General features: G+C 41.8%; 10 protein-coding genes and 1 long non-coding RNA gene across 18 annotated transcripts in view; 3 read left to right on the top strand and 8 right to left on the bottom strand.

The window, feature by feature from the left end:
- Positions 1-2,438: 2,438 nt before the first annotated feature.
- On the bottom strand, positions 2,439-8,691 carry LOC306702674 (rho GTPase-activating protein 19-like; the record flags this gene model as incomplete). Its single annotated transcript, XM_079168327.1, has 11 exons — positions 2,439-3,532; positions 3,977-4,089; positions 4,321-4,416; positions 4,501-4,710; positions 5,005-5,070; positions 5,522-5,608; positions 5,928-6,154; positions 6,277-6,486; positions 7,063-7,143; positions 8,081-8,334; positions 8,645-8,691. The coding sequence occupies 11 exons, from the start codon at positions 8,689-8,691 to the stop codon at positions 3,523-3,525; spliced, it is 1,401 nt and encodes a 466-aa protein (XP_079024453.1). The 3' UTR covers positions 2,439-3,522.
- Positions 8,692-11,211: 2,520 nt separating this feature from the next.
- On the bottom strand, positions 11,212-16,071 carry LOC306702643 (pyrokinin-1 receptor-like; the record flags this gene model as incomplete). Its single annotated transcript, XM_079168284.1, has 7 exons — positions 11,212-11,279; positions 13,024-13,266; positions 13,816-13,993; positions 14,071-14,292; positions 14,637-14,842; positions 15,666-15,762; positions 15,922-16,071. 7 exons carry the CDS (start codon positions 16,069-16,071, stop codon positions 11,212-11,214), a joined length of 1,164 nt encoding a protein of 387 aa, XP_079024410.1.
- Positions 16,072-17,920: 1,849 nt separating this feature from the next.
- On the bottom strand, positions 17,921-39,523 carry abcc2 (ATP binding cassette subfamily C member 2). Its single transcript, XM_079169343.1, has 32 exons — positions 39,433-39,523; positions 37,382-37,558; positions 36,873-37,013; positions 36,645-36,785; positions 36,382-36,504; positions 36,169-36,224; positions 35,828-36,083; positions 35,472-35,677; positions 34,753-34,930; positions 34,166-34,420; positions 33,442-33,507; positions 32,990-33,127; positions 32,740-32,886; positions 32,574-32,658; positions 32,368-32,434; positions 32,115-32,241; positions 30,891-31,067; positions 30,235-30,402; positions 29,816-29,999; positions 29,499-29,634; positions 29,148-29,250; positions 28,836-29,055; positions 26,800-26,954; positions 25,676-25,831; positions 25,356-25,555; positions 24,845-24,971; positions 24,605-24,706; positions 24,285-24,428; positions 22,139-22,297; positions 21,890-22,056; positions 21,258-21,452; positions 17,921-18,206 (listed from the first exon to the last, which is right to left on the bottom strand). The coding sequence occupies exons 1-32, from the start codon at positions 39,475-39,477 to the stop codon at positions 18,077-18,079; spliced, it is 4,731 nt and encodes a 1,576-aa protein (XP_079025469.1). The 5' UTR covers positions 39,478-39,523; the 3' UTR covers positions 17,921-18,076.
- Positions 39,524-43,283: 3,760 nt separating this feature from the next.
- Positions 43,284-46,613, bottom strand: cutc (cutC copper transporter homolog (E. coli)). The gene is made up of 9 exons (XM_079168957.1): positions 46,477-46,613; positions 46,274-46,352; positions 45,983-46,042; positions 45,678-45,887; positions 44,646-44,681; positions 44,342-44,475; positions 44,175-44,202; positions 43,990-44,095; positions 43,284-43,878 (listed from the first exon to the last, which is right to left on the bottom strand). Exons 2-9 carry the CDS (start codon positions 46,341-46,343, stop codon positions 43,767-43,769), a joined length of 756 nt encoding a protein of 251 aa, XP_079025083.1. The 5' UTR covers positions 46,344-46,352; positions 46,477-46,613; the 3' UTR covers positions 43,284-43,766.
- Positions 46,614-48,228: 1,615 nt separating this feature from the next.
- Positions 48,229-51,984, top strand: cox15 (cytochrome c oxidase assembly homolog 15 (yeast)). The gene is made up of 9 exons (XM_079169209.1): positions 48,229-48,427; positions 49,256-49,443; positions 49,542-49,664; positions 49,977-50,163; positions 50,268-50,435; positions 50,583-50,664; positions 50,895-51,049; positions 51,181-51,294; positions 51,385-51,984. Exons 1-9 carry the CDS (start codon positions 48,353-48,355, stop codon positions 51,514-51,516), a joined length of 1,224 nt encoding a protein of 407 aa, XP_079025335.1. The 5' UTR covers positions 48,229-48,352; the 3' UTR covers positions 51,517-51,984.
- Positions 51,985-54,169: 2,185 nt separating this feature from the next.
- On the bottom strand, positions 54,170-134,823 carry LOC306702735 (A-type potassium channel modulatory protein KCNIP2-like; the record flags this gene model as incomplete). Of its 5 annotated transcripts, none has more annotated exons than XM_079168401.1 (9): positions 54,170-54,217; positions 54,671-54,733; positions 54,842-54,946; positions 55,469-55,576; positions 55,787-55,857; positions 56,218-56,287; positions 56,439-56,559; positions 57,240-57,342; positions 134,751-134,823. In XM_079168401.1, the coding sequence occupies 9 exons, from the start codon at positions 134,821-134,823 to the stop codon at positions 54,170-54,172; spliced, it is 762 nt and encodes a 253-aa protein (XP_079024527.1). The 5 variants fall into 5 exon arrangements, with proteins under 5 accessions (XP_079024527.1, XP_079024526.1, XP_079024530.1 ...); XM_079168400.1 differs by lacking the exon at positions 134,751-134,823 and adding an exon at positions 73,851-73,956; XM_079168404.1 differs by lacking the exons at positions 57,240-57,342; positions 134,751-134,823 and adding an exon at positions 94,829-94,916 and having other exon boundaries at positions 56,439-56,563.
- Positions 134,824-145,150: 10,327 nt separating this feature from the next.
- Positions 145,151-146,344, bottom strand: LOC306702711. Its single transcript, XR_013767270.1, has 3 exons — positions 146,215-146,344; positions 145,597-145,753; positions 145,151-145,283 (listed from the first exon to the last, which is right to left on the bottom strand). It is a non-coding gene; the product is annotated as an uncharacterized lncRNA (long non-coding RNA).
- A 51,063-nt stretch (positions 146,345-197,407) lies between these two features.
- hps6 (HPS6 biogenesis of lysosomal organelles complex 2 subunit 3) lies at positions 197,408-202,045 on the top strand. The gene has a single exon (XM_079169137.1). The coding sequence runs from the start codon at positions 197,433-197,435 to the stop codon at positions 200,271-200,273; it is 2,841 nt and encodes a 946-aa protein (XP_079025263.1). The 5' UTR covers positions 197,408-197,432; the 3' UTR covers positions 200,274-202,045.
- A 3,096-nt stretch (positions 202,046-205,141) lies between these two features.
- On the bottom strand, positions 205,142-215,681 carry prom2 (prominin 2). 2 transcript variants are annotated; one of them, XM_079169374.1, is made up of 24 exons: positions 215,564-215,681; positions 214,274-214,612; positions 213,010-213,071; positions 212,482-212,687; positions 212,108-212,228; positions 211,661-211,724; positions 211,472-211,561; positions 210,755-210,951; positions 209,926-210,000; positions 209,591-209,654; positions 209,288-209,444; positions 209,042-209,194; positions 208,801-208,924; positions 208,604-208,692; positions 208,321-208,405; positions 208,089-208,232; positions 207,939-208,007; positions 207,710-207,802; positions 207,547-207,600; positions 207,362-207,442; positions 206,480-206,548; positions 206,255-206,386; positions 206,062-206,174; positions 205,142-205,964 (listed from the first exon to the last, which is right to left on the bottom strand). In XM_079169374.1, the coding sequence occupies exons 2-24, from the start codon at positions 214,536-214,538 to the stop codon at positions 205,913-205,915; spliced, it is 2,559 nt and encodes an 852-aa protein (XP_079025500.1). In that variant the 5' UTR covers positions 214,539-214,612; positions 215,564-215,681; the 3' UTR covers positions 205,142-205,912. The 2 variants fall into 2 exon arrangements, with proteins under 2 accessions (XP_079025500.1, XP_079025501.1); XM_079169375.1 differs by having other exon boundaries at positions 206,297-206,386.
- A 5,059-nt stretch (positions 215,682-220,740) lies between these two features.
- On the bottom strand, positions 220,741-237,779 carry ldb1a (LIM domain binding 1a). 3 transcript variants are annotated; one of them, XM_079169024.1, is made up of 11 exons: positions 237,580-237,779; positions 228,455-228,557; positions 227,559-227,603; positions 227,268-227,343; positions 226,251-226,353; positions 225,690-225,862; positions 225,485-225,607; positions 225,316-225,393; positions 225,073-225,196; positions 224,744-224,892; positions 220,741-222,989 (listed from the first exon to the last, which is right to left on the bottom strand). In XM_079169024.1, the coding sequence occupies exons 1-11, from the start codon at positions 237,605-237,607 to the stop codon at positions 222,936-222,938; spliced, it is 1,056 nt and encodes a 351-aa protein (XP_079025150.1). In that variant the 5' UTR covers positions 237,608-237,779; the 3' UTR covers positions 220,741-222,935. The 3 variants fall into 3 exon arrangements, with proteins under 3 accessions (XP_079025150.1, XP_079025151.1, XP_079025152.1); XM_079169025.1 differs by having other exon boundaries at positions 224,750-224,892; XM_079169026.1 differs by lacking the exon at positions 220,741-222,989 and adding an exon at positions 222,999-223,860.
- Positions 237,780-244,138: 6,359 nt separating this feature from the next.
- Positions 244,139-244,297, top strand: part of pprc1 (PPARG related coactivator 1) — a 9,367-nt gene continuing 9,208 nt past the window's right edge. The window contains exon 1 of the mRNA XM_079168424.1: positions 244,139-244,236. Within this exon, the coding sequence (XP_079024550.1) occupies positions 244,156-244,236 (81 nt within the window). The 5' untranslated portion in view covers positions 244,139-244,155. The remainder of the gene's footprint in view (positions 244,237-244,297) is intronic.

Below are 244,297 nucleotides of genomic sequence, written 5' to 3'. Positions count from 1 at the left end.
TCTGCATGCTGATCACCATCATGAGGCACTCTTGATTAACGCTGGATCAGCTGCTAAAAGGCAGAATACCAATAAGTAATACTTAGATCGCTATCCTATTATACATAAATATATATTAGGAACTAGTTTAACGCCCCCTCGTGTACGGCAGTGCACTGGCAACCGAGGAGGTAATGATACGTAATTGGTTTAGTGCCATTTAGCACCTGATTTAGCATTAATCAAGAATGATTCATGAGGTGCTCATCTGGAGATTCACAGATATCTAGGAACTAATTATTCGACACTGGCTCATATATTGATTTGCATAGCATCTGTCAGTTTTTATTGTTGTTGTCTAACTAATTATATTATTCTTGATTCAGAGTCAGTAATGAACTACTACTATTCATTTATTAGCAGTTTGGTTGCTTTGAAACTACACCGTTGTCAAAAACATATTAAAGTAACTAGAAGTTTGGTAGTTTAATAGAACTAAACAAAAAGTGCATTTGTCTGCTTTGTAGCCTGACCAACTGGAAAAGCATACATATGCTGAGGTGTACACACACACACACACACACACACACACACACACACACACACACACACACACACACACACACACACACACACACACACACACACACACACACACACACACACACACACACACACACACACCATAGAAAAAAGCTCCATCTGTGCTGGTAAAAGTGTCAGTGCAGTGTTGATCTTCCTTCTATGAATGGCTAATTAAAGAGGAGACAGTGGTGTTTAGTGCTAAGGGGGGTGGATGTTAACGTCCCTCCGCTCTCACAGAGTCGTGATAGGAATGCACACAAATAGGAGTTATTCTGCTGCTCTCAAAGCCGTTGGAGGACATGGCTGCAATTTACGATTAAGTCTGGGAGAGGAGAGTTTGCAAAACAGAAGCGCTCACCAACAGTTGACTCTGATGAGGGAATAGGTGCAATTAATGTAGAATAGCACCCAACCTCGAGTGCCGGAGCCTGTGGAGTTCAATACATATTTTCCTACCGCTTGTAACCAGACGTTTATGAAGACGACGCCGGCAGCTTCTCGTGTGTCTGAATAGAGGAATGAATTCACAAAACTTCGAAGTGCTTGATAGAGGGAAAAGAAAAATAAAAAAACAGAAAGAAACCAAATTTAGCATCTAGAAAATTCCACCGCATGCTTCAAACCCAAAAAAGGTTTTGTGTATTTCACCCTCAGAAGAGCTGGTTCTCACAGAAAAGGCAAGAAAGATTATTCCACCGTCTATTGTTGAGAAGCAACTATGCTGGAGTCTACAAACATATTTCAACCTTGAATTGTTTATTCCCCTTCAGTCTGGTACTTCTCTATCTGTACTTCGAGACGGAATTAGCTCCCTCTGAAAGCCAAATCACACACACTCATCATATATGCTTGTGGTTCTTTTGTGCACACCAGTTAATGTAAAGTTGATTGCAGTATGTCTGACTCATTTTACAGTCGTCATGCTCATTTTGGAGCAGGAATGCTAAATAAAAACCCCTCCGGAGCTCTGGCTGTAAAACAATACTATTCCTATTATGGAAGCTGTCTGATGTATATTTACAGAACACGAGAAAAAGCAGACCCATTTTCACAGATGTTTACAACATATACTTACAATACCAAACATGCATTGACATGGACACCATAATGACACACACAGACATTCCTCCTATTGGAGAGCTGCCTTCACTCTTACTAACAACCCACTCACCCTCCAACTCCGTAAAACAACGTGTTCTTTGGTGACCTTGTGGGTATATATTGGTCATATTTAGCCTAAAACTAGTTCACATTTAAATTATATTTTGACATCTGCGTTTATCTGAGCGCATATATTGTCACGTGTTTTGTTTGAATATGTGTTTCCTTCCCGTTTTTGTATTTGCTGCAATGGCCGTCATAAGCCTAAAAGATTTCAATCAACTTGTTGACTGTTTTCTGGCTGTTGGACATTGATTCACATACGAGAGAAGCATAAAGTAACATTGAAGTAACATATATTCAAATAGGTTTCATGATGTATGATTGGCAACTTGGCCAATATATTTCAGTTATTTATTAAAACATCGAGTGTTCAAATAAACATATTTTGGGTATTTAACATGACAGGAGTAGCTAATAAGAAGATATTGCCTTGTCTTGACCAGATCAGAGAAGATGTTGCACACCAGGCGCTCCGGCTGACTAATTATTTGCAACTAAACAGCATCACCTTGTGGCTCTAAGTCAAACAGCATCACGAGCTCCAGAGAGCAACATGAGTTACATTCCAGGAAGGAAAAGTGGCCAAAAGGCTCACAACAAAGTCTCCACCCGACTTAAGCCCACATGCTAACATTTCAAATGAAAAGACACCCACAGAACTCAGCTTGATGTCTTTTAATTGCAGTGAGGTGCATAGCTTCACAGTAGCATCAATGCCATCAGGTGACATGTTGAAAAAGCATCACATTATAGTTGAATTGTAACAGCGTGGCGACGTGAGTGACTGATCTGGAAACGGCTTGAAGAGTAAGACAACAAGCAGGTTTAAGTGGCTTGAACTCTCCCAGAAAGCACCTGGGTTAACAATCACAATAGAAGGCAAACGACACATTTCTCTTCAGTAACCTTTGAAAGTAAAAGATGAAAATAGATATAAAAAAATAAAAATCATAACATTTCTTGTACTAAATACAAGTGCATATTAAGCAATACAACTGTAAAATGTACGATAATATCCAAGATGAAGTTTAAAGTAGCAGTAGTTTTTAAATATCACAGTATTCTTTAGAATCACAGAAGGTTTGCGCTCGTGGAAACAATTCATATAATCTACACAAGATGGTCCTTTGGCTTTTAACTCGGTATCTCCCAACCTCCACTAGTCTTCACTGCCCTAGTTTACCAACATTTGAATATGTTCTTTAGAGAAATTTCAGCACACACTTAAAGCTATCTGGAATTTAAAGAGAAAATGTTAAATACAAATTACAATATGAAGTAATTTAAGATATATTCACTTTAAGGCACATCTCAGAATTTACCACCTTTCTAATAAAAGTCCTGAACGCTCTGCATCGACTGCGTGAGTCTAACTAAACCTACTAGAATTTACAAACAAATTTAACATTTAAATAGAAAAGCCTGCACATCACACTTGATCCAATACATCTGATGCACTCGATTCCAGGACTCGAAACACACAGATGACCAATACGAAATAAATACACGTTTCAGTCAACGGTAAAGCTAAATAGCCACAAATTCACTGGTGTTAATACATGTCACTGGACATTGTGAAAGAATAGACTGGGTAAGAAAACGGGTCAATAACATGGACTTACAATAGTGCATGGAACTGTGGTCCATTAACCCCCTACCCTCTAGCTTCAGTAAAACATTTGGGTGGTTTTCTTGCTTTCTTCCCAACCTTTAAGACAAACTTCACTGCCTTGCTTTACACCCCTCACATAACGGTCAGCCTGATGTTTCCTTAGTTGTGAAGAGCGCATTCTTTTAGAGAATCCTGGGCGAGATGAAAAAGAGAGACGGAGAAGAAAAAGATTAGGTCATTTCTAATCCTTTCAGCAGAGAACATCAGGCATCATTAACAACGTAAGCGCCGTTGAGTTACAGTGAGGCCAGGCTGGCCTGTGGTGAACCACAGACAGAAGTACCAGAAAACTCCTTCAACACAGCCATGAGGAAAACTACTCGTCACTGGTGGATGACACTTTTAGGAGTGAAAAATGTAAATGTGACATTTTGATTGGTTTTGGTTTGAAAAAAAGATAATTAGTACTTGAGCACGTCTCCATACATGTCCATCATTGGGGAATATGATTAGACACAGGACCACAACAGGAGGCGATAGTCTCTTCTCGGTAGATTCTCCCATGTTACACTAGGCACACACACTCATTCTAAGACTTGTTTCATTTGTGTGGTGTTGTATCAATGCAATACTCACTCCTCCACAGCTCGTGTTTTATCTCGTCTGGGCATCGATCGGCCGCTGGGTAGAGGACTCTGCAGACTGTCGTTTTCTTTCTCTGTTAAAACTTGGCTTCCCAACACCTTCCTCTGTTTCATAAACAAAAAATCATTACTGGAAGATGTGTAGAGGGTAGGGCTGTGTTTATCATACCATGAAGATTCTTCATTGTAAACAAAAATGCTTTTATAATTAAATGCTTTTCATCTAAAGCCACTATAATGTATATAGGACCATAAAGATCTCATTATTTTAACAAATAAGGAAAAAATCCTCAAAATGGAATGAAGGCTGAAAGGTGAAGGCTGCTGTGAACAAACCTTGATCATTCCACCCAAAGAGCGTGAACGCCAGTGTTTCCTGCTGAAGGGTGTCCGTGTGTCAGCCGAAGGCGTCCGCAAAGGCTGCTTATCAAACTACACACAAAAACACAACACATTCAGCTGCTGGGTTGCAAATTGTTTTCTGTGTGTCGTTTCTTCTCCCAGTGGGTGCTGTACCTGTCTGATGAGCTTCTTCTTTTTGGCAGACTCCGGCATGTTGTTGACCTGCTGGTACAGCTCTCTGAGGGCAGATTCAGTGTAACTCTGGGTCTCAAAGGACCTGGTGGTGGAGGTGCTGCTGACCTCACCTCTTGTTCTCATGGAGGGAGAAGGGGAGGCAGCTGTTATGGGTACATCTTGAGTCCCAGAACAGAGTGTCAAGTCATCCTAGAAAAGTCAGACGTAACATGTGACCAGATATTTCACTTGTTTCACTGCAACCCAAAACTCAACATCCTTTGAAAATCATCCTATTTAGAGCCGAGTAGCAGATAAGAGTCTCTCAAAAGTTCTGTATTTAGACACAAAGTATCTGAAATTAAAAAGACACTGAGGTTACTGGATTCAAAAGTTGGCACAGAAATACTATGATTCATTTATTGCAGCGTTAACACTCTCTCTTTTTATTGAGATGAACTTAGTTAGTAAAAGAAGAAAAGACAAAAGGACCAAAACACTCACCTTTGATTGGAGAGTTTTAGATCCTGTGAAGTACACGCGGGTATATTCTTTGATGTATATAGGTGCCTTCAACGGAAGTAAACATGTAAATGAAATCCTCTGATGAAGTCATTGTGAAGAACGAAACAACGGTGTATTTAAGCTGCTACTTGGAAGAATATATTATGTGTACAATATAGAAACTAACAAACGGAATAAAGAAATGAATGAAGAAATATAAGCTAATTGTTGAGATCTGAAAGGCTTACGATTACAGGCACTGGACATGTAAACTCCATATTCTGTATAATTACCCTGCTTGCATTCATTGTAACCCTGCCAACAACTATGAGATCACAGGGGAACCATCACTACGACATAGTTGTGATGTACTACATTTATCTTTTCACATTTTTCTTCCATTAGAAATACCTCCCCGTGTTTGTTTCTTTTATGTGAACATTAAGTTCAGCACAGAATACAGACCACCTCAACACCTCATGCTGTTGTTCTTATCAGACAAAGAAGATCTGCTTACCTTGAACAGTTTCTGTGAGTGCCTGATGAGGAACGCGATGCCATTATTCAGTTGCTCGATGTTTGCCTGCAGATCACTTGCCATCACCTGCAACATAAAAACACCCCAAAAAAATACAAACAAATTCATGAAAACAGTCAAGGTTTACTAGACTGAAAGCATAGTTATTAAAATGTATTTATACAGTGCATTTCTAGTCTATCAACCATTCAAAGCACTTTACAACGTATGCCAACATTCATCTATTCAAATTCTCAAGGTGCCAACTTAGGGGTTCAGTGTGTTCCTTCAAGGACACTTGGATGCTCTCCGGAGGAACCTTCGGATTACTAGACGACCGCTCCAACTCCTGGGGATAGTTGGCACAGACTCGGCAGGTAGAACAAAACAAACCTACGGTCCTCACATTTTTGGGCCAGATGATGTGTGGAGCAAACATTGTCGCTAGATTGATAGCAGACATCTTGTTGATGTGCTGATTCCGAGCCGTGTGGTACAGCAGGTCCAGCAGCAGTTTCAACAGGCTGCGGTTGGCTGCTGGGAGCAGCATGAAAAGCAGCTGAAACGCTTCAATCCGGTGCTCCTTGTCAGGCACAGTCGTCTTTTCCCCTCCATCATCAAAACGAGTCAGCTCTGGACACGGCACATAAGAGAATTGTTACAAAATAGCAAAGGGGTGCACTATTATTTTCATTTTCTTAACATTGATCTGGATATTGAGCCGTGACAAGGATCTGTGTATCGTCAACCCACACCTCCGATCTTCAGGTGGGCATGATAGTGTCTGTGCGTGAGCAGAGGCTCAGGCAGCTCTCCCAGGTAAGCTTTGAGCAGTGTGGCCGCATCATTGGGGTGGAAGTCGCCCGTCTCTAGATCTATCTCTGCCCCAGCATTCAGCATCTCTCTCAGGGCCGCCTGCCTGAGGCTGTGGCCCGGCACACGGAACAAGCCCTCCACGTCAAGGTCTGAGGGGTGAGAGAGAAAAGATGGTGAGAGACGACCAAAAGAGATGTGGTGTGTAGGCGGATAGACACAGAGTGAAGGAGACATCGGGAGACAAAGACTCAAAGGGGAAGGACAGAGTGAAGGAGCCATAGGGAGACAAAGACTCAAAGGGGAAGGACAGAGTGAAGGAGCCATAGGGAGACAAAGACTCAGAGGGGAGGAGAGGGACAGAGGGAAGGAGCAAAGAGCTTTCAGATGAATTATTGACCCAAGCATTTGCTCCCTGTCTATTTTCCCTGAATTACATCATCGCGTTATAGAAATAAACCATGACCTTCTGATAATTCACTGCTTTCCAACTGAGACAAAGTAGTAAGAGTTAGGATAAAGTCTCGATGCCTAACAAGTCCAATAGTTAATGATACAGGTTGATCAAGCAATTCCACTAGGTATATTAGGACGTTATTAAATCAAGTGTTTGACACAAATACCATCATGGTCACAGATCTGTCTCCTCGTGCATTAGAAATGTGTGTAGTCATGATATCGGAGGAAAGTGTGGCTGAAGTCATGCATGTCTATGAAGTGGTACTCACTTTTACTCAGGTATTCAATGAGCTGATAGATCTGTGCAATTCCTTCTTCGGTTAATGGTGCACCGAAAACCACTCCTTTGTCTGAAAGTCATCAAATAGAACAGTAATGATGTTATACTTTACGTGTACAACTGTATTCATTGTCATTAGATTCATTAGCGTTTGTCATTTCCATCCATCACATGGACCGGCTGCACCCCGTTACATAACCTACAGCACGTTGTGAATAAACAGACAAAAACTAACAATTACTTAAATTATGAATTAACAAACTGTATATTAAAACTGAAACAATTAGTTGATTCATTGATTTGTCGATCGAAATTAATCACTTCATTCACCTTTCACGCAAAAATCCCAAACATTCCCTTGTTCCTGCTTCTAAATTGTAACACTTTGCAGCTTCTCTTTGTCTTATGTGACAATACATGTAAATACCTTTCGGGTTGGGCAGAACAATCAGTTTGGTGATGTTGAGTTTGGCTTCAGAAAATTGTGATTGAAATGTTTCAGTATTTTATAGAACAAACGATAATTGTAAAAATAATCTGCAAATTCATCTGCAATGAAAACAATTAACTGAAGCCCTTCTATTGATTATTTATGTATTAATTAAATAATCTAAAAAGAGTGAAGGTTACATCTCCACATTACATTTTTTGTCTGACCAACGACACAAAACCCAAGATATGCATTTGCTATTATATGTATAAAAGGTACTCTTACTATACAACACCCTGGGGACAAATCATAAATATCTATTCCAAAATACCTATATATGCCCCGAAATGCTTAGGATGGGTTAAATGCAGTGGTCAGATTTCATGCGTTTACTTGTGTGTATCATCTATGTGATGATTTAATTTATTTTTAAATTATCATTTCATCCCAGGTGGAGATACATGCATTGCAAGTCTTAGTTTTTAAACTTCCTAATTCAACAGAAAATAACTTCACTCCAAACACGTTAGTCTAAATTGTCGTTTCAAAGGCTCTGAGCACACTATGTTGGTCTCACCTTTACGTTTCAGGAAGTTGAAGGAGCGGAGGAAGCCAGCGGCAGTGGGCACCTTCGCCTCGGACTCGCCGGTGAGCTGGGCAAACTGGTCCCCGGGAAGGTCTATGAGACGAGTGATGTTGCTTAGTACCAAATCCGCGAAGGCCTGTGGATGCTCGTGTCTTAGTCTCTCCACGAAGAAGTCCGGGTTAAAGATCACAGGCTGGCTCGCGTTGGGCTTCTCCTGGCTGATAAACACACTGCATGTTGTCCCACTGTTCATGAGAAACACAGAGTCGGGGGTCATTTCGAGACTCGACGGAATAGTAATGCTTCGGGCTGGTACCTGAAGTGTAGAAGTTAAAACAGGTATTAGCCGATTAACGTTAGCTATTACTAGCATACGTTGTTGTTGCTAGGTTAACTAAAATGGCTAACGCTAGTAGTTAACGTTAGTTACTCTACTGAATAGTGTTAGTTCACAACAAATATATTGTATTAGCTCTAACGTTAATGATAAAAAACACGTCATATAATAGTTTATTGTCTGTTAATTTGAGGATGTATAAAAGTTAAAGTGTCGACCTTCTGCTCAGTTTGTGATTGTTGTGGGGATCATCTGCAGCCGCCATCTTCGTTTTGAATCTTCCGCTGTTTTATCTTTAGTCCCGCCCACGGCGTTGTGATTGGCTGAAATATACGCACGTCAGGACTGCTCAACTGATAAATAATGAACATGGGCTACCCCTTTCATAAAACATGTGAATGCTAATTTATTATCATTCTAAGGGTTGCACAACGAAATGCATGGTGTTGTCCCTTTGAGCTCCACAATAATTAACAAAAGAACATTGTGGTGGAGTGCAGAAAATGAGCTGAGGAGTTTTACAGCTTTAGGAAATAAGCTGCCCTGTAGTCTGGTGGCAGAGGGTACTTCCGTGTCAGTAGATAGGGGGATGTTCTGGGCGGGTTTAACCTACTGCGGAGTCCTCCTGTCCTGGGCTGTGCACAAACAAGCCAATTTGTAATGGTTCCTGTCAGGATGCTTCTTCTCTGTAAAAGTTGACATGGAATGGTAAGTTTGTCTTTACAACAATTTTGATTGAAGCAACAAAATCTTAACCCATTGTTTGTCCTTCTTATCTGTCTTCAACTGTGAGCTTTTCAGAATTTGTGTGTGTAAGTTATTTTCTTACAATGCACCCAGTCAGTCAACACATCGTATGCATTTTTCATATGTGCTGTGTGACGACCCCTCCCTTCCACTAGGGGTCTGTGTCCTGTTTTCTCCTCAGTTGTCTTCCAGGATGTTAATCGGCCACTGATGGGCGACACCTGAGCTTTGGGTCCCAGCTATAAAGGCTGCCCCTCTTCTTTGGCTGTGGCTCCTCGCCACCTCTTGTTTGGAGGGCCTGGATGCTGCTTTGTTTTGATTGTTTATTTAGTTAGTGGTACTTTCAATAAATGTCTATTTATTACTTTTATACTCGTCTTGTCTCCCTCATGTTGCGGCCTTTTGAGCAGGGTTGTGACACCTGGCATTGGATTATTCATTCCACACATCTAGTTTACACTCTTCGGGAAATTTATTTTTACTTCAATGAACTCCATTCAAAAGTTAGGAGGAAGTTTTGAAGTCAGTTAACCTACAGAACCTTAGTAAGCTATGACATCATTTTCATTACACTTTGACCATAGGTAGGCGAGTGGACACCATCAATTTGTTTATGTGTCTGTGGGTAACTCAGAATTAATGAAGATTAACCTGTCACACCTTTAGACACGGCCCTGCTAGGTAGTAATTTGTTGCAATGAAAGATGAAAAACCACACCATACACTGCTTTTTTTGTTACGAGTTCTTTTTCTGACAATGGCACTGACAATATTAACATTACTGTCAACTTCTAATATTAATACAAAGAACAGAAATGTACAAAGTTTGGTTTAACTGACCATTTTGTCCTTTCCCTTATCTGTAGATTGAAAAATCAATTGGTACGTAACCTGTACAGTTATAATGTGATAAATACACCTGAATAATGCTCTTGAGTCTTGAACAACATATGTAATAATTCAAACTTAGCATAGAAATACACACTACCATACCCTGTAATTTCGGTTACATTTCTGAGTCGTTGTATCACACTTGATATAAAAATATGCTACATTGAATGTCTTCACATTAGTCACAATAATGTAAGCTTCTAAGCACAAAAGATATTTTTCTGGCTCCAATAAGGAACAGCAATAATACTTGACATCAATAAAATCTCACACATTCTCCAGACATAGTAATCACTTTGACAGAAAAAATACTTCCGGCTTTCAATAGCACACTGAGATAATTTGACAGTAATATAGAAGGATCAGAAATAAGGCAGAGTTATAGTGGGAAAAAAAAATGTATTCCAAGGTGCCACATTTTTTTCAGAACCCAGTTATATTTTCCAAACACCAAAAAATATCGCAATGGCGGATTTCTTCTCTAAATGTATTTATAAATCATTGGCAATCAACTACAACCAAAACACTTTACAAGTATATGTATTATTTTTCTCTGTTCATTACAATGGAATTTGCGTTTCTAATCTGAACGTAAAAATAACACCTAATTAAACATGATAAGTCAGTCTTAAGAGACATTTTTTTCAAGGAACAACATTTATCTTTTCTTCATTAATAAAAGAAAACAGTATGTTCAAAGCCTCCTGAGTTGAATACTCTGTGTTTATAATACATAGGATGCATGATAAGCTGATCTTATCATTAGAAAGTTTAAAACGGAACAATATTTTCCTATTGAATTCCTTATTTTTCTTGTGGTGACATTCAGAGCCCCCAACCATTCCAATGGACGGATTCATTACATAAAAAAAGAAATTCTTAGTAAATGCTATAAATCTTTGTATAAGTAATGTAACATCCCATGTTTACTTTAAATGCCCTGTATTTAACATCTTGAACAGCAGCAAACAACTGCATGAAGGGCTAAAAATGTCTGAGAGAGAGATTTCAAACACTGTTTGACAGAGGGACAGCCCTAAGCCCCATCAAGGCAGCGTGATACATGGCGGCAAAGTTTTGTCACATTCGTATTTATACCATTTACAGCACTTGCAGTCTCTAATACTCAACAATTTACCAGGTGACGTCAGTTAAGTCCCTGAGGGTTCAGGGCTGAAGGCCTTAGGGGGGGACAATGGTATTGGACCTTGCAGTCTATGTGTACAACACATGCACAGTAAAATCTGTTCTGCACTTCCCCAAAGGCTCACGAACTGCCGTAAAATCATAGAACATAGGGATGATCGATTCCTTTCACTGAGGCGTCTGCAGGGAGGCCGTCAATAGCAGCCTACTCTATGGGTGAGAATTCTTTAATTATTGAACGGATCGTTAATAAAAAAACAAAAACAAATGTTATTTAAAACGTTGATCAACATTAATTCGAGCGTACCCCAAAGAATCCGTCAGGTAGACCGCACCCAAATAGCACCTGAGAGGACACCATCTCTTTAATTCTAGCACTGTCCGCTGCAATCTTGTAACTCTATACACTGCACATGTGGCCTTTATTTGATAGCCTTGCTTGCCTCCCGATCATCCGTGGTTGTCAACAAAGTTTGTGAGACTCTGCTGTCCACTCTAAATTATGTGGAACACTGTGATTAGCTTGGAGACATCCAATGAAATAAGGGTGTGCCTTTTGGTGGAGTCAGATGACAGTAGTCATAGATCTAGACATCCCAGAAAAGTTATGTCTCTTAATTTGGCCAGGGGTTCTGAACGGCTTAACCCTCCTGTTATGTTGCGGGTCAAATTGACCCGTTTCAAAGTTTGAAAATCTAGAAAAAATATTTACAATTTTTTTTTCTGTATGAAACTTCTTCTGCTTGCCTTAATTAGGGTAATCTACGTGAAAAAAAATAAATAAAAAATATCATGTATTTGCAACCCCCCCCTGCAGGTTTATATAACAGAGATGATGTTCGGGGTCAATTTGACCCGGCAGTGAAGTGGAGGCTATAAGGGATCAGAGGGGTCAAGTTTAGACCATTTCTTTCTTTGAAAATGTGAGACAAAGTATCTCTTACTCCTCCCAACATGTTTCACCCGATTTCACACACACACACACACACACACACACACACACACACACACACACACACACACACACACACACACACACACACACACCTCGTTCATTGTGTTGATATCTTGTTCATTTTTGTAAATGTGTGTTTCTTAACACTATAAATAAACATAAATACAGTTTACTTTCAATACAAATCCTTATGACTCATTTAGCTTGATTTTGAGTGAGCGGGTCAATATGACCCTGAACAGCAGAGGTGTCTCTTCTCCATTTATCTACATCACCCCATGAAAAAAAGAAAGTTTCAAAATGTAAAAAAAATTTAGAAGAAAATACATGTTATGGTAGACTAATGCAATTTACATCTAGGTTTTTCCAATGTACCTAAAAAATTGTTTTAACATGTATTTTTCATTAAAACGAGTGAGTTACCCTCATTGAACTATGATCTATGGAGGGGGGAATAACTCCATTCCACTAAAAACTGATTGAATTGTTAGTAAGGGTGTTGGTGATGAGGTACAAACTATATTTATTAGGATTTTTTGGTTTCTGACAACTTTTGGATGATTAAACCTGCACCGGGTCATATTGACCCGCGAACATCATGGCTGTACCTAAAAAACGAACATAACAGGAGGGTTAATAGCATAAAAGAGATTATAATTCAGATTGCTTGTTGTTGCTGATCATGTTACAAGGCGCTTTCATGGATATTTCCATTCCTCTGATCGGTTTTGTTAATGATTGTATTTCTCTTTTTCTTATTCTCTCTATAGCATTTACCATTAATCCTCTTACTGACTGTTACTGTGCTTGCTTCTTTAGTAGAACTTCTCTGCAGCCAATACATGCTCCCACATTTACAGTAGCAGTGAGACCTGAGCTTAACCAGAGTTCTCCTGCACGCCCTGCGAAATGTGTGGGAGGAAATACAGAACAGCAGCGGGTCCAGAGCACCGTTGATATACCACAGTGGAAGCGACAAGTAGGATTTCAGGATTGTGTAGACAGAAAGGACAGTGTCGGACCACACAACCACGTAGACCTGCATCAGCGACGAGGCAATGTCCGGAAAGTTGCAAACAAAAAAGGCCACCAAGACTGCACCTGGAAGACACAACATAGAAGATGTTTATCACTCTCGCTCATGTTAAGGGATTTTGAAATTAATTGCAGTAAATAAGCAATTGCTAGCATAATTGACCTAAATGAAGGGCATCAAAAGTGTAGACAGATCCTGACACTATATCGTGAGGTAACTGTGTGCAATCGACAATGCTAGTCCATGCTACTATCTGATTGGACATGACAAGTTGACAAAAGACAATTGTTTACAGCATCACAGTCAATGACAAACAATGTGTTTTTTGCCTGCAAATATGTATTAACCTAAATGAACTGAAACTATTGTCGAGCTCAGTGTAATTTATTTATTGCCTGGTTAGCAACCAAGAGGGCAGGAAGTCACAAAGGGTCCAGCATCTCCTATTTTGCAAGGTCATGTGAAATTCGGTGTCCCACTTTCTGGAGTGACTGGACATTTAGACCTTAATAAGGTCATTATTCTGATAATAATAAGATACATCAGAGCACTTGAGAGCACGTTACTATGCCACAACCTCAAGAACACGGTTTTATACATTTCCCATTACTCACCCATTAGTTTCAGAGCTCTCTTTTCATTTGAAAGCAGCTTTCCATTCTGATGGCACTGAATGTCTCGTCTTCCTTGTGGATCCGACCGCATTAGACCCATGTTTCTCCTTTGACGTCCGTTCCGCCTCAGGTAGAGCAGGATGAGCAGATAGAGAGTACAGATTGAGATGAGAGGGACCTGTTGAAGAGGCATGTTTAGTGTCTGCGTGTGAAGCAGGTTATCAAATATAGCCTCTCAAGAAGTACTGATCTTACCAGAAAGAAGAACCCTGCTCTGATGAGTAAAGCACCTTTGTAGATGTGTGCAGGATCAGGCTCTGTCATCTCACACATGGTGGACACATGGAAGGCGTCTTCTCGTGTAGTGGCAGTGTAGTCAAGGATGCAGGCAAGAGCCTGGTCATAGACCAGAGCAAAGGGTACAGCCGAGACCAGAGAAATGATCCAGACTGAAAGAAGGCACGGCAGCCGAGACTTCTGTTGGAAAGGAAAATACAAACATAGAACAGTTAAAGCATCCCACTGTGTTCTTTGTGTCAAAATCATGTTTTCTCAAAAATGTCTGCAGTATGAACATGTTTTGAACATGAGAATGCCCTGTAGTTGGATAGATGCTTTAATTTTTAATTACACTATTTCCTGCAGTATATCGTGATACAATAATTTGAGAATGAACAATGAACCTGTTTTATATGAATTTTGGGGAAGAAACCAAACATGGACATCACGCCAAATGATGACAGTTGCAGACAAATGTAGTAAACAGTATTAGAATACATCCCAAAGCTTTTTGCATTTAATGTTTTTTGCAAGAACTCAACCTTCAGGCTGGAGACAGACCACATGGTGTGGCAAATGGCTGCATAACGCTCAGTGGTGAAGGTCAGGATAACCCAGCTTGTGGTGGCACAGTACACTTGGCGCACCATAAAGTAGACTTTGCATACTGTTCGGCCCAGACGCCATGGGTAGCTCTCCCAATAGTAGCGATACAAAGTTATCGGGATGGTCAACAGCTGCAAAATGTCTAAAGTTGAAAGAGAAAAAAACAACATACATTTAGGAAATTTGCACTGAAGATGGTTCCTCGAAGTAGGCAATACACCACAGTCCAGGACAAGGATAATACATTTAAATAATTAGTCTAAATTAAATATGTGCGCATTACATACATTCATTTTACATGAAATGTATTTCATAATTTTCATTTTCAGGTTTGAAATACATCTCTGCATGCCCAAAATAAATGCAGAATGAATGCTTTTTAGTGTACTAACCTAGCCATAATGAAATGGAATGTAAAACATCAAACGCATTTGTCATGATTGGGGGCTGTTGATACAATTTCAGTGAATGTTTTCTATTCTATCCACTGATGTTAATAGACAATAAACAAGCCTAATAATGAAATGTCTATTCCACACTTAATTCCATCAGAAATAAATAATTGTTTTACTTTTATTGAATTCTGTAATTTTAAACATTCTTAGTCCTGATTTTCCATAAAGTGCATGGTAAGTAAGTATGTGAGTACATTTATTTTTCAAAGAGTCATGTGCCAAAATGTGTTAATATCACACATAGCAAATAAAAACACAATCCTTCTCCCACATTACAGTTATTAAACATAACTTATAAGCACATCAGAGGCACAAGCTGTTCCTTCAACATATGAAGCGCACTTCTATAGACTGCTGTGTGACATTTAACGCAAATTGAGCTCGGTGAAACACTTTGTCTGCAAACAGGTACTGAAGTCTACATTCATCAGAGATGGAATCAAGACTTTACAAGACCATAAAGATGACACTTTCTATTGTCGTTTTGAACTGAGTGGAAGCATGGTGTACCTGATATGACCAGGCTGATGAGGTAGAAACGAATGGCACTGACTCTCATATGAGCATCCATGAAGAGGGTCAGTATGCTCACACCATTGAGTAAGACCTGGAGAGCATGAAGGGACAGCATTTAGTGAGAATGAAAAAGTGTGTGCTGTTTGCTGTGGCTACTACTGTATTTTGTCATCACACAATACCACTTAGTGTTGTAATTCAGAAGGTAACATTGATAGTGTGTTGAGTCTCGTAAAATGACTGTTCATACTCCAAAAAAGAAGATGATGCTGTAGAAGATGGTCATGGGGACGGCTATAATCAGGGGCTCCCTTTTAAAGACACTTATGTCGAGCTGCGGCTTCTCACTGGAGCTGACATTACAGCTGAAGTACAATGACAGCTGCTCCGAGAGGTTCATGGTGCGGCAGCTGGTTGACAACTAGGAGAATGTTAAAGAGAAATAGTATATCAAATCCATGACTGTGTTGGGTTATAGATAATAATGATAATGATGGAATTCCTAGATGAAATAAATTCATTGACAATGACACTGGCACTAGCAACCATTCTTCAGGTCAGATGTTATCGTTTTAAATTAGGCTGCTTTTAAATGAGTGCTGCACTATTTTATGGTGTCGCATGGACTTGCACAATTCAGCAGAGCAACCAGCCAGAAGAAGATAACAGAAGGGTCGCCTGCTAAATTATTCTCATACCAAACTGAGATATTTATGAGAGAGTGACCTCTCGATTATTGTCTTTGAGAGAAGAAAATAAGAAGGGATAGATCTCACAATCAACTATTCCATGTACATTTTTTTTTTTTGGAGTACTGCATTTTTTAAATGTGCACAATTTCCATCTTGCTCTTTTAGCTAATATTTTATATTACATTTAAGATTGATAGCAAATACAGTGATTTTCAGCTGCAGTTGTCAAGAAAAATGCTGATTAACCTAAACTTACGGTAATTAAATTCATAAACATTTAGGATTAGGTCACTGACACAAACTAAAACATTCAGCAAATAACAGACAAATACATATTTGACAAAGCTTAACCATAGAGAGGTTATCATTGTGAATCAGCCATCCTGAACACATTCACTCAGAAACCTGTTGAATTTTCCGCTCTAATCCTGCACATAATTTAGAGTGCATGCAATTAAATTCATCTGTCAAACATTTCATTTTTGTTGAATAGAAATCTTATTGAAATGAAAATCAGAGCGCACACTGCACAACCTATTATGCTGCCAATCTAGCCAGTTGAAAAAAGAAAAGAAGATTTCAGAACCACTATCGGTCAGTTAATGTGAGAAGGTATATTGGATCAATAATGTGTAGACTTACCTTCTAGAGGAACAAGATGCAGGGTGAAGCCCAGCAGCTCTCTTATCAAAAATACACAGCTAGCTCTCTCTCTCTCTCAAAAGTGGCTGATATAACTTGTAAACAAGTCAATGCAGCTGCTTTGACATGCAAGACAGTCGAACATGTGAATGAGCAATGCAATTACTTTCAATATCTGCTGTCCACAGCTGCTTTATAGTGTGTGAAAAGCTTAAGTTTATGAAATCCCTGCAGCATCTGAAGATTTTCGGAGACCTGTTGATAAATCCGCCGGCTCCGTGACGTGCCGCGAAAGAGTGAAGAGCCCTTGCGCACAGCTGTGTGTGTCTCATGTCGCCTGAAAAGGACACCATGGCTGATACTTTATAACGATAGACATCTAAACACATCAGACTGGTCGGTTTAACTAGATACTTGTATATATTGTTTTAAATGGAGGAGACGCCCGGTTACCAGGGCGCATCACAGCATAATGTGACTGAGAGAGCATCTAATGATCACCACACATGCTGATCGATAGTGATCTTCGCCCCGCCATTCTGCACGACGCACTTTCTGGCAGAGGGTTACATGTGACTATAAATATCACTCTAACACCTGTCTGCTAAACATGAGGAAAAAGACTGGAAACAGGGGAAAACTGAGTGCCTGTCAGAAAGTAACAAAATCCACCCGCCAGCACCACTAAAACTCACTAATTAACACATTACATGTGTTTAATCTGTACAAAATGGTTTTCATTTGTCAATTTCTTGTAGATAGACATGTGAGCGGTATCCATCTTCTCATCTAACTCTCTGCCATTATAAGTGTATTTTCCAAAATGTACAATTCATTTAAAGACCCAGTTAGTGTTCAATAAGACAGAGAGTTGAAACAACTGATGCAGTATATAAAAAACAAGCAGTATTTGAGAAAGGTTTTTTATTGTTGCATCATAATAATAATTTACATACAAAATATGATTTATTTCTATTGTTCCCTATAAATACAGATGTTATAATATGTGTTTGTATTAAAAAATCTAAATGTACTTCCGAGTTAATTGTGCAAAAAGTAAGAGGTGCAAAATCAGAGAACTGTGGTCTCGTCTTGCGTAATTCCAGCATCCTTTGCCATCGCATAGAAATGGCCATGTTTTTGAAGGAGGTTGCTTGGAGAATCAAATTCCACTATTTTACCAGCATCAAGCACCATCACCCTGTGGAGGAAGAACAAGGCAGGAAGTGGAACATATTGATGCTTTGATGAAAAACATGGATGGATAAGCCCTACTCTGGTGGCCTCCGGTGAAAGTAAAGGGGTAATGCATAGGGTTGCAAAGGGTCGGTAAATTTACGGAAAATTTCCAAAACACTGGAGTTTTCTTAAGGATGAAAAAATTAACCACCATTAAGTTTAACAGCGGAGAAAACACCCTAAATGAATACATTTTTTTAACCTGGAAATTTGATGACTTTTCCTAAAATGACCCTATAAGAAAAATGTAAACATTGGCTTTGTTTGTATTTCCATGGAAGCATTGTTTACCAATGGGGAATGCGGTCAGAGGGCAGCATCTGCTATAAAAGTGCTGCAGATGGCAGTGCCTTCAGTTCTCTGTTTGATGAAGTCATGAGTTCACGTTTTAGTGGCCAACACGTTGTGGACCTGATTTTGTCAGATGTCTGTAAAGGACTGTAAAACAAATACTGTGTGCTGCACAAGACCATGCACACAGACATAGACTACTGTACAGTATTATAAACATAATGTGTTATAATCTGCTTATAGTGCTGCAATACTTTACACCAATAATCATAACACATTATAAAGCACTTTATAATGTAGTGACTAGCAATTATGAAATATGATACTTGACTGTATAAGTCATTATAAAAAGCTTTGTAATGTGTTGTTTGAATACTTAACTATAACTATACAGAGCTATAAACAGATTAAAACATATTCTAAGTGTTTATAATGCATTATAGTAATGGGCTTTACAGAAAGTGCTACGATTTAGGTTCTTCACATTTCATATGTTTTGTATTTATTATCTTATTTATTTTAATCTATTGTTGTGAATTATACACCTTTGTGGGTGGGGGCACCATGTAGTTTAAATCGTACTGTGTAAAAATATATGTTGCCAAAAAAAGTGTAAGACCGTTATGATTCCCTTCCGTTTATTTATTGAATATGGAAGTATATGGTAAAAGCAATAAATACTCTTTTAGTAAAAGCTGGTGAGTTGCCATTTGATCTTAGTAGGGACAACAAGGATGTGGAAAGACCCCCACTGATGTTTAAAGTGAATGCTGGGAGTATACTGAGGTTAATGACAGAGGTTTTAGGTGGAATATAGGGACGACTGTAGAAAAGATGGGTATCTCCATCTGTTGTTTGAAGAGATGTTCCTCCGTGGATTCTCCCAGATCCATATGTTCATTTATGTGGGCGACTGTGGCTAAGTGGATAGCAGGGCCGTCTTTCAAACAGGGGCGCGGCGGTTCAATCTCCGGCTCCGCTAGTCGCATGCCGATGTGTCCTTGAGCAAGACACTTAACCCCAAAATTGCTCCCGTCGTTGTGCCTACGGTGTAGAATTGTGATAGACTCTGAATTGTAAGTTGCTTTGGATAAAAGCGTCTGCTAAATGACTGTAATGTAATGTAGTAAGTATATTTTCAAAGATATTTCCATGGATTTTTGCAGACTGATCAATAAATTGTCAATCTACTCAGCAGAAATCATTGCAACTGCGATCATGTTTGGCCGTAAGTGGATAGAACAAGTACAGCCATTAAAGTTTAATTTAAAAGTAATTTGCTCAGATTGAGCAGCGACTCTCAGAGGTTTGTCATCGAGACAAACAATGAGAGGAGATCTCATGATAGAAATTCACATCAAGATGGGTTTATAATTGCAGTTTTGTTGAGGCTCTGCTCATATGGTTGATAAAGGTAAAGAAACAAGCAGATCAATTGGCAAAGACGGCTCTTAAAGTATACAAAATGATTAATGCAGCGTATGGTATGGGGGAGAGAAATCCCTTAATTAGAAGAGCCATATTTAACTCTTGGCAGAAGGAATAGAATACAGACAATAGAGGGAAACCAACACTCTGCTTCAGGGACAAGCGCACATGTATCGGGTAGTGTGGAAATATTTGAAGAGCAGCTAACTTGTTGTCAGCACTGGTCTGTATTTTGAAGTTGGACTGCCTGTCATTTTAGAAGATAATAATTGTCAATAAAATTGATATATACTGTATATCCTTTTGGAATCACATTTCTTCAAGTGTTTTTGAACATGTGTGACCTTTGAGTCTCAAAACGTCCTAATGCTTTCCTGGGGGGAAATTGTAGGTGGTGTCGTTGACACTACTCACACCAAACTAAGTCGATTTCAAACGGATGCCTTATTTTCAAATATGGAATCCTTATTTTTCAAAATCTCCCCGAGTCTATGGTACGGTCGGCATATCCAGGCAAAGCCAATGGAGACTTTGAAGTCTCGCATAACTTTCATGTTTATGTTTTTTATAGATGTGCATATAGGAGCTGACTTGGATCTCACAGCTGTGGCTGTTAGGCTTCTGTCACAACAGTGGTTGCACCCTAACTGCTGGAACACCTGCCACATGAAATACTGAGTCAGACGAGCCCATTGTTTGGGACTGAATAAGAAAAAAATTAAACAAACACAAATAATCGAAATAATTGCAATATTTGGACAACAATAAGCTAGTCCTCAGAATAATGGTAAGTTTGAACACGTACATTTACGCGTGATATGGTCAAAAGCTCCGAAACAAACAAGCAAGTGGATAACTGGTTTGCCAACTGCTGTTTTCAAGCTCAACAAGTAACTGTTAGGCTAAACTTTCAAGCCATCATGGACAAAAAGTCTTGAATGCTTAAATAAATCGAGCAACAGGCCTGGAGTGTGAGAAAGAGGACCTAGAGTTTGGATTATCTTTTCTTTATAAATGTATGTGTTTCTTATTGCACATTTTGAGTTTTATTAAACATAACTTTGCCATTTAGTACCGTCATAAAAGACAGGTAGATGCAACAGCAGAGGAACAATAATATGGCATTTTCAGTTTGTTTGCTTCATAACGTTTGTTATTTTGTGTCCTTTGGCAACAAACACATCTTAATTGGGTGGAATTACCCCATGAGAAAATGATGCATGAATAACGTTAAAAAACGAGAAATGAATGCAGAGACACTTCATCAAGACACATTAGGTGACACTAAACTCACCTGGAGCTGTCCATGATGCTGTGCAGACGGTGGGCAATAGTGAGGACAGTGCAGTGTGAGAACTCTTTGCGGATGGTATTCTGAATCAGGTCGTCGGTCTCCAGGTCAACGGCTGCTGTGGCCTCATCCAGGATTAAGATACGAGACTTCCTCAGCAGTGCTCGTGCCAGACACAGCAGCTGCCTCTGCCCAACACTGAGAACAGAGTGACAAAAAGTGTTTTTCTAACCCACAGAGAGTAAAAATACACCACAAACCATCTGAGCAGCTGCAACACAAAATTGGGCCAGGGTTATAAAGTGGCTTATGACCCCTTCTCTACTACCTACCACCCTACTTCTGGGGCCTTTGCTTGAATCACACCCACCTTTGAACTCTGCCTTGATTTTGATCTCAACTCTACAAACCTGTGCAGTTTCATGACTGCCTCTTGCCCGGTTGTGACACTATCGCGTTATATCTTACCTTATCTTACAAATCTTTACAAATCTTCAACTTTATTCTGTGCCATTTACCTGAGTGTTAACTGTGTGTGTGTTTAAATATTTTTAGAACCCAACTGAAAGTGAACTGCTTTGCACTCAAAGCAAAAAATAGTTTTCAGAAGAGTAACATGTATTTTCATGGCCCACCTGAGGTTCTCTCCCCCCTCTGAGACTTCATGTTGGAGTGTTTCCTGCAGCCCCGCCACATAGTCCTTCAGATGGGAGAGCTCCAACACTCTCCATATCGCCTCATCGCTGAATTTGTCAAATGGGTCCAGGTTCATCCTCAGGGTCCCAGAGAACAACACTGGATCCTGAGCCCACGGGGTTGGATAGGTCAGTGTACCATTTTAAACTGAATGCTGCGTGTAGGTTTGTGTTGTTTGTTGTGTATACCTGTGGTATGATTGTGAGCCTGTTTCTGAGGTCATGCAGGCCAATTGTGGAAACATCTACATCATCAATGAGGATTCGACCTTCAGCAGCTTCAATGATTCTGAACAGGCAGTTGGTCAGGCTGGATTTCCCGGCCCCTGTGCGGCCTACTATACCAATCTGTATGCAGGGAGAGAGAGCAAATATCAATTATTGACTTACAAAATACAAACAGAGAAATAAAAGATTCCCAATTATATTAAATTAATTAACCAAATGTGTCTTGACATTTCAAACCCACGCCAAACCAAAATACAAATCTAAACCAACACTTTACTACTGCATCCCTCAAACAACATCATTCCTTGATATTGTAGCTTTCAAATAGGTTTTATAGCCTGTTTCTGGAGGAAGAAGAGGGTTTTTGTATTATATAACAACAGAAATTCAAAGCAATACTGTTGGAGGCTTCGTCACATGGATAACAAGGTGCCTTTAGAATCCCGCTCCAGAGTTTTTGAAAGCTTTTAAGAAACAGCGGCAGCGTTTCTTTGGAGTGGGTCTGATTGTAACTGTAGCTCTCTTATAAAGCACATCCATCAGTGACATGCTTCATCTCTGACTTGTTGCAGGCACTTCCATAACATCAGAGGCTATATGTTGTGCATTTTTATGTCGTTAGCTGTGCATGCCCAGTGCAGCAGGTTTGCACACAGCAGATACAATAACAGCCAGACTGATGAAAGATTCAAGAAATGAGACCAAGGAAAATTAAATAAATAAAAAATGCTGCAAAGAAAAGCAACTGAGAGCAGGCAAGAGGAAACACATGATCAATATTGCCTTTTTAAAGATGAAAGGCACAGGATGAGATGGTACTACAAACAAAAGTAGATGTTGTTCTCATCATCTAAAGGAGGCTGCAATATAGCTGCTATTTGTAGTATCTAGTCAGTGCTAAAAACTGACAGAAATTTGACACTAAAAAAAAATCCCTTTCTGTCTTATTCTAATGTCAAACCTGTTACATTTGATTTTACAGGTTTTGTTGATCTAAAGTTAGACAATTGATTGCAAATGATAAACAGCATCTACATACTGTAACTAAACAGAATTGGTTGTTTTATATTATATTATATTGCTCGAAACACATATTTGATATATTTTGAGGCATACTGGCGGATTGATCTAGGGCAGGGTCATTCAATTAAAATTCCAAAAAGGTCCAGATTGAGAAAATCTCCTCGGGCAAAGGTCCGGAACATTACAATAATATCTAAACAATTATTGTTCTTAGTTTTCAAATTGAGCTGGATGGATTATAAATAATATATAGAAATACATAAATAAAAGTTCTTCTCATTTCAAGTAAAATAAGGGCTGGATTAAAGAATAACAGATACAACAGAAAGCTTTTGAAAAATGTGCATCTTAAAATAAAGTAATTCATTTTAGAAACAAATTATTTCACTGAATTGCCCTGCAGCTTTAAATTCAGTTCATTCAGGTGTGAAGTGATGTCAATCGAAAAAAACAGGATATTATATTTTTCTCATCTTCTAACAAGATAACTGTGAGTGCAGCGACTTTATCTGTGGTTATTAAACCACTTGTTTCAGCTCTATTCTCTCTGTTAACATCATTGGACAGTGAATTAATGTGTTAGGATTCTGATCACCGATAAGAGTCTGTTCATTCTTGGTTTAAGACTCTGGTCTCTCTGACCACTTTTCTCTCTTTGGAGAACGTCATGTGAAATGACTTCCCTGACTCACGTAATTATTCTTCTGCTCTTTACATCTACATCTACATCTCACTCGAATAAGAAAACTTGTCAGAATACCCATATTTGATTGACTGAGCTGCATCACGTGATGTGATTTGCACCGCTGAACAAGCGCCATAAAGGCTTAAAAAGCTGCGCCGGTTAAAATGGAAGCTCTCCATCAAAATGTAATAATTCTCAATTATCTATCGGTTTTAGGTCCTGGGTCCGGATACAACGGCATCTGGATCCGAATCCGGACCGAGGTCCGCCTATTAGTGACCCCTGATCTAGGGATTTATCTACTCAGCAGTCCAATTAAGATGTACACTTTGATAAAGCCTACAGGCTTGTTACACAGACATGCCCACATGATGGGGATACAGACAAATACACACAGACCTTCTCAGTGCTGTCGATGTCACAGGTGATTCCATGAAGCACCAGGTCTAATCCAGGTCTGTAACGGACCTTGTAGTTGTCAAACTGTAGCCTTCCTGCCTGGGGCCACTTCTCTGGAGGCCGAGTGTCAGTAACCCACTTGGCCTGGAGAAACAAAGACACACAGCGTAGATGAGAAATGGTGGAGCAGTTCTGTACTCTGTCTAATCCTGACCTAAGCGATGGAAACTGGTGAGAAGAGAATATGGACATATTAAAAGTCAAGGAAAAAGCTACTTAATGACACCACCTGAAGAAAAAAAGCTCTCAATACAACATACCTCGTTCTCCAGCTCGGAGTATTCACTCACTCGCTCTACGGCAACGATATTTGTCTCAAGCTCTGACGTCATTCTCACCAGCCAGTTGAGGGTCTGGGTCACCTGCAAAGCCGCAATAGGACCCCGTTGCGCTGTTAGCATTAATATACCACCATTATCGTCATCAAGCAAATATTATTGCCATTAACATTCACGTCATCATTATCTGCAGTGTGTGTCATGAGTGTGTGAGTCACTGACATTAAGGGCGTAGGATATAGACAGGCCAACCAGGCCGCTGTCCAGAGAATCCCTAGAAATGACGGCAAGCAGAGCAGCAAAAAACACCACCAGGTTTCCAAGGAACTCCAGACGAATGGCCAGCCATCTGCAGAGTGAAGAAACACATGCACAAACATAAGGATATCAACAATTATGAATGTATTTCATATAGCACACTTTAAAATACAAGCCACTACTCAAGGTTCATCACATACAGGGTAAAAACAATTACAGAACATTAAAACTAAATTCACACGAAAGAACCATGTGATAATAAGGATTAAAATAGGATGAATTACATTTTAGACACAATAATTTAGTTCAAGACTCAGGTTTAAAAGTAAATCAGATTATTGACAAATTTTAGAGACCAAAGTTTAAAAGGAAACATATATGAGCGGGGACCCTAGGGGAAGGTAGAGAAGAACGGGTGAGTCTTAAGAATAGATTTGAAAACAGCGAGTGAGTTTGTTGGAGTTCAAAGTCTGACCTGTTTGACACTATCCACGGGTAGAGGCTCTTGAGGTTTTCATCAGTAGTGGTTTCATTGTGTTTAAGAAACCGTTCTTGATGGCCGTAGGCTCTTATCACCGACAGACCCGACACTGTCTCACTAAAGTGTGAGTATATTGGAGAGCGAGACACTGAGTCCAGCCGACGCAACTGCCTTGAAGTCGCCACATAGAAGCGCTGGGTGTAGAGAGAGGGCAAGAGAAAACAACAGTGGAAGGTTGAATTTCAAATTCAATGTTTTGCGTTCCTTACTTTTCATTTTCAGGTTTTTTTCTTGCGCTAACTTGGTCAGCTTACCTGTACAAAAAAGTAGACCAGGGCCAGAGGAAGAATGATGATGGTGAAGAAAGGAGTGGCCAGACAGATTACAAACAGTGTCCCCAACACGCCCAGCAGACACAGGAGCCAGGAGCGGAAGGACTGTGGAATGGCTTCGTCCACTGTGAAAATGTCCTTTAGAACAAGCGATGGAAGAGTTAGTCTATATTAAAATGATCGGTAACACTTTCAATGACGGCCATACCCATAATGCATTACAAACATACTAATAATTACATTATTTTGTTGTTACAAGTATCATAGCGTATTATAATTCCTATAGTTGCAATGCATTATGATCATTGTTATAATACAAATGTGATTATAATCAATTCAAAGTGGTCATTGGGTGCTTTAAGTGAAATAATAAAATGCCTGGGGCATAGGCAGATATAATAAATTACAAGCTGATTATAAGTCACAATAAGTGATCATTGGGTGCTTCAAGTAAAGAGAAAAGTTGTTCTGGCATAGATTTAATGAGATGTTTTTAACATTACTTAAAGCAAACAATAACCACTTATAGTGACGTATGACCAGCTTGTAGCGTATTAAATCTGCCTATACCTCAGTAATTTCATCAACAACTTAAAGCACCCAATGACCACTTATTGTAACTTATAATCACATTATAATGCATTATAATGCGATATGGGCTTGGGCGTCACAGAAACTTATTACAGTACTTTCAAGATGACCCAGAACAGAGGAAAAACAATCCAATCCCAATGGGTCCCTCTATTTTTCATGAGCATCTGTGGACTGCCATGAGGTGAGCACACATGGAGTGAACATGAAAGAAGAGGGTTATCACATTGAGGAGCTCAGATGGCTTCAAAATTGTATTCTATATTCAGTGTCTTCAATGTTCTACTTGTTCATTAGGAGCCATGGAGTCTCCATGGCAATAATGAATGCCAATTTGACATTGCTTTGATGGAGCGAAAGGCAATCAACTGAGATGACTTTATGCAGACCTAAGGAAATCACGTGGTTAAGAATAAATAGGCAGCAAAACCTCAGCCAGATCAAAAGAAAGAAAAAAAAGTAAAGAAAAAAGTAAATTATGACACAAATATCAAAAGGTAAATGATAAACCCCACCTTTGCAAAGCGGTTGACCACTCTTCCAATAGGTGTGGTGTCAAAGAATACCATCGGAACGCGAAGTATGTTGTTAAGCAGCCTTGAATGCAGGGTACGAGACGCATCGACCGAAGCATTGGCCAGCAGAAGTGTACCGATGAACACAAAGAGGCCTGCCAGAAAAGATATACAAAATGCATCATTACATCTTCACACAGAGAAATCCATCTGTCCACAGTTGATACAAATAGAGCACTAAATTAGTTCAGGAAGAATTCTGGAGTAATGTACACATCGTATGTGCAGTTGATTAGCATAAGTGTGTCCATCATCAACATCCAAATGATGTACTTAACACGAAAGTGCGAGCAATCTTCTGAATAAACTCGAGCAGCTGTCAGTGTGGGGAGACAAGATACTGTATATTATCAGATATTTCCTGTTTCAGGAGTGCGTGATGACTCCAATTACTCTCTGTCAGAAAGCAGCAGTAAAAATAAACCCAACACATCCTTTGAGCAAACCTTGTTTGGTGTACTTCTAATGTGTAAAGATCTGTTCTAATCATTGCAACGTTAAGAGGCTGACCTTCAGTCACTCACAAGCCTCTTTAAGTATCACAATGAGTGTTCTGTCGTTTTTAATTCAGATGTAATTTAAGTGAGAGTCAGCACATGCAGTTATGGCTTTTTGACCGTCAGTCATTCATATTTGTATTCCCTCATGTGACAAAAGGAAGAATTAAACCAAACAACTACTATTCAGGAACGAAACCTGTAGGACATTAAGTACTGCTGCTGGTAATTTGTCCGGCCCTTTGCAATATTGTTGTGTCTTAGAATGTAAACCACCATTTCAAAACGTATTAGTACTAGTCGTAGCAAAGATACTATATTTCTTCTTGAACCAAATATGTACTAGTTGTTACAAGTTATTAAATGTTTGTTCTTCTGTAATACGTTTCTTTTGTTCTTTTGATCTTCAATCTAATAACAGATTGCTCTCCAAAAACAAAAACAAGGTATCATTCCTCTGTGCCATCCAAAACCCCTCCTTGTACTTAGTTTCCTACATTAGCCAGTTTAGTGAAAAGTAACAATAAGATGCTGTTTCAAAAATGAAAATAAACGACGTTTGAAAATCACAATTTAGCGGTAACAATTACCTTAATCTGCCCATTAGTTTAACATCATTAGATGATGGCCCAAAGAAAATGCTTTTTTCTTTCAAGGCAACTAGATTAAAGGAATAGTTTAATTTGGAATACGCTTATTCACTTTCCTGCTCAGAGTTAAATGAGGAAATGAACACCACTCTCAAACTCTGTGTTGAGTATGGAGCTGCAGCCAGGGGGGCGGCTAACTTAGTTAAGCATACAAACTAGAATCAGGGGAAAAGTTAGCCTGGCTCTGTCCAAAGTTCAAGGACAAGCTAATCAGCACCTCTATAGCTCACCAATAAACCTGTTATATCTTCGTCTGTATAATTTGTACACAAACAGAAATGTGAAAATGGCAATCTGTGATTTTAGTTATAGGATTAATGTTTAGTTTAATAGTTATGTGATGTAACTATTTGTTAGAAAGCTCTAATATATTCAATGTGGTGCTTAACAGTACAGAATAGCCTGAAACCAAACACATGGACGTCTCATGTCTGTTGCTTAAAGTAATAAAACTAATTTAATGGATATAGTCTTATATTAGTACAACTGTTTTGAGTTGTCAGATGATGTGAATGCACATAGGCCATGAAAATGTGTCCATCTCTACCATCCAGACATGAAAACAGCTAAGCTAATATTCTCCTGGCTCTAGCTTAAAAAAAAGTGAATAAACGTATTTCCCAAAATGTCAAACTATTCCTTGAATACAATATGTTGCATATAGAAACTCAATGTGCAGGTTGCATATCAAATATTGTAAAACTACATAATCTGGAGAGTTTACAGTCCCCAAGAGAAATACCATTCATTTTAGCTTTGAAGCTACATTTTAGGAATCTGGAAATATTTGTGAACAAAACAACTGTAATGAGTTTATATGTTCAGTTACCCTGAGCCACTCCCAGAACTCCAAACACTCCCACCCTGGTGTCCCTCTTCCAGTTAGGGTATGTCTTGTTGTAGTAATCCACAGCATCATTGGTCCAGTCACTCAGCCACAGGTTCTGACCGATGAAAGCAACGTTCTGGATGAAGTAAACCAGGAAGACCATGACAGTATATCCCCAGCCCATGGCACGCAGGTACTGGACGTACACGGAGAACTTCACCTGGATTTAAGAGAGAAAACAGGCTCAGAAACAGGTTCTAACTTTGTATCATTTGTGCTGTCGGAAAAAGTATCGCATCAAACTTGGATTACCTTTCCTGTTTCCATAGTTTCCTTCTCTATCAGCCTCTGGCCTTTCTTTAGATCACCGACATTGTCTGATTTTCTTAAGGAGCTATTTTTTCTTCGTCTGACACTAGAAAAAAACAACAGAAAAGGCCGAATAAGAAAACATAATAAAGACATACTTAGTAGGACATTGAAATACTGTTCTTCCATGCTGTGCATGAAAACAAGAATTAGTGTGTGAGACACTTGAGATCTTGTAATCGCAGTGACTTGCTCATGTGCTCTACAAGAAGTCCACTGCGTCCACATTAATCCTCACTCACATAAGCTGTGCCTCTATTTTTTTCGCCCACCACTTCATTTCATTGCTCTAACCTGCCATTTCGCTGGCTGCGGCGGATACTGTTTTCTCTCTTAAGTGTAACAGAAACTGTGTCCTCCAAAGGAGAGTCGGGTAGAGTGTCCTCTCTTTCAGGTATGAGCTCCACGTCTGCCACGTCCTGGTAATGATCTGAATGAATGTGGACACACAGCATACATGGTGTCTTACAAATTTGCAGCTGTATATAAATCTCATGATCACATAGTAACTCATCGACATATTCCAACCTCAGTTATTGGTTGTGCCACAAAAGTGCAGTATTCTGTGCAGCTTACATCCAAAATGCAGTGAGAAAATGTTGTGTAATTACCTGGCTCTGAGTAGGTCTGATTGCTTTGCTCTTTGGCATATGTGTCCAGAAATTCAGAAAAGGCACCCCTGCTGGCACGAAGGCTGTTGTAGGATCCAACCTCAGAAACCACTCCATCCACCAAGACCATTATTTCATCTACGTATGGCAGGAAGCCCACTCCATGAGTGACCAGGATACGAGTCTGTACAGACAAAGACCTCGGCTGTGAAATCATAATTCACTTCGGACAGTAAAAAAGAAAATATGTAAGATCTGTGAAATGACTGTAAATCCACTTTTTACATTTTTATTATACCTACTTTTGGTTTAAAATTATTCATATCCTGAACTGCCTGCTACCAATACTAACATACATTTAACATGTTACTGTGAAATGTATATTACTGATCAATGCATAATGTAAGCTCAGCACAAACCTTGTCTTTGAGTAGTCCATTGGGTCCAATTACTTTCTCAAAGAGATGCTTTCCTACATGAGCGTCCACAGCAGACAATGGGTCATCTAATAAATAAATGTCAGCTTGACTGTAAGCTGCCCGGGCCAAGCTCACACGTTGCTTCTGACCCCCTGAGAGGTTGATGCCCTATAAGGACAGAGGAGAAGAGAGAAACAACACAAGACAATATTAAGTTCAACGGATCATCCGGAGCTTCTCTTAAATACAAGGAGCTATCAGGGTACTGTTGCCTGGCAGCTGGCAGATAAGCCTCAGCTGTTGAATCTTCAGTATTGGAACTACATTTCAATGAGGACAAATACAACCACTTTGTAATGGATTTGTTAGCAGATGTTAAGTCTCTGCTAGTTGGTTTCATATTTGGAAAGAAGAAATCATGACAGCAGGAAAAAACAGAGTAAATGGGCTAAAGGATGCTAAAGCAGTGGTACTGAAGGGTGTTTTGACCGATAATTAATATCCCAATCAAATAAAAAGTACATCGACAATAATTATATTCGTATTGTCTTTGAAAATAAGGGGCATCACTTGCCATTGGTTGTGTGTGCTTTGCAATCAACTGAGACAAACGTTCAGTTATGATTGTGTTGTTGTTCTCTATCCTTGAATCTTACTTTCTCTCCAATCTCAGTGAGGTCACCGCCAGGTAGCAGCTCCAGGTCAGGTGCCAAGGCGCAGGCCTGTATCACCCCCTGGAACCTGCTTTCCTCATGGGACGAGCCAAACAGGATGTTATCCCTCAGAGTGGCATTTTGAATCCAGGCTTGCTGTGGAACAAAGGCAAGGGAACCCTGGACAGAAAGACATTAAGAGTCAGGCACAGAGCTCCTTCTAACCACACTGGAGTCCAGCCCCCTGCCATGGTTTTCATTCAAATCAAACACTTCACCTGCTGAGGCCAAACATAAATCATTGCATAAATTAAAATATATAAAAAGAAAAGGTTTAAAAGCCTTATTTGACTGCTGCAATGTTCAACTGTTTGAAGAACTCACATTGCTACAGCAGCTTTTAGTATTAGAATTTCTCAGGAAGTAAAATATGGTTCAAGCTATTCAATATGGACAAAACTGCTCTTTGAGCCAAAGAGCAGCAGTATTATGGATTACTATATTGGACTCAAAACATTTCTAACACTGGGGTAAAACCTTGATGAAGTAAGAGTTCTCAAAATTGGATTTAGAATAAAAAGGCTTGCACTGCTAGGAAAAGTAAGATCAAGAGAAATGGAATTATTGTTCATTGACATTGATATTTAACATGAGGTAATCATTTATATATAAATAATAATCTTTATGCTGCTGCTGTACAAAAAGAATCCTCCTTCAGTCCTAATATTGATCACATCAAAGCACAACTTCAAAATGGACTTGAAAAGATGGTTTCTCAGTAACTTGAAGCCTGAATTACATTATGAAGAGAACTTGGAACATGTAGGCTGCGCCGCTCTGCAATCGTATGCATTTCCTTCTCAAACGGTGTTTCGTTCGATGTTGTTGCTGTGTTGTATGTTGGAGGACCCCAGTGGCAATACGCCTTTCAGGCTTGATTGTATTTGAATCCTTGATGATTGTAATTACTGCTCGCTGAGTTATTCTGTATCTTTAATCATCAAAGAAATTCAATCATGTATTGTAAGCTTAACAGACAAACAGCAATGAACTCCTGCAAAATCTGATGGTCTGATGTTGATCAGATGGTGGTCAGGTCTAAAGTGAATGTTCAATTATTACGGCAGTTGAAAAAAACATCTTCACGCTGTGAATATTATATGCCCCTTGCCAAACACGCTATAGTATTATTGTTGGACAGATAGGAAGAGAGAAATAGGGTGTTACCTGAATGTTGATAAATCCTTTGGTGCTGTACATCTCTCCCAGGAGGGCTGACATGAGAGAGGATTTTCCTGAGCCCACAGCTCCCACTACTGCTATCAACCGACCTGGCTTAATGTCCATGGACACGCTGGCAAACAAGCACCAGATAAATATGTTCAACATTGTGAAACACAGTATGGACAAATATAATGTTTTGCAGCCATATAGTGTAATATCCAAATGTGTAATATTGTGTTTGATACAACAAACATACTTTTTCAGCAGAGGCTCTGCTTCTCTTTCCCAAGCAAAGGAACCATCGGATATGCTAATAGCAGAGTCTAGCAGATAAACACAGAAGCACAGACAAATGAAAGCAGATGCACAGAGAGGACATTATGTACCGTACATGTATACAGTATATAAATATGCTTCACTGCTCAGCGGAAGAACAGCTGTAAATAATGACGGGGAACATACTGAAACTGGGGTCATGCCGCACAATGTCACTTTCAAGGTCTTCACCTCCCAGAAACTTCTCCAGGCGCTTTCTAGACACTGTCGTCTGAAGTGCAAAAGAACAGGTTAGTGGTCTTTTAGGTCTGGTTTGTGTGTGTGTGTGCACCGTTTGTTGTTGTTCCCTTACTTGCACAATGGCAGCGATGAGCATCGGCAGCATGGCCAGGGGAAATCGAAGGATGTTGAAAAGAGAGATGGAAGTGAAAGCTTTCTCAGCAGTCAACACGTTGTTTGGGCTCACCCCTACAAACACTGCAAATGTGGCCAGAGAAACCTTAAAAGAAAGATAAGACAGCGTAAGAAAAAAGGGTTTTGCAATAGACCATCCTTGATCAGCCGATTCTCGTCTTTTTGCGAAGCTCCTTAACGGGACTCACCAGAGCCGGAGCACAGCTGAAGATAAAGGTGGAAACAGACGTCAAGTAGGCAAACTTCCTCATGACTTTAAGTTCTTCCCCCCTAATGCCTTCAACCTGTGCCTGGAAGGATGGCTCCCATGCATACAGCTTCAGAATCTGGTGGGAGATGAGAGGCAAAGAGGGGGACGAGGGAGTAGAGGACACGGAAAAGGAAGGGTGAGGGAACAGAGGAATAGCATTCATACCTAATGTAGTCAATGTCAATAAACCACAGGTGGTGGATGCAGTATAATGGAAGTCACTAAGGAATAACATTTCAGCTTCTTCCTGAGGCATAACTTCCTTTCATCTGAGGAAGGCCTCACTCAGAGTCCCCCACCTTCACCAGTCTGCCTCAAATAGTTTTACTCAGAAAAGGGAACAGAGGTGCTGTTCTTACACCAACCGCCATTGACGGGCCATTAACTCACCTTGATTCCATTTAGTATTTCATTCATTATCTTCAGTCGCTTGTCTTTGAACTTCATGTTTTCTATCTGAAAAGAAGATGACATGTAATTTAGTCCCTGTTGACCTGATGTAAGAATAACTTATAATAATGCACCCGGGAAGAGAGGTGCATTAAAAGCCATAGCTTTTGTAAAAGACAGAATATTTGTTCTTGATTAATGAATATGTGGTTGTTGGAGATGAGAGTTGCTGACCACGAAATTGGTCATTTTGAACACAGGAAATAAAGACGGCTATATTTAGCTTTTGTGTCTGTGGTTTCAGTAATTGTCTGTGTTATCTAAATAATCAGTATAATAAAGAGTCAAGAGCTGAAAAGGTTCCACTCTCTCTGTTGTTTCATAAGTAATAAATATAGCAGAGCATTTCAGCACAAAGCACTCAGAAGGACCTTTGGCCCATATCACATTCGTAAAAATGTATGTAAATACTTTTCCATTGTTTGTAGTGTAAATGTAAGGTAAGTAAATCCTGGTGTATTGTATTCCTTCTTAGTGCACCATATTTCAAATTACATGGGTTAGCATTCAATATTACTTGTTTCTTATATTTTGAAGACAAAAAGTATTTTAGGCTATAATTCAAATTCAAAAGCAGAATTGTATCTATTATTTGCGATATATACAGTGCACTTTATTCCACAGGTGTAACAACAATCCTGTATGAGTTTGCATTTCTGCTGACCTGGATTTTTCTGGCCTTGGTAGCTAGAAGTCCATTGATCGGCCCCATCAGCACCATGACGGCCAGTCCTGCCAACACAGAAGGTCCTAACTCAAACCACAGGAAAATAATGGCCAGCACAATCTGCAGAGGGCAGGACCACAGCAGGTGGATGAAGTTGGTCACATCGTTGAAGCGCTGGGCGTCCGCCGACATCAGGTTCACCGTTTCCCCAACCGTAGACTCTTTACGAGTGTCATTAGACACCACCAATGCCTGAGAAAAGGGATGAAGAAGAGATTGTGAGACGGAGGAGGAATTAAGAGGAGGACAATTTTGGTGGAGGTTACAATTATCTCGACAGATTGAATACAGCGCAGTGGGCTCTTGGAGGCACAGCTATCACAAAAGTTTGAAAACATCAAAGATACGATAATAATTACTGTATCTAACTAGTGCAAGAAAACAAAGGCATGAGCCCACTCACACAGCTGTCTCTTAGGTCGGGTGTTATAAACGACATGTGGTCGTTTCTTATGATTTGAACTGGAATGGTAATATATTTGCTTTTGGTAACGATGTGTCAGGTAAAGTTAGTAGAATGTTACCTTTTTGTACACAGCAGCCGTGATGGCAGTGCGAACCTTCATGCCGAGCACAAAGCAACGCTGGAAGTACTGCTGCAGGAATAGAGACTGGAAAATTGCCACCACTAGCAGCAGCACTGCATACAGATAGCCTTCCCAGGTATACCTGGTTTTGTCCTGAGTGAATTGGACCATCAATCTAGGAGGAGTAAAAAACTTAGTTAATGGAGCAGCTGAACTATGATACTATGATTGTTTAAGCATCTAGAGGCTGTTTATAATGATTTCCTTCATTATGAATCCTATTTCTATTCATTCCTTATCATTCCCTCTCCCCTGCTAGACCCTAGTGATTCAAGCTAACCAATGAGTAGTGTATAGTTAAGCTGAACGGGTTAGAACTCTCACACATGAAAACATTACAGGAGTGTAATGACGAAGTAATGATGAAGTCAAACATGATGCTCAGTGTTCCTGTAGCCTTCTAAGCTATGCAAACAGCTCAATATCCTTTTGAGAGTTTATTGACGCTGAGTTAATGATTACTGACCAGTGAACAGCAGTAAACAGTAACAGTATTACTTTTTTGGGGACTAAGCAGATTAAGGCTTCTGTGAGCAATGAAATAATTTTAAATCGCTATCAATAAATATCTGCTTATATTCTGACAACAAAACTCCAGGAAATCAGGGAACATATCTTGGAGCCTGAAAGACGGTGTTAATGAAAACGTGACTCACTTTAGGAGTTGAGGACTGACGAAAGCCAGCAGGTCCGTCAGAAGTTTGAAGAAGGCCGATTCAATAAGAACCCATTTAAAGGTCTTGTAAATGGTGGAAATCAGCCATGAATTGGGATGGTCCTTTTCCTCCTTCTTTTTGTCCTTTTCCTCCTGCTTTTTGTCATTTTTCTTCTTCTTTTCCTCTCCTTCCTTTTCCTTTTCCTCCTAAAGAAAAACAAGGTTCGAACACTGATAGGCTCTACTCAATAACAATCAATCTGGACCACCTAACAGAGAATCAATGGCACTACTAAAGAGTGCAAGAGAATGTCCTGTACATGTGTGTCAAAGGCTTTTTTCTCTGCACACTCTTACCATCATCAGCACATCCTGACTGACGCCTTTCCCCAGACTGTTGGAGAGGCCATTCTGAAAGGACTCGTCCTGGGCTTTGCCTCTGCTCTTATCCCGTTTTATTTTCAACTTGTTTTGGAACCGGACCCGAGCAGCACCCAACTCCGACTGCATGACACACTGAAAGCGCTGGTTGATGACACCAGTGCTTTCTGCGTCGTTCAGCTCCCACATGTCCTCCTGAACCAGGGGCCGCTTGTAACCCTTCACCACCATACTGGAGAAATAAGGAGAAGTTGGACGTTGAGGCGTACATGTGTGAGTGTTTGCTTGGACTCTTACCGTAGCAACTTCTAACTTACCTGGTAATCCAGTTGAAAGTGATTCTGCTCAAAAAGGCAGCACCTGCCTCTGGATTCTGTGGATAAAAACAATAAAAGCACTCAGTTGGATTACGTTCAACGCAGGCCGTCTTATGATGAAGGTTTAGTCTATTATATTTGTTGTTATATTATTATGAATCTCGCAGTATCAAATAAAAACCCCAAAATGCCTCCATTTGGGTGCTAAGATACCTTTTTGACAAGCTCCTCGGCTTCCGGAGGAATATCAGCCACAGCAGAGAGGATGAGGGCAATCAATTCCAAGCCAAAGGAAATGTAGAAAAGAGAGAAACGAGGGGAATCACTGATTTCTCCCTGTTGGTTACAAATGAGTGTATCAGAGAGTTAGAATACATCAAATCAAGTGATTGCATTCTGCCTGATTAAGGATACCAGTTTTCTTCCAGCTGGCTTAATGCCTTGCTCATGACTTGAACTACCGTCTCTGCTCTTACCAGCCTGAGCGCCTCTCGTAGGAGGGTCTGGAAAGGGAAGATGTCGCACAGAACCAGGAGAAGCCAGAAGACGAAGAGAGTGGCCGAGTCTACTGATCCTTCCCTCCGCCTCGCTCCTTCCTGGCACAACAGCAGAAGGATCTAACAGAGAAATCATGAAAAGAATCATTACCTTTTAAAAAAAATCTTGAGCACCAAATAAATCAGTACAAAACCTGTTATATTTACCCATGTGACTGCGTACAGGACAGGGTTTGCGTAGTATACGCCAGGATTTTTCACTGTTGAAACTTTGCTTGGGCCAAAATCCTCTCCTAATGTGACTGCCAGGGCTGCTATGGCCGTCAGAAACAACAGACACACCACAAGCTGAGGGGAGGAAAAGACAGTCAAGATTGACAGTTAAATCACATTAATCAGAATCAGAATCAGAATCGTTTATTGCCATGGTATGTTGAACATACAAGGAATTTGACATGACGGGGGGAGCATAACATTTAACAAAGTCCATATAAAGATTTTTGAACTGTAGTTGAACTTCTTTGTTGATAAAATACCATATAACATAACATAACAGCCACAGATTACCATTTCAAGCTTCTAAAAAACGTCTGGAGGAGATAGTATCGTTGCCCACTTGGGACCAAGATTATATAATTATGGGGTACGTGTTGTTCTCTCTCCTCTCAGCATCAATTATGACTAGAACAGCGTACCTTTCAGTGTGCATTAATTACCTGTTTGCAGATGTAGCGCTTGGACAAGTGTTTTGTGTCCACTTGTGTTCTCCTGCAGAGAGACAGTAAGTGTCGTGGGGCACAGAGCCACAGGAACCCCAGGGGGATCCAGACCAGCACCGTCTGCTCTACACATACTGGGAGGTCGGGGTCTTCTCTATTCAGATATGAAGCATTCTGAGGTGTACACACAAACACACACATGCTTACATCACACAAGGAGAACTTTTCACTGAATGACAGAGCCCTCCTAGTATCAGAGGAAGGCAAACACAAAGGCACTCTCATCCGTGTATCCCCAGAGACCCACAACACCTCCCCGATCAGAAATGGAATTAACGGTGACTCGTATTTAATTAAACCCTAAATCCCTGCTCATGGTTGTACGCACAGCTGCATGAATAATTTGCACTTTAGAAGAAGAGACAAGGAGATGGACTGGAAATGGACTAACGGGAATGTGGAGTGAATGGAGCGAAACACTGATGAGTTCAACGTGTGATCAAATGATTTAAAAGTATTTCAAGCACTTATCACCTGCTCAACCTGTACTACTACTACTACTACTAGCAAAAAATCATAACAAATATATCATTTTTTTCACGAGACAGAACTTTTCAAAATCCATGTTACAAAGTGCTTCACAAAGGCAGCTCAACAAAACAGACATGTCATACATCATCATCTTCAAAAGAAACAAGTAAAAAACATGCTGGGAGTCAGTGAAGACAGAATAAAACAGAAGTGATGCGATCGCATCTCTCGGTTGTGGTTTAAAGCCTGGCAGCTGTGTTCTGTACAGTCTGGAGTCGATCAATAGATTTTTGGTTCACGCCAGTGTAAAGGCTGTGATCAGATGAAGGCGTGTAAAAGGGTCTCTGTGTCTTTACAAGTTAAGATAGATCGTATATTTGAGATATTTCTAAGATTATAAAAACATGATTTCTGTCAAAATCACTGTCCAACCAGACGCCAAGATTTCCTGCTACAGTCTTGGTACGATCCAGCAGATGGCATAACGTGTTTTGACCCAGCACATATCAAGGACAAGGACCTCTCCTGAGTCGGATGAAGAAACATTTTTGTCATCCAGTCTTTGACTTCACAAAGGTAAGCATTAAACTAAGCAGTGGATCCAACAGCATACAAGTGAAAATACGGATGAGCCATTACACAGGCTACAATCTTGATACTAATAATAGTGAATGTTTTTATGTTTTCTGGATGGCATCATGTGTTTATTAGCGTTAAGGTATTTTTCTCAGGCAATTGTGTAGATGCTTTTATCAGCTAAATGAAAAATTGTCAGCTACAAATAACGCTTGTTTTCACTAGAGGTTCATATATTTTATATTAATTGATTAACAGTTTAGTCTATGAAACAAAGAAGTGAAAACATGCCTATCACAAAGGGGATATCTACAAATATGTTTTGTCCGACAAAAACTACAAGAACCAAAGATATTCAGTCAAATGACAAAGAAATGCAGCAAGAAGCTGACACCACAGTGTGTAGCATTTCCCCAATTTCTTTCTTTAACAAAAATAAAGACACAGCGTATAGCTCATAAACAGAAAAGCTGACTCATATCTTACAGAAGAGTCATTACCGGTCAGTCACATGTTCACTGAGCTCACTGTGTACAGGGGTGGCAACACATAACAGCTTTCAGATAATAGTTCTTCATGTTGAACTGTTATCTGTGACATTCATAGCATGTCTTCACATGTCTCACGCATGCTGAAGGGAATAGACACAAGAACATGAGCACCTGTACCAACACCACAGAGAGATGTGGGAATCTTGCAATTGTACAACCTTTATTAAGAAGCGCACAGAGCTCATTTGTTTTGAATGTGTCAACAAGCTTTATATTTGTCATTTTGCAATAACATGTTGAACACAAAATAAACAGAACAAAACTGAAAAGAAAGTTTGTCGGAGATTTTTTGTTTTAAATGTTTTTCTTCTTTTGAGTCAACTGTGTCAACTGAGATGACCTGGAGGCCACAGTGAAGCCATTGCCCCCCCCCAACCCCCATTAACTCACCCAAAAGACGGACCCACAGTATTCCTCCAGAGCTGCAGCACACATGGTCCACACTGATCACTTCAGTCGCCTTCAGATGATCAGACAATCAGACGCCTCTCACCCTCTGCTCCACTGCTGCCGAGCTCGGCTCAAACGCTCCCTCTCTCTCCCCTGTCCACCGACACTCCAGAGACAATTGCAGGACGTGACTCTGTGGGACTTTGAGCCATGAGGCTTTTAAGCATTAACCGAACCTTGCAGCCTCCTTGTGAAGTGGAAAGCAGCACTGGATTAATGAAAAAAAAGCAGATGGGTTAACGCCTAACTTGCGTCTTGATTTTATTATATTTTTTTGAGGCAGAAGATCTTAAGGGTTGTCCTCTGCCAGTACTCGTTTGATGTCGTCTGGAAGAGACACACATCCAGCCGTCCGGATGGGAGAATGAATAACTCAAATACTGTACTCAGAGTCATTGAAAAACTCCTGCCTTGACCAGCCCACAGACACTCCTCAACGCTCTGATTTGTCTAAAGTTCAACATTTCAGGCAGATGGCTGCATGTAAGAGAAAAAGAGAGGGAGACAGGGGAGCTTGCACAAGTATTACTGTGCTGTTTTTCCTCGTGTTAGGGGGAGGGCCCACCCAAAAAGGGAATGTGTTTAGGGAAGGGGAGGGAGAGGGCTCTTTAGACCCCTTTTCCTGTTGTGTTTCCACTTATACTCTGGTTGCCTTCACTTTCTCTGGACGGAGACTTATGTTCAAGTCACATGAGATTAGTTTTAGGCAATCATGCATTCGAATCAGCGACAGTACATGTACAGTACATGACCAAAAAACGATGTTTTGTGCTACTGTGTAAAATCACCGGGTCTTCTTCGTGTGCCATGTTAATGTCGAGTTTTTTTTTAAAAGACCTTTCCAGAGGTAAATTGCTACCAGACGCCAGTTCAACACAAACCACTGAAACAAAAAAAGTCTGTCTGCGTTTAAAGAGGGAGATGAACTCATGACACAACAATGTATCAACAGTACCGCTCTGTTGTAGTTGCGATGCGTGTGTGTGCGTGCCATCCAGCCTCATACGATGTAAACAGAGAGGATGCAACCACTTCAGCATGTTCCCAGCTTTATACGGCCAATTTCTAACTAAATAATTTAACAACAACAGAGCTGATGAACACCTTGGTAAACATGATTATATTACTATAATTAGTAGTATCAACAAGCAAACATTGTGATACAACTTGCCTGAATTGCAATGGAGTAAAATGATTACTCAGCATGTCCAAGGCAAATTTGTTGTATAGTAATTCATTTACAGTGCTGCAAATACAACTTCTTTTAGCACCAAAGCGTGTGCGTCAGGTCTGTCAAGGACCGTGGCAATCTCTACAACAGAATACTTGGACTGTGTGGCGGTTAATAATTACATGTTTGATAACATCCACATGGGGGTAGTAATATGGCTGACTCATTGCGTGGACAGCACCAATGATAGCCACGTGACACGTGCTGGAACTGAATCTGATAAGTCGGATGGGAGCCAGAGCCTTCAGTTATCAAGCTCCTCTTCAGTGGAACCAGCTTCCAGTTTCAGTCCGGGGGCGCAGACACTCTCACCATATTTGAGAGTAGGCTTAAGACTTCCCTTACGCTTATAGTAAGGGCTGGCTCAGCCCCTAGATATGCTGCTATAGACTTCCTAGGATATACAGTGAGCTCCTCTCTCCTCTTCTCTCTCTCTCCTTCTGTATGAATTCATGTCCCATTAATGCACATTACCGACTTTGCTTGTTCCCCGGAGTCTTTGTGCTTTCTCTCCTCGCAGGTTTCCATGGATAGTGGTTATATCTGAACCCACTGCTACAAACATTATTATTATTAGTCGCATTGCTTGCTATTGCCAATTACCATTACTGCTTTTGTTGTCATTCTTCTATATCAACTTCTTTTAGTTGTAACTTTTCCATCATTTTTCTGCTTGCCACTCTCATTATATTAATCATTTCTGTCATATGCATTGTTGTAACTCTGTTATGTTGTTCATTCTGGACACATCTATTGCGCTTCTGTCCATCCTTTGAAAGGTTTCTTCCTTTTTTTCCCTCCCCGTTAAAGGGATTTGTTCTTCCTGTACCGATGTGAGGATGCTGCATGTGTACAGATTGTAAAGCACTCTGGGGCAAATTTGCAATTTGTAATTCGGGGCTACACAAAATGAATTGAGTTGAATAACAAATATGGTGCTAATCATGACCTTCTATACCAATTAGCCCCGAGCATCTATCTGCTAAGTCTGAATGCTTGTTGCCCAATAGTGAAGTGGAGTTACTATACTAACAAGGACTTCCACTAAAGCTGTGAGAAGCTATGTAGAGGGGGAAGGCAAATGCCTGAACACAGCTTCAAGAGGAGGTAGGGCGGTTAGAGTAGAAACATTATGCAATTTGAATTTTACAAAATGGCAAAAATAATAATTATACAACTGTTAGCATTTTGAAACCAGAGATGTTTGTAAATACTTGATTGAAAACAGTTTCTTATCCAGCTTGAGAAGCTTAGTTTGGGACATTTTAGCACAGGATCCTGTATAGAAGAGGCAAAGGTCCCCTTAAAGGAAATACAGAATAGGCTAAGACTAGAGAGGAACCGGTTAGTCGATAAGCAGAAAATTAATCGACAACAAGTTTGATAAACAATTTGTTTATGTAACTTTATAAGCAAAATGTCAAAACATTCCTGGTTTCAGTTTCTAAATTGTGAATATTTGCTTGTTTTCTCAGTCTTCTATGAATTGAATATTTGTAGACTGTTGGCCTCGGGCTCGGAGCTCGGCAAGAGGCTCAAGAAGACCATGGATGCCGGACTAATTAGGATACGCAACCTTGGGCTCTGTGTTTAAAAAAAAACCTGAAACACAATTTATAGGATGAGTTTTATTCTAATAAACTTAAACTATCATTTCTAATCTATTAATATTCATTCTAATGTAGATCTAGTAGGTGTCTGTTACATGCATTTAGAAGAGAGTAGACAAATGAATGAAACTGGTTTTCAACTAAATTAATTAGAGACCGTTCATCATTAACAGAACTACAAAGCTGTCATACACTGGTATCCCTATTTGACTCAAAAGATAGCTAGTATAGCTCAGCACATTTTTTTCCTAAGACATAAGTTTGGTGAAGTAACTGGATACCTTTGCTCCAATAAACCCTGTTTATCAGTCCAAGTTCCTATTTTTCTTAGTCATTCAGATGACTCATCAAACCTGGTTGTTGAAACAACCCCTGGGTGTTTACCTGAATGGGATCAAAGGCTCTTCAGACGGTGTCTTATCTTTCACTGTATAGTAACACGTTACTGGGCTGCATAGATTACAACACATCGTTGTAATGCCACATGAGTCTGTAGCGTTGAAAATCATGTTTCTTTTTTTACAAAGATTAACAAGGCAAATTGACATTTGTGACGTAAAATAATTGTAAAAAATAATGATTGCATCCAAATAAGATTCAAATGATGATATGAAACGGATTATGATGACATGGCGTCATATTATGCCTCCGCCATGTCAGTGCCCCATTGATTGTCTAATTGATCCGCCCCGTTGTTGAATGAATCACAGGTTCACTAACTCAAATGTCTCACGTCGATACAGTCTGGTTAGATATTAGTGAACATGAAGATAGAAACATGACTCTCCAACCTCTTAAAACTCATGAACAATAATTAAAACTAGTCTAAATGAAGCATGAGTCTGCATTAGTGTGGCATATTTCCATAGATGATTTAATAAAGAGACTGGTTTCAAATGCAGGAGACATTTGACAACACTGGCAATAAACACAAGTGAACAGACTTGTTCAAATATTTGGGTCTTTAATTGAATTCTGAGCAAACTCCCAATGTTGTCGTCCTTGTAAAAACCAAAGTACAGGAGGTCACAACTTTGCATTATTGTTAACTGAACAGGGAGTGCATTTAAATAATAATATAGTTCATCTCCATGTCACTCCACTTGAAAACACACTGTTCTGAAAACAGCAGCACTGATTTTACAATCTATTGTGTATATTAGACTTCTTTTGAGGCAACATGCAGGTGTGCAATAATAGATGTCAATTATTAATCACTCTACATTGTGCGATACTCCCAGAAGGCTGCGAAGTTTTCCCTGAGCTCTAATTTGGACTGATTAATCAGGGATTTAAACAAAAAAAAAAGGAGAAAAAGTTCAGAAATGTCTATTTATTCTGGGCTTTAATGAAAGTAAACGTTGACATATCAGTACAATTACTAATGATCACTTTTGAGGTATTGTTTTCTGTCATGATTGTGAAGGACCCATTCACATGGTGTTTCTGGCTATTGCATTAAGAGTGCGGACCTTGCTCACATCTGCCACCTTCAGACCGTACTCTGGTGCAGAGAAAGCAGCTCCCATCGTCACACAGGTGTTCCTGCACACGGAAACATTACACAGACAGCAACAGCACAAAGATTTATCTTTACGTTTTATTCCTCATAGTTGCACGAAATCTTGTAATAAGGATTGGAAAAATCATTCATACCTGAACTTCATGGCTGAATCCCTACTGGAGCGAGCTGAGCAGTGAAACTCTTCAGCCCCCGTGCCCTCCAAAATCCTCTGCAGGTTCCTCTCAGTGATACCTCCTCCTGTTTAAAAAAAATAAATAAACTATTATTGAAAAGAAACCACATATACATTTTACCGGAAAAAAGCAGAAGTACTAACCAGGCATGATGGCAATTCTCCCTTTAGCCTGTTGAGTGGAAGGAAAAGGTGGAGAGTGGGACATAAGAGAGAGACACAAGCTTCTCACCTACAACGACTTAGCAGCACAGAGCCCTGCCATTTTCATATGCTTGCACGCATGTGTACATATACACACTTATACATACCTGATCAATGAGCTGTTTAATGAGAGGGAGCCCCTCCAAAGCAGAGTTGTCACAGCCACTTGTCAAAAGACGCTGGAACCCTAATGACACCAGCGTCTCCAGGGCATTCGTTGGATCACGAACCATGTCAAAAGCTGCAGTCAGATGAAAATATCAATTTAAAAACATGAGCTAAAGAGGCGGTGGAGGCACTGATGAATCACTCTCATGGGCTTTGCGATAGCTTTTTTACTGTGGACGACGGCAGCTGCAAGGACTCTTTTCAAAAGCTCTAAATCTACATTTGATTTGAAAGGAGTGTTACCTCGGTGGAAGGTGACAGGCAAAGGCTGAGCAGCAGCTGGAAAGCAGAAAACGACAGTCAGAAAAATACATGGGATGATACAAAATCTTGTCAGTTGCAGTATAAAAACAGTGTAAATATTTGACCTCTTTAGTGTTGCCAGTTGTTTATTCAGTGCCACAAACTCTATAAGACTCAAAACATTTACTTCATACTGCGTTTCGTGAGCCACTGCCAACACAACTATCTTTGTTATGGATTATTGCTCCAACATTTTCTCTTTCTGATTTGCATTGTATTGTCTGGTAAAAGTCGTACTGTAACATAGAAAAAGTCAAGCAAACATATCGACTAATTATTGGAGGATGACATCTGGAATAAATACAACATAGACCGCTGCCACATAAAACATACTGCATATTACGCAACATTTAGAAAAAAAAGACAAGTGTTTGAGTAACTTTCCCTTGAGGTGGGCAGAACTAATAACATGAATGCCTAGATTCAATTTAAAGGGCCCAGTGTGCCAACTTTCCTAAATGTACTGTAGACGCCTACAACTTGAACAGCTAAATGGAAAACAGCCATTGTTAATATTATTAATCACACCTCTGCCTTTCCTACTATGACATGTCAACAGGCTATGTTGAGGACAAATGTTATTTTTTATATCCAATACTTTTGCATATAGTGCCGCATGTATAATGCCCCTAAACATGTAAATAAACATGAGGACTGGTCCTTTGTTTTGCTTGTGTGAAGGTCATATTTTGAAATGGCATTTTAGTGAGGGGGTTTTGATTTGACAAGATTTTTAAAAAGAACATGGCGAGGACATTTCTGTTATGTAAACTGGATATTTAGTGGAATTGAAGAGGTCAAAACCCCAGCAACACTAGGCGTATAAAGAACAACTTTTGATCACCTTGAAAGTAGGTGAAGTTAAGCCATAAAAACACCCACTTTGCTTCTTTTGTGGAACTGTGCATCATGCATTGTTAACTGAGAATCTTGGCTGTTTTAGATGAGATCAGGTGCACGGGCAGACAATACCCAGAAACTCCATACAGAGCTCCGCGTCCACCCGCCCGTCCTCTGTCAGCGCTCCCAGCACCAGTCCGTCGGCCCCGTGGCTCTTCATCATCACTATGTCCTTCTTCATCACCTCCACTTCCTGGTCAGAGTACAGGAAGTCCCCCCCACGAGGCCGTATCATCACGTAGACTGGAATTTTGACATACTGCTTCACGACCTGCAGCAGACCTGTGGCCAAGCAATTAATGAAGGCATGCGTGTGTTTGTCTGGTCTCTCTTTAGGGTTGTGTATGATTGTCTGTACAGAAATGAACTGAGCGGACCTTGACTGGGAGTGAGTCCTCCCTCCAGAAGACTAGAACACAGTTCAAGTCGACCTGCACCTGTGGAGAGAAACAAACCCTCAGACTGCACCCATGTACCTTTATGGTCTGTGACCTTTGAGAAATGAACTAACATCGCACGCCCATTTATAGCTCATCAGAGTACAGACAAGACAAGTTGTATGATTGACTCCAACCTCTCCCCCCTACGAATACATGCATCACCTCTTCAGCAAGTAAAGTGAGTTTAATAGACAATGTGCACCATAGCGTTCACTACGCATTACCAACCTCCTCGTTCAGCATTGACAGCAGACTCCACGGAGTCCACACACGCCTCCAGTAGAAAACTCTCTGCCATCCCGACAGCCTGCGAGACAGACAGTCAGGAACAGAAAGAGATTAGCTAGCAATCGTCAATGTGTTTGCTAAAAATAGGCTAAAACGTACACAATCCTTTCGCTAACAGAAGGAGAAACGTCCACAACAAGTACCTGTGCAATCCACTTCCTATCGATTCATGGGACCTTATCAGTCAATTGGAAGCGACATGAAGTCAGTGCATGTTGTTTCGGTTCAGCTCCAACTTCTCCCGTTAAAACCCAGCAAACCTCCTTCTTTTTCTTCTTCTTTTTAGTTTATTGTCGGACTACAAACCAACGTTTAAGGTGCATAACGCCACCTACTGTACCGGAGTGTACATTATGAACTTTATGACAATTGTCATGTAAACACAATAATATTGTTATTATTATAACATAAATTAAAAAAGACTTTCTACATTTCTAAAAGATTATTTTTGTTGAATGCACTTTTCTTAATCTCTCCAGCGGTTTAGCGTTTTCGGGGTTAGTTGAATTTCAAACACATGGTCTGGCGAGTGGGCGGTGCTATACCGGTGACACAACGCTACTGGACTCGAAGGAGGAGGCTGACCGCCCATACGGGATACGCTAAGGCACAAAACATGCGTCAACCACTTGAAAGTCCCTTCTCTAAAAAAACAAACATTTAGCCAATACTGAGTAGTGCATATTTCTGTTACTTCTGTTAGGTATTGTGTTGTCCATCTAACAAATAAATAAAAAAAATCTTGATTTGTTCGTCAGCTTGTTGTGACGTCAGGAGGTCAACGTTGAACTGTTGGTTAGGGTTTGTTTAGTTTTGGGTTAAAGATTGTGGCTGACAGGGAGACAGAGGCTACAGTTTTATCATTATGCAGGTATCAGATAAAGGTCGACGAGACTGTTTCATTACTGGTCGGTCTGACCTGATCAAGTATGTACTTGTTGCAACAAACTTGTTACACCACAACAACTTCCAGCCATGCCCAAATTATTTTACAGCACACACTTAGATACCCCTCCTCACTGAAGCTCTCTCCTGTGTGCTCGGTGTGAACATTTTCAGTGCTGCTTGTTTTCAGTGTGTGTTAACATTTCAGTGTGTGCGTGCTCCTCTTCAGTGCACGTGTTCCTGTTTTCAGTGCGCACGTCTACATTTTCAGTGAATACCTCCCATTTGTTCAGTGGTTGTGTGTGAAAAAAAGACTTGAAGCTGGATTGAGATATTTGGATCTGACCCCTTTGAAGTTAGACCCACAGGACCACAGAATTGGAGATACAAAACAATCTGTCCAGTCAGTGTTTTCTCCTCAGAATTAAATATGGCATCTCAGACATCACCAGTGGTTTACGTACTGCAAAATGCGACCAGACGCAGTACATCCTGGTATTTGTGGCAAACTGTATTTGATATACTATGTATTAGGACATACTAGATCTTTTTCTGGCATATTAATAATACATACATAAACCTTCACTAAACCACTGAACTGATCAGTGTTTAGGGAAAAAAATGCAACACAAATGAGCTTTTATGTTGGTGGTTTGGGACCAACACATCCATTAAAAGAGGAGATGATGGTTTCCACAACTCTGCACTATGTGAGATCAAATAAACCCAAGTGTGCAACAAAGTAAAGCACATGATGACGCTCAAAATGCTGTGTGATTAATTATAGCGAACATAGCATCATTATAATCTACAATAGTAGCCAGTTTGGCTGTTCTGTTATGAGACACATTGCCCATCAACACATGTAACCGTTTGAAAACGTGACAACAATTGTACGTCTATTGGCTGATCCACACTCCGGAGCAGAAGGTGGCGGTAATGCACCGATAAGATGGATGTCAACCGCTGTAAAACCAGAAGAAGAAGAAGAACTTCTGGTTTGGAAACATGTTTGTGTAACGACCAGTAACATCCAGCTAACGTTACAGCTTTGAACGAAGCCTCATCTTTTACTGCAGCACTGCAGGACCAGCCCAGCGCTAACGGACATTAGCTAACCGCTAGACCTTTACAATGTTACTTTCTTCAGTACGGACAGCCATCTTTTGCAGTTGCAAAAGTGCTGGAAAGGGATTTCAACACAGCAGTGTAAGTATAAAGCTACCTGCTAACATTAGCTTACTAACGTTAGCTATTAGATGATCCTGAAAAAGGTCATACACTGCACTGCAAGCAATATTATGACACGATATGTCAGACATATTAAAAAAGCTAACCCATCTCAACCCACATCATTTTTGTTTCACGTTGGTGTTGTTTTCAACGTTTTTGTACCGCTAGCTACGTTTTATGGCAGTTATGAAAGTTACCTAGCTAACGTTACTTTGCGGCTGTCACGTCCGAAACGATAGCTTACGTCACGTTATCAGTCTCTAACGTAACAGGCAAATTAACGTTAACTGCACTTCACCAAATTCCGACGTGACGTTTACGTGAACTGTCACATCGATATTATGAATTTCGCTACAACTTCAATGTAATATTACTATTGCAATTTCCACCTTCTAAATCCCACCAACAACCAGAGATATTAAACCAACGAGTCTGTAATAATTTAGTCCAGAAGTCCTGTAACCGGTCATCAGAAGTGAGCTAACAGGCGAGAGGAAGTGGGCATCAATATGCTGCTTTGGAAGCAGACTTTTGCTATTGAATGCTTTATAAATGAGTATTTATGTGTCATGTGATGTGTCGAAGTGTCCCTGAGCAAGACACTGAACCCCTAACTGCTCCCCAGGCGCTTCTCAGCAGCCCACTGCTCCCATAAGCTAGGGATGGGTTAAATGCAGAGGTCAAGATTTGTGTATATGTACATGACAATAAAAATACATTATTATTATTATTATCTTGTGTAGTTAACATACATTTTGGTTGCCAATGTAAATGTGACAGTTTCTTCTGTTTTTATACCACCAGCGGAGTCCACAGCTTCGACACTGGCTTGTGAAGAGAGGTCAGAGCACCATCACCGCAGAGGCGGGGGCCTCCTCTGCTCTGGCTGCTGCTACCGTCCCAAACGTGGCCACAAACCGCATATTGGGTCGCTGGTTACTTGGCTGCAGCGGGCTGGTGGTTGGGGCGGTTGTCTTGGGTGGTGTCACAAGGTAAAGTAACTTAAAAGTGAAGTGTCTGTTAATTGAATTGTCTTCCTTGTATTGAAGTGGTGTCGATGTGTGCTTGTATGTGCATTTGTTTCAATCAGGCTTACAGAATCTGGGCTTTCTATGGTGGACTGGCATCTGGTGAGAGAGATGAGGCCGCCTCAGTCGCAAGTAGAGTGGGAGGCGGAGTTTTCCAAGTACCAACAGTTTCCTGAATTCAAAGTGTGAGGCCCCATCTTCTCTGTTTGCCTCCAAGACAGTTTTAAAGGCACACTATCACTAATTATTAAAAAAATAGCTTGACATGTCTTAATTCGCTGATGCTAATGCTTGAACACAACTAAATTTAAGTCTGCAATGTTGTCAGCTTCTTTCACACCAGCACTGGTTACCAACAGGCCTATATTTTCATTTAATAAGAGCACAGCTTTCACAATTATGTAATTGAATATACCTCAGTGGCATGTTGTAAACAAAAGTATTGATTGGGTCCTCAGTTTAAAGACACATGTTCTGTTGTCATTATGTTTTCCCAGAATGAACCATGACATGACTCTGCCAGAGTTCAAGTTTATCTTCTACATGGAGTGGGGTCATCGTATGTGGGGAAGGCTGGTTGGACTTGCGTACATCCTCCCCACCGCTTACTTCTGGAAGAAAGGGTACTTCTCTCGCTCCATGAAGGGAAAAGTGCTTGGGCTTTGCGGATTTGTCTTCTTCCAGGTAAGACTCGATACAGCTGCGATAAAAGGAAGTTCATCCAAGTCAAGTTGTATGGAGGTCAAAAACACATGAATGACTATCATTGTGTGTGTGTGTCATCTCAGGGCCTTCTGGGGTGGTACATGGTAAAAAGCGGCCTGGAGGAGAAGCCTGAGTCTTATGACGTCCCGCGGGTCAGCCAGTATCGCCTGAGTGCTCACCTTGGTTCTGCCTTGTTGCTTTACTGCGCCAGTCTCTGGACAGGACTCACTCTGCTACGGCCTGTACACAAGGTACAGAGGCGCAGTCTCTTGCATACGGGCCACCTATGATACAATCGGTCCACATCTAAACTCATACATACTTAACCTCGATCTGTGTGAGCAATTTGTCAAGTTTTATCTTTTTTTTTTTTATTCCTGACGGCATCTCTTTTGCAGCTGGTAGAAACCAAACGTCTCATGCAGCTTCGGAGGTTTGCCAAGGGTACGGGTGGACTCGTCTTCCTTACTGCTCTTTCAGGTACTGTTTGTTCTGGTGTGAATGCAACGTCATCAAATAACATCATCAAACACAAATATCTGAATGCATTTCTCTTAAGATGGATATAAAAGCAATCTATATAGTGATAGAAGTGCTTTCAGTTTGTCATCTAATGTTGCAGACTGTTAAGATAATGGAAATGAATGTAGTCCATATATATATATATATGCAGTTTTATTTGTAAACATTTTGCGAATGCTTTTCCACAGGTGCCTTTGTTGCCGGTTTGGATGCTGGGCTGGTGTATAACTCCTTCCCTAAAATGGGAGATCGGTGGATCCCAGATGATCTGCTGGCTTTCTCTCCAACCCTCAAGAACTTCTTTGAAAATCCCACGACGGTGCAGTTCGACCACAGAATTTTGGTGTGTTGTTATTTCTAAAGATAAATAGTCTTCTGGGCAACATTTCAACATACATTAAACATTATTTGTACCCTTCTTCTATCCCATTCAGTAGGTTGTTGATGGTCTGCTGTATTTATTTATTTTTCCAGGCGATCTCTTCTTTGACCGTAATTACCGGCCTGTATCTGTTCTCCCGGAGGATGATGCTGCCCAGGAGGGCTAAGATTGCTATCAGCCTCCTCACGGCAATGGCCTATGGACAGGTAGGCTGCCAGTCAGCCCAGGGACATGTACTGTAACCTCAGTCCATTGCTCCTCAGTGTAACTGAACTCCATGTGTTTGTGCTCCTCAGGTTGCCCTCGGTATCAGCACCCTGTTACTGTACGTCCCCACTCCACTGGCAGCCGTTCACCAGTCTGGATCAGTAGCTCTTCTCTCACTGGCCATCTGGGTTCTGGCAGAGCTCCGCAAGATGCCCAAGTGAAAGCCCACTGCTTTATGGACGGAAGTAATCCCCACTAGCCACAACTCGAGCCTCTACGAGCCAGCAGTGTCCTTATGAACAAGGCCTTCAGAGAGAAAACTGAAAAAAAACAAAACAATAGCGTTGAAAATGTTTTATTTAACGCTGGACTATTATGCATAACTAGGCTGAAGCATCTCTCCTGTGGTGCTGCAATGTTGTCCTCATGTGGTGACATTGAATTATTTCGGTTGTGGTTGCTCACCTATTGCCTTGTCTGGTCATACACTGCCTGTTAGTTGAATCAGATGTGGCTGTTGGGATTATGTGTAAAATAATGTATATTTAAGTTATGAACCATTTCTTGCTGACGTGATGATGAATAATAAGGTAAAAATTTGTAAATTTTGATTGTAGCTTTGTACTCTATTTGGAAGTGTAAGGCAAAAAAGCACTGTATTATTTTAATAAAGACAATTATGTACCATCTTTGAAATTCAAATTTCAGTCCATTTTGCATAGTAACTGTGAATTTTATTGTCTCTGTACAAAATATACACATTTTGAATACGTAATGCAACCAGTTGAGGCTAGCTAACTAGACAGTCAGTACAACAGGTTAGTAGGTTTTCAAGACACAGTACATGCGGGTATAGACAGGTTTTACGTGTGGTCAGGAATGGAAGTTAAAAACTATTGGCAAGGAACAATCAGAGCCAAACCACTTTTCCCCCAGAGAAAAAAAAGTTTACCAAAATAATAAAATAAAGCAGAACAGAAACACATGTCAGGGTTGGAAGTGCATATTTTCATCAGGGCTTGACTGCACCCGATGCTGTGCTCTGAGAGGTTGGATGAGAGGAGAGTTGCTGATGCGCGGTAAATAACATTATTGCTATATCATGTCAGCCTGTCTGCATTTAAAAGATACTATAGACTATTAAATCGCGGCTTGAGTGTCTCCGTTACTTTCACCATTCTAGTTTGAAAATAAGCTGTTTTATATCTTATTAAATAGGGACAGTGGAAATATACTGTCAAGAGTTAGCAAGAGAGCTGAATTCCATCAGCAGTCCCATCAGTGTTTGCAAATTCTTTAAATGTCTTTCTAATAACGTGTGGGTTTGCAACGTAAAACTAAACTTGTGCGACAATGTGCAGATAAACCACATCACCACTTACCAAAATGATATCCTTTTATCTCTGATTGCCCCTTGCCCTACATACTACACAGCATCTCCCTCTCTCTCACCCACGGGTGGGTATATATGAACTCAGAGTGGCTGTAAATACCTCTTTAATTTATATCTTCTCTTTGGTGTTACAGAAAGAGGGAGAATACCGCACGAGGGGGGCATAAAAAAGGTATTAAACCATGTCTCTCTCACTAACAGTACACACACACATACTACGCCTCTTGAAATTGAATGAGCCTAATTTAATAATTCTTTTTTTTTTTTTGAAGTGGTAGAACCTGCTACAGCCACATGACATTTCCGATTACAAGAAGTTCACAAATACAATCTGAAATCTAATAAATTCCCCTTGAATCTACATTGATAGACTAGTACGACTGTGTTATGCTTGTCCTGTGTGGAGAGAAACTTGGACGGTCAAAACAGCTCCTCAACTATTAGTGCAGTCCCCTCATTGTGCTGCCTAATATCACACCATTGGGAATGCTAGAAAATGTACAACAGTCAATAGACACCTACAGCTAGGACTGTAATAGTTTGGAAGGCTCGGAATTATTCTACCAGAATCCCATGAATGGAGGTGGGTGTTGTACCATTAGACTCTTACATAGGTAAGATGGAGGACATCTCCTTTTGTCACACATGCACACACACACACGTACACAAAGGGTGAGGCACCTGTGAATGACTAGGAACAGCAGACACACAAGCAGACTTTGGAGTATCTCTGTAAATACATAATTGGATATTAGTGACATCATCATGCGATATTGTAATCTGTTACTCATGGAAAACAACATGATTGAACCTCCATCTGTAAAAATCCCTTCGATCTTCAATTTGTCAGTTGTTTCCGCAGGAAGTGTCCTTCTCCGTCCCGTCCACAAGAGGGTGGTAGATTCATTTATATTTCCATGGCCGGTGCACGAGCAGTCTTGCGGCTCCTGGGAGGCGTTACCCACATGCTCATAGACAGGATCAGATCCACAAATCCAAATCTCTGCCATCACAGGGAACAGTGAGCTCAGATGAAGGTTTGGAGGCAACGTCCTCCCTTTGAGTTCAGCCATTACAGGCTGTGATAGTTCCTCCATCGGTAATAGTAATAAATAAAAGTTAGAATAAAACAGGTGTCTTGCATGTGACAGTTCATGTGAGCCCGCTGCTGGCCTTCTTTCTCTGTGCCATTTTGGGTAAAACTAAGGTTCGGCATGATGAGGGAATGGGTCGGGGGAACTCCATTGTTGCTTGGAGAAATGTCACTGGGGGTCCAGGAAGCGGGAGACGGCCTCTCGGTGCCCTGAAGGCTCACAGCTCTCAACAGACATACAAGCACAAGCTTGCAAGTCAGAAGACACACACACACACACACACACACACACACACACACACTCACACAGTCTTTCTCTTTTCAATCCAGATTCCTTTTACACACAAGCTGCCCTCCCTGGTGCCAGCGTACTTTCAGGTCCCGACTCTTAGATGACGTTGTCAAACAGCTGCATGGACTGCATGATGTTCTCATCCTAGACAGAGATAAGGGGGTTAGATAAGGTGACATTTCTTCTTATGTGTGTTACCCCAATGATTCAAAGGGGGGAAAGTAAGAATTAAAAGTTTAGTGAACCAGTTATAATAGCTAGCCTTGCTCTGTCCAAAGGTAAAAAATAAAATCCACCTACCAGCACCTCTAAAGCTCACTTAATGAACATGTTATTTCTCTTTTGGTTTTATCTATACACAAACAATATGCAATACGACAAATTATGATTGTACAAGAGTTATGTGGAGTAAATATTTATTTGCCAGACGCAGTGGAGTGGAGTCACTGAAAATGCTTTCAGTCTTTATGCTGAGCTATACGTTTATCTGCTCCTGGCTCCAACTGCATACTTAACGCAAAGACCAGGAAGTGGTGTCAATCTTCTCATCTAACTCTCTGCAAGAATACAAATAAGCATGTTTCCTTTTCACCCCACCTTTTTGCATGACTCAATGAACTCTTCTATAGTGACCACCCCGTCTTTATTCCGGTCCATTTTCTGAAAGAAAAATGTCGCAGCCAAATTTGTAATTACTTCTGTCAGTAATCTTTCTATAGTTTAAACAATCGTAAATGAAGGGGTTAATACAAAGTAAAGACTGTTGACCTGGAAGAAGCTCTCCACGTGTTCTCTTGGAATGTCGTCCTGCATTGTGGGGTAAGTGTACTTCCCCATCATGTCATATATGGACCTCATGATGTCCAACATCTCCTGGAGAGTGAAAGACAAAAGGGAGAAATATTATAAAGGGAGCAGAAATTGTTGGACAATGTAAAAAAAAAACAATTTGAGGCTGGGCTATGGCCAGTATTTTATGTAAGAGTCGTAGAGCTTGTTTATATATTTTGCCTTAGTTGATTGGAAAATTACCAAAAAGTATTTTGTATATTATACACCATTAGTATTATTTCATTTTGTTGGTGAAATTCAACATCAGTGACCATTTCCTTCTAGTCAAAAGAACTTGGTTATGTAATGGCCATATACACCCAGCGTACGTTTGACATACTGGAGCACAGTTCTAACTTTCAAAATAAAAGTTGATGTATTCAACAGGTCAGTATACTGGCAGACATTTCCACACCTGTTTTCCACCAAACTCAAAATGTACAAATACTAATAAGGAGCCTTCACATCCCCCAAAATACTGAGGACATGACCGACAGCACTGCTGAGAAACCATTACAGCAAGTCATTCAGAGAAAGCAAAGAACCGTGTAACATCTGTGTTACCTCTTTGGTGATGCAGCCATCTTTGTTCAGGTCATAGAGGTTAAACGCCCAGTTTAACCGGTCATTAATGGTCCCTCTCAAGATGATAGACAAGCCAAATACAAAGTCCTGAGATAGAAGGGGAACAATTACCTGTATTGTTTCGGCATTAAGTCTTAACACAGTAAATGCAGTCATCATCTTCATCACAGCACTAATCTCTGTGGGCACGTTTTTAGCGCGAGTACATGTGTGGATACAGTCATGGTGGCAGATTTAACCGGAGCACACATTTGCTTTCATCTCGAAAAATGCAGCTGATATAAGAATAGAGCTCACCTCAAAACTAATTGAGCCGTTCTTGTTAGTGTCGAAGGCTTCAAACAGGAAATGTGCATACATACTTGAATCTGCAAAGGTAGAGACTTACAGTAACCCGTGTGCCCTCGAAACATGAAGCAAAGTCTTTGAACAGCTTGGATTAGCAGCCAGCTAAATATAGCCAAGATATAAGAATAATTTCAGATACAACTGGAGGCAAGTGGTTAACATTTCATCAACCTAAATATCATGAAATGAAAAATTGCCTCCCCTCTTTGCAGTGTAATGTTCAGCAGAGCAGATATATAATGAGTTCATTATGTTAATTGAATGGTGATGAAAAAAAACCTCCATGTGTACGTTTACAAAATATATGCTGTTATCTGAAAACATATACATTTCTGAAGGTTTGGGCTCTTCCGGGTTAGCAGTAGGAGTTGACAACTCACCTCCCTGTGGAAAGAACTGGGAGTAAATGGTCTTAAAGTTCTCCTCATTCACCACACCACAGGGACACTCCTGGGACACAAATGTGAATTGAGAAACCTCATTAGTTACCACCTACCACAAAATGCAAATCTCAACTCCCATCATAATGTAACTAGCACCAGACTTCTTTCTTTTTTAATTTGCAGTCTGCCTTGTCACTCTCTTCTCCAGCCAGACCTACATTTTTGAAGCCCCTGTAGAGGACTTGCAGCTCCTTCTTGGTGAACTTAGTCTGCTCCTGCAGCTTGTCCATGCTTTCTGGGCGATGACACACGGTAGATAACTCAAAGTCATCTTCCACGCTGTCTGTGTGAGGGAGAGACACACTGTTAGCTCGCATTTATCATCACTGCACCCACACCGACCTCCAGGGCAGCCATGACCGGGCCGACACATTTGTTTACGAAGCAATCAAACTGATATTGAGCTCATCATACGGTGTAACAAAATAACATTCTTTATTCACAACAATGTTCATCTTTTTAATCATTATTATTTCACTCAATCAATGCATGAGTGAATCCTGTTTTCTATATACATAGTTTTGAGTCATTTTCCACACATCGTTGTCCAAACAAAGCAAAACTTGGTCAGTTAAAGCGTCTATAAAAGGACTTCTTGACTTTCAAGTTTAAGAACACTGGAGAGAGGAATACCGAGAAAGTGAGAAGAGGCTCAACATGAATGAAAATGGTAAAGAAGAGGCATCTTAAAAGCTGTGGAGACACCTCATTCCACCTGTTTCTCCAAAAAAATACTTGTCAATAACTGTACACACACACGCACACACACACACACGTTCCATTGCCCAATGTAACAAAACACGTTGAGTGTGTTCCTGTGTGACTGTATGTTGTGTTCACTGAATGTTTCGCCGGCTAAGTGTACACGACTGCATCCACACAAGCATCTGTATGACTCTTCTGAATTCACTAAAGAGTTGTTGGGAGGAAGTAGAAATGTATAGAGAGTGTAGGAGCACTTGCTTTCACTGATTGAGGGGGCAGGCTCGGGCTTGCAGCATGGCAGCAGCTTGAGGAATCGCTGCTTTATGGTTTGTTTGCTTTGGCTGGTGGAAGGATTACCTGTAATCACCAACCATAGCACAAAGGTTAAACACACACACACACGCAAGTCTGCAGATTAAATTCTGTTTTCACACACACACACACACACACATGCCTGTAGAAACCAATAACACACTCCATGCAACGGACAGATGCAACAACAGACGGATTCATGCCGTTTAGTCAAATTGATAGTTGCCTGCTGACCTGGCTCAGCGATGGGAGACCATGAATACCACTTCAAACGGTAGATATTACACAGCAGCAGCACAGTGTGACCCCTAGAAACACACAGTTTCACTAATCAGGCCGACTCTCTTGTCACGATTCAGCAAGCTGTATGAAAAACCAGCGGAGACCATCAACCCAAAACACAAGTCAAGCGGCAATTGTGAATCGTAGAATACAATTCGCCAGACAGATGCATTTCAAAACCAACCGGAGTCCATCACGTCTCCCGCCAGACCAGTTCATCTCCAATCAAACTCCGTGATGCCTTATCTCGGCAAGTTTCACGGAGTGATAATGAAAATCAGATCGAGGAAGTAAAACACATTCGCACACGTGAACCCATGTACTTACTCTTGCTTAGTTTCCATGGTAACAGTCCCCTCACCCCTTTTAGCAGGACCCAAGCGGTCTGAGGGATGGAGGCCACGATGGGGTGAAACACAATAGAACCACAGCACCTCTACCGACTATGATGTGACGTGTCTCTCTGCTTCATGGAGCCTCCTGACCTGTGGCTCGGCATCATTTGGAGCCAGAACAGGCCGAGCACATTGCTCGATGGACACCAGAGTAATACATCCAGCCACCTAGTACAGGCCCAGCCCTCAGCTGTCTGAGTCAGTTAGTATATATTCTTCTTTTATATGGACCCAACAGCTGCCCATGATACAGAAATTAATATCAAATACTTTGACCATCTGTCAAAAAGTACAAAAATGAATCAGAGTAAATCTTAATTAATCTATAAAGTAAACTTAACCTTTAATTATGTCTGATGGCAGAGTAACCACAATGTATTTCTGAGCAGTGGTGGATGTAGCATTTTAACGTTGTAACTGCTTGAGGTGAAGCTAATTGCTAATCTGGCTCCAGAACAGCTTCTAAACGGACCATTGGGTGAGATTCTTTTATACTATTGTTGCTTTATTTGTTAGTTGCTGCTGCATAAGAAAGTATCATATCTGCATCATAATGCATCATATTTAAATATTCATCATATGTTTTGTTTTGTATTTATGTAAATATACAATGTAATATACAATTTGCATTAATACAATTTGCAAGATACAGTGAAGGAAAGTAAGAAGTAGCAAACAAAAACATCAGTAAAGTCAAACCTCAGAACTGTACCTACACACAATACTTTAATAAACTACTGTATATCTAACAGTATCTAAAGTTTGGAAGGTATCTAGCTTTAACATTCACACATGCGTTACAGATGCAGTTTGTCTCTCGGTGTAGCAGACTAAATTAAATTTCGGCCTGGACAGAGAAAGGTAAGAAAAAAAAATAAATTCATGAATTCTCCTTCCTTTGCTCTGCGTGGAACACTGATCTTGGAATACTTGTAAGGACTATGAAAGCTGAATCTACAGGAAACTGTCAAAGCTTAGATATGCTGAGACACCTTTTCCTCTCTCCCTTTTTCACAGCTCTTTCTCCCTTTCCTGTTTCTTTCTCTGTAGTTGTGTCCTTTGCTGCTGGAATCTTGCTTGTTGAGATGTCTTTGAGTAAATGTGCTCTGGCTGTCTTTGTCAAGTTTGTCTTAGAATAGAGATGTTTGATCTCAGAGGGATAAGCCTGCGCACGGACATTATCTCTTTAAAGTCCCCTATATATCATAAAGCATGCCCCAAAAACATCTTACTTCACATTATCTAATGAACTGAACTTATGTTGTTTTCTTCTATTTCACTGTTGTTTTAAAGCGTGCTATCAACTTAGAGTTTAAAAAGATGCAGTGCTTAATGTGGAAGTGGTTCATACGAGCAGAATGCTGGTTGGAAACTGTCCTTTGTTGAAAACATGTAGGTTACTGCGCTCATTACACCATTGAAGTAACGTGATCAATTTGTTTCCCAGCCTTTGAAGTTAAAATAGCTTTTTGAGTGGCACTGCCAATGACACCAGAAATTCTTTCATTTTGGCCTGAGTAGGCAAGAAAAAAATAAAATAAAAACCTATAGTGTATTCCTCATCAGGGAGGGAAATAAAATAAAAAAACGTTCTGTGTTCATCAGCATTAAGACATTCTTACCCAGCGTGACCTGTAGTGATTGTGCAATTAGAGTTCAATAGTTTCCCCCAGGGTGCACTGAATAAACATCACAACTCTTCAGGAAATAAGAAAAACTGCTCTATTTTTAACTTGATGGCAACATATTTTTGGCAATATCCAGTAACTTTTGAAGAAGCTCCGTGTCTCATGAACTCAAGAGATCTGAGGATTTTCTCAAGGCACAGAGAAACTGTCAACTAAAGTGAAAGCGGCAAACATATTACAGTGAAACAGTATACTGCAGATCCAACATTGAACCTTTCAGCTATCTCTAGGCCCCTCTGATGATGAGAGACGTGGAACTGCAATTTTAAAAACTGTGCAGTTTTCACAAATATTGGGATAAAATTAGAACTGATGGACAATCTGCTGGTTCGGTTGATTCTTTGTGTGTCTGAGGTTTCGAAGAACCTTTACCTAATGTCATTCATTTCCTCCCAGGCTCACAGGAGGCAAACAAATAAGCAGGGGCAGAGAAAAATATGGCTTATATGGTCCAGCATATGGCTCAAGCTCCAAAAACATTGGATCCTACAATTTCCATAACGCATTCTTTTGTTAGCATCTCACTGGAAAGATCTTCCAATATTCCATGCCTAGTTTGATCCTGATGATATTTTCAGACTTAAAAAGTTCCCTCCAGAGACACAGAAGTCATACTGTAGAACTCTTCATGATGGATAAAATATGATAATCAGTTTTACCATTCTGCACGTATATGTGAGTTAGAGAGGTGTATACCATATGCACTTTAATATTTCAGTCTCAGACAAAGCCCACACGCACACACACACAAACACTGGGGGGCATAAATAGGTATGACAATGACAGCTATTTAGTGAAGAAATTAGGACACACGACACAGTTATGTTTAACCCTAACAAACTCACACGTAGCCACTTCCCTTTACAGATGAGTGTTTTTCCTCCTAATGGCCCCTCAACAAATTCATCATTTTGATTTCTCTCTCGGCGCCTCTCTCTCGCTCGCTTACCGTTTCCCTTACCTGGTGTGGAAATGTCGATAAGCCCCAGAAAGTGCATCAGTTTGAGGGAGCTGCAGACCACCAGGAGGATGCCCACAGTCTGCAGCCCCTCCACCTCCCACTTTTCTTTGAGGAACAGATACATCCTTTCCCCCTTCCTCTCTCTCCGTGACTGTCAACCAAAATCTTCCTCTTGCCCCGGGGCAACCACTCCCCCCCCCTCGGCTTCAACGAGGAATGCACTGTCTTTGTCCCTTCAGTATCTCCTCTCAGTCTCCCTCTATATGCCGGTATTCCTCCATCCTAACGCTGCGTGGCTCCCCGCCCGCTTTCTTCTCTCAGGGTAGATTGTTATTCTCTTCGCACCTTCATCGAGAACGGTAAGTGCGTGACAGCAGGGCTGTCGACTTGCTGCTCCACCCCTGCCACCTCCAAGGCTGTCAAAGGTTGTTAAAGTTCCAGGTGAAGTTCGGACAATTCACTGTGTCTGTGTCCTTGCAGTCTGGCGGCAATTGTTTTGCGACTCTCTCTCTCTCTCTCTCTCTCTCTCTCTGCTTTTCCAGCAAATGACTCTCAAACTCTCTCTACTCTCTGCCTGTCCTCCCTCTCCCTCTCGTACCTCCGTCACTCTCCTCCTGCCGTGTCCCTCCCCATGTTTAATTGGGTCAGTGTGATGGGACTGAGTGAAGGGGAGGGCAGAGGAGGGAGAGGAGAAAAGGAGGGAGGGAAAAGGATGGAGGAGTACTACTTGTAGGTTAAGAGGGGAAACAGAGAGGGGGTGCATACCAGAAACAGATGGGAAGAATTAATCGTAAAGAGATACGAAGAGAGACGGGGAAATGAGGGGCAAGGTGGAACAGAGGAAACAACAGCAACCAGGGGTATAGCAAGGACTGAATCCAAAATCAAAAGAATCACAGAGAGCTACCAAGGGGAAAATGCAGGACAAAATTAGGGGAAGAAGCAGAGAAAGACTAACAGGAGGGAGGAGTGAGACTACGATGACAGAGAGGCGAAGCATCTGACCCAGCGGCTACTGCGGACAAACTCACAGATGTGGCAATCTCCCCTGAGTGAAGTCAACACACATGCACTCGCATACACACTGTCTGGAGTTGAAATCTGGCTATAACATGTATTGAATATACAACCCAGTACAGTGGGGAATATTTCAGTCGGGATGGGATATATTGATGTCACATCTGGCACACTGACATTATACCACTGGCAGACAGAATCTCTGAAGAACTGGGGCAGAAAAAAGGATTTAAAAGAATGGAATCATGATGATGCATTCCTCCCAAATGGATTTAACATACCTGACGGGGTCATGTGTGATTGATAAAAGGTGAAAAGGCCTGAATCAGTCATGAATGAATCAGGAAACAATGTTGTACAGTAAATAAGGCATGATATAGCCCACTAAAAACCCACTGAAACATCATGCTGAGGTGCGATTTGATGAAGGAAATGCTGAATAGGAGTTTGGATGCACTGATGTGAAACGTCGGTTGGACCTGAATCCCTATCTTATTACTGTGATCGAGTATTGGTCTGATGTGACCGCTCCCCATTAAATACAGTGTCTTTGTCAATTTCATTATAAAAAAAATCTGTGTTTCCATTGTCAGTCATCAGGTGTCAGTGGGCTGCAGACTGCATTTTAGTTCAACAGCAACCTCTGACCCAATCGTACATAATCAATCTTACATAAAAATGGTTCTACCGAGTTTCTTGCAGTGAGGTACACAGATTCTTAAATTTGATATAAAAATAATGCTGGTATCAAATCAGCTACTCAGTATAGATTGTTTGTAACTTCCCTCCTGAACAACAGGTGGAGGTGTTTTCTTATTCGACAGCCCTAACAGTAGGTCAGCATCATTTGTCTGTGCCCTCCACAACAAGTATAACAGTTTTCTGATCTGACACCACAATAGTTGAGATTTGGCTAGGTTTAACCACAAACATGACTTAGTGTATAAGGGAAAGAGCATGGTATGTGTTCAAAGACAGTAACTGTTTGGTTATGGTGGTCATGCTTAAAAGAAACCAATGTTGACTGAGGAAATGGAAAGAAAACCATGGTCTCGTGAGTTGCTGTCTGCCGTTTTGATCTCCTCTGCGGACCTCTACGGACCTTGTGGCTATATAAAACATCATAAAACTTCCTCCTTTTCTCCCAACGAACAGGTGTGAAAATTACCACAGGTGCTAAGGGACTTCAGTCAAACATAAATATAGGTTGTTTGGGGGCATTTGCTAAAATGACTGATGGTTTTGTCCTTTTTGTCAGAACAGTCTCTGGAAGTGGTGTTGGGAGAAGAAAAGTTCAATTATGCCAAGAGAAGAAATGGCTAGACTTCAACAAAATGGGAAAGTGATACCCTTTGGATTCAAAGTGCTCAATCACTTTCATCCTCCACTTCATGTTCAATAACACCCCATTATCAAAACTGGAAGTGAATGTTCCACAGGAAACTGAGGGGAGAAGAGGGAATATTTAGTCCCTATATATGTATGCATGCATGTGTCGGTCTGCGCCTGTGTGTAGGTTGGCTCAACGCCAAAGAAACCAGGAGATGGAGGTTTACGGAGAGCTTGATCTATCTGCCGTCACGTGTGATAAATGATTCGGAGTCAAAATGAGACCCGGAGCAACGGCATTGCTGCCAAGCCTCGAGGGGCCTTGTGAGACTGAAGAACACTACACTTAATCAGAGGCAGGCTCTGCTCTTTGGTAAACAAAATGACAAACAAGCAATGGTTTTGAGTTCACGTTCAAAGTCGGAACTCATGAACCCTCCAAGAGTGCAACCATCAATCACTGCCATTTAATGAGAGAGAGAGAGAGAGAGTCAAAGACCTTAAGGCGTCAAATGGCAATGAAGGATCACACATTATTACAAGAGGCTCTTTATGATCACATGAATTCAGATGACTAAAGAGAACATAATTGAGAAAAGCGGTCATTAAATGGGATTTACTGGTCATATAGAGTTATAATCTACATAAAGCATTATACTACAACACATTTGCATGCCTTTACGGGCACAGTGAATTAAATAGGCTAAATGAATTCCTAAATACAGTGACGTATTCAGGCCAGTAAATTCTCAAACAAAGTCTGCAGTCGGAGAGTCAAATAAAGGATGAAAGTGTGAGAGATTAAGGCTGGTCGCGCCTATCTGCCATTATCGCTTACATAAAGCATTAGGAGATCTGTCATATACCGAGACAGAAATGTAAGATCAATATATTGCAAGTAAACATAAAAAGATCTCCCCTTTAGCTTTAACTCAGACATGACGGCTCTGTGATTCCAGGAATATTGTAAGGCACTGACCTTTGAACTTGTTACTGTTGTTTCTATTAATGGTAACATTAATTCTAGCTGACTTCACTGCTGCACTATTGTAACCCTGCATGCATTGATTTGGTGATGTGCAGGTCAAAAGATGTCTAGACGTCTAGGTTACTATAAAATCGCAGTGGGATAAATCTGGATCACATAGAACCGTTGTTTCAACAGCCTGTATGTCATGCATTGTATCATGTCATATGTGTATTTAAAAGCTGCTCCAAACAGAAATATAGCCATGCTTTTGAAAAAACAGTTATGTAATTGACATACTGAACAAGAGTCTACAGCCACACTAGCTGCTCCGTGAGCCGAAAGCTAATATCTGCATGCCAATGTGCTCACATTGACAATGCTAATATGGTTATTTGTTGACCATTTCCACCCGATAGCGAGTTACCATGCTAACGTTGGCCAATTACCGGTACCCTTAACACAAAGTGCAGGTGAGGCTGATGGGAATGGCATCAGTCACACATTTTGACCTTATGATAGCACTACATGAAAAGTTAAAGTGCCACCAAAGTGTTCACAATTCATCCTGAGGGGAACACGAAATTTCATCCTCAGACCTTTCACTCAAAATCACACATGTCGACTTCATGGTGGCGTTAGAGTAGAAGTCAGCGGTTTATCAGTCATCAGGATACGTTCTCTGAGGATCATGAATATCTACGACATTTCATGGCAATCCGTCCAGCAGCTGACGACTTGCAGACAAACTGGCAGATTGTCATTGCCAACCATAGGGCATGACAAAGAAATCGAGCAAATTCAGCGTCTCCACACCTTTGAATTACTACTCACTTCAACGCTAATCAGATATGAGCTCTGTGGAGTAGCTGTGTCCAACTGAGCCAAAGTGTTGCCCCAGATGTTTTGAAAGTGAGTGTTGTGTGTGTGATATAATTAGAGGCCAGTGGTGAGCGTACTAAACAGCTTTCAGAAAAGTTCCTCAGGCATTTCTTTGTTCCGCTTGACCTCATCACATCTAAATATCTGATTAGGTCAGTGAGGTTCCTCCAGGGTGGACAATCATACAGGAGCTTAACCACAGGAGCTTATCTTTGACATAACTGCTTACAGCCGATGTACGTATATGAGGAAGTGACACCTGTAACCCATCCCAAGAGACATTTGATCTTTATATGTTGATGGAGGTGCACTTGCCTGAATGCTAATCTATGGTAGGTGGTGACAACCTCACACACACTGAGATTGTGATAAAAAGGTGGGTTAATTAGTAAGTTGATTAGTCGCTGTGTGGCATATTTTGCCTGAAGCCAGACACACAGAGTAATTGAAATACCTCCATATTTAGATGTCTACCTTGGCAATTATTACTCTCAAAACTGATTAAAATGTCTGAGAGTAAGAGGGCGGGTGTGTGTGTGTGTGTGTGTGTGTGTGTGTGTGTGTGTGAATGCGTGCAGGAGGAGACAGAGGAGGTCATTGACAAATGGTGCTCAAAATTGAGAGTGTTTCCAATTAGATAAGTGAAAGAAGAGACCCATTTGCATAGATCATTAGCTTTTTAGGATATTTTTAATACCGCAATGTGGGACAAAAACAGATTCATTCTTCTCTTTCAGCGCAAACTACAGAAAGCTGCTAATGAACAGTTTTCTTTTGAAACAGTCACATTCAGGTGAGACGGATGGATTTCTCATTTGAGGACACAAGACGTAACGTTACATGAACAACATCAATTAGATAAATAGTAACATTTAGACATTTGGTTTTCAGGAATATACTATAGTTGTTCTATGTGTCTTGTTTGGATACAAGTGTACTGATGGAGAGAAAATAAATGTGTGAAGCATTGCTATTTAATCAAGGATTTAAAATGTGACTACAGTTAAGCGTTTTTGTAGATTTTTGTTATAGCAAAAAAGCCAAGCTTAACGATCCTAATGACATTCTAGTAAGAAAATAAAAAAATGTAAAATAATTTCAGTTATGAATTATTAAACATGATCTTATTATTTTTATCTCAGCAACGGGATTAGATGCATTTATAAAAGTGCAAGTGGTTTTCAATATTTAGCGTTACACGCTTTTTTGGCAAATAAACACTGAGGCTGAAACACAAGGCCGAAAACCTCTGACCTTCCCACACACACACATCGCAGCAATTGACTTTTACACCTGTAGAGGGCAGTGCAAGGTAAGACACTCTGTTAGCGACCCTATATTCAACCTGCTGTTCCCCTCGAGCAACTCTCTCGCTCTCTCTTTGTTATTGTCCTTCATCGAAATTCTGCTCCAGAGACCAGACAAACAGTAGGAGGGTAATGACTGATCACAAGCCATTAACAATTTCCAACACACTCACAAACACATCCACACAATACTGAAAGGCATCGTGACACTCATGTTTGCTATTATGACCACGTGTCGGATCAAAACTAGAGCAGACCGACCAGCATTACAGCTGTTATACTTTGAAGCTTCTTTTCTGGCACTCAGCTGCATTCATTTTTAAAATGCATGCAGTGTTTTTGAGTGATGTAAAGCAGTCAATCTAAATTGGGTTTGCATCGCTCACAACAATGCTCTAAACTTATTTCCATCAAATCATAAGCACTCTGCTCTGCTCTTTCCTGCCAGGAGCCGAATCAGGTAAACATCCTGAACGGGTCGATACAACAGAAAAACAACAACTTTGGAGCAGCTAAAAGGGTTGAATCTTGGCTCTCTGAAGGTTTATTTTCAGCTGTTGAAAGATTTTTGTTTCCGAAAAGACCATTAAAAACAAAGGGAAATTACTGTCACAGCAACAGAGCAAACTAACCCCGTTTCCAGCCAAACAAGACATTGTTATGTTGGAACAAAAAACAGTGGACTAAGAGTGACTACGGGCTGCTGGCAGCAGCCAACAGGAAAGTTATCCAACACGTTTATTGGGATCCAGTCATGAATGAAGATGAAATTGGCAGTTAAATCAATTGCAGACTGACAGCAGTCTGTGCCCTTCCCAGGTTGTTGTAAAACAGGGTGAACAATAGCCACTGTCTGCCCAACATAAATGTTTTATCCTGGTGAATCCTGCTGCAAGGCGTATGCACCCTTGTTAGCACACAGTATGTGTGTGAGATAGTTAGCCAGTCCAGGAATCAGACTCTCTCCAGTTCCCAGTGACTGTCAAGAGTGAGTGAGTGGGAGCTTTAGTATGAGAGGAAGTGGGGAAGTTAAGTTATTATTTCAAATTAATGGCAAGATTCATTTAAAAAACCTTCCTAACTTACAAACACTTAATACAAGTGCAATGGTTTGTTTGTGAACTGAAGATTAAAAACTTTAGAGCATCTTTATTATAGTGCCTTTGTATGAACAGTAGAGTTCAATGTAGGAATGAACAGTGGATAAACAGTACAGCAACCAGGATCTCCCTGAGCAAATGCAAAACAAGGATACACTCAACACCCAACCTCGCAAGTGCAAACAAACACTGCATTTAAAGCGAAAGGGGGAAAAAGACATGATGCATAAGACCAGCTGTTACATATGAAGAAAACAAGTTGTTGTTCTTGGCAGCAATATTCAGGTAAATTATTGTCAAAGTTCTATTAAAAGTGCCTCTCTTACAGGATACGTTCCTGAAGGCTGGTATGTAAATGTACATGCAAAGAACTTTTTACATTTTTCTTGACTGAATCAATAGTTCTCAAACGCGACGAGCTTTGACTTAACGGAGATTTTCTCTTAAAAGCACTACTTATATTACGTCTATAGCATATCATTCCAATAGTGTCTGAATATGTTTTCCTTGTGCTTTACATTATGTGCGTGTTAGTTTGATTGTTTGTTTTTTCTTTATGTCCACTTGTATTCTATTATTACCTGTTGAACAGCCTCTGGTTTACATTTTCGTGTGTGTGTAAAATGTAAAGAGCAATATGCCCATGCTCGCCTACTGCTTTATTTTTGTATTACTTGTAAATGGGTTTAAAACCATCACATAATACTATTTTAACCCTGTGTGGAATGGGTTATAATATGGGAATATTGCTGCTTTGATCCCACTAAAGCTGTGGTGGAATATTTCACAAAATATAACTTTTGCCTGCAAATTGCTGGAGCATCTCACACAGAAAATCAAGTGTGATATTACAAACTGCCGTAACAGTTACATGCTATGCTGAATACGGGAAAAGGTTTAAGCTGCGTTAAAGCAAGTCTTCCAAGGGATATTTTCAAGGACAGGTCTGTGTGTGTGTGTTTGCGCGTATGTGTGTGAATTCATTAGTTTATTCTCAATGTTATCATCTTTCTGCAGTGTTTTAAGAAGAATAGCAGCAGAACATCAACAACTTCTGTTCTTTTATCCACAGAGCACCTGCCATACAAATACAGTCTCTCATTCACTCACATACACGACTGCGAGAGACAGAGAGACAAGGAGAGAGAGAGAGAGAGAGAGAGAGAGAGAGAGAGACAAAGAGAGAGAGAGAGAGACAAAGAGAGAGAGAGAGCGAGAGAGAGAGAGAGAAAGAGAGAGAGAGAGAGAGAGAGACAAAGAGAGAGAGAGAGACAAAGAGAGAGAGAGAGAGACAAAGAGAGAGAGAGAGCGAGAGAGAGAGAGAGAAAGAGAGAGAGAGAGACAAAGAGAGAGAGAGAGAGACAAAGAGAGAGAGAGAGGCGGAGAGAGAGAGAGAGAGAAAGAGAGAGAGAGAGAGAGAGAGAGAGAGAAAGAAAGAAAGAAAGAAAGAGAGAGAGAGAGAGAGACATGCAGACAGACAGACAGACAGACAGAGGGGTAGGGGGATGGCAGATGGAGGGTAGAGAGAGTTGTGTATTAAATATCCCGTCTTATCCTCTTGCATCCCAGGCTCTCATCTTCTTGCTGGCTAGAAGAAGATGAGCCTCAGACAAGGACAACAAGGACAGTCTCCTCCACACTCACTACAGTTGTATCACTGTTTAAAGGCACGTATGCTGTAGCTTCTGTCAGTGGGTTAGACAACAAGTTTGTGGCAAACTTTATAAAGTAAAGAGTAGAATAATGATTCCCTGGCCGTTTACTGAAAACAATATTTGTTTTGGACAAATCATAAACTTCAGATTCAATTTTTTTGTTTGTTTTGAGGGTAAGGCACTATTATAGGTGACTGACACAGAATATCATGAGCATTTTTTGGGGGCATTTTCACCTTTCTTTTTAGAGAACAGTGTAGAAGTGTGTGTGTGTGTGTGTGTGTGGGGGGGGGGGGGGGGGGGGGATAACATGCAACAAAGGAGCAAATGCTGGAATTGACCAACGATGTTGAGGTTTTATAGCATATGCTGTAATCACTCAGATCTTCTGAGTGATCATCTGATATAATGTCCTCAGACCCTACAGACTGAATTAGCTGCAAAACAGACACACACACACGCGCACACACACACACACCATTCTCCATCAGCGTACCTGTCTATTGAAGGGCAATTACAATGAGGGTAGATGGACCTCTGTGAATGTGTGCGTGCTTGGACACAAATGGGTCCTCAGCTGACCGCTAAGCAATTTACCTCACTTATCCCTCTCTCTCACACACACACACACACACACACACACACACACACACACACACACACACACACACACACACACACACACACAGTGCTGATCATAGCCAAATAACCTCTTAAGAAGGAAAAAGGATTTACTGAGCCTTTTGTAGACAGCAAAAGGATGCAGGATGTTGTTCATCAAAGGCACACACACACAGACACACAGACACACAGATCAGACCATTCACATATGCGACAGACACCAGACACCCATCATTGTCTGTTGCTAATCCATCATCAGAACGAGTTTTTTTTTTTTACACATTATCATGGGTAATGCTAAACAGCATAGCATTCAAACTAATTTTGAGCTGTTGAGCAAAAGTCTGATCAGAATGCTAATACACTGCTGATGTTTAGCAGGCATAATGTTTAGCATGTTCACCCTCTCAGTTTACTGTGTGAGCTTGCTAATATTTGCTTCCCAAATTTTTTCGCAAACCAGCCAATTGCATAGCTTGCGTTTTAATAATAAACTAAAATGTCAACCTCATGGTGGCGCATCGGGAAAAGTCAGGAGATCATCACACACAGGATTCATTCTCTGAAGAACGTGGATGTCTATACAATGTTTTGTGCCGATTCATTCCTCCTCCACGGACTTTGAATACTTGTAGCAAATTTCATGGCAATCCATCCAATAGTTGGAAACTCACATTGCCGTCCAGAGAGCCATGCCACCAGCATATTATAGTTCATAGCAAACAGTAGGTTTAGTCTGTGCTCTACAACAGTCATTCACAAAGACTGGGTCGAGACCCACAGATGAGTCGTAAATGTTGTCAGGGTCGCCAAATATACTAGCAGGATTTCTTCTATAGTCTTCCAGATTCATATCTGCTGTACACCTTTGAGCCACATGGAGGAGTTTGAGTGTATTGTTCTGATATCTGTCACCTATTATAACATTGAATCTAATATGAAAGGCTACATTCTGTTTGTTTAACCGATGAGAGGAAATGAAAAGAATGAGATAGCCTGTTAACTCCGCCTAAATACATTTATTTGGTCTCATTTATAAAGTATTTAACATGTGTAAATGTTTTTAATAAGACATGCATGAAACAAAGTTGTGATTTATCGTATGTTCAACGCATATCTCTTCAAAATTGATGGTTTACCTTTTCAAGATAATATAAGAGGATGCGAAAAGTGCAGTGACATTTACGCACAAAATTTGCCCTTCACGCGATTTATAGATACGGCCTATTGTGATTTGGGTCGTGATGGTTTTTCATCATTAAAAAGTGGGTCCTTAGAAAAAACATAGCTTACATGTGGAGTAATGACTGCAATGTCGGATCAAACAGCTGCACAGAGGAGGTGAGTCCAGGTACATTTCTATTATATTTTGTATGTATTTATCTAATCTGTACAATAAAGAAGATGAGTTGCGAATTTAAAGTGACACATGAAAAGTTAAAATAGCATATATACAGAATCTGTATATTTAATATTGTGTATAAATCAATGGCCTCTTGTCACATCATGGAGTTCAGATCCTTGGATTTCTCCTTCGGTCCTCCACAGGAATCAAACCCAAATAATCTAACGTCAATCAAACAGTAGGTAAGACGTTGCTCTAAATAGTTAAGGCTCAGATTCTGCAGGCTGGTTTGGCACATGGCTCATATCCCGCTGCTATGGTATGAGTTGATACGAAGACAAGGAGAGACATTAAGATATCAAAGGCCTTTGAGAACTGATGCAGCAGCATGGAACAGGTCCCTGACATTCAGGACCGCGTCAAGCACAGTGCCAGCAGTTTATTCTAAAAATCAAAGGCTGAGAGAGAACGTGGTGCATATGGCCGGATGCCATGCCTTTCATGCCAGAGAGTGACCACAGCTGACTGCAGCACACACAGTTAAGCAGGTCGTTAGAGACACATATATCCACTGAGAGACAGCGTGATCTGAAACCGGTGGGAGAAAACGAAATGCTCAGGCAGAGATATATTTTGCATCTTGAGTAAGTTGAAGGCAACAAATTCTTTCCAGTGAATGTTTTTAGGATGAGAAAAATGTGAAGGAAGTCGCTGTGTTGTTAGAAAAGGCACGCTGCCATCCAATTTAGCCCAGAACATCCATTGTACAACTCTCCAATTCCCACCTCATAAACCTCTATGGAAAACACTCCAGCCATTAGCCATTGGCTTTAAATCTATCAGAGCCCTGTACACTCCCAGACCAGAGTGCACCTCACACATACTGTATACATCATCTTCACACACATCCAGCTCTTTCTCTTTTCCTCTTTCACTTTCTCTAAAGAACAAAAAAGTATAAGCATGCTGTGTGTGTGTGTATGTTTAATCAGCGTAAGGTCAGCTACACAGCTCATTAAAGTAATGGGAGTCTCACAGTCTCTGTATTTTATTTGTCTCGCTCTGTCTCACCAGAAAATGACTTAGGAGTCTGGCAAGAGGGAGAAAAGGGGGCATTTCAACCACGATTAATATTTTATTCTATTTTTCTTTTTTTTTTCTTCCAAAACTGACTGAGACACTTATTTCAACATTGCAAACTTTTCAATGTTTGTGTTATTCTTGTCATGCCAAAGTAAATGGGGAAATACAACCAGTGTAACTACAACTTGCTGTCAAGTCAACTCACATCAGCAGATCAATATCCTGAGAGAGAAGTAAATTAAAAAACACCGCCACACAAGCAGCCAACACAAGACTCCACTATTAAATTAAAGATGAGTTAATTAATTAAAGAGGAGTGAAGCTGGCCTGGCAGAGGATTATTATGAAAGGGGACAGATTACACGAGTATGAAAGAATGCGTTTTACAGTTCCACACAGGAACACGTGGCCAAGATAGATCGGTTGATTAATCATATGATGGCATCACCAGTATTTTGAAGCAAATAGCAAACAGAAGCATGTGTGTCAAGTGTCACATATCACATGCCCTTATATGGATTGTGCTTTGGTTACAAGCCTTCTAGTGGGCACATGATTCTGCAGATGGCAGAGACGCTGTATTACTCAGACTAAGTTCCTCCATTAAAGAAAAAATTCATTAGCTTAAGTACTCACAGAGGAGTTGGCACACACACACACCTATTACTTCTGCCATATTCCATAAAGAATAGTCAAAATATAAGGAAGACTGATGCTCAGAATGTGTATAAATGGAGCCTCCTGTGTGTGTAGGTGTGTTTGTGTGTGTGTGTGTTTATGCATGTGTATGTATGCGCTGTAGACTACATGCTTTCCCTTTACATGGCGACTCAAAATGAGTGTAGAAGAGCAAATTATTTTCATGAGAAGAAAACCAAAGACCCTGTCAGAGTGTGTAGGGCACTCTGGGCAATGAGCAGAGTAAAACAAAAACACAATGGAGATAAGAATCCCATCTTCCCTGTTGTCACTAAAAGAGAATAGATAAGCGAGTGTGAACAAGGTAAAGTAGATTGGATTTAGGGGGGGGACAAAGCACAGGTCATCCAGATAAGACAAACAAGGCCTTGGTACGTGGTGACAGATCCTGGGGGTGAGCCAGAGCGGGACAAGGACCTTTTCAGTCAACCCTTCATTTACAGGCAGGGCGCCATTTGAAGTGTTGTAAAAGTATCATTCAGTAAATGTTTCATTTTGTAAAACTAGAATTAAACATCTGTGAACTGACCTTCTAATTGAGTATATGGTCGACCACTGATGAACCACAAATCAATAAGCGCTTCTGTCTTTTAAAAAAAAATTGTATTAGTGTAAAACCAAAACATCCCTTAATGAAACACTGGGATTGAATTGTGTTTGTCAAATCTCATCAACTCAACCACAAAGCATGTTGACCTATGATCTGCAGCAAAGACAATGAGCCCTATTTTCTGTCTTCATACAGCTCCACGAAGGCTAATGGGAGTACCGACAGTGAGGATGACACTCAGTGAGACACGTTTCTCTACACAGCACTCAGACCCACTCTGTCCATAGTGTTATCGATTAAAGGGTAAAAGCACACACCCCAGGGGCAGAGGGAGGCCTCACACTCAGCTAAAGTTACTCTCTGTGTGTGAGTGTGTGAGAGAAAGAGAAAGGAGAGAAAGAGAGAGAGAGAGAAAAGAAAAAGAGAGAAAAGAGCCAGAGAGACAGAGAGAGTTGCATGGCCAACAGTTGCACTGGTAACCTAAAGCCTCAGACAGGCCTGCAGCCCACTCAGAACCAGACTGAATGGGCACTGCAGATGAAAATATCAGCGTCTCAGCTCATAAACGCACTCGAAACCACCCACCCCACCTATCAAATCTGTGAACTCAACTTTTACCGCACCGTTACTGTCCCGTTATTAAACCATTCAATCTCGGAGAAAATCCATTACCTTCCCCTCCGACGGGCTCGAACATCCCAAACTGCTCCAGAACCTTGACGAAGAGACCCATGACCACCAGCACAGCGATTATCTCCAAGCCATCCAGACTCAACATCCTGCGGGACCGCCGTCTGTCATCGCCCGGCACTGCGCCACCGAGCCGGGTCGGGTCGGGCCAGCGGCTGAACACCTGTCCAACTGTACCCAACCTGACCAGTTTGTCCAACTTTAGCTGAAGTCGACTTCCACCTACTTCCTCACTTTTATCCACTTCGATCTAATCTAGTATTCTAACTTAAGAATATGAGACTGATGATGAAACTATGTTAACTATAATAGAAATAAGAAATAAAGCAGCCTGGTTCGATGGTCTCTTCCGTCACCCAAAACCTGGCCCCAGGCAACCCCTACTTAATCCCCGTTGGAGGCCACACTGCCGGAGCTACAGGCTGCAACACAGAGCTCCAGATTGCCACAACAACACCTGTGCTAAAGTTTTCCTCTCCTCTCTCTCTTTCTTCTTCCCCAGGCCCCCGTTGAGTAATGGAAACTTGGGATGTGCTGCGCCTGCTAGTCCTTTGGCAGTGGTTGTCAGGAAGTGAGTGTTGTGAGGGGGAAAGAGGGAGTGAGGGAGAGGCGGGAGAGAAAGAGAGGGGGAGAGGATGAGTGGGAGATATGGCATAGAGAGAGAGAGAGAGAGAGAGAGAGAGAGAGAGAGAGAGAGAGAGAGAGAGAGAGAGAGAGAGAGAGAGAGAGAGACACACACACACACACACATAGTGAGACAGATTGTTTGGTTGGGTGAGAGAGTTGAGGTATAGCCCTCCCTCTCCAGTGACATTACCTTCATTGATTTGCCTAATGTGGTTTCCTTGGTAACTGGAAGAGAGCGTTAAAAGCCAGATTTAAGTAATGGAAAGAAACTATATTTATGTTCATCCGAATTCAATATAGCCGGGACACATATGGGACATATCAAATGTGTGTTTTCACTGCCTCTGCTTTGGAGCCCGTACGCCTGCCGGTCGATGCAACGTCTCATTAACCTTTTTAATGTGTCGCTATCAGAGCTCAATGGGCAAAGGATCGCTGGCTTTGGTGCAGCGAACGCAAACATCAAAGATGACAACAGATATAGGAGCTAAACACAACCATTTATTAGATACACACAGGGGCTTCTGGTGCTGATGTTACTGTGCCCGAGAGAAAAGTATCTGTTTTGCAAGTAATAAAATGTGACTTTATATAAACAGGTGAGGAAAAGCTTCGATAGTATCCTTCTCAAGCAGAACTGTTACTTTAATATGAACCAATCCCTCTTGAATTCATTGATGCCATGGGAAATTGTAGTCATCTTTGTTGCAAGAAAACCTTTTGAGCTGTGTCTAAAACAATGTTGCACACACATTTCCTCTTTACAGCTATCACCCAATGCTAGTCAGTTGTTCTGAATCAGTGGACCTTTTAACTCATACCCAGTTTATACCAGGTTTCAGGTCTTTCATTTTAAATTCTAATAATAACTACGAATACCAGCAGAACCACTATTCACTTTCACATCCAAGGAGGCCCTGAGTAGTTTGAAGGTGGGTTCAACACAGGAAGATTTTGTGATACTTTTGTGCATCTGCGACTGTTAGCCACCATCCGAGGTTCTGCCCCTCCCACCACGACTCCCAGGGAGGGTATCGCTTCTCCTAATGTTACAAAAATAACAGAATTGAAAATAGGTGTGATGTTCACTCTTTGTGTTCTCCCTTTCTGAATCTTGGGTGAGAGGAAAAGGTTGTGAGAGTCAAGACAGCAAAGGTTTTTTAACAAATGTGGCTGCGCCCACTCTTGCTGCTGTTTCTCTTTGTTGACATTCCTGTTCCTACATTTTTTAACTGGGCTCTACAGCAGCATGCCTCATTACGGAGAAGTCTGTCACACAAACAGCAACATGGGTCAATGTATACTCACACGCGTAGACAACTGAGTCAGACAAGGTGACAGGAAACCTAATCTTACATCACGTCACTCTTCTCAAATATGGTGTGCATGCAAACAAACACGTCGCAACATCAGACCAATTTCTCCTCACTCTATAGCAGTAATGTATACTCGCTGTATTCCTGCCGAGCTCCCATTTCAGACATGGACGATGTCAACAGAGAAATATTGAACCATACACTCACAAACGAGACAGAGAGCGGGGGAAAGAAAGAAATCGGAGCTTGGCCTGTTGGTTAAAAATGATTCCTCTGCCCTCTTATTTATTAAAGGGTTGTCGTTCGAGGGGAGAAACAGAGAGGTGGAGGGAGAGAAGAAGATGCGAGGCAGGCTGTTGCATGAGACATGGTGGCAGGGGAGAGTAATGAGAAGTAAGATAAGACAGACAGAAACAGAACAAAGGAAGGACAAACTGAAAAGCCTGAGACACTAAGGTCAGGTCCCTGTGTGTGGCGATCTGCAAAGCACAGAGGGAAGAGGCACCGATTCTTTATTACCCTCCAGCATCTCTCCCCTCCAGGAGGATTTTTCAGCTCATTCTGGTTGTCATGATAGAAAATTGGACCTGCAGATGTGTCCTCTACTCCCTCACCTTTCTCCTCCCCTACTTTACCCTCTATCCTTCATCAAATGTGCACGTATTTAAAATTACAGAGCCGAGGTTGGCGGAACTCGGGGACTTTGTTTTGTCTGAATCTGAAAGTTGAATTAAGTTTGTCAACTCAGTGAAAGAGGTCTGTTTACTGTATAACTCAGAGCTCTGCACCAGCAATTGAGAGCAAATAGCTCTCTGAAAAATTCAAAACAAATGAGCAGACACAGTTATCACCTCAACTGTTTCCCCTCTGGAGGAGGAGGAGGGTGTTGCAGGCTTTTCAAGTCAAGGGGAGGACCACAAGAAAGTACTACTAACAATATGGAGGACCATGCTTTCTCAAATAGCAAATACGGTTTAGTCCCCTCCCCACCCAAATGATCTATATACAGTCCCTTACATACACAGTTCCTGGTGAGACTACTCAGACAATGAAGTTCTTCATAGTGAATCAGAAATCTTTCCAGACACAAACTTGTGCTCTGTCTTTTGTCTCGGATATGACCCATCATATTAGACAATCACTCAGCTCTAAAAACAAAACACAAATTACCTCACTTCCTCTCTTTCCGCTCTGGCTCCGATTGATTTTTCCAAATCTTTTCTGCTACTAAATATACTGTAAGAGATGCTGTCGGACGTGAGCACTGAAGGGAAGCCAGTCAACTGATAGGTGCTAAACTCGAGAGAGTGTTGTTCACATTTGTGCTGATGGGTTCATGGGTTTTCTGAAGTGAAAGGCTTTATTGACTCACACCTCAGTATTTTTGCACTGGTTGTATATGTCAAACTTCAGACTTCAGGGGGAATGCTATGAATCAGTAATCTGGAAAATCAGGTAGACAGACTGTGACTTGAAGCAGCGGAGGATTTACGACAGAATTCAGGCCTGCACGTTCTTATCTTGTAGTACAAAGAAATAAATGTTTCTACAGCGATGAAGGTCGAAACTTCATGACAATGAAGCTGCTACGGCTGAGGCGTGTATCGATCCTTGCATGTTAAATTCTCTAATCCACAGAATGTGCTACTTGGAGAACATGACTATTGATCTCTGTTTCAATAAAGCTTGACCGACCATGCTTAAGCGAGAGAAACTCACAAACACAAGCACGCAGAAAATCAATGGCAAATTATTTTTGAAAAAAATAGCGCTTTCACTTGACGCTACAACATCACGTGAGGGCTGGAATGAGCATACTTAAAATCACCAAATCAACAAGACAGATGTCTTCCCAGACATGTTGTCTTTACTTTCCACGTCACACTGTGAGCTGAGCCACACAGACAATCAACACAGATATAATACAGCGAGATAGAAGAGATGGTTCGACTGGAAACTGAAGCGTTTTTTTAAATCCTGGGTCAGCTAGACTGGGACATCTAGTGGGCACAAAGGGCAAACATCAGACATAGTGTTATTATTTGAATTGTTTGAAATAGAGCAAACAGTGTGTGACAAAGTGGGTGAGAACACACCATTTGTCCCCATATTACATTCATCTATAAATCTAACCATGCTTGTCAATTGTTTGTTTATCACACCCACCATGTGTTCCAGAGGCTAAAGGGACCACACGGTGCCACATTTATTCATTGTAGTTCTTTTTTTTTTCATCCATACTTTCCTACACACACACAACACAATATCCGACCTCCTCGCAGTACCTTCCTTCAATGCCCTAATGCTTTGTTTTGTCCACTTAAATATACACTCCTGTATTTTTGTCACCTATTGTTCTCCTCTGATGTATCAATGATATAAAAAATGCATTGAAAGACTCAAAACTTTTGAGAATGTGCTACTCACCTTTCCTCATAAACAGCCAGTACGACAGTGGGAGTATTGACATGATGACGAGTGCATAAATGCCTCCAATGAGCTCCTTAGTGTCGCTCAGGATGACCACAGAGTTAAAAATCCACATACCCAACACAGGAGTGATCACGATCACCGCTCAGCATGCGTGTTATGCTGCACTCAGAGATAATCAGCGGCACAGCCGGGTTTCCCCGTCACTGTGGGTGGAATCACACACACATAACAGTGTGTACCTGTACTTAAGTACAATGTTGAGGTACTTGTACTTTACTTGAGCCTTCATATTTTCTGCTACTTTATAATTCTACTCTACTACAATTCAGAGGGAAATAAATACTGTACTTTTTACTCAACTACATTTATTCATTAACTTAAGTTTCTAGTTTCTTTGCAAATTTAGATTAATGTAAAATATAATCCACACATGATGACATAAGTGTCAGCTTTACCAACTGCAACATTACGTTTATTCAAATATTAATGCATCAATAATTCAAATTAAATAGGAGTGGAATGGGCCGCTCTGCATAATGACTACTTTTTTATGTTTTCTACTTTATGTATGTGATGACAACTATTTTGTACACATACTTAAGTAAGTAGTAATTCTGCAACGTGGTATACTTTTACTGAAGTAAAAGATCTGAGTACTTCATCCACCACTGACCCATACAAACACACGTCGTCATACACCACCTGTTCTGATGAGGCGTGTGTTGTTTTCCCTCATGATCTAGCTGCTATTGTAAATGCCTACAAAAGAAAAGCAGCCTACCATCATTTAACCATTCAACTGGTCTGAATGAGGCCCTTTATGTCCTATAGTTTGTGCTATGACAGTATGTCTTATAAACTAGTGTTGTAGTAGTTGCTGCCGTGCTCCACGAGAAGACACAATAGACGTTGAGCAGCAACATGGGTGGGCCGGCACAGCAGACAAACAACAGACGCAGCTAATGGTGAAGGCTGTTTAGAGATATACAGGTAACAATGTACTATATGCTTTTTGATGCTGCAAGCACACAAAAAAGTTCAAAAACAGCAAGGTTCAAAACAAACAATGTATTATTTATACCACGAATTGAATACAGAGTGAGTGCACTTTGAATTTCACTGTACCAAGGAGCAGGTGCTGGATGGCTAGAGATCTACCGGGAGAAAAGAAAGAGAATGGGAAAGAAGGTTGAGAGGGAAGAAAGACAGACCAGCAGTCTGGAAGAGAGGAATGAATGTATTATAAAATAATACAGGAGTGAGTCTGGGTTGTGGAAATAATAGAGAAGGTGAGGGTGCATTCGGAAAGGAGGTATCTTAAAGTAGAAATGTATTGAGAAAGTCGCCTTCATCATGAAAACACATCAGTGTCACAGTATGTTCGGTCAAACAAGTGCAACTTCAATCAACCTCCACTAGAGGTCAGTGTAGATTAAAGTATTTACAAACATTTCAAAGCGTTTCAAGCACACACAGAGACTTGAATGTGCACAGAATGTTCTGGTAGATGGCCCTACCCCTGACTTTCAAATGTTCTGTCCATATCCGCTAAACTGATAAAAGCATGCGGCGGTTTTGAGCTGGTGCCAAGTCTGTAACACCATCTAAGCAGGAAGTCCTTAGCTTCACCTTTAACAGAGCAGCATACAACGCCTGGCACGGAGCCGAGTGCTCTGGCGGTTGGCGAGACGAGGTAATAACTGAAGAGTCACGGGTTTAATGTACATCAAAGATCTTTAAAAAAGACCTTGACCTGTACAGTGACCTGACGTGGCTAACCTGTGCTAGCAGTGCAGCAAAATGCCTGACTCTAAAAGGAATCTGCAGAGAATACAAAACACCCTTCATTACAGCATGTGCACATTCTCAGTCACTGCGTCTGTTGAAGGAACCAACTGCCAAATGAATTCATCATTTTGACTGACTCAGTCGAGATAAGGACAAATACTGTTGCTAGGCCCCATAGTCCATCCATCTGAATCTAAATGAATGTCTCAGTTGAAAAACAGGACAATGGCAACAAACACGTGGAGCTGCCGCTACGCTGATCAAAAGGGACAAAATGATCCAACGTATAGTAAAGGACAAATCTGCCTGTACTGCGCACACAAAACTCTGCAAAGTCACTGAGGGTGGATGACACACTATTGATGAGCAAGCATAAAAATAAAACACACACACACACACAAACAAGATGAATTATCAGGAATCAGTACCTAAACGTAGGGACAATTTGTTTAAGAGTCAAATGGTGCAACCAGTTGTTTCATAAGGGAAAGAAATATAATGTAGAAAGACTGGAGATGTCATCTCAGTGGCTAATTCGTTTTTAATGATAAGGATATTTAATGGGAGAGGAGAGGAGACAGGAAAGGAGAGGAGACAGGAAAGGAGTCAAAGCTGTGATTGTCTCTGACAGCCAGGCCCAGTCAAACGCTCCATCGTGTTAAACCTGTCAACTGTCTCCAGCGAGAGTAGGCAACAGAGAAATAGACACGACACATAGCATCAATTCCCCAGTTTTGGGTGCACACAATGCCAAACACACACACACACACACACACACACCTACACACACACACACACACACACACACAACACATCTGCTCCATCCATTTTCACTCTGCTCCATGTATCGGTAAAACCGACACGGACAGGCATTCCCATTTAATCTATTATATTGCGCAGGTGAATGTATTGATCCAGCATACATGCATAGCACACGTGGTAACATACACACACAGTCCAGCATGTGCTTCACTGCACACACAGAGTTAGGTTTTTGCGCTGCTGTCTCTCTGATATTAGAAGACCTTGTGGACATGACAAACTTCATTATCGTGGTCGTGCAGGCAATGGCGCCCATTAGTATTCTGCAGAGAGGGCACACGTACAAACACATGCATGCACGCAGAGTGGGGTTAGAGGAGCTGCATATGCCTCCCAGAGGATCTTTGAAGTAAACACACTGTAGTTGTCTGAAGAGATTTCTATTTCCAGGCTTTATCAATCAAGCCTGGCCAGCAGGAATACGATGGGTCATAGCCATGATCAATGATTGTCTGCTGGCTTTCTCACTATTGACCTCTTTGTTTGTTCACTCATGTGACCCATCGCCTGTCCTCTATGTCCTTAACAGTGTCCGTCTCCAGATAATATAATAGTTAAAGCTTATGCTGGTGTCCCCAGCATTCTGTGTTTGTGTGTGTGTAAGTGAAGATATATTAAAAGACACAAGCAGATACAAAAATAAAAGGGGCCCTAAATCGGGCACTGATTCACACATTCACGAGGCCTTATATACAGTAATAGAACCTCAATAGTGTACTCTACAGTGAGCAGTAAATAGACATTTCGGAGACTAATGAATCACCATCATTATGCGTCATAACTGGCAGTCGCCTGTCACAGTAATTTTCTCATCTGCAAAATGCAGAGCATTGATTTGAGGGATTGTTAGCAGAAAGTAGTGTACATGCCATGAAAAACACTATTGTAGTCTATTGTGGTGTTATTGTGGAAGTGTATTCTAGGGCTTTACAGTGGATACATTTACAGTCAGTCGAATAAAATGCTGCACAATAAATATAGTTTATTATAGAGTAAATAGGGAGCAAACTATGTAACTTTTGGCTTAATTCACTATTGTATATGTTTATTGAAACAATGTCTGTTGTACTTACAAAGGGAACTTAATGTTAATGTGTGAATAAAGTTCATTCACAGATTTTTACAATACCTTTGCTCAAACTGTAATACCTTTGCTCTAACTGTAATAAACTGTAATAAAACTGTAATATATATATATAAATAATTTGAGTGCCCCATTGTCTATTCACACATGGCTATGATTGCATGCGTGTGTATTTACATGAAGGGTGTTCACATATGGCAGTAAAACAGTAGTCACATATTGCCACAAATGCTCTTGTATGTATTGTATTAAGTTAACATAGAATGAGGGAACCTTAAGTCAAACCCTCGTAACATGTGGCGAGTAAGCAGGGGCTACATTTCTGGAAATCGTCCACCCCCCACCGTGCACACACACACACACACACACACACACACACACACACACACACACACACACACACACACACACACACACACACACACACACACACAAAGACACACAGTGATGCTGCTTTTGTCATGTGCTCCTTTTTCACAAAGGCAGGCAGGAACACGGGTCATGACGTGTTACACAGTGTGGAGTGGGCCTCCACAGCTAAAAATAGCCTTGAGAGGAATCAGATTTGGAGAACCGGCTGTGGGAACTGATGGGATCACACATACCCATATGTGTGTGTGTGCGCGCACAAGGCTTGGATCTAAGGAAATGGAGTCAGACTGACATCATGCAGACTCAAGAGATGGACAGAGCAGAGAGTAGGAGCAGACTGAACACCTCTCTGTGATTGATAGGAGGGTGTGAGGTGAGAAAACTAGGGAGGTGCAAACTGTGGCGGTGATGAAATTATTAGTTGTGATGTGAACGATAACGACAAGGGAACAAAGGTGAACTCGAGATATAACGGCACACTTTGACATGTAGTACATGACAGGCATGTGAAGTGTTGAAGTATATCTATATGTGTGCTCTGAACAGGCGACCTTTCAAGGACATCACAGTATTAATAACACATGAAACATCACAGATGTAGTGTGTATTCTGGTTTCCATACGAATCTGATTTGAATATGTTTGACTTGCACCAAGGACACAAAGACTTGTTTATGGGGGGCAATCAAATGACTAGAAGACACCGAGGATGGAGAAGATGCAGTGTACATCTAATTCATAACTAGATAAAAAATAAAATAAAACTACAAAAAAACGCATCAGCTACTCATACATACTTGTTGGTATAATATTATACTTGATCAAGAGTGCTAATCTAGTACATGCTGCTTATCCTCTATGTAGTACAATATGTTGCCCTTTATGTGCCCTTTTGTTGTTTTATATCTACAAAGCAAATAATGTACTTTGATCCAGTGGTTACATAAAACACAAGCACGTTGTGAGTACATTTGACACTCATAATGTTTTACTCAAATTAGAAACATGATCAGAATTTCATCTAAAAACAGTAAAATCATCCAAATACATTATTGGAAAAAATACATCATTTTTTTATTAGAAGAGTAAAAGGTTCTTTGATTTGGATACAAAACCAGGTTCCATTGTCTGTTTCCTGTGTGTGTCTGTCTGTGTGTTTTTTTGTGCTACAAAGTCTTCACCTCACAACTGTGACAGCCACCCAGAGGCATGGTTACACACACACACAAACATATTTCTGGAGCCCACGACTGGCTGACAGACATCAAGTTGATGCAGCGCGAAAAGACGACAGACAAGTGCCACTCAAGACACTGACTAGCAAGTGACACATTTACAGTAACGGAGAGAATAGAGACGTTGCGCGTTAGTGTCAATCAGGAGCGGTGCTGATGAAGTTTCTCAGCGGGACTTGACATATTTAATCATCTATAATTATTTATTTAATACGTTTGTTGCTTGTCATTTTATTTTGTTCCTTTAATCAGCCGAGAAAAGTTTTGTAACCCCACACCCTGTATCTGAAAATATAATTTAGAGACTACAGACACATTCTACTCATCCCAGCTTCAGTACTATCTCTTTTTTTTAACTTTGTCGCCTCCTTCAGCTTCTTCCTTCTCGCTGGTTGGGTTTCCTCCTGCTTAATTAACTTCACTTCCTTTTCTCTTTTTATGCATCACTACACCGGGAACACACTCTTATCACCACAATCCTTTTCCTCTCTCACCCTCTTCTCACTCTCTCTTGCTCCCTCTCCGTCATGATGACTAGAAGTCCGCAGCATAGCCTCTCAAGGTTGACCGAGGTCTGGCGTCCTCATGCCTGGATGGCTGAATGGAACAGGCAGCTCTGTCCCAGTTGGGGACCATCAGACTTTTAGTGCCTCTGACCACCAGCCTCCCTGGTGGATAGGCCTGATGTGCATCCTTTCTTTGTGCGCATCCACTGTTGTCCATTAGAAAGAGTATGACCCAGAGAGAAAGACCGAAGGAGGAAAATAAAACAAGAGGGATGGGATAAATCTAATTTAATGTTCCTTTAAATAAGTCACACATGCTTGTGTTTTTCTCTCCTATTTTCGAATTTACTGTATTTTCACATTGGCATATAAATATGGCATAAGGTATAATGTTTTACTCCTATATTTTGGTTTGCTTGAGCAGTTGAGAAAGACCAACCACACAAAGGTCGCCTGGAGATGTGGGTCTCTGTCATCTTCCAGGAGGACTGAAGTGAAGTCTGTTCATGGTGAGAAAACAACACGGACCAACGCTGACAAAACAGCTGATTATTATTCAGATCATGGGAACCATTTTCCAATTTGCAGAAGTGTCAGACGCTTTACCTACTTTGTGTTTTTCTAGTGGCACCTCTTTGATGGATGAGCTTACAGTCTAATGTTCATATTCATGTTTCTTTGTGAGCATGGAGCCATATTAAAATACTGCAGTGCCCTATAGTGTGTCAGCACACATATAGTTTATTGATGTCACTACATAACATCTGTTTTTCCATTAAGCTTACACGTCAGGGGGTTTCTCAATTCAACATGATACAAACATCTACATTATTTGTTAGAGCTGAAACAATAGCAACTATTTTCAGAATTAATTCATAATTCAAATGATCTCTCATGCTAGTGAATTGATTATTTGGGGGTTTTAAAAAGACAAATTTGAAATGTATGAAGATTTTACAATGTTATATCAGGCTCTAGAAAATATTCTTGATTTTCTATTGACCAAACAATTTCTCAATTAATCGACAACGTATTTGTCAGAAATGAATCAATTAGATTGCAGCCATTGTATATATAACTTTAAAAAAAGCTGTGAGCTTCAGCCTCCTGTGGATTCACGGGTCAGATTTCACCTTTTTCACCTTTTCTCACCTTTGACTGCACAGATGTGCCCAGTCGGCCAACAGAAACAGTGGAGACGTTATTGCTCCAGCTGGTTTCTTCACTAGTCTTAGTACATTATCACACTACCAGACTACAAGCTGTATTGTCACTCACACACACTGTTTGTCATAATCAATATTCTTTCATTATCTCATACATCTCTATTTACATACAATAAAGCTTATTCAAGTACACAATTCTATAATCTGTTATCACAGCACTAGCTATAAAGGTGCTCTTTTATGTATCTTGTGTACGGCTGCAAAAACAAGCCCTAAAGCATTAACTTTGCAGTGAAATTAGGAGTCAGGTGTCCACATTCTGCTCACATCCATACAGCAGTGGGAGTGTAACAGAGATCCAGGAGGCCTTTAATAGCTTAAATGTACTCACTGCTCTGATAGCTATAGTTAGCAGTAAATTTATCCACCTGCCAAGAGAACTTGTCAACGGAGGATGGAAAATACACTTCCAAGAGTTAGTTAGGCTTTAATGACTGAGGGGCTGGCTGGAAAGAGCTGATTAGAAAATTAATTATTTATCAAAATACTACTAAAAATTTCCCCTGAAAAATTGAGAGCAAGTCATTAAGGTGAAAATTGAATGTGCCGAATTTCATATCAAGGGTATAGGTCTTTATGTATGAACACAGGCCTGTGTGTTGGGGATGCTTCTCGCTGCATGTATGGTTCAGTGGTGGGGGCTCAAGTGTATCTGACGGAGATTCATCGATAATAAGGAAAGATCAATAACCTAACACACGGCCACGGCCAGTCCTCTCTATCCATTTGTCCAGGGTCAAAACTAAACTAGATGGTCCTGTTCTCATTCAGTTTAGAACTACTTCATCCTCTCTTTATACAACAGTCTTGCATAACTACAGGCCCACTTTTTTGTTGAAAACAAATGTGGCTTATCATGTCATCAGTTTTAGTGGACTTGAATGGATTGACTTTACAGCTGGCTATTCCACAGAAAGTCTAATTCTCTCAGCTCTGAAAGATTTATCACTGGCTGCTGACACTGAGCCATCAGAGATATCGGGGCCGGTTGTAAGTTAATACATAAGTAACCATGTCTTCAATAGAGGACATTTTCTGGATCGTTGCAAGTTCAGCGGTAAAGAGGGTTTTTTTTTCCACCATATGATACATGCAGACATGAATGTTGGGGCTACCTGGATACATCTGATAATGTTGCTCTCTGTGCAACAATGTTACTCCTTCCCTCCGAGTGCAGAGAGAAGTGAAACGGTTGAGGGTGTTGCACTTGGCTAGTCAGAGTTCAAGGAGAAAGACCTGGAGGAAGTGCCAGTTGGAGCACGATAATATTTCAAGCCATATTTACATTCTATATTTACTTTGTTTATATATTTTGCTTTTATCATACAGACTTAGGACAACTTATATATTAATGTATTCTTCATTCGTGCGTGTCCTTCTGCGCCTGATATGCATTATAATAGATCATTTGTCAAAGTAATGGGCGTTTCAGCCTATTAACTACAAAAAAAATGTATACCCAGCTAAATAATTTAAATAAAAATTGTTCAGTTCATTAAATGGAAACTTTTCAGACAAAAGTTGAAGGCTAAAAGGAACAGAGAATGAGTGCCTCATGTCAGTATCTGTGTTTCAGCACCATGGACAGAGACGCAGAGAAAGACAGATTGAACCTAAGATGTCCGGCTTCTTACTATTTTTTTTCCAAACACAAGAACAAAACTTGAATACATGTGACAACTGTCAGATTCTACTGCAGCTGTAACAAAAAAGTATATTACCAACATATCTGAGACACTGTATGCTAAAATTGCAGTCAAACATTCTTTTACCACATTCATTTGGGAATATATTGATGAGAATGAGATTAAATAGGATATGTGCTCAGACAACAGAATTATGAGACCGTCACCCCTCCATACTCTTCCCTCTTTGCTGAAAAATGTTCCTAATCCACCATAAATCAGGCTTTACAAAACCCTTCAGAAACCTACGAGTTAGCTCATGTACAAAGCTTATTCACACATGAGAAGCATCATGGTCTAATTCTGGGGGGGATGTATCAATCCTAGAAGAAGTTCCAGTGAGAGAAAGACAATCAAAAATATAAAACCTTTTCCTTCAGTTTCTCCTCTGCATCACATTTTTCTTTTCCCCTCTCTCCAACTCCCCCTTTCACACCTAGTTTTGCCCCCTTTCACTCCCCACACTCCCTGCTGCTAATATGATTTTATTTTTAGCACATTTGAGGTGTGTGTGTGTGTGTGTGTGTGTGTGTGTGTGTGTGTGTGTGTGTGTGTGTGTGTGTGTGTGTATACACATGATAGATGACGCTGATGTTTCACATCTCTCTCGTAAGGGGGAAGAAGATGAGGGAGAGATGGAGGTGAAGGGAGCAGAAGTTGAAGGGGGGATAAGAAGCAGGCTTGAGAGCTGTTACTATACAGGAAGTGTGGAGCAGAAGGAAAGGTGAAAGGGACGAGGCTTCCACCTGAAAGCCCCACTGGCAGGGCAAACTGACCTACAGGCAGCTGAAGATCAGCAGGCCAATCTGATAGTGCTCTTCTTCAGAGAGATGAGGTATGACGGGAACAGTCTGGTGTACTGCACCATTCAATTAGACAGCTCCCACCGGCCTTAGCTTTGGGCGAGAACTGAAATTGAATCACATCATTTCTAGCTTCTTGTCTTTCCCCCAGTATCTCTTGAGAGGAAGTCGGAGGTGAGAAGCCTGTAACCTGCTTTAAATCATGTTGAAAGTGAGTATAAGAAGCATAAAGTGCAGACACCACCCTGATATAGACACTAGAGTACCTGACGGGCAGAGCAAGCTAGAGTACTGACTTGATCAGCTTAACGGAGCGAAAATGTGAACAGCATGGAGCAGATTAGGGCTAAAACAGTGGGATAAATGCCAGAGAAAACAAAGGATAAGAAAGCAAGCAACAGATACACAGAGGGATTATTCAGCATACACGGAGTGCACAAATAACTACAAACCAACTGTCGCTCTTCCTTTAATAACTTGATCTGGACTGCCATTGCGTGTGCATAAAATTGGCAATACGTGCGGAACAGAGATGTAATGTTTAAATATAGATCTTCAAAAAGGAACCTTTTCCTGCAAAGGCTCTGACCGTGAACTTCCACAAGGAGTTTATTTTTGGGCCACCTTTTTATCTTGACTGTGAATGTGCGAGTCAGGAGGTGTCAACAACAGACAAGAATAATCAGCGCAAGCGAGATAGTTTCAGTGAGAATCTTCACATGTCTGGCGACAAAACGAGTGTGTTCCTAAAATGGATGTGAGTGCTCAGACGCGATAGGACGTGGCATCTTTCTGTCTCTTCTTTCTATTCCCTCACTTTAAGATCTTTTTTTTACTGTAATATAATGTCAACAGATTATCAAATGACAAAACACTTGTCACAACTTGGCGTTGCAGCCGGTGAAATAATAAACTCAAATGAAGTGGAACAAAATCTTTTAAATGAATACATCTCTCCGTTTCTGCCCCGCAAGTCACTCTACACAAACACGAGGATTAAAAGCTGCTTCCCGCTGGGTTTTCGCATTGCCTATTATACACTAATATGAGACAACATGCAGCTCAGCCTGGCAGAGTGTGTCCTCTTCAACCCACAGTAAGGACACGAGCAGGGGACTTAAGCTTGGAGAACCGTAAGTTATCCTTATGGCAATGAACAACTGCCTTCCCACTGTGAGTGCCATTACCACACACTGTGATATGGCTGACAGTAGTGGGCCTACACTCCACGCCCGCAAATACAGCAACACACACACACACACACACACACACACACACACACACACTAACCCCTGCAAGCACCCGTCAGAATTTACCATCACAGGCAGCCTTTGTTTTATTCATTTAGTCTAAAATTGACGTTTAATGTCAATATTCCTGAAAAGGAGAGGAACGTGATGGATGGGTGTGTAATGATATTTGTCAGAGACAAGAGGGAGGGTGACACTAGCAAACTTTATCAACTCTACAGGTGCTTGAAGGGGATAAGTTCAGAGGAAAGATACACATATTCTTCAAACAGCATAAGAGTGAATAAAATACAAAATACGTAGCGGCAATATCTCGAACACAAATACACATAAGGCTCAGAATCTCTAGGGCCAAGGCTCAGGCCGAACATATTTTATTCATAGCTGAAAGGTTGATAACAAAATCTCTTTGTTCATAGCAGCGGTGGAGCTGCAAAGAGAATCAAACAACTTGTGGAAATGTATGTGTGTCTGTCAATCTGAGTCAATGTGCATGTAAGCCCTCACTGTTGTGGAAGTAGACGGGGCCCAAGCAGCAGAGTTATGAATTACAAAGTATAACTTTGCACTTTGTCATTTATAACTCTGCTGCTTGAGCCTGTCGACTTCCACAACAGCCTCTAGAAGAAGACGAACACCCAGTTTAATTTCGAAAAAATGTCAAATCCCCTAACAAATGACTCTGAAGAAGGAAACGAATGTGACTAATTCTTGCTCATATGTGTACCAAGAAGTCACAGGAAGCTAGTTTCTGCAACACATGATCTGAATCACCTGAAGAGAATGAATATGCATCATTGACCAGTATGTATTGCTGCTCATTACACAGCTCCCAAAGACATTCATCTTCAGATATGAAATATTGATTTAAGACTATTCATTACAAGCTAAAGCAATTTGCAAGTCCAAGCAACATGTTTGTGAACGGTTACTGCGGCCGAAAGTTGTTAGGGCACAAGGTGTCGCTCGTTTATTTGATTAAAAAAAAACACTCTTTGTTACTGGGAAACAGTCATTTGTTATTTAGCAAAAACAAAACCAGAATGCGTTCAGGGGTCAATGCTAAAGTATGCAGGGCTGCAAACATGTAGACAACAAGGTCAAACTGGGTTGTTCGATATTGTGATTACTGATGCATTGATAAGGGAATGGAAAAGGGACAAACAATTGCAGTGGACAGTTTTTGACCCGTCAAACACAGATGTAATGACATTTAGGTGTGTCAGCAACAGAATCAAAAATAAAATAAATAATACTTAAAGAGCACAACATGGACATGTGACAATATATAAATTGGACGAAGATAGTATGTGAGAGTATCAGAAAATTGACGTATTTTGGCTGCTTGTCATGGTTAGCCATCAGTTAAAGCACCATACACATCCATGGTGACCTTTTGTTTTTGGTATGCTGCGTCATCAAAGCCTGATTGGGCCTCTCAGGACTGTACAGGCATGTACAGTTTTTGATTGTTTCTCTGTCTTGCTAACCTCAATTATTACATATTGCTACGTCTTGCAATTCCCAGCATCGCTACACCAAAATTCAACCTGGACAGAGGTCTAGGCAGCCCCCAGAATTGAAAACACCTGTGAAGGTCAGCACAGCCTTTTAGCGTAGGCACAGGCTCACAAATCCAACCTCTTTAATTTCATGCCAAACCACAGGTGTTATTACTAGGTTTCTTTCTTCGGTTACAGATGCAGTGTTTAGGATCTGGCTGCAACTTGCGGTGGAGTTGCAGATTGCAAACAACTGAAACTCCCTCTTTCCAGATGATCACTATGAAAAGAAGGAGGCATGAAGGCCAAAAACAGAAACATGACAGCTGTGAAGAGGACCCTCTCTCAAGACAAACCACTAAACAGCTCCACAAAAGGCGAAAACACAACGATTCTTGTTTTGAAGTGATTATACACCAATGAAAACACACTTAATAATATTATATGTCATTTCTGCCAATTGAATCCCCCTAAATGTTGCTTTCACAAACTATTCATACAATGATATTTCTGGTAAATTATCAAATGATAGAACAGCTAGGAAAGTCTGGTGGGACAAGGTAAGAAAATAACATCCCTTTACTGTAATTTATCCTTTAAAACCAGGAAAAGACAACACGTATGTCATATTACGATATCCAAAATCTAAGACAATATCTAGTCTTATATCACAATACAGATATAATATGGATATATTGCACAGCCCTCGGAGAGGGTACAGGATGGAGAAAGAGACGTGTACTGTCAGCTTGGACTTGTTACGTGAGATAAGAGCTCAGCTAAAGGACAGATCAATAGGGCTCACAGAGATTCTATGCAGCCGCAGCCCCCACATCACATCTACAGACGAAGATTGTGTCATGCAACAGAGTGAAGTGGAAAAGGAAGATAGTGTGTATACAGTTGGTGTATGTTAAGTGGTATACTTTGTGTGCGTATGTGGGCGCGCCAACACATTTAACGGTATTTAATATATCTTAATTGCACTAAACAAAGCTAGTCCCACTATTAGGCAAATCGACATGAAGAAAGCTCTAGGGCAGAGAACACACACACACACACATCAGAGTGGCTTGTTTCCCTACAGAGGCTAATGAAACAAACTAATTATGGGCAAAGTAGGGGCAAGAAGGAGGGTGACTACAAATGACTGTCATCAGTAATGTGCACACACACAAACCCCAACCAGCCATAACCAGACACAATCAGACTCCTAAGCATCGTGTAGGTCTGTGGAGGAATAGGCAGGTCATACGTATAAATATACTTATAATTGACTGGACTAATTATAGACACAACAACATTGTGTGGTATCAAGGCTCAGTTGGGGTATAAAATCAAGAATAATCTGGTAGAATCTTTCAAACATGGTCTGCCGACTTTATCCAATGAGGGGGAATAAAACACCAAGTAACCCGGGACTTTCTTCATTTCATGTGTCCTTTTTTTGCATAGTTTAAGGGTCACACACAACTTTGATGGCAGAGTCCATGCCCGACTTAAATCACACGTCCCTCAGCGCTGCCAAAAATGCCACAATACTTAAATACCAAACTGTGAATGGCCTTGATGAAATCCCTACGTAGCGCAGCCATTACACAGTTCTGCCCTCACCGGCTCCCATCACACTGAAGCAGACATCGCTCTCCTTCTCTCTCTCTCTCCTATTGGAACAGACACACAGGAGCCAGTAGTCATGGTAACTCCATTCTGGGCAAACTTAAGGATGCGTATGTGCATTCACACACACACACACACACACACACACACACACACACACACACACACACACACACACACACACACACACACACACACACACACACACACACACACACACACACACACACACACACACACTGTTTTTAATAAATACTTCATGGAGGGGAGCTGGTGAAGGGGCTTTGAGACGCTGGTAGCTAGTTAGCTGTGTAAACAGAGTAGTTTGTTTTGCAAAGCACGATGTCAAACTCCATAATTTACCAATGTTTGTATTTCCTTATCTGACTTTATAATAATTTGTTTTTGATGCACGAAGCACCCAACAGATGTCTGGTACATTCATTATTCAACCATTTGAACTCGTTCATACATTTTAATGGCCGTAAATTAGCAGAGATGCACAATCAAAGTCAATTAGTGAATCAAGTATCCATGTTTTTCATGCTGAATGACTTATTTGCAAGAAACTAACGAGCACATCATATTTAAATGACTGCTTTTGCATTATCATCTGTGGAGAAACTCATTTTTACAGATCTGTTTATTAAATGTAACTAATCGATTAGTCGACAAAATGTTAGGTGTCATTCGGCTCAGAATTTCGTTAGTAGTAGACAGCTCTATGAAGACCATTAAATCAAACCCTTTAAAGAAAACACAGCAATACATAGTTTTGTGTTAAAAAAAATGCTAATAAAACAGATTTTGTTTGTCAGGAACTATATACAGCGGAGGATTAATATGCATTCAGTCGAGTATTAACAGCAAGATGGAGTATGTAGGACTGACTTAAAATATATCACAGTGCCCATGTTCATTGTAACGAACATGTAGCTCATTACAATGTACTGCAGCTAATTGCTGCGCTTTTAGTAGTTTTAGATGTGTATGGCACAGAGCAATGAGCTCTCAGGCTTTGACTACAACCTTGGAATTGGATTTGTTGACACTAAGAAAAGTATAGAGCCAATTAATCATTCATTCAATCATTAATATACTGCCATATTTAAAAAAATATGTTCATCAGTGTTTCACTGTTGAATCCAAAGTTTAAATGTTTGAGTTTTAAATGCTTTAATACTGAGGTTTGACCGTTTTCATTTGGTAATTGGTAACACATTTGCGTCCCAAATACAAAATATAAAAAAACACCTGAAGCATCATTCTAACAACCAAAGAATTCTTTATCAGCACAAATATTGGTAACTTTTCCACCTGAATAAAGTGGTCAAAATACAATGTTCCTACATGGATTATAAGGTGTGTGTATGTGTGTGCGTGCCTCATGCACTCACGGTCCAATTGCTGCTGTCAGAGCACGAACATGAAGCTCTGCAGATGTCAAAGTCTGAGGAGATAACGAGGAGAAGAGCCGAGGTGGAGATGAGCGGCACGGATGTCAAATTAGCATTCACGCACCGCTCTATTGACAAGGTCATCTAAACACTGCTTTATCTCCACCTTCTAGGATCAACTGCTGGGATTCAATAGAAACACCCATACTCTGCTGTGTCTTGCCCAAGGCAATGTGAGCTGCTGCTCAATATCACTCACCAGAAAAAAAGAGGAGAATGGGTGTAAAGCTTAGCAGCAGGCTGTCAAAAGGCGCATTATAGAGGGTGTTTCTGGGAAAGGACACTTCATTCAGTCAACACTTAGCTCATTAGGACAGTGTGAGTACATAAAGGAAATAAGACCTTTTAAGTATCAAGATAATATTCTTACGTGGTTTATACAACTTTATTCTGCTCTTAGTGCAAAGATCAGCATTTTAAAGTTGTGTGTGAGTGTACAGGGAGAGCTAAAGGGGAGGATGGATGAGTCGATGACTGAAGGGCTGGATAAAAGGCTCTGTGTCTTTCTCCCACTGAGAGTTTCTCAATGGAGGTGGAATGCCACTTGCTTCCAGAGGGCAATCTTTTTGACTGCCAGAGAGAGAGCAGGAGGAGAGAAAGGAGGCTGTGGGAGGGAGGACGAGGGAGTCAAAAAAAAGATAGAATGAGGGGAGGAGTGAGTTCATTCAACCCCAACAGTTTTCTAATTCTCACTGTGCATACAGATCATTGGTTCTGTGCTGATGTATATAGAGGAAAAGTGGAAAAAAACATATGTCCACAAGGATACATACATAGATACTTATATATACAATGCACATGAACAATATGCAGAGAATACTCTTCAAGCTGTTTGATGTCTTCGTTTGTATGGTCTCTGTCTGGAGATGAAACAAAGCACTCAGACGTACTGTACACACACACACACACACACAAACACACACACACACACACACCCTCCAAGTTCACTCACGCTCTTTGAAAAAAATATGCTCGTTTTAGATTTTTGCAAATTACGGAGTATACATCTTCCCTACCATCATTTAGGTAGAGAACAAGCTCAGCCACAGACACGGCAGGACACTGAAGTGATGGATCAACAACAGGACCATCAGCAAAGATCAGAAACAACCTCTGCTAAATACACAGCAAACTCCAGTGAACACCAGCCCCCATTTGGCTTCTGTACTCGCAGAAGAAGCGGACCCACCACAGCAAAAGCTCTGGGTGTGGAAGTGGAAGTTTTGGGTGCCTACCTTCGGTGAGAGTTCCCATGAGGAAGTGGTAGAAATAGCGAGCCACCTTGGTGAGCTGCCTCTTGCACCTTTTCCTGCACTGGCTCATCTTGGTGCAGCTGTGGTGGAGGTGATGATAGTGATGGTGGTGTTTGTGTCGGCTAGTCTGCCGGGGGAAGCAAAAGCTCTCAAGGTAGGAGGGGAGGAACAGAGCACTGTGAGTGTGTGAGAGTGTGTGTGTGTGTGTGTGTGTGTGTGTGTGTGTGTGTACAGTAGGTGTGCCTGCCTCTCTTCTCCTCCTCACTCACCCCTTCTCTTTCCTCTCTCTGTCGTTCTTCCCCCTCTCTCTTTCTCTCCGCTGTTCTCTCCACCTGTAGGTGCTGTCAATCAGCCAGCCTCAGCTCTGCCTCCTCCCACTCACGTTCTGAGAAGCCCAGTTCTGGCCTCTGATTGGCTGGGAGCAGAGTGTGGCGGAAAATTACGGACCGGCGCACATGCGAGAGTGCGTGTGTGTTTGTGTACGTGTGCGAGCGCTGTACTACAAGGAGGCTGTCTTGAGTGGCAGGTGGTGGTTTTTCTCGAGTACCATTCTTTTTTTCTCTCTTTTTCCTCCACTCACGGCTCATAAAGAAGACAGCTTCTGAGTGTGTGTGTGTGTGTGTGTGTGTGTGTGTGTCTGTGTGTGTTTGAGCCAGCAGGAGGTTGAGTAAAGTGACAGAGGAAACGAAGCAAACCCATCAATTAGCATCACACACCGTCCTTCTCTGTCTGTCTGTATGTTTCTCGCTCGCGCGTTCATTAATGGCATTCATAACAGCGAGGAAAAGGACGAAGAGGAGCAAAAAGGAAAAGTGAAGGAATACGAAGAGACAGATAGGAAGGTGGAGACGGGGCAAAAAAGGGGAATGCATAATTCATTATTTTCCTCCATTCTCCAATGTGGTCAAATTTAAGAAGAGAGAAAAAGCCTGACAGGAGAGAGGGGTTGTTGGACAAATACCAGCCTTCACCAGTCGCTGATGAACGGATTATTATCTGCCAGTAGAGAGAGAGGAGGAGCTTTTAAATCCTGTGGCATTGAGAAAGAAAGGTTTCCATGTAAAGCTTCATCATTCTGCGTCCACTCACTCAGTGTGAACTCTTGCAGAGTCACTAAGGAAACACACTTACCTTGTTTTCCCTGTTGACACATTTTTATTGTTTCTCCCTCCACAACTCCCACATTACCCTACTAAACTGCTGCCACTCCACCTTTATACTCGCTCCTTCTCCCTGAGGCTGAATTAAAAGTGATTACCGTTGCCACAGCAACCTCAGACGACATGGATTTTTCCGGTAGTGGCACACGCACACACTTACACACACACACACACACCTGTCTGTTGCTTAGGTCAGGGAGAAAATCAATCAAACGTCAGGCAGATGCTTCCTCTAAATGTTCTTGCTCTCTTTCTGCAGGCTCTGTGCTCTCATTCTCATTTAGCAGTCAAAGAATAGGGTTAAAGTACAGGTGAGCGTTGGACAAGTGAGCTGTTTAAAGGTAGACGAAGTTGGTAACTAGCTGATGAACATAGCGGAGGATGTGAAACTCACTGCAGCACAGATTTATAGATACATTTGTGTTGACATTGGTGGGCAAGTAGAGCAGACAGCAGTCAGCCGAACTTGTCTTCTGCCTTCAGGCCCCGTCTTCATCAACCTGCCAGTGTACTGCAAGCCTGACAACACGTTGTGAAATATTAGGTAATCCATACTGCATTGCTCAACTCCAATAGCAGATGTAATATATTAGAAAAGTTTCTCATAAAAGCTGGTCAAGATAATCTTAAGAGCGTTTGTAGCAGGATTATAGGCAATCAATGAAAACTCATCTCTTCGTTTTAACTTGAACTCTGCAGCCAGGATTTTGTAAATAAAATAAACAAACTTATTTTAACACAAAAAAAACAAACACACACCTTTATGGACACTGCTCCTCTCCCTAAGCCTATGAATAATAGATGTCTAGAGTCACACTGTTGTTTAAGAAGGACAGCGCGCAGGCACACATACACATACTGAGCTGAAGAAGAACTGAAGAACAGATTGAGTGATCAGTGTAGCATGAAGGATTAACGATTTGCACTGGTGGCTGATACAACGTACCATCTCCTACCACAAACACACACACACACACACACACACATGCACAAAGCAGCGTGCATGATCTGATGATGGAGTTTAATACAGCCAGCTTTGTGCTTAGAAGATGAAAGAATGGAAGAAAAAGAGGCTGCTCAACATTTATATTATATTATATATTATGTCTGGAATGTAAAAGCAAGAAAACTGCTAAACATAAAGGCAATTCTAATTGCATAACACAGAAAGGTAGTAAATAAGGAAAACAGAATAAAACCTTATTTAATGCTAAAATACATTAAAAGTTTTTAAAATGATTAAAAGAGAAATAAACAGAGGGGGCTCCCTCAACTGATCCATGGTCGACTGAATCACCTCTCCCTGCCATTTTATTATTTCACATTATGTTTAATCATTTTGAAAGAAAGTAAATGTTTTAAGAAAAAGAAAAGAAAAACTCCAGCATGTGTTAGAAGCTAAATCAGTCTCACAGCATGACAGTTTCATGCTGTGAGAAGGAACTACTGTGTGTTGAAAATCTGCAATGCACTTTTTGTTCACAGTTTACTGTTCACACACAATCCTTGAAACTGATCATTGCGTCTGATCAGCTCATCATTTTGGCATCTGAGGAGAGATGACGAAGCAGGACAGCTGGTAAGAGGAGCCCCAAGTTGGGAACTATTGATGGTGGGTGTCTGGGTACTAACTTTACCAACACACACAGTGATCAGATATGATGCTGCTGCCTTCAAAACAAGTCAAGTACTGTTCATGAAATGCTTTTAGTTCAAGTAGTAATTTTTCAGATCACCGTTTACAGGCGATTGAAAAGAAAAATGATGTTTCCTTGTTTTTTTTCCACAAATAAAGTTATTAAATTAGTTTGTGCTTATTGTATATTAACATGTCAACGCTTTAGTGAGTTGTTAAAATTGACTGTTCTTTTGAACATGCTAAAAAGGGCCGCACTTGTATTAGCTATTTTGGGATTTTTTTTATTTTTAAAGCAAAAAGATCTGAAAAGTATAAGCAACAACCTTGGTGTGAACTGTACATGTAATTTTCTTTTATTAGCTATCACTCAGGGACTAACCTAACCTGACCCGCCAGATGGTTTGTTATACAGAGCCGTCTGAGAAGCCGTCACTGGAAGTGGAAACTGTTTGGAAAGGAGCATGCACTTTCAAAGAATACTTGGCAGGCGATAGGATGAACCATCTGCAGTCCATCTCCAGTTGTGATATGACTGATGCTATTGTAGCATCTACATTAAGGAGCAGCCGTTGATGTTTAGAACACACACACACGTAGCTGCCTCTAGCTCCTCACAGGATGCTGATTGGTCCGTGCACTGGCTTGCCAGGACACAAACGCAATACTTGAAGCCTGACAAGATGGATATATGGTATGATACCAGGATTCTTGCGTGATCTCCTGACATCAGGAGAATCCAGCTGCTGTGGAAGGTAAGGACCAACCTAGTCACCGGACAAATGTAGGCAATACCTGTAAACCAGGGTGCAGCGGCTAAGCCTAAACACAATGCTACTGGGGAGCTTCATGTTAATTATTGATGTACTTGCTGTAGCACGGCTTAGCAGTGTCTAGCTAATAACAAGTTCAACTTCTGCTTCTTTGCCTTTGATGGAATATTTATTGGTCACACCTACCAATATTAAAGCACAAGGGTGACACCTACTGGACCGATTGTGTCTTACACACACTTGATTCCAGAAACAGCTCCGACACACAGGATACGTTAAATGTTGACGATCCTGAACCAAAAATATGTTTAAAGAGTACTTTTAATATCTCTTATCATGCTTGCAGTGACCCACAATGCCACATGGTTAACATTGCAAAACGATTGGTTCGGTTTAGGCAACAGACGTACTTTGAGTTTATGCTCGTTACATAGTTACGTTGTCTTGTTATTATAACACAAACCGTGATCTTTTTTCAATGTCTGCCTCTGGTTTCAAACAAGACCTCAAAAGCGGTCTCCTGGGTTAAAGTCCTTTGTTTGTTTGACCCATCGACCACCACTCCCCACCTGCCCTTTGTAGACTTTCTCACCTTCATACTCGTTATTATATGTAACTTTTAACAAAGGCTGCTCCGTACACTATGTCACTTGCTCTGCATGTCGCTTTTACAGACAATGCCAACATTTATTTCTGGCGACTGGGCTGCAGGGACCTGTCTTCCTTTCAGAAAAGCTTTACATATTCAACACCAAACACTTTTACCTCCAGCTCTGACACTGTAGGTGAGGTAGAGCATGTCAGACCATCTCCAGATATCTGATAGGTTTACAAAGGCTTGTCTGCAACACTGTGGCGCCATTACTTGAGCCAACCAGACAGACACACAGAAATAGTAAGAAGCAGTGGTCCAATTATAAATTACACAGAGTCAGAATTAGTTGACTGCTACCCAGCGGAAAGATGAAGATTTTCTATGATGGGTAACATGGAGGAGACGAGAAGAAGTGGCGAGAGGGGTGTGGCTGCTTCAGAATGAGATATCTGCACGTGTTGTTGTTTAAGACACTGTGACACATGTCCAGGATTTGTGCCAAGACAAGTTCTCAGAGTGTATGTGTGTGTGTGCATGTTTTTTCAATTGTCTCTGTCCAGAAGTCTGAGTCACCACCACTAAGATGTCCGTGGTGTGAACCTAGCAGAGCCAAATCCAGGCTGCAGTCCATTATCGACCATTACCAAGAAATACAACACAAACAAAGAACACAACACCCCACACAACAGGCCCTTTTAGCACCAATTATCCGCTGACAAACCCTTTTGTATTTAGTGTTAATTGAGACTTCAATCAAATGCCAGTAGCTCTTCATTGTATTCATTCAGGGACTAAAAATAGTTTCAGCCTTAAAATGTCAGTGATCAAAAAACAGAAAACTGGACAGACGGGGAGGCAGGAAGGAAGGAGGAAAATGCTGGCAGACAGAAAGAGAGGTCAAACAGACAAGAAGAAAGATTAGTTAAGTAGCAGGCACTGTTGCTGCACCATTGGCTCGACAGTGAAGCTCCAGATCCGCAGGCTGTCTGAGTGATTGGATCCATCATTAGGATGGAGACCCTGGAGGCCTAAGACCTGCCCTCACCATGAAGTGACTGTCAGAAACATCACCGGGCAGACTGGAAATCTGGAGCTTTTTTTGGCAGGTCAACAGGAGGATAAATCTATACTGACGGTCTGATTGACCTTATTCACCTGCTTCCCTCTTTCCCTTCCCCGTTTCAAAACTTTGCAAAAGGTTTGTACTAAAGGAGAGTCAGATGCAGAGATAAGTGATGCCAAATTGTGGCATCGAACTCTATCTCAACTACACATCTGTATCAAGACATGATTGGGACACTATAGGGGTCACAACATCTGTCCACATCTGGCAAAGTACTCAAAACCGCCTCTGTGGTAATTTCCTTGCTAGAGTAGTTGTCTCCAGGACCATATTTGACCAATATGACACAAACACACACAGACTCACAAGGTGAAAACAATACCAGTGTTGCGGCTGGTAAATATTATGAAAGATCAAGTTTGTGTGTCCGTGTGTTGCGAGGGACAAGGACAACATAATGATTTACTACAGATTTGGAATCGGTGCAGCAGTCTGTGCAGGCTGCTGTGTGAGCACAAAGGCCCACAGTAATGTTGGAGGGCAGTGACACTGACACTCCACTCAAGTATCTGGCAAAGACACACATACATTTGTCTTTAACACTATTTATGTTGCAGGCAAAAGGCACCAGCTGGTGAAACCCACTCAACATTCTATTCACTGGGAACATGCCACTGTGGAGGGAAGGAGAGGAGAAAGGGAGGCGAGAGGAGAAAGGGAGGGAGGAGCGAGAAAGAGGCACAGGTGGAAGCACTCGGCTTCAGGGACTTAAATACAAAGTTGTCACAGAGCTGAGACAGACATTCTTGGCCCTTCAACCTCTCCCTCCTCATTTGCATATTTGTGTGAAAGGTTTTGCCCTCTTAGGGTCCGTTACAAACTAGCTAGTGTGGATTGGAAGTAGACTATAAATCATGAGGGTGCCATAAATAGGATTTTTGAGCTATAAAAATACACAGTGGAGAAATGTCTACCTTGATGAGAAGTCGCTCTCCCGCTGTGTGTGTGTATCTGAGCTTCATCTAGCTTTGTGTAAAAAGCCGTCCGGCTGTGTGCGAGTGCATTTTTGTGCATGTGAGAGTGCCCCACTGGCTCGCTCACAGTCCGTCACTCAGCACTGCGTTCATATGGTGTTTATAGCAGATGACACCGTCCCAACTAATGGTGTCATCGCTGAAACTGTAGCACCCACCCTCTAGTCCCCCCCCCCCCCGGTAAACACTGTTAGCTCGGTCAGCACTATTGCCATAATTTGCACTGTAAGTACTGTTTGCATCATTAGCTGCTGCCGCCAGCTCAGTCGTCTCCATGTTGAGAGGCAATAGAAATGCTCCCAATTTGCTATATAGCACTTTTAATATATTTGATCTGTCTCCACATGAATGCATCATTCAATTGAAAATGAACATGACATGCAGATTGTTTCAGGGATGTGACACATTTACAGTTAAACAGAACATAACGTGAGGTAACTGAACAGCTAAATGAGCAAAGCAATTATCCGTATCCATGATAATGGACATTTTCTGCTTATGGAGTGTGGCAAGTGTGTCCCGCAATTTACCTGATTATTTATACCCTCCCCTTTAATGTGCTGTGAGGGCTCTCCAAAGCTGCAAGTATGATTTATTGTGGAATGGCACTCCATAGTTAAGTCAGTGGGGATCATTTGGAAAAGTATAGCTTTATTCTATAATTAAAAGTTGAACCACTGGAAAAGTGGGCACAACCAAAAAGAGAAATTGCAGCATCTCATCAAAAAATAACTCCTGCAAACCCTCAAACATCAAACAGAAGATAGATGTCAGTGCAACACTGGAGCATCAGGAGCTTTGCTAGCAGATGTGTCCTGCAGTCTATCAGCATACTGTAGGGCCCTAATTAACAGTAGTCAGTCGCAGCTAATCTGACTTGTTCAATAAGAGCATTGTTGTGTTTCAGCAGGTATAAGACATGTGCCATGTATTGTAATGTCACAGGTTGAAATCCAACTCACAAACTCTCTCACTGGACATGACATCCTTTCTTGAGTCCCACAGTTTCACAGAGTGATAACCAACGGTGGGATGCAACTACATGGGCTACATTTACTCTGTACTTACTTAGGGACAATTGTGACATACGTACACTTCACTTGAGTATTTCCCTACTATGCCATTTTATGCCCGTATTCCAGGAAGCAGGAAACCCACTGAACTCTTGTTAGATTAATACTAATAAGCACAACACTGTAGCCATTGGTTGTCCAGCAGTGCAGACAGCGAACACCAGAACATAAGCTCCATGACGCTGCTGCCACCTGCAGGCAAAGATCTGCAGAGCCACAACTCCAGAAGAAGTCATCTGGCGGGCAGAGAGGGCACGGGGGAAAAGAAACATATGCACGGTGCACACACACACACACACACACACACACATACACACACACACACACACACACACACACACACACACACACACACACACACACACACACACCTAACTTCAACAAAGACCATAGTGGAATATACAAAGTAACCAATAATGCATGGCTCTTCCAGCTGGGAGGGAAATATGAATATTAATTAAAAGCTGTTCTAAAGATGAGAAAATTATTTGTGTGTGTGTTCAAATATGTGCGTCTGTAAGCATCTAAGGATCGGGTTGCCACACAAGTACAGACCTTACATGGTTCCTTCAACCTCTGTCAAGAGTGGACAACCTTTTATCATGGGGCTTGTGTGTGTGTGTGTGTTTGCTTCAGTAAGTATCATGTCAAATATCAAGAGTATGACAAAGTATCCTGCTCCATCTGCTGACATACCCCTGTAAACCCATGAACACATTTGTAAATAGTATTTAACACAGAGAAACACAGAAATAGTGGTGATATCTACTGGTTTGGTCTTAGAGGTCCAACTTCACCAGAACAGCTGATTTGAGATCCGTTGCACAGTGTATGGGGTTTACTGTTGCGTCCTGTGACTTAAGAATAGTTGGCTGTACTGAACAGTGTAGACCAGTAGAGGGCAGTTACAGACCAGTAAAACCATAGCTGCTGTAGGTCTAAAACAATAGCTCGTGCAAACTCGTAAGTTTCCCTTATAGCATGAAATGAAACAATTTTCTTCCTACATTCCATTTTATGGGGCTCATAATGCCCTGCAGAAAAACTAGATTTATAAGAAAGCAGCAAAATACACATGAAATACGTTGAATACTCTGAAAACGTTATTGTGGAAAGGTTGGCACCCACTCCAGATTAATATTTTAGCACATAGCAACATCGTATAGCTTGGGTAGACTTCATACATAAATCTTAGCAAAGCAATTATTGGTTCGATTTTTCTCAGATTAATGTTGGCACTAATTTACGCCTGTCTGCTTTTATATACAGTTAATTATCTTGTCTACAGAAAATATAGCAACAGGGTAATTGAACCATTAGAAGAGTTGCAGGGTATATGCAGAGATATTTACTGGTCTGTATCGGCCCACAGCTTTACTGATTTAAGATTCAGACTTCTGCTTTGCTCGTTACTCTGGACATCGGACTGATCTTCCAATCTGTATCAGGTCAGCGTTGTGATGGTGAAAAAGAGCTGAAAGGTCACGTGTGGTGAGCGATTTGTATAGCGTATACAGGAAGAGGAATTAGATGATACAGAAAATGAATTAATGGCAACAAAGAAATTGTCACACTTGTTGAAATTAATCTTTGGCTTCGCTGGGGTAAAATATAAACAAAACAATGAATGTGAAACTCAAGCCATGCCTCTCCTCCACACCAACACACCCTCTCTTCTACTGTTCTCAGCCTTTATACCCCGTGGGAGCTCCAGACGTATTCCTTCTCGATAAAGCCAGGGATGAAGCTACTACTGTATGGAGGATGAGGAAGGAAAGGGTGACGGACCCAAGGGAGACAAGGCTGACAAATGAACAGAGAGAGATAAGCAAGAGGAATGGATTACTGGGCCATGAGGTCTACAAATAACCCACAGGGGAGATTCTGTGATTTCCCCATTGTTTTTCATCACCAGGCTGGCAGCAAAGTCAGCCGAGCCTGACGTCGGAAAAGAGGAGCACCGGATCACATGCTGCTACCTGCTCCTCCTTGAAGGCATCAAGCATCCTACGAGTGACTACGAGGTCTCTGATATTACTTAAGTGCTTGTGTCGATGTGAACTCCTGCCATCGCCTCGCCTTTGCTACATCTTGCTCTACACCTTTTTACATGTTATCATCTAACACAGGAGCTCTGTAATTCCTCTGAAGCTTGTGTGTCCCTTCCTTTCGCTTTCACACCCAACCTCTTGGCTGCTTGACTGCTGTCCCCCCCCCCCCCACCCCCGCCCCGTCTGAAGGCAGGCAGCAGGTGTTTTGTGACTCGAAGATCTGAGAGCCTCCGAGAGACGGAGCCCCTCTGAACCAGGCTGCCTGTGTGGGAGGAGGAGGGAAAATCGACGCTTCCATTTTCAGAGTCGGTCTTCTTCTCTGCAACAGGAGGGAGCGCTCATCCCACCCCCGGACCACAGTCGCGCCAGTTCAATACAAGTCTGTGTGTCTAATCCATGTCATATGTTCATGTATGTCTAATGACTGAGGAGCCTTTTTTATTAAGAGTCGTGTGAGCGACTTGCTGCTGAGTTGAGGTGTTAACAGGGAGAGAGGCAGTGTGGGTGCACACATGCAATGACTGAAGAGTGGGGGAGGTAAAGAAAGAGAAACGGAAACGTTTTTTTATCATGTCCATTCTCTGCATGACAGATGCCGATAACACTAAAACACACTATGACTTTGCAGTTTGCACTGATTAAATCAAACCTTTTTGTGGTAACCCAATTTCATAGCAGCCCACTCTCTGACCTAAAACTAGGCTCAGTGATGCTGACTTAACACTATACAGCTCTCCTCTCCCTCCCTCTCCCTCTCTCTCACTCTCCATCTCTCCCTCCCTTCCGCTGTCCCCCCTTGATGTTAGAACCACATAATGCGCTGACTTCTTTTTCACATGTCTTTCTCTCACCTGCTCATCTTTTCTCTAAGACCAGCCTGTAAGAGATCCGCAAATGGCCAATTTAAAAGAACATCCGCTATTTTACCAACCTTGATTCTGTATTTAAATATAAAAACAGTCATGGCAACGGCATAGCTTCCCACTTGTGGGTGGGTGACTAAAAATATTAAGTGCAACATTTGTTTCTGTATGAAATAATTCTCCCTCTGAAAACATCAAGAAGTAGTTGTTGATTGCAGCCCTTCTTTTGACTTCAGTAGTCAAGTTCTTTGCCCACCAATTGACAATTGGTCTAGAATAGTGCATGCTTGGAAGAGATGATGGAAAAGCATCTCCACTTTCCTTTCCAGGTCACTGCTTTTGTTTCCATCCCAATGCATACAATATATCTCACCGTCAGCTCATTCAAACTAAATAAATCCTATATCGTCATATTCTTCAATCTGCTTTAACCTGAGCAGACAATGTACGTCATGTTAACTCACACTATGTTTTAATGTGCGCAAGGCGAAAGCATAAAACGTTTATGCTGACACTGTACAGATCAATGGACCTTCTCACAACATGGATCTCACACTGAACATGAACACAAAACCCCTGATCAGTTTTGTCCTTTGACAATTCCAATAAAGCTTTTTTCAAACTAGACGACAACGTCCTCAAACATGTTGGAAAGAGTTGTTTTCTGCAGTTCTACTATGGAGCTAAAAAAGGATTCAAAAAGTAAATATAGAGCTGCAGATGGCCGCAGGATACAGACAATATGGTCCAACAATATTATTTTACAAATGACGGTTCACGACTCATCTTTTGACAGCAACCACGAGGTAAATCAACTCACACTGGAAGACAACGAACAAATGTCAGAAATCGCTGAAATCGCTGGACGTTTTCTAAAATGATATGGATTCGAACAATTCAGGTTTAAAACCAGAGCTGATATGCCCCCTGTTGGTGAGGACAGGATCCACTTGTAAGTTATTTACTGTAGGAGTGAGCATAAAAAGGAGTCGGGACACTGCTTAAGTTGTTCCGGACAACACACGGTTCCACTGAATAAGCTTGAGGCCTTTTGGTTACAGGTTGGCTACTTCATCCACTGCGACACCCTGGTGACCGTGTGTTTCCTCTTCATTGCCAGCCTCCGTTACCCTCATGGCTTCTTGTCAGCCATTAACTAGGGGGCTCAGTCTGGTGTGTCTGATGAGGACAGCTGCTGGGTTAAACGACCCATCTGTATCTAAATGGTATAATCAGTCCTAATAGAACAGGGACAGAGATCAGTCCCATTGCTGTCAGCCATCAGAGGACAACAGGTCACCTTGACTGTGATTTAGTCCACCTGATTGGAAATCCACAGAGAGACTCGCCTAAAGCCACGCAACAGCCTAGTTGTGTTTGGGAATGCATGCGTTTGTGATATTTACTTACGTATAAAGTGTCAGGAGGGTTGTTTGTCTTTCAACAAGCTTACAGCAACTCTCTGCTGAAGTTCTGTGCTTCAGCGCAGACATTTGAAGGCTGCACTAGAAAATGAAGGTGTGTATGGGCATTATTGATGGGACTCTAACCCTGAGGGGATAATCCATCAAAAAGTGTTGGCGCAAAGGTTATACAGGGCATGAGAGCATGCTGAGTCTGAGCAGGGTGGTTAGAGGGACTGCCCTCAGAGGCCACATTAATCCCAAAACAGCCATTTATATCCTGCCAGAGTCCCAAACATATACACCTTCCCACTCGCTGACGAAATACAACCAAACACCTCAGAAAAAAAGAGGGGAAAAAAAATTCAAATGCTGTAACTTCTTGACAGCGTCTCCATTTGCACTCATGTAACATGAGCCCCATTTGATCCTCACTAAGAGCACTAATAGCGGCTTTGATCATGACAAGTGCAGTACTTACACCACGCTACTATAATCACCAACTCTCCTAATGTAATCCCTCACTTCTCTTGACACCTCCTAGCTTTCTTAAGGAGCTCTCCCTGTATGTCTCTCCCGCCGCTGAACTTTCCACCTCTCTCAATTTTCAGAGCTCACTCGCACGCTCTGGGTGGGCTTCTTAACTGCTGTCTAATGACACTGGTATGATGGGTTTGTGTGTGTGTGTGTGTGTGTTTGTGGGGGGGGGGATCTGAAACAGAGATCCTGGGGAGTGAAGCAATGGAAAATAGTTTCTTTGTTTCTCTCTCTCTCTCTCTCTCTCTCTCTCTCTCTCTCTCTCTGTGTCTCTGTTTCTCTCACCATGTGGGCAGGAAGCCAGGGATGAACCTGGGTGAACTGCAACCCACTATAACAACACAGTGATGAGAGGCCAGACACGCGGCAGACTCTGCAGCATTTAGACAGACCTGACAATATAAACACCAATGTGCGCTACACAAACATCCTTCACAGCATAAAAAATGATGTTACAGTGGTATTGATTAGAGGACGCTTAACTTGTTGCCTGTAGGTTTTCTCGCGCAAGCGGCTCATCTATCCTCCATCATTGTAAACACAACTGTTATGTAAGACACAGAGGACAGTGAGTATGTGCATGCGAGTGGGAGAGAATGCTAATGTGAGCATTGGTGTACAGTATGCGTTCTCGCATTGGAGTGTATACTTGCATGTGTGTTTGTGTAAATGAACAGTAACTCCGTAAAAAAGGAGCCCTACTTGGCTAAATTCCCACAATCACCCAAAGGCTCATGGGAAAGCAGTGGGCGGACAGGTATGGATCGATGACAGGAGGAGGAGGAGGAGGAGCAGGAGGAGGGGGAGGAGGAGGGCGGGTTAGGTTCACTCTTTAACGCTCTCGTTCTCTCTGTATCTCTCATGAATTCTTTCCCTTCAAAATAACTGGACCTGTTCTGAGTTCAACAGTTACACGTCTCTCTAAACACCTGAACTGATCATTATCTGTACATACTGTGGGATAAATACTGCTCTACGTATGAACAGCATAAACAGTGTTCGCAAGGTTATGACAATGTTTAGGACGGACGAATAAAGACGTTTTTCTTGTACTCTCAATGTAAGTTTGAAGTAAATTTGAACATAAGATTAAACATTGTGTCTTATTATAACTTCCTTATGTGTAAAATTACTGTAAAAGAGTGGAATATTTGACCGATATGTGATAACATAAAGTTTACTCCCTCCAGCAACACACCATACAAATATGCCTCTTTTATGTGTTTAGGGGACATTTCAAATAAAAAAAGCAGTTTATAATGAATGTATAATGTAGCGGTATAAATGTGTCTTTAATATGTTGGTATTGGACTCTAAATAACTGCAGGTGAACTGATGGTTGCATTCTGGCCCACACACAAACAAAGAATGCATTTGTGCTTTGTTGAATTCATAGAAAAGATCAATTCAACGTGTTATAACAATACATTGAACCAGGGTTTATGCTGGGGACACAGACCAAATGATCAGCCAGCACACCAATCAGACAACACGTAAACGTAAGCAGACATTTTTTTTTGTATGCATTATCTCACTGCTGATACCCTGAGCTGTAAGGAAACATTATAAAAAAGCAGCTCAATTCCAAAAATACAAAGAAAATAAGCTCAGCCCTTTCTCCTTTCATCAGTCGCTGTGACAGGCCTGTGTATTTGATGCTTCTCGGAGACAAAGAAACAAAGAAACATAAAACAATTCTACAAAGGTCTCGTCAAACCGTGCAGGAGGTGGTGAAAAAGTGTGTGCTTGTATGTGTGTATGTTGTATTCAAACATCACAATGACATTATAGTTCTCATCTCTTCTTTTTCCCTTCGTTCCTCCTCTGCTATATGGGGTGGACAAAATAGCGGAAACACAGTAAAATACACACCGTTTGTCTTTTTGTGACCATTGTTCCTCATTGTCAATGCAGCCTTATTGTGTGTAGCACATGTGTCAGCAACAGACACTGCAAACTTGGTAATCTGGAAAGGGCAAGCTGTGAGAATTATGTTCATTTTGACTGCTTCGTACTTCAGAGTTCTCTTTCGTTTCCTTGAAATGTCAGTCATAACAAGTGTGGTTGTCAGACCTCTATTAAAGCCGACACATTCTGCTAATTGGTTTTCAAATTAATATGATTTACAGTCTCAATCACTGCAACATAATGTAATGCTCCAGGGGATAATATGAGGATGTATGCATTGCAAAGGAATACAGTTCATAATAAGACTTGCACCATCATTGACTAAAACAATGTCATACGCTTAACAATTCAACAAACTACTGCCTTTGACAAGGTCAATCAAATTTAAACATTACTTTATCAATTTAATTATTGGTTCCTGCAGGCACATGTGCTGCTTTACATTACAGTCTATTGGTTTTTCTGCTATATTCTCGTATTCTCCTTTTCTGTCAGCACTGCCTTATAATATTACTCTTTCACTTCTTCTGAAATATGAAGCATGTGCTCCTCTCTCCTGCTGCTCGCACTCTTTTATTCTGCACGGGTGACAGAAGAGAGGAAGCAGCATGAGGTGAGACATGCAGGGCAGCGTTGGAGAAAAAGAAGCTCTCAAGGCTTGACAACTTTCCTTTATCTATAATATATAGAGAGGCTGATATTAAATGCAGCCATGCTGCCCCTTGTTCCCAATTCACGAAGTCTTCTGGCTGAAGCCCTGCAGAACCATTTCATTCCAAAACTCTTCAAAAAGTACTTTTCCCTGTGAAGAGGCTGAGGCTCTAACCATCCTAAAACAAAAAAAGATCCGTTGGGTTTTTCCTCTCTTATGTTCATTTATCAATCCCCCTCCTATCGACCCATCTCTGCCAACCAATTTTGTCTAATACACCCACCATCTCTGACTCAATCTTTTCTCTCCATCCTTATCTTTCTGCTTCTTAAGTCTCGACACACGGTTTGGAGGGAGGGACGGCCAAGGACAAGGAAAGAGAGAGACAAAAAGGCAACAGTGGGGAAAAAAATGGGAAAGCAGTTAGAAAGAGAGACATAGGAGTGTCTAATTTAGATTAGGCACATAATAAAACAGAGGAGCATTCATCAACAGCTGAAAAGATGAATGCTGCAGTGAATAACATGAAAGTTTGAGCTGTCTGTTGCTCTCCTGTTGCCTTTTTCATTCTTAAATGACACATACAAATCTGTCTGTTTGTCTCTAAAAAGGTAGTCTCAATGACACACACTCATATTCAACAATATCAAGAGGATCTTCTGATCTTGATTCTGATTCATGCATAAAGAGTGAGGGCCAGGAGCTGGTGAGAAAAGTGCTCACCCACACACACACACACACACACACACACACACAAACACACACACACAACCATCCTCAGAGGATGTCCGAGAGATCTATATCATGGTTGATTAACTAGCCTCAGTATTAGCAATGATAGAGGACAGTAAGATGTCCTGTTTGCGGATTGGCATCTTGCCTCATGGAGAAACAAAATAGTGTGACAGTCTCCAAACATCGATGGATAAGGAGAGCTGTCGCTGCAGGAACAACTGCTATTTCTATAGTGCTGAGGTGACATGTTTACTGGAAGGGATGGCCAAGGACAGAGGACCACAGCACCGAGTCACTTTATGACGACAGTACATATCACATTGGATGGATTGCCATGATATTTTGAGCATTGACATTCATGGATCTCAGATGACGTGTAGGACGGATTGTCATGAAATTTGCTTCACACATTCATGTCCACCTCAGATTGAATTGTAATAAGATCCCCAATATTTTAAGGCAGATACTATTAGCATCAACACTATATATAAAATACTATTTGCAAAGCCAGTTTAGCTATTTACACCTGGGTGTATAGTGCATTGTCTACTTTAGACTATGTTTATTTTTTCTAAACCTAACCAAGTAGTTTTGTAGCCTAAACCTAACCAAATGGAAACTGAAACATTTATAAAATGGTAAAAAAACTAAATAATCAGAATCACTTTTATTGGCCATGTATGCATACACATACATGGAATTTGGCTCCGGTTTCCACTCCGCTCTCAATGTACATACACTATTTTACAATAATAACAACTACTAAGTGTAAAACTAGGCTTTCCACAGGATTAAAACCCCAAACTTTTGTGTATAAGTCCGGCGTTTGACCCAGTTTGACTTTGACCCATTAATCCACCATGACCTACTCCTAGTAGGAGTATAAGTGAGCACTAAGTACTAAGTTACACATAACTTACTATTACTACTAAATATTTGTGGCAGAAAGCTGGCCAGAAAGTCTTTCAGCAAGCTAATACTAAATTAAGTAGCATATTCAACATGTCCATGTGTAAATAGCTAGATTACTGCCGTGTGACTAACGCCATCACCGGGTCTTTAATTTCTCCAATACTTTGGTTAATGACCAAATACCTGCAAATCTAATGTCATTTCCATTTGCCCATCAAAATCTCCAAGAGCCCGAGTTGATGTCGTTGTCCCACAACAGTCTACGACCCAAACAAAACAGGCACAATCTGCACAACAGTGGAGTTGAAAATGACTTTAATAATGAACAGATTGTCTTCTAATTCTGAGGCGGAATTTGTTTGTTTTTTTAGCTCCGTAAAATTGGTTTTTTAAAAATCGTAACTAAAAATGCAATTCTCACCAAACTACATTCACAGCTGTGTCGTTATTATGTGATCCATACAATAAGTTCCCATGTGTGCAGATCAGGGAGGTGGAGGAGGGGATGGTGTGCCTCAGCCTCGAAGAGTCTTTTGTCTATTCATCCACTGAAGTGCCTGGTTCCCACCCTGTGCCTGGCGGTGGTGATAATATACGGCGGTATACCTGCCCCTACGCAGGGCTCTCTGCTTCGCCCAGGTTGGTGAGCGCTGCCTGGCTGGTTTCTAAGGATGATTCACACTTTATTCTGAATTAATTAATCGAATATGGAGGCACTCTTTGTCTGACCACCTGTGTATTTTAGTAATTATTAATAAAAACAACACTGCACACTATGGCTCACCTGCTGCTAAGTATACGGAGAGTAGTGTGTGTCATGACAACAGTGAAATTGCCTTTATAGTATTTTTGCCAAAACACAGGCAAAAGTCAAACAACTAGTATGTTGAAACTGAAGCACCATATATATGTTAAAAACTCACACATACTGTATGTACATTTATGTGTGTGTGTGTGTGTGTGTGTGTGTGTGTGTGTGTGTGTGTGTGTGTGTGTGTGTGTGTGTGTGTGTGTGTGTGTGTGTGGGACGTACAACATCTCTCAAAATAGAAATAAATAGCTTTTGCAGTCGAGAGTAATAGCAAGCGACTCAAACACTGAGCAGCTAACAGGATCAAACCATGTGTGTGCGTTTGTGTGAGTGAGTGAGTGAGAACTTGTGTTTATGTGTCCCTCATAAATCCTGAATGAAGTTTCTATTATTTCCCGTATCTCTCGGGATGGATTAGTTCTATCCAAACAGACATGCACCGGAGCCAATACACTCAAATCTCAACCAAACACGCACACGCATGCATACATTAAGACGTAAAAATGAGTGGGCCAATGAGGAGAAATGACAGCAGAGAGATGCAGGGAGAGAGGAGAGGATCCAGTAAAGAGGGAATAAGTGTCAGACTTCTTACAGCCAGTAAAACTGTTAGTGTACAGTAAGAGTCTACAGAGTTTGTATTAACAAGTTGAAGCTTTAATGACAATGCAAAACCTATGTGAAAAAAATTAACAGTATAATAAAAGCAACAATGTGATACCTGCATGTGCAGAGGTATCACATAAGCTCTTTGTATGCAGCATGTAGGTGTGTGGTTCTTTATTTTGGTGCCACAACGATTATAATTTAAAAGGCAGGAGTGAAAGAGCAGAAGTATGACCTTTGAACACAAAGGCCATTACGCCACCTACTGTACTTTGTGTGCGGGACAGAGTTTCTCAGACTTCGCCGTCTTGTTACTTTGGAGATCAACTCCCCGTGGAGCAGTTTCCTGCACGCTGACTCCATAGCAAAGCATACTGTAGTGCAGTGTAGGAGGAAATGGAAGAGAATAAAGCTTCTAAATGTGACAAAAAAGACCTGCTGTGCCTATCCATGTGCATGCATGTACAGTTAGCGTTCTCACAGCTACTTATAGATAAGGATGCACTCATACCGTTACCAATATTGGATATCGGGCCGATACGGCCGGGTCGGGTATCGGTGACATTAGGTCGAATCTATTCAGTTCAATTCTATATGTATATACATTATATACTAGAACTGAATTGTAATTATAGTTCATTTTGACAATTTTAACCAAGTTACTGATGCATGATGTATTATCTTAATAGTATACAACAATACAGTAAATGTATATTCATGCATTTATTTGTTACATTTTAATTTAAAAACTATATTAAAGTCAAGCCTGATGTTGCCTTACACAACATGATCCCAGTCACTTCCACACAGTGAGGCATATAGCGTATTATTAAAACACTGATATCTGACTACGAGGTATTGGCAAACACCCGAAGCACAGGTTTCGGTATCGGGACTGAAGTCCTGAGTCAGGTCGGTGCATTCTTACTTATAGATCCGGATAACATGTGAAATACCTATATGAATTAAACACAAAGCATAGCTGAATTTAGTAAATATGTTTAGGATCTCCTGTAGTAGATTTTACTTCATATTAAAAGTTATTATTAAAATGATTATTATGAAAAGTTGTTATGCAAACATCACAGCCGGCTTGAGCTGATGCATGAGCAGATTCTTGGCAAATATCTCTGCATGAGGGAGTCGGGGACTCAGCACCAGCGGGGAGTCTGAAGTCATGGGGTGGTAGTGTCGGGTGCCTTATAGACCAGCAGCACAGAGAGTGAAGGGCAGGGGTGGTATATAAATGGGAGCACGATTGTTGCGTCAGCTCACTGTCTCCATTTGACTTCGGTAAACTTCCAATAACAGTAATGCACACTATTTGGAAGAGATATGAGGAAATAAAAGTTTGTGCATTTGCCACATATTATTAAACAGGTGTGTATCCTGATAATGGAGAGTGTGAAATGTTGTAATCCTATTATGACTATAGCAGCCGATAAACCTAGACTCTATCAAATGTTTTATTAATTTCAATAAAATCTCCTCCAGGTATTTTCATTTTCAAATCCCATTCATCCCTCCACTAACCCCAGATAGATTTAAGCTCTCAGATACCCCAGAGAACTGGAAGCCAGAGCTCTGCAACAGCCCAGCAGGTGTTCAATAACAGAGCTAATGTGCCTCGAAGCTGTTGGCTGCAGCTGGATTGTCCTTTTTCAAGGGCTCGAAGCGCACGCAGATCTTCTGTTTTGTTGGTTTTCTGTCAGATTTAGTCTGCTGGTCAGACGGGCATTAGGGACATGATGAAGTGGGTCCCACACCTCAACCCTCGAAGCCATGAAGCAGCTCAAATCAAAGCCCGGGTGACTTTGTGCCAAGCGTATAGCTATATACGTCTGTGTTTGTTTGGGCGCAGACTGTCTGTAACTGAGGGGCTGCGGTCCTGTTGTTTACATTGCTCCCTCACTCGTCACACAAGGTTAATTGTTCAGATGACCTTTATCCAAGCAAACACCTCAGAGACATTAAGCCTGGCAACACCATCACACCATCAGTATGGAGAGGAAATAAATACACACACACGAGTTTGTGTGTGTTTGCTTAGAGAGCTGACACTGGCCTAATCTTAGAGTTTGTTGTGGAGCCATGAAATGGCCCAATGGATGGAATTAGATTGTTTGACATGTCGACCAGTCAAAGTATTAAACGTGGCTGTATTTTTGCCATCTGTTGGGCATCTGTGTGTGGGTAGATGGTTCTCTTGATATAAGGCTGAATAAAGTAATTATTGAAGAAAGCGTTAATACCATGTGCCCATGTGAACATATTTGCATGTCAAAGAAATAACCTGAATAATTAAGCAGAAGACAGACACTTGATATCCAAATATAGAGAGAAAAACATGCAGACACCCCCCAAAATACAACAGGAGGAGGAATATTACAAGCTGGGACACTTCAATCTGACTATGCGTTCAACAACACGGCACAACCTCAGGCAATGCTGAGAGACAGAGGGAATGATTTCTGTTTATTAAACAGAGGTTCCAGTGGATTGCAACCGCTGCCTCTTGTGTTGGGGTAATTTGAAAGTGACATGGAGAGCAGCATAAACAAAGGCATTATTGTCAGCTACGCCACCACAACCTGTTAAGACCTCAAGTTTATTAGAAAAGGCCAGAGTACAGCGAAAGTGATGAGAAACTGCCAGAGGTTCGTGTGGGCTTAATTAGGCAGGTCTGGGCGAGCGTGTCTGAAAAGAATCTTGAGAGACATTCCAATTACTAACTTCAGTTGAGGCAAAAAGTTGGGCTTTTTAAAAGAAAAGGCAATCTGTTCCATTCTGCTGAACAAAAAGAAGATGAGCATTAATGTTGCATTAAGTATCTTTTGGCTACTAGGGGGCATTACAAACCCTCACAAATGACAACAGATACAAAAGCCATCCTGCAGCTATGGAGCAACATTCAAACACACATACAAGTCCAACATTCACTGGCCTTTTGACTGTTTGAGGTTATTATCTTAAACTAAAACTGAAACTGAAAAAAAAAGCAGCGAAAAATATTGTCGTGAACTAAATATGGACAATATCCAAAAAAACTCACACACGGTGGAGTGTTTAGCAGCTTGAGAAACAGATATTTTTCTCATGAATCAGTTGAGACTAAAGCAGAGCTGGAGCGAGACTGAATATTGGACTTTGCCTTGCCAACGCTCCAAAGCATAATACTTCCCATATTAACTATATCAGAGAATAATATGTCAATGCTGTGTTTACAGTTCCTTGTGCAAACTTCTAATGGCAAAAATAATGCAGGTTCAAATATCTGGGTCTGTAGACTGCTTGATGTTGCTGGGAGGGTAGCGCACAATGGTTTATCTCAGCGTTTCTGCTGGAAAAAGCTTCATGGAGCTGCAGAATTAGGTGAATATTTCGAGGCTTCTGTCATTATGAGTGACCACTTTCAATTTACACGCAGCCATATGATGAAAGTCATGGGATTTGATGTTGATATGAATATTTTGACTAGTGCAGCACCATGTTGGTTCTGGCAGAGCACACTAGTCACGCACAACATCAGCTAACATGAAAAGCTCGCCCTCACTCATGAATACAACCACTGATGTGCTGAGGGGTTTAATGCAACGTGTCTTACTAAAGGGAAGGCAACAGATCCCCCAGAGACCGTCTATCATGTCGACGCTCCAAGGAGAGATAGGTATATTTCATGTTCGCAACGCACATGTTGGTGCTACTGCATGCTTTGTCTTTAAGGTGCCGTCTCCAGGAACACAGATGGCTGCTTCACAACCTGAAAATCTCTTACATACTTTATTTATCATTTCTTTTTTTAAATTTAGTTTACTGTTGTCAAAAATTTCAACCATCCTTTCTAAAACTCCACTGCAGAAATAATTGGTAAAAAGTGGGACTTATCTGAAAGGTCAAGGAGCGACCAGCACTACTGTCTTTTTCATAAATTTCTGAGTGGCTGTGGGCACATGAAGGCAAATAATGAATAAGCACGATTTAAATGAGGAAATTCTAAACCAATAACAGGGCAAAATGTCCACTGCAGTATATAATAAATAAATAAATAATTAAGCTATCAAAATGAAATCCAAATTTCTTCGCCAGAGTCATCTCCATGATTGGCTTGAACCTGTGGTCTCTCGCACAAACATGCTGGCACATGTGCTCCTTGTGGCTGCCAGAGTTATCTCTATTCTACCTTCTCTGTGCTCATTTCAAAGTAGTTGTTAGGAGAGAAGTAAGTAAAGATAACTGGCTCATATACACAGGGGGCAACCCTCAGGCAGTTGAAGTAGGCCTATTGCACAGACACACATGCAAATACACATACACAGCCGAAGATACACGCACACGCTGTACAGGTGGTTCGTTAAAGTGCTTAAGTGACTGAGGAGAATGGGGGAATGAAGTGAGGCTATAGTCATTAAGAGCTAAAGTCAGGTGGCATGACAGAGTCTAGCAAAGAGAGCATCTAATGACAGTGGAAAGGGGAAAGTTCCAGCTGAAAGGAGTCGGACAAGATTATTTTCTTCAATAATATAATTTTGCCTCTGACGTCCACACAACTTGCAGCCATGAAATTTGGATAAGCTCCACAAGTGTGCGAATGCGTCAGTGTTTGTGTGTCTTTGTGTGCAATAATTGTATATGAGTGTGTGTGAAGCATGGCAAATCATTGTCCCCCTTCTATTTCAGTGTGGGGTGAGCTGAGGGAAGGAGAGACCCCTAGATGCCTGATCCGAACCACAGCTGGCGGAGGGCGATAAGACAAACAGGCTCCCCCATCAGGACGCAGCTGAATGGGAGCAGAGGAGGAGAAGATGAGTGGAGAGGAGAGGATGGGGACGAGAGGGGGGGGAGGTGAGCGGCAGATAAATGTCACCGTTTTATAAGACAGAATATGCTTGTATGTGTCCACGCACATGTCTGTGTGTACGTGTTCGTGTGGGCGAGTGTTTGAGATTGCATACTGGGCCATTAACCGGTGCGATTAACCACATATTTCCCATCTGTCTATAACTTTCTAAGTGCTATACTCAAAATGCCAAACTTTAGCAAGGTCAGAAAGACGCAGACACAATGACAGAAAAAAAAATAATAAAGTCCCCATTTGTAAGAAACAATTCACATAAGAGTCACGCCTAGAAGGAGTTGATAATGAGCACTGACCTATTAAGTACTGAGCAGCGCATCCCAGAGAAACAGCTTTGGCTGCAAAAGGTAAAAAGAAAGTACAATGCATAAAGTTCATTTGAAGTTCAACTTGGCCGCGTGACAAAGATTTCCACCAAAGTGAAAACTCCCCTGGCTTCATTTCCACAATGTCCTCATGCAGGAGTCAGGTGGTTATTACAGCTATAGGGTGGACGTGCATGCATTACTGCTGTTAAACAACCATCCTAAAAGGTGATTTGTGTTTCAGGACAATAAAAGTGAACTCTCTGGCTGAGTAGAGGGGAGGCGTTGATGCTGGAGATGCATAAATTGTTCGAGGTGGCCATAAAATTGTACCTGCAAAAATGATCTACATGTATTTCTGCATGCGTTTATGCGTGCGTACGACGTAGTATCTCTGAGCGCACTGGAGCGTATCACCGCCATCCATAATACAATCTGTAAGTGCTCCCACTTGAGTGAGTGGAGTGGAAACCTATACTTTGACACTCTTGACGCAGCAGCTGTCTTCTTGTGACAGAAAACAGTCTTTGCTGAGCTGGCTGAGGGAGGTGCGCTGATAAAAGAGGTGAGGAGCAGAACAGAGCGCGAAGGGATTATTGTCGTGGCGTTCCTGTCATCACTGCCACAATGCAGGTCGCAAATTCAGCAGAGAGAAGAGGGGTGGAGGAAGAGAAGGGAGGAAGAGGGGAGGAGGATTTACTACTGAGCCAAGACGGCCTGCACTTTGACTAACAAATGAGAAACAAAAGGTGTCATCAGCATTACCGAGGATCCTCAAATCATTGAGACACATTTCATTTTTGTGCCAGGAGAGAGCACTGACCAGCATCTCTCTATTCCTCTCTTCCCTTACTCAATCTCTCACGCACGCCATCAGGGCGGCAAGAGTGGCTGCCAAACCTTCCATCGATTTCCTGCTGTACGCGCGCACACACCCACACACTGTAAGTGCCAATGTATGAGATCCTGCCTTCCATTGCTGAGGTGTTTTTGCACCTTCCAAAGACTGCTTCAACATAGTACCTCATTTTTTTGGACTATCACTGCTCATGCTAACTTTAAAAAAAAAAACTATTAATGCTGCATAACACATGAAAGGCATCAGCCTCTTTTGTGCCACATAAGTTTTCCAAGTTTTCCTGGGAGAGATGCCAGGGTAATTAATGTGTTAATTGTATGAAGAGGTCACATATTATCGTGATAAATCATAAAATAACAATTCTCAAATTGTACAATACTGAGGCTACACTTAATTATACATAGTAATGATATGCATGAGCTCTTATTATTTCAAAGTTTGAGTCTTTGAGTCAACACAAAGTACCAATCATTGCTTATTAGAGCAGAGCAGCAGTGCAGTCCTCATTGTTCCATTCTATCTTTAGCCCGCCTGTCTAACTCAAAGCTAAATGAAAAGCAGTGCAGAGGATTGTTTAAAGAGCTGGTAGGAAACAGAGACATAGAGAGACCAATTCATCTCTGCTGCTGTAACAGCAACGTAGGAGAAGCAGACTTGTGAAAGAGGAACACACACCTGTCTGTTTCTGTCTCTGTTGAAGGCATACCACCCACACACACACACACACACACACACACAATATGTTGCAGGCTTTCCTTGGTGTGCGTTTCCCTCTGTCACTGTCTCCATTTAAACACAAAAGAAAGCAGGAGGAACCGAGGAACAGGAAGGCACACAGATTCCCTCTGTTGCCGGTCTAGCACGGTGTATAACACATGCAGTCATTTCTTAGACTGAGAGTGGCTGCACACATCAAGGTAAGCTAGCCATTAAACATGGCGGAGGGTCATAAACACACGTTGACGTCATCTAGTTCTCTCTAAATCCTCCAAATCAACCCAGGGATCAACGGACATATACATCACTGTTCGCCTTTGTGTGGGAGAAAGAAGAACATTAAACAACTGACAATTCTACCAATAACATGTAATAATCCTAAAGTGTGGGTTAATCTCTCAGTGGTAAAAATGTCAGCAGAGGTTGACTTGCTGAAATCTTCCAACAACATGCAATTACCATTAGCTTTCAGATGCAGTGTGTAAAGTAAGTCTTCCATCATTGATTCACTGTGCTGCAGGTTTGCAGGAAACTAGTCAAAGTCAACAGGTGTCTGTGATGTGTGGAGGCTATTGGTGTGTTGCACATGATGACATCACACTTTGACATTTTTTCCTTCTTTTTTATTTTGTGTATTTTGACATATTTACACAGAATGACTAGATTATTAGGAACTTTCGAGCAATTCCATGCAATAACGAAACCCCATCCCCTCCTTCCAGCCCGGGTAATACTGCACTTCATCCAAGGACAAAATGAAAGAGGTGCTAAAAATAATTCCCCCGAGCATTATGCTGACATAAAGGTAGACTAAGAGGCAGGCGAGTGGTGACAGAGGTTCTTTTCTAGCTGCTTGGAGGTGCTGACAGAGAGCAGCTGTAGTATTATAGTTCTGAATCAACAGATCAACAGGCATCAGTCTCACCTCCAGTGTGTGTGTGTGTGTGTGTGTGTGTGTGTGTTCGCGCTGTGTCTCACTTGATTGACAGCTGGAAACTAATAATGCTGCATTGCTGCATTAGTGTGTACAACTTTGACTTGGTTTCCCTGCCTGGAAAGCCTATTAAATAATTTTTGAAAAGAAACACGGGATAGGAGACCAGATGATAACGGTGCCTTCCAAGTTTTAAGTAATTTCATTTTCGTCCCACAATTGACCTACAGGGTTGTATCTGAGCTTATAAATTGCTGTTGCCCTTAGTCTCTGTGTGTGTTTGAGTAGTGGTGTGTGTTTTTGTCTGGCTGCTTGCCCTGATCACATTTAACTGCATGTTAGATGTTTTATTCTGGAAGTCTTTGATAGAAATGGGAGAAGTTCAGAGAAAAAAAGGATCGGAGACCAAAGCGACTCTCTGTTCACAATCCACATAACAGAGAGGGACAACTGAGAGGGCCGCTAGAGACGACTTCTGTGGTCCTCTCTCTATCTCTCATTTACATACACACACACCATTGATGTGCTTCACACTAAACTCAAGATTTTTAACCAAAAGCGCAGGAATTACAAATCAAAAACACATTAAAAAGGGGAAAATAAGCCAATGTCTTTTCAATGTGTCGTATTAATTATTAGTTATTCACGATATTGCACTGCACAGCCAACATAGTGCTCCTGCGACATGACGAGGTCATTCAGCAAACATGACAATCTCAATGATGTTAGTCTGTGATTGTTTTTGCAGATTTCTCACATTGCCGCTCTCCACTATTAACAGCCTGAAATGTAAAAAATTCATAACTGATAATAAAAGGCAGCTTGTTGCATTAGAAATGATTCACCATGGAAATATCCCAGATGGCCGGCTTGTACTGTAAAAGTCACTTCATAGCACAATGCCTGAAGGGCATTATTTACTTACATTATTTACCTTAAATTGTTATTTTCTCTGACTCACTCATCTCTGACAGATAACATCTGACAGGCAGAAAGATCTTTGTTTTGCATCTTTAACTGTACAATCCGTGTTCACCCTGTCGACCACACTGAGCTGAAGGGCTAATGAGAATAATAATACATCTCCCTTAGTGACAAATGACCCCTACACACATACGCACAAAGATACATGCATACACACACATTCATTTCCATTACTGTGAACAGTGCACTCCCATCTAGTGAGCCCACCAAGGCATGATAGCTGGGGCTGAAACTATTCATTTTACATCCACCTTAATCATCTTTTCCACCTCCGAGGAGAAGAGGAGAGGGTTAAGTAGGAACACTTTAAAACTGGTACTGACTCATTGATAAAAGTGTGGCATGTAGAAGAGAAAAAATGAGGAGGGTGAAGAGTGAAGGTGAGAGAAGAAGTGAGAAGAATGTACAATAGACCTCTGCCTCTCACTTGGCAAACTCTAACGTCTCCCTAATGTGAAGATCTACTCAGGAATATCAACGAGGTGGAACTGTACTCCACAGACACTCCCACAAACACTTCAACACATTCACAAAAGCACACACACAGCAACCAAGATGTTTCCATGTTCTGCTCACAGATTGCCTGAACTCTAAATGCAACTCCTGTCACCATGCACAAAACCAGCCGGCGTAAAACTTAAGCTCAACTTAGAGACAGTAAGGTACAATTAAAAGCTGGATGTCGGTGTTTGATAGCATTTTATCGAATCGTAATCCAATATGAAATTGATTCAAGCATTGCCTATTTGCATCCTTGGTTGAATCCACTGAGGGACCCTTTTAAGCCTTTGTAAGATTTGAGCTCTGTAACAACCTTTTATTGGCTGAAACACTACAGTGCTGAGTAGCAGCCTAATTAATGTTTACAACTTGTAGCTACAACTTAATTAAAAAATGTAGATGAGCAGCATAAGCATACCATTAGATCATTTATTTATTACTTAGCCAACACATTAAAACAACAGGTGTGGCCTTCTTACTTCTGCAGAACGTTCACAAGCGTATTGCTCCAAAAACATATTGCTTCTTAAATTGATAAGCTCAAACTTGTGATGTGATATGGATCAAAGTATGAGGTCGATTCTTTTAACAGAGAAGTCTCATCCATCAGTTTGCAAACACACACAGTCTACTGTTAATCAAAGAGGCATGTTACAGAATGGTAACATTAACCCAACAAACTTAAAATCAACAAACCTAACATCTTGGGTTGAGTACAGACACCGGTTTTTAGAGAGCACAGTAACTAGACCTTATAGCCAAGTATCATTTTGGCCTTTTAATTATAGCTACAGTGATGAATATGATTAGCATGTGATAGCTATCTAGGCATATAACTCGCATAACTCACAAAAAGTGAAACTGTAATTAACTGGTTCAATCCCCAAATGGTGCTCAACCTGCTCAGTGAGTCAGGAGTGCCATTATTCACCGTAAAGTCCCCTTTGATGCCAAAATCCAGCAGAGCGTCTCTCAGTCATGATCACGCAGTAAGGAAACAACAACAGGCCCATATTTCAGTGCATGAATGTTATACTGGCCTCATTAATAATCGTTACGCCTCTTAATGACTTTCTCTGAATGTGCATCAGAACGTGCACACCGCGTTTTCTTAATTCACTCTCAGAAGCATCTCGTGGTTGGGAAAAAACAACCTTCAGACAGATGCTGCAATATGACTTTCTTCAAGTACATTTTTTTTTTACGGCCTTTATAGTTACATGCAATATTATTTACAGTGCTGCTCTGTGGAGGTATACGAGTCACAGTTCAATATCACGCTTGGTTACGCATGATGCATTGACTTGATTTTACAAACAAATCTAATACAGAGAAAGCATTTTCAATCAGCTGTTATCTTTTATGCGTTTTATAAATATAAAAGTAACTCAGTCCCTCTGAGTTTATCCTGTATATATCTCCACTTGTCCACCTTAAGCTCCTAACATTTTCTCAAATGTAAAGGAAAAAATGTAATTACCTGAAGCGGGTTGAGCATTGGGCTGACTAAAGCTTTTCTCCAGAGGAGACATAAAGACCACGCTGTCAGGAAATCTGACAACCCGGCCCGGCAGGCCGCTGAGAACAGCGCAGCACTGTGAGACGGGTTTGGTGGCCACAGATGGAGTTGCAGATCAGGTGACGCCCTAGGACTCAGAAAGACTTATTGCCGTATCGCAAAAAAAGAAAATGTCCTGAGACATTCCCACACATTCAAAAACATTTTGTAAGAAGATCATTAAATGTCTTGTATAAACTAAGCAAGCACTATTGTCAATTTTAAATTGTTGTTTGTGATGCCGTTGGAGTCTCGACTTACCAGCTATTAGCTCACGTTGGTCAAAGTCAAACCTGTCTGGATAACTGGAAGGAACGGCTTCTCGGTTACGTAACATGATTGATTATTTTTGGTGAAATGAAAAGTACAAATACACTGAAAGTCAAGTTAGGCTCTTTCAGCAGCTCTCTCTCTCTCTCTCTCTCTCTCAGACATTAAGTTCTGGTCCACCTATGATGGCAATGTCAGTGGCTGTTGCTCTGCTCCAGGTCGGTAATGATCCCTTTGCTGTCACGACTGTCACTCCACCAATCAATCAAACCTGCCTGTGTGCGAGTCTTATTCTGTGCGTCCTTTTCTGCTCGCTGATTAGAATGACTCCATTAACTCTTATGAAATTCTTGTGCCAGGCCGTGGGTGCCTGGGGAGAAGCACTTATGGAACGTCAGGTTGCTGTGTGAGTAATCGGTTTACCAGTGCCAGAGGGAGATAGCGGGGGGGGAATAGAATTTTCAAGCCCCACAGCCAACAAGCAAACATCCAGAGCGAGCAGTGTGCAGTGGAGACGATTAAAGCAAATGGATTTTCAAGCACACAAATATGTTGTTGGACTTCTGAAATCCGTGTACTTACAAGTGTGCAGTTTGGCGCGGCTGCCTAGGGGGGAAGTACAGGCTGGTTCAACAGCCGAGTCAAGAGACAATGGCAAAGCTCAGTGAAGCTGAACGCAAAGTCCCCAGCTCAGCATTTCAACGTTTGACAATAACCCTCTCACACAATTGTAATACCTTGAACCATATTGCAGCCTCCAAATGCTATCGGTCCTGGTTCCTTCTACCTTGTCCCACGTTGCATATTTAGCCGGTTGCGGATTTGGCTGACTTCAGCAGCTCTCCTGGGAGCGATAAAGACCGAGTTGTCTGGAAGTGTCCCCTCTGACATCCTGGCCCCAGGCTGGCAGAGGAGCAATGATGGAGGCAGCCATTTTGGGGGACAGAGCAAGGGCAGCTAGGCCCGTCAGCGAGCTAATGATACTGGACAATAATACAATATGTTGTCTGACGACACAAGCATAGATTTTAAGATTCTTAGTATTGATAGGAAATTAAAATTGGATTATCTCTGTCTAGCATGTCGTCTACTTGTATCATCAGCAAAAGATTATCATGGCAAACTGTGTTTGATGGATTTTGATTTTGAAGGAGCCCACGAGAATTAATATTTTAGTTGGATTTCGGGGGTTGAGTAAACTTCAAAGCTGATCTTTAACATTAAATCTCAATGTTTCCTTCAAATCACAACAGAAAAATGTAACATGTTACCCTCAATTAGTTCAGTGTCTACAGTCCAGGTAAAACACCCCTGACCGTTCGGACTCATATGGCATGAAAACAGTATGATTTTTCCTCTCTACTGAATAGAAACTGTCATTCTCCATTTAACAGAGCTTGATTGGGCTCAGTTAGCCACTCTATCCATTGAGCAGTGTTCAGTTTATTCTGACTGGTAGTCAAACTGACAGATATTGACTAGGCGTTGCCCGCTGTGCTTGCCTCTCCGACTGTTTCACAGCTGTGCACGCGCATGTGTGTATATGCATGTGTGTTATTGACTAGACCTTGTCCAAAGTTTTGTCAGAGCCAACTGATTGATTGTAAGACCGGCTGCAGTGTTCTCCTGCGCTGTCATCCCTCAGGCCAAAACCCTGTGTGTGTGTGTGTGTGTGTGTGTGTGTGTGTGTGTGTGTGTGCATGAGAGATTTTGAGTTTGACAAGAGCAAACCTCAGGCTCTCTCTAATCACCTCCACCTCCTTATCACTCTCTGCTGTGCTGTCAATCACAGTGAAGTTGTTACTGAAGAACCTTCAGTGAATAGAGTAAATGTCCTCAGCAGGCCTGTTCACAACTAAATTACAGTCAGCCATGCCATAAAAGAATGAATGCGAATCAGGCGCGCTTCCATCAACTGGTTTGGAGCGTATAAACTAGGCAACAGTAGTAGTCCATATCCCATTTAGGGCCTCAACTTTCTTTTCCCAACAAAAGGCAAAAACTACCTCAAAAGGGGAGAATTTTTTGGGGGGTCTTTTCCGTACAGCTTTTCTAATGAGATACTTCAAAATGTGCATAAAAATACATAACACGGCCACTGTCTTCTTGTTTGTGCCTTCTCTACTTTTCTCACACACACACGATGAAGGGGAAGGCAACAAATTCTTCAAAAATCATACGTACGCAGCATCTTTTGTTCAAAGTAAATTCTTCACACGTGCACCACCTAAATGAGTAAAAGAGCAATGAGAAAGATTGCAGCACACACTTCTGCAGGCATCATTTCGATGGCAGTCACGTGTGCCCTTCAAACATCCTCCACACAAATGTTTACAGCTTCCCCCACACAACACACGCACACCCACAGTGATCCCCCATCTCCAATCTGAGACGTGCAACCTGATAACCTCGGATGACAAAGGACTCTTTCTTACATACACCCACACACACAGATACAAAATGAGTCAAAGTGCACAAAGAAAGGGGAACAAGGGTTGGGACCTACATAGTATTACACAGTAGCATTGTTTGGCTATCTGCTGGTCTCTCCTCTTCCCCATACTGATGAGCTACGATCGGTCTAATGAATGAGAATGGCTGAGCTAATGGACAGAAAATCAGCCCGTAATGCGGATCAGATGTTGTGAGTGACAGTAAAGCAGAGCGAGAGAGAGACACACAATGAATGACACGGGGCTCTGAGTCACTCGATCAATCAGTCGCTTGTTGATGAATATCTCTGACGAGGAAAAAGCAACAGATTGATGATGACGGGAAAAAAAGACTTGTACGTTTGTTAAACATTGAATCAAATATTTCCCAATCAATGTACGTTCCCCGCTGCCCCATTATTCCTTCATCCTCAGATGTACATCGACTTTTCCTAGGCAAATTCTGCTCCTCCCTCCCGCCTTCCCATCTCCCTTTGCTTCGTGCTTCATTCTCTCCCCTCCTCTCCCCTCCTCTCCTCTTCTCTTCTCCCTGCAGGCTTTTATAAATGAATGTGTTTACAGAGAAGGATAGAAGGAGAGGAGAAGGGGCGGGGCGGGGGGGGCCAAGGGAGAGGTGAGCAGGGTTTATTTTAATTAACGATCTCCCCGCTCCTCCGGAGATTCGGTCAAAGATTAAAACTGGTTAGGATTGACGCTGGCTTCCAGGCCCATTAGGCCACTGGTCCCACTGCTTGGTTCGAGGATGGACAATGGGAAAGCTGAAAAGTGAAGTCAATGATAAGGAGGCAGACAAAAGTGGGAGAGCAGAGGAGGAGAGGCGGGATGAACAAGGACACGGAAAATGAGACACTGAAGACACTCTGTTAGGCCGAAATATTGACGATATTGTTATGTAATCTGATCTGTGAGAGTGAAGACAGAGTGAGGGGGAGGAGTGCGATAGAGTGAGAGGAGAAAGAGAGTTCAGCTTAAGTGGGGACTGTCAGTCAAAAGATTTAGAAATGTAGGAGACATTAGGGAGAGGAGAGGGAAGAATAAATGGGCAATTACATACTGTGAACTCCTTTATTTCTACATGCAAACATCCACTTTACCTTAAAAGTCAAACATTTAAATGTCAGAGAGAACTCAGGTCTCAGGCGGCAGCACATATATCATTACAGGTCAGACTGTACTGATGCACTGGCAGGAGGAGCTTTTATAATAATAGGTCAAACACCTTCTACATACAGTCTTCCAACTAACTCATCTTCCATCCTTCCTTCCCGTCTTTCTTTATTATTTTTCCTTCCCACAATGATGTAGCCAATGTGACAGATAAGCCTAAATGAACCACTCCAAGCTGTTTCCTCCATGTAGGAATCCAGTTATTTCACTTCGGCAATTCTGGCACCTCCAGAAGCAACCCGGGCCCGGGAACCCAGAGAGGATCCCTGACGAGGCAGTGTATGTCACACATGTCACGGCACATCGGATGACACATTAAATCAAGTATTTTAATTAGTGCCAGTGGCCATTACGATTCTAGCTGCAGCAAATACTGTCATGCCGGGAAGGTGACTCCAGGCTGAACTCCCTCTGTCAGGCTCGATTATGAAAGCAATCTCAGCCCTGGAATCGTTTTGATCTAGCAATTGTAAATTATTATTTCCACAATGGGGGCTCTGCATCAATCAGGAGGTCAGGGTGTGTGTGTGTGTGTGTGTGTGTGTGTGGCCCGTTGCTTCCAGACCAGCTACAGTAATGCCATTCCCTTAAACACCTCTACCCTCTCTCCCTGGCACGGCTCTTAATGCCAGAGCTTTTAAAATGGCTCATTACAGTTTTTTTCAATTGCTAACAAGCAGTGTTCAATACTGAAACCACGTGTTCAAAACTCTTCACACAGTCTGCATTACCAAGATTCATTTTGGCCAAACGGTTAATCTAACCTCCAAAACTCACTCAGACCAACAAAACACTTCATACATGTCTCAAAATAAGCTCGTTCCACCGATCACTGGCAACAAATTCTCATTCAGAAAACATGCATGTCACTCAGAACACACTGACCTAAAAAACACTAGCAACAGGGAGCATTACATAAATTATGAACTTTTATTTAGTTAGAATGAATTTTCACATAAACAGTATTTCAATATAGAATAACAGATTTTTAATTTATTGAATGTACTAAAGCATACGTATTTAACAAGAATGAATCAGAAATATATATATATTTTTAATATAGTACTTCATTTGTGAAAATACTGTAAATAGGTGACAAAAGAAAAAAAAAATCCTGAAATTCCAGGGCAAAAAAAAGAAAAAGTCAACAACACTTGTAGTCTAATCACTCGTTGTGAAGTTCTGTGATGGTTCTAGTCCTCCCTCTCGCTTGGATTAGGCCACATGTTCTCATCAACATCACATCTGATGTCTTCTCTGGCAATGCATCTTGGAAAGTATCTTTAGGAATGTCTAATCCAACCCTGGCAGTCTTCAGGAGAAATGTCTCCACACCCCGCATTCATTACCTCCAGTAAAGTCATCTGGTCATGTGGATGGTGGTCATAAACCTTCCACCTCCATGCAGAGAAAACTCCTCCTATTGTACTGTACTGTAATATGTATCTTCTCACCTGTTGTTTTGCCGGAAAATTTGTATTATTGACGCAACTGTTGAGCGGGGCAGATTAGGTTGCACCCTTAGACCGGCCTCTCTCAAAGTGAGACCATGGTTTACAACATGGTCAATAATTGTGGCCCTTATTTCATCCGATATCACCGCTCTTGGTCTTCCTCTCCTTTGTCCTCCACGCACTCTCCCTCGTACCACTCCTCTTTCCCCACCAACCTGTCTTCTGTGATCCATATTTCCAAACAAAATCATTTCCAAGCTATCCCCTTTTACTGAAACATGGTAATTAGACTAAAACAAGACACCTGGGCTGGCTTTGAGCTGAAATTGCAATTAGCTTGGAATGATTATTATTTCATTTTCATTCATTTTCTATATTTCAAAATAATTACTGCAGAAATGTTTGAAATTTGCCATCATTCTGATTTGAATGTGCTTTTATCAGTTTTGAAAGCAGTGTGTTAGCATATGAAAAATGTCCTGCAAATACATAGTTTTTTGCAGTTTGTGGAGTATGAATGACAAAAGTGTTTGTGAATTTTGAAAAATGTGGTGATTGAATGCATTTAGTCTGAAAGCAATGAAAAATGATTCACAGTTTGGTCCGTTGACACTTGTGTGTTGCTGAACGTGTGAAGAGTTTTGAACATGTCGTTTCAGTATTGAACACTGCTTGTTAGCAATTGAAAAAAACTGTATTTTGAAATATAGAAAATGAATGAAAATGAAATAATAATCATTCCAAGCTAATTGCAATTTCAGCTCAAAGCCAACCCAGGTGTCTTGCTTTAGTCTAATTACCATGTTTCAGTAAAAGGGGATAGCTTGGAACTGATTTTGTTTGGAAATATGGATCACAGAAGACAGGTTGGTGGGGAAAGAGGAGTGGTACGAGGGAGAGTGCGTGGAGGACAAAGGAGAGGAAGACCAAGAGCGGTGATATCGGATGAAATAAGGGCCACAATTACTGACCATGTTGTAAACCACGGTCTCACTTTGAGAGAGGCCGGTCTAAGGGTGCAACCTAATCTGCCCCGCTCAACAGTTGCGTCAATACTGTAATACAAATTTTCCGGCAAAACAACAGGTGAGATGATACATATTACAGTACAGTACAATATGTCTAAATTTCTAAATAAATTTCACAAATAAAGTACTATATTAAAAAAAGAAAAAATATTTCTGATTCATTCTTGTTACATACGTATGCTTTAGTACATTCAATAAATTAAAAATCTGTTATTCTATATTGAAATACTGTTTATGTGAAAATTCATTCTAACTAAATAAAAGTTCATGATTTATGTAATGCTCCCTGTTGCTGGTGTTTTTTAGGTCAGTGTGTTCTGAGTGACATGCATGTTTTCTGAATGAGAATTTGTTGCCAGTGATCGGTGGAACGAGCTTATTTTGAGACATGTATGAAGTGTTTTGTTGGTCTGAGTGAGTTTTGGAGGTTAGATTAACTGTTTGGCCAAAATGAATCTTGGTAATGCAGACTGTGTGAAGAGTTTTGAAAATGTGGTTTCAGTATTGAACACTGCTTGTTAGCAATTGAAAAAAACTGTAAGAGCTGTGTGTGCATTTGTGTGAGAGAAATGAACTGTCCAGATTCATCAAAGGCTAAACATCTCTCTGAGAGCCGAGAGCCGAGCTGCTGCGTGAGACAAGTCAGCTGTAGAGGACATTCTACATATTTGTTACGTATAGGTTAAGTAAGACTTCACCTCAAGTTATGAGTGAATGGCCTTGTTGCCATTACTATTAGCATTATGCACATTTTTAAGTAGAAGAGGAAACATTTATACTAGCCAACTTCTGACCAATCTTCCAAACCTATTCGCTCCACTTCAACCAGTTCATGGAAATGCGCCCAATTCACATTTCTGTTTGCAACATTTCTAAAGCTCGATAAATTTCACTTGACAATTGAATGGAAACCTACAACAAATGTTTGTCTCGTGGACTTTATATAAGAAGTGGACTTAGTCATTGTGACGTCAACAGTTGGTTTGTGGAATGTCGTTTTGAGGCCTCGAGTTTGGCAATTTCGCGGTCGCCATGTTGTTGTTTTTGCAACCAATGAAGGGAAGTTACTATATTTGGAATGCGGAGGAGTGACGTAAAGACGTCGTGTACGGCTCTGGTAGCGGCAGCGACCTGTCAATCACAGTAAGCCCGCCCTGAAGCATACTCCGCTTTATGGTCTATTTAACTCTAATGGATTATAATTTACTAAATGAGCATCATGCTGTATTGAAGAAGACTTGAAACTAGCGATTGAGACCATAAACTCATGTTTACAATGTTTACTGAGGTAAAATATCAAGTAAGAAGTAGGGTCACACTTATTTGCCAGAGTGTGCAAGTTGTGCTTTCAATTGTGCTGACTGTTGAGAGTTGGGCAATCAGCTCACTTTGCCAAAATGGATATACAGCTAATCTAAGAGATGGACTTCATTACCTGACCTATCCGCCACAGTGAATATCACAAACACACACACACACACACACACACACACACACACACACACACACACACACACACACACACACACACACACACACACACAAGAAGGTGTTTATACACGATATTGTCTTCTATCCGAGTGTGTCTTTATTACGAGCACACATTTTCAAATAAACTTGAATGCCCCATTTTCTGGACTCAATCATACTTATTTTTGAGCTGACCACCAAACAAAACAAAGATTACAAGATTTGGGGCATTTTTGCTTTAGAAAATGACTTTGAATGAATTTCCTGTTTATTTACTAATCCTTTGACTTCTAAACAGAGAACAGATTTCTCACTAAAGCGGTGGAGATTATCCCTCTGCACTCCAGCCATTCGTACATGTATGGTTAAACTATTGACCATTGATGTAAAGAAAACAAGGGTTTGGCAAGTTTGGATTTGACAGATCCTTCAGCGCTTGAAGGTAAAAAAGAACAAATCATAAATGAACATCAAGTTAGAGTGGCGTGATAAAGCAAATACCACAATGCAAACGAACAATATATCTCAAAAGTTTTAATGATATATTTAAAAACACCAACATGAGATGATGCACACTATTAGTACCTCACAGAACTAAGGGTTGTATTCTGGACTTGGATCGAAGAGAAGGAAGCGTGACAAGGTTGAGATAATAGATGCATATGTAGAGAGAAGCCATTGTGTGTGTGTGTGTGTGTGTGTGTGTGTGTGTGTGTGTGTGTGTGTGTAGGTGATATGATTTCTCTTGAGTGTGGCTTGTGAGGTGGAAGAGGAGATTACTGCACCACGCTTCTATAATTACCTCTCATCTCTCTCAGCCGGTGCTCTTCAACACAACGGGGAACGCCAGGCTACCACACACTCCGACACATGCACACACACAGTGGGGCGCACTTACAGTACAATGTAGCAGGCTGAGAGGGAGTTATTTCGAGAGGGTTACATTTCACTCATATGGTGATAGGAGACCACCCACACTACCTTGAAGCAACACAGGTCAGCTTTGCTTTCAGCACACACACACACACACACACACACACACACACACTATCTCGCTGCAAGTAAGAAGAGTGACTCACCTGTAACTGTCCTTCCCACACAAGAGAACCCATTTAAGAATCCATTCACATCACCCTATAGCCCATACTTTTGCATTTTAGTGGGAATTATGCAGAAAATCACCTGTTCTCTCTGTCTCTCTCACACACACACACACACACACACACACACACACACACACACACACACTTTGCTCTGTGTATATGAAAAATCCTATGACCGGAAATATTTCTCCACTGATTTAGCTGCATCATATCTCCATTACACTGACTCTTCTTGGTAAGAGGCAGCCTTAATAACCATCCAAACCAACGGGGCTAAGTATGTTTTTGAGTTGACAGCGTCTTACAAAGATTAATCAACCATGCAATTCAAAGCTTCGAAAAAGTCATTAAAAACTATGCCACGAGTAAATTGCTCCGCCACACTGAATGACTTGGTCCCTCTCCCCCTCCCCCCGCTCAACTATTAAAAAAGCAATATGACTTCTTGGGGACAGTCAGACACAGGGGACCACTTCAACAAGCCGGACTGAAGAGAGGGGAGGAGGTGAAAGAGGAAAGAGTGAAGACAAAATAATGATTCTTCTGAGGAGCTTAGATTTACATTACAGAAAGTTTCATCTCCTTCACTGTCACATTTACTAATCCTCCATAATGCATCTCATTCGCAGGTGTGTATTGCACACTAATCTGCAAATGATTACAGAGCAAAAGGTGAAGTTCCACGGCAGCAGGAGACAAAAAGAGAAGTCAAGCTGCTGACGTGTGTTGTGTCGTCTCTTAGAAGCCGTGCAAGGCTCCGTGTTTGTCCAGGCATGACGGCCAGCACACTGTGTGGGTTGGCTGACATGACTTACATTTCCCATATTGAGTACTAAAGCCTGATGGATGTTTTAGAATTCGGCAGAACAAATTTGAATTCTTTTCTTTTTTGTGACTTTCAACAATGGACTGTAGAAAAGTGAAGCTGCTGCCTCCGAACTCACCCACACATACATACCCACACACATGCACAACTATTCAAAGACAAACCCAGCAGAAGATAGACACATGCTGAAGGTCTGTTAAACACACACACACACAAACATGGTTTCACTGAGACACCTTGCAATCTTTTCATAATGTAGGAACCAATTCATATAATAATTCAATTTGGGACAGAGCTGCTGTTAAGCTGCTAATGCATGGACTTGTGCAAATGAGATTATAGTGTTCCCGTGGAGCCAGAGGCACACAGCTGTCTGGACAGGCACTGTTTCCCTCTGCAGGCCTGAGATGTGTTCAGGCATTAAAGCAAGCATTTTCTTTAAACAGCTGGCAATTAACATGCAAACGGTTCTCACATAAGCAGGGAAGAGCTGTGGGCTCTAATGTGACAATGAGAGGCTGTGGTGACAGGGAAACACCTCAAGAGAGTGCTCAGCTCACATGAGCACATACAAAGCGCAGGTATATGCAGGAAAGCTCGCTGCCACTCAATGAAGTGCTTCATTATAACGCGATAAAACTGGTGTGTGTGTCAAGTGTCATATACTGATACTGATACCAAGTACACACACACACACACACACACACACACACACGAGGGGAAATAAAGCAGAATACAGGGACACGTTTTTATTCAATCCACAGAGCTGACGCCAGCAAACGAAAGTGTGCATAAATTGACCCCGTTTGAAAATCCACATGGCATTAAGTGTGGCTCAGGTGTCTGCTGTGCTTGCAGATAACATCAGCTCTTGTTCAAACTACAAACCCAGACTTCGGCGGATAGCGCTCACAGCGACGCGAGAGTCAGAAGTGATAACAAACCAAAGCAGGGGAATCTGCTCCACAATTCGGGCATCATCAGATCGGTCAGACAGGTGTTACCCACCCGCCCCGCAGCGCTTTACACAACAGCTCAAGACATCGACAATAGGGTGGTCTCCCATAGCTGAGCCGGCACCAGCAAGCATCACATTGTTGTCTTAAAAGTCATCCAACATTACGCACCACATTATGCAACCACACTGACATGCAACAATAGCATTACAAGATTCAATGTGTATTTTTTTCCAATTATATATATTTTCAACTCGTCGCCATTCTCTCTTTTATCCCCTCGGATAAATAATAATAAAATGTATTTATTTACCCAAAGAAGGCTGGTAGCATTTATGTTCCACTACTTTTGGTAAAACAGCAACTACATGAATAAAAAAAAATGGTGTTAACCCGGAAGCTGGTTATATGAGAAAGACTTAACTTAGCCTATAAACTTGCTCTACAAATGAACTGTCAATATATGTAACATATTTAGTCGTTTTTCCTTAGGTGATAAGATGAATGACGAACAGGTTGAGATATTGCAAAGCCACCTGAAGTTAGGTGGACCCGGGCTCCTCTTTGATTATCAGCCAAACATATTGAATCTTTCTTTTTGCATACAATCGTACAACATGCACCGGTGTGTTTCAGACGCCGGTTTACTCACCCGTGAGCTGGTCATAGGATCCGTCCAGCTCTCTGGAGTCCGACAAGCTTTGGTCACGGTTTTTCGCCTTCATTTTCCCCGTGTGCGCCGGAATGTGGAACTGTGGCAAAGAGCTGATATATTGGCGATTCTACGTGTGAAAACAAGAGTGGTTTTGTTGTACGCCTTCACGTAAGATGGCTACAAGTATGCTACCGTTAAGAAGTCATAATTGATTTGCCATAGATACAAATAAAGAGAGAGAGCCATGTAAGTTGTTTTTCCCCGTGTCTGTTTCTGTGTGCGCTCTCGGCATCCAGGAGGAGTGAACCAAGCGCGCTTCTGGTCGGCACTCTCACACGGGCTGGCACGCGCGCAAGCACACACACGTACACACACACACAGACAGTGGGGACAAAGAGAAAAACATATATTAAAAAGAAAACATCTATCTATACATTGCTTTGGTTTGCTTTTTTTTGGAGATCATAACTTTGCCAAAATATGAATACGACAATGGTGAGTTCCCCAACATTTCCCCAACCCTAACCCTAACCCTAACCCTAACCCCACAGATACTTGTGAACTAATCATTCGCCTTCCTAATGATCTATCAATGATATTGTTTATTCCTGTCTGTTCTCTAGAAACTCATCAATATCTACTACAGTCCTTCAGATAATATATATAATATATCAATAATTATCATGTCGTTCCTGATTCGTTCCTCACTCCTTCCCCAGTAATAACTCACATTTTGGGTATCGTATTGTAAAGTGTAACCAGCGATATCTATCTGGCTCCATTCATACAGAATCTCACTCAGTGAGTTGGTCGTCAGCCTGCCACTCTGCCATTACCATCAAATCCTCTCCTGATGTTCTCCACTGAGTCAAAGCCGTGTCTGATTTGTACAGAGACATCAGCAGGAGCAACAAGGAGCACACTGCTGCTGCCAGGCAGAGGTTCTGACTATATCTGATCTATAAATACTCACTGGCTCTGGGAAGCCTTGCGTCTATCCCTTTCCTCCTCTTCCTTTCAGTGTCTTTTCCTCTCTTTGCCTCACTCCTGCTTGCTTACAGAATTACATTTGGTCACAATCTGTCACGCAATCTGTCTTTGATGCCATATTTTCCTACATTATATCAGGATTTGCATCAATAGCGCTCTCCATCCCTCTATCCATCCGTTTGTAGCTTGTAGTATGAATTATTGTAATACTTTCTTTTTATAGTAACTGTGTGGTGAAGTTATTCTTTTATTTAGATGTTCACACTCTTTTGACTCCCGCTGAATGAAGAGTGTAAACTGTAGAATGCTGGGTGCTAGATTCCCTCCCTGTTCTGTGCTCAGTCATCCATCCTGATCTCTCAGGAATCAATTGACATCGGAATCAGACATGTGTCACGAAAACGTTGGCCATAAGACCAATTGTTTTCAGATGGGGCTGCCTCATGTGTCATATCGGTCACTGTAATAACCATTGAAGTGTACATTTGTCACATGTGGCAGTGCACATGCAAATGCACATGAGATGTTGCCCTTGACCTGCCGGTTATGTGAACATATAGTGAAGTGTGGCACTGATGGAGGATGGTGTTGTTGATGAAGGTTTGGCTTCTGTGAGAGATACGATGTCGTAATCATCTTATTTGATTTAGTTCTACGTGAGGTCTCAGAGTGCCTTGAAAGACTGCAGCTGAAAGAAGTTAGTTTTGACTTTCACAGAGAAAGGAGGTCAGCTGTGAAAGTCATGTTGATTACCATAGACTCCAAGGGCCCAGTATGCTTCAAACTGGGTGCTTGTGGGATCGTCCAACAGCATCAGAAGGCCCCTTCCGACACACTTTTCTAATGCAAGGAGAGGGGAGGCTGCACCTGACAATCCGACAATCCGATCCCACTCCTTGCAGCGATTATTCAGGTGTTCACAGGTGCAAACGTAAGGCAGGATGTGAACCCTTCTTTCAAACTATCTTTTTTCATCAATTCAAAAACTACTTCTCCAACTTTGCCAGTGAACCAGCTGAGAGCAACACTGCTAATGTTGAGAATCTGTGTTTGTACAATTTATAGCGCTGAGAGTATCTTAAACAGTGTCATGACCTAATTGGAGGACACATCAAATTAATGTGTTGGTTTCAAATGATTCAAATCAGATATCACTTTATAAATAACTCAGTGTAATATTTCTAGACTATGCACTAAACCATTTTGCGGAAAAATGCCTAAATAGTCATTTGCAGGTGTGATTAATAAGTGTTATCTGTTACTTGTAACTGACATGCTGACACCTGTGGAATCTACAATACCATTAAATGAAGCTGGTCACAGTGGCTGGTCTCAACGAGAGACAAAGCTGCACTCACTCCTCTGATTGAAATTGCCATTGAGTCATTATACAGCATAATTAAGAATTAGCTTCTTGTGTGTTTGCCAGACAGAAAAGAAATGTGGGGTTGACTCACTAACATCCCTCTTAGGTGAAAATTGCTGTGTTTGCAGGCATTAATGACACACTGGGAGCATACACAAATGACTTTGGCCTCGGTACATTAGACCGACTCTGTTTGGTCAGAACTCTTATTATTGCCACTTGCTTTTTTTAACCCCACAACAACAAGAAGCCGTAATGTTACCAGGCTTAGCTTTGTTCATTTGATGAATCTCGAGGAGCAGGTGGCCACATCCTGATAACCCAATCTACGAGTCTCATTACCATATAGATGCCTACATGGTTGGTTTATCTGTGGTTCTTTACATTTTGAGTTTAAAGTATGACTGAAAGGCACCGAAACACCCTGAAAAAGAGTTGAGTTAAGGTCACGAGGAGTTGGATGTTCCCCCTGCTAAGCCTCATTTGAGCCCTGCGTGCTGCCAATAAACAGAGGGAGGCCCACAATAACCACAAGGCCTGATTCTCTGTCATCTAATACCAACAAAATATTTCACGGATACGGATGATTGGTTAGTGATTGGATTTCTGTGTGTGGTAAATAAAAGGAGACAAGGAGAGTTGGATTCTAAATGAAGGCGAGGAGGAGTGTGCAAGAATGAAGGATGGGGGACGCTGGGAGATCGATTCATGGTGAGTTAGAGGGGATTTAGCGAATCAGAGCCAAAATAAAGAAGAATCTGCGAGTCATAGTTAAGGAGGCTGTCTGTGACTGCGGGGTCGGGACTTCTAGAAAAACCTAGATGCAGATGTGCACACGTCCTTAGCTGCACAGTGACCCAGAAACAACCTTGCTGTATCCCAGAACAGAATAGCAGACACCTGGCACGATGCCAGCTGGTTAGGGAGGTCTGCTGCTGCTTTGTTAGCAGGATGTTGTTTGCATCCGTATTTTCAACATCAGAAGACATTAAGGGCAAGAGAAGGTTATTTTCATGCCTGCGATTCTAAATCACAGTTGACCTACTATCAACAGCAAAGAGATTATTGTTAATAAGTGGTTACAATTTTGTGAAAGCTTACTGAACTCCCATAACAGCTTTATATTCTCATTGATTTGACAGTGTTAGCCTGTGATCCCATTCAGCAATGACTCATCATACATCTTCTCTCTGGAACATGACTACCCATGCTGGTGTTTGCAATTTAGAGTAAGCTTCTTTCATTTCATAACTGAACATAGAAAAACGGACTTGTCAGTGTGCGTGTGAGCTTAGCTGCACGTTGGAAGTTGGAAAATTCAAATCAAGCCTGAATTAGCTTTAGTTTAATCCCAGTCTACCCACGAACCTCCAGCACTTTGTAACCGGATTATCCACACCCACTCAAAAGCTCAAACACACACACTCGGACAAACAGGTTATGTTGTTAGTGTCTGCAAGTTATTGATAAAAACTCAGTGTGGGAGAGGAGAAGAATGGAGAGGAAAGAAGAGGGAGGCACACTAATCAAACTATCGAGATGCACCCTCTGGCTCTCACTGCAACCCCAAGGTTAGTCCCCTGTCCTTGGCAACTCGCTCATGAACCGAACAGCACTGTGAATATTAATAGCACAAACTCCGGGATTCCAAAACCAAGGTGTGTGTGTGTGTGTGTGTGTGTGTGTGTGTGTGTGTGTGTGTGTGTGTGTGTGTGTGTGTGTGTGTGTGTGTGTGTGTGTGTGTGTGTGTGTGTGTGTGTGTGTGTGTGCGCGCTCAAATCATATAGCTAAAGTGATGTCAACCAGAATCAAATCAGCAGGGCCCAAGCTGCCCAATAGCAAAACAATGCAGGATTTTTCTATGTAAAGCTTTTCCTCAAACAAAATGTTTCATATATGCAGCTTCTGTAGGATCATGTGAGAGAAGGGTAACCACTCTTTGCCGGAACAATTCTTCTCCTCAGCAGACAGGAGGGAATAAGATGCACTAACTTAGACAAACCTGTCACTGATGGTATTTGTATGGCCCCGAGCTTCCCAAAAGTAGAAAGAAAACCCTCCTTGTTAAGCGGTATTAAAAATCACTTCAAACGTCTAAATGACACTTGCTTTCATTATTCACCACAGCCTGCGACCTCCAGCACAGCGCTGTCAGCTTGGCCTCAGTCACAATACTGGCTGACTGACTGATTGATGAAGTCCAGTGAGACACAGACACACATGCAAACGTCCAGGCTCTAATGAATTTGACAGTTTGTGCCTCAATAGATTAGCAAACACATCGCTACACTACAAAACAACAGCAGTAACAAACATTGGATGGTGCATTTAGTATAAAAAAGGTTTCTCAACTTATCTATGCATCTATTCTTGTTTCTTTTGATGCGGTGGCCCTTCATTAAAATTTCTTATCTCACATGCCAAAGGAGGAAAGTAGCAGAACTAGAAGTGCTGAAAACCTCAATTTTGGTATAATATACTGATTTTATATACAAAAACACAACCTGGGTTTCAAATATTTTTTAAATTTGAATTATTTTAGTTCTTTTAGACAACCACTCTGCCACCTGAATGAAGAAACATTTTTTATTGTTCAAAGCCTAACTTGTTTAGTTACATATCATCCAATTTCCAGATGTAATGGCAAAGTACTTTGAAGTCGGGCACACAGGGACTCATTTGATGAAACCATATGTTGTAAATATTGGCTCTAAGATGAAAATGTACTTGACATAAATTGACCATAAACCTCTAAACTGCACCAAACTACTTTCTATCTGCAGTGAGTTTTCTGTACAGAATGCCCTTTAGACCCATAAACATCACTTCCTTATATACAGTTCAAATATCGGCAGGCTCCAAACCACACGCTATCCTCTGCATTTAAAAGCGTCACAGTTTCTCTCCTCATCCCTCTGCTTCCATCCTTCAGCCATTTATTCCCATTTATACCTCCTACTATCAGTTCAGTCTGTTTTCATCAAACCCACTGGAACCTTAATCCAAACTGACTGTCCGCTCTCGCTCTCTGCCTGTCCCCGCCGTACTCGGATTCTCTTTTCTCTCTGTATCTCCCGTCTCTCGGAAGCCTCCATCCCGTCCTATAATCCAGAGATACTGTATGCGAGGACGTCTTTCAGGACAGGAAGCGTGTGACCTTCGGAAAACATGAACAGATTTATTTTATTTTCACTCTAATCCCGGTCGGCTGTAATTGTCTTTATTTTGTTTCCTGGCGCTGTCTCAGACAAAGGAAGACAACCCCTGACCCCAGGTATGTTTGCTGTCTCAGCGAGCATTTAAAACCTGTGATAGCTTTTGACAGATGCCACCGTTTGCCTCAGGGATGACAACCTCCGAGACAGAGTGACACACACACACACACGCAGTCATGCCAGAAGTTGTCATCTGGGTGGTCAATTTATGACAGTGTGTGCGTCCGAGAAGTACAACCTTCCTCTTCTCCTTCTGCCAAGATATACAGCTCTGGCACACTATAGAGAGCAGCCAAATAATGTTGCATCTCTTTATGTTTATTGGCCTGGAGGAAAGAAAACCAGTCAGAATAGAAACCTGTATGAATTACTCATGAGTGTAAAGTGCATGTTTTCTCTCTCCCTCAATCTGACTCGCTTGCTTCACTTTTCATTTCCTCTTCCTCTGGTTTTTTTTTGCCATCTTTATTCCCGCCGTGTGTCCTTGAGGAGTCTGTCCCAGACGTGTCATTTCTGTCCAGACAGTGGACCAATATCTGTGGAAAAGTAGACAAACAGACTCTCACACACATTCAAAATTGGAGCATATTACCCAGAGGTGTCCCCTATGATGGTTAAGCACCAGACAATTGGTGTTTACATAAATCATCCATCTGCTTTGTGCCACGTTAAAATACAGTCCGACAGTAAAAGACTCAAAGTTTGCTTAATGCGACGTCATTTTAAAAAGCCGGCAGTAAGTTGGCTTTTCACATTAGCATAAAACTGTTGTGTTATTGCGTCTTCATCATATGTCTCCTAAAATTAATTCATAAACTGCAGAATGTTTTTGCCTGATACAGTATGATTTCAAGGGTATAATTGCTGCCCGGATTATGTTCACTGGTTGTGTTTCCAGTCCAGGACCGGTCACATTCATTTACAAATCTCAGGACGTTGACACTGGAGACCGGGCTTTGCAGAGCTACAACTGTCTGGTTTAGGCTTTCAAACACTTGGAAAAGGTCAGGAAAGTACTAGGTTTAGTCCCACAATGGGTCTTGTCTGTTCACGCCTTTAATTATTCAACTAAGTGGATTGATCTTTCCCTAACCGTGACAAAGCGTTTTAACATACTTAAACAAACCATCAAACCTTTAATAATGCTTTAGTTGTCAGGAGATATTGTAGGAAAAACTAGATACATTCAGTATGAACATTTTGAGACTTTGCAGACATAAAAAGGTTCTTTGTGAAGTTGATAAACACATGATTTAAGAGGCATTACACTTCTTCCCAACAGTATTTGCTGATAAAGCGTGCCTAAGGGGTTTGGGTGCTGACCATGAACCTAGTGTCCCAAGTTTGTGTACGGCTAGGGGTCTTTGTTGCATGACACTCCAATTCTTTTCTTTCCTTGATTACCGTCATCTCTGTGATTTCTGTCTCTCTTATTAAAAGGCAAGGGGAATAAAGGAGAAAGGGTGCATCACAATACTATAATGTGTTCTTACAGATGTATACACACGTGCATTAACGCACAGACACACACACACACACACACATGTGCATTAACGCACAGACACACACACACACACACACACACACACACATGTGCATTAACGCACAGACACACACATGAGCATTAACGCTCATACACACATGTGCCTCCCGTGCTACACTACAGTAATGACGAGAGGTGTTTATTGGACCATGAGGCTGTTTACGCTACAAACCATAAACCTCAAATTGATTTGCTTATTGGATACTTTGTTTGTATTGTTCTCAATTTAGTCATCCAAGATGACAGCGCCATTGAAATTCAAAGCTAATTTACACAATTGGAAACCCATAAACATCACGTTATAAATCACCTACCAACGTTTCCCAGAGGGGTATAACATTCGATTTTAAAAGTGAATTTTCATTGACGTGTAATGGGCATCGGCTGAGAGGTAACACAACCTCTCGTGTTCTTCTAGCAGTGTTGGTCTGTGCATGTGCCCTTCCCTCAGGGCAATGCAACTTGAGCTTGTGTATTGAAGCAGTGACAGCAACCAAGCGCGTAGAATGCAATTAAAGTTTTCCACAAAGTGCCCAGGAAAGCCAATATGGTGAACAATAGAGAGGAAAAAATAAAGAGGAAGAGGAGGGATTCTGTAAGACCTTTTTTTAAAAGATATCATTGATTAGAAGGTAAATCTAGAGACGCGTTGGTGAATCCCATTTCATCACATCCTTCATCTCGATCTGTTATCTATTCAATATCCTTTTAAAAACAATCTCATTATCGCTTCCTATTTCCCTGATGTGTCATTGATCTGCCGGCGCAATGAATTGTCATAACTTTCCATAAACCGTTGTCGTTTTTCATCAGCGCAAACAGCCAACAGCAAAAAAAACGTGTTGGACAAACACTTACAATAACAAATCTCCCTTCGTTGGGCGAGGACAGCTAAATAGCCATGAGTACGGTGGGAAAAGCCCATAAAATCACCCTGTGATGGATCACTGGGGTGTGCTTGGCCGAGGCAGGCTCACCGGATTTGAAAGGCGCAAATGGGTAAAAAAAAAAAAAAAAAAAGCAGCTAAGGAGATGGATGAAGAGCAGAGACTGGTGGGTAGATGTAGGATATGATGGAGGGACAAAAACAGGAAATGTGCCGATCAGACAGATGGATGGAGGCTGGCGGGCCGGAAACTGCTCCAGTCTCTAACCCCTAATGTGCTGTCCCGTTAATGTCGCTGGAGGATTGTTTCAATGCTGAAACAAAAGTTATATTGCTGATACTCTTGTGCCGGAGTGGGGGGGGGGGTTTGAGCTCGGTCCCTCACCACTTGTCTCCATTGTGAGGGACGAGAGCAGCATGCGTCTGAATCACCCCCTGATGATTTCCTGTCTCGTGATGCTCTTAAGAGCGTCCCTCTTTTTATCAGGATGCTCTTTACAACACTCTTATCTCGTAAAACTCATTGTCAATCTAATTACTCGGACCATCTGTAAAGTGGTTGTGTGATCAGTCTGCTATAATACAAATGGGGAATGACTGACTGAAATGAACGGGTGATACAGAAATTACATTTCAGTGTAAACTATATAAGATAAGACTTCGATCAAGAATATGGTCCCGTATGTGTCAAATCCAGCGACACAGATAATGTGGTGAGTGCACTGTTTCAAAGGCATCAAATCAGTCCATAGTTTGTGTGTGTTATCTCTGCCTGGATTTGTGAATGTGCATGTGTGTCCTAGGGGTGTTGAATAAGTAATGCAGAGGCGCCTAATGAAAGATAATGTCTAGTTAATGATCTGTCAAGATGAAGTGTTTGCTCATTGAGGAAGGGCTCATCCCAGGCTTTAATTTCCACCCTGTGACTCATATTGGAGCATATTACTTCTTTGTAGACAAAGTATACACACATTCACATGCACATAGAGTACACACATATACAAACACAGGCACAACACAAACAAAAAATACAAAACCATTTCAATGCGGAGTGCATTATGCTCAGGCTGAGCTCGGGTGCCAGTGAATGTGTCGGTTTGTTTGTGTATATACTAAGAAGTGCTGAAGTGTCTCATCAACCACTTCAACTGCCTGCGGATTAACAGAGGAGATGGAAACAGAACACAGAACAGCCAAACCACCCATAAATGGCTATCCAGTCAACAGCTATGGAGGGAGGATTAGCCTCCGTTTTATTCGCCACACATTGTTGTTAGGAAGAGCTCTTAGCACTAATCTTGGCAACAGCTTTCCACCTCAGTGGGGCCGAGCTGCTGCAGAATCATTCTGAATGCTTTAAGGAATGAGTGTTGATGTACTGCAGTATAGGTGTGACTCAAACAATGCACAATCAGGTAGGAGAAGTGAATGGGTCTTTGAATGAAAGTTAAATTAAGGGAGCAGAGATACGCACACACACACACACACACAGAAGTCTCCTTGGCTCAAGCTGAGATGTGCTACCAGATAAGCAATGATGAGGGAAACACACACACACACACACACACACACACACACACACACACACACACACACACACACACACACACACCTCCAAGCTACACTGTAACAAATTTCCCCGTTAAATTACAGTAAAGAGCTGGCAGCTACAGGCTCCAGCTTCTAACTGTAATTCTACAGCATACCTACTGTAATGTGCAACAACGGTTTCATACTGTAAAAAGTATGACAGTACAGTGCTGTATAGAAAATGCATGAACAGTTCATTACCGTAGAATGTATTTACAGTATGACACTGCTAGAAGCTAATGATTTAAAATGTTACATTTCAAAATAAAACCCCTGAAAATTGCGAGCATAGAAACGACTCAAACAAGAGATGGCCTTACATTAAAAAGCTTTTATTAAAGCCAATGCAGTGTCAAACACATTCAATAACTGACAATTTTACAGTGATCACATTTTTGCAAAATACAAATATTAAAAGCACCATATAAAATTGTATTCATTAAAGTAAATTAGAACAAAAAACATTGTCAGTAATTACGTTATTGTACAATACAATCAGACCAGAACACTGCATCATGTTAAACAGATTCTCAACCGTCTATATACAACTCTTATAGTTTACTAAATGTACCCCGCCTTCAGTATCACTTTTTTATTTAGTTATGGTCATTAGTGTAATAGAAAGCAAGTAAAAGAACAAATCTGGAACTGCACGTTTGAGACAACTCGATAGAACTGAACAGAACGCAATTTTGAAACTTGTTACCTTAAAAGGAAAAAAGAACACCAGCAGTGTAGGCTACCTCTCCTTCCTCCTATGTGGAGATGTGCTGTGGACTACATAAAGCCACAGTCAAAGTCCAGGAGGTTTTTTATGAGGGTGGCCACATGGGGATTGACAGCTCCTGCCTTCTTCTGGACCAGCTTCCCTGTCTTTCTGGACACCACCTTCCCCTGGTTGGCCTTTGTCCCCCTTTCCAGGTTGAGACCAATGAAGCGCCTAAATAACAGAGAAAGCATATATATATTAGGTGTGGTATGTAAAGAGTATTCACACTTAATACTGAACCCCATTGGAATAAACAAATACAAATTACAAGTATTCTGACCTCTGTGTCTACTAACAATGAGAGAATAATCTTATTTTCATCTAACATATGTGTGAATATTTCATATAAGTAAAAAATGTGAACATACAAGGTCTGATTTTTGTTCTACACGTTCTCACATCAAGGCTACAAGCTCAATCATGTTGCAACATATTAACCTTCAGAAAAATATCCAAATAATATTTAAGACTGCAGAAGATTTACCTTTGAACAAACTCCAGTGTCCTTGCAGCTTCCTCTTGGTATTGCAAGTTGAACACATCGTAGCTGGAGAAAACCGCAGCAGCAACGTGATGAAGCTTGGCTGGATGCCTTCACAGACGACGTGGCTTCAATGCTTATCAAGCAGCGTCACCAGCAACTAATGCAGACAACAATTATAGTTAATGTTCTGAAACCATATCAAATATATATATATATATATATATTAACTCAGCTTGTTGATTCAATTGCTGAGAAATTCAATCAGGTATCTATGAAAATGAAATAACTCTCGCTGGTAACGCGGTACAACAAAAAAATAACGATATGTTGTCAATCAAGAGCAGGGGTGACCAATACGTCGATCGCGATCGACCGGTCGATCGCGGAGGCAGTGCCGGTAGATCGCATGCCATTCTTTTCTAACACACGGGTCACCACGTATGCACAGTGAACCGCGTGAGCTACTGCAGCAGTCGCTCTCCTGCAAGCACCGCTCGTTAGCATGTTAGCATGCAGTTAACAAGTCACGTTATCGGCAAAAAATCAGTACAATACAATGTAGATTCAACACAAAATGACTGAACACCGTCATGCTAACTTTGATAACATCTAAATTACCTTGTTCAGTGAGCCACAGGGGCAGGATGGACGGTGTCCGCTGCGTGTTTGTAGGCGAGCTGAAGCAGCAGGTGGTGCTCGGTCTGCTTCGGTGCTTCGGTCAGAGTCCGTTGAAAATCGTCTTCTCAAATTCCCTCTTATTATTATTCTTCCATCCTGAATAAAATCACCGATTTATGATATCTAAAGCTTTCTGTTCATTTTCTTTAGGTTGACTATGTGCTAACTAAGCAGTAGATACTTGATGCCATGTGCTGTTGAAGAGTAAGGGGCGGGCTTAGTCAACTGAAAAAGGAAAAAATACTGTAGTATACTGCAAGATTGGACAGTAGCTGCTGTTAATTTTTTTTTTCTTCCAAGGCCTCAACTTTTGCTGGATTTAACTGTATTCAACTGTATTTACGAAGAACAGTACCTTGCTGTTGAGAATTTCTTGTATTTTTACAGCAATTTGTTACAGTGTAGGAAAAGAATTGCAGATAAAGAGGTCAGACATAAGTCAGGGCTCCATTTAACGGAAATGGAATATTTTTAAATACCACGTAGGAAGAGAAACAGCAAAGAACAACAGAGAGTTTGTCTATCTGTGTGAGGTTGAGGATAAATTGCCAATATTTATAATTAATCAATTAGTTGATCAACAGAACATCTTAAGATACCGTCTTTGTCTCTGTTGAGCTTTTGATGGGCACGTTTCATATTTAATGATTAATTCAATTAAAAAAAAAAAGAATCAGATAATCAATAATGAAACTATTTTTTAATTAAACCCCTGGATTGAAAGGAAACAAGGGATCGAGATCGAGTAAGAAGAGACTGAATGAGGTTGAATGAGGTTATCCTGTGGTAGACAGATTGAATGGCGGGGAAAGACAGTGGGAATAGTTTGAAGAGACCAAGATACATGAGGAACACAAGACTGCAGAAAGCAGAAAACCACAGGGGACAAACACAGAAGGGAAACAAGAGGAGACGGGCAGAAGACGCAGGACACAGCAAGAGAGTTTCAAGGGGTTCTTTGAAATACAGCAGGTGAGAGCAATCAGTAGCTATTGTATCCTTGATTGTGGGCTAAGAGACAGTGAGTTCTCCTTGACTCCCTTTGGTTGTACTGTCAACAGGAACTTAAAGTACAAGACTTTTTTTACATCACCAACCCTGCAGTGGCTTATGTCATGCACTTATAAAGGCAGCAGCTTTTATTGTATTAGATAGCAGATGCAAGGTGCATTTCATTTCTCACAACATACTGTATGAGGTTATCTAAGCTTTACCTCAACCCACAGAAGCAGTCACTCATGAAACGGCGTGGATAAACTACCAACCATACTCATGTCAGTCACTGACGCACACCACTGACCACAGGTCTATAATGCAGTACTCATGTAGGACTGTGATTACCTTCTGCAACATATACGTACAGTAAAGGCAACTACAGTCATGCACACTGACACGTAAAACCATTCAGTATATGAAATTATCAGGTGTGGCCAGGCAGGAGGCAGCATATTTACTGTGAAGGACAGGTGATGCAAGTCTGAGGTTGTCTGATTACGTGTGTGTGTTGCTGCTATTTACATTCCCCCGGGGCTTAACCACAAACCTGGGCCTGATGAACACGGGATGCTCAACCACAGCACTCTCCAAGCAAACCAAGTTAATTTAGTATATATTTAATTAAACCACCACATCTTCCCTCACATCAGGAGTCTATTTGCTTGTCCTTTTCTCTTGCACTGAACGCTTATATGCCTTCCAACTTGAGCATGAATTGTATTTATCCATTATTCTCTGTAAACCATGCAGCTCTAAACTTCTGTGGTCTATTGATTCCAACTAGTGTGCACACCAATCAATGTGCTTCGCCATCCATAAAGCCTCCATCTGGTTCCACATCCTAAGACTGGCATTTGTTCTAACTCTAACTGGTCGATACTATAAACCAGCGAAGTGTCATCTCTATAATTTATGGGAGTTGTGTCTCTGATCAACACATGGGAATGACAATAGTCTAAATGATAACAACAACAACTTTATTTATATAGCACTTTTAAAAGCAGAGTTTGCAAAATGCTTTAACAGACAAAGCAACAAAAGCAAGCCAATAAAACAGAAACTCAACAGTGAAGCCCAACAAAACAGTACAAACTAAGGTAAAAGTTAAACCCTGACAAGACAGTACAATAGATAAAACAATAAAAACAAATCGATGCAATAAAAATAAACTAAGAAATAAAATATTGCAAGCAAACTTCTGCCCCAAGGCTTCCATCTGTCCTCAAATGTCGACTGGCTGTGTGTGTGTGTGTGTGTGTGTGTGTGTGTGTGTGTGTGTGTGTGTGTGTGTGTGTGTGTGTGTGTGTGTGTGTGTGTGTGTGTGTGTGTGTGTGTGTGTGTGTGTTCTGGCGTATAATGACCAAGCAATAAAGGATGCACATGGGACGTGTGGGATACAATTGGCAAAGTAGACAAGACATTTTTCACATCCCACTGGCACCCACAAATCCTTCGCTAGTTGACAGATTCCATTATATTCTAAACAGTTGGCTCCAATATAATTATTCTAACAGATATTTAATAAGTCAAGATCAATGTTTCAATATTCTGACCTTTGTTTGAGTAAAGTTCTTCGGGATTTCATTTAGGTAGTTGCTTTACTCATTTCTAGCCACTCACAGAATCCCACCAGATAATCAGCATTCGACTCCACACTCCTCTGTTGAGGGGGGAGCCGTGGCAGAGCCAAGCTGTCTCGGGCATCCTGCTGTTTCCTCCCACAGGGTAGTTATCATCCAACAGGGATGCTTCACTGGAGCTCACCCCATCTCCGTCACCTAACCACCAGCTTAGTGCCACATGGCCACACCGATTGAAGAGCAGGACAGGAAGGTTTAGTCCAGATGTATACTGTAAGGTGACCATCATTGTGTAGTACCAGTCACAACATAGGAAGACAAGACAGATATTATTCATTGTAGTGTAATAACTTACAGGAAAGGTAGGTCACAATAAAGGAATTTGTCAAACGATGTTATTTTGTACAGGAGGAAAATATAAATACAGAATGCAGTAAATAAACACCAGAAAGAGCTCAACTGTTATGGTGTAGATGATTGCTGGCTGTGAACACATAAAATAGGCAAATAAAGACCTGCAGCTCATTATATTTCCCTTACAGATATTTAATGGCTTGCTGGTACACAAAATTGGGCAACGCTCCCAACTCTCAAATAACTTCCAATTCTGCCTGTGTAGGCTGGTTTAATAGTTAAAAGCATTAAAACTGAGACAGTTGACAGTTAGGGGTCACCTTCAGGGTCATTTAGTAATTTGAGCAATTTACTCTATTTACTGCTGCAACCCTAAAACCAAAGCAGCTTAATGGAATTCAGCCTGTGCTTTTCCTACAGTGACACGTCAAAATGACTATAGGTGAACCAAAGCCGTAAGTCTTTTGCATGAAATTGGCCAGAGCAAGATCCTTAAAGAGGCACGGGCGCCGCCATCATCAGCATGTTCCTCGACTCCGTCTGTGCATTAAGCAAATCACTGATCGGAGCCTCTTTTAACACAGATGGTGACAGTTGTCACCCAGCAGACAAAAAGAAGATGTCACAAAGCATCAGAGGCAGCGTCAGTCACAAAATCAGAAAGACACACGGTCGAGTCGATTATTAAAGACAGCTCTCTTACCACCAGGCAAGAGGTGGACCAGGCACACAGCAGGCTGACACAGATGGCGTGATCAACCTTTAAGAGCACTCACAAACATACGCAAAAGCAGACACACAAGTCTACTTTTACTGCTTGGCTCTTGCTTAAATTAACTTTCCTATCTTGACCCATTTCAGACTAATGATACCGTAGTTTAGAAAGGCAGGCAGACACACACACACACACACACACACACAGGAATGCGATTCAGACTTATTACTAGTCAAAGCGGCCATTAGGCGGGGATTTGTAGGACCAATGTTGTGGCGAAGAGCGGTCCTCACAATCAATACACCGATGCCGCTGCACTGCCTCCCATTAGCTGCAGATATTTATGTCTGATTGTAGAAGCAAACCTGAGGCCATTTGTTCTCATCATGCAGATGCAATAGCACCCTTACGCAGCAATGTTCAAGTCAAACATCTAGCCACAAGGAAGTGGAAAAGAGGTTCATTAGCAAACCCATTTTATTCAAAACTATCTGGAAACATGAATCACAGCAGTGCACAGTCTACTGTACCCCACATCATCATCCTGCGAGTAGACTGTAAAGAAAACTCACCAAAAATAATTATTGGAAATGAAACTGAAATAAAAAAGCAATGGCACGAAGTGTCATCATCTCACAGCATGGCCCTGATGCCTCAAACAAACATGAGAGAAACAGGCTGTTCCCCAGGCCATAATATGCACGGTCCACACAGACGGAGAACGCTAGTGGACCTGCCATCATCAGCTCGACCTCTGGACCTGCTTGTTACATGTCTTACAAATGGGAGCTGCAGCCAAGCAAGGCAGGAATTTCATGAAGACCTACATTGGTCGTTTCATGGCTGAATGCCTTCGGGAAAGATAAATTGAAAAAAAATAAACAGATCAAAATAACCTCCAACCTCAAGAACCTGATATCAGATTTCTAGCAGGATACACAGATGCAAGAAAAGGCAAAAATGAGAAATAGAAAGAGAGGAAAGATTAAAAAAAAAAATGAGAAAGAGGGCTGGCAAGGGTTAGAGAGAAAGACAAAGAGTGGGAGAGCGATGGAGAAGCAACAGCAGTGGCGTGATTGGAGAGTAAGCAGAGCTCAAGGCTTGCGATGACAGGTAATCACTCACACACAATATGCTTTGACAGCACAAGAAACGTGTCAGAAAAGATCCCCCACGCAAACAAGCAACAGCACTCAAAGTGACACATACACGCAGGCATTCCCACACACACTCACGACAATCGTTAGCGTTTGTAAATTACGGGCATGGCTGAAATAACAGCCAAGAGGAAACAGCAACTTTCCCCTCAGAAACGACTTGTTAATACTCAGAAGACCCAGGGGATTTAAAGCCCCGGGTTATGTGCAGTATTTGCTGGATTATAGCTTGTTAGTTGTATATTTAGTCAATATTGACGAGTCAGATTCAATCTCACCCACGTTGAATGGTTTGAGGCAAGCCGGGCTGAGCTGCTATGTATTGATAGGCATGCAATTACAGCTAGGCAGGGCTTTCACCTCTTACACACAGGCTCCGAACATGCATACTCATTGAGTTTGCCTAACACAGTGTGCACAGTGTCCTTAGCAGAGAAGCAGATGTGCCATCCGGAAGATGAATCTGCTCCGCAAATAAAATCGGACCTTCATAGAGTTTTCTCCAGAGGATTACATTTGCTAGGGCACACCTGCGCACTTACACATACAGTACAGTACAGTACATAGCTAAAACACACTTAATGTCCAAACAGCAGTGTGTGAGAGAGAGACACACACACATGCAAACATAAACGTTCACGTACATTCAATCACACACACACACGCAGGTGCAGGCGTTACATAATGAGAGATGCCCTCCTAATCCCAAAGTGTTTGGAGTTCCTCACCCTCCAGCTCAGCAGCAGAGAAACGAGGGATGAGGCGAAGGAAAGGATGCAGTGGATTTGATTCTGTAATCTAACATGAAATCAGTCATGAAGGTTAATCCTCTCTCTGTGTCTGAGGGCAGGGCACGGCTACTCCTGAAGCTGACGGTCAAACCCAAACAGTGTGCAGCAATGGAACAGTGCCATGAACAAAAAGATATGCATCTAATAATATGAGCTACGAGATTAATAAATCAGGGAAATAATTACATTCAACAACATTATTTTAATTTGCTTTTTTTTTTATTTAATACTGTAAAATGTTTAATAGCCACAAATTCCTTCAAAATCTCAAAACCCTTGTACTTTGCTAGATTCTGTTTTAATAATGGGCGGCTGACTATACATATGGGGTTTTATGCAATAGGCAGTATGTAATGTATGTGTTAAAAAATAAGAATACGGATGATGTAGTTCACTATCATTACTATAACTTGTTTCATAATCTCAAATCTGATCTCAGTTGGGACAGATCAGATCAAATGTTTTTGTTCCCAAACACAGAGCACTCGCATAAAGTGATACACATGACCAAATAATGAAGTGAAGAAAAGCATGACCTTGTCACCTTGTAGTTTTGTAACAAAGAAGAGAAGCCTGCCGTCACAGAGAGAGAGAGAGAGAGAGAGAGCGGAGAGGATAGCCTTTTAAATAGGCATAACTTTGCACGCTTTCAGACAGTATCTCCTCACTCAGTTCTGTGAAGAATGAAAAAAAAATAGAGCTTGAGAGAGAAGCTCAAATCCGGCATTCTTTCTCACCTCTGCACATCTGGCCAAACTGAGTGACGCTGGCGTGATTGTCAGACTGATTGCTTTTAGAAAGCTACAACAGCTGACCTCCAAATCAAACATCAATATTCCAACAATCACTTTGTTTAAAGCAGACTCACTCCATGAAGGCATGGTTTCTCTCGACTAGCTATTACTTATCCAAGACAGAAGAGTATCATTTACCAAATGGATGTTTTTCATACTAATAGGAGGTGTAAATCTATTAGAACATAAACAATGAGTGTTAGAGTAGTGTTTATAGCTGAGCTAATGATACTGCAGTAGTGCTTGGCTGAAATGTATATTTAGTCCCCTGGCTGCCGTAAATCAGCTGCATCCCGTAGTCTCGCTGCTTTCTGAATATTTCAATTTATTACAGATAAATAAAGCTATTTTTAGGATATGTTGAAGTTACCAGCCAGTTCAGAGGATAAGGAGTTTGTTAGCTGCACCAACCTGAACCTAGAAGTTTCTGCAGTGGAGTAGCGTCATGTATTCTTTGGAAACAGACTTTCATTTCCACTATAAATTTCTAAAGTGTACGTACAACAAGGCTTTTAGAGAAAGACTAAACAAATGAAAGAAATACAAAATATAAGAGGACATTAACAAATGACACGGATAATGCAGAGCCATAAATACTAATAGGACAGCCCTCCAAATTGAGTTAGTTTAATCTAAAGCCAGACAGCATTCCCTTTGGCACTGACCCTGGGTCTGACACTAATAGACAGCAGAGCAGACGGGGAGAAAAGAAGAATAGGAATGAGCAAATAAAAGAGAATAGTGATACAATGCAGGGACCAGGAGGGTGGACAGGGGGAATTGGAAAGCAAGAGCTGAAGGTAAAGCAGCACATCAGAAAGCATAAGAAGCAGAACTTGAGGTTATAAATGAATGACAGACATAGAAGAGGGGAGAACATGAAAGGGGCTGGGGTGACTTTCTGATATATTTCAAGCAACAACAGCTTGAATGGCAGAGGGGAGGGAGATTAAATATTTGCCTTGTATCTATTTCCGACAGAGGTCTGGCACCAGTTTCCACTAAAGATTATTGTTATTGCACTCAGGGGGGTCTTATCAACACTGTGCTCAATTTTATTAAAATTCTTCTTGACACACAAAAAACGTGAGAAATATATTCCAGACCATAAATGTATTAGACGGCCAGAAAAAGAGTAGCAAAGGTGCAGAATTGCAAATGGTCGGTCACAACTTCCCTGCTAATGTCAACGTATTGAACGTTACTGTATTATTTCTACCAATAGTTAACATTTACTTGAACACATATAGACAAGGGAAAGTTTCCACCATGTTTTCTGCAACATGTTGTTTTTAAGGAGAGAGTAAGAGTGAGAGAGTACAAAGCCCAGCATCAGATGTAAAATCAGTGATGAACGGAGGCCAGAATCCCAACTCCAAATGAATGTGAATGTTGCTCCATGTCTGCTGAATGTGTAACTTGTTTGCTAACAATTAGCATGGCCTTAAACATGCGTAACGCAACTTTAAAGTGGTATCACTAAACTACTGCATCCTGCATGTTGCTACTGACTGCTACTTATCTAGGCCCACCTTTCCAGCCGTCCCATTGGCCTTTTGCCACGGTGGGCTTTGCTTTTTTCTGCTTCCTGACAGGAGTTGGATCCACCAATTAGCTTGTTTGACACTGAGGGTTGTTGAGATTTTGAAAGGTGTGCGTTTCGGCTCCTTTCAAGCCTCTGCAATCATCCCATAAAAAACTTTTCTGCATAGATCCACAGCGAAGTTAACGTGTCAGGAATTTCTGTACTTCTGAGTTTGAGTTATTTTCACAAACTTCTGTGTTGCGCCCCACCCTCCTGACGATACCAAAACCCCTCATCAGTCTCTGCCTTCCTTATTCCACGAAAACACGGCCACCCTGAAGTGGAAGTCCACCATCCTTCAGCCATCTATGGTTCTCCTCTCCCCCCTCCTCCTCCTCCACTGGGAAGCCTGTAGAGTGGAGGTTTCCCTCTCCTTTTGATGAATGAGCTATAGGAGAGGGAAGCTACTCGGTGTGTGGAAGAGAGGCGACTATTATAGATGGGGGGAATGGGGTTGTGGATGAAGGCGAGTGGAATGAGAGAACTGACGGTTGCTGCTTTCACAAATGAAAGTAGTGTCTGGTCACTGGCCTGTGAAATACAAAGAGAGGAATGGCTGTGGTTTGTTAAGGCTGGAGCTTTGCCAGTCCAAATCTGTACAGATGAAGAGAATCATCTTGTCTCCCACTGGGTTTAGTGTAGGGGGTAGTCTGTGACGCAAACTTTCTTTGTAAACTGGAGAATTGCGTGAGCATAAAAATGATCTTGAGGCAAGTATCAATGCTTCCTAATGAGGAACTATATGTGGCATTTTCCTCAAATCCTGCTGACTGTTGCGGCTGAATCTTTTCACAAGTTTGTGTCCTTGAAGTACAGCAGCGCTGTCACGAGTTAACATCTTTTTTGCTGAGCACATTCTTCCATCTTGTCAAAACATCTGGCATAGTAATAGCAATAGCAATTGTCCTTGATACGATTATCTTAATGAAACTAGCTACAGCAGCAGTCAGTTTTAGTAAAGCTGCTGTATATGCTTGATTGTATTTGTAAGTCTGCATTGAAACAATATTTTGTTAGTAGAGTGGAACGAAATCTAAATTGTCTCTGGCACTGTTTGCACACAGGCATCCAAATACAAGCAAATCCCAGCGGAAAACATTCAGTCAACAACTGTATACGTACACTTGAGCTATTAGAACCAATACCTCTTGTTCCTCTTGGCTGTCTGTCAGTCTAGTTGTCAATCATCCGGTCACCTGACCAATCTGCCAGCTCCCGATGGCCTGAAGGGAAATAAGGGCTCATTTCCTCTCCCACCCTTCCGAGCTGAAATGGCACGGCAGAGGTACAGGGGCCCGTGGTGGAGCATTTACACGTGGCATTTACTCGCTAAATGTGCTCACTGGCCTTTGGATAATGCACACTCACTGAATTTCTCTGGCATCTTTTCCTGGCGAAAAGGGACTAATTCAACAGAATTGTTTGGAACACGACAGCGGTGCCGTTTCTCGGGACCCAGTGTTAAAAAGGCCACTCAGATGTCTTCATTTCCACTCTTATTCCCACTCCTTATTTCAGTGCTTTCTGTCTGCCCTGCAGTCCCCTGAGAAAGTGTGTATATAGAGACACAGCTACAGGTTTGTATTGATTGCTCTCACAAGGATCTCTCACAGGTTTAGAGATGATGTGGGATTTTCTTTGTGCACATTGTGCATGTGATCGCCAATAACTTTGTACTACTGTGTGTATGTTTACATACCATGAGTGTATGTCAGACGAGTGAAGAGAACACAGCTAGCACCCCAGGGCACAAACACAGAGTCAGGCTCTGTGTCTGTGTCAATAACCACAGCCACAGGATGAAGATCTTAACCATTAACAATCAATTTCAATCGTCTCCCTCTAAGCCATCTATAAGCCATGTATAACATCCAATATACCATTTATAGTCCCTCTCAGTTACTGTTTTATGACCTTTGAATTGTCTGTTTTCTTTGCCTTTAGCAGATGAAAAACGCATAGAAGGAGCTAAAAGATGTTCGTTTATTCTTTTGAAATTTCATGCCTGCACTGAAAGAGAGGGCATTGTGGATTCAGGTCACACAAAATGAGCAAAAGTATGAAGAAAAGAGAATTCTCATGAAATCAGAGAATGGATAAAGAAAAGAACAAGGACAGTGGCCAAGAAAAGTTGAATAAAGAACAGAAAAAGGGCACAGGAGGAAGATGGAATGAAAGATGTTTTGTCTTGTCTCGGTACAAATGCAGCGCAAAAACAAAGAGAACACACACATTCTGAGCCAACGATCTTAGGGGAAGAAAAATTGGACATGAAAGTAATCTCAGTGAAGCTTTATCTTATTGTGTTAGAGAGGATTCAACAAAGGAAGCGAGCCGTGTGTCTCCTGACTCAAAGTAAAGGATAAGAAGTTGTCGCCTGTGTGACTAGCACACAGTAATCACTTCTAATTATTTTTTGCCAAAGCTCAGATCCCTGCAATCACACTGGGGCTGAGCTACACTTATCGCACTCTGCACTAATGGGACGAGCTTGATTGAAAATGGAAAGTTATCATCTGGATTGATCTATCACACAAGGGTAATATATATATATATATATATTTCTATTTATACTGTGTGTGTGTTTTGGGTCACATGGGGATTCTTCACTTTAATACCGCAAGTGGCCACTGGGCAAAATTGGAAGCAAGACTGAAAAGCATCACGTATCCAGATCTTATTTTACATCCATGTTTGTCCCTCACAAACATATTGTCCCTTTTTTGTGGAGACTTTGACATTGCTCATAATTTGTGTGATGGATGATCCAAAGACAAAGATCTTCCTGAGTTCATACCGTGTTTTTATTTTGGTGTACTGTGCAGACAATATGGGCTACAGCGTTAACCGTGCCAGCACTCTAGCACATACACTAATACACACACACACACACACACACACTCAGATTTGGATTACATGCACCACGGGAGCAATCATTAGATTACACAACCGGTGAAGTGTCTCCACAAGTTGTCTCCCTGGGAAAGCCTTTGTACTGTGCACTACAACTGTAAAACTTTCTGAGTTACGCTGAAATTGAAGCAGAACGTCTGTTGATAACATTGAGTTCAGTGAATCGTAGTCATGGGGGTTGTGGTGGGTGTTAACACCGATATTTATCCTTGGGGCTGTGTCACAACATGTCATCAGAAGTAACACTTAATTGACCGTTTGCTAGCCCCCTTTCCCCAAACAGAGATTGTCCAACATAACAACCATAACTAGGCATGGCAGGCTTGTCAAGCTTTGTATTTCTCCGCATGCCGTAGTTGTGTGCATGAAGAGTTTGGAGGGCGTCTTCTATCTGTTCCAAAACCAAAAACACACAACATAAGAGCAAAAGTGTAAAACTAGCGTACTAACTACAGAAATAACCAAGCGTTACTTCCATGTCCAAGAACACACATCTGATTTCATGTCTTTAAAGCCCGTTTCATTTCTTCTTATACCCATAAATACGAAAGCCGGTATTCAAATAAATGGCCAGCATGAACAAATAGAAAGGCAAAGCTAAACAGCTGACATGACTCATGCTGTGGAAATGGACATTATACTAAATGTATCAAGACAACAGGCAACATTTATGGAAGTTTTGAGTTTGCATGGACAGAGGAACAGAACTTTAAAAAATAAACACCTGTCTTTAATATAAGCCCAAATAAAGGCCTGGCTCTTTCTACCACTGAGGTAAATATGCACTGCAAGTGTCTTGATGCTAAATCCCATTAAAGTCCACTTCAAATCTTTTTTTTCATTTACAGGTGCAATACAGGAGAAAATATAACATGATTCAACGTTAGAACAGCTGTGCATCTTTCATTACTTGCAATTTGGATTGATTTTTACAGCAGTATCTACTGCAGGGTTTCATGTCTCTGTTCTTAAAGTGTGAGTTTTATGTCATAAGAGAGCTTTGCTGGCAGGACGTTTCACCTGCAGAGTGCAATGTGTGAAAAAAACAGTAAATGTAGAGGAACATGAATATTTCAACCTTCTTCATGCAAAGTGAGCGACTCGGAAGCTTAAAAAGTTACAATACTGTTTTTTGCCCATACTGCAGGTTCATAGGTTAGTTTTACCCATAGTACGAGAACGAGGCAATACAACAAGGCCTGTTGTATAAATAGGCTGAGGGAGAACAACCTCTTCTGCAGCCTTTTCTTTCCATCCACTCTCTTTCCCTACTTACATGGTCCTAGTTGTGGTTGTGTCTAAATACCTCATCATCTTATAGGATTGTGTGCCGAATGTGAATGGTTATCCTGTAAGGCTGGAACACATCTACAAGAGACGTTAACCGAATAAAGCGTAAAATATGCAACTCATCAGCTGAACTGACGGACTGTGTCTCTCTCTTGTCTCTCCCTGCAGCTTTTAGTTAACGTAGCCTGACAAGACCTCTTCCCACAGCATTTACTCTGCGATGGACTCATTCTAAAAGCACATAAAAGTTTAAAATAGAGTGCTGTTAGTAATGGAGTAAGAACTGCTGCAGCTTAGTTTTTCCAAGAGCATAAAATTATGTAAAGCTGTGTTTTTGCGTACTAAGTGCTTTCAACCCAAGGGTCTGACATCCACTTTCCATTTTGGGAAAAAGGTGAAAATAACATGTTGAAAAAAAATCACTGTGATTTGCACACATGACTCACAAACCTTAGTTCTTCTCTATTGTGTCGATTAACACTACAAGTCTCTCTGATCGTGTCCGCTAGCAGAGTGATTGATTCTTTTATCATCAAAGATTTGAGCTTTTGTCTCCGGTGACCTGCCTGCTTGACTTCTTTGTACATACAGCATGTAAACCTTGCAGGCAAGCTCGTGATTTCAATACAGATACATTGTTCAATAACCCAGCCTGCCTCAAGTACAAAAGCCGACATCACATCACATCCTGTTTTCTCCACACATTCAAAGACAAAGTCAACCTCATGAGATTATCAGATAGAGCAATGAACTTCAGACTATGGGGGGGACACAAATTACACAAAAGGAAAGAAGGGAATGAGAAATGAGAGAAAGAGATGACAAGGCAAACTGAAGGATGCCACGAGGCACCTAGCCCAATCTCAGAGGTAGAGAGCTAATTAATCTCTCAGCAGGAGCGAAACGTCAAAATAGCAAACCACAGACCCAAGACAGCATCGAGCAGGAAGAGCGAGAGGTAAAACATCAACAGGAAAGGAGGGAAACTACAGAATATAATGAGAGGAAGAAAATGCACGACAAACAACAACAGTTCTTTGGACTGCATGTAACATATCTAGGCGACAGACTGTTGGCGATGGAGTGAAGGATCCTAAGATGTTATAAGAATGAATCCAAAAGGTTGGCTGGAGTGGTCTGTACCTGAAAGGGTCAACTGTCAATCACATCAATTGTGTTACTTTTACAAATGTAGCAGCTGCGAGATGTTGTGCTTGGGACAGACGTCTCATTAACTACAAGCAGTAACTTTTCATAGGGTCTTTCTGTCCTGAACCCAAATTTACCTTATTCAAAACATTATAAATAAAAGATACAAAGAAGTTCACCTCAAAAAAACACTTGATATTCCACTAATGACTACACAAATGAACGGTTGAATAAATATGTGATACATTGAAATAAATGTAGCCTACTAAATTGAGCACTAAATGAACATCATGCTGAGTTGAAACTACCCGGGGCAGTTGCATGTTTTGCGCATACACTGCAGCTGGCGATAAGTGATGGATTTTAACCTGTTTGTGCATCGGGTTGTTTGCAGCTTGGTGGCTTATAATTATCAACTGATGAGAGGTTAAAGTCATATTTCCATTAAGAGGTGTCAGGTGAGGTTTTATCGGAGTCATTTTACGAGTACGAGTGCATGAGCACAGCATCAGAACCGATACCCGATACTGGTATCGGTGCATCTCTACATCTCACCTTAGATAACTGGGTATTTTGCCAACCTGGAAGTGGATCAGTAACTATCAAATATTAGAATTTTTACCAAAGTAGGATATATTGCTGGGCTACTGTGTTGTTCTTAACCACCGTAATAATCAAAATACTAAAAATAGAACCGGACTTGAGAGGGAGGGAGAAAAAGACGTAGGGAGGAAGAAAATGTGAAAATGGTACATTCTGTTAGCACTTGTCTCATCGTTTTATGAAGTATGTGAATGATTTCAGCTGCTCTTTCCACCCTGTCTTGTTCCCTGTCCCTCGTGCGCTTGTGTTCTGTCCTTCATCCTTGCACACATGAGCACACGCCCCCACACACACACACACAAGCAGTCATGGGAGCATGAAGAGACGAGGGAGAGGGTGTAAAGGCAGGTAAGCAACAGAGAATATGAAATATATTTCTTTAAAAGATGACACACACACACACACAGTGATGTTCACACAGGAGTGTCATACCAGACAAATACATCAAGCCTTCCTGCTGTGACTGGGGGAAAAAACACCCAGGTGCATCTTTTATTGGGTTGTTGACTGGTCCCCAGATAGTTTTTGTTGACACTGTACTCACTTTCACACATGTCGGCACGAATGCACACACACAGATTAGCCCCACTGACATAATGAAACCAAACATTAAAGAAGAAGCCCTTGGTAGTTATAGAACACAGTACAGAGTGAGACTTAAAACATTCAGGTTTATTAAAGTTAATGCCAACAGTCTTTATATGCAAAGAGATTTGATCACAAGAGAAACATTGACAAATTGCATCTTGTAGGCAAATAGTGCGACAGCATTTTGTCTAATCACCCGAGGCTATCACTGTAGATGCTGGTATAATGCACACACGCACACGGACACACACACACACACACACATCAGCTGCTAAAGCATGCTATCACTCTGGCCCATCAGCTGTAATAGGTTTTCACACCATCACAAACAAGCACACACACACAAACACACAGTCACACCTGAGGCCGTTCATTCTGCTTTTGCTATTTTTGGCCGTGAATGAATCCCATCTTTCATAACTTGCATTATTCAAACAAAATCCAAAAAGCTTCTGATTGAGAGAGCGCCGGAGAATGCCACTGGGTTCAGGGATATGCAAATGCTCTCTCTTCAGAGTCGTCCCTCCACACACACACACACACACACACAATCACACACACACACGCTCACACACAGAGTGTCAGAGCCATAGGCAGAGTTGTCCACATGACAAACGAGGCTCTGAACCCAGGGGCTATTCAAAAAGGTCTACAGAGAGGGAAACCCCATCTCCCCCCTTCCCTCCTATACCTGTTTCTCCACCAACACACACGTATACACACACACACACGCACACACAATCTCACTTTCGCTGCAAAATAATGAGGATAAATTAACTCCACATTATATTACCTGGCTTCTTTGTGTATTACTGATCATTGTGTGTGTGTGTGTCTGGAATTTGGAAAGTTCCTTGAGGAATGTGGGTTTGGATGCTGAACTGGTGACACTTAATAAAATGCGCAAAATCCAGATAATAAAACATTTGCAAAACTGCAATAATTCTGTTCCATTTTTACATCCAGGCCTCCATCATCACTTGAATAGACTTCTTTCTTTTCCACATTATCAATGTTAAACTTCAAAACAAACTCATATCGATATGTGTGACAGATGACGTTGTGTTATATCTCTTCTAATAAACACATTTTTCATATTTGATGCTATTTTCAGGCAGCTTTGGCTCAGGTGGTAGAGTTTGAGGTTCATGAATATCAGAGTTAGCATCAGTTTGATTCTGCTCCGGGGCATGTCTAGTTTTGTTACTTGCTCAATTGATTGGACATCAGAAATGACAAATAAAGGTCTCACCTAGAAAATGATTATTTCTTCCAGGACACTGCGACCTAAAAGGACAGGCACATAATTGATGTTTTACAGAAAATTACTTTTTTTTCTCAAGACTCAGCTCTTATTTTATGAAAATGTGATGAATGAACGCCGTTATAGTTTTATGGAAGATTCTTAAGCATGATTCTTTTCTGTCTGTCAGAAGAAATGTATAATATCTTCCAATAAAATGAACTTCTCTGACTCCAAATCAAATGTGACATGTTTAACTGAGCTTCTCATTGATGTGATCTTACATAACACATGTAGTTCTTCTCATTACAGTATTGAGGCCGCGGCTGTAGGCTGCAAAAGGGACTCCAACATGAAAAGGATTGAGAAAGGAATCCTTTCCGATGTTAACAATGAATGGACCAGACAACAATATTAGACTCTTCATATTCCATTGTTTCTTACATCAGCCTGTTTCACTGAGGACAGAGCTGCAGGGGCTTGCATTAAACGGAAGGCTTAAATGTCAGGTTTTTAGATTGACTTCTGTAAAATTCATCACTGGATTTCCTGAACGGGCATGGCAATGGGTGTTAATGGCCCAGAAATGTCACTCATACACGGTTTATTCACGCACAGTGCTTTCCAGAGGGCCGGAAAATAAATACGGCTGGGTGGAGATGAGGACTGCTGCTTTGAATGGAACCCATAAACACAAAGTCCACATCTTAGCTGCTGCTGCGCTTATCTGCCTGAAGTGTCTCAGGGGGGATGAAGCGGAGACATGTCAACAATATTTATATGCAAGCCAGTTTTGCGTTTGTGTGTGTGTGTGATGGTGTGTGTGTGTGTAGTAGTGTCTGCTTCGGGGACATTTACAGTGATTGCTGTTAGTTGCTACTGTACTGTTTTTGTTCTTAGCTAGCTTGCTAATGTGTAAAAGGTTTAAATTAATTCAGTCCGTATCGTCTGCTTTTTACTCCTACATATATGGCAGTAGGGCTGCAACCGTAGATTATGTTAATTGTTGGTTAATCTGCAGATTATGTTCAGATTAAGCAAATCATGGCATTACAGTGCAGCTTTTGGACAAATGTATCATTAAACTTTCACAACAATTACCTTACAGTCTCCTTCATGGAGCATACAGTATGTCGTATATTGTTTGTTACTAGTTAGGTATCTCAGAGTATTACTAAAATAAAATGTGGTGGGATGATTGCACCGATATCTGTTGTTACACTGGTTGTTTGCAAAGAATGGATTATTTTTAATCATGTCATTAGTTGCTTGAATTATACATTTCTACATAAAACACATTAATACATAGAATTCCTGAACATACGTATTCTTCTTATCCATATACCTGTAGAGTGCAGATATACCGTAGCTGCTGCCACTGGGGCTGTTTCATTTCACTCTGAATAGTTCAACATTTGCTTGTTGTCCATTATAGTGCAGCAGATCTGAAGGAAGACGTCTGCACTGTGTATTTCTCACACCCATTGCAATAAACACTCACATCAGCACATTTCATGTAGGACATATCATGAGCGTTATAGCAATGTCTGAGGAAGCAGATTTTTTTCTTTTCACTTTGTTGTTTTAAATCAAATTAAAAAAGATCATAAATGAGAAAGCCTCGCCCCCCACAGGCAAAAACCAGAACACAACACCTAGTAAAGTTTACATCAAAATTCATAGTCACATGCTTTTGGACCATTTTGACTATTTTTAAAACTTTTCCAGGATCTTCTTTTGTAGAAAAGCGACCATCTACTTCTGTATCCCCGAAACGGGCTCATCACTCATGCATGCACTTCAATCTTGATCCTTCCCGCAACAAACCCACACACACAGACACACAGACACACAGACACACAAACACACGGCACCTTTCACTTGCCCTTATGAAATATCCATGGTTTGCAAAATAAAATGCCTTCAAATCAAGACTTGAAATGGGTTATGTTTTCTTTCTTCATCTTTTTTTATTGCATATGAAAGCAAATTCTCAAACAATAGAAAGGGATCCTTGCATTTAGATTGTTTGTGTGTAAAAGAGGGACGAAGTGCACGAGAGTCAAAAAATGGAATAGAGCCACAAAAAAAAGCCACAATGCACAAATGATTTCTTTAGTCTCAAATATGTATCCATTTTCTATTAGTATGCATGTTTGTGTTTGTTTTCCTTTTTTGTTTCCGTTTGCGTGCATGGGCCATATGCATGATCCCATGAGATCAATCACTGTTTCCCATAGGGAATAAAAGACACACACACACATGCCAGTGCTACAGTGTCATGAGAGGAAGGGTGAAACAAAAGATGAAAAAGCAAATAGAGAGAATGAGGAATCAGTGATCTATGAGAGAGAAAAGAGAGTCTAGATGACAATAGACTTTCAGAGCAGAACGCCAAGTGTGACTCAGCCACTGGAAAAACTCAACTCAAAGAGAAAGAGCGTCGTGCTCATGTTTACGGGAGCAGAAAAGGTCGAGATTTATAGACAAGAATGATAGAGAACAGTCACAAAACGACGGAATGTGTCACAAAAGAGTTTTTTTTGCTATGTGTTTATTTTATGAAACCTTGCAAGGTAGTAACTAAGCTACCAAGGTACTACTAAGGTAGTAACCAACCCCACGTGGCTTATTGCTACCACAGTTTGTCACTGGAGCAAATTGTCTCTCTTGACTTTGTCACACCACATCCACCTCTCTCAATTCCTCCAAAGTTGAACAAAGAACTGATTTGAGGTATTATGGGTGAAATCCTCTGCCCTTTCATGATCCCCTGTGTCATCATCGTTAACATCAAATCCTCACAGTGGGATACAGTCCGGTCGGGCCATTAAACAGCTACAGATCAAAGCATCCTCCTTCACTAGAAGCCATATTTCCACCCACCCCCTACAATGCCGAGACTTCCTCATATTGGGGTTACCACCCTGTGGAATAAAATTCACAAAGAGCTCTATCTATCAGATCTGCATTAGACTGGAGTCATTTCTAACACACAATCAATGTACACAATAATACTAATATTCACATCATTCTTCTTTCAATTAGGTAGTCCGGCTCTGATCGAAATTCTGTCCTCGTCCTCTTTAGGATTTTTAAATCAGAAAGATTACACTGAACAAAGGCCACATCAGCATAATGGAAATAGCACTGCACAACACAAACACACTCCCACACCTTTTAGGGACAACTTAGATTACACTTCTGTCCCCCAAATAGAAGCTTATGCTATATAACACACACACACATATATATATATACATATATATATATATATATAAGTGGTGGAAATATTCCTTCTCCTTATATATTTAAGGGTGAGAGAACACTGAAAATTGACTGCAGCTGGAAGCAAAGGGTTAAAAAGAGACCCACATTTCTTATTCAACACACTTGATCACACATCTCCTATTAAGACTCATTAAGCTGCCATCCCATAAAATACACCTTATCTTTTTTGCATTAAAACACAGATCTCCCCCTCCTTCATGCTCTTTTACAGCCACATACTGTGAGCACAGACTCACACTGGTCTAACCTTACCTCCTGAGTGTGTGTGTGTGTGTGTGTGTGTGTGTGTGTGTGTGTGTGTGTGTGTGTGTGTGTGTGTGTGTGTGTGTGTGTGTGTGTGTGTGTGTGTGTGTGTGTGTGTGTGTGTGTGTGTGTGGGTGTGTGTGTGTGTGTGTGTGTGTGTGTGTGGGTGTGTGGGTGGGTGTTTCTCTCTCTTTATGGACACCCGAGGACCTCTTTCTGCCCATTAAGTCAGATTTACACCTCCTTATATCAATGTCAACTCCTCCCATCTGCCCTCGTTATCCGTTCTCTCATTTCTCCTCTCTACTGAAACTCTTCGTGAGATATCTATCTTCAAATTGTTCTTCTTATGTTACTTTGATGGTGTATTAAAAACACATTCTGAAAAGAGGCCAAAAGAGCCAGGAAGGAACAAAAAAAGAAAAACAATCACCTTTGTCCAAATGGAGTCATGCTGGATGAAATATGCTAATCCCCTCTCTCTTTCTCTGCTGCTCTCTTGCAGACTCTTCATGCATTAAACACAGAATTTAACCTCCACCTACAGACAACAATTTCTTGCTCTACCTGGCAGGCTTTCACCCACATGCAGGTCCACTCTTTTATGCACTCTTTGACATGATGCCATCTACAACAGCCACTTTAAAGAGTCCGCGAGATAGAAGGTGGAGAGCTTACTTCACTTTTTTTTATTTTAAAAATACCTATGACATAAACCACAGGCACAGGAGTAGCTGTTGTCTACCCTCTTAAGATTAACTTTGGTGGCGTTTGGTTCGTTTGCAAATGAAATTACTTGAGAGCTGTAGGTGTGTAGTCATAGCAATGTAACACTCTGCTGAGGAAGGACACTTTTGTTTATCTGGCACCAACATTTCTCTCCCTGTGTTGTTCTGGAAGTGTTCTTGCATATGACTCAATTTTTTTATTGCTATATTTAGATTTAATATGTCTCTTTTGTTTTGAATCTCAACTGTTACTGGACATGTATGGACAAATATGTGAAGTCAAGCTAAATGATATGATGGATTTAGTGTAACAGGTTTGACTGCATGATTATTGTTCTTTAGCCTCATGAGAATGTCTTTAAGTGCGACAGCTTGTGTGAGAGTGAGGTGAGTGTGTACGTGTTCAAGTGCCACATTCAGAGTAATAAAAAAAGAGTGGCTGCAATTGATAGCTCCTTTAATACCACCTGGAATGGAAAGCAATGTTGACACAGAAATTGATGAAGGCTTTAATTGGACCAATCCCTCCATCTGCCTGCAACACTGAACACTTTATTTACCTTTTAATTGCAATCAATAAAACGTCATTCAAGCCTATCCTCAAGCCAAAGTGTCAATCACTATTCTGCAGCTACGCAGTTGATGGATGTCATCGGCCATGAAAGGATATAGTCATAAAGTCCACAAAGATGATTTGACATTGATAGTGCAGTAGCATTCTGATTGTGTGTATATCCCTGACTGGATGCATAAAAGAAAAGGAATCTAGGTGGTTTAGGCACTTATATAATTCATCCAAAATGTATTCAAAGCCACACATTGTTGAAGGGGAGGAGAAGGATGTCTTATAAAAAGCATAGAGCCTCTAAATCATTTCCATAAAATCATGAGACTGTGCTTATCAGTAGAGAGAGGAGGCGAATCCCATAATCACCCTGCTAACTGCAACGCTAACACAGTCAATCAGGGTAGCTGTGACGGTCACAGAACAAATGAAGTGCTGATTGATGACATGGTCTTACAATATGGATTTTTGTTTGCCTATTTGGGAGCAGCGAAGGTGTAAACACAACACTGACATACAGTACAAAGTTGATATGGCGAGCATGTAACAAAACAGTTGTGTATTTACACATTCAGCAGAAAGCATTGTCATTCATTTGGAGTCCTGTCCCGAAGACAAATGTAAGTTCGATAATCACTCTCATTTTAGCTTTGTTTTTGGTCTCCACCATCTCCTGAGGGACATTTCGGACTCTGTAGCTACTAAATGCTCCATATGTTCACCAGCTAGTTGCTAACAGCTTGTCAGTCAGGTGCTATGCAGCTAACATACAGTGGTCTCATCCAGCATTCGTAGCTATACCTAAAAAAAAGAATGCGTCGTAATTCGTAGACATCCCACAACATTGTTTCTTATTTTATCCACGTAATCAGGAACGAGGTAGTAAAAAGACAGCAAAACCTCACACAGGGCAGGCAGGAGGGGAGGGGAATGGTTCCAACAGCCAGCGATCTTTCAGCCAGGAGACCGCTGTTCCTTCCCCAAAGGAAAACGAGATGTCAACTTTTAGATCTTTGTCAAGTAACCTGCGTACTTCAGTCGTAGGTTTGTTGCCTAAACCTAACTAAGTATTTCACTATCTTTTCCTAAACCTAACCAGGTAGTTTTGTTTGTGTTTCCTATGAAGAAGGCAGTGGTGGGCCGTCAGGGCCTGCAAAGCCTTCTCTGCTGGCCTAAACAGAATCACAAAGTTATAGCTATTTTATAATTTAATAATTTTTCTTAAATACACTACATGTATCATAATTTATAAAAATATTTTTCCCATTATCTTATTTTCTCATTGCACAGCTACTGTGTTCCTCAGTTGCTCTGCTTCCAGTGCAGCTTGTTTTAAGTAGAGCTTTTATCCAATCAGATTTCACCTCTGTGTCTCTAGGTAAGAAGAGAGGCCCGAGGCCTGCAGACTCACGAGTGCCTCCATGTGCAGTTTAAGTGAATGGGGGCGATATTGTTGATTGTCATAGTGTTCAACCAATCAGATCTTTAGTTTAACATTCTTAGACGCGCCAGAGCGGCTTGCAGGCCTACAACTACGTCAGCATTAGCAGCAGCAGCGCTGCATGAGCTTCAGCGTGTGATTGGTCAGTGAAACGAAATTTGCAGCAGTGTCTTAGTCAGAGTAGTGAGAGTTCAAATTGAGTTCAAATTGAAAGATATGGTTGAAATGATGATATTTTTTGCATTTTGCTTGGTGTAGATTTTCACTTTTTTTACCTAGCTTTGTTTTTTAACACTCAATGGCTGAAGTTGGAAGAGAAACGGATTTGTGAGTTGGGATTTAACCGTGGGATTAAACTCCTTGTCAACAAAGAAAAGAGGATGTGATCAGCATTTGGTAAGTCAACTGGTTCATTTTTTTACATCTAATATCTGAAAGGCCTAGCCTCCCAGAACACTTGCGGCGCCTCAGCTGTTTTTGTTCCGTTTCAGAAAACATTATATTTCCTACAATTTAAGCTTCTGCATTTTCCAAATGCCCTAGTATTATTCAAACGTATTGTTCGGTTTGTAAGCTTTGTACCGAACGGTTTAATACGAATACGTAACGTTATATAGTTACAGCCCAAGAAATGAATAATAACCCTAGCTGTGGCACCATCATGTGGTTATAAGGTGGTATTTCAGCAGTGAAGGCCCAGGTATAAAATGCACGGCCCGCCACTGGAAGAAGGGAGTTTATTTTGAAAAGACCACATGTAACGAGCAGAAATTGAAATGTGTTGCTGGCTTTCGTAGGAGAACACAAAAAATGAGGAGTAACTTTTCATAAGATATCACACGAACCATTGTATAAGGATACGTTGAGTTCATCAACGAGGTGAAGAGAGCGGTGAGGGTGAAGTTAAACACTAAAGTCGCGGCCGTTAAACCAAAACCTGCAGAATGCTAAAATGGTCCGTGATGAACTGCAGAAATGTATGATAATTAAACATGAGCAACAGCTATCACATTAAATGTAGTAGTTTGATCCATTGTTGATATACAAATATTGATCAGTGCAGCTTTTAAAGTGGTTTGAATTTGCACATACTGTATATGTCTCAAAAACAAGTTGAAAATAACTACAGAATAAATTAATAACCTTGAAAGAAAATCTAATATATGGACATCGCAATTATTCATGCGTAAGATTGTTTTATAAATTGAGTCAATTGAGTGGTGGACTTAAAAGGTTTGATGAGCATAAAGGACTTCTAGTCAGACCATGAGATGAACAGATGCTATAGCTCCTTTATTTATTTTTCTTCTAGACGCTTACTTTGGCACAGAAGAAGTAGAAGTCAGTCATTTGTGAATCACATTGTGTGACTCAGTGGTTTTGCAAACAGAGGAATGAGGCAGTTTGTTCTGTTGGCCATCTGCACCTCCATCAAGCTGGATAAACCCCGCTGATACCCCCTGGCAGAGAGCAGAAAGGCAGCAGGTGCAGCGTGACGCCCAGCTCTGGCGATCATTCCATGTAGGCCGGCAGGAGAACCCAGGGTGAGAGACACCCAGGATCAGGCTCCATGTCAGTGCGACCTGCTGAGCACCCTTGAGCACCCTTGAGCAAGGCATTGAATCACCTCCGTCCTCGCTGTGTGGGGAAATACAACTTTCACTCCAGATAATGAAGAATTCCACAATACGGGTCCTTCTTTCTTTCTCTTTCTCCTTCTTTCTCAGACATAGTTGTCCAAACATTTAAATAGTGCAAAATAATGAAATTAGCAAAAAGCAGTTCACAGTTTGAATAAAGATGAAAATATGGTTATATAACTTCAAAGAGAGAGAGAGAGAAAAAAGCATTGGACCTTGCTAAGTGGACACATATGCTCCACTGGAGAAAGAGAGCGCTGTGGCTGACAACCATATGGAACCGATGTCACTGTACCTCACATGTTCGGATCAAAGTGTGACTATGTGTGTGTGTGTGTGTGTGTGTGTGTGTGTGTGTGTGTGTGTGTGTGTGTGTGTGTGTGTGTGTGTGTGTGTGTGTGTGTGTGTGTGTGTGTGTGTGTGTGTGTGTGTGTCTGACTAGCCCTGTGTAAATGAGCCCATCTCCTTTGCTTTATTGAAAGGGGAATCCCAACACCACCTGTGTAGATGTCTTGGACAGGTAATTAGGCATCAAACTCTCACACACACACACACACTCACACACATATACACACACCAATGCCTTTTTAATTAAATGGAGCAGGCCAGTATAGTGTGTTTAGATGACAGCAGATAGTAGTTTCATATCAGAACTACTCATCACATTTTAAAAAGTGGAAGCTCCCAATAACAAAACCAAGATTGATGACAAAAGCATGTACGCAAAAAGAGAAGGCAACATCGTGTTGGATTATGTGAAATGTATGATCTAGTATTACAGAATATCCCTGCCTCTGCTGCATAGATTTTAGATTTTGAATAATTCTTATTTGAACCTGCCTCGGTGGAGTGCCCCTGTTAACACAATCTTACACATGTTTTTCTTTCTTACATTTTTTCTGTATTGCATATTATACTGTCTGTAGTGATCTGTATTGTATACTTAAGCCACAATGAACTATGTCATTATGAGCTTATTTGCATTGCAATTTAATTGCATTACAGAATAACCGTGACCAAATCTGCCCTTAGCCGAGCTGTGACAACATCATGGTGAATTAAGTGGCTTAATGTTTGGTCTTATGTTTGACTCCTACGCTCCTGTTCTTATCCCTATCTCACACGCAGCACTCTTACACCCCAACACGGTGAAAATGTAACAATATAGCTTCACTGGAACATCTGTTTCTATCTATTCGTACTCCACATGTCCTCATTCATGCTGTGATTCAAGTCCTTGTTTCTTATACTGGACTGTCTCTTCGCCCCTGAACCCCCCTGACTTGCATTGCTTGCTTCCTGTGTCTTTTTACTTAGCAGTGTCCTCTCATCATATCTCCCTCTATACAAAGTCATTTTTACGAGTCTCTTAACCTCAGTCACATGTATTGTCATTTCTTCGTGGCAAAGAAACTGCATGTTCCTTCTTCTTCTCAGATTGCATCATGAAATCTCCAGGAGTTTAGTGACTCATCTAACAAGAGAAGTATTTCATGTTCCTCCTTCCAACATCACCTTCCTCCTCTTCCTCCTACCTGCACACAGGTTTGGTGTGACCAGTGATAAACCAGTCATTGAGAGGAAAAACACTACCTTTTTAATTATCATTACATTGTCTCCCAAATGACCAGGGCCATTTAACTGGGCTATTAACTGTTAATTGACTGTTAATTGCCATTAAAATTGCTGCCAAAATAAATGGCTGCACTGATGGGCCATGACTTAAACTCAATAGATCTTCCTCTACATCCTTTCACTCTGCTGTTGTGGAGTCAATCTTTCTGCCGGATACAACTCAGTTCACTGATTCTTATTTTTATATGAAAAGTAACTAAATTCCTAAAATTAAAGGACTTTAAAAGTCTATGTGTGAGTGGCATGTACAGGGCAGGAGGGACTCAGTCAGCAGAAAACACACCAAAGGCTTTCAGTGGTCATTTGCGGGAGATTTGTGGATTCTCCACCTGACCAAGCCAACCCCTCTGACCCTCTGCCACCCTGCCTTCACCTTCCACGAGGATTGAGATTGAAGGAGATTAAGTGTCTCAGGGGAGCACCACACCAAATTAAACCTCTTCTCTCTATCTGTATCACTTCCCTCCTTTCTCCCAGACTCCTTGAGGTCTTTTTTCTCCCCTCTCTGCGTCTGACCACTGATTGCTTTTTCTCTCCTCCGCAAATCCCTTCCTTCAGCACAAAACTGTGCTTGTTTTGGTGGACTGCTACAGGTTAGGAATGCAGGACCACAACAGCCTGCATTTAATGGGACAAAGCCGTGGGATTTATCCTCGTAGATTAAAAAATGAACCCTGGGAATTCTGCAAGTGTAGAAAATTGTATTTATATTAGCTTACTTTCTTATCTACTTTTAGTTCAGATTTGTTCTATTTAAAACACAAAGGTGACGAGATAAAAACATAAGTGATGCAATTCTGAAGGACTGTGGTGAACAAGTCCAATTACAGAAATAACGCAATAAAAAAATCGACTGTCTCGGCTCTCTGGCAATGTGTACCGCTTGAAAGGAATAATTGACCACCTCCTACTGTAAAATATCATCACATTTATCCACAGACAGATCAATGTGAACCCATGTATCAAGCTGATCACGCATGTGTGTGTATGTGAGCCCATTTACATGTGAACTCGCCCAATAACATGAACTCTAAATCGCCATCTGTCCACCCACAGCAGTCCTGGGCTCTTGTGTAGGATGATTGATCACTAGAGGGGCTACTGGTGAGATTTTAATTCCAAGGGAGATCTGAACGATCGATAAGCATCCGGTCGAAAAAGAAGTGGAAGAGGATCTTTATAAAAGGGTCATAAAACCATCTAACGCCTACCATGATTAGACAGGCAGTGCATACCGTTGGGTAGAAGAGCTGCCATGATGATTTGTTTACATGTAATATTCACATAATAACCCCCTGTTCATAGAAAACCTAATACTTTTCCACTGAGGTGTCTATTTACAGTCAAAACCAGTACTTAACCTGAGTGAACCTGGACCGTACATTTATATAAGCTCTAATATTGTCCGTTTTAAGATTGCATAACTTAATTCAAAGTGGCTGAAGCTAAATTTGGACATTTGTCATTTGCCAATTGTCTTCTGAATGTAACTTTTGCAGTTTAATGGTAAATTATTCAGCTAATGTAATGTTCTTCTCTTGCTCTTCACTCATGCAAAATGGAGAAAATTACCGAGCTGTGCTCAAATGTTAATTAAACCACACGAGAAGGAATGCGACGCAGCACTTTAGATTCAACACCACATAGCAAAAACGTAGTTAAAGGTAAAGCTGTTTTCCGACTGTGTAAAATGCCTCGCAGTAGCGAGAGCTTATCACTGAATGAATGACACAACTACCGGAGTGAAACCGAGAACGATAAAATATTGAGACTTTCATATTATTCTACTGCCATTCCCTGTCACAACTACTGCAGCTTACTATCTACATGATGTTGCCATCATCACATCTTGAATGGGTTTCAGCACTTCAGAAAGAAACCTTGCATTGGTGTCAGGGCAGTTTTGCTGCAATATTTGATATTTGCTAATAGTTTAACCGGGTCTGGGGGCTTTTGAAAGTCTCTTAACCCATAAAGAAGCATTTAAACCTTCGATTCAAGTGGAATTATAAAATCACCAAATGTATGTTACCAGAAATTCATTCAAAAACAGCAGCACTAAAGAAGATAGAGTGTTGACTTCTGCTGTTGTTGTTGTTGCTCTGCTGTAACAATGTGAACCTGTGCCTGGACAGACAACACAGTGAAATGAATGCGGCCAGTCTCTCTTCAGCCTTGGGTCTGCCAAGAAGACGGAATGCAACACATTACAAGCAAATAAACTGCCCTGGCAGGACCCCTAATGTATGTGAATGCCATAGCTTTGTTGCCCCCAGGAAACAAGGGTATCAACATAGATGTCGTGATTTCACTCTGCCTCTCAAACAAGTGCACACACACATGCAGGCGAAAGTAGACGTTCCTACAGAGTGATGAGTCAATGTAAGCCTCCAGGCTTTCCTCCCACAACTCTTACATGTGTTAATCGACAGACAGACAGCTGGCTGGATGGATGCTGTGAGAATGAGTGTCCAGACATTAATAAAACCACATGGGTACTGCTGCTAAGCTTCATCGCCAGCTGGACAGAAGAAGCCCGTCGAGGGGCCATGTGACAATAGACTTCAGCGTCATGGCTGTAACAACAGACTACACTGGCTGAGTGAGAGCAAATTATGTCGTACAGTTATTGATCTAATATACAAATCGGTTATACTTGGAAAAATGTGCTTGTGTTGCTTGTTGTATGAATTCCTAACTGATATTAATTTGAGTTTTGTTGTATTGTTATTGTATGTGAGTACATTTTTTGTGGTTATTTTTTTTATCTAGAGTAAATATATTGTATATATAGAACGTTTGAAGTGAACCACACTCCGTTACTCCAGTGGTACAACTGATTAAAAGTTCTCCAAGCAACTAAAACCATTGCAGATATTAAATATGCATTTGTTAAGTGAGATAGGTGTGTGTGTGTGTGTGTGTGGGTGTGTGTGTGTGTGTGTGTGTGTAATGCCTTCTCCGCTCATGCGTGTGCACCACAGAATACAGCGTGGGTTCATGACTGCACTCTCTGGAACTTTGCCTAATCTCTGAAACACAAAAGAGGAAAGAGGGGCGAGCTGGTACATTATTTAACACACACACGTCTATTGCTTCCACTAACACGTGAATGGCCTTTTGTGCACTTGTTTGTTTTTGTGACTTAGCAACTTACCCACAAGGCTCAGAGCTCTGTGGTTTAAATCCTCCTCCCTGTCTTATTTCCATAAGAATATTCCTTTCACTGAGGATGGTTTTAAAGCTGTTCCTTCACTTATCTCTCTCACTCCTTTCAGTGAGTTGGGACACTCGTCACACAGACTCACATGAACCCACACATCTACAAAAGGGTCTCTCACGGTGCCAAACTCTCACACTTATGACACCTTTTGCATAATTCAGGAATCCAAATAAGAGCACATGAAATAATAATGAACGGAGGCCATATTCACAAAGCCATCTGAAGCTAAAAGGTGGTCCTAATTGGCCAATTTAGGGACAAACTCAAAAGTAATGTGCGTTTCACTTATGACTTTAAAAGCCTTTCTAAAAGCAATTCTTCGAGCATTGAAGTATAGGGAGAAATATTTCCCAGAAGAGGTGGAGGGAGGTTGGGTGAGGATAAAACCATTCTTTAATGTGACACATGAAATGTTATTTACACTTGCTGAGCAATAAATGTCTTAATCATTCACGATGCCTGTAACTCTCCAGCAATTATGAGCTCACTTAAAATGATTACATCAAAATGCTGATGGTAGAAGTGACCATATTTCACTAAGTGCTGTCTGCTTGTTGTATCTCCTTTAATAAAGATTGAGTGGTGATGGTAATTACTGCAATAATAGCCTTTTATCCCAGGCAGTTAAAAACACACATTACTAACAGACATTACTAAAGAGGTTAGAGCCGCTTCTGCTTTTCCTAAAAAACTGTAAAAGCTTCCCTGTGAACAGTTTCTTAGACTCCTTCTGACTCATAGGAACTTTTCTTTCTCCTGGTGTTTTGAGAAAGCAGGGAAGAAGTATTTTTAGCGGCAAGATAAAACGCTCAGCGAATAGGCACCTCAAGCACATTAGAAGGTTGTTGTTTAGCTGTGAATCCTGCAAACATTCTTAATGTCACAGGGAGGAGCTTTACAAGCTGGGTGGGGATCAAGTTCCATGTTAAAGAAACATTAACTCGGTAGGAAAACGTTCCGCTATGTGCTTGGAAGGGTTTCTTAAATAATCCTTAAAAAGGCAATGAGTTTATGTGTGTTTATATGCATATGTAAATATATGTATATATATATATATTTGTTCTCCTTGTTCTCCATGTTTTTTGCATTAAATGTGTATGTGTGTATGTGTATACTAACTAAGTGTATTTATGTATATTCTTTTTTTTTTTTTACTTTAATTTTGTTTCACATATATTTTGCTATTTGGTTGGCAAAAGATAACAATCAGTACTGGAGATAGCAAGAAATGTCTTTAATTTCCTCCAATGAAAACACTGGGACTCGTGGACTGAATCCTCAAAGTGTCTATTTGCATATCATTTTCTGGTAATTGATTTTTATTGCTTCATCAAACTCATTAACACGGTGCCACACGGTGCCTCTCTGTACTGAGGTTCTCCAACTGTTCGCCTGTTATTCTTTATAAATGAATGTATGTGTGTGTGTGTGTGTGTGTGTGTGTGTGTGTGTGTGTGTGTGTGTGTGTCATCTTCCAGTTCTCGAAACCTGTGGATTTATTCTCTGTGAATAAAACTACAATCTCACAGTTTCCTCCCAATAGTGTTTATCACGGAACATGTAACATCCACAGGGATTTGATTACAGCAAATTACGTTCATGATTACCACCAACATTTTAATAATGGATCTGATTAACGGATAATAGAGAGCACTGGGGGTGTTGCTGATCACACTGAGAGGAGGATGGTGTGAACCAGGATGCAGAGGATGGATATGAAACCCAGCTATGCAGATGTCTACCAACACATTCTTCACCTACTGATGTGTTGATAAAATCGTTCCAAACACAATTATACAAATCAAAGATAGAAGTGAAATAGATAGAATTTAAACAAATGAAATGATGCACACAGAGAGACGCAGACTTTCTTTCAATTCCACCCTGAATCTTTGAATCCATCTAAATGGAGAGCAGTGTTATCTACGAGGCTCACTGAAATTGAAAGAGAAAATACAGAGCAAGTCCACGCTGGACCACCCACTCTACTTTAAAAATAAAAAGTCTTTGCCATTTCAAATCTACTCTCAGTGCATTTATTATGCCCACCCAAACCTACGCAGACATTCACAAATACTCTCACTGTGCCACATTCTCCAGCACTTTAACCTGCAGCTGAGAAGCTCCTTCATGCATTATTCTGTGTACATTTCCCATGCCTGCCCGCCGGAACATTGAACTCTCTAATAGCAGCCAGGAGCTCGCCCAGCTCTCCACAGTGGCAGCTTCACCCCACCCAGTCCACTGCAGCTGACTGAGGGGCAGATAGGCTTCAGCCTGAGAGACAAACACAACATGGTTTGTGGAGCAGTAACAAAGCTAGGGGCGGCATGCTAAACAAGCTGCAGGACCCGTCTGAAGCCAACTGAACAACCAGTTTCATTTTGTCACCTCGCTGAAGCTGAATGGATGGAATTGTCTGAAAGAACATTAAGCCTTTATGAAGATATAAATCCTTTCAGTCCTAAGGATAGTCTGAAAGCCCACTATTTCTCTCTTTGCTAATATGTCCACTGGAAGATGTGGACCTCTTTCCTCTGTGTGCGTTTGAGTGTGTATTCGTGCGAATGTGTATCGCGCGAGTGTTTGTGGTATTTTGATTTATCTGCAAAGTGAGTTAAAATGGCAGTAAATTGGGAGTTGAAGTAGATTATTACAATTCACTTTCTTTGGCATGCACTGAAAAACAACCTAATTATTTTCCAAGGTTACTACTGGAGTTCCCTCTCTTTTTAATCTCAGCCCTAGAGTGAAGGAAACCCAGCTCCAGTGTAGTAATGTAAACCTAAAGCAGCAAAGAGATAATACATCACGAAGAGAGTTAAATAATTCAAAGTCCTCTAATAAAAGGCCAATCTTGATTTACAGTTGTCGAGAGTAGAGTTTGGTCGTATTTAATATGCATGTTGTCTTTCTATTGTTTGCTCGAGCATGCAGGCAATTTGATAGCCTGTGTAGTCCTGTAGAAGAGCAAAGAAATTGTCAATTCTGCCTACCAGCTTTCCACTTGCTCAATATTTTTGAAAATAATTGAAAATATTTGACAGCGATTCTTTACAATGGCTGTAGTGGCTTTTTCCCCAAATGAAAGCAATAAAGCATTATAGGGCAGCCTGATTTCAGCACCATGGACAGAGGCCAGCCAAGGCCAGGTGGTACAACTCAACCTGTCAAATTATGAGGGAGAAACTCTTCAGTGTCCTGCAACAAAAGTTTGCTAGTGCAGCTTTTGTCTCCTTCCTCTTTTCCCACCAAAGCAAGATGGACGATGCTTGGTAGCACATTTTTCTAGGGAAAGAGAGAAAGAGAAGTGAGGGAAATGTTTGACATGAATGTGTTAGATATAAATAAAATCAAATGTTGGGACTGTGAGGAGACATTTTAATTCGGTTGTTATTTAATTTAGTATGCCAGCAATATAAAACACTAAGCTTGCATGGTTCAGCATGGTCTACAGCACAACCGTTTTTGTGTTTGTGTGTGGTTATCCTTTTTTTTCGGGAGACAAGCCAATGACCGCCTGAGAACCTCCTACACTGACTCGGGATGACACTAATTAATGGCTGCTCTAATAGCTCCTTCTGCAAAAACACTTGGCCAGCAAACAAGCTTTCAAGGTGAAACGATGACACTAATGTAATTTCTACCAAGCTGGGTGCCCCATGATGTCCGAACATTACGAAATACTGTACCTGTCATTCCAAATAATGTCCCCATCTGGTTAAGTGTGTTCTTCATTTGCATCCTTTGCGAGACCCTTTGGCCCTTGATCGTAATAAAACGAGCCTGAACCACAGTGTGGCTAATGCCATGTGGGAACAGATGTGATGATAAGCCAGGCCCTGGGTGCTCATTATCCTAAGGCAGGTTCCCTGCTGCATTAGATCTGATTCAAGTCACTGGTGTCAAGCAAAAATGAAATATTTCCCTTAATAAGTCTTAACTGAACTTTGGAGAGTCTTAACTGAAACTTGCATGAGAGGAAGAGTGTGGGATAATAAGAAAAAGAAAGAGGGCATTTGTGTTGTGTGTGTGTGTGTGTGTGTTTGTGTTTGCAGTCACATGCTTATTACCCTTGTGCATCATTGCACAGTGCAATGCATGGGGACATTATCTGTGTACGGCAGGATGTAAGGCTGCACTATCACTGAAGTAATAACGATCATTCCTTTATCTCCCACACTTCGAACAATTCCTCCGAGGCTGGTGAGAATGGGCATTAATACAAGGCAAACAGGGCGTCATGGAGGTACAGAGAGACCTCTACAGCAGAGGCTACCAGTTTCACTTTGACCTCTTCGCTGTGGAGATGCGTGATGTTCCCAGAACAAGACATGCAGGATTTACAGAATCTGTCAGTCCACTTATTTTCAGCTTTAAGAAAGTCATTTGCCTCCTACACATTCACATTAATGCATGTTTTACATAAGCCCACGTTGAAACATTAGAACAAAAGCACATTTGCAGACTTGTGCTCACAGGCACACAAAAACACACAAACGCACACACCTGTCCGTCAGCAGCTAAGGATTTAAATTAGAGAGATGCTTTTAACACTCAGTCGGTTTTAAGACTTTCAACTGCAGAGTACTTTATGAAATCTGCTTTTGAAAAGTGCAGTGACACTAAAGATTACTTGTTCTACAACCCTGTGCACACAACCACAGCAAAAAAGGTCAAAGTGGAAGTAAACTGTACTGTAATGGATGTTATGGACAGTTTAGGTAATGCCAGTTCCAGAGACAGAGAGAGAGCAATGGTTGAGCAAGCAGAGGCTATTGTCACAACATGTATCGAGGAACCGTCATTATCATGAGTAACACCTGTGTTGTGCTGCCTTTATCGGATACATTATAAAGCAGCATTTTCACGAACCAATCAAGTGTAGGTTGTGCATGCGTTGCGCTGGAATTATTCTTTGAGTAAATAGGATTTCCTTTTTTGTGTCCATGTTATAAGTTTGGCCCAGTGCATAAAGAATGTGGCTGCAGATGTATCATTTGTATGTAACATTTATTTTTTTATAGAGTAGATATCTATAAATCATTTTCTTTTCATAGCACCTGCCTCCACCTCACATTAGAAACACAACAGAGAACCCTCCATCTCATGCATTGCCAATCAGAGGCACTATTAATGTAGCATCTCCCCAGGCTTTTCCTAGCATCAGCCTCTTATCAAAGCACTGTGACAGGCAGATAGACACATGTACTGCTCCACTCAGTCGCAGGATTACTCTTCAGCTGTGTGGGAAAAGGCTGCAGATTTAGATACCGTAGGATGCCTCAGGTTATCTTATAAAGCTGGACAAACTGTCTATACAGCGTGATAGACGAGAGCTGTTGTTGATCTCACGACTCGATAGCATGTTGGTTCTCCTCAACTGGTTTACTGTCTTCTAATGAATCCAGCACAGTCAGAAAAGAATAGTTGTCTATTTAAATTTCTTTACAGAACAAAAGCTCATTCTCTCTTTTACCTCTCACTTTCCTCTCTTTTCTGCTTCTGCCTCTCTCCACAGGGATCTGTTACAACTGAGTGGTTCTCTAATGATCTCCGAGTGAGAGACAGAAAGTCATCCATAAGCATGCACATGGTCACAGTCACACTCACACACATGGAGACACACACACACACGTATCTCGGTATCCTCAGGGATAATTAGGGGAGAGTTCCCCATAGCTCACTGAATCCCAGCATCCTGCCACCATTAAAGTGGGAAGCTGTGTCTGTGCAGCTACGTATGATTGCTTTGTGTGTGTGTGTGTGTGTGTGTGTGTGTGTGTGTGTGTGTGTGTGTGTGTGTGTGTGTGTGTGTGCTTACATGCGCGAGCTGGAGAGAGCGACAGGAAGAGAGAGAGAGAGAGAGGGAGTTTGGGTAAACTTGACAGGTGTTTTTAGGGATGAAGTGCAGCAGACAGCTTGTCAGTTGGATGGAAAGTCAGTATTTTGAGTGTGTGCATGCATGTGTGTGTTTGTTGGGTGGGCGGGTGTATAAGTGACATGTACAGTGAAGTGTTAATGCTCGGTTGAGCATGTCGAAAGCCTGTACAGGAAAGTTCTCACTGCCTGGAATAGAGATACAGGCAGCAAGTCATTCCTATTCCATGAAATCAGTTTCCAGCTCCCTGAAAAGGGAACAGCACAACAAAGAAATATAAGGACAGAAAAATCATGGAGCAAAATTCATTAATTGGCCAAAACACTCTAAACGTTGCCTAAAACTCTCCTAATTGGCTCAAAACCTCAGTCCTTGGAAATAATTACCTTGGTTGACTGTGAAATTTCCAGTTAAGTGTAAGAGGTCATACTGCACACTAAGGTGGAATAAAGCTTCACACCGGCTCTCGTTATCCTTTATAAAAGTGCAGCTTTGAATAAAGCATTTCATGACACGTCGTTAACGTGATGAATTATTTCAAACCCCATTCTCAATGTTGTTCATGGCCTGTATTTTTTCAGTAGTAACGTATTTATTCTGTAGCATGAGTTGCTCCTCTTTTGCCATATTTTAACCAGTGGTCAACAAGACTGACTAGGACCTTTATTAAAGCCCAACCACCAATAGCAGCAGGTGTCTCCAATTCAACCAGCACTGAAGTCTTAACGATTATAACTAAACCGTGAAGTCATGTTTAGAGTCTAAAACTACCTCTGTGTATCTTGTTTAGATTTGATGTTCTCTCTGTCAGTAATATTGTCCAGAAACACAACATTCTCTCTCACTTCAACACAGATATAAAAAGCTTTACAGTGCACCTAAACCTGCTGAAAAACTACACAACACTGATCCTCTATGCTGAATTCATTTGGATTCTTTGTTCAGAGGACACAAAACTTAATTCTCTATCTTCATGAGGAAATGTAGTTTTTTTTAACCACACTAAACTCCAGGTACAGCCACAACATACACATGAAAACACGCACACAAACACACCCACACACACACACACATTATACAAACTCAAACACACACTTTGATCATCTTGTCTCACATCTAAAATGATGATGTGTTTGATCTCTGTAAAGCACTTTGGGTGAACCTGCGAAGTTAAAAGTGCTTTATAAATTAACAAGACCTTAATTTAACTTGTTCTCTCATCTCTAAATTTTCTACCACTTCAAAACACCCCCACACACGCCAACTTACCCTAATGACGTCCCCCTAGATTATCTTTGCATCATAAAGCTCTCAGCTGATTCAGACTCCCGCCACTAAATATAATCCTACAAAAACACCGCTTGTCAACGTATTTTTTGATCATCTAGGTACTAATACTTGCATAGTACTGCGATGGATTGTCACTCATTTAACTGAACTCTAAGGGATTAAACCCAATACCCAACATGAGTTCCTGCTTTCACAGTGGTTGTTGCTACTTTTTTTTAATTACATCATTTAATGTGTGGATGTCATCAAGTGTCATCAGCTCGATGGAAAGGCTCCCATAAATACTTCAAAAGCAACGACATGCTTCCACAAATATTCATATGCTTTAATTTGCAATTGCATCGGGACTCATATTGATGCTTAAAAGATTCGGCCTCATTCCCACTGTAAAATACAATTAACATGGAAAGAACTGCTGCTGTTGCTACGACGCTATAATTAGAAGCATGGAGATGATAGCAAATGTAATTCTCATGTTGCCAATGTGATGTCAAACAGGGAAACTTGCGAAAAGATAACATGTCCATTAAAGTGACTCCTCGGCCTGGTCGGCCACCACTGACCCTTGGAGCTGATGATGTCTGATAACTTGCATACAATAGGTGTGTCTGTTCAGCAATCGCTGCCTTTACACTCTGATCTACAACAGGGACGAATAGGAGTTTTCCAACATTGACAAAAGCAATTTCACCAAAATCAAACATGTTCTCTTCATTGCAAACTAAAGAAAAGAAATGTAGTTGGCCGGTGATCACAGAGGACCAAACATGGACTGAGTGAGTTCTGGAAAACCCCTCTTCAATTAGTCACACAGCATTTGAAACCAGTCTGGCCAAAAACTTATCTCCCCAGATATTCGCTTAGTGGGCCATCAAATCCTCTAGTCCTAGTCTCTACAGCTAATGCCAAGGTATTAGACAACAGCGCATGTTTATCACACTCTGCCAACGGCATCATTGGCAGCTCGCAGTCAAACATTTCCCAGCACACAACAGTGAAAACTACACCGTAGGGGGAGACAGCCACACCCACTTGTGTAAATCCCCTCAAAGCCTCCACATTATCTCCGCAGCACAGCTATAGATTGCTGATTCATGAAACACTCTAAAAGAATTACAGGCAGGACACCATGATAGTGTGTCCGCTTCTAAGTCATATCAGTGTACCACGCTGTAACATGAGTAACATGCTTTGAACTAAGGAGGACTGTCGATCACTGTGAAACCTCTCACCTTAACCAGCTCAAGTGTTTGAATATGCAATGGAAACGCATGTATAAAATATAATCACATTATTGGCTGCACCGTGACCGTGAGAATGACTGAATTAGTCTCCTTATCATTTAGTGGAAATAAGAAGGTTCTACTTCGTCTGAAAGTTTGATTGGTGTTCCACTTTTGCATACTCACACAATCTTGCACACTTCAGTTGTTCAACGGGTTGCTACTTATTTCATTAATCATTTAGAGCAAGAATTTCTTCTCTTTTGTTTTGTTTTTTTCTCACTCCAAAGCAATCTCCCAACACAATAGGTCTAACACAGATGCATGTGTAGTACAATGAAATATTTAAACTGTGAGCATTAACAATTCCAAGCTTTGAGTCATTTTTGCAATTAAGAGGTTGCATTAGCTGTAATAATTTAAACAAGCCAATTCTCGGACTTATGTGTCTGTCTGCGAAGGAGGTTAACTCCTCCCAAGTGTATTGTTGCTGCTGCTGTGTGTAAACATGGTAAATTACTTTTGTTTAGTTTTTTATCATGACATCGTACACACAGTATAATGTTAGATGTGAGCATCTGCCGCATATGTGGAAAAAACATCACGTCATTGTTTACCGTTTTTAATCTTTGTGTGCAAGCATATGCACTGTGTTTGTAACTGCATGTGTGTGTGTGTGTGTGTGTGTGCCTACCTCTGCTTAATCACAGCATCTGTTGCTGTCATCCCTTCTTGGATATAAACATCATCAATCACCGGAGGGAGTGACATTATTTATCACGGCCCTATTTGTTGCATTATTGGAAAGACTCTATCATCGTACAACTAAATCAACTGCAACATGAACAAGGAGGCTCTCTGCTTCATAATTGCATCATAAAAAAAACAATAATACAACCAATTTCAATTAAGTGAAGGCCTTTATAAGGAGAGGTGTATGATTTATGCCAATGTGATGAATGCGTCTGTTAGATTAAAGATTAAAGTCTCAGATTGATGAAATAACCGGGCTGTTTTTAGAAGCCACGCACTGCTGCGTGTTGTCTCTCGAGCCATCTTTCCGTTATCTAACACACTAGCTGAGTCATAGTTGCAGCTCGATGGAGATTCAGAAAGTGATGGAGTGTAGAGGAGGTCAAAACAGGAGAGGACTATTTCCTCCATCCTCAACAGAGAGGAGAGAGCACAGAGGTGTTTGAGACTTTTACATTTCCTACACAGGGAAAATATTGGCAAATATATTAACAGTAATCGATGTCTCATTCTAATCACTGTGTCATTTAAACGATTTGTCAATGATAGTGTTGACAGTGTTAAATATCAGACCTCATAACCGACCAGTTATGACGTCTCGAACAGTCAACATTTGCGTTATTGATACATTTTGAAACCATTTAAATTTTCCTGATAATTTGCTTTATTTAGCTGACAGCACACAGCTGATTTAATTGTGGGTAACCCACCTGCACACGTCTTAGTATGTGCACACTGCAAATACATCGGCAGACAGCTAAATTATGGCACGTAGCTTTTGCTTCATACATCATACTCATATCATTCTCATGGTATTGTTGACAGTTTGTCTATTTGTGGCACACGCACTAGGTTAACTTCCGTAAAGTCACACTTTACTTTGTCTTTAGATTCGTTTGCTTTAAGTTGCCGGTGCAAACTTCTGTTTGCTGCTGCTGGAGGAACATTGTGTCAGGCAGCAGAAAATGATGCACCCCCTAAAGCAGAGCTCTTCAATACAGGAAGTGTCCACAGCATTGGGGGGGGGGATTTATACTTTAGAGATTGTGTTTATTTCTTTGGACCATATTAGTTTGTTGGTTATTTTGTTTTGGTTAATTGAAAAATAATTGTACTGATAGAATTGTCCCGTTTTGTTCAATTTGTAATGTGTGTGATAGAGTTTGTCCATGTGTTATCCCTTCTGTTCTAAATATGGACTGATCAGCCATTATATATGTTCCCCTTCGTGTTCAGTTTGTTAGGTTCAGTGGGTGCAGCAATGCACCCGAAAGCTATTTGCCAGTCACCAATAAAATTAAGAATAAGATTGTTGGGTCAGATTTTGTCTTCGTTAGGTCAGTTAGTTTATGTTAAGTGAACGTAGCTTAAGATAAGTTCTGTTTGACCTATTTTTAATGGGCGCAGAACTGTTTTACATATTTAGTCAATTATTGTTATTTTGACTTGGGAGAGTTCACGCACTGGTGCCCATTGGTAGCCTTGTCACACTAGATAGACTCACCCTAGTTGGCTACTTGTGTTGTGTTGTGTTTTTGGAGCAGCTAACAAGTGCAACCAGTCTGTAGCTTCTAATTCTGTTCGCTTCAAAATTGATTTTATTTAGATGTAACTGCCAGCAATGGCGGCATTGCAGCTACAGTATGTTTTTACACTTCCTCTTCTTTTTGACAAGAGGGAAATATCAGAGCAGAAATCCCTGATATCTCCAACTGGAAATTACAACTGATGTTAAAAAATGTTCCCATACATTTGGTCATTACAGTCCGAACACTATGACATGAAAGTGGCATTAAACCAGGAAGTGTAGCATGTGAGGAAAAACATGGCTATCATTGGCAATTTGGAACATGTTCCACTAATTACCGACAGCGATGTCAAGAAATTGGACAATGAACAGTCAATCAAACTTTATTTGTATAGCACCTTTTATACAGGCTGGTGCAGTTCAAAGTGCTTCACAGATGACTGACAAGTGTGGACCGTGAAAACAAAGAGAACATTTTTTGAATAAAAGTGAAAAAAATATTATAATTCAACAATTTGAGACGAATGCACGTGAGACAATAAAATGATACCATGTAATAAAAAATGAATTGAAAGCTAGTAGTCGTAGTAGTAAAAGAGAATTTACGTTTTAAAGATTTTAACACGAGCAGCCCTCCGATCCTCAGACTGTTCCAGCAGCTCAGAGCATAGCTAACAGCGGATTCACCTGTTCATTTTGTTCACATGTATAAGAACTAGCTAGTTTGCTCATCTTGATTATCTCTTAGCTCTGCAGCTAACGTCATTTATTTGAAATGTTGTAGAATACTGATATATTTAAAAGATGTGTCTTAGTAAAGAGTAGAGAAGGTGAATTGGTGAATATTTACTTGCTTTTGGAATGGCATAGTATGTTTATTTTACACTATTGCAGTGCACATAAATAAAGGTTTTAATATCCTTCTGCAAAGAAACCCTGTAATGAAAGTTGTATGTTAAATCTTTAAATGGTTTAATTTGAGGGAAACTGTAATTTCCCAGGTGCCCAAACTAAAGTTTTTCATTGAAACCACATGCTTTGTATTCACTTTGAGTTCCTCCTGTCTGTAGCTTCTTGGCACGAAACAGAAATTGTGTATGTGTTTGTGTGTGTATCTGGCCCTCCATGTGTGTATGCTGTTTTTTTGCCATATGCCAAGGGCTCTTTGGAACAAAGGCACCATTATCCATTCATCAGCCCCCGCAGCATCAGTATCTGCTGCTTTCCCTGATATACTGTCTAATTCACACCTCGGACACCTGCTCTCCTCCCTCTTAAAACCATAACTATAAATCTAATCCTGCACTGTTGCTTAGTCCCCACTGGTCAATATTCCTCTTTTTAAAAGGAAGGAGAGCCATGGAGTCATAAGTAGCAAGCCATCTGGACACAAGCTGGGGTCTGATCCGCCCCAGCTGGGTCACCTAGACGAGGGTGTGTGATGCTAAAATACACGAAACATCCGATGATTCCAGAAACATCACTGAAGATCCAGAAGTCCAGAGGCATCAGTTGTATTAAATTGTTTGATACGATGCACTAATCCATTGAAAGTCAAGACAGATGGGAGAGAGGTTTTAAAGGTGTGAAAAGCAACTGACCCTGCAACACACAACTGACAGTTTAAAAGTTGGGGCATCTAGTGCACCCTGTTATCTCATCTTAAAGCTTAAATCGGATCAATAGCAGTAGTGACAGTGATAGACAGTTAAGAGAAAAAGAGGGCTTCATAAACAACAGCTACATTAAGAGAAACCACCACGAGTCTTTACCGTGTCTTACACTTTCATTTTCTCCTGCCTTTCCTCGTTTACTTCACATCCTTTTTGTAGGCAGAGCTGTAGGTCTTAGGTATCGATTGTATGCCGAGGACTAATGGGCATGACAAAAGCAGCGTGGGGAGACCGAAAGGAGAAGGAGGAGAAAACAAGAGGTAAAGGGGAGAAAGTAGGGTTACCATTTGGAGAAAGACAAATATATGATTGTGGCGACTCACACAAACCAGGCTGAAAACTTTTTCTTTTTATGACAGGACATGAGTGACGAGAGTTGGAGCAACTCTGTGACCACATAGTCAGTACACCCAACACCCAGGCCTCCAGGACACCCCTCATGATTTTTTTAGTACTGATAAAGCAATAACGTAATGCCTTACTTTGAGGAACATAGACATGTTTTTCTACAATAAATGTTTTTCTTTTAGTAGACAAACTAAACTAATATTGTCGAAAATAGGAAGAAAATACAAATGCAGAGAAAGACTATAAAACATCAAACCAGGTCTTAGATGCCAACTTAATCTGTGATCTGCATTTTACATGGAATCTGCAGGTCTTAACGTCATAAAAAGCAATTCAGTTTCCTCACAAAAAGGATCTGAGAATGTATAAAAGTCTTACTTTTATATACAAAGGTCTTGAATATATTATCTTGTCTATCATTGCAGTAATATTAGTTAGTGAACATAAAGAAACATCTTAATCCTTGTGTATGCATTCATTTGTTACATTAGAGACACAACATTAGGAAAAACAGGAAAACACATTAGCTGCTACCTGCATATCATTATAAAGTCTTCAATTTAATTTCCCATGTATTGTAAATGTTTTACTTAACTGGTATTATAACAAATGTAGTAAATGTAATGTTAACATGAAATTGATGTATGGGCCTTTAATTAATTAAATATGTATATATATGTATTAGTTAAATGAAATAAGTATAATTTGGTATCATTGTTATTTATAGCTGGGAATAAAATGAAATTAATGAATCTATTTAGTAAATAATTCTGCTGGTTTTCCTCCACACATTTTTTATACTTCTGTTGGTATAAAAATTCCCTCAAGCAGACATTCTGACTCGTCACTGCAGGAAAAGTAAAGGTGAAACAAATGTTGTGAGCGCTCCATCAAGTGTCCCAGTAAGCCAGACCCTGGAACCACCTCTGTATTAAAATGTTTTTTTAAAAGTCTTAAAGTCTAACTTGGTCAACACTGAAGAATCCCTGTTCCAAAACAGTGATGATGTACGATGCCCAGCCCTATACCAGGGAGGTACAGTTTGAATGATCTACTCTGGAAAAGAGAAATAATTAAATAACAAACAGAACTGTCCTGGATAGACAGAGATTCACTCACATAGTCTCTTCCTGACTAAAGTTCCTCAGGTTAAAAGTTAAAAAATAAGTAGAGCAGCAGACAAACACTGAGACAGACAGCAGGGGGAAGAAGTCAGACATTGATCCAGGTCCAAGAGTCCGTGGCTTCCTTTTCTCTCAGAGTGAACTGCTACACAAATTAGTCTCAAGATAGCTGCTTTCCTCATCCTCTGATCGCTCTTACCTCCTCCTTCGACCTCTACCTGATCGGGCCTGCTCCTGGCTCCTCTGCTGCCCACAGGAAATCATTACACCCCAAGCGAAACTGTCTCCCAATCTCGTGTCCCCTGGGCTCCACCTCCTGCCAATTAGGAGGTGTTCCGGCTGATTGCTAGCCATGGCATGTCTGAAGTCCTTCCTCTTTACTCCCAAATTCTCTAGATTTTGCATCGTTTAAGGACAAAAAAACTACACAGACTGGATATAGCCATGTGATGTGAATATGAATATTGGTGTCGTTGGGTTTTGTTGACAGGTGAAAAGCTTTTTTTCAAACGCTGGAGGGAAGTTCGTGGCTCTCAATGTTTCTGTTAATGCCAAGTGAATGCATAGCGCTATTGAACTTTCCCTGCCATATGGCCTGTGGTTAGCTCATAATGAATGTGCAGTGTAATGTTGGGTACCTACCCGGGGACCTAATTTATCAAGCAAAGGCCAACAGTGTCAATGCCATTTCCTCGTGGGATGCAGCCACACAGCGAGTGACTCAATGAGGCTGTAATGTGCAAGGTGTAGCCACAGGTATTCTTATTCCCTCCAGCATCCACGCGTGGGAGAGCTAAGGTCAAATATAAGTGGGACAGACATGCACATGCCTGCAGGGAGGATAATGGAAGATGGCAGGTCTTCTATCACTGGAAAATACTGATTTATCTTCGTGTAATATGGTGTGAGTATTTCATGGTTTTGTATTGGAGTAATCGCAGTACTGACGCTAAAGGTGAGTGTATGTTAGTGTGTACAAATGAGCCTCGGAATTGTCTTTTTTTCAGAGCTACATCATGACGGCAATTTCTATTTTCACTCCCTTAAATGCGAAGCTCCTGCACTGGTGCATTCAGCTTCATTTTGACATCTAACAAAACCTTAAACGGCAGCTCAAAGCAGAGCGTTCTATTGAAAACACAATATGAATGATTAACAGGTCATTTGAGAAGGGTCAGTTTGATAGCACACATGCTTCCCGTGTGCAACCAGCACAACCAGTAAATATATTTCATCAGCATTCCAGCCTTGTCGTTCATTTTGAAATCGTTCCCTGAGTCTAATAATAAGTGCTGTCACGCCACCCACCTCACATACAGTACACACAAACCCACAGGAAGACTCGTATTAACAGCACAGATATGCTGTCGTGAAACATGAATGTCAAATTTCACCCAAAAAGGAACATTTATTTGTCTTTTTTTGTCTGTCGTCTTGTGAGGGCTAAGGGATGAATATGAGCCCAACAAAAGTAAGCAGCACCAGCTCCACTGCAGCTATTCCTTGAGCCCACATTGGCCAAGCGAATGCCTCTGAGCCAAGTTCCAAGACAAAGCCAGACACCAGATGTTTGGCCGGTCAGACGAAGTTGCCAGAATGACCACAAAAATCCTTCCAGCATGATGATAAGCAACTGGACTGGAAGCGACCCCCTGCCTCTTCTCCAGATTGTCCCACCCCTGCTGGTCAAAGGGAAGATTGGGGGGCTGTCACTCACAGATGGCCGAAGTGTAATTACCTTTTTAGGATGCCTTCATGCATTGTCAGAGGGATGCATGAGGAAAATTGTTGTTATAAATGTTGTGATGAATGCTCAAAGGAGAAATTTGATTTTTAACCTTCACAGGACAGCACGCTTGAAGCTGGTAATGCAGGGCGGGGGCTTTTTGCCTCCTTGCTAAACCAATGTTTACCACTTTACTTGGGCGGGCCGCCCAGCTATATTAACGTTCCCTGGTATTATGTTAGAAGATTAAAATCAGCTCAAGAGTGATGGAGGTTTATAATGTCCATCTCATTCTTAGATCTTAACAAATAACATAGTGAGTTCAATGTTATTATTGAGAAGAAGGATGGGTGAAAACTATGAAAATAAGGCCCAAGTTTTATTCCTTCTAAAGGTTTCACTCATAACAGAAAGCTTGGCGGGTTTACCAGGTAACCACCTGCTTCATTTTCATCTTCAGTCTGATCTGTCGGAAGCTGGCATTTATATTCAGCCGTCTCCCGTATGATGTTTGCTTGGTGGATCAGGCAGAAAACGCTGCCATATGCAGACGTCTTACAGCTGAATATACCGTTCAGTTAAAGAGAGCAGCAGCAGGAGAGAGGGAGGGAAAAAGAAAGGAGGCCCTGCATGTCTGTGTGTAAGAAACAGACATTGTTATTCATGCCTTCCTATCAGAGAAAACATTACCACCTATTAAAGATTACAGGCAGTAGCTGAAAGCACACAAAGACGTTTCAAATGCCACTGAGTTACGATGACGTGGCAAGACGTTAGGATTTCACTGCTCATTGTCTGAAGTCCTCAAAACGCACCTCAAGGTTTCACTGCTTCTCTTTTCATGCAAGTGGGACAAACTTAAGAGGAAACCACCAGCAACATGCTCTACACATGCACACAAAGCACCTGAGTTTAAAGGGTCTGATGATGCCGAGATGCTGCCAAATACACCTCAGAATGCTGCTGCCAAGGTGAAGGACTTTTAAGTGACAGCATCATGGTTTTGTGGTTGCAGAACCAGTTAAATTAGGCCAATGCTGTGGAGGGGATGCTCTGCGTGATCAAAGGCTACACTGATACCGGTTTGACTGTTCCATGTTGCTGAGGCGAGGCGGATGTTTTCAGAGACAAAAAAGGAGAAATTGCATCGGAGAGTTTATCTCAACAGCAATTATATCTGATCCTGGGACAGAGAGATGGAAGCAGAAGGAGAGACAAGCAGAAGGCTGAGGCTGAAAGAGAAAGAGAGAGCATGAATACCAGAGGTGGAGGGAACCCTTGATTCATTTCAAGGCTGATTAATGAAGAGGCAGTGAGGTGAAATGAATAGGAAATCAAGGAGGAAGCTATGGCTGAATCCTGTCCTTTGATCTTTCGCTCCAGCGAGATTTCGTACACTCACAACTACAGAAAGCACAGTGACTCACACCTGTTTCCATCGCTGTAAAACACAAAGAAGATGGACTTGGGTTATTGGCTGGAAAGCTCCCTTGTCACATTCTGAGAAGGAGGGAGGATTTATTGGCAGAGTATATATATATAGGTATATATACTGTATATATGTCTATATATATATTCTCTACTCTAAACCCTCGGGATACGGTTAACAGTTCAGTGTGTAAGAACAGTGATGGCCTGACCTTTTATCCTCACATGATCAACCTCGGCTACTGTAGCATCAAAGCCAATGCAGATACTGCCAATCTGTGGTCACTAATGATACTACACTTCGGTGGCCGAGCGTTTGTGTGCGTGTGTGTGTGTGTGTGTGTCTTTATGAGGACAGCACAGAATGAGAGATGCAGAGATAGGAAAGAGGCAAAGGGCTCACAAAACATCAGCACATCCGGCAATGATCCAGGGGCCATGAATCCGATTAATAGTGTGATGTGAGAGCTAATGCTATTTATGCTCACAGTCTATATGGATCATTGAGACAAGAGCCAGAGCTAAATGCAGAGGGACAGCCGATTGTAAATGGCATGCTTTCTATTCAGCCCATGAGGCGAGGTATCTGTTATGAGTGGCGGCGCTGCAGACGTGTCAGCACCGCTTTGACCTCTCATTTTGAGGAACATCAGAAGTTTCATTTCAAGGATTTCACTAATATTGGGACATCCTCATTACAACTTTTCTCTCTGTCCCATTAACTTTCTTCATTACGCCAAAATAACAAAACCAAATTCCCAAAATGACTATTTTACATCTCACCCAGCTTGTTATAGCTCAGTCATCTTGGCCAAAGACTCAGTCATAACTCTCATTTATCTACACGTTTGTGTGTCTTCCTAATGAACCGCTAAGCTTCCCTCTCTTTGCCTCATCTCTCATGAATTGACGCTCTTTGTGCTCGTACAAAATCATTTAGCAGTCAATATTCCAGAGACGCTGCTGTTATATGTGCTCGGGTGTTAGAATATAATCTCGCTGAAAATTAGTTACAGTTTAAAGGACTCCATCAGTGTCGGGAATGAAGCCCCGGAGAGAAAATCATTTCTGAAGAGCAGTGTGGTTATTACATTTTCAGATTGTTTGCTTCATTTCATCTTCGAGTTTATTGGCAAATACTCCTCTGTCTTTTGCTTTCTGCTTTCTGTCGAGCACAAACACACTGAAAATCGGACAATTTAACTGCATTACGTTTCAAATCTATGCCGCTCAAAGAAATTATAAGTTAATATAAAGATCTTATTGTTTTGATGGGCTGTGGTGAAATCATTAAAATGAATTTAAGATGTCAGCAATAATGGACAAAGTTCTTCTTCATCTCCATCTTTCCTCCATTCCTCCACTTCAGGTCTTGCTTTTCTTTGATGTATATATAAAAGATATGTGTGAGAGGGGAGAAAAAAGAGAGATGACTTCACCTCCCACAATGCTATGCTGTATGCCAGCACAGAGGAGAGTCAATGAAAGACCCTTGAAGCTCAAAACAAAATGCTCCAGTGACTTGACTTACAGAAGCAAAGGGAGATATGGTGAGCAAGCGGCTGCACACATGACAGCTTTACAAAAGTGAGAGCACACTGACAGTAATATCTGCCTGCTCTCACTGGAGACAGGAGGCTGACAGGCAGCTGTAACTTTCATACAGTGAAGTGGCATCTCACTCAAACCCCAAACAGACTGACTAATATCTTTCTTTTCTCACACACGCAAACATTTCTTTCTCATAAATTGTGCTCAAATTAAAATCATTCTTTCCTGAGGGGATGCAAAGCTGACAGCCTACCCATCTTCTTTACCCTGAGCAGCAACATTTGCAGAAATTGGTTTTCTTTTCTACACCACATAACTCAAAAAGGAAATCTCCCCTACCTCCAACCCCCTCTAGTCTCCAGACAAGCATTTTATCTTCCTGTACACAGGCACAGCAGACTAAACACACTCTCTAATAGAGGGTGTTTTCTGTCCAAGGCAAGCCTGTCTGGAGGCGGCTGGGCTTGAATATACTGTTTGAATAGCATACTGCATCCATCTACTTTATCAACTGTGACACAGAGACATAATAGGACATAAATACATGGACACACACCGATATGAATGCATCCCTTTAAGTGCTTTCCGGCACAAGACAATCCATACATAAATATACGAGAGCTGAAAGCAAGAAAAGCACCAGCTTTAACAGAGCAACCTTAAACAATCTCATTCATGTTATTGTTCAGCTAGTTAGGTCAGACAAAGTTTAAAGGCGCTATAGCAAGTAAAAAAAAACACATTTCACACGTTTCCTAGCTTTTTCCCAAGGCAATGACCTACTTTCAGCCGGTAATAGAATAAAGAACATGTGAACCTGAAGAAAAGGGGCTAAAGATGCTACTTTTACAACCAGAAAATAATGACTTTGAATCATTAGACTGGGAAAATGTAGGTTTTCACACCCGTCAAAAGTTCTCAGTGGACCCCCACAGCCGGATGTATATTTAACTGGAGAGAATCAGTGAGGTAAAACAGGAACAATGAAAGTCATGAGGCGTAATGGACAAGTTTAGTTTAGACGCCTTGTGATGCTCTAGAGACATGTGATATTCATTGAAAAACACAGTGAGTGTTGTCTGTGATGCTTTGGACGACTACTCAATGCGTCTGTGCTCTCAGCGTCACAGAGAAAAGAAGAACTGATGAAGAACAACATTATCCATATTTAACTCTACCCCTGTGAGCACTTATGTAGATATTTCAACTAATTTCCCTTTGTAGTCACCCACGTGCAGTGAGTGAAAATCAATACTGCCACCTCCTGGCGATGAAGTGAATTTAAACTTACAAACCTGACACCAGCAAAATGGTCCAAGCATTGCTCTAAATTTAAGAGAAAATATGGAAGAAGTTGTATCTTTTTCCATTCGTTACGATTTAAAAGACAAACATGCGACCGAGATGTGCAAACAAAAGGTTTGCGCTATGGATGTTTGTGAGGCAGTGAGATGGAGGCAGTTGAACTTTCCCCATTATTTGATTACTTTATTGGTATCACAAGCTGGTCTGCTAATTTATTTAATATCATTAAATACAAGCAACATGTCCTTTACTTTATATTGGTCGCCTCATTCAAGCTTCATTGGTGGGCGTGTATAAAGACCTCAGGATTTCTAAAACAAGGAATTCAATCTCTGAAAGTGCAGTTAAGAGGACGTAATTAAACCAGGAACGTTTCCTAAAAGTCAGTGGAGAGACAAGAACGTCCAACACAACATGAATTGCTGGAATTAATCTCTATAATGGAAAGGAAATATAATTACCTCCTTCTCTGATTTGTTTGAGTTAGCCTCTCATTAAATAATAAAATATCTAAAATGTATCTTTTACTGGTGTGCGCCACTGTCAGCCAAATGACAGATTCCTTTTTATGCACCTAATGCTTTAAATGTCAGTGTGGGCGGACTTGAAAGTTGCCAAGTTAGTTAAATGTGCAATTTCCAGGATTCAGAACATTAATAGAGCAGCAAACAACTATTTGCTATGTAAATATACAGTGGAGTAATGTCTACCTGAGCAGAGAATAGAGTCACTCTGTGTGTGTGTTGCTATCCGAGCTTGCATGTGCTTTGTTGAGCTTCCTGTTGCCCCTCAGGTAAACGCTATTAGCTCTGTCAGCACTTTTGCCATAGTTTGTATACTGTTAGCGCTGTTAGCACCGTTAGCTGCAAACCATCCGGCTCAGCCGTTGTCATGTTGAGAGCCATTGAGAGGCAACGGTAATAAACAAGCCCTTCACAGCAGGCAGACATTCAATTACACTGTGAGTCACTACTGAGCCTTTCACTCCCAATTTATTGAATGTTATTTTCTTTCAAAGACAAAACAGTTTTTATTACCTCTGCGTGGTGAGTTAGATGGCCCCTGCAAAGCCCGCCAGGCTGTCCGTCACAGACTCATCTAAGCCTCACCAGCATCACTTGTCAAATCCTCCTGCAGCCACATCTGTGGTGTGAAGCAGGATGGCTCTTATTTCTGAAGCTGAGTCAGATTCTCAGGTTGATATCAGTCCAGCTGTTCAGACATTCACACACTGTTTTCACAGCTTCTTGACAAAATTAAAAAGTATGTACAGGAACAGTTCCTCAGCTTCAGCTTCAGTTAAGATGAATTCTTGCCTGGAGATAAAACTGGTTTTCACAGTTACACTGTGTATGATTTAGCTTTAAAAAGGAAACTAGCACAGTTCCTAATGTCTGCTGATCAAGATATGGTTTTAAACTCACCTATTGAGACTTTTAAGCTGTTGTCAGCCAAATAGTGACATCATTACTGCACATCATCTTAGTGCAATTTAGAAATATATAAGATCTGAGAGCAGCTCAGTATCTTGTTCAGCATAGACACGCTTCAACACCTAAACACTGCCATAGCTGTGACCCAATGTTTAATCACACTTTTCTCAGTATTCCCTCAGTTTTCCTGCTTTTCAATGAGGGTCAACACCTGAATGGCATCAATGTATTGACAGATCATTGACTATTCAAAGCAAGGTAATGACTTAAAACAAAAACACACCACAAACTGAACTGACTGAAAACCTAATTCATGACAACCTTTTTGCCACTGAACATGTTTTCACTTAACATGTTTTTTTCCACAGACAGAGGTACCAGTGTAAAAGATGTGCACAATTTTGGATGGACTAGACATTTCCAGAACTGCAGATGGCAATGAAAACTGTTGTTAGGGATGCTGCTAAATCACAACAATCCGAGAAAAATACACAATGAAGTTCTACATTAAAAAAAAACTAAAATGTAGAAATATTGTTACTGTGATTATTTTAAATAATAAAAAAAATTTCATTATGCACCAGATTATTTTCTACTGCTGAAACAAAATTGCTAGTGATAGCAATTTATATCGGCTATTATTTTATAATATAATATAATTATTATTCCAGCATCAGATAAACAGTAGAACAGATGTTTTATTACTAATTTGAGAGAGAGAGAGAGAGAGAGAGAGAGAGAGAGAGAGAGAGAGAGAGAGATAGACACTGTTTCTATTTTGTAATTATGTCTTGATTATTATTGTGTTCATTGTTTATTGTTATTTACCAAGTCAAATTCCTTGTATGTGTAACTATACTTGTCAATAAACAGTTCTAATTCTGAGTACAATTTGTATTTCCAACGCAAAGATGTTGTGATGTGTAACTTTGACTCAAAACCCGCCTCGCGAGACGGGTTGAAGACCCGCGTGCAGCGGCAGTTGCTCATCTCTTCGCCCCTAAACAATCTTTGTTCTCCTTTTATGCAAATCGTCGTCGGTATCCGGAAATTACCAATCCCGTGATGTCAAGGGGAGTGCTGCTAGCGTAGCATCGGAATGAGTAAAGTGCCTTTCTCGAGTTGCTCTTAAAACTTTTTCCAGCGGTGACTGTCAGCTAACAGTTCAGCACTGTTGTGGTCTACCGACATGGGGTTTCCGGGGTGGAAGGCTGTCGGAGGATGTATCCTTCCGCACGGACGTTAAAGGAGATGAAGCCTCTCTTAGGACCTAACGGGATGCCTTTCGGTTCGTCTCTCCGGAGCCCGTGGTGAGATTTATGAGCCGCACAGGCTAGCGTTCTTCTTTTACAAGCTACATTACGGGGAGTTATGGCGCGGTTGGTGTTGGAGCAACTGTCAGATTTCGGGGACTATACTGGCGGTAAAGAGCTGACTGAGATCCTTAAACTGACTAGTAACGAGCTCACAAGCAGCCTGTCAAACGTTCGCCTGAGCCCCGACGGACGTCATGTTCATGTCATCCTCCGCGAGCCTCAGATCGGTCTCGTGACTTTGGACAAGTATGAAAGACCCCATCTTGCCCAGAACCAGAAGAAGCTGGATTTGCGGTTGACACGCGCCGTGCCCATCGTGGATGTTTTGTATTTGGATCAGAACAGTGGCAGGGACGCGGCAGCCGTGGCGGTGGTTTACGAGAATGGAAAAACCGAGTTTTGGAGATTCCAGGAGTGCAAAGCTGGCTGGCATCTCCTGCAAACGTCGAATTTGTGCAACAGCCCCAGTGCGAGAGTGGTGTCCGTCTGTGCCTGCTCCAACCTCATCATCTGGTGTGAGGAGAGGCCGCCCTCAGAGAGCACCCCTGCCCTCAGCTCCCCGAGGAACAAGTTGAGGTACTGTGTTTGCAGACGTCACTTCGAGGTGGAGGAGGGGGCCGTCAGCCTGGGGGGAGTGAAAATCGCCCTCCACAACAATCCTAAATTCACCGTGGTCAGCTCTGGTGAATTTGTACACCTCCTTCCTGATGTGGAGGTGAAGCCTCTGACGAGCACCTCCAAGTGTTTTCTCTCCTGGTCCCCTCGCCACGATTCCTTCACAGTCAGCACCACGTGTAAAAGCGCCCCCCTAAAAAGGCTTTCAGCCCAGGAGTCTGACCTAAAGAGGATGGTGACGGACTGTTTGGGATATTTATCGACTCTTGAACCACCTGAGATCTACGACTTCTCCCCCACGGCCTGTGGAGGCCTGCTGCTGCTGCTCAGCACGGGGTGGGTGTGTCTTCTGCAGGACGACGGGATGCTGCGGCAGGTGTACAAACTGGCAGACGGCTGCTTGGTGACACGTGGCGCTCACACCAGCCTCTGCATGTACCAGGACACGGTAGCGGTGCAGATGGGGCGAGACCTGCACCTGATAGACGTGAACTGTGGCAGAGAGCTGGAAACGGTGACGCTGAAGAAAGAGGGGTTGTTGTACGTGAATCGGGCTGACAGGCGTGCACCTCACCTGCTCTCAGAAACCGGCCTTTTTGTGGTTGTGAACAGGGAGACGGACTCCAGAGATGGCGGCTCTGCGCTGAAGCCGCCTGGTCTCGGTGCAGTGGAGAGTATCCATTCAGGAGCCCTCCTGGTAGAGGCCGTCTTCGAGGAGGCCTGTAAATACTACCAGCAGAGGAGCCTGAGCAGCACCCAGCTCACCGTGGACGCGCTGAAGAAAGGAGGTCGATTCCAGGCTCCCATCTCTTTAGCGTCCATCCTCAGGAACTACCTCAGCGCGGGGCCGAGGCAGAAAGGAGCAGAGCCGCCCCAGAACGGGGGAGGTGGATGTACGGCAGGACAAGACAAGCTCACGGGCTCTCTGGAGTCCGAGCTCCGGGCTCTGGTCTCTCTGGAGGAGGTGAAGGGGAGTCTAGTGAGGGGGAATAGCAATGAGGTGGTGGCGGTGTGCGAGAGTCTGGTTGAGAAAGAAGTAGCCAGGCTGCTCTCGGCCTCGGAGCTGGATAAAGACGCTCTGCTTTACCTCAACTCCATCTTCAGCAGCTTCCCCGGCCAGTTGTGGAGAGCAGCGCAGGCCGCCCTCCAGCTGCACTGCGACGGGGACGGCTCTCTGTCCAGCAGGGCTCCCCCGGACGTGTGGAAAACTGTCCTCAGTCCCTCTGCGACACCCAGCAGCAGCCTCCCTGTCGCAAACGGCGGACCAAAACACAACCACAGCCTCAAAGGTGATAACGGCGCCAACTGTAAAGCCAAACCTACAAGCGCCACCCCCCCAGCTGCCCTGCCTGTGTTCGAGCTCCTCTGCCACTCGGCCTTCCACTTCCAGCCCAGCTGGTTGCCCCGGTTCCTGGAGCTCGCCCAGCAGCAGCAGGGCTCAGCCGGCCTGTGCCTCAGCCTGGCCTCCTCCTCCTCCTCCCCCTCCTCCTCCTCCTCCTCCTCCTGGGGCTTCTCCGTCGGGAGAGGAGGGGAGGGCAGGGAGAACAACGCGCCGCTCTACAAACGGGCCCTGTGCGTCTTGTCCAGCCTGGCCCCGGACAGAGACAGACGGCAGGACTTCGAGGTGGAGCTGCTGCTGGTCAGCGGGCGGCCTAACGCCATCCTGCAGGCGTTGAGGATCCTCATGGCCAAGCAGCAGTGGGAGCGGGTCACCCAGGTGGCCCAGAAGTTCTGCAAGCAGAGTCCGCTGCTCAACAAGGAGATCTTCAACACTCTGCTGTGCGAGGTGATTCAGCACAGAGACCTGGACCCCTATTTGGAGCTGCTGTGGGCGCTGTGCCCAGAGGAACTCACTGTGACCACCATTCTCAACTTGGTGCTGAAAAACCTCCCCTCCCCTAACACCCCCTCCCCCTCCTCCTCCTCCTCCTCCTCCTTCTCCATGTCCACTGAAACCTCCACGTCCCCCGCTCCCTTTGCAGACTCCCACAGCAGCCAGTTGACCATCGGGCTGTTGAAACCTCTGCTGAGAAAAGTCCTTCAGCGGGAGACCAAGCCGAGTCAGCGCTATGCGGACATCCTCCAGTCCCCATCGTTCCCTCCTCCTGCGCCTCCTCGCCAGCCTGCGGAGCAGCCCAGGTCTGTCTCGGAACCAAGCGCCGGCTCGTCTCTCGGCGTCGACATCGCCCCGGCTCCTCTCGCAGAAACCCCCGAACAGCAGTCGTCCACGCACACGACTGTCCCAAGAGCCAGGGCGGCACTGCCTGCTCACCCGGTCTGATTCCCACGGACACGAACACTCAACGTGAAAAAGAAAGACCTGTCTCGTAAAAACAATCCGCACATAATCCGACCAAACTTTGAAGCAGTGTGTGTTGACAATCAAATTAACAGAATAATACCAATATGTTACAGGTAATATCAGTGTAATGCAGTTAATTGTGACGTTTGATGGTGTTTTTAAAAAGTGTGACTACTAAAAACTGTGAAATGACTACTCATTTTAAGTCTTAATGTGTGTGTATATACTGTGTCTGCAATGTTATTTATCTCTTAAGCCTGAACTGCACGTGGATGAGAATGCTATATTGCATAGCCTTACATTGAATAAGCTTAGTCTTTATCAAAACACCATCAATAAATTATAATATATTGTGTTCGTCTGCTCGGTCTAAAACAAAGCCACTAACTCCCATTTTTTGGGGGGATTTATCGAATGAGTGTGTACAGTTATTTTTCGTTTAAAGTAGCTTGTGTGTGCTAATTGTAGCCGAGCAAAGCTGCCTTTCAGTTGTTCATGCAGCGGGTAATCCACTGAGACAGGCTGGCCTTTGTGTGTGAATGTTTGTTTTAAGTGTGGACTGGTTTAGGAGGAGGGTAGGGGGGTCCAAGGTTCCTCTATTGACTTCTGGTTTTGTACTTAACATATCATAAGTGCTCAAACATTAACCTGGTTTCGATGTAGCCTCTGTAAACCAAACGCAAACCGCTCGGCCTTTCCGGCTTGTGCTTTCATTTTGTCTCTCTCGACTCCATCTTGTCCCCTCTGCTCCCTTCGCAGCCCAACTCACGGGACATTCCAGACGTGATAGCCAGTCAAAGCGACTCACAGTTTGACTCTAAATTCAATTTTTGGAGGTAATTGTGTTAGGATTGGAGTGCGGGTCTGCTGCTTGCACAAGGTCACGTACGTCTTCCTTCATGGCCCCGGTGAGGGTCATGCTATGAGAGGCGTTAGGTCCTCTGTCTGTTAGTTTTCTCCATGCTCTGGAGCGGATTGCACTTTTACATCACCCCAGTCAGTATTGTTTGTACCACGCATCTGTTCAAAGGAATGTTTTCCCATTTAGTGCTCTAAACAAAAGTATATTTAAGTGCCTATAGTATGTTGACGCCTTGTTAATGGTTGTGCAGTCTTGTTTTAATCAAAGGAAACAACAAACAAAATGTTATTTATTTTGTCCCAATCTTTTGAGGACTACTAAAACTCTTTGCCCTGCGTGGGTGAGACCCTCGTATGAATTCTCTGAAATGTTGAATGACAATCAGACTCCAAAAAAAAGCTGCAGAACAATCAGTTGAGAGTGCCTTTCACAGCGCTGCTATTCATTTACAGCGCAGTGTCACATTCCTGCTGGGTCTCCTCAGCATCTCTCATATTCTGGAGAAAGAACTGGAGTTAGATCAGACGATCGCAACTCTTGGCCTCTACTGTCAAAAGCTTCTTTCTTTTTTTTTATGACATTTTAATTTCAATGTGAAACCTGCTGATGTCTTACTCTGGTCTGACTGTACTAATTGGTGTCATTCCGAGCTTTGTGCACTTGAATCTGTAGGACTGACTGCGGTGCCGTGGGTTTCGCTGTGTACCAGCTCGTCTGAGAGTCTCTGGGGACCGACTGCCCCAGACCGGCCGCTCAGCCTGACGCCCTCACATGTTGAATGTTTGTTTGCCACAAAACTTATTTCTGTTAATAAGAATTCTTCCTGGAACTCTGTTTACTTTTGGTGACGCTTTCCCTTAAGCTTTATTTGAGAAAAAAAAGAAAATGTATTGAAGTATTTATGAACCGATGCTGTATGCTATTAAACTGTACATAAAACGTATGTTTGCTGTCCGGAGTTTTTCATATTCAGTCGCTTGTTCTGCAATAAATACGAAGCTTGTTGTATTCACGTTTTGATTGCACTCTGGCAGCTTTTGAAAGTTTGTTGAGGTGTTTTAGATTGCGTTCCAGACAGCCAATTAACTACACGCATCTGTCAAACTACATTCTCACCTACCTGCCGCGTCCCTGCTCCCACAGTTTTGCTTTAGTTCAGTTTGTTCAGCTCAATCAGCATATTCCATTCACAACACCGCACATCAACAGGTCTAGTTAACAGATCACATGCTATTATATCTGAAACAACTAACATGTCAAGGTCAATATGCTCTTAATGTTTGTTTACAGCTTATTCAGTCTAACCAGAAACGCTGTCTGTTGATATAAAAGCTTAGCCATGTCTTGTACACACAACCATTCATTCACATGATCCACTGCCCCCATTTCTGAGTTTCACCATATCCCTGCCATGGACAAATCCACTTACAGCTGCAGTGTGTGTGTGTGTGTGTGTGTGTGTGTGTGTGTGTGTGTGTGTGTGTGATCTAGTGGAATGAAACTCAAATGTTTCCATGGTCAGGGCCTAAAAGAGGAATGTGCAGTCGTTACCCATTAAGCTTCTAACTAACTAACTGAAAACAAAGGCGGAGGTAGGATACAAAGTGCATGTGTGTGTGTGGTTGCTGGTTCTCGCAGCAAATAGGCAGGTTCCACATGGAACTGTGAAGGGATATGATCACAGGAGTGGTATAAGTGGAGGGTAGTGACTCATGTATCTCCAGTGGAGGCTGCACAGGGTAATAAGAGGCTCAGTCCTCCCAAAAGGGCAGAGGGCTGCAGAAACGGTCATAACCTGATACCTAACAGCCCTCAGCTAATCCCTCTATTTTCCTCCCTCTATATTCTTTTGCTTTCACTTCGTGTCACACATTTCTCTCTTCAGGTTGAGTTTCTCTGGATCTCATATTACAAGGGTGTGAGTCACGCTGGCGCTGTAATGTCATTGATTCACTTGTTCTAATTATAGATGCATGCTGTAGACACTAATGAAGCTGAACAGATGCTGGCTGGCTCTACCTGTTCCTTTGTCTTCTGCTTGTCTCTGAACACTTGACTATATGCTACAGAGCTGCAATGAAAGGATAACTACTAATATTTGAATCATTTATATTAATGGAGCTCTTGGGCTAGAGTCAATTTATTTTTCACACATGTCGGAATTGCCTGCAGAAAGGCAACACGGTTGCTTTGAGGGTGGTGATACTTCTTATACATTATAGTCCTATTTTTGTGTTCCAGTGACTGGACTATAAATGAGCCTACGGATCATTGGCCTATTACATTTGTACTTGAGCATACAAATGAAATCACAGCCTTTGATCCAAATGCTGTGATTTCATTTGTACATTGATTGGCTGAAGGTGTCACGCTTGCAGAGCCAGCGACCAGGTAGGCTGATGTGTGTAATGAACGTGGTAAGTTGCCTGGAGGCTGGACAGGGGCAGAGCTAGAGATAATAAGCTGGCGGCCTGTGTGCCGGAAAGACAGGCAGAACCTCTCCGGTCCAGACGGGGCGGAGCCACACTGGAGGACTGGAACCCCTCTGGAGGCTGGCGTCGAGACTTCATATCAGAATAATTGGCTGCTACCAGGAAGTCTGGCACCATCAGGGGACAGACTTCTGGACCGGGTTGCAGGAGGTCAGGGATGGACTTTGGCAACTGGAAGTCAGCCAGAGCATCAACAAGGGCAGCTGACTGGCAAAAGCCCTCTGGAACACGGCTGTCGGTAAGACCAGTGGAGGGCTGAACAGGAACAGGAAGATCATGCTTCCCAGCTGTGAACAAGTGTCGGCCGGGCCCCTATAGGACACATGGAGCAGGTGTCAGCCAGACCCCCAACATAGGAACTTGGGTGTAGACCAACAGTTATGGCATCACCATAACTTCAACCAGGGACTCTGCTCCACTCACCATACACTCACAAGTTCTTCTTCAAAAAGAATGTCCGCTGAGTCCATGTTGGTTCATCCCGTTGATTGGAGAGCAGGCATCGGAGGAAGGACCCAAAAGCAGACCGGGCAGGCAGATGTGAGCAGTAAATGATTCAATCAAGAACTTAAAAATCAGAATCTCCAATCGCCCGCAGGTAACAGGCAAACAAAACTCAGTGTGGAAGGATGAACAGACAAAGAACAAAGGGACAGAGGTGTTATTATTAGGGGAAAAGTGGGATCAGGTGAGCCGGAGGTCCGGTGACTACAGGGCTGAAAAGAAACAGGCGACACTAATCAGGGGCAGGACAGACTATCAAAAAAAGGCAAGAACACACAAAGGCAAGGAAGTAAAACCTGGCACAGGACACATGAGGCAGTAAACTTCAAAATAAAACAGTCAACAGACCTAACAAAACCAAAGACCATGACAGAAGGGTTCAGTTCATCATTGATGCAAACAACCAGCTTCTGTTGCTGCAATTGCTAAAGAGAAAAGCCACCATGGCTGGACTCTCGAAAAATGGATTTACATTGATCTCAATAGATTTAGAAGATGATTGCTCCATCTAACATGTTTACTGTTGCTTTTCATTGTCCTGTTTAAGAGTCAAATCCTCTGTTAAGATTCATTTTATAGTGAAATAATAAATCGAATGTGTATATCTTGGTTTTCAATCAGCTCACACAAAATTCCTCTTCTAATATGTTAATAACCTACACACTGTCACATGAGTGAGGAACTTGAGATGCCAGAGAAGCATGATAGTAATGATCACAAAGACAAACCATCCTTGTCTACCCCGAGTAAATCATAACCTGCTTTCAGCTGTTTGTGGGACTGTAGACTGTATTTGTTACCATAGCAGGGTTTGTTAAACTTAGATTCTCAACAGTTGCAGTGTGATGAAGGTTCATGTTCGATCCAAAGGGCTACAAATGTGCACTGTGAAAAGCACTTTCATGGTTTGTGTGGAAAACAGACTTGATTGATCGCTGGGATTCCACTCATGTTACGGTTAAAAGGTAGAAAAAAGCACAGCAGACTCGTTTGTTGATCAGTGGCAATTTACTTACATTAGTTTTCACAACACCTGAATCACATTGACTAAATTAACCATTTAAAGTGCTGAGTAACAGAAATATAAAACACAATCTACGTACAAAAATCAATATGTACAAAAACATGTTTGCGGCCGTATAAATCAGTTCTACCAGTCACACAAACACTCATACAAAAATGTGTCCTTCACTAAATTTCCAATACTAGTGCAAATGTGATGACGAATTTAATTAAAAAGTGTTTCCCTGTGGAATTAGGCTGCCGAACGGCTGGGACATTAGAAAAAGCCTGTTGGCACAGTAACACACTGCTGCGTTCTCAGAGAGCACTGCACACAAACATCACTGTATATAAACGTGTAAATGTGATGAACTCACAAAAATATGCTTCACAGTTTGAAATATACAGCCTATGTTCTCAGAATCCAGCAGCAGCTCAGTCCATGTATTAGTACAAAACATTAATGTCATATAATAAGTCTCTTTGAGATGTTTATTTAAAATGATGAAATATTCCCTGCCGATTCCCTTGTGCCCTGTGTCGCCCTGAGGTCAACTCAAAGATTGGCATGTATGTATGACTACTGCAGTCACTTTGCTTCTGGTGAAGAATAGTGGTTAAAAACAGACATTTTTTTATTTGCAATTTTTCACCAGAGTGACAATGTGCCACATCTGTGCAGGAGTGCACCATGTGTCTCTATTCAGTCAAGCGATGCCACAGTCATTTAAAGCTGTAACCCACACAGGCCGTTCCTCTCAGGAGAGTTTCATCTGGGCCCGCGGGATGTGATTCATATTTAACTGGTCACTGGAGATAGAGACATTGAGAGCAGTCAAATGAATCAGCCATGTGATTTCCAGTAAATACATCTAGATGTTTGTAATTTTCAGTTTGTGCTACTTACTCGTAGACATCAGAAGATGTCATTCTTCTGTAGTACTTGGCTAGTTTGATAGAAAAGATGATGCTGGGGATGAAGAAGATCATGCACCAGCCCAGACTGAACCAGAACGCGTTCTAAAAAAGACAGAGCACGGGTACAATGAGGACTGGTAAAAAAAAAAAGAGAGGGATTTTGACAAACACAAACATTTCACCATGTACAGCTGTAGGTGGAGCAAACAACCTCTGATCCTCACCAGAGACTCCACTATGTATGAGCAGAGGATAATCTCAACAGAGTCCACAGCTCCCGCCACCGGCCCACAGCGGCCCACCTGCTGTGTGATCTGAGGGAGAGTACACAGATCAGCAACAGTACAAACCTACAACCATCGGACACATACCAGTGTTCAAATTGTAAAAATCTGAACAAAACTTACTGTAACATTGGCCCAGTCAGCATAATTAATGAAGTAACCCAGCTGACAGTCCAAAAACTTCCTGCTCTCCTAAGATTATGAGAGAGAGAAAGAGTAAATTCCACACATTTTCTCCTTGCTTCATGTGGGAGGTCATGAGGAATCAGTGGAACGTCTGGCCAACTCAGCATGTGGAATTCTGGGTAAATCCTCTGAAGTGACCCGTATATAACTGCAATGTCGGTATGATTAGGCAAGGCAAGGCAATTAGGTTACTCATACAGTACATTTCACGCACAGAGGCCATTTTACATAATGCATCACACATTAAAGGATAAAGTTGGTGATATTCTATATTTCTATTACTGTCAACAAATTCCACAAAAAGACCAAAACCTCCAACAACTACTTAATCTAATTAACAAGTGTTGTCTGTGCAGAAAGGTTCTGACACAGTTTATTATAATACGTCAATGAGCAACACCGTTGCACTGGGTGACATGTTCCTTCATTATCATGAACACCAACACACAATTGAGTTTATTTTGGGTCAATCCCATGTGCACAGTAGTGGTGACGTAAACACTCACCAGATGCACCAGAGATGCATGAACCGCAGCTTAACATAGTCACAGACAACTGCAGTATGTGCAGCTGTTTGGCCAACTTTTGCTAAAAATTACAATGCCCAGCTGTTTTAGGAAATGACTGGGTCGTTTAACACACTAAATGTAGTTAATGCGCTGTTGATGTGAAACCAATGAGCACATTGTTTCAACTGCAAGCAGCACACCTCCTCCTCACCCCCCCCCCCTCTGGCTAAATAACTGACTGACCACAGGCAATAACAGACCACATGGAGCACTCTTTCTTCTGACTCATGTGACTCGTGGCTCTACTCACGGTCTTGACGATCTGTGTCGTATTTGTGTTGAGGAAGTCTTGTGCTGCTCCCACATTGCTCAGCACCTCCTCCACTGTTCCCTAGGAGAGCCGGAGTGGAGAGAGAGAGAGAGTGAGCCGCAGGAAGAAAGAGAGCAGACTTACTTTTATTCTTGGCAGTTTCAGGTGTTAGTCAGTGCACTCACATTGATTCTTTCCGCAGTGGATTCAAGGCGCTTGATGGTTGACTTCAGGTTATCCTGAGGGCAAAAGCAGTAGAAGTTTAAATTCAGATGGATGACCAACATGGGAAAACCAGAATAAGGACATTTAGGTGAGATGGCAGCCGAGATGGGGCAGGCTACTCACAAGTTGCGGGATGATGATTGTTTCTATATCGGTCTGGATCTGCCTCAAGTTCCTGGCCTCGTACTGGAGCTCTTCTCGAGTATTAGTGTTTCTCTAGAAATGAGCAAATGGTTGTTTATTTGAACGAACACAAGCGTCAGAAGAAAATGGCATTCAGTGAGGAATCATGTGACGTGTTCATAGGTTAAAATGATAACAGGGCATTATGTATTATGTCAATGTGACTCACTTGAACGGCGGCGAGCTCATCAAGTCTATCTGCTGTCGTATTCAGATTGATGCTGGAAATGTTGTTCATCTGAAAGAGACAAGCAAGGGACACTCGGTGACGACGTCAAGTCACGCGTGGACGCGTGTCATGAGGATGAATAATGCCTACCTGCTGCATGACAGCAGTGGAGTCAACGTGTGTAGCATTGTTGGAGAAGCGTCTGAGCTGGTTTTTAACTTCAGGGCTCAGGAGAGTGATGGCGGACAGAGTGATGTCTGTATTCTCAAAGTGCTGCTGGATCTCCTCTGTGTACTGTGTGTGGGTACCGACACATTTCAACATGCGTTGAATAAAGTTATAGTATTGGAACATTATGTATTTCGACTGTTAGGAAACTCACTTTAGTGACATTGAGCAGGTCGTCGAGGTTTATGAGCTCGTACAGGTGGAGTGTTGTCCACAGAGACTGGTTTTTCTCACAGTCTCTGTAAACATTAACATCAAGTCAAAGTTATTTGTACACCGAATCACAATAATACATTTACAGGGCTTAATGAATCCTACTAACTTTACACCCATAAAGAAGACAAAATCAAACTAAATACATAGAGACAAGCCTGTGTGTATGCATGCACATGAGTATATGCTTGTTCCTGTGTGAGAGGTGAATTGGCATCACATACCTATAGATATCAGAGATACTGATGTTGGTTTTCAATCCCAAAGTTGAACCAATATCCAACCCTGGAATTAAACCTGGAGTATCAATGATCTGTGGAGAGAGGAGGCATTAATATTAACACAAGGCGTCTGTAGCCGCTTTGTATTCCAGATACCTGCAGATATTGGTGTGTGTGTGTGTTTGTTTTTTTATTGCTACCTTTAACAGTTGTCCGTCGGTCCAGGGCTGACAGAGCAGAGTGTAAACGTTCCCGCCCAGCAGGAAGAGCAGCAGCACAGCAATCATGAACAGCCATGAGAAGAAGAAGCTGAAACCTGCACCACTGCAACCACATCCAGGTCAGAGGTTCAAACAAGCGGTAAGGAGGTGAAGCAGTTTGGTGTTTCCCCTCTTCTCACATGTTGCTAAAATGAATACGACATTACAACCCAGCACTCACATCATGAGGAAGGTGCCTCCACAATCCGCCGCGCAGGAGCGCTCCGTGGGGTTTGCTTTGGGTGTCAGACCCAGAGGGCCCAGGACCAGACCCAGGAAGTTACACACCACCACCAGGAGGACCACGCAGCACAGGACCACACACACTGCCCATCTGAAGAGGTTTACACACACGTTATGAGCGTGTATGTGATTTTTGGCTTTTTCTTGCATTGATCTCATGTGTTAGCGCATCCGGGTGTTTTACCTAATATGCTCGGCTCTCTTGATCTCTGGTGTGACTCTGTCGATATCTCTCTGCAGCTGGTCCAGAGTCTCCGACACATTGGTCAGAGCAGATAAAGGGATGTCATTGGTAACCTGAGAGATCTGTGTTTTTATGTTACCGAACTGCACCTTGCTGCCTAAAAGACACAGAGACACACAGAAACACATATATATATTTTTAATATATATATATTTTTAATTGTTCTTACCTTACAAATTAAATAAGTTAATTGAGACACTAATATTTTTGAAAGAGGTCTAAAGTCTGTGACAGTTGACTCACTTTGAACTACATCCTTGGTGTCGTTGGTCACCCTCTGGGGGATGCTGTCGAAATAGTCCTCCGCCTGAAAGGCAGTGAATTCATTTACATAATATCATAATAAATACATAAAGTGTTGAAGTTGAATTGTGTCTTCCTGTCAAGCTGTTTTCTTTGAAAAAGTAGCAACGCGTTGTTGTAGTCAGCCAGTAAGTCTGTTGTGTGTAGCTAAACAACTATTACATTATCTTTGATTAAAAGTTGTCAACACTCTTCCCTCTATCTATGCACTTTTCCAGATGTGTCAATAAAGCAGGCATTACATTATATCACTTTGTTTATCAGAAGTCACTGACCTCCTTGATTTTGGATTTGAGATCAGTTTTGTTGATTTCATCCACTGCAGACTGGAATTGGTTCAAGCTGGGAATCTGTGGAGAACAACCCGAGACACAAACCATTGTGACCCGCCGTCACATGTAATGACATGTTATACTTCGAGCTAACAGACGAGGGCAGCAGTCTTCAGCAAAACAAGTCTATAACCATGTTCCTAGATAAATAATAATAATAAATAATAAAGAGCCACTGGGCCACAATAAAATGGCTCGATACCAAAGACTATTGATTGGTATCTCTTCTTGTGTCTTGTTGTCAGGATGGAGATTATATATCATTCTGTACATTCCCTTTAATACTGATGAGGAGATGAGACAAAACAAGATGAGAGGAGAGGAGAGGAGAGGAGAGGAGACGAGACGAGACGAGAAAAGAGGAGAAGAGAGTAAAAGACAGGAGAGAAGACGTGAAGAGATGAAATGAGACAAGTGGAGAGGAAAGGAGAAAAGACGAGAGCAGAGGAGAGTCTGCATGTGTCAGAGTTAGAGTGTAGGAGGAATAGAGAAGAACAGATGGGAGGACTCAGAGGACAAATCAGCTGTTTAGACAAAGCCAAAAATGAAGAGCTATTATCATGTTTCACAGTGTCTCAGCCTGCGTCAGAGTTTGACAGCATAAATCAATAAATAATTAACCATTGAATAAAAACAAAAATAAGGATAATGTCTTGTCAAACCCAATAAAGGCGCTGATTCTTGGTCTGTACTTCAGGAAGTTTGAAATCTGAGCAGTCAGATACACAGAAATGTCCCTCGCTACACAAGGTTACACAAAATCAGGACTTACAGTGATGGAGGTGTCCAGTGTTAGTTTCTGTAGCTCAGGCTGCAGGTTGTTACAGCCAATGCAGTTTGGGTTGGATAAAATGTTATTGATTTGATTTTTAACAGCGGTGAAGTTGGCCTGGAGGCGGTCCGTGCTGGACTGCAACTGGACCAAAGATGAGTCCAGACGGTTCATTTGAAGACCGATGTTTACAGTCTCTGCTCACACAAATGAAAAACACACAGGCGGTTTATGCACATGATTCAAAAGTAACGGTGATTTTAAGATTTTATGACTTTTTTGATGCTAGCTTTGAGATCAGATGTAATTCAAAGAGCTGAAATGAATGGAAGTTCTGAGCAAAAGGTGAACACTTAAAGAGAACGGAGATTGATTATTGGGGGAGATATATTTCCAGCTGCTTTTAGTGAGTGGACGACGTCGGTAAATGATGCATCAGCACTTCATTTGTCATCTTGGAAAAGGTAGAACTACTGCAGCCCAAAAAAACTAACCTACACACTCAACTACAAAACCCAATGGATTAACAATGTTAAAAAAAATATTCCATCCTGGAAGTGTATTCTACTTCAACAGAAGAATTATTAAAAAAAATATATATATAAGGGTAAGAAGGGAAAAGCAGGACCCCGCCTCCGTGATTACTGATCTCCTGTCAAATATGCACACACGCATTGACATGCTCAGACTGAAACAGGACGGAGCATGCAGGCACACCTTGCTCCAGCAGTCTAACCGAGTGCAGCGCTGGGTCCAGGGTTCCTCTGAATCGCTCCTGGATCTCTCTTCCCAACTGAGGTCCAATGGCTGATTTGTTACAAACAAGGTGTGAGGTGTTAATCGAGGTTGAGAACAGACATTGTATCGCAGCTGTTCCTCCATCTAGACATTACATCCTGTTCTTACCTTCTAGGTTTCTGGTCACCTCCTGTACGGTTCTGTAGCTCTCATTCACCACATGGTCGACCTGCTGGAGATAAGCAGAGGAAAAACAAACGATTTCAAAGTGTGCACATAGGATATGGGTTACACAAGATAAACGTATATAGCAGCTTTTGCAAATACAGAACAACAAACACAACCCTACCCTGCCTTCCCCGCACTCTCTTGTGTCTTGAGATAAGTGTATTGACACTGCAGAGCGCAGAGCTGGTCTTTAACCAGACTTGACTGGAGAATGTGGGGGTCTGTTGGCTTTTCACACAAAAGCTGTCGACTCACAGCACTTTGATGGCAGGTGTGTAGGACATAATGTGACTAATCTGCTAATGCTGCGACATTGAGGTCCCAGATCTTTGACTCTTGTATATTTCCACACTCGTGCTCTTGAATCAACAAGAGGTTTCCTCTTACCTGAGGCACAGCAGTGAGGAAGGAGTGGATGTTGTCTATATTTTTGTTGAGCTCCACTTGACTCTGGTCCACACTCACTTTGATGGCTTCGTTACTTTTGAACATGCATATGTTCCCAGCCCTAGAAATATGCACACAAACACACACACACACACACACACACACACACACACACACACACACATTTCAATTTGTGTGAGAAACACACAGGCAGTGAGGCATGCACATTCAAGCTGTCTTTATGTGAATTCTAATTTCAGATAACACATCATTATGCTGTCTAAAAACACAGATGAGAGCACACACACACACACACACACACGCACACACACCCACACACACTCACACACACACACACACACGCACACACTCACAGGAGAATGACTGTGGTGACGAATGCAGTCCAGTAGAGGCTTCTTCTGCGACAGTGAATGGAGGACGTCTGTTTCTGGTACATCTTCCCACCACAGTTGCCGCAGGAGCGACAACACGCCAAGAAGAAGCCAACTGTGGGCATAAGAACGATGTACAGGACGCCAATGGCTGCACACACCAGGAACCCCACTTCATACACCAGGGCCTGAACACCAAACACACACACACACACACACACACAGACAAATACGTGTCACAAGATGGCAGAACAGCAGCAAGAGTCTCTGTGGTCTGTTGTGACGTCAAACACTGAGAGACATCAGCAGGCAGTTTTATATTACTGTGGTGACAGTCCACAATCAGAGAGGATGAAAGGGTCTCAGTAACTTCAGTCGACTCGGATAAATGCACATAAGGCTGCTTTAACGTTGAACATTCACAGATTACCAGCTGGAGGGGCACACACACACACACACACACACATATAGAGAGATAAGTTATATGTGAATAAATGTACATTCACTTACTTCTTTGATGATTTCTTGATTTAACTGCGTTTCAAAATCCTGGACTATTTTCAGGATCAGATCTAAAAAGAAATCCGAGAGAACAAAAAGCTCTTTGTGATTCGGTGTTTTTGAACAACAGAAAACACAGAGGCTATTCCATGGGTATAATATGTCCTGTGTTCCGTACAAACATTTCAATCTCTAGCATTGTAAAAGTGGAAATCTGACACCTCCATCTTGTGGTTACTAGGAAACCGGGAGAGTTTTTGTTACACAAACACATTAACAAACACACAATACAAAGCCTTTATGGCACTGGATATTATTCACAAAACACAGGCGCAGGTAACTGAGAAGATGTGTTGTTCATGTGCTCTTCACACAAGCTATTTATATAGTTCTCACCATCTGTCTGTATCACCTATGAAAGCAGTCTGGCCTGAATGGCCTTCGTAATTTGCATGTTTCCTCATTGCTTTGCATTTCTTTTTATAGCTTTTATTTGACTTTAAAATGCTTTATTTTTAATCTTAACTTAATAGCAAGCCCTCTGTTTGACCACCTGCTTTCGGTTATAATACAATTTATCACATCAGGCTTGTAAAGCAGAAACCCACAGTTTACAATAAGCCATCAAGGTATTTGTCGTATCATAGAGCGTATAGCAGACCGTGTGTTTGAACAACTGTTGACGCCTAACGGTTCACATGGAATGCTTTGAAGTGTAACAGAAGTATCTTTATGTCTAATTGTGTAAGTTGCTAGTGGTTTGAATCCACTTGAAATATGAATATCCAACATGACGATCAGTGAGAGCAACGCCTTTGAACTTGGCAACGGTTGTCGAACATGTCTTTGTCTCCGTGTATTTTCCTTTTTGAAATCGATAGCAAGCAGGAAGTAATAGAGAAGGTTTCATGGAGCATTACAGCACATCACAGGGACAGACAAAAGACCTCAGGTGTGATGCAAGTCTGGGTAAAAAAACAAACAAGACATAAAGGTTAAAGATTGACCAAAGAAAATACAAGAAGTTCCATTAACTCACTGATTAACCAATCCTGTCATCGTTCTGTACTGGCCTTATTGGCTTTAGAGGAGGTTCAAGGATTCAAACCGATGAGTCACCTTTGTAGGGAAACTGTGAGTTTGAAAGGATTTCAATGTACTTTAAGTGGCACCTGGTTGCTCTGCGAGCTAAAGCCTGGACAGGGTCCTACAGGCAACAGAACATCAGGAGAAACACAGCGTTTGATCAGTGACTAATACTGATGACACTGACCTTTAGGAAAAGGGTTAGGCTGGACTGTGTGGAGGAAGGACTGGACCAGAGCGTCCATGAAGCCCACACTGGCGTCCTCCTCCGCTGTGTGCTGGTACTGGGGCTGGGTGAGGCTCTGTGGGGCCGCAGCTGCGGGACAGAGAGTCTGTGGAGGGACGGACTGGGCCAGGCTGAGCCGCAGCAGCAGCAGCACTCCCACCGCGGTCCTGAGCGCTCCGGCGCTGCCCTGCCACCTCCAACCCCCCACGCTCTCACAAAATCCCATGTCTACAGGTGTTGAAAGACGTGGCTGGACAAACAGAGTGATCTCCTCATGGCACAAGATCTGTCTTGATGCGTCTGGAAACAAAGACAAGAAGGCGGAATACAATGACACACTCGTACATGGCAGGGGAATTATAGAGATCGCAGGAGAAACCCACAGACTGTCATCGAGAAAGAGGTCGCAGTGCAGTTTGTTACAAAATGGCAACAGAAAAAACTGCCGCTGTTTTGCAGAAGAAACGTTACAATGGCATTTTATAAATGGGAAATATAAATGTTAAGCCAACGCCTATTTAGTTTCTGAAGAAAACAGTGAACTTTAAGCTTCTATTTCTTACTTCTGTACTTAACCAGAGACTTTGTTTGTCATTGAGTACAGGATGATATGCTGACATTTAAAAAAAAGTCCTGGGACAAATGAGGGATTATTACAACATGTACGGTTGTGGTGTCAGCGCTGTGCTGTTAGTGTAAACACACACAAAAAGCTGCATCTGTCTCAGACACCTGCATCACCTTTATTCAAACCCATGACCGTCTCTCAGAGCAGTATTGAGAGTGTAAACATTATCAGAGCAAGAGGGAAAAAAGTATTCTGCCCTTACGAAACTCCCGCACAGTATTTGAACAATCATTAACTGTGTTTTTTTAATCGGTGTAGCTCTTTTAAGCAAATAACTTAACAAGGGTAAAGCCCTAAAGCCACTGAACACATCTACTTCCTCTTATGGTTAATCAGAGAAAAGAGTCTACTTGTTTTTTTTTAAAACATGATCACCCTCTCTAACCTACACACAGCAGTCTGAGGATATTTACTGTACATACAGCATCTCTATGAACAAACTGTCTGAGGAGTTCCTCTTGGTCAAGGCACTTGTCGAGCTAAGGGTGCGAGTGAGAGTGTAAAAGAGTGAGTTCACAGCCAAAAGAGAGCAGAGAAGGAAGGGACAGAAACCAAGAGGAAAACAAAATGTAGACACAGGAGAGCAAAGTGATCATTTGGCTGTTTTCTCTCAGTCAACTCACCTTCCTTGGTCAAACATAAAAGGACAGTCACGCTGCTCTGATCTCCAGTAATTCAGTAGGGGGCGTGGGACTCTGCTGGTCCTCTAGAAACCTGATATGCTCTCGCTGTGAAGTTGAAGCTGACTGTGTGCTCGCCTGGAGAACACTGGCACTAAGAAGTGAGGGAGGGAGAGAAGGGAGGGTCTTAAGGAGAGACACCCAGGGAGGGAGGGAGGGACGTGGGAAAGAAGAGGGAGAGCGGTGGGAAAGAAGCCAACAAATGGTACTTTTGCCACTTTGCTTCATGGATTATTGACAGAATCAGGAGGAAATGACAGGGTTGCCAAGCCTAATGTACCAGTACGTTTTTTCGTTCACCCAGTCTCTCCAAGTACCTCCAAGCCCATGTGTGCAATGGTGTGGTTTCCAAACAAGCAACAACACAGCCCAAATATGCAGAACAACATAGCTGGGATGGATACACTTGGGGAAGGGAGTTTTGAGAGTTTATCACCTAAATGTTGCCAAGAAATCCACAAAAATATTTCAGCTGATGTTATTGAAAGAGCTGAGGTTTTCCCCATGTTATCACTATTCAGGATATACAGTATAACTCTAGACTACAACTATATTGCTCTACAGACTGAACTATTCCTAATATTAAGCTACTTTCAGGAAAAGAAGTCCCCACCAGGACAAGATGGAGACGGTGCTATTACTCACCAATAACTGAGGCACCACTTTGATGAGGGAGAGACGAAACTGTGACAACTGTTCTCGTTCTTTGAATCGCTGTTCACTGAGTCTTGTTTGTCAACTTGGTCAACAATCCGCTCGGCATCACGACACCGCCTGCTCTTTGTAGCACGTCTGTTACACCGGTGAGAGGAAATACAGTCACAAAAAAAGGAACACCATTGTATAACAGGCTTCCCAATTCTACCGATGCAAATGAGGTGAAAGGACCTGTCTGTCCTCCTGTCCTGTTTTGCTTACCAGGTGCAGAGTCACTTGCAGATCACTCATCCTAGGTTCACCTCCACCCAAAGTCCTTAATTACAGGCTGATCCTTTAATCTGCTACCAAGAGACCAAGTGGCTTCGGCATGTGAAGAAGACTATCATGGCCTTGCCATGCGGCCACTCAGTGATTGACCTAATTGATTCTGTGCTCCTGAAACAACAACAACAACACCTGGGCCCTATTCCTCGTAAGTGCAAGTTTCGAAAAATCACCATAGCAACACATCCATAAGCCCGAACCTGCTCCAGAGCAGGCTTGAGCTAGATCCGCTGGATCAACTGCCACTCCCCCGGAAAAAAAGTGTCAGCTCCCTTCTTCAGAGATCCCATCGATGAGGAAGGGATATTAGTCAGATTAGCGTTTTATAGGGAGAGAGTTCTTCGAGATCGCCAAGATCCGTTATCACATCATGATGACTTCCTGTACGAGCGCTATCGATTCTGCCGACAAGGAATCATTTATTTAAAGACCTTTTCTCGAGCCGTAGCTACATTGAACACCACACGCCATCTACTGTCTCACGGACTGTATCACAGCCTCGCGCTTTTTTGCGAGTGGTTCATGTTTGTACAGTGTCGGTGATGCGGAGAACACCGGGAAAGCCGCTGCATGCCGTGCTGTTCATAAAGTTTATTTGGCGATTAAGAAACGTATGGATGTGTTCATTACATTACCATGACACATGTTGTATTGATCACCATTCTAAATAATGTTTGTGTGCTTAGTTTTTACTTGCTCCCGTGTCCTCTTGATGGCTGGTTGAACTACATGATGGTTGAAAGCACTCATAATGATAATGACAGTATTATTAGTACACCATAGATATCATTATTGTAGAACATGATTAAGGTGGACTCATGATACGAATAGAGAGAATTACACACAATTTATTTTTACTGCTTATTATGAATAATACATAGGCCTACACACCCGCCCATACACAGATTCGCACATACATATTCAAACTCCTATTCTATATGGTAATCTACACATACATGTATATACACACACATATATATATAGTACATGATACATAAGTGCATACACCTACATATATCCTCATAAGTATCTATTAATTCGTATCAGTTAGATACTCTTTGGGCTTGTTTTTATCTACTTATTCTGATAGAGTTGATATAATTATTTTCGCTATAGATCTCATTGGATGATGCATTCCATTAAGCCTACTTAAAGAAATATCATCTGATTGATTGAGGTGATGAGGCACTTAAAATGAACCTATACATTTTCCCAACACTTGCGCATTTAACGACGTCTGTGATATTTTGCCATGCTTCTCGTCTAGCCCTCGCAGCGTTAGATTTCGCCATGATTATGGTCTTGAATTCCTCATATGCGTTCATGATCATCTCCTGCTCGTCAGCGGAGTAAAAAGAGGCTCTTTCTTTGCGTTTATTTGCCGTTGTACTGTTAGAAAATCATGGTTTCGGTGATCGACGCTTCCCCCTTTTGAAGTAGGACGGACACACGCAACGATCCTGATGACTGACATCTGGTTCAAATTAACGAGACTGTTTGAGCGCAGATCAGCCTTTGAGCAACCGAGATAGCCTGATGTCAATCATCGAGTTAATTTAAGGATAATAGGACATTTGATCGACTTAGTTCAACCACGTACGAAGAATAGGGCCCTGACTCCTACTGGTTGGTCTGTTATTGTTGTGGTAAGAACGTCATCCCTCGCTTCCCACCTGTGAACATAGTTATGATTTATAGAAACACCGTTGGCAGGGATTGAAGTCTCTGACTGACATACTTTTTTCATAATTACTTACCGGCTGAATTGGTACAAAATCACAACATAAAGTGTCTTATGTGGTTAAAAGTTCTCAGAGAGTGTAACTCAAATTGAGATAATTTTTTATCACAGATCCCGACTTCCAGAATTAGCTTACATGTGCAAATACCAGACACAACTTTAGCTTTTGTTGGATTAAACCTTTTAACGCAAAAATGATCTGAAGTGTCAACACTCTGCCCTTCTGTCTCCGTTTGGTCTTGTTGTTGTGCAGGACGCCCGAGGTGCGTTTCATTCACCAGCTTTGCAGAGAAAAGGAAGTTATCAGATATCTATTACACACATGGCCATTGTCACAGTTTCTGTCATTCCTCTTTTCTTGTCAACCATCATGGCTGCCATCTTCTTCATTAGTTCTGCCCTGCCAAGAACGGATAAACAGGCCACACTGTGAGTTGCATCCTTGAACATGTGGTGTTTATTAAATCAGAAACCAAGGCTGCAGCCTCTTTGCGCACATTCCAATTCAAATTTTCTCAATAAGACAGTTCAGGAAACACAACTGTACTGGGTACAGCTCACATGGCCATTTGCATGACAAGAAAAACTGAGGTCAGATTTACCAAAGCCTATTTAAGCAGTGGTGTGCCGTCAGGGCCTTCAAGGCCTTCTCTGCTGTCCTAGACACTGACAGTATCCCAAAGCTATAGCTATTTTACAATTTTACAAAAATACACTACGTGTATTCTAAATATTTTCCCATTAGCTTATTATCTCATTGCACAGCTACTGTCTTCCTCAGTTGCTCTGCTTCCAGCGCAGCTTGTTTTAAGTAGAGCTTTTATCCAATCAGATTTCACCTCTGTGTTGTCTCCATGTAAAAAGATCTGCCCGGAGGCCTTCAGCATCACAAGTGACGATATTGTTGATTGTCATAGTCTTCAACCAATCAGATCTTTAGTTTGACATGTTGGGCGTATTCTTTGACGTGCCAGAGCTGCTAGCTGGCCTACAAGTATGTCAGCATTAACGTGCGGCTTGATTGGTCAGTGGGCTAGCGTGACTGTTGTGAAACTAGCTAGCAGTACTTTGTAGTAGTATGAGTTAAAGTTTAAAGATATTATGTAAGACGTTTTTATGTGACATTACATTCTTTGCGTTTTGGCATGTTTGGCGGTGACAATCCCAAAATCGACTGCCTCTGTCGAGCGGACATTTTCAGCCCCCAAAAGCATTTAAACAGCAGCTTTGATAAGTGAACTGCTTTTGTTTTTTTACATCTGCAGTGGCGTTACTACTCTGTTTTTTCTATTGTGTTGGTTTCATGATATGGTTAATATTGTGTATAATATTTGAATGGCGCTGCAGTTTTGCTGGAATGTGCAGAGGCCTGTTGAATGGTGTTATTTGGGTTTTATGTTATTCTACCTGCTTTGTTGTCATAGAAATACATGTGACTGATTTCTTGTGAGTTTGTTCTTGTCATTGTGTTAATTACATTGATTTTGACTATATGCATTGTCCGTTAATGACGAAGCATCCCATCATGCTGCATCATAGTGATAGACCTGCATTCTTTATGAAGCTCTAGCCTAAGTTCAGTCAGGAAGACTGTACTCTTGCATGCCTAAGCCCGTAGTTTATTTCTCATACATCTACCAATCACTCCTCATGCATGCTCATTGTTTCCCTGCTGTCATTGTTCGGGGCTGTCAATCATATCAGCTGTCTAGATGATGAGAGCGACACAATCACTTGGTTGGCCAAGTCTTGCTGCTCTCTCTTTTAAATAGGATTGTCTCTCTACCTCCAGTACATTCATGCTGCTGTTACGCAACCCTCCACCTCCTCATCTCCGCCCAATCTTTGCAGATTCATCATCTTCAGCCACCATCACCACCATTGTCTGGACTCCACAGGGGGGATTCATCTCGCTGCTGCTCCGGGCAGACGCCCCTCCGTTACAAATCTCCTTGTAGAGTCCAAGCGCCAAAGACTCTGAAGACTTTATCATCACATATCCTTTGTTCACAATAAACCCTTATCTTTCCTTTATCCGACTTGTCTCTCCTGACACTCTGCAGTTAGTGTATTTGTAGGTGTTGAGCTTCATGTAACATTTTATTTCACTTGTCAAATGTTGCAGTGATATGTGAATATACATGAAAAAAAAGAATAGCTGTGGCGTCATAATGAGGTTATTAGGAGGTGGTTGAACTGTAGTAGGGCAGCACTGAAGGCCCGGGTATAAAATACACAGCCCACCACTGTATTTGAGTAATTGGCTCCTGTAATTACTGGTTTTATTCTTTTTGTGTGATTATCCTGTTAGGAGCAGAGCAGCACGATAAAAACACATTTAGACATCACATTGACAGATGCACAGCCAATAACAACCAAGCTTTTCAGTGAAAATTCATCTTTATTGATACCATACATGAATTATCAATGACAGAAACCTGGCAAAAAATATAGATATAAAATCACCCCTATGGTGAGGTGCTACAGGAGCCAGCTATTGGTGATTTTGCCATTTCAGCTTTGTCTCACATTTCACAAACCCCTATTCCCTAAATGATGTCAACTTAGGAAACACAGGGTGTTGAAAAGTTCCCCCCCAGATTGATTCTGTGTCGGCCTGCTGAGTAGATACACTATAGGGCTGCAAGAGACGATAAGTAAGGGCTTAGGAACAATAGCCTGCAGCTCGGTGTAGATTTACAAACAGCATTTCTGTCAGATATAATGGTGGAGGATTTCTGACAGCTCAGTCTGTCCTGGTGCTCTGGGAGACCCCTGCTGGGTGAGTTTGGAAATTCCTATCCAAGAGCTGGGTGATGAGTAAACAGGAAAAGGTCAAGCTCAAGAGGGTCCCCTCCTCAGGATAACATGTCAATGGTCAGCATATCTCCATGAAAGAAAAATGTACTTTTGCATTTTTTTCACTCATTGGTTACAGATTTGAAATGTATCTGGGGAAAAAAAAAATCCAACAAATCCATTACAAAAGAGGGTTTAGGTAAATCAGAGGGTTTAGGTAAATCTGATCAGGTTTCAGTGAGGACTGCTCCATTGTGGGACAATCCCAGCATCTATGCACTCCAGGCTCTTTATCAGGACGACTCACCTTAAAATTGAGCGACATAACAGAAAAATAAGGCTAACTTAGAGGTCAACACTTTCTCTAAATGTGGTTATTTATTGATTTTCAGTTCGTCTGACAAGTTGAACTGGCCAGAACTGTGAGCCACATGTCAAAAAAAACAAAACACACACAAGTGATGGAATGGCCGGTATTAGCGTTAACTGACTCAGCAGCCCAACAAACTTCTACATATATCATGAGTATAGTACAGGTGGGTTGGACCTAAACAGAATGTCAATACATAGAAAAATAAATACAGTTTGCTAAAATGAGGGCAAAATTCTTTTATCAGTGATTGTACCATTAAAAATCACGTTCAAAAAAAAAAAAAAGAAGAGAGGATTTTAATCTCTTTACATTAGATTGAGTTTCTCATAATTCTAGGGAGGAATACATAGAATGACTTTTACAGAAATGACTACCTAAAAATATACAAGCACAGACACAAATATGAGGAGTAAAGCCAACAAAATGATTGGTCATAAAACAAACAGCGCAGTGTAATCAATATCTGAAGAATCTTTACATGTAGCTCCTTGGTCTGCAGCTTTCTTAATTGCGATTACAAACATTTCTGGGAAACTTAAGTTAATACAAAAGTCTTTTTTTTTTCTTCTTATTTTACAATCCTGTCAAAACTTGTTTTTAAAATATTTTTGAGTAGCAAATTTAAGACGTTTTCCGTAATGTTCTCTGAAGAGAGGTCCCCCAGATAAGAGATTTCAAGACAAAGCAAAACAGGTCTGCAATGACAAGTCAACAGATCCAGGATGGAAAACTAGTGGGGAGAAGAGTTCACAGTGTGCTGCTTTGTTCTCACATCAAACAAGATGGAGGACAGTAAAACACACCAGCCCTGTTCTCCCAAACTGGTTCTCTAGCACTGAAGCCGATGGACCTGCCGACGGCTGACACGGATGGATGACATTATATTAAGCGTAGACTTACATGGAAGTTATTACCGTCACAAGAAGAATGATCTAACAGCGATACGTATACATTAATATACTGCAGGTTCCAGATGTTTTACAGCTCTTACATTAGCAATAATAGGAAAACAAATACACCGTCAATTCATAAGAAAAATAGATTGGAGTTAATCGTGGAAAACAGTGCAAAGAATATTCTGGGGTGTTTTTGTTTGCTTGCTTGTCTGTTTATTTTTTAGAAATTGTTTACAAAAATAAAAACAATTCAAAACAAGTCGAAAACATAGAAAATGAAAACACACTTCTGTAGCATCTGGTCCAGACATGCTGCGTACCACCTCTCTCCAGTACCTCAATGTTTTATGCTGCAGGTGTAGGTGAGTGTGTGTGGGTGTGTGTGCATGTATGTGTCAGTGTGTGTGTGTGTGTATGTGTGTGTGTGTGTGTGTGTGTGTCAGTGTTTGTGTGTATGCGTGTGTGTGTGTGTGTGTGTGTGTGTGTGTGTGTGTGTGTGTTTAAGATTTAGCGTAGTGGTTCTCAACTCCGGTCCTCAAGCTCCGGCACTGTACAGGTTTTTGTTCCAACCAGGTCCTACAAAAACAAATAATTGAGTTTTTAAAAACCGAACGTTGAATTTTGATACTAAAGAGTGCACACAGTTTTCTGCAGCCTGCAAAAAAATAAGTTAAATAAAAGCTCAGCATTTCTTCCCTGTGACACGAGCACAACAGAAACAACGTGGTGCGTCGTCAAGGAGAACGCATGCCTGAGAGACCCGAGGTTGGAACAAGAACCCACTGGACAACAGGACATGCCAACTTTGGCTCAAACCCTGTGGTGAGCTTTGATGGTGGGGGGGGGGGGGTAAAGACACATGCAAACACACCCCCGCCAGTCTCACCCACTCCTCTAAGAGGACTGACTGGAGCCGAGCAGACAAGGGCCAAGGCTGAGCACCACTGGTCATGTGCAACTATGTGAGGGAGCGACTCGGCCGACTCTGTCCTTCATGTGACAGTTAAGAGCTTCATCAGTCCATCAGCTACCGTCCCTTCTCCTAACCGCTCTCCTTTCGTCATAAAATGAACATGACGGAACAAAACAAACAGAAAGTAATCAAACACAAGTGCTCGAGGCCACCCTCACGGACTCCTCTCGCTAGTGTGTCGGCTCAGGTGGATCCCAGTAGGATTTAAGCATTGACAAAAAAGGGGGGGCTGGCTGAGACCTCAGCGCTCTACTGGGACGACTGGGAGTTGTCATTCTTGCTCTCCTGACTGGAGGGAGCCTTGTTGTTCCAGGGCGAGTGTGCCCCAAGTGCAGGCGAGCTGTTGAAACTGTCCTCATCCTCCAGGCCATTCGCCCCATCGAACTGCGTGTTCTCCAGCCGTGTGATCAGACGCTCGTCCTCGTCACCAAACTCCCCTCCCATCAGAGTGGGCTCTCCCACCATCATCACGTCCTAAAGGGGACAGCAAGGGCCGGTACATATTATCCCCATAATACAGGGGTTTGCGCGGAATGACTGGCTGCACGGACGAGTTGTAAGTGGAGTGTTTTCTTGCCTACGGTCTAGCGATTTAACTTGGTTCAATTTCAGCTTCTTTTCTTTATGATATGCATGATAATTGATACTTCAAGATGCGTTTCAGGGACAAAGAGTATTAAAACCTGAGGTATTCGTGTCCTTTTATTCCTGAACCAATCCCAACAGGACAAGGTGTTGTCAGGGCATCTACCCTGACAGTTGTGTCCGTTGTGGCCTTGACTCCCTTCCCCCGTTCCAAGAACCAGGGTCAAGGGCCCTCCCTACCGGCCAGCAGTGGGCGTCCCTGAACCTTGAGTGCTGCATCAAGGGGGGAAAGGGGGGAGGGGGGGGGGCTGTTTCATTCCACCTCGGGTCTCGTTCGCTCAACCAAGCAACCAAGTCAGCAAAGACAGCAGGGCTGTGTGAATCGTGTGCTCTGAGAGACTAACTCTAAAACCAAGATGATACAGCGGACTAAGACCTAACCGTCCCCACTGGAAATCAGAGCACGGTAACCCTAACCCCCCCCCCCCCCCCATGGCCCCAAAATAGTTTAACCCATAAACCTGTGGCCCCAGAGGACCAGGGACTGCCCATCACTGGTTCACATCAGGAGTCTACTAACTAGATCTACTCATCCGTAGAAGAGTTATAGAAAGCAACCCTTCCAGAGGCATCCCTCTGCTATCTCTATCCTGCTGCTACACCTGACATCCACAAATAACTCCCTAACCCCCGTGGCTGTATTTCCAACCCCTCCACCCCCGTGTCTTATCCTCCACGGTGCAGAGAGAGGTTAAGTAGATGTAATGCTTACAGGTACCTGGTTGGAGAGAGAGAAGCTGTTGGCTGGACTCTTCTTTTTGCTGTTGCTGTTGTTATTGCTGCCTCCGCCGGTGCTCACGGTGCTTCCACCGGACACCTTCCGTTTCCGCCGCTTGTTTGGAGCTTGTCTGGCTGGCTCGGCTACGTAGACGACAGGTGGAAGACATGTTTCATAATCACATATTTAAGAGAATGTAAATCTGTTGGGTTTTTTTTTTCAATTGCAACCGGATTAGTTTGTGCTCCGCGGCTTAATGAACGCAAGGGCCACACCGCCATAAACGCCACAGGCAATTTGGAAAAGGTGTGTGCGCGCGTTACCTGGAGGTGCTACCATTCTTTGCCACTTTTGGAAGAGGCAAGTCTTCAGGCAGTCTCTGGGGCTCAAGCTGTAGGTCTTATGCCTCGACATCAACTCTTGCATGGGCTCCAATATCACACATAGCTTTACGGAGGATAACGAGAGGAACCAAACAGAAAGAGCGTTAACAGGCCGTTGCAGCTGAGGTTAATTTAATGACCGATCAAAAAGAGAACAACATGATCACAGGGAAATGTGCTTACACGGAGGTAGTTGAGTGTGGAGTTGGACAGCCCACATCTGGTGATATTTTTAGCCAGCTGATCGAGCATTTGCGGATCCTGCGTGATTATGTTGAAAGGATTAAATGAATAAAGTGCACGTACAGTATGTGCATTTGAGCGGCGGAGTTTATTTGGGTCTGGAACTCACATGCATAGCCAGAATGCTCCTTGGTAGGACCTCTCTGTGTTGTCTGATGCTGAAGTGCCACGTCTTGATCCTCATCATGTCATCGAACATGAACTCCAGGTACAGGCGGCCCTCCACACAAACCTGAACCACGGGAGAGAAAGTTACAAGTCACGGCAGCAGCAACGGGAACGAGAGGGACGGCTGAACACGTTGCATCCGGTACCTGTGTGAACATGGGTTTGCCGTTTTGGGTGACCATGGTGCATTGGTCGCAGTCCAGAGACACAAAGTTACTGTGGAAGGACTCCTTCGGGTGCTTCAAAACATAGAACAGCTCGGTGGCGCCCCCCTCAAAAATACTTCGAAAGTATCGTGGGATCAAAGTCCTGCCGATGGCTGCACACAAAAATAGAGCTTTGTCAATAAATAAAATACAATTTGAATCACCCACGTAGAGAAAGTGTGTTTAGTATAGTAGCACAACATGTGAGAGTGAAAAAGATAAAATAAAGAGCAGAGAGGATATACATCATGCTACCAACAGGTAACAGATAACAGCCGTATCTTGATGAATGATTAAAAAAAAAAAAAAGAAAGATGAAAGATATATGATAAAGATATAAAACATTAAGATAAAAACATCTGGACATTTTGAAGATAATCATTATGGGACATTACTAAAATAAAAACAGTTTCACAGTCTTTACATTTACAATTAGAACCTGAAAATACAAACAAACGGTGGCATTTTATTTTATTTTTTTAACTTTTAAATTCTTCTTACTGTATCGTTTGGGTCCATCCTCCAGACAGAAGGTGATGGTGAGCATGGCGTCATCCTCAAAGAACTCTGTGGTGAAGGCATCCCACCAGAGATTGTCACAGTCCTGAAAGCAGATGAAGAACCGTTCCTCTCAACTTTCATTCCTTCAAATGTAAAAGCCTAACTTTGGTCAAATTATACATGAGGCGAATCACGCCATCAGAAAATCACAATAATACAATAATAAAAACAGCATTCGAGTGTAATACAGCTTGTTTGCTATGAAGAGATGAGGAAGTTACATAATAGATAATATGAGTAAACAAACAAGAAGCAGAAGTTCTTGTTTCCTCAAATTTTATATTTCGATAAACATTCAACTCTTCTTCCTCTGGTCGATGTGAAACAATGGATTATTGCAAAACCGCTCAAAGACAAGCAGCAGAAACTCTTGTTCCCTCAAATGTACTGTTTATTTGATTAATCACCACTACTTCCTCTGGTCAATGTAAGACAATGGATTTATTTAAAACAGATCATGCACTGCAGAAGCTCTGAAATATCTTGTTGTGCAGTGAAGAAGTCAAAACAACACTGAAGGTGGACTTTCTAAACGAGGCACGCTGCCATTCAGATGTCGTCGGGTGTTTTATTGGACATAAAACTTAAATTGTGGTTAAAATCCCCACAATGCACAGGAGTTAGTGGGGATACATTTGTAACAGAGTGCAGACAGACAGCCACATGAAAAGCGTGGCTTGCTACAAGTGCTCAGTCGGCACTCTAATTATGTTTTGGCCAGGTTGATCAGATAGTCTTATTAGAGCCTGAATGTAAATGAAGTCGGTGCGTTCTCAGGCAGCTGGGAGGGAAAATTTGAAAACAGCAAGTAGTTCACAGGAGCTGCACGATGTTGCACTAGAGATTGTAATCGCAACCAACTGGAAAGCGAAACTCGGATGCTGTGTGTTTTTGCAGCGCAACAGTTTGGTGTTGATTTCTTATTACTCTCTATGTGAGTGATGAAGTGACTCTCACCTCTGTCCAATTCTGTAGCCTTTTGTTCAGCTCGTATATCCGGTAATCTGTTTGGTTCCCGTACGGTGTGGGTCTCCTGAAACAGAGAACAGGGGGACTCAACACTCGGTGGCTTCCACACACACACACACACACACACACACACATATATACCCCGAGCCACGAGCAGTTTCACACTTAACTTAATAACAAAGTGTTCTAAAATGAACAGAGCACAAGGCTTTAAAAATGACTTCTGAGCTGAGACAAACCACAACTGTGTGTTCACTATGCAAGTGGCAGTGTACTCACCCCATTCCAGGCTCCATGTATGACGGGGGGTACATGGGTGTCGGCCTAGGAACAACAAAAAGAACAAACATCAGCAACCATTTTCTAACAAACATAACAACAAGGATGTGCGTCTTTAGTTCTACACTTTGATCTCAGAACTGTTTGGAACCAATTACTGGATTCAGGGCTAACGATAAAAATCCACATTACAATAGAATACGAGGGTATTGAAATATTCAACACTTGCAAAAAAACAACTTAACATTTAATAAGTACTGTAAAATGTTATGACTGCACTGCGTGTCAGTATGGCATCCATCTTTGTTTGTCACTTTTAATTAAGCCGATTGTTGCTGCTTCTCTTAAGAATAAGATGAGAAGAAATCACCAGTCAGTCTCTGGTAAACCGGAAGCTCGGCATCAAACGTGTGCAGATTTAAAAGGGAACAAGTTCCGGGTTCAGTGTCAAGTGCATGACAATGCCCATAACAAGCTGCAATATTATACTATTTTTAACAATTATTACCAAATTACAGTTTAAACAGCTTCAATCTAGCCACTGAGCAGAGAGCTACACGAAAAAAACAGCTGCCCAAAATATTCAGAACTCAAATGCAAGCACCGGTTCAATAGTGATCCGTGGTCACAACTACAATCAGGACCGAGAAATCATTTTTAAAATCGACGGGTATTGTAACACTGTGGGGACATTGATTAAACTTCTTTTGGGGCCAAACTACTTCAAATGTAAATAATACATTTGGTGTCTGAATTAAACTCTCCCGTCTCCGTTAAAATCGTCATTATCACAGGAAAGAAGAAACACATCAATATAACAGGTGACTGCAAACTTTTGAACGGCGAGTACAAGCCATAAAGCATCAATACACATCATTATCTATAGAGAAACCTACCCCACATCTCTGTCCAGCATAGCGCCTGGGTGGAAGGGGGGGAAGCTGCCGCCGTTGGGGGGCTCCTTAGGAGAGTACAGCTTGAATGACTTTGACGAACAGCCTGCACACGAGCACACGGCAGAGACGGAGGGGGAAAAAAAAGAGCAGAGATTTAGAGGAGATTTAGATTTAGCTCATTCAAATCACAGCATCATCCAAGTAATCTAATGCTGGATGATTCTCTTGAGATTTAAAAAGAAAAAAAAAAAAAGCACACTGCCAAAACAATTTCCTGCTGCTTTCATTATCTAATCCATCTTCTATCTGGTAAACGGACAAGAAAACAAATCACAGAAAGAAAAAACTGAAATATTTATTAGCCCACAGAAATCTGAGAAAACAATCAGTGAACTGGGGAACGACACGCAGAGGAGATCGTCTGACATGTTCTTTGTGTTTTGTACCATTATAGGGAGCCCTCTTCCCTGCATTCAGCCCCATGTGATCCTAACCATGCGCCTCTGCTGTGTGTGTGTGTGTGTGTGTGTGTGTGTGTGTGTGTGTGTGTGTGTGTGTGTGTGTGTGTGTGTGTGTGTGTGTGTGTGTGTGTGTGTGTGTGTGTGTGTGTGTGTGTGTGTGTGTGTGTGTGTGTGTGTGTGTGTGTGTGTGTGTGTGTGTGTGTGTGTGTGTGTGTGTGTGTGTGTGTGTGTGTGTGTGTGTCTCCCCCCTAGTTGCCTCTTCTACCCATCCCCCCATGCATTGCCCGGCTGTTGTTAACCCTCGTCTGTCCAGATAAAGCATTCACGCTCAAACAGTTCAGTTCTCTTAGAAACAAATCTTTGCGGTATCTCTACTCAAGGAGACTTTACGTTGCATGTAATTAGGCCTGATTAAGAAAAACCTGCATACCCAAGCAGCCAAACCGTAGCGGACTGGGATGTTGAGAAAAAAAACAACCCCATGAAATTTGACCCGGGCTTGCACATAACACCCACCCCACAGCTTCAGATAACAGATAAGGAAAGGTTTCTGTGTTGGATCCCTGTATAATGTGGTTTTAGCGTGTCCTGCTTGTAAATCTGGTATTCCCAACAGATACCTGAAGGCAGCATTATGTGAATGTGTTGCTTTTACACCGTTGCAATTGATGCACAACCCTCGGCCACTGTCAGCCAGGCATACAACATTGGTGATTGTGCCAAATGAACACTGAGCCACACTAATGCAGGATCAAACATAACGGCTGCATGTTTGATTAGGCCAGACAGACTACTCTACACATGGTAATGAGTTAAAGTCAAGATATACAAATGGAGAGAGACAGGCAGGCGTTGGGGTTAAGTATGACAGTGTGAACTGTGATCTGTCCGTCCCCATTCACCGCTCCTCCTTCGTTTACTCCCTTGCTTCAGGACAACCCTGGCAGGTCATCCTCTCCTCCCGATTGCTATGTGGGTGATCCTGCTCAGGGGCACCCAACAATACTTCTCTATATGCATCACGTCTGACCTATAGGCCCCCCCCCCTCCCCCAAAACACAAGTAGCCCCAGACAGCATTCAACCCACAAATCCTGAAGTCTTCATTCAATCTAATGCTGATGCATATTGTGCCAAACACAAGAAATATGAGTAGAAGTCTTGTTTTCTCCATTATGTAATGCCTCCACGTTCAGAAACACACATTCTGCACAAAATGCTGACACAGTTTATTCTCGCCCTTGAATAATCACGAACACACACCCTGTAAAACCATGCACCGTCAACAGCCTGAAACACGACAACAGATGCATTATGTATGGCCCATTTCACGGGCAAGACATCTTTTGAATAAGTATTTTTTGATGAAAGACATGTTCAGGTACACATGACAAATACCGCTAGAGATGGAGGACTCCATGCAAGTAAGCATCCTTTGAAAAGGAGGACATCATTAAGATGAGTCACCGTGATGCAGAAGCACTCCAACAACGGTGACGTTAAAATAGTGAGACTTTTAGGTGCAGTTCAGTCCTCTCAAACAATAGACGAGCATCCAGAGGCTGGCCCACAGCCAACAAAACATCCGAAACAAATGAGCCAAGACTGCCAACATCCATCCACGGCTTACTGGTACAACGCTAGCTCAGTCTGTAGCACAGTCGACATTTAAAAAAAATAAGCCTGTGTTCACTTCAACACACTGGACCAGGCGTAAAGTGGAGCACAGGGCCGCGTTCATTCAACGTCTACAGAGGACAGATGCCATTGCTAAGCTATTAACGTAGCTTAACGTTAACGTAAGCTAGTTGCTGAACTACCGCCACCCACGTATGATTCCCCGTGCGTGTTTACTGTGGACCAGCGGAGCTGTCAAAGGTAGCGTGGCTGTGCGTTCGAGTTACCTGCAGAGAAAGGTCCACCGAAACGCGGTGTTGCTCAACACCTCCGCTCGGTGTGTTTCTAGCCAGCTAGCTTCGCTGCTAGCCGGAGCGGCTGGACGGCGAAAGCTCCAGCGCCGTCCGTCGACAATGTAACGTTAGTCCTGCACCCCAACAACACGAGAGACGGGAAGTGAAACACTCCAGCTCGTTGCACTGGTTCCTGACAATTTGCAATCCCCAACTAATTGTTTTTAAATGTCATTTGTTTAGTGGACGATGCTACCTATTTACTACTAACGTTACTACTACAGGAGGACCCTTTGTTCCTGCCAGCCGAGACACGGAGAGGAAAAAAAAACAAAGGCCCCGCCTCCTGCACGCGCCCCCGCCCATCCCATCAAAACACACCGAGATAAACACAGGCCTGCCTCCATGACAGCCAGGGACCCCAATCTGTCTTGTCCGGGACCCATGCGTGCATCAGTGGCCCCCGTAGTGGTACAGGTGGCACCCATCAGGAGGAACGGTTATCAGCCTGCATTTTGCATCTTAAACATGCTGTTACAGATTGACAGAATAATCTTATTCCACAGTCTGACAGCATCGTTTGGTATCATCTTGTTCTGAGTCCTCGTGGAAGCTGTGTGGTGTTTACACAGTGTCAACAGGGTTCATGCATTCTTGATATGTGCATTATTTTACACACATTTCCACAAAATTCACCCTGACATATTAGGTACTTTTGGAAACTTCGGGGTGTTAACTCGAATTTTGAAGTTTGGGGGGTTCAGAAAACATTTGGCTACGCTGCGTGGGTTTATAAAGAGGGACAAACGCGTGGATCAGTGGTACTTAAGAGGTTACGTTTACAGTATTTCTTCATTATTACAAGACAGACATGATGCCCTCAGATACAAACTATCCCTGTGCGCTCATAATTATGACAAATGATAAATACAGTCTTTAAAAAAGACATAGCGTATAATTAAGCTGGAGGTATTAAGACTGAAGCCCTTTTAAGGATTTTGCCAGATTGTATTAAATATATACTTAACAGAAAGGCTGGGACCTACAAGTAGACCCTCAGTATATCTCTCAGCACATTTCATGAGGAATAACACACTATAAAGGTTGATTGTTGAATACAAACAATAGATGTCAGTACGATGAAAAATGATATTTCACTTTTTGAGTTTTGAAACTCCTGCATTCAAGCACATAACATAAACTCCTGTGAAGCTCTGCAGTATGAGAACCGTGTGCATTTATAAAACCTTTCTACGGTGGGGGCATTAACATGCAGTTCAGTCATAATAAGCAGTCATGAGGAATGAAGGGAATGTCAGTCTGTCCTGAGTGTAATAACCCCAAAATTAATTGTCTGATTCAGACATTTTGTTCACACTGTTCAGCAAATCTGCCACAAAGACTATTTACCTAAACAGGCTGTTTAATTCAAGCCAACTTCGTAAAGGCTTATGAAAAATGATTGACTTGGCTGATGTCCTCAATCCTGAGCCTCAGATTATGTAAGGGTATAATCTGCAGCCTCACTTTTAATCAATAACCACTCTAATGTTTACAAGCAATATATTTGAAGCCCGGAAAACCTTTTGTGGTCTGAAAGTGCATTTAAAGCTCAATTTGTTGAGGCTTTCACTTGAGCTGCCAGTCAGTTTGTAGAATTATATAAGTGAAGCAGCGCATTTCATTGAGAGAGTAAACACATCTGACCCAGACCAGTCACTCTTACTGCATAAAGCCCCCGTCAGGCTTAGAGTGCAGATGTACAGCATCATCTGCAGCTTGTACTCACTATTCAGATTGGAGGAGAACGACACAAACATATCTGAGGGCCACATCATTACATTTTGGAAAACAATGCAACTCAGAATTTGGTTAAAGTAACTGTGGTCCAATCTAGAGAGTTTGGCTGTGTAGTTATGACAGAAAAGAAACAATTAGACAGCTATAGGGTAATAAAACATAAAAGAAAGACTAAAGCCTTTTGTTGTAACAAAGGACTAGATGTATAAGCTTTTGTTGAAAACAATGGCTCCTCAGTCAGTGTTGATGGACGGACACAAAGAACAGATGTGACAGAACAGCATCTCCCTCTGCTGGTATATGCTGCAAACATCCTCACGCTTCAATTATTGAATACAATGAATAGAATACAATAAAATGAACTTTACTGTACACTATTCACAGCTAACATAATCTATAAAATCTCTCATTTTTATCTTTATGATCTTTATCTGCCGATTCCATGATTATATCAACCAATAACCTTAATAAGCACAATAGTGCTTATATTAATGGCATCTGAAGGTAGTCTGCATTATCATCATTATCATTACAAAAACAAAAGAAACACATGAAAATGGGTTGTAAGGAAGTGTGAATCATATAGCAACGTTATGGGATATTGCATAAATTACTGTGGGAGTGTTTCAGTCCTGAGAATTGGATTTCATCTGTATTCAGTAAGAGTCACATTTAGTGAGAACATGAAATGGGAATACACAAGAACTACGTTTTAATTTCGTAACTGAAAAACTGGTCTTGTACAACACACGACGCCTTGTATTAATAGATCCCTATAGCTCCAAAGAACACTTTACACATACTATTTTATGCAGAGGCGGACCACATAACATTAACTCTGAAATGCTTTCCATGCATTGTAATGGAAAATAATAATGTGGTCTCTAATACAGAAAAATGTCAAATGGATTTTTAATCATTTGGTTCGTTACTCAAGCATCCTTCCAGTCAGACAGCTATTGCACTTTAAAAAAAGCTGACCGCGATAAATAAACTGAGGCGAGCTGTAAACAAGTCGACTCCACACAGGCCATACACGTGTAAACATGCCGTAAAGCTTTCCCCGAAGCCCTCCAAACGTATTGTGTCTGCACACACACGTGTGACAGAGAGAGTCAAGCATTCGTGAGGAAAGCTGTAGAGAGCGCTGCTGAACAGCATGTTCACACTCCTGTCGCTGCTTTCCTAGCCGCCACAGTGGAAGCACAAACCTGTCAGGGACACCGTTCTGCGACACCTGACTGGTAGTGATAGCAACACGGCAGCAGACAGAACTACGCAGGCTGTGGCCCGACAGCAAGGAAGTTAAACAGCGTGCGTTCAAGGTAAAGAAGGATCGGTGCTGTGGACGCTTGCAATGACAGAGGTCACTGATCTGAATCCAGGCAGAATAAGCCAATCCATAGAGGATTGTGCAGTTTAAACTGGAGGTTTGGTCATTTATACAGCTACTCTTGTTATGCACTTCTGTAATGTGTGACAAAAAATGTGAATCCACCATGAAATAGAATTCACTTGTATTCTTATAATACCGTTGAGTTTTAATGTTCTTAAACTGAACAACGGAGAGACAGCGATGATGTTATTTGGAGACTAATCTTGGAGCCGCTCCTCAGATAGTGAATAATGAAACAACTGTGACACAGCACCTGCTTTTACTGGAATTTGGACACTTTAACTAATTTGCAACATAAAGCCCTGAGTCAGTCACTAATTCCAAGTAAATGGACAAACTCCACCAAACCCACCTCCATTTTCTGACATCATCAATTCAAGTCTTGAAGCGCTGCTTTTTTTTTTTAACTTTAAGGAAACACTTGTCTGAATTTTCAGTCCAAAGCTCAACATGAATTCTGTTAAATGGCAGCAGTTATATGTCAACATTTGCCTCGATTTGCATACACGTTTATCAACTCAAGTCTGTTTGAACACTCCATCTTCGACACCAACCAGCTCAAACAGGCTGGCAAATTCATGATACACTCATTAACAGAAACATGTTTGCATGCTAAATTTACACCAACAGTCCCACTTGCACATACACGATTGGCACAGAAATACAGCACAAAGCTCTCAAATAACTGCGGCTGTCCTCACACCTTCTGTTTTCAGCACAGCTCTGTTTCAGTCTATCTTCAGTCAGTAACCGAGCCTGCTTTCATGTTGTAAAGACTCTGCGGCTTGCACATCTCCCACAAATAAAGGTGTGCTTTGATAGAAAACCTTTTTTTTCCTTCCCACACATTTAGTCGTCTCCTCATCCTCCCCCTCCTCTCGGCTGTGGCACATGCCAGCTTTCCTCTGCCATCCTGTCGGCCCCGCAGCAGATGTGACATCACTACAGCACGTCCCCCCCCCCCCCCCCCCCCCATCTCTCTGACTCCCCAGCATCTCTGTCTCCCACGCATTCCTTCTTTCTCTCTGCCTCTGCACACACAGCCATTTTGATCTAGCAAACAAGATCTGAGAGACTCACTAGGGTGGAGAGAGGAGGGGACGAGGAGAAGAGAAGAAATGGAGAATTGAGGAAGGAGAAAAAAAAACCGAGAGGCACACGCTTTTCAGCGCAGTGAGATAAAGCTGAGGCTGCCGTGTTGTTGTGTAACGGTAATCAAAAAAGCCCTGGCTGTTTGGCTGCCATCTTGGTTCTGCTTTAAGTCACTTTTCGCCAATCAGAAGCCATGTGACTTTCTGCATGAGGTAACAGCACTGTTACTGCAAAAGGCAGTGAAGAAGGGACGAGGGAGTGACAGAGAGTGAGAGAGGGAGGGCAGGAAGGGAGGGGGGGGGGGGGGGTGAGATGAGGAAGGCAGAAACGGGAGGGAGGGGTTAAAGTGAGATGGGTGAGAGATGGTGAGAGTAGTGAGCAGAGGGGAGCGCATGCTTGATTGCATGTGAGAATGGAGGGGAGGGAGGGAGGGGGGGGGGGTATCTTCAGCTCACAGGCAATCTATTTTTACCATTTAGTCCGCACAAAGGATGTGATTGGCTCCACTGTGTTAGGACGGATCTCCTTCATGCGGGGAACAAAGCCTTAAAAAGGCTGATTCACAGCAAAGTCACAACAACAGCAGGATGTCACAGGGTTGTCAATGAGCTAGACAGACATGAGAAGTCTGTTCTTTATTATGGGCTCACAGTCTGCCACATGGCACATACGCTCCGTTCAGATTCCTCTCTTCTATAATGCTCTGACCCAAGAACAAAACAAAAGTGAACGGGCCCTGATGAAAAGAGACAGCGCTGTAGAATAAGAGAGGATTAGTTTTGCACGATGCAAATTCACACACACAAAGAATGGGGAGGATCTTCCGTCCACCATCGTACAAGAATGTAAACAAACCAGTCTTCAAATATAATGATTTACAGCGCACGGCAGCGAGAGAGAGAGAGAGAGAGACACTGCAAACCAGTGTTGATCAATGTTGCCTCGTGGTTATCTGCCAGATCAGCCAGCTTAAACTTGTCCTAGCAGGCTCCTCGTGAAGGTGTACGTATGTGCGCGAGTGTGTACGTGCATGCTGTACATGTGCACACGCGCCTGCATGTGTAAACCTGTGAGTGTTGGTCCGCAACATGCACATGGCAGATCTCTCTGGTTCCGCCTCTTTCTCCTTACAACCTTCGAAAAAACATGTGGATATCATTAAAAGTTTCTGCTCCAGAGTTAGGTCTGTCAACAGAGGGAGCGAAGGAGCAGATATCCTGGAAAACGGCAGGAGAGGGCAAGGAAGCGAGCTCGTAGAGAAAAGATCTGAGAGGAGAACATCAAGCAGAGGCCCCTCTAATATTATTCTGTCTGATAGGCGACTACCAATGAATCAGAGCAGCCCCATTAAAATGATACTGACACCCTAATTCAATCTGCCCTCTCTGAGATCCCCCTGAGCAGATGCTACGATTCAATTTCTATGTGTTACTTTCTCCCTTGTGCTGTGCACAGCCCGTCCCCTGGCGCTGTGCACAGGGCAACGTCTCTGCAGCCTGCCTGCTCTCACCGGGGCACCGTGGAAGAGAAGTTGCTCCAAAGTCAAACGGTTTACGGGAGAGAATGGATTATAAGATCTGCTTGATAAAAATATTGCCACTACATTTTGCTTGCCAAAGACTTGACATGTGCAGAAAGCACTAGATTGCCTCTGACACTGTACCACAGAAGCAGAGTGTGGGTACCGAGTATCAACAAGATAATTAGCAGTAACATTAGCAGTAATCCAGATTTTGTGTTACCTTTATTGAAAACTCAAGAATGTTTAATTAAAGAAAAGCCAAGCCAAGCATAACAACAGCATTCAAAAATATGCAGGAATGCAAAGTCACAATGACAAAGAGCTGCCTACTATCCAAACAGCAGCTTAACTCAAATTCAACTCTTAACTAAATCTACTTAAGTACCTTCATTAACGGTTTGAATTCATCAAGAGAGACAAGCTTTAAACCATTTTGCAGTGAGTAAAGTACTTTTGCCTCATTCAGTTGTGCCCCATGGGTCAAATATAAGAGTTATTATGACAGCAAGCAGGGATTTCCACCAACTCCTCGAGACATATAAGAGCACAAATAATGGAGGAGCAGACCTATAGTGGCCAGATAAAGCCGAGAACAGGAGTGAACAGCAAGCGGAGCACTTATTGATATCTCAGTGTCTCTGTATGTGACAAAACTCAAAGAGCCATTGATCTGCTGCGCAGCAAGCTAGCGTGACTGAGAGGGTCTGCTGAGCAACTCAATCCCAAAGTGTGGTAGCCTCAGTCTACAACCTTGTTTTAGGACATGTGTTGAGAGTGTAGCACGGCTTCACCGACACACGCACTCACACAGCTTGCCGCTGGCCCTTAGGCGGCTTTGCAGCACTTTTACATAAGTCATCTTTCTGACAGCACCACTGAGCACAGAGACGGAGGAGGAAAGAGAACCAAGACAGGCAGAAAGAGAAAGAGAGTATAGGCACTCACCGGGACAAGCACAACCTCCAACAGACATCTTCTCACATGTTGGGCTCTGCTCTGAACGAAACAGCTGCACTCAGTCCACACGCTGCTCGCATGGGCTAACTCTGAGGAAAACAACACGGACAGAGGGGTGGAGAGATTAGAGGGAGTGGTACAAAGCAGGGCATGCACACCACAACTATACTCTTCTCTCTCTCTCTCTCTCGCGCTCTCTCGCTCTCTGTCAGAGGCAGGAAGTTGGCAGTGGTGCTCTAACTGCATCATTAATAGGCATATTGCAACACAAGTGGGAGGGAAAAATGAGAGAGGAGGGAAATAGGAAGAAAGGGCCTTTACATAACGTGAGACTTGAGTAAGTAATATGGAATGGAGCGAGGGACTGTGTGTGTGTGTGTGTGTGTGTGAGTGTGTTTGTGAAAGGGAGAATGCAAGAGGGAGGCAATTAGAGCGAAGGAGAGGAAAGAGAGAAAATGCACAAGGTGTGTGTGTGTGTATGTGTGTGTGTGTGTGTGTGTGTGTGTGTGTGTGTGTGTGTGGCAGTGATGCATCGTCCATTTTTGCTCGGTGCTGCCGTGGGAGATAAACATACTCAGTAGGAGCCCAGAGGCGGAGGGTCATTACTGCCAAACAAACACACACACACACACACACACACACACACGCTCACTCATACACCCTGCCTCGTGTATGACAGATTTCCATCTCTCTTTCTGTCTCCCTCTCTCGCTCCTTCCGTCTGATTTTTTCTTCTGCTGCAGAGTGAAGACTGGTGTTAATCACTACAGACAGTATCGATTAAAAATGCAGAGCCCACCTGGAGCGCAGGGACACTGGAGACCCATGGGAGGCAGGAAGAGCGCGCATGTACGTCCGTGCACGTGCTCACACCCAACAGGGGCTGCATGTAAACAGTCTGACTCGACTGCAGACGCTTTGCCCAGCGGCCTCTGCTTCTTTTTCCAACTCTTTTCTCGCTTTTTTAATCTTTCTTCACTCCGTCAATTTAATCTCCCCTCCCTGTTGATATTACCTCAACCTTTTTCTGCAGCTTGATGTGATTTTGTTTCATTTCCTTTCCCCCCTCCACGTCTCCGGTTTCCCTTCCCGTTCATCCCATAACTTCTCTTGGCTCGAGAGGGGCCTGTTCTCCGAGCCAATAATCTCATAATCTCACACTTCACTACACAAACACACGAGCACGTAGGTGACTCCCGTGAGCTGGATGTCTTTGTTGCTCGTGTGCCTGATCCTGTCGGATGGATAACAGACTGAGCAGCATCATTGAGTCATTGTGGCTGAATGCAAGACAAATCAAACGTGGAAAATGTTTAAAGAAAACACAACCTCAGTCTTAACTGCATACATTATAGTCTAGTACAGTGATTCCCCAGATGGTAACTTGTAAAGACTGTAGAGCGGCTCTACTTTTTTTGACAAAACAGAATTTTCATTAGCAAATATTTTCACGTACTGAGTCAGCTTTAACACCTGAACAATACGTGTTGCAATTGAGTTTATGAAAACCAATTAGCAAGCAGGAAGAGAACTTATCTAAAAGTAATGGATAGTTGAAATACTTGCTAAAAAGTGATGGATGGAACAGTTACAATAAAAGTGTCATTGTGATGGAATGCGTCCTCAAGCCCCCCCCAAGCGAATCGAAGCCCATAAAAACCTCAAATCTCTGTTGTCTGTCACTTACAACCAATATACGAACAAAAGACAAGCGACTGTCTCCACTGAAACGCGAGCTGACAGACGCATTCCCCACACACCAGCACTCTGGCAGACGCATCACAGTTAAATGTCATACACGATGTCAGACACTGTTCTCAGGACCGAGACACAATGAACAACCCTGCGGGCCTCCTCTTCTTTTCCCCTTACTTGTCTTCTCCCCCTCTTTTCATTTCCACTTCACACACACACACACACACACACACACTTTTTGTTTCTGTTTCAACAAGGTCTGTCTCTCTCTGAGTCCCCTCATCTCTCTCTGCTATTCTGTTTCCATTCGGTCCGTCTTGTGCGCCTTGTAGGTCGCAATTTGCGGGTTTGACATTTATGGAAGATTCTGCCACTGTAAGACGGTGAACACTGAACAAAGGCAGATTTGAGAGATGGAGAGAGGCATCCCGAACTCTGCAAGAGAGGGAAAAAAAAAAGAGCGCGAGAGGGGAGAAAAGGAGGAGGGGTGCGTCAATGTGATTTGGGAAATGGCTTCTGTTTCCAGGAGCGATTAGGCTTTGAAGATGAGCACTTCACCACTGACTGCACTGTCAGACATGCTCTCTCTCTCTCCTCTCCTCTCCTCCTCTCACTCTTTTAGACTCCTGCAGATGAAGAGATTCCCGCTCTGTCAACACATCCACACATCGCTCAAAAAGCTGCTCTGAGAATAATGAAGTTCCCCCTCCGTTCTCTCCACTGTGGGCACACGCAGCAGCTCCATAACACAATGTGACAGACAGCAAAGTGCCTGCACACAGACACGCCGACTGCCTTGCTTGCTGAGGTAGACATCTACTCCCACTCTAACACACTCGTGTTGTCCTCTGACAGCAGACAGACACTTGCTAGACGTGCACTGAAAACCTTGCTTCTTCCTAATTCCCAACAAAATGTTTAAAAAGCTCCTGGCGGCATACTTGTTATCTCAGGTGAGTTCATGCCATTAATGCTCACCTCTCAGTCTTTTGTCTTGCAGCTGTTCTGCGCCTCCACGGCTTTTCTTCTCTGCACACTCTCTCTCTCTCTCTCTCTCTCTCTCTCTCTCTCTCTCTCTCTCTCTCTCTCTCTCATAAACATTCATTAAAAATCCTCCATCTCAACGCTTACCTTTGTCTGCCTCTTTCTTCTGCGCCCACACTCGCTCGAAAAAGTCCACCCGGGTCAGCCACGCAGAAGTAACCAAGCTGCGCCAGCAGAGAGAGAGAGGGAGAGAGGGAGGGAGGGAGAGAGAGAGGGGGAGAGAGAGAGAGAGAGAGAGAGAGCGAGACTGTGATGAGCAGATGCAGATAGGAGCCACAAATGGAGGAGGGGGGGATCTAGCAGTGTACAAATTGGATGATGAGAAGGAAGGAAGGCGGGAAGGAAGGAAGGAAGGAAGGAAAGAGGAGGAAAGAGGAGGAGGGGAAAAGGGGTGGTGGGGGGGGGGGCAGCTCTCAGCTGCACTGGTATGAATATGACGCAGAGGCAGCAGCCAGAGCCTCTTCTCTCCTCTCCTCTCCAGCCCCATCCCTCCATACCCACCGAGGGAGAGGAGAGAGGGGGCGGGGGGGGGGGGGGGGGGGGGCACTGTATCCATGGCAACGGCAGAGCAGCAGTAGGTAGCAGTTAAGGAGCGTGTTGGGGCAGAGTGGTGTTCCTCTCTTTCTCTGTCTCTCTCTCAGACAGACAAGCTCACAAGTCTCTCAGCTCCCACAGACGCACAGCCTCTGGTATGGTGGAGGAAAAGCTGTAGAGGAAACATGAGCAGCATTGGATTCATTAGAACGTGTAATGAGAAGCAGACCGGTCGGGCCAGTTGTGGACACATGGGGAACAGGCAGCAAGGAAGCGCGAGTTAATTATTCTGTAACAGCAGCGAACTGCCTGCATCAAGTAATGGAATAAGTAACGTACGTGTTAAATATTGATTCTAAACATGCAGAGTACCGTGGCCACATAAAATACAGGACAGGGGAACTGTAAAACGCAATGAAGTGGGACAGATTAAAGACAGTGATTGACTGTCTCTATGTGAAGACAAAGCTTAAAAGAGATCTTCTAACAATACTATACAAAGATGTCTTGCTGAAGCATTCCACAAATTTTAAGGAACAAATGTGCAAAACTTTCTTCTGGACATCTACTTGGTTATTGTACCTGAAACACTGCTGCAGCCATTTAGCATATGTTTTTAGTTCAGAGTCAAATGTTTGAGGAAGATCTTAACCGATTGAAATGTTGCCTTAAGAGAGTGAAAGAAAAAAAACTGTTCATTTGGAGCCTAACAGTGTCCTTTGTGCCCTCCAACTAAATGTGAACTCATACGTCGACACTCTTCAGGACCAAGATGGAGTTCAGTATCTTGCTCATGGATAATTCAACATGTGGACATGACAAGCCAGGGATCAAACTACAAACCTTTCAATTGTTGGAAAACCCGACTACTAAACTAACATTATATATATATATTTTATTAAATAAGTCTTATATGCCATGGCACATAAAATGGACCCTTTCTTCATAAATCTATATATTCTTGTTCAGTGAGACTTAAAATGACCTGGTGTGTCTGTTCTTTGGAGACAAGGATCCTTTTTCTAATTGAGCATAAAACCTGGATGAGTTTACTGAAGAGCTCTGCAGCAGCGAGGAAGCTGTTAAATGGCAAACAGTTTTATTCTTCAAACAGCAGAGAATAAATGACATGTGAAACCACAATGGAAGAGTGTGTGTGTGTGTGTGTGTGTGTGTGTGTGTGTGTGTGTGTGTGTGTGTGTGTGTGTGTGTGTGTGTGCGTGTGTGTGGTTGTTGTGGCTAGGCTCACCTCTAATCTATTTTTGCTTGTGGGACAGAGGGAATTGCCGATGGCATTTCTGTGCCATTCAGTATGGATCCTAATGAGGGACACATCCTCCCCACTTTTGTATTTGACCCAATTTAATCCCCACCTGTGTGTTTCACAGTCTACCCTTTATGTATTACACGCAGTAACAAAAAGACATCCACCACCTCTCCAGCTCTGAGGGGAAACTATTTTTCTTCTCAATGTGCTGTTTGGTTATTGTCCTCAGAGAGCAATATATGTTGTACATATATGTGTCTTTCTTCAGGGTCTTAGGTTTAAACAGGAACATATTACAAAAATAACAATAACTCAAGGTCTACTTACTAGCTTTTCCCAGAGCTTTAACCGCATCTCAAAGTCTTCATCCATTAGTGCAGTTTGTTCAGATTGTAACTTTTGTCTCTGTTCAAAAATGAAGGAATGGCCTCCTGGATCTTTTTTGCAGCCGTCTATTGATTCCTTGAAAACAGAGATTATCATATCAATTTCCAGGTTAAAATGAGCATCAAAAATAGGAAAGTCAGCACCTTTCAAAATAAAAATGAGTTTACACAGGTCGAATACCAAGGAGAGCCCATATAACTGTTGCTGAACAGTGCCCACTGGAGCCACAAGAGACAATTACAGGATAATGGTAAGTGCTGAAAAAAAGAAGTCAACCGTTACTTCATTTGAATTCAACTTTTTATTCTCAAGAAGATGAATGTGTTATTTGTGCAAAAGTTATAAAGTGTCTTCTGGACATGACCTCGGAATTTGGTATTTTCACACAAGAAAAAAATTGCATCTAATTGTGTTTTTTCATGTAACCTATTAATATATTTACACACTTGTAACGCAAGAGCCCCATTATATAATCTTAATTTCATTAATATAAATGTAATCAAATGTGTATTAATTAATTAATTAATTAAAACATAGTGCAAACATTTTTGAAATTCCTGCCTGAAGGAGAACAATCTCCACATAAATGTTGTTTTTCTCATCCAATGAACACCATAAAAGTCCTCCATTCCTGAAGAGTCCTCTTTACTTCCTTGTTTCCACGGTCATTGAAAGTAGAAGCAATTAGCAGTAAAACTGTGGGAGCAGAATGATGTAACAGAACCAAGAAAATGTCAGTTAAAAAAAAATGACTTTCTCTAAACGTTCTCCTACGATTTAGTTTCAAATTAGAATGTGAACTAAAACAAGTCAGACAGAAATTAAACACAGAGTAGTTTCAGACTAGTTTTCATTGTAAACTGACTATATGACAATAATAGAGTCAATATTCTACCAAGATGTAGTGTTTACACAATGCACAATCATTTCATATAGATCATGACAAACAGGCAGTTCTTACAAAACAACAATCCCATTAAGAATTGTATGATAATTGCATGCAAAATGTTATATCTTCCAAACAACAACAAATGCTGCATATAAACCACACCTATACAACCCTAAAGGGATATTACTGTGGTGTCAAATACTGTCCATCTGTCACAAGATGGCGTCTTCAAATGTCTTATTTTGTCCAACTATCTAATAAACCCCCAAAATGCTTAATTTAAAATACAATCAAACCGAGAAAAGCAGCAAATCAACCCATACGTGAAGCTGGAATCAGCAAATATTTGGCATTTTGATGTATCACATACTGTAACTAACCTACCTGTTTACTGGATAGTTAGTTGGTATCCTGTTCCTGCCATTGGTATCAGTGTAGCTCAGTTAAAAAGGAAAAGCTAGTCTATATAAACTATTGTTGTGGTTTTGTGTGTGGTGTGCATGTTTGTCCTTGTTTTGCAGCAAAAATCAACCAGCCACAACAAGGGAGTAAACAATGTACAGATGTATTAAATAGAACTACAGAAAAACGTGACCATGTAACGTGACCCCTGACCGCCGGCGTCCCTTTGCGTCATTTTGCCGGGAATGTTGGACCACGTGTCTCCGGCCGGCGTGCTTGTTCCTCTAATGCGCGATTCACTACTTTTCAGTCTGAAACGAGTCGGGGCAGGGAGTGTAGGAGCAAGATGGCGGCGCGCTGGGGAGCAGGCGAGGAGACTTTAACTGCGTGCAATATGGAATTTTTCCCAATGGATACACTAGACGAGGTAAAGCATTTTGTTCAACACTTTATTTCCTTTCATGTGATACTAATGGTTAGTACTTTAG

Source organism: Pholis gunnellus, assembly GCF_910591455.1.
Source record: "Pholis gunnellus genome assembly, chromosome: 11".
In the NCBI taxonomy this organism is placed as follows: domain Eukaryota; kingdom Metazoa; phylum Chordata; class Actinopteri; order Perciformes; family Pholidae; genus Pholis; species Pholis gunnellus.
This window is presented reverse-complemented; position numbering and strand designations above follow the sequence as displayed.

Bases quoted from the DNA above. Each gene is read 5' to 3' on its own strand.
- cox15 (XM_079169209.1), top strand. From the start codon at position 48,353: ATGTTACTTTCTTCAGTACGGACAGCCATCTTTTGCAGTTGCAAAAGT. The intron at 50,164-50,267 runs GTAAGACTCGAT...GTGTCATCTCAG, and splicing joins GCGGATTTGTCTTCTTCCAG to GGCCTTCTGGGGTGGTACAT. The intron at 51,050-51,180 runs GTGTGTTGTTAT...TTATTTTTCCAG, and splicing joins AGTTCGACCACAGAATTTTG to GCGATCTCTTCTTTGACCGT.
- cutc (XM_079168957.1), bottom strand. From the start codon at position 46,343: ATGGCAGAGAGTTTTCTACTGGAGGCGTGTGTGGACTCCGTGGAGTCT. The intron at 46,043-46,273 runs GTTGGTAATGCG...TTCTCTCCACAG, and splicing joins TGTCAATGCTGAACGAGGAG to GTGCAGGTCGACTTGAACTG. The intron at 44,096-44,174 runs GTTAGTACTTCT...TTTTTTAAACAG, and splicing joins GAGAATTGCCATCATGCCTG to GAGGAGGTATCACTGAGAGG.
- ldb1a (XM_079169026.1), bottom strand. From the start codon at position 237,607: ATGTCTGTTGGAGGTTGTGCTTGTCCCG. The intron at 225,863-226,250 runs GTAAGAAGAATT...TTTTGTGTGCAG, and splicing joins GGATGGACCCAAACGATACA to CCATCGGCAGGACTTTGATC. The intron at 225,197-225,315 runs GTAAGCACATTT...TCCTCCGTAAAG, and splicing joins CCACACTCAACTACCTCCGT to CTATGTGTGATATTGGAGCC.
- hps6 (XM_079169137.1), top strand. From the start codon at position 197,433: ATGGCGCGGTTGGTGTTGGAGCAACTGTCAGATTTCGGGGACTATACT.
- prom2 (XM_079169374.1), bottom strand. From the start codon at position 214,538: ATGGGATTTTGTGAGAGCGTGGGGGGTTGGAGGTGGCAGGGCAGCGCC. The intron at 208,008-208,088 runs GTAGGCATTATT...TGTCTCTTTCAG, and splicing joins CCACTGCTGTCATGCAGCAG to ATGAACAACATTTCCAGCAT. The intron at 206,175-206,254 runs GTGAAATGTTTG...TGTCTTTTTTAG, and splicing joins TCCACCTACAGCTGTACATG to AACGCGTTCTGGTTCAGTCT.
- abcc2 (XM_079169343.1), bottom strand. From the start codon at position 39,477: ATGTGTGCTGCAGCTCTGGAGGAATACTGTGGGTCCGTCTTTTGG. The intron at 25,832-26,799 runs GTGGGGTTTATC...CTTGTTCTAAAG, and splicing joins TGGTCAACCGCTTTGCAAAG to GACATTTTCACAGTGGACGA. The intron at 24,972-25,355 runs GTCAGACTTTGA...TTCACTCTGCAG, and splicing joins CCGTGGATAGTGTCAAACAG to ATGGCTGGCCATTCGTCTGG.